Consider the following 222,596-nt stretch of genomic DNA (forward strand, 5'->3'; position numbering starts at 1 on the left):
CTTCCCAACTATATCTCATTTGAATCAGAAATCACATTTATATAAATTGATTATGGTTGAAAAATTAAAACATTCCTAAAATAATTACACACTAAAATCTAGATCATGTCCAACACTCAAAAAAAAAAAAAAAAAAAAAAAAAAAACAGACTTTTTTGAAAAGAAACTAACTGCAGACATTACCAAAAACTGGTATATTGCAAATTTGCAGCTACTAAGCAGAATAAAGCTGTCATTAGCAAACACTTAGAAACAAGTTAGTCAGATTTTAGAGTTACTTTTTAATGAATACACTCAGAAGATAATAAGAATGGGCTTCTTGAGTAAATAATCGTAACCTGTAAATAATCGTAAAAGGATAATGTGTATCTGCAGAAGTGTTTAATATTGTCACTACTTTTCATCATACTGTGTGGTTGTAAGAGGAATAATTAACTTTCTGAGAAGTCTTTCTAGCTTTACTTGAGATCCAGAATATTCAATGACTGAGCAGGAGCTCAACTGTTCTCTAATTTGTCACTTCCTTTAGATGTACCATTAATGTCTTTAAAAGAAATGATGAAAACATCCTGAGATACTATACTCCAAAGTGGCATGTATAAAATACATGTCTTTGAGAGAATTTTTTTTTTTGTCTTTGAAAAAAGACGAAGACTTTAACAAGTAGTCTGGATCAGGTATCAGTACACAAATGTATGTACCAGTTGGACAAATGTAGAGGCACTTTTTGTGATGTACCTTTCTAGTTTGGGAAAGAATCTACGTTTCCATAATAAACATTAGCAGAGAAGTCAAGGAAGCGGGAACTGGTTTTGAAACAGTATGCTGTCCGGTTTACATTTTAACACACAAGTCACTATGTTTATATTTGAAATATGCCTGTGTTGAACACTGAGTTCAGAATCAGAAAGAAACAGTAACGTTTCTGACTTTCTGAGGTCATTTGGAAAGAGATGAAATCAGATGTGTAAGCTAAATTATATATAAAAAAGGACTGAGATATTTTGATATATTTTTGCATAATAGAAACAAAGGCATTGAAATGAAGTGTTACGCTCACAGGATCTATGATCACCTCTTTCCAAGGAATGTTTCAAGGTTCTTTTAGTGGTCTGAAGCAACCAGAGAGCATTATTCTCTGACAATGTTTTATTCTGTAAAATTTTTTTTTTTTTGTCTCCTCCCGCAAAATGTGAATCCTTGAAAGCAATCAGTGCAAAGCAGAACAGTGGATCAGATCTTGCATGACTGTATATTAAATATACATGCCACAAGTGTTTGTAAGAGCATGCAGTGGGAGTACATTTTCTAAGGCTGCAGTGGCTGTCAGTTAGGTTGATTCCCTTAAAATCAATTCTCTGATCTGCTATAGGGCAATGGTTGGATTCACAATGGGATAGAAAATATGTACAGTTTGGAAGCCTTCCTGAATCTTTTGCTGAAAATACCCTGATGTGAAAATACCACATTGCTATTTTCCTGTCTACTTTCACTCATTAGTTCTCTTTGCGTTCCAGCAGTACAATGGTCTTGAGGTTTTGGTGATACTACAGAGCGCTTAAACCCAGCTTTCTGTTTACAGAGTAGTTCATTCACCCACAGCAGTGTTTCACAGGCTTCAGGATGTGTTACTGTCCTATCCCTGGGAAGGTAGGACAGGTACCTCATAAGAAGGTCTGAGTTCAAAGAAGGCCACCAGACTTACTGAAACTACAGTCCTATACTCTGAATCATAACCATCAGTCATCCTAATTGCTGGACAGACATACTGAGACATTTAACCCTTTGCTCAGGATGATTTATTGTGCAAGGTATCTTGAAAACAACCTTATATTTGGTGTAAGTCACAGTAGCTGGTCTCTCTACCCATGTTTTGAAGAGATCTAGAAAAAGTCTTTGGGGGAGGAAGGGCAGGGAGCATCTTTTATTATTTTTAAATTCTCTTGACCCTTTTATTTAACAAATGCTATTATGGATACAAGAAAAAGGCAGCACTGAAAATAGCTCTCTGTTGTGATCTTAGTGACAGCTACACCTTTGGAAGGACCCACCTGAGCAGGGAGACAATATTACTTGCTTTTCCATGTGTTGTTGATAGCTGTGATCCTGGATAATCATTTCTAATCCAAAGCATCCTGAGGAGTGAGAAGCATAACTGCAGGGAAGGAAGAAAGAAAAGCTTGAAATAAAACAAAATGGAAGAACAAAAGCCTTTCCTTGTGATCTGTGCACCCTGAACAAAGTATATCATGCTGAATTTCTTTTTAAGGTCCTGTAAGTGTGAAAAATATTTGTGTTATCCCTGTCAGGATTTCTCAATCTTATTCTAAAGCTCTTTGAATTATTTTTCAAATGCTTAAATAATTTTATCATCCGCTGTTACAAGTTAGCTTTTTATCTTTATTGTTGTTACTCAGTTTGACATAAAGTTGGAGAGAAAAGACTATCCTGACTACAGATAAAGACCAGAGGAAGGAAGTGCCAAGAACAGTAAGTAAATCTATAATGGCAGTCCTTCTATATGGATCATGTTGTAAGATGTCCTTGAGGTTGTGAAGCTCAGGCATGGGAGATGAGTTATTATAACTAAAGGAGTCATTGTCTGGAGCCACCCTATAGGTTCCTGTATCTGCTGAGACATGTGGCTGTTTTGGAAAGTGAATTAGGCGATTAAACCCAGCAAATTTCTCTCTCCCCTGCAAGTAATGGATGCTGATTGGATTTCAAGCTGATGAAAGAGCACTCACATTCCTGTCTGTACAGGATTATGCATAATGGCTTATCTGAGGTATTGTCTAGACAACATTGAAACAGTTTTTTTGTGGTCTCACTGCACAAAATAAGCTGCTTTCTTTTTCTCTCACCATGTTTCATGCACTGCTCAGTCGGCAGCCAACACTCACACTTCTATACAGCCATCCACATTTGAGAGTTGCCTTTTACAAACATTATTAGCTTTTTGCATCAGAAAGTGAGACAGCAACAAAAGTTAGAACTTACGAGGTAAGATATTGGGCAGCAGCATTTGGGGATTAAACTAGGAACTAACACGCTGTTAAATTTTATTTCAATGAAATAGCTTCAGATTTGGTTGATGGCAAAGAATAAGTAGCTTCTACAATGCAATTAGACAAAAGACATGGTTATGTCTGGATTCTTTAATTATAAGGAGACACTGAATTTCTTCCAGTAGTATTCTTGAGTAAAAATGGGGGTGCTGGATCTGCCAGCTTCCATTCCAAAGGTCATTCAGAATGTCTCTGAATAAAGAAGAAGAAGAAGAATAACATATAGTATGCTCTATAGGATATTTTTCCAGATCTGGAGATCTGTGACCAAAGCACTATGCCTTTGCTGACTATTGTGCATTATACCTGAGTCCTGGGAAAAATAGTTGGTAATTTTCCGTGTGTAGCATTCACACTCTAACATGCTTCTTTGGCCATCTCGCTTTAAATCCAGTGAATATCCATCAGTGATGTTAAAACAAAGTAAATAAAATAAAGCTTACTTCATGATGCATAAATCAGAAATTATGCTATCAGCGTTAGGTCCACCATTCCAAAAGATAGCATTAGCTCAGAGAAGGACACTGAAATACACACTTCTTTATCGGTTGACTACTGGCTTAATGAACTGTACTCCCAGGACAGCAGTAATTTTGCTCTTTCTGCTCTCAATCACTTATTTTCTAGCTCCCAAGAAAAGGCAGAGAATGCACATTCCCACAAAAAAAAAAAAAAAAAAAAAAAAAAAAAAAAAAAAAAAGAGGATAAGATTTAATTTAGCACTTAGATAACATAAGCTTCAGTGCAGTGTTCCATTTCTGTTCAGCAAAGTACTCAATAAAGTACATCATTTCATTTCTGAGGAACATATTTCAAGGTCTTGATGAAGTGAAGGAGTCATGTAAAAGACAGGTCAGTGTGAAAAGAGAAAAATGTTCCCTTTCTCTGAATTATGCTTGTTTTTGCCTCTGCCAAACAAGTTAATAGTAGATATAAATGTAGTTTGGAGCATGAAAGAAGATCGAATTAAGTGCCTAGATTTGAATTGGAGTTGCAGCAAAGGTACACTCCACAATGCAGTTACAAGCTATTTCGTAAATGCCATGTGTTTGAATTATAATCAGAGCAATGTTGCTAAAGTTTAGCTTGTGACCACAGTAGAATAACTGATTAATGACTGTTAATTGTGAATTTCCAAAATGAGAATAGGGTCCTGAAATGTCATACCAACACAGCTTGAGAAATATGTTTTTAAAATTCCTAATAAACTTCAGTCTCAGTAAAAGTCAAGTATTTAATCACCTAAAATTACTGCAGGCCGTGATGTTTGTTGCCATTCCCAAGATTTGCCTAAAAAAATCACTTTTGAGAGTTACTTGACAAGGCCACAATTATTCCTCTTTTAAATGCAGCTTTGCTTCTGCTAATTAAGATTATCTACCACAGAACTGCAGGCAAAGGGCCCTAAAAGTAGGAAAAGTATCTAGCATGCAGTTTGGAAAAGGACATAACTAGTGTCAGAATCTAGTATTTGCCAAAATCCAATGCAATAGAGTAATTCATTCATTTTAGATAACCAAGATGTGCTTTTATTTTCTAATGTGGTTAGAGAAGAAGGGAAAACATGGCCCTGTGAGAAAATGAAGATACCTAGCTGTGACTAGTATGGTACATGGAATGAAGAAATTGCAAGTTGCTTAAAAGGATCATTCTGGGAGGGTAAACTGAATGTCATTATAGAAACACTTAATCTACCATCACCCCTTCATGTGTGTGTGTGTGTGTGTGTGTTTTCCTAAAACAAACAGCCTTCAGAGCTCTGAGTACTGGCAAAACTTGAAGGCCAAGGGTGTAACTAGTGATCTCGTATCTTTGGGTAACCTTCTTAAGTCGTTCCATGACAGCATACCATTTCTTATTGATGGGTTCCAGTTTTATTTCAGTTTTCATTAGCAGATTTCATTACATTTTATCAATTCAGATGGATTGAATAGAATTAGTTTTGATGAAGAGAACATTGCAGCTTTTTTGTTGATACAGTTTGTCCTTACCAGATCTCTTAGGCTGTCAAGTAATCGCTAAGCAATCTCTTACCCAGATTGATTTCTAGTATACTCAAATAATTGATCTCTTATTATTATGTGGGTAGCTACTGGGGATTTGAAAATTACATTTACATCATCTGCATTTTGTTCTGGTGGCAGAGGAAGTTATCCCTCACAGGCATGGGGATAAAATAAATGTTAACCTCCAAAAAGAAGGGTTTGCAGGGGTATGGAAGGAGCACACAGCCCCAGCCTTCAGCATCATGACTTTAGCAACAAAAGCCTTACAGCTGCTCTCTTTGACATTTTTCTCTCTGTGATTTCTTTGAGATTTTAACTGCCTCTAGATTTTTTGTGTTCCCTTTGAAAAGGAAAGGCTAAATGATTAATTTTGCTTTCAAGATCAGATGTGAAAGTCAGCTTGGCACCCTCCTGTGTCAAACGGCAGCACAAGAAGAACAAGAAGTGCCTGGTTTGCATCAGCTCCCTCAGTTCTTCTGTGAAGGAGGAACATGCCATGCTGCTTCCACTCCCACCACTCTCCTCAGCCTCAGGTCATGCTACCGAGTCATTAACATTAAAGTCATTAAGCTTTTTAGTGTGTGAGTATGCCAAGCTCCAATAATTATCCCCAGATAACAAGCAAGTCTAAATGAAGCAGTAGATGTTTTGGTTCCTGTACTTTCTTTCCAATCACTTTCTTCTACATGCTGATTAAACTTGTGGGATGGTTACATCAAAATCAATGGAAGATTTTCTCTATTGCAGATCTGACTGGATGGGATCCCACTGACATCTGTTTCCTTCTCCTTCATGCCTACAAAGACCAGCATGAGGACTTGCACTTGAAGACAGTCCTTAAAGTCCAGATAAAATCATGTCTTTCTCAGATATGTCATGGTTGTTCCTCAGAAGTACTCAGGCTTATATAGTAGACTTATTAAATACAGTGTCTTGCTAAAGACACAAGCATGCTGGGTAGCCATTTCCTATACTTTAATTCCCATTTCATTACTCAAACCTAGTAAATTTTAACTAGAAGATAACAGTTACTTGGCTAAACTTCAAAAAAAAGCATCCAGTTCTGACTTAAAGCAGAAAAATATGACTAATCTATTAACTCCCATTGTAAATCTCTTGCAGTATTTAATATCTGAGTTAAAAATATGTATACATTCTTCCTAATTGCATTTTTAGTCTGGCTACAGATTCCTACCTTTTGATGCCTTTATCCCCAAGACTAAAGAGTCCTTTGGCACCTGGTGTTTTATTATTATACATCTGTATTCCAATATATATATATATATATTTTAAAGCTGAACAGATGGGGTCCTTAGAGACTAAGCATTGTGTAGCACATTCTCCAGTTCCAGAGTAGAAGCCGAGGCTTTTTTTACACAGCTTGTCCAGTTTTTCAGTAGACTAGGAAAAAAATAGGAAAAATGTGGACATCAGAAGTGGATACAGTATTCCAGTATTAATTTTATTCAAGTTATATGAAGGAAGAGGTAAGGAGTACTCTTCTGCCTCTGACAAAGTACATGTCCTCTGTGACTATCAAATTGATTTGACGGTTGTCACCACACCAGCCGTTCATTCTTCCTGGTACACCTTCATTTCTCGTTATATATATTCTGTGCATCAGTCCAGGGGTTCAGTAAAACACATTTTGTTGAAGAAGCTGAATTTATCGAGTAATCTGCAGCACTCTGTGGTTGCCCTGTCCCCCTTGTTGTATACCAACCATTCTACCAGCCTTTGTGTCACCTGCAAATCTTGTCTGCAGTCACCTTGCATGGGCTGGACCCAATACAGCTTCCTATGAAAGCATCGCTCTTCTCCTTCTAATGATGATTTCTCCCTGTTTGCTACTTTGGAGGCCTACCAGGTAGTCGTTGCTAGTGCAGTTTGCTGTATGCTCTGTTTGCACCATCGAACTTATTTTAACCTGTTGATTGCTTGGTTCAAGTAGCAAAGTAGTTTGGCATCTAGGAGTTTGGAAAGCTCAAATCTTCTGTGATGGACGGTAGCAGCAATGTTCAAACTCTGTCCTGCAGGCAGCATTGAGCCTAGAGCATCCCCTGCTGCTTCAGTCTCGGGATGGCACTCCCAGCCTGCCCGGAAAGGGCTACATACTTGGTGTTTGTTTTTCTCATTCACCGTGTGGCAATCTCTCACTCATTAGGAGTTGTTTATTCTTACACTTGAAAAAAACAAAAGCTTGTTTGAAACTGTTCTGAGAAAAGCGATTGTGATGTTTTCTCCCAATTCCATTCTTTTTTTCAACTTCTGTAGCCGTTTTCTAAAAGCCCACTGTGCAAAACAGAAGGTAAACCTGTATTAAATAAAGAGGATATAAAATAAGCTCTCTCTTTATATTTTATATCCCAAAGTATCCTACCAGCAGCTATGCCTGTAATTCAGGAAAGTTATGGAGACCCTACTCTAGGAAGTAAATTTTCAGAAGTCACGTCTTCGCATTTCACAATTCCATGAAATGGGGTAATCACTGTTTAACTCACACTTATTTAGATCAGATATACGTGTATTATATTTACTCAGATATACCCTTCAGGGTAACATGCATAATGAGTGTTTTAACAGTTGTATTCTCCAAACTGGATGTGTTGAAGATAATGTAGGTGAGTAGTGAACGAAACGAAATAGCTACTTTCCATCACTGTGGACAAATATTTGTTCTGATTTTCCTGATCCTGAGTATGACGTGCTGGTTTATCATTGCTGGATAGTGAAACTTGCTTCATCTTATTGAAACACTACTGTGATATGCATACCTAGTTATTTCTTCCACTGTTTTCCTTCACTGTGTGTGTTCTTGGTTTTGAGCAGTTCTTGTATGTTTACTAAATCTGCCTTCGTCATTTGAAGTGGTGGGCATTATTTTTGTCCCTGTTTCACATACAGAAAATGAGACATAGGTTGTTTCAAGGTGACAGAGGAAGTCATTGGCAAGGTCTGGCGAAAGCCCAGATGTCCTGAATTGCAGCCTAATGTTTAAACCATAATGTTAGCACTCCTCACACACTTGATCAGGTGTGCTCTGCTGGAATTTGGTAGCAGCAGTAGTTAAATCAGAGTGCAGCAGTACCATGGTAGCCTCTTGATTGCCTAAGTCAGCTGCTATATATTGAATTTGGAGATGAAGAGCACTAGCTAATGCTCTCATCATTAGCCCAACAGTCTGGGGAGGTGGGGGTTACATTCTAAAAGCTGCTTCTACCTTAGCTCTCTGTTTAACTGGGAGGAGCCCAGTGTAGAGGAATACAGAGGTTCACTTAATAATTTGCATCCTAAAATCTTCTAATTCCATACAACAAGATGAGTAATATTTTCCCGTGGGTAATATCAAATATATTTGTAGAACTGTCTTCTAATTCCATAACATTTTCAGACTGTAATTGCCTTGTGGTATTATTTCCCCCAAACCATTAATTTTATTATTTGTTCACCAAGTATGTTCTGAAAACATAAACACAAGTACAGTTGCAAGGGCATCAGTGCTGACAGAAAACATAAACAGCTTTAATAATGAACATGGGGCGAGTCTGAGAGGTTGCAGTTCCGTTGTTTATAGGCCTAGGTGAGATGCTTACCGGCTTAAATGGGCATTTCATAAATTATGGAGGTTGATGAGACAGCATTAAACCAAAATTACTATTTATTTGTTTAGGGAGTGCAGCTGGAAGAAAAACACTGTTGGTGTAATGTTGCCAACAATCTCTCTTATTACCAGAGGTAAAGATGTGTTGATGACTCTCTTCCAAATTCTCTTCTGAGACAGAAACCTTCTCCAGGTATGAAAGCATGTTTCTAGTACTACTGTTGAGATTTATCAATCCAGTACTGTAACTGTGTCATGATATTATGACTCCTTAATTTACTTTAAAGAAACAAAGAAAATCTTACTTTTAAATGTATATTAAATGTACTGCATTATTCAACGTTACTTTAGCTATCCACTATTTATTGCAGTCACAGTAGGTTTTTCCTGATTCCTTCAACCCTTAAGCTCTCGTTCTTTTCTATTATTGTATGTGTCTTATTTGTCTTTCTCTTCACTCACAATCTTAAATTATTTTCAGTATTTCCATTAAAAACAGTAATGCTGTTTGTAATTCCAATCTGCACTGGTCCTGTAAGCATGTTTCTCTTTTAAAGCAATGCAGTTATTTCCTGATCTGTAATACGCAATAAACAGGTTACCCTGTGCAACTAGATGGAAGATTAAATCGGTGCTTTTGTTAGCTAGTTGAAGCACAGGCTTTTGCTAAATTATCCAGAATGCCTTTGCCTGACCATCTGTTTCAAACGGAAATGAATCTTTGGCTTTAATTATAAATCTCTTATGAATATTATTTTTCTTTTCTTCTTTTCTAACCCAGTCTGCCCTTTTGGAGATTGCTTGAAATCTCCCTGCATTGTATGAAAGGTGGTTGGGATTGCCTGAGTGGCTGATAGTATGATTTCATTATTTTTTTTATTACCCTTCCTGTTAATAACTTTAAATCTATTTATACACTTGCTGCAAGTTTAAGCAAAAATCTGCGTTACCAAACTGTGTTTACAAATTTGTTACAAGATACCATGTTATGAAGCAGCCTAAGTATAAACATGTTAAACCATATGGAAAATCCCCCACAATCTTGCTAAATTGTTCCAATGTTTAATCACCCAGATCATTAGAAGTGTGCACCCTCTTTCTAATCTGTTTTTCTAACTTCACTGTCTTGTCCTTATATCATACTATATTTTTTAACATGTTCCCCATGAAGGTGTGTGTAGATGGAGACCAAACACAAAGAGCTCCTGCTTCAGGTGCTGTTCTCCAGTAAAAAGGATCTCAGTTGTTAAAGTGTGTAAGGCTCTCAGTAAGTGTGTAAGGGTCTCAGTAAGGATCTGTTGTTAAAGTGTGTTGTAGATACTTTTTCAAAGACTGGAGTCATGCATTTATTTTAAATTAAATGAGTGCATAGATGGAGGAGGAAACCGAGGACTCTGGGCAGGGGTGTCACGGAGAGTCCTTACTCTTTGCCTTGACTTTGTAAGGAGCGGTAAGGGGAGCTCTCCTTTCCCTTCTCTGGGTAGAGTGGCTTCCCTTTCATTCACGTTGTCAGCTAACCATTCTCAGTTAGTTTCTCCTAGCTGGGTTAGCCAACATGCCTGTCACATCCAGCACATCCTATTCTCTTCCACCTACCCAGGCTGAATCATAATACTGCCCTAACTTGCATCTTCCATGGTGCAGGGTAGCAACTCCTTTTTATGACCAAGACAGAAAAGAAAAACAAGCAGAGTTACACTTCTTGGCATGTTTTCCAGCTTCGCTTGAGAATTTGGCCGCAGCTAGTCAGTAAGAAGACCTTGAGCAAGCAGAAGAATCTTTTTCCTGCCAAGCTGTCTTCCTGAGCAGAGGCCAACTTGTAGCAACTCAGTGCGCAGATGAGTCAGTGAAAAATGGACTTAGGTAAACACTGTTAACTGATGTTACAGAAATTCCTGCAGTCTCTCCAGAGACAGCTGCATTTAGTTCTTCATCCAAGAACCACAGAAGTGGGGAGGTGTATGAACACTCCTAATTGAAATCCTAGGCTATGACATATCCTAGGTCTTCTCATAACTTTTACCCCTTCAAGTTTCAGTTCTTGTCCATCTTCATCATCAGCTGTTTGTGCATGTCATCACAACATGGGCCTACACATAGCAGTGTTTATGGAAAAAATATAAATAAGTAGTTCATTCTCTTCAAATAAACTCTTAATTTAGAAAGTGACAGGTTCCTTTTTATCTTCTTGAAGGCATTTTCTCTCCAGAATGACCCAAGTAACTTACCAAAACATACTTTATTCATATGGTCCAAAATTCTCGCATTAAAACAACATTTTTTTGAAAATAAAGATTAAAAAAAAAAAAAAAGAGAGAGAGAGAGAGAAGTATTTCTTGTTTTGTATAGCTAGCTTTCACTCTACAGAAACTGATCCAGACAAAGCATACACAGGATACTTGCTTTAAATAAATACCTTTGCTTTTTAGGAGAGAAGTTTCTCCACTCTTACCCTGTGGGCAGTTAGCCTGTAGTTGTTAGGCCCATTCTAAATGTAAATTTTGTACCACTGTAATTTGTTGATGGGATTCTGCACCAATGTATTTAAACCAATACATCTCCACAATCGTTGCTATTTCATGCAGAATATAAACGTATACACTAAGATGGGTTCATTTGGTCGCCTCATAGGGAGAATTGTCTTACTTTACATTATGCTTGGCAGAAGGTAGAGAATCCTTCCTGCACACTTTGGAAGTGCTTGACTGTAACACTTCTTCTATTGTGTTTGAACTATGTTGATCTGCCTGACTTTTTTTTTGCCTCACCTTTCACAAGGTGAAATCACAAGTATACTTGTGAAATCACAAGTATACTCCTTCTCCCTCAGCAGAGCACCCAGACCTTGGATGCCATGGTCTCAAAGTCTGTCATCTTAACGCTCACTGCCACTGTTAAATTAGCGTGGTTTTATTTTTCTCATATGCTGTCCTTTTACTAAGTGTTTGCACAGAAAGTAAATCCACACTAAACATTTCACACAGCTTTTAAAGGAGTCCAGAGAAGGTTTGGCTGTTACTTTACAAAATGACAGAGGCAAATGTCTTCACACTCCTCCCTTCTCCTCCCCCTACCATTTCTGTACTATATTCAGTGAGTGAAAATGATTCACTATGATTCATTCTCATTCCCTCCCAAGCTGTGTTCTTCCCTGAAAAGTACAGTATTTCTTTTCATATTCTCTATGAATACTGAGGCTGTGACTTCTTTCTCTTGTGTTTCTAAGAGAGAAGTTTAGCAGTAGCTCCTGTAAAGAAGAGGCACCTGAGGAGCATGAGAGAAAAGCTGGTATTAAATCTGGAACCAGATCTGTGTACCTCTGGAAGAACAATGTCAGCTCTTGGCAAAAGCAGACGTTCCTAAAATTGTTCATCTGGACCTTAATGTTTCTAGGATATGAAATGCAGAATAGGATAAGAGAAACAAGAGATGGAGGCTATCTACAGAATTTTCTTTGTTTCCATGCAAACAAAGGCTATGGCTTTACACACTTGGCCTTTGAGAAGTATATGTCAGTTGCTGGACAGATTAATTGTTCTGTGTGAAGCAAGAGAAATGCTGATGCTTCATCCAGTTTTCCGTTTGTGTTTGAAGGAAGACCTCCAAGCAACAAAAGCATTCATCTGGACTTTTACACCAGTAGATGACTGTTGAACACATCTCTGTCACTCTCTATGTGTGTATTTAGTACTAGGCAATAAAAGATAAGCTGAGAGACTTGCAAGCATTATCACACGATATGAAAATCACCTTTTTAAGCAAACTGATCCTGGAATTTGGGCATCTTTACATTTCCATTCATAAATCTACCAAGTCTTCTAAGGCCTCTGAGTGTTTACCACTTGCATTAGGTCCTCTCTACACATATGGTCCTTAGAAAATGAAGCTCTGAGTATTTGTTTCAGGTTCCAGCTGCTCCACTTTTTTGTTGTGAAAAGTGTGCTCAGACTCATTAAATCTGCAGGGCTTGGAAGCTGTCCTTGTGGTTACACCACAGACAATATTGCATGCGAGACCCAAGTGCTGTAACACTTTGGCATGAGGCACAGCGCATGCAAGAGTTTAGCAGCAGTCCCAGAAATGACTCTAACACGTCTCCTGTTTTTCAGCTGCTGACAAAAGGTGCTTTAAAAAGTCAGAAGCTAAACAGATGTCCTTGGAGAAGCTGAAGATGGAAATATTTCTCAAGTGAGCAATTTCACATGCAACGTGGAGGCTGCTTTGGTAGGTTTCTTGAGTGACCAGCAACTTTTCTACAGGTCATGGGGCGCAGAGCTGCCTTGCTATTTTCTGCCCTGAGTTACATGGGTAAAACATGATACAAGGCTTGATGCTGAATGCTTAAACACATACAGGATGAAGACCTGTGGGCTAAATTTCTCTAGGCCAAGAGGGGACAGTCCTTTTATGAACATGCATAACTCAGCCATAGTACTGTGCCACTTCAGTTGTTTCCAACTATAAGCAGAAATCCAGAGGCTGTTTGAAATTCATGAACCAGATGCATATGAACCTTTTTTCAGAGAAGTAAGTTGCAAGTGCCAGTAAATAGCAGATAAAGTAGAAGCAACTTCTGTGCACTGTTGATGGATGGCAGGGGAAAGCGGAAGGAAATATTAAGAAATTATTAGTTGGTGAAGGAGGGGAAAAAAAGAAGGAATCTTTTCATTTCCTTTAAGCTTGCTCATTTCTTGAATTTAACACAGCTAACCTGAAATATATGTTTTTTAAACTCTGCTTCTCATTTGCTTTTGCATTGCTTTCATCTTGAGTGTGAAATTCCAAGTTACTGTGAAAAAGCTGCCCTAGGAATATTCTTGGCAATACTGCAAGCAGAAAGTACAGGAAACCTCACAAGAGAGTTTGTTCCAGCAACGCTGCCATCCACGTTTCACAGCTGCAAGGACATTCAAAGTAAGTCTAAACACCCTCCTTTCCCTTACACAAAATCTTGCTGAAGTAAAAGTACCTAGGACCAGAAAAGTTTAATTAAGCTATGGCACAATCACAATCTGCTGAAATAAAGGGGGGAAAAAAGTCATCCATGAAAAAACTTTCACAAACTAAACTGGGGCCAAGATAGTATAACCCATTTACTGCATGTCACGCCGGCCAGCAGGCAAAGCAGGAAAGCAAAGGGGAAAGATTTTTATAGGCACACATTTCTCTGCCATTTCTTGTAGCCACTTTTGGCAAATATCAGTAAGTGAAGAAGAGCCGGTGCAGTAATGACTGTTGGAAAGAGGAAGGCAGCATTGTCTCTCATTGGCCTCAAGTGCTGCTTCATACCATTACTTCTGTTCTGTTGTGCCAGTGATGTTTTTTAGGATGCGCTGTTTATAACTGATCATGGGGTAACTTTCTGAAAGTGTACATAAATGACGAAACAGGGTATACGTTTATGGGGTGGTTAACCCGTCAGTACTCCTACAGGAGGCATCAGTTAGCTGCTAAGTGTTACTGCACAGGTATATTGGATTCAACAGGCAATAAAATGAAGTCTGTCTCTGGTTCAAGATCTTAACTATCACCTTAAGCTCTATGTCCCATGTAAAACATCCGTGAGACAGAAGGGGTCCTGACACCCCATTTTGACCTGGAGAATATTCCAGAGAAGACAGCACAGAGGACACTTAAGGTTGTATCGTGAAAACCTGGCTTCAAGCCCTCTTGAACAGCCAAGCCATGTAGATTCTGCCATTAAAATACAGAAACCTTCAGTGCTGAAACAGTATGAGAGTTTAAAGGGAACAAACGTGATTCAGAGCTTCGTTAGCTGATTTTACCTTGTGTTTAACTGCTGTCTTCCTTGAATGACACAGAAACTCAGCTTTGGCTTTTATGTAGTGTGCTAGTTTTCAATATGCTCCTCAGGCTTTCCCTAAAGGAAAGGTAATACTGCCAAAGATATATGGAGAAATACATTGGTATAGTTGCTTTTCTGTCTGTTTTTAATGTCAAGTTTTGCTTCAAGCTTGCTGTGTAACTAACACTTTTAAGTTCATTATTTTTAGAATTATTTTGCTTTTAGGCAGTAGATATTTATTTCTTGATAGTAATGACTTTTTCTCAGTTATTTATTGGAATTGACAATTATTTGTTTCTAATCCTAGCAAATGTAATAACCACGTTATCCTGAATTTGCTCTTTAACCCACTTGTGTTCATTTAGGGAAAATTATCCAAGAGGTCTGCTACAGTTAAAAAAAACTATATCACAACATGAATGTATATACGTGTGAACAGTGAGGCATACCAGAAATACCGTATCAGTCATTTTTAGGTAGTATTATTTTGTAAAATATAATATTGGAATAATTATTTGGGACCAATGTCACCAGTCAAATTAAGTTCTAAGTAAAGCTTATGTGAAAATGCTGGATCAATACATTGGATTGCTTTACTACTACTAAAAAAAAAAAAAAAAAAATAAAGCAGTAAATGGACAATTCTAGGCTGGTGAATTTACTGTAAGTAAAATGTAATTTCTAAGTAAGAATGACTGCTGATGGGCTAGAGTCTAACTGGCACAGTGTTCAGAAATAAAAAGCTGGCCTAAGTGTTAACAGTAAATCAAGTATAGAAATATGATTTTGGTACAGCTCTGTTCCAACTATGAGAATAAAGCACTGACTCCAACAAGGCATCCTGGAGCCTGCCTTCGCTTTGTGATGCCTCTGTTCCAGTTTGGTTCAGAGGGAAGTTAACCAATAGCAATGAATCTAACTAAGCTAGGTGAAAGGATTGTGTCAAACTCTGTAGTAAGTATAAATGGAAGAAAAGTAAACCAATATGCTTCTAAGACAGCGTGTGCAAATATTTTAAACCTAAGAAAAAGTGTAAATATGTTCTTGAGGTGTTACAAGAATAGAAGATAAAATTTTCTTGCAAAAAATGACTTTCAAACAGAAAATGGTAATCATGTAAAAGGGGGAAATATTAAATTCTTGATTGCACTAAATAATCCTCTTTAAGAATTTTCCTGATTATCATGACCTTTTCTTTTTCTCACTTAGCTGATGTGTAATGAGTTAATAGTTGAATTGGATGTTTAATAAATAAATAAATAAACAAACTGGCCAACCAAAAAAAAAAAAAAAAACAAGAAAAAAAAAACCAAATCTCTCAGAATTGCTTAAGAGTGAAAACAGATGACAGAAGACAGCTATGCTAGAGAAAAAAATACTCATGATTAAAGTAATATTATATAGCACGCTATATAGGGCACTGGGGAAAATGGGAAGAGGGAGTATACATTTTTTCCAGTTGTTACATTATCTTCACACAGTCACACATGTTTGCAGTAAAGTTGACTCATGAAAAGAAAGGACCCTGTAAAAATGTCTGTGTTCAAAGAAAATCATTTCTTGTACACTGCATGCATACACACAAATCACTAACAGTCAATGTTTGTTGTTAATAGTAGTTTTCCTTACATTTTCTGTTTTTTGTTTGTTTGTTTGATTGTTTTTTAGTGCAAACATAAGTATGAAATCTTTGAATTATGCCATATTGGTCAAACAGAAAGTAATATTCTGTGCAGTTATGTTTTACATAACTGGGCTGATACAGTAAGGAAAATAAGTAGAGGTATGTTTTAGGGGGAAAAAGGAATACATGCAGTATTTTATGCCCTTCTCATATTCATTTAACTTCAAAACTCAATTCTACTCTTTGTGTACATCTGTGCCAGATGCGTCAAAACAAGATGAAAGAACGTACCTGTAACTTTTATGCTGTCTCTTGCCATAGTTTCCAATAGTTACGTATTGGCCTAAATCACTGTACATGGCACTTAATTGATAAGAACTCAGTAATCTTGGTGTCGTTATAAATATCATGTCCCTCCTTGTAAGTTTTGTTGCTGGATTTAGTTATTTCTGGTAATACTGAGTTTCACAGTTTAGTTACTATGGAGAGGTATTTTTGTGTCGGTTTTGATTTTCGTCCCTTTACATCTTCATGTTCCAGGGCTGTGAGGCGCCGAGAGAGGCTGCTGGGGTCTCTTAATCCTTCTGCAGCGTGCTCCAGGACATTGGGTGGCAAGTGCTGCACAGGCTGTCTGCTGTGGGCTGTGTTGTCACTTTGTACAAAGGCATTACACCTTTGTACACCTTTGTACTGTTTTATTCATCAGTATGTTCCTCATGCATCCTACCACCTTGGTAATGCTTTTTTCTCAGTTGCATATTTTTCAGATACTTCAGTGAAGTTTATGGTGAGGTATCAGTGAAGTGCGGCAAAGGGTGAGCTGATTAGAAAGTGATTTAATTTATTAAATATATTCAAGATAAAAGAGATTTAACCTTTTTTGCTCCCAAAGTGCGTATAAGATCACACAGGAGAAATGCACAGTTGTTTTTTTTTCTTGTTCCTTTGTTTTCCTTCTGTGTAAAATAAATCACCCATGCTGAAAATGAACAGTGACAGTGAAAGTACTAGAAAATCTTAACCATATAAGAGGCAGTGGGAATAGAGACCTGTCTGGAGGCAGATGATACCCTCAGCACTTACTACATACATGTATGCCTTGATTATTTTGTTTTCAGAAACTGCTTGAGTGTCATTTTTGGTTACATTGATGTAACTGTCACACTTGATTTGTATACATATTCTTGTGTTAGCAACTATACAAAATTATAGAGAGATGAAAAAGATTCCTGGCACTTCCTCATAACTATAGGACAGGTTTGTTATGTATCGTTTATATCACCGTGACTTCGAAACTACTGGAAAGATGCTCATGAGACAAATACCAGATCTGGGCATGGTGTACCTCCTCTTCATAATGCTGGTTGCTGGCTGTGACTGCCCACTTCAGGTCTAAAGCAAAGGTTTGGCGAATGCTGGAGCAAAGAGATTCCAGCTGCAGAGTGAGAGCAGCACCTTAACATAGCAAAACTCCAGGTAGTGAGGAAGGACTTGGCGTTATTATGTGCAATGTCCAAGGGAATGAGTTGTAATAGGTGAAAGTTACCAAATATTTATATCCACTGCATATGGAAAACATATTCTTATATTGTTGCATGTATTTCATCTAATCAAGTGTTTGTTGTTTGTTTTTTTTTTTCCCAGAAGGTATAGGAATTTAAGTTGGGAGTGGTGATGGCTTTCAAAAGAGTCATTAGTTCATAGTATAAGAAGTATTTGAACAAGTTGACCTACCCAGTTGAAATACTGAGAAATTGGTAGGCTGGTAAGAGATGTAGAGACATCCAGAAATTTTTCCTTTTCCTACATTACTAAAAGGTGGCAAGGCTTCTGGTTATTTAGGTCCAGCAGGGTCAAAATACAGTTTTACATATTTGAAAGATTCCATTATGCTTTCCTACAGCAAGACCTCATCATTACACAAGAGCAGGCTCTTTCTGCCAGCTCAGAAAGACATTTTACCTACTGCAAACATGAAAACCATTCACAATAAACAGAACTACAAATGAGTTCTGCAGACTTTGGACTAGGTACAAAATGCTGGAGTTTGCAGTGGTTATCCATACACTTAAACACAGATGGCAAAGAGTTCTCTTCAGCTTCACTGAGAAACTCTTATCTATAAAAAGTTCCAAAAATCTCCATTATTGCTCAGAAAGTGTCAGTACGGACTAGTAAAACAAGTGTGGGGTGTTGTTTTTTTTTGCATACCTTGTCTGGAATCACTATAGTGACTGTCAGTATGCAAACCTATTTTCCCCTTGGAGTTTGGAGAGTAAGAGTTAAGAGAGCTCAAATCCTGTATTATTTTGGGCAGCTGTAAAGGAAAGTATTTTGCATTTGGTCAAGTGAAATTATTTGATCATGTATTTGAAACTGAAAGAGTTCAGGAAAACAAAGTGATCTACCTTGAAACTATCATAGTTGTTCACAAGCTTTAATATTTCCCTTAATTTGATCAAGGGGGGAGGGAAATTATTATTAAACAAATGTATTAAAAAATTAGTTGACTGTAGTTCCAGGGGTTTTTAGGAAATTGATTATTATACATTTTCAATGAACCTGAAACAATTTACTTCTAGAGAGTAAATCAAAGACTTGTTTAATTCATGTAGTGATTTGAATATAAGGGGTGCAGGATTTTCTATCAAATTTCAGTGGAACAGCTATTGAGTTTATGCAAACTGTCAAGGGTTATTAGGCTTTCTTGTTTTCCTAGTATTGGAAGCTGAATTGTTGAAGCCTAAAGCTAAAGGGAACTTTTGCACATGGTCAAAAATAATGCAAAAGGAGAGTGAATGCAAGAGATTACATAATACCCAGAATGTCATAAATTACAATATTTGAGAGGAGATGAGGTGAGTTAAATGATGTATTGCTTTGATTTCTACGTGTAAATTGAAGCATGTATCTACATACTGCTTTTACTGAGACTTAAACATATGGGCATCTTCAGTAGAGTTAGAGGCCAAGAATTTTGTCTAGAGCCACAGTATGAGTGTGCTGCATTCAATACAACAAAACATAATGCTTTTGCTTCCAGCACAGAGTGATCCTGGAGATTTACTTGTTCCAATTTTACCACAGCTGAAGTTTTCTTTTGATTCTTGTAATAAGAAACATGGGAATGGTGTTTATCTTCTGAATAAGACACAGCAAATGGTAAGAAAGAACATCCATTCTGTCGGGTGGTGGCTATGGAAATGCTATCCTACCTGAAATACCACTAATCTATGTTTTATGACTCAGTGTTCAATTTATCCTTGTCTCAGGCAGAGAGTCGGTTTCATTCTTTCTACCAGAGGCTGACAAGATGATTCGCATTTCTTATGCTTTTACTTTATCACTTCTACAAACAGGCAGCGAATTTCAGCAGCTGGCATAGCTGTTACAGTCTTTCCATTATTCACATTAAAAAAGAATGGAGAGAAGGGAGGAGGGAATGTCTGAGGAAAAAAAGAAAATGAAAAAGAAAAAAAAGAAAGAGAAAGAGAAAGAGAAAAAGAAAAAGAAAAAGAAAAAGAAAAAGAAAAAGAAAAAGAAAAAGAAAAAGAAAAAGAAAAAGAAAAAGAAAAAAATAAAAATAAAAAGAAAAAGAACTTTGAAGCCATAGAGGAAATAATTATACCTTTCTGAATACAGCAATTTAAATGTATAATAAACGGGGTCAAATAATGCTATATGTAAAAAAAAATAAACCCAAATAAGATGTGCACTTCTTGTTCTGTAATTTTATGGTTTAATCCATCTGGCTTTTTCTGGGAAGTACCCCATAAGCGATGGTTATTACTAGTGACAGCTGTCATTTTGTTGGTAGTTCATCCCAAATTGCTCAAGGCGATCAGATAAACAAGCTTGCTTGCCTACTCTTACCAGTTATTACTTGTTCTGTTGTGTGTTTTTCTTTTTGTCAGAACTCCCATCTCTGACCAACACACTCAAGTATTAAATTAGGAAATTCAGACACAGTTTGTGAAATCTTTAGAGACAATGGAGTATTGACTCATTCATATTTTCTACTTTCAAATATATGCATTAATGAGATGTAAATTCTCTTAAATATCATCATTATTTTTATCCAGAAGCCTATGTAACAATTCTGTAGAAAGATCCCCCTGTCAAATAGGGAATGGCTACAGACCATTTATCTACCATTTATCTACTTTATCTACCTAGTCTGCCTACAGCAGAGGGAAAGTGGTGATACTTAACATTTCTTTCATCTGTTACTTTGAAAAATAAGAAGTAGTAGTTCATTATTTTAATAGCAATTCCCCTTTGCCAGGTTCATTAGATTATGCTATCCGTCCATATGGAACAACAACAACAAAAAAAAAAAGTATCAGTCTGGTAGAAAAATGCATTGCCTTTACCAAATGACACATTTATATTTCATTGTTTTAAGAGGTTTCCTCTGTATCTATTTAATATATAATGTATATATCTAGAGCATTATTGAAATAGAAAACTTGAAAAATGTTGACTGCAAACTTTTAGTTTCAGATAAGACAAACTGCTTTAATCAGAAAGGAATTAACAGCTCACTCTTAGCACAAGCTGATCAGATTTTTACAAATCATGAGTAATTGCATAAATACTAACATCTGTTAACAAAAAGCAAGTATTTGGAAATGCTTGCAAACAAGATTGTAGCAGTGGATTCACTTGTGTTCTTGCAAGTGAGTCTTACTATTCAAATCAACAGTATTATGCACAAGTTCTCTGAAATAGAACTTGCATTGTGTTATATAGAGCAGGAGACGTGCCTGTGTATTTCTTCCATGCTTCTACTGCTTGACAGCAAAAGACTTAACTGACTACATCTTGGTTGTTTCTTTACACTTTAACTTGTTCAGAGACCAGCCTGCTTCAAGCTTACTGTTAGCACAGAGGATGGATCCATCTAACAAAGTAAGTGTAGATATAGCAGCTCACAAGGTACTGACTCAGAATAGAGTCTCATATGGTAATTGATATGAAAACTAAACATTAGACTTGTAAGCATCAGTGAAGTATGCAGAAGCCATCAAAATTAACTGTTCTTGATTGTAAACTGTTGAAAAGCTAAATCTCTTCAGGGAAGGATTTGTGCAAGTGCAGTATTCTTCAGGGAACCATACAAATCTGCATTGCAATAGCCTGTTTCCTGAGGTTTCCTTAGGGATCAGAGAGAGTTTATACAAAAGTTGTGTTTCTTGTAGCTGTACTGCCTGTACCAGCTGCACAAAATTCCTTCTTGAATGACTACATTCCAAAGAAGTAATTGCAGAAAATTCTCAGATTCTTATTTTCATTTCCTTTAGTAGTTCTGTAGAGACGACTTTTCTTTAATAAATAACCAACCACTGCACATGTAACAACAGAAAATGATGTGAATGTATCTGCATATTTATTCTTTACACTGAGGATGCATGCTGTATGCTACTTAATTGCAAGAGCGTATGTGATTTTTATGAGAAGTGCTAAGAAAAGCATCGTAAGATTGATTTAATTTGTGCATGTGTTTGGTGAAATGCACAAAGGGAAACACTGGAAGCCTTTAGTACAAGCAAGAGCTTGCTCTGTGAGGAGGGACTGGATACCTAAGACTAGAGAGACCAGAGATTTCGTTTCTCCTATTATCTTTTCTAGGGTTGCTGCTTGGGAGTGCTTACCAACATAGAAAAAAGGTCTTTTCTTTCAAAGCAATAGCACAATAAAGGAAAGCAAAACCTGACCTCATTTGTTGGCAGCACTGTCAAGATGAACTGCAGCTCTGACCTATTTCTCCAGCGGTACAATTATCTGCTGTAATGGTACCACTTTACTTTTCAAATCCAGGATTACAGTACTGTGAGATTTAGAGAAGTTACCCTTTCTCTAGTTGCAGGCCTTGTTACTTTGGGGACAAGCTAGTGTGAAGAGTGAATGGATGGAAGGAGTAAAGACAAAGCATGTGATCAGGTCATTGTAATGTCTTTATAATTTTCATGTGAATGCATTTTTTAATTTATATGTATGTGTACGCTCATACCATTTTGTTTATATGCACATTATCTCTATATACAAATGTGCATGTATATATAGAGAGAGACAATAACCTTGTATATACATGTGTAGCAACACAAAATGTACTAAACTGAGTTCATGTGGTGAGGAATTTGGGTTTTGTTCATTTGTTTGGCAGATATGAGACATGATCAGCCTCTACACAACATGGGAGCTATAAGAAATCAAGTTCTTATATACTCAGGACTCAACCCCTCTGTGACAGGAGTTGACACAGCTGCCTTAAAGTCAATTTAATACCTGTTTAAACCAATGGAAGGAAACCGAATTACATTAGGAACTGGTGTTTATAATCTGATATTTATCTCTTTGTTTTAATAGCAGTGTATCCAATCTTACAAAACAAACTTCTTTTCTCTGAGCTTCCTGTCTTTCTGTGTCACCAAACTGAATAAAAAATGTTCTTATGAAGTCAGTTTTTCTTAGTAAGGTTTCAGTCTTCAGAACATACTCATATTCTTTGTTTTTTCACTTGGGATACTGTTCACAGTGTTCACAGCAACACTGAGCTGGTAACAAACATTGAGTACTGCCAAGCCCAGTCATGCAGAAATCGTGAATTAGGATCTCAAAAGCATATGATTAGCTTGAAAACCATGTTTTCAGGAAAAAAAAAAAATATAAAAAAAACTTTTCATTTAGCCTCTGCTTTTTGGTACATTTTAAGCTTTGTCCCAACTCAGAAATGCTGATAGAATACTTAACACAATCATACACAAACTGTTATGAACTTAACTGTCCAGTCTCACCAATATAATGCATAGTTGAGTCAGGCAATTAATTTCACAAAGGTTGGACTTATTTCATGTGATCATCTTATTTTTGTCTGCTTTCAGTTTAATGGAAAAGTGTTGCTTTTTTTAGACACAGATCTACTCCATGCAGGGTGATCAAATAAAATGGTTGTTCAGTACTTGTTTTTGCCCCGTTGCCTTTCATCCCTGTCAGAATGATGCTAGGAGCACCGTCCACAGAATACATGAATTTTAAAGAGAGAAAGCCTTTCAAGGGTTGCAGAAGGCTGAGTTCAAGCAAGGATAAGAAAGCAAACTATAACTTGAGTTCCTCTTAGAGAGGGGCCTCATTTGTTTTTTGATTCCAATCTGAAGTCATTAAGTTTTGCTGCAAGGGGAATGGTACTCAATGCAGTTTTGAGGAAGACATTTATGGTTCCATCCCTGGAGGGCTGACACGCAGGCTAAGCATCTGCTGGCATCAGCTAAATATGCAGGGGAGAATAAAAGTATTTGGAGGAGCATTAGGATGAGTTTTGGCCGAGGCAGCTAAGAAAGATGAAATATTGCTGTTATTTAAATTACTCAACGAAATTTAAATCATCTCCTCTCCTTTTCCATCAAGGTGGCAAAGAAGAGATTCATATTCTGCTAATGGAAAGTTTTGGAACAGAAGTGAATGGGAAATATTGCCATAGTTTGCTCAAAAATGAGACAGAACATTTTCATTATTCCTCAGGGACTCTTATTCAGAACATGTAAAAGGTGGGTGTATTTAAAGTGACAATATAGTTTTCTTATAAAAGTAAGAAAGTACACTAAAATCTCCAACAGGAAGTTTAATAATAAAACAAACATTTTCCTTGTTCTCTGAACAAAACAACTGAGAAAATACATCAGAAGAGGTAAATAAAGAAAAATACATTCAGTCTTGGCTCTCACCTCTCCAGGGAATTTCAATTACTCTTTGAATCTTGTGGATCTTAGCATATAATACTGTGCATTTATTAGATAGGAGTTTTCTATCGTTTTCTTCTTCTTTTGTGTGCACACAGCCTTTTTGTGGGAGCAAGTAATATACATTATGATAACAAACAGTAATAAATACGTAAATGATTATATACAGGGGAAGACATTGTAATCAATTACTTTTTTCCCCAATAAAATAGTTACTTTCAAAGTCAAGACTACTTTTAAATGTCCAATATTTAGTAATTATTTATTCAAGTAATTATGTATTCAAGGAAAAGTCCTAATAATGTCATTAGAGATCTTGATAGAGACAAGATTGCAAAGTTTATCCTAAAGATTTTTATGATGATAACAGTTTCAATGAGAAGAAATACACATTTAACCCCATCATCCACTTGGACCAAGTTGGAGGCCTCATCAGACACACTCGGAATAAAACAGAGCATCGTGTCAGCCACCCTATGGAGTCTGAGTCCAACTGAATAGACTCTATTTCACACAGTGTACTCCTTGCATGAATTCACAGAGGAAGACACAAATACCAAATCAGAGGTTGAAGTGAAGGTTATTGTAACATCTTTCCAAGTTCCAGTCCCTCAGAATTGTCACCCATTTCCAAATCATACAGGGCTTCTTCTGAGCTAAATTGCATCCTCAAATCAATCATTTCATGTCTGCAGTAGACTGTATTTTTTGAGTATTTTTTCCTTGGGATATCTTCTATCACCTGTAATGTATTAATATATATTAAAAAAAAAAAAAAAAAAAAGATGAAAATATGTGTCCATTAATAGAAATGCAATATAAGTACTAAGTATCTATCAAGTGATGCAATGTTTAAATAGTAGATAATATTTCTAGACTATACATAAAATTCTGCATTATGAAGTGTATTCCATGGATCTTTTTTTCATCAGTTTACATCATCTTCCTAGAACAGAAGAGTTTGCTACAAGAAAATCATAACAATAGTAATTCCTTACTTAAAAACAATCTAAATGCATTTTTTTACAATGTAGCTTAATTTATTTTTCATGCTTAAAAACTTAGAAGAATGTACCAATTTTATTTTGACATCACTGTCTTAAAGGCAAAAGCAGATTAACTTTATAAAACAGTAAACAGTTTGTCAATTTTGAATAGATTTCATAGTATGAAATTTTAACCAAAACAGGGGGGAAAAACGCTGTTAACTATAGAACTGGTAAGGTTTTAGTTGTCAAATATGATTAAAATAAAAAATAAAATGACTAAAATCAAATACGATTAAAAACTGAAGCATGTGTCCAGTCCTCCCCTTTTCTATTTTTTTTTTTTTTTGGTAGATTTTTAAAGGAGGGGAAATAAAATTGTGTTCACCATCTGTTATCTGACATTTGGAAAAAAATAAAAATCATTGTTTGACCAGTAATGAGATGGTTAGCAGCATTTGGGTCCCTAATTTGCAAAGCTGGTACATCTTTAAAGGCACAGCAGATAATGCCCTATATAGAAATGGCCAAATCACCCAAAATACAGAACATCATCGAAGCATTAAAATACAAAACAGATGGAGGAAACATTTCAAGGGAATATGGGGGGGTGGGGGGGGAAGTGCTGTGAAATATAAGGAAAGAAAACTCTGCCAAGCTCGACAGGACTATAGAAAGCATTAATAACCCAAGGATTATCTTTTTCAAAACTAAATAAAAGATGCAGCTATGAAGAAGGATGTTCTCCTAACACAAGCATCTAAACAGGAAATAGCATTTACCAACATGGGATTATCCCTGGGAGATGAAATTTGAAAGGATTTCCCATCCTAGTTGCATCAACTTGCTAAGGATCCAGTTAAGAAAAAATACCCTGCAGCCGGCTTGACAGTTTCCTAGAGTAACTAAAATGAAAAAATAAACATATACTTACAAAAAAACAGATGTTCTATATTACGGGAGACTTCATATTAATGAATCATATGCATTATATAGGAAAAGGATTAAAAATAAAAGGCCAATAGATAGATCACAAGCATGCTAGGCATTGTGAAAGCCTCGGGTATTAAACAGCTCCTGCCTCAAAGAGTTTAAGCTGTAAATAGAAATTAGGTGGGGAAGGTGGCAGAGTGCCAAGTCAAGGAGAACCATGTTGTAGCAGTAAAATCAATGGGCAGTCCTGATTACTTCCTTTGCTGCGAGGTGGTATACCTGGGAGGGGATTATGCAGCGAAATAGAATGAAATGAGAAAAGGTGAACAGCCTGGGATCACCACAGAGGAATGATGGTATGCATGGAGTAGGAGCGATGAGAAAGGACTGTGGGAGCTGCAGAGCAAGGCTAAAGGAAGCTGATCTTCCCAAGATTTAGATAATTCAGTCAGTGCTACAGAAAGTTCACTCAACGTCCCCAGGTCCTGGTTTTTCCAGGTGTGTGGCTGCTCCAGGGGCTGGGCCCTCTGGCCTCACTCACATTCAGGTTTTGCCAGGGGGTGCACGATGATGATGAAGGAAGATGCTACCTGGGTCCTACCTGGTATGAATGGTGTGTTAATCAGATGGTGTTTAGAGGGTTTTGCAGCGTTATGATATATCACAAGATGATGGCTAGATGAACAGGTAAATGGATGGATATATTCATATACATATTCTTTTTTAGCAGAAATAGAAATGGTAGATCTTGTCTGTGACTTCAACAAATGTAAACATTTGGATAGGAAATCTTTAAATATTTTCTGTTGATGTTTCTGCTTCATTTGCTGTTTTTAAGAGATTAACGATATGTCTCAAAGTTGTTGACTTACAGTCTGTGTACATACTCTGAAGGTAACACTTTGAAGTCTGTGAAGCTTGCTTCTAAGTCCATACTTTCCACATACCCAAGCCACATGTGAATGGACCTTGGTGTCTTTCTCTGCTGTGCTGTGGGTGTGCAAACATACCCTCTTTACTAGATCAGTAGTTCGCTAATTGTCAGCACTTTATAAACAGGCTTTCACAATGAAGACACTTTTATATTACACAGAACACAACATTTTTTACACGTGTAAGAGTTAAATAGGCTCCTGAACATAAGAAGTGACTGTCTTTCTGTTATTGAAAATGAGAGTCTCTACACTACACGAGTCCAAGAGGAATGCGGTTGTTCTTTAGACATTCAAATCTGATAAAGTGGGAGGGAGAGAATGAGCAAACTTTACCCTCAAGGCTGCGTTAAGAAGGGAGCAGGATTCAGTGACTGACAGAAAATGGCTGTACAAGGGGGGATCCCTTCTTCAAGACCATCACCTAATTCTCTATGTCTGATAGAATATTCTGTAAAGGGGGAGTCTTAGTTGTTTGGCTCTGGGCAGAGAAAACGTAGTGCATAAGCTGTGTAAATTCGTAAATGGTTCAGAGGCAACCCATGCTTTGCTTAATCGCAGTATTTTAACTGTCTCTTGCTCTGAAAGGATAATTTTCTACATTTTTTTTCTTTTCTTTTTTTTTTTCATGCTTTTTTGGCTGTGGCTGTCCTCTTTCCTTCCTTGCTACAGATTTTATTTGCTTGCTCATGGGAGGAAAGGCAATAGGTAAGAAAAACCTAATTGAGGCCAGATTAATGCAGTTCCACAGGGAGACTAAGGAAAAGATTTATTCTCTCCTGCCTTTCCACAGATGTCTTATTAGGGGTTCAGCCTTGCCTTACATATGCACCTTTATTCATATACTTCCTTCTTGTCCTCTGGGAAAAGCCTATCTCATGTAATTTACAGACTTGGCTTCCTTGTTTGTATTTATGTTAATAGTAAGATGCATTGAACACTCCGCATATTGGTCTTATTCTCAGATGAGAGTGAAGGGGGTTTATCTATCTGGAAAAATATGTCCATTTGGCTTGCCGCAACTAGGAGTTACTGTAAAGAAAATGTTGAAATTGGAGTCTCTGAGCTGGCAAAAAAATGTAAAGGTTTGAAAGAGTGGGATCCAGTGGAGTTGCTGAAATAAAGCGTCAAGTTCAGAAGAAGTGAGCAGCCTTGTGATCCTGCTCTATGATTTTCTTTCCTCTAGCTGTCTCTCACCTTGGGCTCACAACTTCAGCTAATGCTGAAAAACATTAGCAGGTGATGGAGGAAGGAAATAAATTTTTTAATAATTTTGATGAAAGGCTGTGAGAGGAGACATGGAGAACATAGTAGTCCTATTTAATTTATACGTGACTGACTCAGGCAAGAGGAAGGAGCTTGGGCCAAACACTGAGTGCATCACTTACTTGCTAACCTTATACTTAAGACTCTGGTATAACAGAAGATCCTTTACAGTTCATTCAGGAAGGGAACAGCTTCAAAGGTCACCCCATGGCATCAATGTAAAATTTCCCATTGTCAGCAGGACAGACCCTTACATCAACCCAGAAAGGGAAAGAAGGATATATTATTTAAAGAAGCAGCCTTACTTTCAAGGAACTGAAAGTGGCAATATTTATATTGCTTTATCATCACTTTCATTACTTTCAAAGCCAGACCACTTTTTAACCCGCAGTTTTCTTTTTCAACCAAAGCTTGTGGTTTTGGGTGCATCTAATAGAAGGTTTTTTATTAAGTTCTCATTTATCAGTCTCTTTATTCATTTTAATTCTTTTTCTTACATCTCATTTTGCATAAAACTGGTTTTGGATTCTAAAACTCTCTCTTCAACACCAACTAAGATGTACCATTTTTCAGTATTATAAATGGATTTTTGAGTTAGGGGACTCTTCTGTAACTTGTAGAAATTCCAAGGTTATGTCAGTACTAGACGTCTGAGGTTACCATTCAGTTTATAGGTGGGTACTTACTCCTGCTCAAGGATGTACTTGTAGCAGAAACTAGTGATGAATTCCTCTTTGTACTTCCATTGGTAGAGCTTTGGTCAAGACAGTAAGTGTCTAGTTTGTCAGCTCCTCAGAAAGGCATTAGCTGTATTTTTTTCATAGTGTATTGGACTTCCCTTTTTCCACCTTGATTCTTCATGCAACTACTGATAACCAGATCACTTCAAAAAAAAACAACAACACAACAACAAACTTTACACCATATGTGATACTAGCTAATCTGGGTGCATGCTAATCAACACAAAATTCTGATTGTTTTTATTTTTCTGCTGCAACAGAATTAATGTCTTCACTTCTGCTAAGTGACTCCTTAATATTTTCCCTGTCATCTTGACTCTTGCTAAGTGATTTTTGATATTTTTTTCTTGTTTCTGCTTTTCCATTCTGTGTTGGCTTAAGGGTTTCCTTACCAGTCTACCCTGAGTTCACCATAGCATGGGAGCTATCCAAGTTGTCTTAGAACTTTTTAAACAGACAACAGTGCTCTTTTGGATCTTTTCCTGTGGGACAGTAAGGGTTTCTATTAGGATTCTTTAAATATTCTTTTCTTCCATGTCCTTCTGCATTATCTGAAATTGTACTTGGTAATTCCAAGGTCATACATGCCAACAGGCACTGTTAGCAATAAAGATTTGCCTCTTAGCTCCAGAAACAAAGCACTCCTGATATACCCCGATCAAGTCCCAGTTCAGTGGAGACCACTCATAGTCCTGCTGGTTTATTTTCTACTTTGGAAGCTAAAATTAATTTCAGGTTATTGTAAGACGTGCTTAGCTCTCAGGCTGGCCTGGGGCCGTGCATATAAATCTGGTCCACCAGCTCAGCCTTCTGATATACTTCCTGCACAGCCTAGAGCCCAGTCAACTTGCCCTGTGCATTTTTTCATTCCCTTCAAAAACCCTATTAGTCAGTCTGTTTGCTATGGGCTGATATATATATTATTATTATTTTATAATTTGGTTGATTCCCTATGTGAGTACGTTGATCACATTAAATACCTTTTGAGGAAAGCAAATGAGATGGCAAATTGGGAGTCAGTTCTGAACAATGATGTTCATTTTAAATACGGAAATTGTGCTGCTGCAAGGAATTAGTGATTGTTTTCAGCTCATGAGTAATCAGTAGTATTTGAAAACTATTTCCACTGATCCATATCCAAATATAAAGGTGGCATTTCTCCTTGCTGTCTTAGATCAGTGCACAGACTTTATCTTAGTCTTCCCTAAGCCATCCAACCTCTAAAACTTAATGGAGAGTCACAATTAGTTGGCAGGTCACAAATACCAGCTCAGGGGTGGGGGTTGTCATGACTGCAAGTAAGGAATTTTACTGCTCAACAGATCACCAAGAGACGTTTTAACCTTAGCAATTATTTTTCTCAAGGTCAATGGCATCATGAAAAGAGCCAGAAACTTATTTCTTTGGACAATTAGATGCAGAGATTGCTCTTGACCTTGATATTTATAGGGTCCCAACAACCAAGGGGCTTACAGCTAGAGGTTATATGGGTCTCCAGAGCAATCCTGCCAAAAGTTCGGAAAAGTTCCAAAACAGCAATAATCCATGATTTCATTGTGCATGGCTAATTGTTTTTCCTGAAAGATACTCTCACATGTTTGGCAGTTAGCTTTGTAACAAAGAGATAGCAAGGGCTGTAAATCCCCAAACAGCTATTATTGTGCAATCAAACTTCATAACTCATATGTATCTCCCCTGGAAATACAGTAATACGCTGTTAAAGTCAGGAAAAAATAGGATTTGGGACCATAGTATTTCATTATGAGCTGTACAGTGGAAACTTGAGACCCTATTTTTAAGAAATGATTAGTTAGAAAATATATCAGCCCGATACATATCAGTATACATAATGTACACTTTCATTTTCACTCAGTGAAGTGATCTAATAGTTCATGCCTAACTAAAAAAAAAAAAAAGAAAAAAAAAAAAAAAAACAACACCCCATACCACTTAGATTTTATTTTTCCAAACAAAATGGCAGACAGAAAATGGCAGACAGAAATAAAATTGTCCTCCTAAATAATAATTATATATATGATTAGACATGTAATTATAAATAATATGTAGGATCTGATTTAACCATACTTGAAAAAGAGAAAATCAAATCCAAGCAGCTATCAGGCCAGGTTCAAGGATGACAGGGAAATGGAAAGTTATTCTCTGATCAGAGACTAAAGACAAAGACTGAAAAAGAATGCAACTGCACTCTCAACGCAGCAGTGATATTAAACAGCATTTAGGGACAAGCATAATGGAAATTAAAGGACAACAGAGGAACAGAACAAATGGCTCCAAGTTGAAAATGAATACATATAGGCTGGATATTAAGCAAAGGCTTCTAACCATTAACATTATATTGGCATAGAGTAGAATTTCAATCTAATTAGCAAAGGAGGAGAGGTGAGGACTGGCCATATGATAAAAGGCTAAAAGGCTCGGGAGCAGCCTTCTAGTTCTAGGTTAAATTTCCATGTGTGGCATGCCTTGTTGAAATACAAGACCGGTAGGTCTTACCTGCAGAGGAATTGGATAAAAACATTGAAAGAATAGTAAGAAACTCATAAATGTCTTGCAGAGTTTTCCGGTTTCCTCAGATGTTTTCATCCATGGTACAATTTCAGATTCAGTCCATTCTGTGTGTTTTTATGAATCTGATCAAAAAGAAACAAACTAGCTATTATTCAGTTAAGAAAGCGTCTTTCTAACTTAATGGAAAATGGGATAGTAAGCAAGTAGAGACTGTTGTTGATAGCAGGAAATAGAACCACTTTTGTTCTGCATGGTATGTGCCCTCACCAGCCTGTTTCTCATTTGCTGTCTCAGAGGCCATTAATTTGGAGACATCATAACTAAGCTGATTCATCTGTGCCTTTTAGATGGCAAGTCATCTTTTTGTTTTAGTCCACTATAGCTTATCATAATCAATTTATTCATGCTTTTTCAGATTCAAATGTGTTAGAAATCACCAATTTTTTACTCCCCCAAAAAAGCATTTTAAAAATTCTGTCAAGCCTACTTGGACAATTCTTTGCTGAGAAAGCTTTTCTGAATCTTTGCAATGAACATAAAACTCACAATCTGAAAATAGTCCTTAATGAAAATATATAGTGATCTCATAAACGTGTTTTCCTTTACAGCAATACCTTCAGTATTTCTTCAATTATTTCAGATATTTATCGGCAAAAAAGACTAAACCTTCTCCTGGCTCATTAGGAAATGGAACCCAGGGGTTTTTTTACACTGTTCGGGTTTTATTTTATTTTTTAAACTAAAATTGTTGGCCAGAAGCTTAACATACCAATCATGTTGTGGCTGTGTATCTGTTGCAGAGGTTATCTGTTTCCTACATGATTAACCTTGCAGGTTATATACCACAGGATTGCATATTAACTGGATTGTTTTTCTCTGATCCAGGATTTCCAACAGGAGCCCATTCATTCCCTGCAGCTATCTTTCTAAATGAGCTCTTTCAGTTTTAATGATGAGCAGGTAGTTTTTGAGCTATCAGCAGATAATGTCTCCAGAAGGCTTGGCTGGAAAGCCAGCAATTAATCACAGGCAGGACTCAGCCCAGGTTCCCCTAAAAAGCCAGCTTCTCAGTGGCAAAGCCATTACCTGCTGGTAACGCTTAAAATCTCTGGTACCAGCTGTTAAATCCAGAAGAGATCATTAGATCCCTATGCCTGACTCCCTCCATAAAGCATGTCACGCAGTTACCTCTGAACTAGGCCTCACAACTTCTAAATGAAGGAAACGTACCTTTGAGAAGGGCACTCAGCGTTGTCTTAGAAGCATCAAAAGATAAACAGTCAGCTCTTGAGCAGGTTGATCATTAGAAAAACTGGGCAGTACTGCTGCCTTGAATCTCCCTGGTTCTTGATATTCCATTGTTAATATGTTAATCTTATGTTAATCTATATATTCAATTTGATCTAAGATTTTAACAGACACGCACAGAGCTATAATGACCATAACTTCAACTGTAGCATTTGCTTGGAAATTATTTACATAAGGGGAAATTATTTACATATTTCCCTCTATAGAAATATGAGATGGATAATTGCCATTGGAGCAGTTCAGTTATAAAATGTATTCATCCACCTTAGAAAAATCTGAAAGGCAAAGCAAATGTATTGGAAAATAATAGGGACTGCTGTTCAACCCTACTTGTTAAGAAAGCACACTGAGACAAAGCACCAAAGTCTTAACTGAGGCCTTCCCCTTCTTATTATTAGCATGTGTCTTTTTCACATCAGAAACTTGTGTTTCTGTGAGTTTCCAAAAACGTCTTTAATTGTAAAGCCAGCACCATTACTGATACGTGGTATTTCTAATCTTTTTGTTTTTTTTTTTTTTTTTTTGTTTTTGTTTTTTTTTTTTTGTTGTTTTTTTTTTGTTTTTTTCTTTGAGAAGAAATGAGGAAAATGACTGCAAGGAGAGCAGAGAACTGTGTAGAACTATTTTGCTTTAATCATCTAGAAAATGTTTTTTCCTTATATCAGAGGTTTCAGGGTCAAATAAGTATCTTATTATTTTTCAGCTGAGATTGAGAAGGTGAAAGCAGCAACACAACTGGAGTCCTCTTTCCACATTCTGGCAATCTTTATGCCATGGATGAACTTCTTCTTTTACAGATTGTGGGTGAGTTTATTCACAAGCTATTGTTGTTCATACTTACAGAGATTTTAAATTATAAATGCAGATGAGAGGTGTACTTCAATGCTCAGGAAGCAGCCTTTCTAAACACTTTGGCAGGGCTGTTGAAATAAATACAAAGCTTTTATATCTCAGAGTCTCATGGGGCATATTAATCCTTCACTTGCAGGTTTGTCAGATGAAAAGCTGCTTGAATAGTTTGATATTTTTTAATTGTCTCTGAAATACTATCAGTGCTGTACACATAGCAAATAACGCCAGCTTCAAGACACCAAAAATCTTACATGGTACAACTTTCATTTGCAAGATACCCAACTGAGCTGCTACTGCTCAGAGAAGTGCTGTTTGAGACTGAGGAACAGCCCATGGATTGCAGTTTCCACTAACAGGCCCATTCATGATGACTGGCAAACAAGACCACTTGTTCTGGAAATAAGAAGCTTGTCAAGAGGGTGTGCCAGACAATTAGGTACATATATATCACAGAATCACAGAATTTCTAGGTTGGAAGAGACCTCAAGGTCATCGAGTCCAACCTCCAACCTAACTCTAACAGCCCTCCACTAAACCATATCCCTAAGCTCTACATCTAAACGTCTTTTGAAGACTTCCAAGGATGGTGACTCCACCACTTCCCTGGGCAGCCTGTTCCAATGCCTCACAACCCTTTCAGTGAAGAAGTTCTTCCTAACATCTAGCCTAAAACTCCCCTGGCTCAACTTAAACCCATTCCCCCTCGTCCTGTCACCAGGCACGTGGGAGAACAGGCCAACCCCCACCTCGCTACAGCCTCCCTTGAGGTACCTATAAAGAGCGATAAGGTCGCCCCTGAGCCTCCTCTTCTCCAGGCTGAACAAGCCCAGCTCCCTCAGCCGCTCCTCGTAGGACTTGTTCTCCAGGCCCCTCACCAGCTTCGTCGCCCTTCTCTGCACCCGCTCAAGCACCTCGATGTCCTTCTTGTAGCGAGGGGCCCAAAACTGAACACAGTACTCGAGGTGCGGCCTCACCAGAGCTGAGTACAGGGGGACGATCACCTCCCTAGCCCTGCTGGCCACACTGTTCCTAATACAAGCCAGGATGCCGTTGGCCTTCTTGGCCACCTGAGCACACTGCTGGCTCATATTCAGCCGACTGTCCACCATCACTCCCAGGTCCTTCTCTGCCTGGCAGCTTTCCAACCATTCCTCTCCCAGCCTGTAGCTCTGCTTGGGGTTATTGCGCCCCAGGTGCAGGACCCGGCACTTGGCCTTGTTAAACTTCATGCAGTTGACCTCAGCCCATCGGTGCAGCCTATCCAGATCCTCCTGCAGAGCTTTCCTACCCTCAGGCAGATCGACACACGCACCTAACTTGGTGTCATCTGCGAACTTACTGAGGGTGCACTCGATGCCCTCGTCCAGATCATCGATGAAGATATTAAAGAGGACCGGCCCCAGCACCGAGCCCTGGGGGACGCCACTAGTGACTGGCCTCCAACTGGACTTGGCAAACTAGTGATGGCAAACTATATGATGGCTACTACAGGATGCGTACATTAGTGTGTTTTACCAAACTGGCAGCTATAACACTGACTAAAGTTACCTGTGTATCAAGAGGTCGGTAAACTAATGAACTATTTGAGTGCTTTCAATGCTTTCCTTTAAAGAGACATCTTCCAAGATACAACATAGCTGATGGTGAATTGGAAAATGTCACAGACAGATCCCTCTGCTTTCTTCCCATTCCCTTTTGCCGATTTATATGTGCAATATATAATGTGTACTGATATAAAAGTCAGCTGTGCATGTGGTTAGAGGGTGGCACGTAAATCGAGAAAGCAGGCAGGCTCTGTGCTCCCATACCTGCCTGGCATTTCCTTCTGCCACTGAGAGACAAACTGCTGGTCTGGACGGACCATTGGTGTGACGCAGCTTTTCTGATGTTCTTATGCTAGTTTGATCCTACAAATCCTTACTTATAAAGCAATCTTCTCACATATAAATAGCTTTGAGCACTCAGGCAATATATGGTTCTTTATCTGAGCATCACAGACATGTTTTTTGATAAAACAAAATGGGTCACAGTCATTTTTCTGTAAGTCTTTCATTTGACAGATCTACACTGAAGGTGAATCTGCTTCACCGGCTTTAACTGGGAAGCCTGCTTTTCTGAGCCAAGTGCTTTGCCAGGCATTTTTAAAGCTTATGGTACCAAGACATTCTACGTGCCCTGTAGACTCTCCTTTTTCAACAAAATGGGGGAAAATGGCAGCCTAATTTAATTATCTCTTTTGAAACTCAGACAGGAGTCAGAGTTGTTCAGATTGTTCCAGTTCTGAATGGCTGGCTGAGTTTTGAAAATCTATTATTCAAATCTTTGTTTTCACTTAGATTAGATTCTCCCTCCCTCCTTTTTAAATGAAATTCATCAAAAACATGGCAGTATCTTTTAAAGTATCTCAGCCAGTGTGGTATTTTCAGAAAGAAACCTTGACAGCAGTTTTCTTCCCAGTTCTGAAGTCAAGGAGACATAAATATGTACAGCGTGCAAGAAGTCACGCACTGCAGCACTATTTAGTTCTTTTCTGTAAGCGGTCAGGGAAGTAATTTCATGCCACAAGGAAGTTTTACCTCCATTAGATACCAACAAGCACTGTTGCAGTAATGGCAATATCAGATTGTCAGATTGCCATTTGTACAGAATTCATTTTTAATACATTGGAACTGTTGTACCTTCAGTCTGAAGGTACAAAAAGTGCTGTAGGTTTTAACTTCTTACCATTTTTTTCCACTTTCCCACCAGACATACAAAAGATCCACAGCTTGCTCCATGAAGAGTTAGCCATAAATGTGAAAGGTGAGTAGGCAACATATTCACCATCATTGTGTGTAAGTCACTTGGGAATCTCATGTATTCTGTAAGTGTATAAATATGTTGTGAATTTCACTGAAATAGATGATCGATATGTGAACATATAAAATTAATACGTTGTCATGACAGCAAGAGAAATACAATAAGAATAGAATATTTATTATTATACTTGTGCAGAACACTAAAGAGATGATGTAAGGCATTTTACATTTTCATGTTTCAGTTTTACATTTTATATTGCATATTAACTTTAAGTAGTTGACAGTAAGAGAGAGAGGAAAGCAATAATATATAGATCGGTGTAAGAAATAAAATGAAAGACCAAGGAAAAAACATTGTTAGCAATTTACAGTATATGGTTTAATATTCCCATGAAAGAATCTGTGTGTGCATTGTGTTTTAACTAACTCACACAGGTGACAGGAGAATTCTCTTCTTTTTTTTTTTTTTTTTCCTTCAGTGAGAATACATATATCTGTAGGATAGGTAAAAAGGGAATAAAGAACTCCACAAACAAGAAACACATAAACGAAGACCTGAATCAATACTCCCTCATGCCCATTAGTTATGCACTCATTTTGTACTAGTGTAAGTAGATCCTTATTTTTAAACAACTTGTGCATAGGAAAAAGGTACGGAAGAAATTGTTCTGTACCCAAAGGCAGCGTCTGATGGGGAGTGTGATACACTGGGAAGCTGGAGAGCGTGACTGAGAGACAGAAAACCTCAAACAGTCTGAAATTCAGGAGCAGGGGAGATACCCAAGGAGAGGATAATACAGACCTCAGGAGAAGAAGTAATTTTAGAAGCATGTAACTAGCTAAATCTGCCCCATCTTTATATTAGATAGGGGCATCTAGTACAAGAGGAAATTTCTGTGATGTAGACTGAAAGGTTGTCAAGGCATGGAAAAATCTCTTCGTAAATTCAGTGCTTCCATGTTGGGGTTCGGGAACAGAGGAATTTAAGATCAAAGCAGCTCACATGCTGCAACTCTTAAAGTAGCTTTTTTTTTTTTTTTCAGTAGAAATCATTATTGAACTCTCAGAATATCTTTTATACAAAACATTCTGGTTCAGATTCTGTGGTCAGAAGCTCAAGCAGCTTCTTAAGATCAAAAATCAAGCCTATTTTATTCAAAGGAGTTCAGATTCCGCTCTGTAAGTGTCTGTGCTCAAGTGGATGCAGCATGACAAATGTCCCCAGAAATAGCTGACACTATGAAGCAGCTGAAAAAGAAGACAAAGAAAACCAACTTTATATTATGGGGCAGGGTTCTAGTTGATCCACTGTAAAACATCCTCATCACTGGGGAATTAGGTATGTTCTGCCAGTTAATGTAAACATAAAGTGTAATGCCAAATTATAGATGCTATTTCTAGGAAAAAGACTTGAGAGAATTCCTGGTTTCAGACCACCTCAGTCTCAGCTCTGTCTCTGGTATCCTTCTGCATGAGATGTACATAAAATATATATACATATTAGGCTCACATGCCTCAATCCCTGATTGAAAGATACTGGGAACATGAATGTTAGACCAGTGCTCAATGATTGTATTCGGTTTACAAATAAACCCAGCCTCCCCACTCCCAGTTGTTCTCCTGGCCTGTCACATAAAACAGCTGGGACTAAAACTCCTGAGGTACTGGTACTTCAACAGACAAATTGCACTGGTTCTCAAAATCTCCTGGGAATCCGGAAAGGTAAACAGCCTTTTAATACACAGCAGCCTGGCAGCTAATAAACAGTGCATTATTCTGCATCTCATAAATCTCCATGAAGTTCATTTATTCTCTTCAGAGAATGAATAACTAATATGAAGCCTTCTCTTGCCAGTTATTGTCGTGCTACACAAAATGATTTAGATGTGGAAGCTGCTATTAATAGCATTGAATGAGCTACTAATTGGATGGTTATGTAATGGCATTGTTATAAAACCTAGTTTGGGTTTGACACCTTCTGTTTTCTAAAAACAACATTAAAAACCCAAACAAATCCATAGTTAGCAGTACATAACAGAAAACAAAGACTAAATAATTACCAGTCTTTCAAAAATCAAATGGGATTAAAAAGAAAACAAAAAATAATAATAATCAATTCACTTATCTGAATTCTAGTAGAAACGAGCTGGAAGTGAATCACTCAATTGATCTGCTGTTCAAAGGGATACTTTAAAGTAACTTTCTGTAATACCTGCCCTGCAAATCCTGACAAAGAATTCTAAGTGGGCCTGTTTTTGTGACTTGTGAAATCTCAGAAAGTTTTTTCTATTGAAAAATGGCCTTTGAATAAGATCTAGTATGTACAGCATGTAGTTTAAGGAGAAAGAACTACCAGAAAGTATCTCTGTGACACACACTGATAAAAATAATGTACTAGTATTAGGCATGGATCTGTACATTATTATTATTTTTTTTAATACAGATGTACCTATACAATCTGACATTTTTAAAGAAACATATAAAAAAGGGGAGAGAGAAACAAATGGGGATGGCATTTTATTCCCTGCTGCATGGAGGGACAGAAAATTGCAGTCCATTAGGAGAGAAGCTTTTATCCAGGGTGGCGCTTTGCAGTCCTTCTATTCTTGGTTGTTCTGAAGGCTGGAGCATCACTAATGTAATGTGCAGCACCAGGAGCTTCTGATGATGAAACCCAACTACTGGCCTCTTGTGCGGATATTTTCCTTTTGATACATCAAACATGGCAGCATACCAGAGCCCATAAGAAGAATCTCTGAGAAGGCTCATAGTTATATATATATATAATTGTATTGAAAGAGATGAAAATTTGTGGTCAACCCTGCACAGCTCTAATGCCTTTTAGTTTAATTTTTGACCGTGAAATTACCTCTCAGCATGCACTGTGGCAGCTATTGTTAGCTGATCACTGTTACCTACAACCTTTTGTTCCTGAGGTAAAGCAAGGCTGTCACACCAGAACTGCTTCCTTATTGAATCAATCAGCTCAGGATTCTTGCACAAGCAATCAAACGAACACTTCACGTGTCTATCTACAAACACACATCCTCATGTCTTTGCAGAGAAATGCAGTGGAAATGCAGTGGATTGCTTCCTATTGAGTCACCTCTTCAACTTCAGGAAGTTAAAAGAGTGGTAGTAGCAGTGTAGGAGGAAAGATGGGTGTAGTGGTGGCAATGTGACCTGCACATAAAGGACTTTAGCCCCTGAAAGAGGGGGTGGGTACAGGAGCATGCCTTATGCTGCAGGAGATGAGGCACAGCTGACATAGAGCTAGATATCTATGTACCATCAATCGGTTCACCTCTGTCATCTGCAGCCGTTCTATGACTGGTAGGATATTTTGGGTTGTGCTCTTTTTTATTGCTTTTTATTTGGCAAGCGAGGCTCTACTCAACCATGCTGACTCCATGTTATTGTCAGCTCCACATCATTTTGCATTGCCTAGATGATGATATAAACCCTGATTTATCCAGAATAGATGAGGAAGGGCTTACATATATAAAGGAAAACATTATTTCAATTCACGCATTGTTAAAGCACACAGAGGAAGCAGCCAAAGGGCTTACAGAGATCCTATTTGATGCACAATGTACCAGCACCGCTGTAATTATGGCAAGCATGCCTAAAAAGCTGTGATAACTTAGGAATCAGCAGCTGTTGAAAGGAACAAGACATTACAGAAACCAAACAGGAATTTGGGTGGTCCAGATGTCTTCCACATGTCTTCCGCTAATTATCAAGAACTAGAATCTCTTATCCATCACGTGCATGTAAATACAGAGTATTAATTTCAGTAGAATATTTGAGTCACAGTGTGGCAAATAGTACCAGAATCTTCTCCTATGATCTTGTGTCAGCCTGCTTTTCCAGTCCTATGCATCAGATGAATTAAGTTTCCTCTTAGATGCATTTTTTTCAACGATGGTATAGTTTGTCTATGTTGTTACTGCTCTTTCGTGATTTTGCTTGTGTGAGAAGGAAGAGGTATGTATCAGTTCCTCAGAGCAGTAATGCTATTTCATATTTCTGTTGTGGTAGTACCAAAGGGTTCAAACAGAATGCAAACTTTCTTTGTCATGCATTCACTGTAGAACAAAGTTCGTCAGAGATACAAAATTAATTCACAATCCTATAACTTCTCAATTCTTGATAATCCTGAATTTATACTGGTATAAATTAATGCTTTAAAAATACTTCAAAAACGTATAATTTAAATATTGTGTAAATCTTCACATGCTATTTACATTTTAAATACCTTAAAATATTTGCAAGTTACCTTTAAATGACATTAAAAAAATCCCTACATCTGACATGCATTTTTTCCCTCTGAAATCATGGTTTTCCACCATTTGCATTGCTTATCTGTCTCCAAGATTAATGCCACCTGCATTGAGCAATAATGATAGTACATCTAGCTACAAACAGTTCTCTGTATATACAACTGATCGATGTTTTTCCTGGGGTATGATAAACTGAGCTTTCTCATTGGTAAGTGCATATAATTACTGCCTATCTCTTGTCTACTGATGTCTATTGCCACTTCCTGCTGGGTTTACATACTTTATTTCATGTGCTGGACCATATTTTAAGTGATTCCTGGAAAGTTATGCCAATGACCAAATTCATGTGAGAAAAGAGAATTGAGAACTAGAACCTTTGGACGAGTAATTTGCACTGATAATTTTGGAGCCGGACTATTTTTTTGCATGTAGAAATAGGTTATGTGTTTGTGAGATCATTTTGATGATATTTTGGGAACCTGTTTTACAGAGTTAAAACAAACAAACAAACAAAAACCCACCCTGCTCCTAGGCCTTATGATATTGCCAGGAAAAGGAAGAAACACTTAGAAAGGTCATGAATACAGAGCAACTAAGGCTGGGAGGGAAAAGCTTTCCAGTGTGATTAAGCTATTTCGGTGATCTTTTCTCCTTTGTGGTGCTTGGGCTTGGAAGGAGGAACCACAGAGGAAAAATAAAGAGCTGAAAGAAAGAACGTTTTCCAATGGAGAAATCGAGAAGCTACTTCTCTGTAGGATATCATCCAGGAAATACCATTCTTTGTTTTTCTTTAGTAATTTTGTTTTAAATAAGTGGAAAGACTTCCCTGCAATTCTGAATCAAAAAGATTTGTTGGATAGAAGTCGGGATAGGGAAGCAGATAGCTACAGCTTTGTTAAAAGTAGGACAGGGTCAAGCAGCACTAGGGGCTGTGTTTAACACATTGAGAAGAAAAAAGAAGCAGACAAAAAAAAAAAAAAAAGCTGACTAATTCTGGTGATCAATGCATAAAATCTGTATTTACAGACAAAATGACTAGTAAAGGTATACATAAAGCCTATGCAAAAATATTGCAGATGTCTAATCATTAGTTGGGGTATGAATCACTCCATATTTCATAATAATTGCTAGAAAAATATTTACTTGAGCCAAAGCTTAAATATCATTAAGGGGATGAATCTAATTCAGCAGGTTTCTATGCTCTCAATTGGCCATCAGTTTTGCTTGAAATATATAAAATGATAGCAGCCCATATATCATTTTTCACAGTTCCAAGAGAAAAAACTGCTCCAAGTGTGAAAAGTTTCTGCTGGTTTGTGCAATATAGTTGGTGCTAATATACTGAAAGACAGATAGTGCTGTAGCGCTGATAAAGACCCGGGCTAAGTTAAAGATCCTTCCTGTAAAACAGTATTTCCCAAAGCTGTTTGCAACAACTTTGCTGGAATCTCTGAAACAAGGGATGTCGATCCCACCCAGACCCAGTGAGCTCTAGACTCAGCTTCTCAGATTGCGCTCTGCATGTGTGTGCCCTCAAAGAGTGGCTGTAGGAGCTAACTATTTATAATTTGCTCTTTCCAAACAAGCACCCAATAAAGCTGCCTATTAATCCTAATTGTGATGGAGGCTTATGTATGCCATTGCCTTCTGTCTGATGGGAGCGACGCGAAGGTCATGGCTTGTTTAGTTCCAGTCGGTGAAGGGCCATTACATAAGAGTTGCTTCAGTCACTGTCAGCACGGGCTATATTTGGACGACCGTAACCCAAAGGCCTGTCTTCCTTCACTCGCTCTGTAAGCCATCCAGTTGCTCATTCGTGCTTATTCTGAATAATGATGATGAGCAGAATAATTACTGAAATTGCTGGGTTTGCCCCGTGCCTGAAAATGCTCTCATTTGGTCAGATGTCTCGCTGTGAAATTCCTCTCTCCCATGCAAGCAAGGGAACGCTGCAGGACTGGGCTGCTGGACGCACTTGCCCTCGAGTGACCCAAATGGGAGCAATATGCAGCCACTTGGCACACTGGGTATGGCTGGAGAGAACGCAGGCAGCTAAGTTAAAGGACTGATGGGATCATCTTTAATTTGCTCTGTAAACAGAGAACAGTAAAGATCACTACAGTAGCCTTTTGTGCCATATAAACAGCGAGAACAAATATCATGTTACATACAGCTGATACATAGTGGTTGCATTCCCAGCTGTGCCCTTATCAAGATGGCTGTGACAATAGATGTTCTGTGGAGCTGGAGATAACACAGTAAGGAAATGTTGGGAAATGCTGGCACTCTTGCAAATGATTATAACAAAACCAAAAGGAAAGAAGAAAGAGTTTCTTGTACTACTGATTTACATTTTGCAAAGTAACTCTACTTGGAAAGGAAACCCAAACTTCCCTTATTCAAATAGTTTTGTTCCAGTGAACTGCTACAGACAATTTGCACTTAATTCAAGGAATCACTTTTACTTGATATTTTCTGGCCAGTAACTAAGTGTATATTTGTTGCTCTGCGTATTCTTAAGTATGCTGAGTGCAATATGCAAAGACATAAGAAATAGTATTCTGACAAAGTTAAGTTGGTCTGATGGCTAGCTGTTTGAAAGTTTTATGTACCATTATTCTTGTTCATTTTTATCTTACTATTAGCACTCCCTGCTGTCTAGGTCACTAAACCAGTTACTCCATTTCTTCTCCACTTACATTTAACCCCTCCACGAGACTTTGAACTGTGTTCTTCTCAGAAGTCAGCCTTTCCAGTCAATGTTGTCTCAACACTAGCCTATGCACTGGTTGTTTCAAGATGCCCCCCTATTCTGACCAAATCTTTTCTCCCCTCTTCCATTCAGTCTGTCCAAACTATTGCCATCAAGATATTTTCCATTTCTCTGAGAATGTTGTCCTGCTTCTAAAATCTCAACGTTGACCTATTTCCACTCTAAAATTCAAACATGTTTCTTTTCTCAGCTCTAAATGACTTCATTGCTACTTGGATCTGACCTCATCTCCTCTTGGAAAGCCATTTAGTCTCTGATGTTGGGAGTGTCTGTGGTGGGGAGCAAGGGATGTTATAATTGATTTCCTTCTTTAACTTTCTTCATTAACAGGGTGCTCTGAATCTAAACGTACTGAAGATGAAATTACTTTCAGCCACCTCCCTCATTTGTTTTGGAAGTGTCTGGAAGTATTTACAGAACAGTCACCAAAAAGCATTCAGAGTGAAGATTCAGCACTACTTAAATGACTGCACACAATTTCTACCAAATTAAATGCATCTTGAAGAATATTCTACGTCCTTGAACCTCTGTTCCTGGTTAGCCCAGCCTGGGGTTGTCCTGCATTGTGATAACTGGCAGTAATACCAGCGGGCATTTATTTGAGTGACTTAGGAATAACTGAAGAGCATCATCTTCTTACCATTCCTTTTCACTCTCCTCCCATTCAACATCTTGTGGAGCTGCAGCATCTTGTGGATCAAGAGTGCAATTAATTCATAATCCTGGAGATACTGAGATTGTCACAGTCTGCTTTTCCAGATGCATATATTTCTTTTGAACTTATATGATAAGATAACATGAAAATAAGACCTCTTACCACACCAGAAAAAAAAAAAAAAAAAAAAAAAAAAAAAAAAGCATGTATTTCTTGGAGTCTATTACCATTGAACCAAAAGTAAGAACCCCCTGGGAACTCTGAAGGCTGATACATTTACCCTGGGTCCTGCCGACATGAAGCTGATGCTAAAATTTCCAGAAACATTTGGGAAGCAACCACAGAAATCAAACAAACAAACTGAGCCCTCGAAGAGCAGTAACAGGAAGCTACAGAAGCACATCTGAGCCAGCACTCACTTGTCAGCATGGCTTTTCTCCTCCCTTTCAAGCTTCCACTGGACATGCTGCGTCCTCCAGCACGGCACCTCCAAAATTGCTGGGCATTTTGTTCACACTTCAGAGGCCTGAAGCCTCCTGCAACTCTGCAAGATAGATTGCAATGACCCTGCAGCAGTGTCTCACTGAAATGACTGATCTACTTGTATTGGTCATCTCTAGTTTCCCCAAAGTGGTTTAATTATTTGTGCACATGAAATGAGCATTGTCAGCAGAAGCTTTATACAGACAATGTAGAGTCTTACACAGGCAGGATTTCATGAGCCATTTTCAAAAAAAAAAAAAAAAAAAAAAAAGTGTAGGGAGGTTGCATGCCCTGACCAGATGGGTTTTGTTGTTTCTTGTTCTTTACCTTTCCTTGGAGGTGCTTTGTCAACCTGACGCATCTCCCTGACATCTTCCCAGAGCTGGCTCTTCTACATGGGAGAGTCACTCCTTCTCAAAGAGAAGTGGGGAGGAATTTAATAAGGTCTGGGTCTATCTTTCTTTCAGGGAAATTTGTAACAGATACTTCTGTGTTTGTCACATGTATGTTTCAGACCAGAGCATTTTTTTTTTGTTAATGTTGAAAGCTCTCAGCAAAGCCTGAAAGTTATTATATATAAACTATAATGTTAGCCAGCTGATTGGGACAAAAATCCAGGCCACTTAAACAGCATCTTGGAATCATTCAAATTTAATTCTTGAAATTAACATCAAAGCCATTTTTGATGTCAGAAAAAAAATATTAATTTTATTTCTTTTTTTGTGCTTATCTGTTCCTCACTGTACCCTCTAACAACACCATAATAGTGTGCATATGTGTGCGCACACACCCTGATATAGCCTTAGTGGGATATCAGCTCCTAGATCTTGTATGTAGCACATATGTGTAAGCAGTCTGCAGGCTAGTGAGGTCTCGCATAAGTCGGTCCTGGTGCTTATGTGGCTCTCATGCCCAGAAGAGAAATGCGGTCTGGAGAAATCCTGTGTTCTGCTATTAAATGACTTTTGAGATTCAGCAGTAACCTTGGCAGACTGGAAGTTAGCCTGGCTGCTTAAGAATATTTATAGCTCAACATGTCCAGGCTGTTATCTTTACCATGCTCACCAGGTGATCCACTGAAAACAGGGAAAAGAAAACTATTAAATTTAGTAGGTATTAGGCTAAGTCCTTATTCAATTCAGAAGGGAAAGGTGATTTGCCTACAGAGGAACGTAACTGATGATGAAAATAATAAACCAGCTGCTAAATGGCTCAGTTCTGAGATGTATCCCTTCTCCCTTCCTCTTTTTCAAAAATATATTGTATCTATGCAGCAATGTTCATGAGCGTTACAGCTTAGAATACCTTTACTGAAGCATTCTGCACCCTGTCTATAAATCACTGGTCTTTTCTAGTTAGATCTGAGGATTCAGAATGTTCCTGCTTAGAGCAGTTCTGTTTGCTGACTTTGTCACTGGATCTGAATTCCTGAGTTGGCATCCTGCTGACATGGTCTCAGTCATTAAGTGTATGATAAAACAACCTTCTGCATGCTCTCCTGTGTTCTGCTCTTCCCTCTCACCTTCCAGTCCTTGCTCTGTTGACTAATTCATCCACAGCTTATAGCATCCTTTTTTTTTTTTTCTTTTTTTCTTTTTTCCCCGTATCTATCATTCAAATCAATGCCATGCAATTCAGTGGCAAAAGGTATAATTCTTGGAGCATTGCTGTCTGCTATTTGCTTGTAAGAAAAGCTGTATAAATAATACTTTATTTACTAGCTGTTCATAAAAAATACTCAGCTCAAAATGAAAGTTAATTTAAGAGAAACAACCCTCTTTGAAAGCATTATTTTAAAGGAACATTTTAATTAAAAATACCCTCAGAAAAAGAAAAACATTATTTAAAATTCTGAGATGAAACATATCTTATTAGAGCATTTTTTCCTTTTCTGATGGAAATAAATTAAAACATTTAATTTTTGCTAAGCCTGTGTTTTTTTGTCCTTGACAGAGAAAGAAGGAGAAGAAGAAGGAGAAGAAGAGGAGGAGGAATAAAAAAAAAACATTATTTTTTCACCTAGTTCTCCCTTTAGTGCTTCTAGGGGTAGAAGGTAAATGGCCAGCAATGCCTCCTAATCTGTCAGAAGCAATGTTTTTTTAGGCCAGAGAGAAGTCTTGGTCCCCTGCATACCAAGAGCGTGACAGAATCACTGAGCTATCAAATCAGTTATTCTGCCAACATCTTTCTGGTTCACTGAAGAGTAAATTAATCCTATGCAGGAACACTCTGGCAGGAGAATAAGGGAGAGCACACACGCTGCCATAGTCAGGTAGTAATGGTACTTGCCAGGAGTGTAAATAATGGGTAAATAATTAATTTTCTTTGGGGAACCTTCAAGGATCGACTTCTCTGAGTGCTTGCGCACACATGGTGGAACAACAGCAGCAAGGGGTTGAGCAAGAGAGCTTCCCCTGGAAAGAAAACAAGCCCTAGATCGGGTCTCTCAGTGGCTCCATCTCGGCTCTTAACAACTCGCTGGAGACCTGGGATGTGTAGGACTGGCCCTCAGCTTCTGGAGTCAGCGCCTGGGGCTTTTGACCAGCAGGCGTTTGGGAGGGAGCTGCTCCTAGGTGAATCCACTTAGGTGAATTCATGAGGACACAGCTTGGACCCTCATCAGTGCATGGACATAATAGCATGTAGGCTGCAATGAGCGAGCCTGCCATACCGACCAGCTGACGTTACCAGTGGTACTGCCTGCTGAAAACATTATTTAGGAAAGTGCAACGGCTCCAAAGAGGAAACAAGGGAGGTACAGCACGTGGCATGGCATAATTTACTGCTGACCTGACATCTGTTGCCTCTGGTTCACTCCGGTCTACTGGACTTGAGGCCAGTCTCACGGCAGAAAGAGCAACTGAATGTCCCAGTTGCTGTGTGCCTCCTGTTCCAAATCAGTCTTTCTGCAGCATGTAAAAGCACTGAGGTCCACGATTACAAAACGGCTTCGTGTGCAATCTCTTATTAAAGGGTCATTATGGAAAGCTGAGCCTTGGCTTTCAGCAGAAACCCCAGAGCAGAGCCCTTTGGGAAGAAACTGCATTTTCTTCTGATGGGGAGCTCTCTCTCCCCTTCAGCTGCCCCTGAGCACATCTCCCAGCATTGCCTGCAATTAGTCATGGAGGGAAAGCAGGATGATTTCACACCCAGATGCAAAGGTGAAAAGGCAGCAGTGCACCCTTTTCAGAGTCAGTAGAAATGGTTTTCCAATAACTAATGGATACAGAACTATTGCAATGAGCTGCAAACCCAAGTACCTTACCCTGTGTTATTTCTTACTATTGATCCTTTCTTCTGTTCTTACACCTGTTTACGTGCACTTGTGTGACTTTTTGATTAACCTCTCTCCGTTTTTCCCATCGTCTTTGCATATTCATTTTCCTGTCCACTTTCACATTGATTATTTTAGTTCCTGACTCTAACAACTGTTTTACTTTCTTTCAATTTCCTTTTACTTAGCTCTTCCTTAAGAAAACAAGCAAACAAAAGAAAACCCAACCTTTTCTCTCTCTGCTCCCTTTCTTCTTCCTTTTGTTATGTTTCTGTGATTCTCCACTCCTATTATAAAACTCATTTACTCTCTTTCTTCTCATCTCTTGCTACAGAAGCAACATAACTCCATCAGCCTCAGCTCCCTCGGTCTGATTTCCTCTTTCTCTCTGCTGTCTAATATCTTTCCCTTCCTCTCTCTCACAAGCAGCACTTTCTCTTCCTTTTTTGTTTCTAGTTCAGTACCTCTCCTCTGACTTTCCCACTGTGCTCCTACCCAGTGCCCTCTCCCTGCTGATCACATTAGCAGAAATGTTTAGCTTTGCTGCTCTGTTCCACAGGTCTCAGCTTCCTTCACCTCCTCCTCGCTCGTGAGATGCAGCCCACAAGCACCTTCTTGGTTGTCTCAGGCGGGTGTCACACATTATCAGCACAAGCCTCTCTAGAACGGTGCAAAGCAGCGATACTTTTCATGTGCTAGTAAGGAGGTGATTGCTCACTAATCAGCGACTTCTGTCAGTCTGGCTCACACTTCAGTTCAACAAGATACGGATACTCTATTGATCAAATTACAGTTCTTCAGCTTTACTGCAGTAATGTACCTGTAACTGCTTCAGCGTTTTCAGTCCATCGCCCAAGGCAGTAAAGAAAAGCCTTGCCACAAGAACACATGAAACCTTGGGAAGGACCAAGGGCTGCTAGCAGTTCTCAACCATCCGGTCATAAAGCAGCTATTTCTCTAAACCTAAGATTAGTGAGGTTTTGAGGCCATTTTCTGTCTAGACCTCTGCTGTAAATGGCTTCTGAATTTGTTCATGAAATAAATATACAATATTCCCAGCACTGCTCATAATGAGCAGGCTACACAAATGACCTTTCAAAAGCTTTCTGACTCCTTCAAAACACAAGCAAATTGAAAATCTGTATTTGCAAGATCAGAAATAAAATGAAAACCTCACTTTGGCTTCTAAAAATGAAGCCATATAAAGGAAAGACCTTGCTGAATAGCATACTTTAAAAATAAATACAATTTCCTTTGCTACCATAAATGTAGTTTCAGATTCTGAAGTTAAATAACATTTAACTGAAGCTATAACATTTTGTTAAACTTCAGGAACTTTAGAGGAACAGCTATTCAGTTTCTTATAGACTTCAATTATTTACAGTTCTTTTTTTTTTTTTTTTTTTTTTTTTTTTTTTTCCTGGAGAAGAGACACACGTTCTGGGATTTTTTAAAGCCCGTTTTAGTTCATTATTGAGATCTGACTTTCTGTATCCATTAGATCAACCACAGATTAACTGTTTCTGTGGTCTCAATGGAAACCTGAACCTTGAACCAGGGTTTGGAAGTTAACCTAGAGGGCCAGGTCCTTGGCTGCCATTGTGGAGGCTTTGGCCTGTTCAGGAACAATTTGGAGAATTTATGGAGTACTTAAATGGCAGCTACAAGCTCCAGTTCTGCCTCAGCTCAAGAGTGAGCTGCATTTGAGAGAGGATTGTTGCAACAAGAAGAAAGCCTCCCCACAGAGTGTTTCCAAGCTACTCATCATTTCCCTAGTATCTGTCCCTATGGACAATCTCCAAGTCCTATGATACTGATCTTGTAAACAATTATTTTCTTTCCTGAACTCCTATAATAAATTTCATGCTTGATATTTCTGTTAGGACTCCTTGGCCTCCTCCTGACTTTTTTTTTTTTTCTTCTTTTTTTCCCAGATTGGGAAGGAGGGGAAAAAAATAAATGGAATTTTTGTTTGAATCTCACTTGGGACCATACATTCTTGTAATGTCATTGCTAAACAAAACAGTGGCAAGAAAAGAAAGTGAATGGACTTTAAGAATTTCTACTGAACATTTTATGATGAATTAAATGTATGGCACCATCTTAAGAAATGCTTTGACCAAATGCTTGTTGTCAGAATGCACTGTTACAAAAAAAAATGAGATAGGACAGGGGAATATGTTTAATTTTTGCATGTCTACAAATACAGAGATAGCAACCTGCCAGACATGCCCCTGTAATGTAAATACTTACAATCGTCAGACAACTCAGAGGTTTCAGTACTGCTGATTGTGTTATTTATGCAGATTTATACAAAATTATGCACAACTTGTGGTATAATTTTGTTAGAGGAGACAAGGAAATAGTCTACTGTTCTGTATGCTTTTTTTAATGCACGTTCCCTTCACTGATGTGAGAACAGTTTCATTCTTGCTCCTATGTAAATTGCTGGTCTAAATTGAAACATCCTCTGGTCTTTTTGCTCTCACATTGCTGTGCATAAGGGTCCCCTGGAGAGGAACTGGGCAGTAAATGCTTTGTGCGCGCTCACACGGCTCCAAGCCTCCCTCCACGGCCCCCTTTACGCCACGAAAGCCACCTCGCAGGCAGGAAAATCGCCTCACACGCAGGCTCACGCACTCACGTTGCGTGCACGTTAACTCAGGGAAGAGCTGGCGGATTTTTAACGCTTGCTATGAGGTCTCGATTCGGGGATCTCGGGAACTTTGAGAGACCTGTGTGGATGCATTTTGTGGTTGTATTTCCAATGTGGGGCTTCTCGCGCATCAACGCAAGGATTTCGGTGCTGTAGATGCGTGCTACAGGCTGCGATTTGTAGCGCAGCTCTGGCGGTAATGCAAGCTGACATATTCGGTGCTTGGAGTGTTTAAAGCGCTGTGCAGATGTTAATTTAACTCATTACTTAACTCGCCACCGCTGAGGATATCAGGAAGGAATACCCCAAAAATGGTATGAGCTGTGCAAAACGGGGGAAATAATCACTGGCAGAGGCTAGGCCAGAGACATGATCAGGGTTATTAATTTCTGCATTGGTGGCATGTGCAAAAGTAGCTGTGTTTGGAGGGTGTTTTGTTAAAGTGGCAAAAATTTCGAAGTCGGGAGATTGGATTTGGGGCTAGAAGGTTGCAGTTCGAAGAGGCGTTTCTTCACCCGCTGTCATTACCTCGCCATTCAATATTTTAGAAAAGGAAACCATCAGGTGAAGATGAACGCCAACACGCACACGTTTCACTTCACAAGAACCCCCCCCCCCCCGCGTGTGAAAGCTTTATTCCATCAGCGTGTCTTTCGGGGAGGTGCGGACAACGACACCCCGGGCTTCCGACGGGCGCACCGCGGGGGCTCGCTCCCCTCAGGGCTCCCCTCAGGGCGTCCGCGAGGCGGCGACCGCTGGCGGCCGTTGAGCGGCGCCGCCCCGCACGTGCCGCGCGGCAGCCAGCGCCCTCCCCGCGCCAACCGGGCGGCGCTTGACGTCAGGCGGCCGCGGCGGAGCGGGCCGCAGGTGCATCCGTTTCCTCAGGGCGCGCAGCGCCGCCCGCCGCCCTGCAGCAGCTCCCCCCCCCCTCCCCTTCCCCTTCTTCTCTTCCCTTCCCCGCTTCGCCATCACCACAGCGTCCCCGACGGGGCCGCGGCTCACCGCGGGGAGGGTGGGGGGGGGGGGTGGAGCCGAGCCGGCGGCGAGGCGGCAGCAGGGAGCCGCGACGGGGCGGGCGCAGGTCGCTAGGGGGAGGCACGGCACCGGGAGAGCGGCACGGCGGCGCCGCCGCTTCTCCCAGCCGCGGTTTTGCTTTCCGTTTCGGGGTGCCGCCTCTGCGTGGATACACTTTTATTTATTTATTTATTCAATAATTTATTTTTTATTATTTTCCTAGGGGGTGGGAGATAGGGGAGGGCAGAGCCGCGGCGGGAGGACCAGCCGGCGGGCGGCGGGGAGAGCGCCGAGGCAGCCCCGTCACGGGGAGGAGGAGGAGGAGGAGGAGGAGGAGAAGCCGGCGGAGCCTCGCCTCGCCTCGCCCAGCCCAGCCCTGCCCCAGCGCGCAGCCCCTCCGCCGCCCCTGGCCGCCGGAGGCACCGGCGGCCGGCCGCCCGCCCTCATGATGGCCTCAACCGCCACCTGCACCAGGTTCACCGACGAGTACCAGCTCTTCGAGGAGCTCGGGAAGTAAGCGCGGGGAGACGGGGGGGGGAAGGCGGCCGGGAGCCCCGGGGGGTGCCGCGGGGTTCGCCCCGCTCCTCCGCGGCCGTCGGTTGAGGGCTGCGGGGGCCGTTAACGGGCGGCGGGGGGCCGCCAGCGCCATGTTGGCGCCCGGCTGGGGCGGGGGGAGACGGGGGGGACTCGGGGGAGGCGGGGGGACCGGGACCTGCACCGGGATGGGGACGGGCACCGGCAGCGGGCAGCCCCCGCTGTGCGGCCAACCCGCCGGCTGTGGACGTGGCTGCCGCCCCGCCGCGCGTCTCCGACCCGAGTTTGCCGTTGTGGGGAATAAAATCGATATCGAGCGACGCCCCAAAACGCCTCCCTTCTCTGTCTTTTCTCGTTTCTTTCTTATTTTTTTCTAAAAATTTGTCGGCGTCACGCCGCTCGCTGAAATCCGCGAGAACGCTTCTGCCATCGTATCCGCAGGGAGCCCCCCTTTTCGGTGCCGCTGACACTTTGTCCGCTTCTTGGTTTGCAGAGGGGCGTTCTCGGTCGTGAGGAGATGTATGAAAATTACGACAGGACAAGAGTACGCTGCCAAAATCATCAACACCAAAAAGCTCTCGGCTAGGGGTGGGTATATTTTAACCGAGTGCTTACGGTGCCTCCTCCCTGTTTTGTGCATTCTTGTGGGAAGCGCTAAAACCGAACCAAATCGTGATAATTAAAGTTATTAATTTTCATAACGTGTCTTTTTTCATCCTCTGTAAGACTGTGGCTTGGCTTTTAATATTAAACGTTTTGTGGATTGATGCTGGAGGTGTGTGGTTGTTGCTGTAGCGTTTAATGGAAAGCTGTACAAATTCTCAAGCAATTGAAAGTAATGCATTTCTTCCTTCTTTTTATATGTAAATAGCTTGAACATCAGTCTGAAAGCATTTTGCAGACTGATTTTTTGGGGGGGGGAAATAATAAGTTTCCATTACAGTTTTTATTTTAAATGTATGTCAAAGCTCTGCTGAATTCAGTGCTTCCATTGCATTTAAAAATGAAAATCAAGGCCTATCTGAATCCAGGAGGAAAAGTGTAATCTACTACCCTGTACTAAACTTCGTGATGAGATGCTATAGGAAGGAAACTACCATTTTATGAAATAACCCTTTGTGAACCCAACTCATTCTGATAAAGTGATACAGTGTTTCACTGTTACAGCCCAACAGTAATGCCTGCTACACCACATGTTTGTACTTTCCCCATAACGTGTATGTTTCCTATATACTTTCAGTGTCAATGCATGAGTCTTTGTGATATACTCGGGGAATTATATGTGTACTGTGGGTTGTTGCTGTTGAAAGCAAGCCTCAGTGGTGATATGTCGATTCCTTGTTAAATCCACATCAAAGTGATTGTACCAGGATGTCAGGGATTATGGATTATTCTCTGTTAACGTTATCTATGTTTTAATATGAATTTGTGGTGTGGTAAAGAACATGGAAGTGAATAAGCAAGCAATGGCACCGTGTAAACCTATGTTCATGTTCTGGTTTGCTTTTGACACAAAGCAGTCACTGCAGGCAACAGCAGCCTGAATGAATTCATTAAATTTACACATAAAGTACCACCTATGATCCTGTGGCACGTGCTGGTAACAGCGTGCGCAAGGGATCTTTCAGCATCACGTTAATGCTCTCATTTTCAGCTGATGAAAGGGATGAGAAAACATGCTTTTTACCTTGTGCTGAATTTTAGTCTTCAGATTTTTCTGTTATTTTTCAAACTTAAATTGAGAATACTTCTTTGCAGAGTTACAGGTTTAAAAGGAGAAAGGTTCAGAAAGTAGTGATATTTGAGATCAGGTATTCTCAGAGTTTTGCGTGAACAAATTAACCTTTTGTCAGAACAATAACATGATTTGTTGAATTTTGATGCTTAAAATATATCTCCGAGGTCTATATGACTTTATAGATCAAGGTGTCTTTCAACACGAAAAGCTGTAGCAAGATAAGCCCCAGATTATTCATGTGCCATAGTTTTTACGTCTAATGGGATAAAATATTGAAAGCTAGGCTAAATTAATATAAATGTTAAGTCTACCTTTGAATTCATCATTTGGAACGTACTGCTTCTCAAGTTTCAGTTTTTGTACTTCTCTGACTGTTCAGGCAGGACGAAGTTGGTCCTTGGTGTAATCCATTCATGAGTGGAAGCAAGTTGGTGAGAATTTAGCTGATCAGATGGAATGAGGCATAACTCAAGCAGAGATTTTTCTACAGGTTTAACATGTAAGCCCGTAAAGTAAGGGGCTATACTTTAAAGATTGATAACTGGACTGCGAAATATCATTTCTTCTCTTCACACATGTGATGCCAAGTCCATGAATACAGTGAATCCATTCCCATGTTTGTTTCACATATTTCTGGATTATTATTTTTTTAATATAATTATTCATTTACTTTGTTGAGACATCTGCTAAGCACCTTTTGAAGAACAAGCTTTGTGCAGAGGTCTTCAGATTCCTGCTAGGCAGTTCTTCAGTTGCAGAAGGTGATCACTTACAGTGCAAAAACTCCCAACATTAATAATCCTCTAACTGTGATACCTTGCCAGGGTTGGTAACAGCTTACAACTTAAGTTACATTTTACCTACTATCTAAATTGTAAGTTTCATTCTGTTTCCATATGAACTGCTTTATGATGAGGTAGCAGTTCATTTTCGTTTCATATTTCTTAGTTGAAATACAGATTATAATGTGAATATGAACAATTCATTGGGTGAGCTTCATCTGTGAACAGAGTTGGAGGTTCTTACTTTGAAAATGTGCATCCCGTGTACAGGCCTGGTTCTGTGCAACTCCTTGGAGCACAATGCCAAGTTTGAGCCTTCTTGCTTGCAAGATTGAAGAAAAGCCATTTTGATGTGTGATACGGGGGAGTCAAGACTAAGGAAAACTTCATGTGCTTATCATTAAATCATTTAAAATGATTAAAAATGATTTAATGGGAAAAAGCCCAGTCATAAAAATATATTTTTCCCTAACGCTCCTTCACCCCAGCCACAAATGTTCTTAGAGATCTATTTGTATCCTTCCCTCTAGTAGTCCTCCTAAACAGGAACTGAGCTCATCGTAGACTTATGCCAGTGAAGGTGTGTTCTCTTCTGTTTCCTTGCATAGCTACAGGGAAACTTCAGAGTAATTGCATGCAGAGGTGCAGGCTCTCGTTTTAATTTGGAGGGAAAAGGAAGCTATGCCGCCCATTTTTGCAAAGTAACTTCTGTGCTTTTAAATTGATGACCAGTTACTTACACCTGCTGTGCTCTGAGTTTTTCTTTACTGAGTCAACTTAAGTATTAAATTCATGTTAGAATATCAGCAGCTAATTTTGTATCAATAGGGTATGTTCAAGACAAGAGTGCATGATTTAATTATGCTGCTGATTTTAGGAAGTGTGTGTGGGGCAGTTACATAGCATACCCTTGTAAAATTAAGTGCAGTAGTGAGCAAGCACACAGAAAACTTGGAATAGGGTGAAGAATGTATACCGGTTTGGGGTTTGTTATCATTTTGGCTGATGAAGTCATGGGAATTATCTCATGACTCAGTTTCTTAATTGTGTTGTTTTAGGCTGCTTTTTAATGTTTGTCTTGTGTAGAAAGCAATGTAGAAAAAAGTGAAATGTGAGGTGACTTTTCCCTGTGTGGACAAAATGCAAAATAATGCTCTTATTTTTTGTTATTATCTGTACACCTTTTATCTTTTTTTTTTTTTTTTTTTTTTTTGAGAGAGAGAGTCTTTTGGCTTTGATCCAAACAGATTTCATGAACAGACCCATTTTCTTAACATATTTGAATCTCTTCTTCTGACTGAAAAAAAAAATAATCCCAAAGTGTTTGTTTCTCTAATCAGACTTGAAAAGGTCAGTTACTAATGTATTTTGAGTGGCTGTAATTTTGCTACTGCTCATCTTCAGATTTGCTTTGTAGTGGCCAAAAGCCCCATGCCTTTGATGGCAATCTGATGGCATCTGTGAGAAGTGGGTGATTTTCTTTTCTAGGGTGCTTCTGTAAATACTGCTTAGACACACCTCTCCCAGCCCTTGGATGGCTGCAGCAGAAATGTGAGCCACTTTGTTGATGGACATCCGCATTAGTAAGAGCAATGTAGGAATCAGCCGGAGGTTATCCCTTTTTGTCCACTGCTCTCCTGATCTTTCAGGGACCAGTCTTTCCATTAGCTCCACTGAGCTTTTGAGCTATAAGCCTTGGAGGCTTTGCTGGTTATTTATCTTCCTTCTTGGTAGGAAACTTCCCAAATTGTTTCAGCATCTTGTTAGTCAAAGAACAGAGTGTTTCTTTTAAGCTGGTGACTGCGTATGACCTCCTTTGTGACAATTTGTGACAAAAAAAAAAAAGTGACAATTGCACTTCCTTGCAACAAGCTCTCATGGGTGAGGAGGCTGAAGACCACACACACAGTCCCCCTTTTTTTTTGGAGCAGTATTTTAGTGGCAATACTGATTAATTTTGCTGTAGGAAGGGTATTTCTATGTCTAAAGCAGTCCAAGTAGAGCACTTCACGATCCCTAAAGTGATTTAAAATACACGGGGGAAGTGAATGGCATATGAAATATACAGGGTAGTATTTTTCAGCATGTTTTTTTGTGATACAGAGAGAAAAACGTTTTTGTTGTGTCAGTGGACTAACATTTCATGGAGTCAGCCAGGTACTGTGTGTTAGGCAGTGCCATATGTTTTACAGAAGGCAAGATGTATTAAGGCTGCCTGTACTCTACAGCAGAAGAAGGCAGTTTTGCATAATCCTGCTAGGATTCCTCATCTAGCTAAAGATCTTAATCTCTGAAGCATTTACCTGTGCAAGTTTATTATAACACGTGTATTTTTTTTTTTAATGTTAATTTCTGTTCTTAAGTACACTTGAAGTTTTTCCCACACATACAGTATGCTCCTTGAGGGCATTTAGTTGCCTGTGAAGCACATCTCAGCTTTGTGAGAGCAAGATTTCCAGTCTGTCAGTTTAATTGCACGTCAAGTAGCAGTATGGTCGCTTTTCTCCACGTATTAAAAGTACACTTTACAATATTCTTCCGTAATACCTAAGCCTTACCTACTGATGCGGTTGCCCTTTGTTAATGCTGGTGCTCTTTCTATCTTTCAGCTTAGTCGTGACGTTCTTTTCAGTCTGACATAGATCTTCTGACTTAACGTGGGTACATTTGTGTTTACCTGCAAGTATTTGTTTCAATTGCAGATTACAGTAATGTAACAGTCTAGTGGCTCTCTCATTGTTAAACGGGTATTCTGTTTTAAAGGTTTGGAGCTTTTGCAATTTCTTGCTTTTAGTGGAAATCCGAAAGAGCTTTCAAATACTGATACAAATGAGGACTTGGAAATAATTGTGATGAGTGTTAGTTGGTAGAAAATTATTCTAACAGTTTACACTAGATTTCAAATTATTTTTTCCTGTTAGTTGATACGTAAATTACCCATAGCAAATATATAATTTCTATAATATCAATTCTCTTTTTCTTTGCAAAGCCTTCATTTTCCTTGTCAGGAAAGGAGATTCTTTTTATAGTTCATATGCTGATGGGCTTTAAATGAATTGCATTAGAACTTAAAGATGCATATATCGCTCTTGTTATCCTTACAGCTTGTTGCTGCTGTTTGTACTGGGAGGTGTGTACTCAAAAAGGTGAAAACTGCAGTGGCTTTAAAAGACTCCTAGGTGTGGGGAGGTGAGGTGAGAGGGGGGGAGTTCTAGTACACTACAGTGCTGTTCTCCTCGCACATGTTACAGAAATGTCCTCAACATGCAGCTTCACAATTTGAAGTGAAACTCTAAAAACAATATTTACAGATTACTTTCACACGCTTCAATTTTCAGGTTAGCTATTGACTGCAATGGAAACATGACACAAATCCAATATGTAAAATAACTCGGGGGGAAGCAGAGGGAGTTAAAAGCATTGGCATCATCTATCAGAGTTTGACCAAGCTCAATAGGGAAGAAAAAAGGGAGAGTTTTTTCTGTTCCAACTCACAAGATTATTAAACATGCCTACAATTATGAATCAGCTGAATGCATCTGGCTCTCTTGGGAGCTTCCTATTTTCTTTCATTGTGTTTCATCGCTGCTTTGGCCTGGACCCCCTCTCTGCTTTTAGATCTCTTCCACTGAAATGTTAACAACAAAGGATTTCTCTGGAATTTATTTGGCTACCTCTTTCCTCCCATTTTCTGTTAAAAGTTGTCAATTCTGGCACTGACCTGTGCCTCTACTTTGTATGTTCATTTACTGCAAACTAAAGATTTAACTGCATGTCTGAATAGCTGCACTTCCAGAACTGCTTCTCATTACTTCTGTTAGGAGAGGGAGGAGAGCTATTCATAGGGGGAAAATATGGACTGAATGGAGGTATGGTAGGTGAGTGAAGGCATTCAGATTTTGAACCTGAGTAGTTTTGGGGTGTGTTTTTTTCTTTCTTTCTTTCTTTTTTTTTTTTTTTTTAATTATTATTATTATTATTATTTCTTCCCTTTTTCCTGGTCTGAGAGAAACTGTGTTCTCTGGAAGCGCTTTGTGATTTTTCTCCAAATTGTACTTCCAAATTAAGTATTATGGTCAAAGATGAAAACAAGGAAATAATCAGAATGGTAAACACTTCAGCTTTATTGTTCTGTCCGTTTGCACGTAGGACTGTACATAGAAAACATTGGTTTATGTGTACTGCAGTTGGAAACCACAGGTCAGCTGAGGTATTTAAGTAACTTACAGCTGTTGTTATTGACAGCAACTTAGAAATATACTGGTTTCTGGAAGATCTGAGACAAAATTTCAAATATTTTGTTTTAGAAATGTAAATAGTGCCAAGATACTGCTTTTCATGTCAATGTCCTTCATTTGACCTCTTTAGAAATGTAGGCCACAGTGTTTCAGTGGGTTTATCTATGTCAGGGTCCAGCTTCCTCCTTCAGATAAGTTTATTGCACATTTGTCAAATGCTTTGTAAGGATAATGTGGGGATTTTAAAAGCTTATCTGGAAAGCATAACTTACCTGTTGATTGAAAAATTATATAGAGATCAAAAAACAAACTTAAGGATAGGAGCTCCTTTTGTTTAATTCTTTATTAAAAATAACTATGCCTTGAATTTGAAGAAACATCTGCTATGTCTTGGAGAGACACAGGAATCCAATCTGTCTGTTTATTTCTCTATGTGTAGAGTTCTGTGTATGTCTTTGTGTGCATGTTTGTGCAAACTCCTTCTCTGTTTAATCCTAGCATTGTGAGAAACGTCTTGTGCATGGTTATTGGAGAGAGTGGAGAATCTGTGTGACGTGGTTTTGGTATTTTCTTCCACGAAAGATAGTTGTGCTGTTATCCAGTATAGTTCTCTATGTTGTCAGCTTGTAAAATTCACTGAGTTTCGGTTGTTTGAGTTGTAAAACTTATCTTAAAGTTTTGCAGCCCCATTGATTTCTGTTGCACTTGATTGGAAGCTGCTGGATTTATGCTGCTCAAGTGAGAATTTACTCAATTTCTTTTGAATCTGTTGCTTCTATACATGCCACAGGTTAAAAGCATGAGCTATAGCCAAGAGTAATACACAGCGGGAAGAGAAGGAACTTAATCAAATTTGCAAATACATCTGATTTAGCTTTTATCCTAATCCAGGGCCTCTTTAGTGGAATTTGAGAAGCATAAATTGTGCTACAGCATGTATTTGTTTTTTGTAATTAGGTTTTTAAAGTCTGGAGAATGGCAGTTAATATACCGAACAAGCTATCACAGATCAGTCTCTGCAGCTGTTTGTTTAGGTTGGTTGTATTTAATAGAAAGTAACTTTTCCTACCTAGTGATTTCTCGTAGCATTTATTACATGAATTCCTGACTTGCAGTAAATAGCAAATATTTCAGAGGAAACTGGGAAAGTAAGGTATGCAGGTTAAAAAAAAATAAAAATAAAAAGTAACAATATATTTTATTTAATAATGGGAATGTGCTGCTGTGGATATTTGCTGGTCAAGATGAATCATTTCATCTTGTGATAGGAGGCATCTTTTTATGCTTACAACTCTTTATTTTTACAACTATCCAAGAGTTTATATACTGCTACAAGAAGCTAACATCTTGGTGATGCTTTCCAAGAGAAATGTCTGGCATCCATAAAAACAGAATTAATTTATGTTTTGGCAGTCTCTTTCACCTTGAATGTAGAGCACGCTTGTTGAAAAAGTTAATGACTTGCCATGTGGTTTCTTTTGATCAGTTACAGCCAAATCAATCAATTGGGTTGTCAGGAGGACAGCCTTCCCCTTATCCCAAATGCTCTCTTCCTGTCACTTTTTATTCTGCCAACACATGGTTGGCAGGGCAGTTGAAAGGATGGCTGCAGTTACATACAAGCAAATAAATGTAGAACTATGCATCCTTAGTCGGAGATTTTTATGTGCAAAATTGAAAATTTCAGCACCTGATCTATAAGCGGAAAAAAAAAAAAGATGGGGTGAACTGAATAGTTGCTGGATTGAGAGAGCACGTGTGAATTTTGGCAGGTGTGAGACAGACTGAAGAAAATATCAAACCCTGATAAGAAAGTTGGTTCAGGGTTGTTTTGTGTGTTGGCTGCAGGCAATGTTCAGAACAACTCATCTAGCCCGGTGGCCAGCAGCCTTGGAGACCATTAAGGACACGCACATAGATTTGTATAGCATTAGGGGAGTGCTCCGTGTCATGTGGCAGAAGGTGGTTTTCCCCTTGTTTTCCTGTCCCTGTGCTGCAAAGAACGGCGTACCTTGTCCAGGGAGGAAGATTAACAGCCCTCAGTGTAAGTGGAAAGGATAACACACCTCTGCTATAAAGTTTCATCATCTCAACAGCTGAGAGGAAGAGAAACATAAACCTGCAGTGTTCAAAGCTCGTGTTTGTAGCAAGAAGCCTATTGCATGTGTTTTCAGAACTTTGTTCCTGATTTAATTATAGTCGGGAACTGCTTCTGCTTACTTGTAAATTTTCCGCAATGTGAATGCAAGCGTTGCAGCAACAGTCACGTTGCATATTCATGTAGCTGCACGAACAGATGGGGTTCCTACATAATATCCATATTTGACATTCTGATGGGATTTGCCAAGCCTAAGCTTTCATTTAAATTTTAACCTCTTGAAGAGATAGGTTTGTGATTTAATCAGTCAAGGGAGGTCTTGAAGTTATTTGTATTGTGTAGCAGATTTCAAGCCAGTGATTAGGTATGGTTTTGGTTTGGGAGACCCGCTGTAAGAATGGTTTTAACAGGCTATTGCTCACTAGAATAAATAGTCACCAAATTCAGAGGTTTCTTGGAAAGCCGTATTCATTTGGCTGATTATATTCATATCCTTCAGTACGTGAAGACAGATTTTATGTTCAATTAAAACATCAAGCAGTGTTGTCAGAGTTCTGTTGCTGTGGTGCTGCATTGCAGGGAAGACTTTGAACTACAGGGCAGATGACCTTCCATTTCTCTTGGGGCAGCTCTGGGTGCTGCTGAATGTTGGTTTTTAAAACTGAGTTAAAGACTTCTTTTCCACATTCTTTTATAGAAAGATGTCAAAAATATTAAGCACTTCCAAGATGCAAAGAGACTGCAGAAAACAGCCCTCAAAACTATATGCACTGGTTATTTATGAAACACTAGAGCCTAGAAAATATAAATATCACATTCTTGGTGCTTTTTGTACAGCATATATGCTGCTTTTAAAATTAAAACTGAAACTCAGGTATAAGATAGATTGCTTAGTAGATGCCTTCTTTATGCAGTGTGGACAGCTATGAAATAGTGATTAGGATTGCATTGATGTATGCACGTGGGATTCAATGCCCTTCTGATCATGACATAAGAAAGCATTTTTTCCAAGGCTGTTTTTAGTATCACTATCCCAAAAGGGAAGGGGGAAAAAAAGTTTTTTTCTGTTAAATTTTTGCATCTTTCCACGGTGCTCTTGCTGATACTCCTCATTTATAATTAGTAAATTTTAGCATGTTAAGAACATTTCTTGTTGCTCACTCCAGAAGGAAGGAAAAAAGAAGAAAAAAAAAAAAGCCAGTGGTAAAGGGGTGTGTACTTTAGATGCAGAAAAAGATCCGGCAGAGCTTGGCAGACCTGATGTATACCCAGGCAGCTTGTTTGCTGTAGGAAAATGTTTCATGCTAAAAGACTTATTAACTAATGTAATTTTACTTGTAATGAGGGTAAGAATAGATGTCTTCAAATTTTTGTTTATTTGTGGCTAATATGATTTATCTATCTAAATTAAGTAATAAATTGCTTTCAATGTCATGTTAATCAAAACATGTATACTAATGAGATTCATTTTCCCAGAGTAGAAGCTGCTTATGTGTGTTCCATCCATCTTCCTAGGAGATGTGCATTAACCTTTCACATATTTGGGGGGTCAGGTTGGTAACCCAGCTAACCTTGTGCACAAATAGTGGTAAGCTCAATAGGTATCAGAGATGGTTTGGGGAAAACATCAGGGGACATGGACAAGGACCTACAAATTAGTGTGTTTCTAATCTGTAACAGGCGGAGGGAGGCTTTTTAGTTGTTAGATCTCAACAACTTTCACATTCCTTCAAGTACAACATAGTGGAAAAAAACATCTATTTTATCCACTATAAATGATTGATTTTTCTCCATCCCCAACTGTCTTTTTGCTTAAACTGAATGAGGCTGGAAGAAAGTTTTGAATGGTAGGAATTGGTCATTTAGCAGTACTCCACATGAAAGTCCCACTTTTTGTCAGATTTTTTTTTTTATCAGTGGTCTATTTTTGTTTTCCCTGTTCCAAGTGACAGATTCAGTCTAACTAAAACAGATACCTTGTACTTTCAAAGCACATTTTTCCACAGATTTCTACAGGATAAGAAAACATGAGCATCAGACCACATGGGGCTGGAAAAAAACAGGGAATAAAATTGAAGTGATATCTGAAGTGAAGTTGAGTCCTTCAGCAGAATAAACCATCTCATTAAGTAATCAAGCTCTGTCGCAACTGGGGAGCTGAGGGGGTTATTCCTTTTTGCTTTACTGAAGAGATAATTTGGTACTTCTAACTTTCAGTTAGAAGTCTTCTATAGCTCAAATGTATTCGTGGATGGTGTTTGTCGTCTGTGCCTATATTGTCCTTCAGAGAATTCTTCATCTTTCATCTGTGTATTTCTGAAGGGCTCTCTTGTTTCCATTCTTTCCTCCCTTAACAGCCACCTTCTTTTACCTTCCTTTGGCTTCCTTCTAGCTTCCTTACTTGCCATTTCAGGAGCCATTCTTTTTACATGTGCTCTGTTCTATGCTAACTTCTGTATACGGATGTTTGGAACACGGGGTTGGAGTTGACTTAGTCTACTGTTGACTGGAGTCTATGTATTCAGGTGAGGTCTCATGAGTGGCTTGAGTAATCACCTGTATCTCCATGGGAGAATCTTGTCTGGTAAATGCCAGGACTTGTGTTCACAGATGCATTTGGCAGATGTACTTTGGTGGTGCTTTGTGTTGTTCTTCTGGTTTAGGGATTCCTTGTCGTTCATCTCTTTTCCCCTGAAGCTGATGAGCACTCCCTGTAATAGCACAACGTTTAGTCCCCAGAATATGAACTGATAGTCTGAGCTTCTTGCTATTGAATTTTCTCCCACTTATTATGATTTCAGTCTTTGGATTAATCCAGTTCCTACTGTGTGTTAATAGAGTACTTCTTTTTGCAGTTGTTGTGCCTATTCACCTTAGTAGTGGGGCATACAGAATGTTAAGGTGGATTCAGAGATTTGTATTTGTAGTAACTTTTTTTAGCAATTTCACTTCAGTGTTCCCCTTCATCACCGTGCTTTCTGTCACCCCTTTTACCAGTTACCAAGAGTTGCTTTGAAATTGGTAGGAAATCTCCCTTTTCACTAATCCCTAGATGTCATGTTTTCTTTGTTCCTGCATTTTAAGGAATTGACCCTTACAGGAGCAATTGATTCTTGCTTGGAAAATCCACAGGATGTTTTAAATGTCTTCCTGTACACAACAGGTAACTGATACGCATTGATATAGGTAGATCCTTTTTAAAAATAAAAAATAAAAAAAATATGCTATTTCTCAAGATCATGAGTATTTGAGAGGTACGTCAAAAACTAGTTCTTTCCATCACAGGAATGTTATTCAGTTTCTGACATAATAGCTTTCTGTAGCCTGCCATTACTTTCACCTCTGTGCAAGGTCAAGTGGAAACTGCTATGAAAATAGCTACATGAAATGAAGCTAAATTGGGAATAGTTTTTGTTGAGCGTTGACTTTTGTTTTTGCAACCACAGATGCTCATCTATTTAACATAACAGCTGAAGAACACGAAGACAATCTCTGTAAATGTACTTAAAACAGCATTGTTTGTTTTTTTTAAAGAAAAAAGTTGTCTTGATTCACACCCTAAATTGAAACTTAATTTCAAAATGTTGCTAATTGTTGAATGGTTCAGTCAATAAAATGTAGTGTGTAAAAAAAAAAAAAAAAAAAAAAAAAAAGCCTAATTAGCCCAGTGTGGTTTTTAAGGTGTGGGGTTTTGGTGGGACTTTTTTTTTTTTTCTGAGTGCATTGCATGTCCATTATTTTCTTAGAAGTAACACTGCTGGAGTGTTTGCTCAGAGCAGGGCTGGCAGAGACTGGGCTGAGTAAGGCATCTCACTGCCCTCTACTTCCCATGGGAGCTGGACACTCAGTGTCAGTTCCAGTTCTAGCATAAAATATACTTAGAGCTTCTGACAAGTGGGCTAGCTGGTTATAAAAATTTGAGCTGTGGTGATGGTTTGGTTTTTTTTTTTTGAACAGAAATGTTTATTGTAATTGTATCAAGCCTCTGCAACTTGATATTGTAAGTAAGATAGTTTTATGTAAATGAACCAGGGCATTTGTTTAGCAATAGAGATTACATGACAACTAACGTAATATTACAAACATGTAAGCATTCGTGACATCGGTGCCTGGGTTGCATATGTCACATTTACTTTCCTACACGGAAAAATAGTCTTTTAATTAAATGCTATGAAATAAGTTTTCAAACAAAAAAAAAAATTAGTAATAACAAACTAGAAGGCATCACATAAAGTGATATTAAAGTGATGTGTTGTTTGCTTTTTTTAAGCTTGAGTAACTTTTATTTTTAATATGGGATGTATGTATTTAAATGGATGGAGTATTGAGCTTACTTGCTTTTGTAAATATTTCTAGGTCAATTGATTTCAGTTTCTAGCAGTAGGAGTGATTCCCTTGACGTTGGGTTTATCATCTAATAAATCTAATAATGATGCTAGACATTAAAAAGCAAAACAACCAACTCCCATTATTTTTGGTAAAGTGTTTTGATTAGTCTGTTGGGATTCTCGCTGTCCCAGATGATCCTTATAGAGGAGGAGGAAGGGAAAGAGGTCTGTACAAAGACTTATGTTTCCTTTTAGGACATGTTACAAACTACAGGACGTAGTTTTACAGATGGGGGGAAAAAGGAGAGTAGCTTGATTCCAGTATCGAGATACAAAACAGAGATGTGAAACAAGCCTATGGTGGTTTAGAATTAGCACTGAGTCCTTTAGTAACCAAGTAATTGTTAATATTACTAGACTTTGAGAGCAAAACAGTGAATTGAACCAGATCCATATTCTTTACATCTCTTAAGTATTGTGCAGACCATGCAAATTCTGCATATAAAACAGGAATGTGGGAATGTGAGCAAAGCTATATACCTAATTTCATTACATGGGAAAGTCTTAGTAACTCACTGAAGGTCAGTTATCTAAAATTGACCTAACTGAGTCCAGTATTTCATAGCACAGTTACTGAATAATCTGGGCTGTGACTGGAAGGAAGTTTCTCTTTGGTTGTATTATATTAGTGTATTTTCAGCATGAGAATATATACAACACCTACCAAATTGCTCAAAACAGCCCCCCAAATCAAGGCAGGTGTGTAAAACAAACCAACCAAACTGCAGAAATTGTTTATTTGTCAACTCTTTTGGGAATTCTACTGCTAGTTTTTACCCAGAAGGTCACTAGGTTTTCATGCCACTGATATGTAACTATATAAAACTATCCATGTGAATTTTAGATATTTGCAGAATAAACGTGCTCTTGGTCTTGCCTGCTTGCACAGAATGCGAGCATTTGCATTTGATGTTTTAGGTAGGTCTTTGATGGTATTTTTTTTCCATGTTCTTAATGTAATGATTGTTTCTGTGCCAAGAAGAGAGTGTATGAAGGAATGCCGAAGAAGCTGTGCATGTGCATTGGTCTCAGAACCTCAGTAGGCGATGTTTAAGGTAACATGTTATATTTTGCAACTGTGGCAGCCTTAACTGTATGCAGTGAGGAAATTCCACCCATGGGTAATAATTTTCTTCAAGTGCTGTAACCTGATCTTGTTTAGTCTGGTACCTGTATCCTTAGCAACTTCTGGTGAGATAATAAAAGGATACAGATAGTTTCAGATTCTGTGCTATTCATACATCCTTCTCGGGCAAACCTATTCTACTAATTTTGTTAAGGTGTTAAATAGCTTCTAGTTTGAGAACCATGGTTAGCAGGTATCCCATGCTTGAAAAGGCTTATAAAGTAGTCCTCTGAGCTTGGTATGTCCAGGTTTGGTGTTTTGTTGTTGTGGTTTTTGTTTGGTTTTGGATTGAAATTGTTACTACACCTCTTTATGAGATGGGGCCCTTATAACCTCATTACAGGGTAGTCTGACTACTTTATACCATCTTTTTCCTATTTTTGCTTGAAGTATTTTCCTTTTCTGTGTTAGAAAAGATTTTGTAGTTAGTGTCAGAAGAGACTTATTTAAAATAAATGTTTACGTGAGTTTAACATGCTTAGGTTTGGATATATTTCAATTCTTGCATACATTTTGACCAAAATAATTTCAGGTACAGCATTTAAGCACCTTAAATGTGCAGTTAGTAACACTGCAATTTGTATACTTATACCAGAACTCTAACAGTTGTAGAACTACAAGTGTGTTTCTGAATTTAGATTTACTGTGTTTTTATTTAACACTCATTCCTTGAACTCAAGCCTGCGCTAATACTGTAAACTTAGCCTTAGCATGTGGCGGTGTTTTCTGAAGGTCAGTTTTCTTTCATGGTCACATTTTCCCATTCCTAACAGAAATCCATACTGCTTAAATTTTAATTATTCTTTCTGAATTTGTTTTAACCTATCCCTGATCACACCAAAAGAGTATGTGTGGCCAACTGGGATCTGTTGGTGTCCTGGGGGCTCTTCTGTTTTACAGTGTGTGAGGTTGGGCTATGTTTCAGATAGATGAGGCCTTGTTAAAAGGGAGCATTGGCATGATGGGTAGTGATCACCAGGAGAGAAGATCTTGGTGTGTTTGGTGGTTATTTTTTTTGTTGTTGTTGTTTTTTTGTTTGTTTTTCAAGAATTGAAGATCTGTAGGGGGAGGAGAGGGAAAGCAGGCCATTTTATCTGGCAAGTGTGATGGTTATTTAACCGGATTCTTTGGTGGCAATTTTGCTTTTTCAAAAAGATAAAATATTATTCTAGCATCCCATTATCTGGTCATTCTAGCACGTGAGCTACTGAAAACTGCACTGAGGAGAAGAAACATCTGCTGCTTGTATTCTGTAGTAAGCTGTTGAAGGTTTATCTTGAAAGATCTCACATCAAATATAAAGCAGAATAAGATTCTGTAATATTGTATAACTTTCACTTGTATATTTACAGTGATACCTTTACCTTATTAGAATGGGAAGACTTTTAAGGTTTTTGTGAGACTTTCTCTGAAACAGCTGAATAAGGTGGTTTGTCACTATTTCATATTAAATAAAGCGATATTTTGAGGTGGATTGCTGAGTGCTAAGAATTGCAAATGCACTTGAAGTTTTCCTTAATGACTAAGCTTTCTTGCTTAATATAAAAATAAAAGGCTGCGCAGGAGTGAGCGATGTTGTCAAACCTGTCATCAAGTTCTCAGAGTTGGTTTGAATACTTGTAATGTTCTTCCTTTAATTGACTTGGAAATCTGAAAAGGTTGATGATAAAAGGGGAAAAGCCATTTTTAAAGATGGTGAAAAAATTTAGCTCTGTGCAAAGGCCTGAGTAATTAGTTACAGATTTGTTGCCTGCTTATAGCATTTTACTGGGCTCTGAAGTGCTGTGTGTAATTGAAACATCAACCTTTGTCACTTCATTTAGTTTTAGCCAAAAAAGAAAAGCAAACAAACCAAAAATATTGAAAAGTTTACAACCCTTCGAGTGTATTTGGAAGTTTTGCTAAAAACAAATCTTCCAATCATTTGTTTCATCTCAGTCTGTTGTCATTACCTGGAAATCACTGTTTTTCTTCTCAAAAGGAAAAACACACACACATACACACACTATAACAACAATAACAAAATAAAAACTCACACCCCAGGAATAAGAAAGTCTAGAATGGCAAGCGTTAGTGTTTTGACAAATAGCAAGCAGTGATCCTTATAGCAGTTCGGTGACAACAGGTTTTGGGAAGAGTATGCCTTAGTAAATTCTTTGAAAATCAAAGAATTCAGAAATGGTTGTTCTTCTGAAATCCTCTTTTTCTGCTGCAGAGGTGGTAGTTGGAAAGCTGGTGTGCAGCTGCTTAGTAAAAACTTCTAATGCCCTTATAATCATCTGTGGCAGAAGCCTGTGAACCTGTGGGACAAGAACAAGGTGGAAATCTGAGAGGAAACCCTGATGAGCAGTGCCTTTATCTGATGGTTGAATTACAAGTTTCATCACAATCCCCCAGTCTGTCAGGGCCCAGGGTAGGGCAGTGCAGTTGTTTACTGTGATGGCAGCTTTTTGCTGCGTTGATCACCGCTGTCATGGCCAACACTTGCTAATGGATTGATGTTGTGCTCTCATGGTGGGCTGCTTGATGAAAACTTAATGATACATAATTCCTCCTCTGAGTTGCATTTTCCTGATTCATTTTCTCAGTAGAATTAACTTTAAAGAATAACTTGTTAAACTGTTCAATTTATGCAGTAGCACAGTGCCAAGGACAGATGGGGAAGCAATGGTATTAAAATGGCAGATGGCTGTCTTGTACCCTCTGCCAAAGAAATTACAATGAAAGATCAAATATTTCCTTTAACTTCTGATTTTTGAAGCTTGTTTTAGGAAATAGCATTTTTTATTTTTCAGTCTTGTGTGCTTTTCCAATGGCCACCCCTTAAACATCAGGAGCTAAATCAGAGAATTGTTCCTGGGAAGACTACAGAAATTCAAAGTACGGTGGGCTGATTTAAGAGCTGTCTTCCGTCTCCTTATGATGAGCAGATGATTCAAATGATGTCAGTAATTCTGTTGGTATGTTTGTAACTCTGCATCCTGGGCCAAAACAAGCAGAGGATTTTGAGGGTGATACCTTCAACTAGCCTAGGCTGAAATTCAGGGAGAGTTCAAGTTGGTCAGGACTTGTGGATGAAATCTGTACTGTGATGTTGGCAGGCAACGATCTGTCCCTTTCTGAAAATGTGCATCTAATAATTGCTTGTGCTGTTGTGTGGTTTTTTTTTTGTTTTTTTTTTTCAAATTTGGAATGTTGTTGCACTAGCAGTGACCACTAAAAGTAGTCTCAGTGTTTTATTCTCACTAACATAGGAGCCGATAGGAAAATAGCATCGCTGCCACTCATCTAGACAATGTTGAGCCAAATAAAAATAGCATTAGTAGTTCTGATTAGTAGAGCTTCGGTGATTCTAGTAGGTGGGTGATGGAAAGAGCTTCCAGAAGGTCTACTCAAAACTCCCTTGTCATTTTCCTTTACATCTAGTGCTAAGTACAGTTTGTCTTGCATGGATAATGTGGGCTTTGAGAACAGTTCCACAAGTAGCCTTGTCAGGTAACCATTTGGTTATTACAAAACCAATTTGATGCATTTAAAATAACACTTGAAACTCTGTAATATGCTTCCATGATCTAGTAATTGCAATGACGGTTTCACCTAGATCTCATTTACACTTGGAAATGGACAGCAACACCTTTTTTTGCTATCCTAAAGAGGGAGAAAGTTATATTGCAGACTATATTTATGTATTTAGAAGCTGGTTCACCTTCCCTGGGGTGGAAATTTTTGCCAGTATATAAAGCTTTCTCTTTATGAGGTATGTTCTTTGAGGAAATCTCCAATGTCTTATATTCTAGTGTAAATCACGCAGCTCTGTTAGATGGATGATTGTTGCAGTGGTGTTTTTTGTTCTTGTTGAGGTCATGTTGGTAGTTTTGAAGTGAGAAATCTGATTTATTTTATGCAGTGATCAGATTAGAAGTAATTGTCCCCAGGGACACCTCTTCACCAAAATCTGATCTAGATAGTGCTATACACTTTCTAATTCTTGAACTGCACTAGGTTTTACTTTTTTTTTCCTACCAGTCTGTTTGATTAATAATTTGGAGAGCTTTCCAATGAGGAGTTTTAATTTTGATGTGAAGAGGCAGAGCTGATATCTTCCCATTTCTAGAATTCTATCAATATGGTAGTCTACCATGCTGAAGGGGGCACTTTATTTTTATTTTTTTATTTTCTACTGTAGTGGTAACTTGAAAAGGAGACTTGCTTCAGAAGAAGGTACACATTCTCAATTTACCACAGACTTTGGGCATAGTGCTTTTAGTATTAGTAAAATGTTAAATTGCATGGTATTTTTTGAAAATCAAGCTAAGTTGGTAAAACTGTGTCATTTAGGAACATACAGGTCCTGGTTCAGCATGATAATTAACTACGTATCTTGAAACCTGTGAATAATCTGTGGGACTAAACATAGCTGAAGTCTGCTTGTGTTTACATACTGTGCTAAATCATGATTTCAAATCCATTTCAAACCCAGAAACAGTGATCATCTTGGTTTGCTCAGTGATTGCTTAGTTCTAAAAAACAACGAATAGTATACTAGTAGCACAGGTAATTAGTGTACGTGATTGATTTGACAGATAATGCCAGACTGTAGCTTGTTTAACTTGAAATGTAATCTTCATTTATATTTTTATATGTTAAATATATGGAACAATTACCAAGATAATTTTGACTGATATTTTGTTTGCTATAAAAAACAAGGAGCAAAGAAAGGGTGCAGTTTATTATGATATAACTGAGCATCTCTATATTTTTAAACTATACTGCAAATCTCATTAGAATGTGGTACTTGTGAAAAGAAGCGCAGACATTTGCTATTGTGAAGAGGGGAGGAAGAGAAATGAAATTTCCATCTGTGGATCTTAACGCAGTTAGTTGTCCTCTCAGCATGCTGTTGTGTGAACAATTTGTGCAAGCTGTAAACTGAATGTTGGTTTGCTTTAATCATTCTCTTGTTAAAATTGTAGGGGTCTGTCTTTCCTCTCCTTTTGGGAGATAGATAGAGGGGGAAATTGCAGGCAACACTCAGAAAGCAGACTAAAAGATTTTTTTAACAGCTGTGTATTGTTTAACAGAATAATGAGCAAGATATGTGTTTGGCATCTTCCTGTACTGTTTGTCTATTGCTGCTGTTTGTCTTCAGCTGTAAATATTTCTACAGCTTCAAGTGTAATCATGCTGAGGATGTTCTACAGTGATATGACCAGAAAAATTTTCTCTTGCTGCTCATGTGGCACAAATACGACGATCCCTATAAACTTTTCATATAAACTATTATAAAAAATCCATCAAAAACTTAAAAGCACTGAGCTGTAGTACAGAATGTCTTCCTTTGATGTAGTATCTCTTTGAGTTTTCATGACCTGCAGAAGGAAAATGCAGGCTTACCTTGTAGTGTAAGTTCTTTTTTAAACCAAGTGATTTAAGAGGTTTATTTGAAGAAGTGAACTAGTTCTGAGGTTAGCGTCATGTTATATGGACACACATTACTTCTGGTCTTGTTTTCACATGCCAAAGTAAAACATTCTGTAAATAGAATAATTTTTGTGCCACTAGTTGACTAAAACTAGCCTAGAACAATATTCAGCATTTTAAGACCCAGAGGATGGAGTGTCTGAAATGGTATTAAAAGATATTCCCATTAAAAATAATAAATATTTTTCTATGGGATGGGGGGAGGATGGAGGGGGCATAATGATGACGAAAACTTGTTTTGCTTTTTATCCTTGTTTTGTTCACATTTGGCACAGTATATTTAAAATAATTGATCATCCGATCATAAAACTACTACAGTATACTGTAAACAACATAGTTCCTGACATTTTTTTCTTTTTTTTTTTTTTTTTTTTTTGAGAGAGAGTCAGGGAAGGATATTATGCATCTTAACTGCTGTAAAGTACTAATGTGAGAAAGGAGCCATCCTCCTGTCAGGCATGGCGTATTCTGGTTTGCAGTGAGAACTGGAAGTGACGCAGCTGCTGTTGGTGAAGGTGTCATGTACAGGAGATTACCAAATTTAGCTTATCTCAATGAAAGTCTGAAATAGGGTGCTTGCCATGTTTCTGAATTTTCAGATCCACTGATGCAGTGGTGCCACATGTTCTTCATGAACTCTAGATCTTGCAGTGCATATTCACCTTTCCTGGTGTCTTTGCATGTTCCTGAAAGGGATTATCTCTGTCCCATAAGCTCCTTAGTTGCTCTGCACAGGCCTCTTCCTTCACAGCTATTCCCTCAAGATATTTATAGGTACAGCATTAACAATGTATGCCTTCTTAGAGGGTTGGAATAGATATTTAGGTAGGCTTTTACAGGCTTATTTGGCTGCTAAAGAAATTCAGCTTTTGGGTTTCTTTTTTGCAAGATGCTCATATACAGACTTAACAAGGTGTTTTTTGTGGGCAGTGGCCCTGCTAGTTTTCATCGGCATTTCTGTGTTCCTCTTGAGACAGAAGTAGCTTGTGAATGTGAAGATCATGCATCAGGAGAGAAGAGCTATTAGAGGGAAAAGGATGGAAGAAGAATGTTTGTTACAGTTTTGTGCTTTTTGTTATTGTTTTTAAACTTAGGGTTGGAAAACTGAAAGCGTGTCAGCTGTTTCAATTTCCTTATGATGCCTTCCTGTGACACGGACTTAACCCACAAGGGATAGAAAGTGTCCTTGTGTGGCACAGAATTACCCACAAGTACACATTCCACCCAGGTGGCAGTTTATAACATGGAAAGGATTTTTTTTCTGCTAGTTACCTTGTGTATGTTTATATGTACCATCTCTTTGAGGGGAGAAAAAACCACAAAACTATTTGAAAAGATGACTGCATTCAAATGAAATAGTGCTTTCTGGATGGACAGTAAACAAACAAACAAAACACACACAAAAGAACAATAAGCCCTGAAAAGGCTACTTACCTGAAATGCAGAAATTATCACTATTACCACTTAAGTTTTCATTGAGAGGTGTCTCTCGTGTAGCTTATGATCATTTTTATGTTAAATATTCAGGCTACTGTTCCTTCCATCCTTAAGCGTGCCTGTAAGCTATCATTAGTTACTGCATAGATGCACATATCTGAGAAGAAGGTTCTGCAGCTATTATTTCTCTGCATAAACAGCTTAGCAATGCCTAAAGAACTATAGATATGAGGTTATTTAAAAATGAAAAGATATATATATCATAGCTCTTTGTACTTTTCTGGCAAAGCTAGGAAATGCATTGTCTTTTTGCCAAAAGTGAAGTATCATTGCCATTTAACTCATTTTTAAAAATAGTAGTGTAAGAAAGTGATGCTACCTAGTAAATTATTTTCTAAGTTTTTAGATTTCTAATATGCAGTTTCTTTATGCAGCTCTTCCCTGTTACGGAAGTGGCCTTAGTTATTTATGATAGAATGACAGAGTATTACCAGGCAATGGAATAATTCCAAAGAATGATTAGCAAGTCTAGAAAAAATAGTTCTGTGCAGTACTTTCTTAACAAATTTCAATATGGATAGACAGAAGAGCTTATTTTGGGGTGTGATTAGGTGAAATAGAATTAGGTGATGTAGAATCTTTTTTTCTGAAGAACTTATGAGAAAGAAATGAGAGAAAGTTACAAAAATTTTAGAAGCACAGTGAAATGTTCTGAGTGAGTTCTGATGTGGAAGGGAAAGAGGGGGGTTCCCCACTGGGGGCAGGGGAGTGATGGGCAACAAAACCAAAAATAACGGTTCCTCTAGAAGAAAATGGGCATTTGATAAACTTCCTCAAGAGACTTCGATATCTTTGGCCCGAATTCGGAACCAAAGTGTTGCTGACCTGGAGACAAATAAGTGGGAAACACTGTAGTTCTCATGTACCATGAAGGAACTGAGGTTGCTTCTGTAGAGCGATATGCATTTCTGTTCAGGCAGAATAAGTTACTGATTCATTTTAAACTTGTAGAAGAAGCTGCTGTAGTTTTCGATTAATATCATAGGCTATTTTTTATATTCATATTTTTTTTTCCTGTATGTTAGAGGAAATTTTACTTAGACCAAAGGAACTGAATAATATCTCTGCATAGTCTGTCCTTTACTTAGAGTAAGAAAAGTCAATAGCTTAACTCTATGGATACGTTATGCTTATAGGTTGTAATGAAGCCTCAGCCAAATACAAAGCAAACTTAAGGAGAGGAGTAACATTTTTAAGTATTGATGTGGAAAGGAATGTAAATATTTTTTTGAATTTGCAATATAATTATTGAGCTGTGTGATTCTGATACCCAGTGATCTGAGGATCCATCATATTCACTACAGCTAGGTGGCTGATGTAGCTTTGTATATTTTTATCTATTGGAGGCCTTTTTTCTTAATTTGAATAAATCAAATCTGCACCTTTATATTTTCCAGGCTTTTTTATGCTACTACTACCATCCCCGTTCACTACTAGTGGCTGTTCAGGTTGAATCAAGTTGAATGGCAGAATAAATGCCATTAACAGTATTATTTAAAAAAAAAAAAAAAAAAAGCCCCCATCTCTGCAAAAGTTTAGTCAAATGCAGGCAAAATTAATAAGCTATTCATCATAGTTCATAAGCAATAATTACCTTTTTATTTAAGGATTTTTTTTCTTTTGGGGTATGATCATAATGTGATTTTCTCAACAAAGCTACCTTAACAAGGCTTCTAGACTTAATGAAATACTCTGAACATGCCCCCTTTACTGGCTGTTTACTGATGTGCTAATCTCTAGAGTTCTCTAACGAGCCAAAGAATTCTAACACCAAGTGAATATGTTAGATCTGCTGTTCTGATCAGTGGTTAACTTCATCTTTAAGATTCCCTTTCTCGGCCTCCTCTTGGCTGTTTGTTAGCTGTTTTTGTTGTTGTTTATTTGGTTGGTTGGATTTTTAGCTTAAAATACTCAATTTTTTTAACTTGATCTGAATCCATGAGTGACATCCTGTTGACTTAACTTCCTTTTAAGATTTCCTAGTGAAATCTTTTCTGATGATCATTTAATAGAACACGACAGTAAGATACCCTCTTCCTTTAGATAAGTAGATACTCTCTCTCTCCAAGTCTAGACTGGGAGAGGCAGGTATGTTCTATTTTAATGGGGTATCAGAACAGTTTCTGAAAGCCCGTATTGTGGAAACACAGGTTTTCAGAACTCCATACTGAAATGTATTTTCATTCCTCAAAATCAGTGTAGCAAACAGACTGTTTGTACCAAAGACTTGTTAGAGGGGTTTGTGCCTGCTGAAACCCAAACATGGCCATTTTGTGAACATCCATTTCAGAGTACTCTGTGCTGAAGCCCTGGTTCACAAATAATTTGATAATAGATGGAAAGTTTTTGATAATAGATGTTTTTTGATAATAGATGGAAAGATTTTATTTTATCACTGCATTGATATGCAGTGTTGAATTGCTATCAGAATATATGTTACACTTTACGATAGATTTTAATCTGTTAAATTCGCTGTATTTTTAGAATCATTAGAAAAGAAATAAAGGAGTAAAAGCTCACTGTTAATGATGAACAAACTATTTTATTCGGTTTCAAATATCTTCTGCATCCAATTAGACCTTTTGAACTGTCAAATTTGATCTATATGGAGAAATATGGACACATGACCGTTAACTGCAGATAAGTTAAATTGAGATATGAGTGGGCAATTAAAAATGTATCTTTAAATAGAAGTGCTATCTGTACAGTACCCAGCCCATTAAGCAAACTGTCAGACTGTAGCCTGGAATTATTTTTACTGAGGGGAAATTGGAAATTTAAATTATTGAGGGAGTTTCATAGTGAAGAAAATAAAAATGGCAATAAGGAGGATGGAAGATACGGGCTTGAAAAAGGTAAGCAGGTATCAGTGCAATTTCATGTGTTTATTGAAGTAATTTAGAAATGAAAGGCTGAATTTAGAATCTCCTGTGAGAGGTGGCTGACATTATCTATGTTATTATACTCTGAACAAATACTTAAGGGTGAGGGAGAACTTCTATTAGTTTTACACCAGTTTAATGAGGAACAATGACTTCACACTACTCACGTGCTGCACCAGATTTGCAGCATCAGCATCTTCTGTGCAGTGAATTCAGCAGTGCTTTTGGGATGTCTCATGACATTGGGTAGTTTAGCTAACTAGGCAGTGGGGAGGTATAGCTGTATCCTGTGTAGTGTTGCAGTGGTTCAGAGATGAGAAGCAGGTGGAGATAATTCAGAAATTAGAAGCAGGTGGAGGATGTTATTTTATGTGAATTGCTACATAGGATCTGGTGAAATCAGAAGTATTCAGGGTGAGAGTGTATTTCCTGTATAACTGCAAGTCAAAGGGTTTTTCTCCTGTTAGGTGCAGAAGCTTGGTTTGGTTAATTTTGTGGAGCTTTGTTATATGTTTTTTTTCATAGTGTGTGTTTGTGTTTTGTTTTGTTTTTCCTAGCAGGGTACCTGATTCAAAATAATGTTGTCTTACTGTGGTTTTTAAAGTGTTGATCTAATTTACTGTGGTCTTCTATCAAAATCATGAAAAACTGTGATGACTGGCTTTATAGACTGATGTGTTTACTGGTAACTTGTAACTTGGTTCAGTGTGCTTCTATTAAAAAAAAAAAAAAAAAAAAAAAAAAAAGCCTCTGCTTTGCTTTCCAAAGCTATTCTAATGTGTTACATATACTGATGGTTCTTTTTTTCAGCTGTAGTTTAACGGAGTAAAACTAACGTTAATAAAGCCATCACTTATTACTGGCACTTAAGCACATGCTGACATAAAGTTGTCCCAAATTCTGGTGGTACCGAGTGAAGTGATCTCTTACATGTATGCTGCTCCAGCTGTTGTACAGCAGGGCATAGTGAATTCAAATAGGTTGTTGCTATGACCTGGATATGTTGCTATGACTTGGATATGTCACCATATGGATTCGTATACCAGAGGGCTTAGATTGTCGTGAAGGATAGTGATCTTACTCCACTGAAAAAAAAGTGCAGAAGGAAATCTCAATAAAGGTTTGCACAAAGATTTTAGAATCCTCTTTGGTAGTAGTAAGCAAAGACATGCAGAATGTGCAGAACTTAAAGCTATTTGAAGATTTGACCCATTGATCTTGCTTTGCACTAAGTTAGGATGGACAATTAATTGGCGGTAGAAACCTGATAAACTTCCAGTTGCTTAACAACGTCAAAGCAAACAATAACTGCCATGTGTTTTCCCTAAGCTTGTTTGTATTTAAAATAGCCATGAACATGTCAAGTGGGGACATGAATAAAATGGTGTGTGCAGATAAACTACTTAGATAATTAAATTGAAGTGTGAGTACTCGTTTGTTTCATTGGATGATGCTGCATTTGTGTAAATCTATTAATTTGTATTTTTGTACAGCTGTTTCATTTACACAGGGACCAAAAGGTGAACTTATGTTTCTTTGTGGTAGCCTCCTGTATATGTACAGAAAATAAATAGATCAGAAGCTGAAAGGCTGGTGCAATGCTAAAGGTGCCCAAACTTGTCAGCTTTTGAATATCTCCTAATAGCATGGGAATGAAGAAAACCAGTTGTTTAATAACGTCTAGTTACATACAGACTTCAGAGTATTGTGTAATCAAATTGAAGATCATTTGGCTTACAATAAATTAGAAGTATTAATTTTGCAAATAAGGCAAATATTAGGCAATGCAATGGGATTACTGGGTCACAAACAGCATTGGATGGGTATATCCAAATTAATTGGGACACCAAAATGTGCTCTTAAAATAAAAGAAAAAGAGATACTAATTGTAAAAGCAAGCAGAGAGCCTGTGTGGCTGAAACCTTTGACAGAAATTGAAATTTGTATACCCTTGTTTTGATGCATTGTGTTACCTACGAACTGTAGTACAGCAAAGTAATACAGTTACTGTGCTTCAGCTAGATGGCTCTGGGCACCAGCCAGCAACTTGCACCCAGTTCTATGTTGGAACGAGTTTCAGGCGTGTTCTGGCATGCAGGCAGCTCATTAGTGCCCAGTTGCTGTTTTCTCTTCCAGAACTGTTGATGAAGTAAAATTATGAACCTCCGAAATGATAGCCCTAAAAATTTCTGATGTTTACTATGTCATAAAATAGTTGACTAAAATAATTTTGTGACTTTGGAAGCAGTAAGCATTTTAAATGTGCTGTTTGGGCTCATTTATTCCATCTAGAGAATCAAATGTTGACAAAGCATATTTAAGACAGTATGTGCATAAACTTGTATCTGTATTTACTCATTTACTTTCTAAGTCTACAAGGCAATAGAATAGTCGGACTGCTTATGGCATTCATCCAAGTCCATTCTAAAATTACAAGTACTGGACAAACTAATTATCGAGGAATGTCCTTTGTATGTCTTTAAGTGATCAAATCTGATACAAAGTACTTCATTGTAATCCAAACAATACATAGATGGCTGGTTTTGAAGTTTTCTGATACTTCACCAGTGTTACAAATGTTTCTGTTGCTGTAACAAAAAATGAAAAAAGGGCAGTATGGAGACCTGAATTTAAATGTTAGTTTTAATCTGTCAGTTAACCAAGAAATGGTTGTCTTGCCTGACAGCAAAATCTATGTAACTTGCAAACTAGCAACTTTGACAGAATCGGTGTCTCCAAATGAACGCTTTTCTGGGTTCTGCTTACTTAGTATAGTTAAGTGCTTTAGCACTCCGTAAACTTAAGGTCATTATTCACTCTAATTTGTAAATTACTCCAGATAATCTCTGTAGTGGCATACAAATGTACATCCATACTGTAATTGTTCAGAAAGGTTTTAGCCAGATTAAGTATTTTTCTGAAATGCTGAGAAACACTGCTTCATTTAGTTTAACTGATGAGTGGCAGTTTAATGGCTATAGATATCATACTTATCCTGGTAATGTATTTATGTTATTGTGAAGGATTCCTCCCTTTAGTTTGTTAGCAGTTGTAATGACTAATTTTTCATATAGCCTGAAAGTGTCTTCAGGTAATTAAAAGGTCAGCAGTGTTGTTTTTCTTTCCCCTGTATGGATTTGAAGGCTTTCCAAAGGAAGGATCTTACACTAAGACTTACTACACATAGCAACTAAATAGTAGTGATCAGTCTTTAGAACTGGTATGTTACTTCTAGAAGTTGAGCAAAACTTTCTGCATGTTTTTCTAAGGAATGATGCTGATGTGGATCAGTCAGAAAGTGGCTGCATGAGGCAAAGAATCGAGCCATTCTAACAGAAGAACCACGTCTTTTACACACTGAGAAAGGAGTCTTTTTTATGATTGTAGCTTTTGTCTGGAAAATTTCAGTATGTTGAATGCTTTTTGGCCTAGTTCAGGTCAAAATAACTTGTTTCCACATACTACTTTCCATGGACCTTTTCTGCAGAGTGGTCCACTGCCAACATTGCACAACTGTTTTGCTCTATCATGCATTTGTTAACAGAGAAGTTCATTTTATGTTGCAGTTCTGTCTTTTCAGCTCCCGATTGTTGGCTTGCCTTTTTCCCCTCGTTTTTTAGTAGTTCATTTTCATCTTCTGCCAGAGTAAAGTGATTTTTAATAGGTTTGGTTATTACATATGTAAAAATCTGTTTGCAAATTACAGTTGACTAGGATTTATGGCTTTTTTATTTTTATTGGATTACCTTATTTTACCATAAAGAAATGACTGAAAACTATGTTTTGTTACAGCTGAATATACATCTTACTGCTTTCTAAATGAAATCAGACACCACAGTTCAAGTTACTGTATTACTCTACAGTGGTAATCCCTTAAGTAATAAAGTTTGGATTATTGAAGGTTAGCTCTACTGATTTATTTTTTTATTCAATACAATGGTTTAAAATTGATTTGTGGCAGTTAAGATTGTTTTGTATAATAATATATGCTATGGCATCAAGTAAGAGTCTCATCTGCTATACTAATGCTTCTAGGGATTAAGAGAAGAGAAGGGCCAAATGCCCTTCGCATTTTCCTTGTCAGTACAGACAGATAAGAACTTGTGTATCAGCCGTGGTGCAGTGCCGGAAGTTTCCTCTGTACACGTTGGGTGTGTTAGTTCTCAGGAAGGGAAGAATGGCTGGGTCAAGCAGCTGCGAGGCATGCAGATGGAAGGAGGCAGGGGTCTGATGTAGTTCCTTAGAAATATTTGATCAGCACTCGTGATTGAGCTTGGTGAGCTAGATCAATTGGTCATGTGGTGCCTTTGTCCTGGAGGTGCTTCAGATCACTCTTTGGTGACTTAAGGTGGTCAGCAGGATGGTAAACACTATTGAATAACAGCTATGTAGAAATGAGAAAGAGCTATGAGTAGTTATTTTTCAAATGGAATACTTTAACTGGGGATTTGAGAGATGCTGCATTGAAGTAATGTATCTGTTTGGACCTTATCTCGCCTTTTAGCATCTTTTTTTTTTTTTTTTTTTTTGAACAGTTTTTTTTTTTAACACTGATTAGGTTATTGAAATTGAGACTTGGATTCATAACTCATTCTGAGCATGTTTGAAGTTGAGATTAGTATTAGCTATGAATAAGCCATGTTACTTCATGGGGGCAATGATACCTCTTCAATGCTTTTCATTCCTGTGTTCCACTGCAAGGAATTATATTCAGAATTTCCTGTCTTTTATTTTCTTACGTGCATTTATCATAAAAATACTGGTCTAATTCCTTACGTTGCAAAGAGTCAGTTACACAGAATGTTGTTTGCAGGCAGAAATGTAAGTAATGGCTCGTTTTTATTTCCTGAAATTCTATCGTTGGTAATGATTTCATCTTAAAAACTTGATTTTTTAAATTCTAGAATGAGATTAGATTTCAGAAACATATAAATTCTGATACAAAGACCACATGGATATAGAAGCCAAGTGAATGCCAGTTATTTCCTTTCCATTGTTTTTATAAAGTTCTTCTCAAAGTAGGATCAAGTCAATAAAGTAAAATATATCATAATTATAATCAGGTAGATACCCTAGTTATATCCAACATTTATCTGGTTATATCCAACATAAATAATTAGTCCATTGAATGTTTTATTTCCTACATGAAATCTGGAATGTATTTTATATGTAACTTTATTTAAAGATAAAAATCTTTTGTACATAAGGGTACAGTGCTGTAACTACATGCCATCCTTTATAGAGCCTCTAAGAGGCTCTAAATGCCTACCTACTCTTACGGCAAAAAGGTGATGTATTGCAAGTTTTGAAGTGATACGTTCTATTTACTAACACCTATAAATTAACCTTGAATTATGTGAGTCACGGCGTATGTGAGCATTTCCATGCCTAGGCAGGTGTCCTTGTGAAGGTACTATCAGCATGCCTGTATGAAGCCACAAACTTATACTTGTTCTGTGAACCTCCATTGACTATAATGTATATTAGAGGCTTTTCGTACTGTGTTTTTAATCACCTCATGGACTAAACTCTGCAACATGCTCAAATTACATAGAAACTGCTGAGAGAGTAAATGGTTCTGTGCTGGAATTGAGTGAATATGATAAAGAATATGGGGACCCCACCCCAACAAAAAAAATGGCAGCCTCCCTTCCACCTCCACTTTTTCTTCCTTAATTTTGGATGGTAGGCATCAAGGAATAGAACACTTTTTTTTGGGAAAAAACTTGATTTTGTGAACGAAAATGTTGAATCTTAGTTGGAGATTTATTCACCAAGAGAGCAAACGTTAACAGCAGTTTGAGATACAAAAAGGTGGATGGAGTGGGAGGAAGAAAACAAGGGTATCCTAAGAGTGGGAAGCAGTGCTACCTAAGGATGCTGTAACTGGTGAGAATTTTATGAGCAGTTGGTATTTTTTCTGAAATCTCACATTGATTACTAAAGTAGCGGGTGTGGAGTTTCAAAGACCATTTGCAAAATATCTAACTAACTTGTCTAAAATGATAAACCAGAGAATGTATCAAGGTTCTTGAAATTAGACTCAAGTGTCGTATTTTGGTACTTCCCTTGCTGTAAATGATACTTGGTCTCTGCCCTGGGAACTCAAATGTGTTTTCTGTATCAGAATACTCAGCAAGGACTGTGACCATTGATTTCCCTTGATTCGCTTTTGGTTTGATTTGCTTGGCACTTCAAGCTGCGAGTGTTTAGTCCTGCTGAAGTGTTTTTGTGCTTTTGTTTCAGCCTTCTAGTGTATTAAAATGTTCCTGTGGGCATATAGTTACTGAAAACATGGGCTTCATTAACACTTTTTTGCTTTGCTTTTTGACAAAGCAATCACACATTTAAGTAATGCACTACTTGCAGCCAAGCTGATACTTCTCATAATCCACTGAAGATACTAAGTGGATAAAAATAAACATCTCCCTTAATCTTAAAGGATGAGGTGCTAAAATGGCACATACTGGATGGCAGCTTCTTTAAACATTTGTTGCTTACACCTGAAGCTGTAAAATAGCTCTTCTCAGGAGCACTGCTTCTGAATTCAGGCTTACACAGAGCACTGTAGTTTACAAATTGCACATTTTGTTGCAGAACTCACATGTTCATGAATACTGCAGTCAGGTGTTTGTAGTATGGAAAATCCAATTTTAAGAGTGCTGCAATTCATGAAACATATACCAAAAGTCCATGTCTAGGGAAGGACGCTTATTTTATTGCAAAACAATGAAAGACAAGGAGGAAAGAAACCTCATGGCATTACCAAAACTGAATTTACACAAGGGTTGCTTAAAATGCCCTTGAATCTATGTGCTAGTTTTGACCGTTTTGTAAAGGACCACTCAGTGCTGTAGGCAGTCTGGTAGTTTGTCACTGAAATTGTTCAGCCTTGCAATTGCTTTTTCTATTTTTTAAAGTTCTTTGTTTAATTTCTTATAAATTATTTTCCCTGAGAGAAAAGTGTTTAAATTTCTAATGGTCAGGTCTTTATGATTGTATGGTGCTATGTATGTCTGTGCTGCAAAAACACTGCTGTGAGGGTGGGGGGAATATGCATGTTTAAGCGTCGTTTTTTTATAAATAAAAAAATAAACATATATAATCCTAGGTTTTTCCCTTCCCCTTCCCTTTTGTAGTTTAAAGAAATAGTCTGAACTTTATTATGCATAATTTATTTCTGAGGTGTCTCTGCAATATTGGAGAAAGGGGCACATTCCTGGTTATACGTAACAAGTGTATCATGTTAGAGTACTGATGACTAACTCCAAAAGGGCTGGTTCAGCCTGGTGGCTGGGAAGACAAGAAAACCAATTTTAATAAAGCAGGGAAACTTGCTGTACCAGATGGTTGAAACAGAGTTATGCTGTTCTTTCAGTCCAGCTAAGTGGATTTATGGAATTTGCTCTCAGTGAACCTTAAGTTGTAGGATGGGTTTAGTAACAAGTTGTCAGACTGGCGCTAGATAACTGCAGCATATCGCTTTCATTGCAGACAATTTCCAGTATTTAAGCTTACACAGATAAAAGTCAATTTCACAGTTGATGCAGAATCTGTAAAGCCTGAAGATACTTTTTTTTCTTTTTTTTTTAGACTGTACCAGCTCTAGCTTAAGATGCAGAGGTTAAGTACAAGCCATTTAATGGTTAGCACTTCAGCATTGCAGTCAAGCACTCCTTAGATTTGTTCATGTTCCCTGTGCTCTTCACATACCTCTGGTGTTCTTTGCCTTTTCGTGTTTCTGACATTCAAATTTGCACTTCACCTCTTCAGTCATTTTGTCTTTGTATGTTCACCATCTCTAGCTGTTTCATGCCTGTCTTACTGTACTCCTTTAAAATACACTTAAATGGGACAGACTTTCCAAGGTTGACTTCTTTCTTTTTTCTACAGCAATTGATATTACAAGTACAAATTACTAGACATTGGTATCCATTACTTTCAGACTATAAACCTAAAAGTTGTATTACTGTGTTTGTTTTTTTTTTCCTTCAGGAGAAAAATATCTTTTCTTACCACCTTAAATATGGTAAGAAAAGATGACAAAGACAAACTGCTTGTTCTGCCTCTTCCTGCCTTGAGAGTAATTGCCTCTATGTAACAGAAGTCTTATTTTTTCTGGGTTGAAAATGGTTCATGTTTTTTGTTTGTTTTGTATTTAGAACTGAAACTTTGAAACAGTTACAGGATTTGTTTTCTGTTTTGCATTACCCTAAATTTCCCTGGAGAGTTGAGGAAGGGAAAAGTGTAAATTAGTACTTAATTGACGTATAGTTCTCTTTGCATCCACATCTTCTGCCTACTTAAAGACTATTGATGGGGAAAAAAAAAAAAGGATGTCTTCTTTTCTTGTCATTAAAATGGCAATAACAGCAATGACCTGTAGAGGAGGGTTGATGATTTCTTTGTTTTCAAATGATAAAGGAAATAGTTCCTCTCTTTATTACTACAGGAAGAAGGAACCGGTATGTTTTGCAAATGGAGCACACTTACCTTGCTATGCAGTTTGTCCAAAAGTTAACATAAGTTTCTTTATTGCCTTATTTCCTATCTGTTATCTTGCTTCCTATCACCAATACTTTCAGTGACTATATAGAAAATTGACTTAAAAAATCCATGTCTAGAAGTGCATATTTACATATTTACTTAAAGTGTATGCCTTTATTATTGTAATTTGAACTTTTAACTAGCCTGAAGCAAGTACTGCTGTTGTCTTTATGTAGCTTTTTTAATGTATCTTAAAGCACTGTGTCTCTTGAGTCAGATCTGAATTTGCTTCATCTATGTACTTATGTATTTTTTTTATTCTTTGTGTAGGATTGTTTACCGATATAGAACAGGGATTTCTAAATGCACAAAAGTGGATGTATGCCCAAATCCTACACTTGGGAGAGGGAGGCCCTAGGAATGGGATAAAGAATTGTGCTTTGCTTTTTATAAACCTATTCCATGTTGAGGATTAAGAGGAAAATTCATATCTTGCATCTGAAACCTGTCACTTCACATAAGAGTTTTGCTGTCTGTCTTGCTCACTGTTTGCTGATACTATGGTAATATTTTCACACTTCATCTTGAGCAACTGGGATCCAAATGAGAAGCATCTTTCTCCTTTTGAGAGAGATTTTTTTTTTCTGGTAATTTACTTTGTAAAGAAATTACAAACGAGTTACGTTGGTTGTGGCTTCTTACTCGTGTAGAACATCAAACTTTTCATACAGAAAGCAAGGCAAGTGCATTGCACATGGTTGCACATGCATTGTACAACAAAACACTTCATGGTAGATATACAGGGACCCTACTGTTTTGCACTGAAACCTACTAGACTGAAGCTTGGCTTCTGTACATTTAAATCTGATTTGCTGCGAAACTACAAAGTGACCTTTTCACTAGATTTTGTGCTCTTCGTGTTCTGTATGGACTGTGGTTTTCTTGGCCTGTAATGATTGATAGACAGCGGTAGGAAACAGCAGTATCACTGAAAGCCTGGGAAAGGTATTTCTGCTCTTACATGACCCTAGCAAATATGAAGCCTTACCTTTAGTAAGTAACTTCTGTTAGTGACAATACCTAAATATTTTGCATGCTGGCATAGTTTCTCATGCAGCTGAGTTGAAACAGTCCCGGGGTGATTGGAAACTTTATAGGGCTGGGTGTATGATTTGTTGCTACTGGTGCTACTCTTTTAACCTTAGTATAGCATCTGTAGGAGACCTCAGCACCCCTGCAGGGAGCTTGTTGCCTGGCATGCATGGCTTCTGTCTGAGCCACAGCTAAGTTAATCATTTGAAACTGCACTTCCCATCTTATGTATTGAAGGCTTCAGTTGCAAACTCCAGCACTTTGTGGTCCTATTCATCAAATTCTCAAAAAGCCTGTGTAGTGATGCCTTGGTAGAAAGTTCTGCTGAAGTGACAGGGAAGACGCAACCCATCCTGGTCGCTAGCCACATGACTTTGCTTCTCTAACCAGGTACTGAAAGATTGACTTGAGTAATTATGTGACAGAGATCTATTTGTTAAGGACTAACACCAGGGAGTTCCCTTCAGTGCAGAAGTCTCAGAGAGCAGTTCAGAGCATCTAAAACTAGCTTTCTGCTGTGAAATGCCGACTTCTGTCAATATTTTTGGTAGTAGGAGTTCATTGAGATCAATCACTTTTAGCAGAAGTTGGCCTCTGTGAGTGCATTTCTTCCTTTGATTGATACCAATCAGATCTTCCTATAATGCAGCCTGGCCTGTTGCTGAAAGTTGTGTAGCTACAGTAAGGTGGTTCTCTTTACAGCCTGTTCAACTAGATCAAGGCCAACTCTTGGTTAGTGATTTTTCAAAAATAAGCTTCCTTGCATTATGTAACTTGCAGAAGGAGTGTAAACATCTAGTGTTCTTGCAATGCTTTTAGTGGATAAAGCTTTTATCTGTTGCTCTCGTCATGTTACTTGAATTGGGTATTGAGCTAAACACAGTTTGTGTTTGTCGTCTTATCTGGAGATTTGCCTGTAGTTTGGTCTTTGTTTAGCCAAGCTTCTTCCTGGGGCTTGTGAATCTTACAGGCTTGTGTGTTGGGGGCTGGCGTGGCTGGGAACAGCAGGGGTCAGAAATGAGAATCACAGAATCATGGGCCAGCTTGGGTTGGAAGGGACCTCAAAGCCCATCCAGTTCCAACTCCCCTGCCATGGACCGGGATGCCACCCACCAGATCAGGTTGCCCAGGGCCTCGTCCAACCTGGCTTTGAACACCTCCAGGGAGGGAACATCCACAGCTTCTCTGGGCATGACTGGATGATTGTGTCCAAAGCCTTGAATGAAATGTGCTACTGGCTAATCCTTAGAATGAAATTAGTACTGTTATTTCTCATTATCTATGATGTCCAATATTTTTGTTCCAGAATGAGATACTTGCTAGTAATAGGAGAGTCAGTTTTCTGCCTCTGGATTTGCAGAGATTTAAAGAAGGTCTAGCAGAAAATTCACTTCTTTTCTTCTTCGGTTTGTATCTTCCTGCTAGCCTCTAGCTCTGGCAGTATAAACCCAGTGTACTGTCACCCTGCATGTCAGGTGTGACAATCATTAACACTGTTCACGTACATGCAAAGCGTAGAAGTTAAGGGATGTACGTGTGAGAAAAAGCCTTCCCCCCTCAGTCATTAAAGTGGTTTAGCTAGCTCTCAAGTCATACATTTCAGTAGGAAAAGACGTAGCAGATTTCCTGTCTTCTCAGCGTGGTGTGTTTCAAAGTTAAGTGAAACAAAGCATGACTGAACGTCAGTGGCTTATGCGACTTGCTGAGCCTTCAGCTGCCACTCACCTGTATAAAGACTGGAGGCATGACCCAGTCTATATACATGGCCAGGCAATGGAACAGAAGGTGTGACTGCCTTCTGTGTGCTTCAATAAATCGCCTTCTGTGTTTAGGTATATACCATGGATTGGAATGTATTAATTAATCCTTTGGTAGCACAGAAAATTAAAAATAGTATAACACTGATCTTTTTTTTTTTTTTTAAAAGGCTAGACTGCCTTAGCACATGGCCTTGTAAAAGCAACTTTTGTTAATTTTTAATTCTTTCATATTTTGATTGCATTGTAGATAGTGTTTAGTTCATTGTTTTTTGTTTTTTTTTTTTTTTTTATTCTCAATAAGAATGTTTTTACTTTTTATGTATTCCTACTGATAATGTCTAAATATTTTTCTTTCCGTAGACCAAGATAGTACTGTTTTTTTGTTGTTTTTTTTCTTAGGGGTTAGTGCCTGCTGAAGAAACTGTATGCATGTATGTGAAGCCTCAAAGTACTTTTAGGTGTAACTTTTGTTTTAGCAGCCATCTGACAATCTCATGTGACAGCGACACCGGATTTGTTTGCAACATGATATACAAGGTTGCATAAAGAGAAGACAGATACAAGGAATCTTTTTTGCAATAAAAAAAATCATGTTTACTCCTCTGGGCTTGGTAAAATGTTGTCTTATTCCCATATACCTACTAATTGTACAGGTCACCAAATCTTCACTAGTATGCTTTAGAAACAAGTAGCAATTGAGAAGATTGTCAAGAGAATTAAAGCAGAAACTAAACCAATGAAGATAACTGAACTAAACATTGGTTCAAAACATCCAGTTAAAAATAGAAGGTAGCAGAAGGGTTTTTACAAACCCTGTGGGAGGAAAAAGTAAAGGCAGGCTGTGTTCAGTAAATCTTTTAGGCTAGCCTATAATATATGGAAACAGTTTACTTAGTGCATATGTGTTTCTTTTACACAGTACTACTGCTGTTTTGATTTGATTCTTTATGAAAAGGAAAAAAAAAAAAAAGCAGCTCAATTTCTGGCTGCAAGTAACTAGGTCCCTTGAGGAGGGAGGCAACACAATAGATAACTTTCGGTGTCTCTTTCAGTATTATTTGTATGTGCTACCTCTGGAGCCAGCCTGTGGTTCTGAACTGTGTCTTCTGGCAGCAGGCAGAGATATTGATATTGTTATGGTAAAAGCCAGATTGTGGGATGTTTGAGTGAATTTTAATTAGATATGAAACAACTACAGGAGCCAAGTTTTTGTAGCATGACTCATAATTTACATGGTGTAGACCAGTTCCATCAGTGAGAGTTCTCCCAGAATAATAACAGAAGTGACTGGCCTCCTGCCAAGGAAGGGTGCGAGGATCTGCCTTTGTATTTTTATTGAGGTACCTGTTAGGTCTTTGAGGAAGAGCTCCTTTAAATTCGTAATGTTAAAAGAAATGTTCATCCTTGTGTCTGCACATTCCTGAATTTAATCCTGAACAAGTAGACAGTGTTAGGGAAGAGATAACTGTTACTAGTATTTCCTGCAGTCATCATGATTCTGGCGCTCTGTCATACCTCCAGGCCATGGTTCAGTTCCTAGTGTTTGTCTTTCATAGTGCAGGTTTTACTTAAAACAATGTAAGAAACGGGTGGCTGAAGACTGGAGACAACTGTATTCGTATGTGATATGTAATAACGTTGCAGACAATTCAGCATTGATGCATGATGAATCAGACTTTAAGAATGTGGAAGTAGGCAATTCAGAGTAATATTTTCCATGGCACGATGGTGATTCTGCTGCACAGTGTAAGGGAGTTTGTCTCGCTCCTTGTTCTGTACAGAAGTGAAAGGGTGGTGCAAGGAAGCTATTTAGCACTTCCTGATTGTGAAAGCTGCTTGAGCTCTAGAGTGCTCTGCTCTAAAGACAGACAGCTAAGTAAAAGTGCATTCATGCAACACTAGTGCAGCACAGCATACTAATGCTCCCTCAGTTTAATACTTTCTCGTCACTGATACATTAATTTAAGTGGGAAATCTGGGGCAAAGATGGAAACAGAGACCTCTCTTTTTAAAAATGATTTTTTTCTGCTTATTTACAGTCTGCCATGCGTGTTACCTAAATCCAGAGGAAAAATCTGTTCAGCCATATTCATGGTAGATGTTGTGTGTTATATTCAGCAGGCACGATACAGTTCCCAGAGATCAGTATCTGTCCACACTGTTCTTCAGAGGGTTACGAGTTTTTCTGCTATCGGCCTAATCCTGGTTTCCTTGGCAGTGAGGCTCTTGTCCTGCTGGACATCCTGTTTAGCTAGCAGATAGCTGCCTTTTGCATGTAGTTACCTAACCAAGCAGGAAATGGTATGATGTGTAAAGGTGTGGAGTGGTTACAGTTAATTTGGGAATCTCAGAGCAGTAAATTCATCGCAGGTAATTCAGGGGATTACTAATAAAATAAAAACTACTTGAACAGGAAACTTCCTTGCATTGTTAAGCACAGAAAGATGCATGGGAAATTTCTGTTAGGGTGCACAACTGGAATCTTGACATACCAGCAGGTGAGAGGGCTTTAAGTATGCATATGTTTTTATTAGGTCCCAAGGTGCCGTTAAGTGGGTAGTTATCTTTTGAAATTGCTGTTGAAGAGAGCTTGGTTTAATATCAATGTAGACTTTGGAACCCTGTCTAGAAAATGGTAATTCAGAGTGAATAGTGTGATTGCTTTTGAAATGGTTGCATTTGAAGACACTGAAGCCAAATATTTGTAACAGGCAGCTGGTGGGCTACCCAGCATCTAGGTTTTCTTCGCACTGGAGGCTTGCGGAATCACACTGAAGTCACAGAAGGGTTGAGGTTGGAAGGTAACTCTGGAGGTGCCTTCATCTGCTCCACCCCCCCTGCTCAAGCAGGGCCACCCAGAGCAGGCTGACCAGGAGCATGTCAGGGTGGCTTTTGAACATGTGCAAGAAGGGAGACTCCACAACCTCCCTGGGCAACCTGTGCTCTGTCACCTGCACAGTAAAGAAGTGCTTCCTAATGGCCAGAGGGGACCTCCCATGTTTTGGTTTGTGCCCATAACCTCTTGTCCTGTCACCAGGAAGCACTGAGAAGATTTGGGCTCTGTTGTCTTTGCACCCTCCCTTTCAATGTTTGTTCATGTTGATAAGATCCCCTGTAGGCCTTATTTTCTCCAGCGCTTCAGTTTGTCATCATCAGCAACAAAATGGTTTTGCTTTTTGCTTTGTTTCTCTTAAGCCCAATGCTGATTTTTTTATTTTTATCTTTGTGGAATGCTGAGAAAAGTCCAGCTTAAATAGTGCTTTTATACTAATTGGTAGAGAGCTGTGAATGTGTTTGATCTGAAGAGGACAGTAAATCCTCTTTTCCTTTGGTAGTCCCCTTGTTGTTAATAGCTGAAATACCAAAGGATAAAAGTGAAAACATTCACAAAGACCTTTTAAAAATTGGTAGATGTTAAAAATACTCTTGAAAATAAAGGCGGATCAGATTCATGAGGTGGCTTCAGAACCAGTTTCTAAAGCACCACAAGCATTAAGCAAGAGGTCAGGGCTTGGTGCCTTGGTCCTTGCTTGGGCTTTTTAAATTCTGCCACTGTGCAGATAGGGAGGCATCTGGTTGTCCCTCTCTTCAGGGGTGGCTTATGTAGTGATTTGTGTGAGTTAGCAATGATGCATTAAGTCACCTTTCTTTCTGGCCCAAACATCCTTGGCTGGACCTCAAGGGCTTGTGTTACTCTGACAGGCAGAGATCTGTCAGAAGTGGTGTTTAGCTGGCATTGTGGTCTGTCTGCAGCTGCAGTCTTGCACAGAGCTTGTTTACATCTTCTTCAGAAGGCAAGCAATGGATCCTAGGTGTCTTAAACTAGGTAAGAAGGAAAGTTGCTGAGTGCTTTCTACTGTGTGAGAAGACAGCAGAGGTACATTGCAAGTGATTTCATCTTAGGAAAAAGCTGATGAGAAAACATCTAGTAATAAAGAAAGCAAATTTTAAATGAAATGGCACCTATCCATTTTTGTAGCTGACTTCAGCAAAACTCCTGGTGTGATCCAGTGGTAATTTGTCTTGGAGTAGGGCTGATTTTGAAGAAATCTGTATGAAATTTTCCTTACCCGCTGAGCTTACTGTATCATCCTGGTAGTCTTGTGCACATCTTGGTCCAGGGGCAACTCTGACCTTAGCTGTATCTTCAGCTATTTGCTGTTATGAATGCTTTCTAGTTAAGAAATGTTAAAATATGCCTATCTATTCTCATTGTAGGGGTGTTGGTGGTGATGATAAAACATAAAAAAGATGTGTGTGAGTGAAAAGGGGAAGCGGAAAGATGGAAAACAAAATCTGTAAAAAAAAACAAAACAAAACAAAGTCTAAAGAAGAGAGCAACACTAGCATCTTGCCACTTGGAGTTATGACATGATTGTCTGTAAGGGAACTTGGAAAAACATGCCTCTTTCAGGGTACATTTGAAGATTGTGGCCCGGATCGTAGTGTTTATCTCCTTTCCTCATGGTGCTCATTAGAAGTATTAGAAAAAAAAAAATCTGTTAAATACTCTTCAAGGAAAAAAAAAAAAAAAGATTGTTTTATAAGCTACCTTCCTGTCACAGGCTTATTCTCTCAAAGACTGTAAGGAGGCTGAAAAAACACTGCAACAGGTTTCTGTGCCCTCAGAACTGGAAAAAGCCCAGCTGTGTGATGGGTGGTGAAAGGCACTAGAATGCACACTTGGTTTTGAAATTGATGAGCCATGTTGGGAAGAAGCAGAAATTGCTGAGATTTGCCTTTGTGCGTTACCAACACTTTGTGTGTCAGTTCTCATGGACATTTTCAAAGCAAAGTGAAAGTGCTAAGAACTTGTTTCTTTACTTAACTACAAAGCCTTTCCATCTCACAGAGCTGTTCAGTACGTGTACTGGATGTGAGCGTTTGGAATTAACAGAAGCGGCTATGAGCTAATACACTATATGGGTAAAGAAGTTCTGTTTTATAAAATCTCCCTGGTGCTTCACCAGCACTTTAATTAGAACTGGCAGTTTTAATTAAATAACACAAATGGAAGCTGTTATTTCCCTCCTCCAGTTCCCTTACCTTGGTTTCAGAAGAGAGAGGTTTTTCTCTGTAGTAGATACAGTTAGTGGAGAAGTATGTAGATAAAGAAGAATGCTCAACGGTACCACGGAAACCACACCGAGTTTGGTTTTTAGTAATAGTCATACATAATATTTATAATGAAGTATTTCCACTAAATAACTTCCTCAGATATGTGGCAGATGCTAGAAAAAAAGGTGACAATGAGAGTCTGATCCTTGGAGGGAACAGAATTTGAACAACATGTCAGATTTTCTTGTTGAAAATCAGCTCTATCCAGGATGGTTTTTCACACAGTAAATATAAAATCTTCCATTTGACTTTGGATTGCATTTTGTTGTTATTTACATGGGGTTTAGGCTTCTGGGGATCATGGGTGTTGGCTATCACAGCACAGGGCTCTGGCAAAAAAGCAAAAGGCACGCTTGCATCAGCGACCAAGGTTTGGCAATAGAACACCTCAAACATGCTCTCTTTGATCAGATTAATAGCACTGCTAATTAAAGTGGTGGCATGGATATTTTGAACTCATGTTGCTATAAATATACTCTTAGGTTTTTATTCTCTCTAAATCAGCAGGCTAATCCAATAACTTCCCAATTATATTGATTACTTTCTTGTCTTCTGTAATGTCAGTCAAATGCCGTGTGATGGTTCCCACTTAAAATATCCCAGTTCTGCCCATTCAAACAGCTAATACTAGTCACCATGCCAGCATTTCATTCTATTGAATATTAGAATATCTTCCCTAGTGTCTGTCTTTGCAGGAACAAGGGATAAAAATTCATGATATAGAATGGCCTGTTGTCTGGGTTTGCTGTCCCTGGAAGCTGTGATATCAGAAAGCTGCATGTAGCTTTATAAGGCTGATCATATCTTAAATGTTAAAGTTGTACCAGTGATTAATCTGGCACCGTGAGAAACTGAAATGTGTCAAGCAATCTTTTACGTAGTAGGGTGTACTTTTTCTTCTGACTGCTTTTCCTTACAGTTCTGTTCCTCTCATGCTTCCTGTAGTCCAGGATCTTTTTATTTTCCAGAGGCAAAGAATGATATACTTAACTTGCTCCTTTTGCCAACAGGGAGAGAACCCAATTTTTATAGTATTTCCCGAGAAGCTCAGTAGATGGGTAAGGCTAGCAGTTTGGAGGATTAAAACGACAGCTACAAATACCCAAGTTTTAGTTGCCCTAGCAGTGGGAAATCCTTCAGTCTCTTTAGGCAGCTTCTGTGCACCCAATGACTGTTAAAGAGGATAGCTTGTCTCATGGGACTTCCTGCAGTAGATGGCTGTGTCTGATACAGAATTTCCATACACTTACAGTTAGTTTGATTATCTTTTGGATATAATGTATGGCACAGAATCCAGAAGCTAATGAAAGCATGCATTAAACTGAAAGCTTGTTTACACACAAAACCTGAGACATTTGTCAAAAGCAAAAGTTGAAATACCTGATAATGTTTTAGTTTAGCTTTATTTGTGACTGTTGTTCTTGAAATCCTGATTATTAAATCCTCAGCTTATTTAAAAAAATAAAAAATAAAAATCTCAGACTTGTTTGGAAGCATCTTCATTATCCATAGAAAGAGTGGCAATTGTGGCAAAGGTTGAATTTAGGTATGAATTTCTTACTGAAATCAATGGGACTTAAGAGGCAAAACGCTTGGAGGATATGGGCCTTTGTCCTCTGTTTTAGGTATTAGAGACTTTTGTGTTTTCATGGTTCAGTCAGCTGTGGTAGGTTTGAATTGTTGTTTAAAATTGAAAAAGAAAGAATGAGATCTTTTCAAACTCAGGGATGAAATTCTAGGTTAAGACAAATCAACCTGTTAACCTTCAATAAAGGATTTACTGGTTAGTACTGACTGAAATTACTATGGTGATACTTGAACACTAATAAGAGTAGCCCTCCGAGTTTTATTCTGTATGAGAGAGAACACAAACCAAGTATTGTTTAAAAAAATGAAAATAAAAAATAATAAAAAAATCTTTTACAAACCTAGTGAATCGAATTAAAAGAAAATGATTTTTAAAATGTCATGGTGATTGACTTTGAACCTAGGACCATACTCTTGTAGCTTGGAGGTTATGGCATTAGAATTCTGATACCAAGATAACTTCAAGATAAAGCTTCACTTGATGAAAACCTATTCGTGCACATGGTATTTGAGGAGAAGAATTTTTATTCCTATGAACAAAGACTTAGTGTTTTGGTAGAGCAGCAGAAAAAGTAATGTTTCGTTCACTGGGTTACTCCTAAGCCACTTATTATAAAATAAGTTAGTGGAAAGAATGTAGTAAAATTATTTAATATGGGGCCCTTTTTTGAGTTGATTGTTATTACTATTTTAGCTTTTTTATGGGCCACGTAGAAATAGATACCTTTTTTACTTATGACCTACTAGTCAGTAAATGCCAAGGTTAAGTCATTAGGATATTTTTATTAATGCAGTAGTATCTTCAGCCCTATAATACTAATACAGCCTACTGTTTTGTTTCTGAAGATGTTTTCCTGTAAGCATGTGTTTAAGTATTCTTAGCATTTCTTTTTGTTATGGAAAGCTGAGGCTTTGATGTGCTTAATAAATTTCCTCTGAGTCATAGCAATAGTTGCCAAACCATTATTTTTGTTCTTTTCAGACTTGATGCTGGTTCTACAGTTGTTTCCTTCAAAGGGGTTAAAGTCCATGTGCCTTTATTAAGATAAATGTCAGTGATTTCAAGTGGATTTGCATAAAGGAAGCCCTTAATCTCTGGTGGAATAAGTCATGTGTAATGTTTAGTTTTAAAGTAACAGTGACAACAGGAGATGTTGACCTTTTCAACACAGTGGAATTTCTACCTTTGACTCTATTCTTTTTCCCATTCTATTAAATACCAAATATTCTGTCACCCGTAAGCTACTGGTGAGCTGAACTTCCACACTGTTCTTCATCTGTAAAAACAAAAATGTTTCTCCCTCACAATTAATGCAATTATCTTGTTCTAGAAATGATGTCAAAGCAAAAGATGATCATTGATACACTTTCTAAAAATAAACATTTCAAAAGTGGAAACTGACAGTTCAAAAGTTGTTCTTTGCAGCAGCTTCAAAATCAGTAACTTACTCATGTCGTAACTTACTCATGTCTGCCCAAGGCAAGTGGGTATCCTAGGCAGTTATCATGTCCCAGTGTCTTACATGTAGTAATTATATTAAAACTAGTTACTATCAGTCAGTAGCTCATGATTTATTTCAAGTTTAAAACATAATTTGCTGTCATGGTTTATGTATTCCTGTGGTTGACAGGGCTTATAGAAAGCAGCACTTACTACTTTTTACTATTAGACAGCATTGTTTTACCAACATTCAGAAGGCAGATGAATAGTCTCCTTACATCATCATCTGTGTTCTTGGTTTGGTGAGTGCTTCACTGAGAATTCAATATGCCATCATGCTTGCAGAGATTCTGGCTGAACTTTGGAGTAAACGACTCTGAAAGTAGTGGTGAGACTAGTCATCTTGCATCCCATATCCCTGGGGATGAGATAAGACCTTATTGTGTCTTTAAGTTTGAATACTGAAACTTCACTTCTTGAAGCAAGTCTGTGTGTGATCAATGATTCCAACTATTTTTCTCAGCTGTGATGAAATCAGTCCAATAAAATGCTGCAATCTTTCACATATCTGTATGACACTCAAAATGTAAATTAACGTAGAACATTAGCAATATGTTTGAGCGGGATGTTAGACTTAAAATAAAACAAACCCACAAGCCTGAGTATGATAACCATAGTTTTTTTTCCACCTTTCCTTCACCAGGATGAAGTAATGCCTGAGAACAGCCCTTACAGTGACTGAAGTTGTTTAGCCTACCCATCCCAAATTCGTGTTCACACCTCATCTTTATTTCTGTATATAATTTGGGAAGGCACAGCATTTTGAGTCAGTTGGGTGATTACTCAGCAGCAGCATATTGCAAACATGCATTGTTCTCATTCCTAAAATAGGCAAAGGGAAATTTGCTTTTCTTATTTAGTTTTCTTACCACTTCTCTTCCCTTAAGAGTTCAGAACCATTAAAAAAATCACCTGAATTTCCTTCCCTTCAGATTACTAATTTTTCAAATACTATCCAGAAGAAGTACTCAGAGTTACTGCACATTAGAACTTCTTTTCCTTCATCTGGGCCTTTTCCATGAGAAGATATGTCTAAGTGTTTCATGCAAATGGAGAAAAAAAAAAAAAAAAAAGGAAAAAACAAACCAAACCAAAACAAAAATATCCAAGTCCAGTGACAAAAAAATAAATCAAACACATTCATCTGAGCCTCAGTATATTTTTATTTTTCTTGGTTTTAAGCAAGCTTTTGAGATGCTGGTTGGGGTCTGGAGGGAGTGGAAAATAGTTCTTTGCTTTGCAAAATTTTAAGTATCTTACCTTCACATAGTAACCTAAATCAGAATAATGTTTAGTATTAGCTATGCTGTTTTGTGGCAACAGTTATAGGAAGCATGTATACAGCGATGAAAATCCAGAATGCTAGCTCAATTTCAAATACTGTACAGGTGTGCTCAGAAGCATGAGAATTAACCATAAGCAGCAGTTTAACAGTTAAAGATCTGGATCTTGAAAATTTGGGATTCACTACTTTGTGTTCTACTATAAGCTAATACGGAAACAGAAGCTAGGTACTTGAAGATGCCTTCAAAAGTTTAGTCATAAAGCATGTACCTGTTCAGAGTTTATAATGCCATTAGCGTGGATTTGATGTGTTGTACTACTCCTTTTTAAGATGGGGTCTGTAGGACTGGAGCTTAGCAAGGCATTTAAGTATGTTTGTAAGCCCATCTTTCTCCAGTGAAGTATTTGAGGGCAAGCAGATGCTGTGGTGCTTGGTAGACTGACTGGTTGAAACACAGGACTGGAAAAGAAAACCTTTTGTTCTTAATACAGTCCTTTGCCATCAAATGGCTGCATTTTATAAGTTTTCTAATAAGTTTACCAAGCTGCATTTTAAAAGCAGGCAGTTACTAAGCTGTTTGCCAGGTTTGAAGCATCCTCTGCGTGGGATGAAGCTGTCGTCTCCATTAACTATACATGCCAACTCATTTGTGCTGCATATATTCCTTTCAATTCAGATGTTTCTGACTGAATGAGGAAATCAAATTGTGAAGTCTGTGAATACATCACCTAGCTTTTGCAATTATGAGCACAAAGAGATATGAAGAAAGGCTTTCAGACAGTCTTCATGGAACTAAAGTGCTGATTCAGCAGCATTTGCAAGTACAAATAATTTCAGTATTAGTTTTAGAAGCTCAGTCTAGGAGGCATTCGGGATTTTCTTCATATTACTCCCCTTTAATATAGTTTTCCACACCTGTCAAATTGTATGATGCAGAAACACCATAAGCAAACTAAAACTCCATTGTTGAGCTGTTAGATATTCCTCTGTAAAATCTGAAAAAAATGGAAAATGCCACTTGGCTGAAATGCATCACACTAAAGCAGTCTCGGCACTTTTGCTCTGTTTAGCTGCTCGCTCAGCTTTAACTCCTGCTGAGACTAAGTGAAATAAGATCGCATATTCTGTAATCAGCTTGTGTTTAATGCCTCAGCTACTTGGATATGAATCATCATTGGGAAGCTTAAAAAAATCTGAACAAACCATCGGTAAAATAAAAGGGCAAATTGAGCAATACTGCATAAGCACACACGTTTATTAGCATAAATTCAAAAATTAGAGGTAGAGGGAATGCAGTGTGAAAATGAGACCCAAAAGTGAATGAAGGGCAGTGAAGTAAAGGAGGAGTGCCCATTGTGCAAGCTGAAGGATGTCCATTTGCTTAGAGGTAGAAGAGGAGAATGCAGAGGACAAAAGGACACAAGAACAAAATTAGAAGAGCTTTCAAAAACAAGAATATAAACTTCATACAGGAAGTGACAAGTCCATGAAGGGACTCTGGGAGGACCTGGTGGCAAAAAATATGGAGAACAGCTGGTTTGAGCTGCCAGATAATCAGAGAGAGAAGTTCTGGGAGGCCACAGTTTGAGATGATAATGTTCCAGCCAGAAGTGGGAATCTGAGGTTAAGGCAAGAGAAGAATCAGAAGTCTCAGAAGAATTATTTATTTTCTTATTCTTCTGTTTCTCATTGTTCTACTTTTAAAAATGTGCAGGTCCTGCATATAGAGTTGCTGCCAAAAATAAATTTTGGTCCAAAAAGAGGAACAGGTAAAATGATTTGGCTGACTATCAGTTATAGGAATTTGCAAGTTTGAGTCACAAAGGCAAATATACTGCTGTATGGGCGCAAGGGTAGTAAGGAGAAGATTTTGGATGAAAAGTGCATTTAGGTATTCCTGTTAGGGCAAACACAGGTCTCACATGAAGATACGTTAGGGAGGTGGTAGAGGATACAACCCTAAACGGAAGATCAGAATAAGGGAAGTAATACAGAGCAGAGGTGATGGGACATGCTAAGAGTTAAATGTCAGGTGAAGCTTGGTTGACAAAGAGTTGTAGGTATCCAGGAGATCAATTGCGCGCTTACTGGCTCTTAGTGCCTTTCTGTTTACATTGGCACTGAAGAGATTTACAGCATATTACTCAATTTCAGTAGATATACTGTTTTATATAGTATATATAAAAACTGTATGTAACTATGCAAAAAAAAAAAAAAAATATATATATATATATATATATAAAAAGACTTACCTACCTAGACATGAACAAGGTACTTAACCCAGGAAGAGGCAAAACACATTTAAAGGATATCTGCGTGTTCTTTAGGAACTGTTGTTTAAAGTCCTTTCAGTTCTGCCAGTATGGCTTGCTGGGATAGTGCAGTCATTTCAAAGTTCTGCTGATTTTTTGCAAACTTATTGCATTTTTGAGTCTCTTCTCTCAGAAGGAGAGGAGTGAGTAAATCACCAGCTGGCTGTTTATATCGTAATTTACTGTGGATTTAAAAGGGAAAAAAAATATTAGGACTTACTAGCTTCAAGTCAGCACTGTGTGAATGCTTGCTTTTAAGAAGCATTTAAAGGTTTCAGATACTAGAGTAAACCCAGTTTGAATTCCTAACACCTCTTTCTCTTGATCTATTTGGCTTGTTTAATGATTTTAGATATTGTTAAACAAAAATTATATACAAAAAAGTCTTTTCAGCTCAGTGCTGTGTTATTGCTACGTTCTCTTCTTTTGTGGTCTCAGTTTACAGAAAATCATCTGCTCCTCAGTTTCAGCAGCGGTTCTGGAAACAGGAGAAACAAAGGAATATCCTACACTTTTTTGGGTCATATTTGTCATAGAGATTGGGGCTAAAGTATCTTGATAAAGTGGCCTGAAAACACTTGTACCATCTCTGGCTGTGTAGCCCATGCTCTGTAGGTAGGAATGAAGGCTCTGTGTCTATCTGTCGAATTTGCACACACTATGAACGCTAAAATATTAAAATAGAAAGTGGGTGGGAAGTGGAAGAAAGCCCTACAGGAACATTAGCCAACTGAAAACTGCTATTGTTGGCAGCCTTCGCAGCTGAGCACAAATGTGCCTTTTGTTTTCTTTATGCCCCGGGGCAGAATTGTGAAAATCAACAGGTGTGGTTTTTATTCATTATTTTACAAAGTGTCTTGGATTAGTACATTTTGCTTTTCCTCGATATTCAGAAGCCTGATTGAATAGAAGTATATATATGAGCATAGCCACAGAAATAACTGGAGGCATACTCTGTGCCCTAATTTCTGGACTGCTGATGCTTTTGACCAATGACCTAATAAAAGAATTGGCTCTGCTTTTCTTGTTGCGTGCTCTTATTCATTATGGACCTGGGTATCCATGGAAAAGATGCTTTTATAACAATGAACACCTGGCTTGTGCTTCTGTTCAGGAAACCTTAGGAGGGGTGGGCCAGTTCAGACACTCTTAGAGTCTGTAATCATTTATTATAAGAATGTCCCACTTTATTAGTTATAAGTGGTAGGAGGAGAGCACTAAATACTGTTTCTCATGTAGTGAATACTAAGCCATCCAATTTGAAACGCTGCTTTGGGGAATTAAAAGGCCATATTTCTTAGCATTTGCCTTTTCTAAGAAAAGCGGAGGGGGTAAGTGAGGTCTGTAAGCGTTTCTGTAGCATGCACTCAATAATGCAGAATTGAAAGGGCTGCACGATGTACTGCTACATGAACAAAGGTGGTGCTTGTTTTCTGTGCTGAAAATGACTTGCAAAGTGCTGTAAGTTATTTTTCATAAGAACCAGCTCAGTCAGGGGCTTGGTAATGTTGTTGGTCTCTGTTAATGACTTCATCTTACAGAAATGATCAGTTCTCAGAAATAGAACTGGACTGCTTCCAGAGCCTTTATACTTCTTCAAGGAGTTTAAAAAAATGTATTTGATGCAGTTATGTTGTGTATAAACCACATTCCTAGACTTAAAGCAAAGCACTGTTGTAACAGCATTCCTCTTGCACAATATACATTTAAACCACAAATATTTACATTCCCCAATAACTAGAATGCTTCATTGTGCTCTACGTATTTGTTAGAGAAGCTGACAAAATCAGGGTGGTGGTGGGAGACACTGTTGCTTTGTTAACCCGTGTACCCCCACTGCGTTACAAAGAGTAGGTTTGCATACCTGGCAGACAAAAATGTGTAGAAAGGTTATGGCTGCTGTTGCAGGTCACTCAGCCATCGCATTTGGCAACATTTGGATAACGCTGAACTACAAAAACTTTCTTTGGTTCTTCTGTGGTTAGAATGGAATAGTTCCAGTGTAACAGCCAGACCCCTCCAGGGCTAACCAGAAGGTAACACCCATTATGGAGGGCACCATCCAAGTGCCTCTCCTCCCCGGACATGCCTTTGAGCCCTTTTACCAGCTTTGTTGCCCTCCCTGGGACACGTTCAAGTATCTTAACATCCTTTTCATACTCTGGAGCCCAGAACTGCACACAGTGCTCAACTTGAGGCCACACCAATGCTACGTACAGCGGGAGAATCGCCCCTTTTGACCAGCTGGCCCTGCTGTGCTCAATGCACCCAGTTTTTCCCAGAGGAGTTTTTGCAGCTCTGTGTTTTGGCCTAGGAGTTACGCACGTGGAAGGGGGTTTCTTATAATCTTAACACTTCAGTTTCACATGTTTACTACCTGTAGCACATTTATTATTTCCCAAGGGAGAGCTCAGTTAACTTTTATCTCTGCCAATATCACTGTGTTGGTATTGTAGTAGCATCGTCCATAGACTGGTTCCAGCAAGTCCTTTTTGTTCCTCAAAAATCAGATGGGAAAGCCCGTTTGGACAAAGTGTGTTCCCGTCAAAGACTGTGGTCTGCCTGCTGTTCCCCTGTGTGGCCGATGGGATGAGAGCAGGATTGTGGGAAGTCTGCCTTTTTCTGGGCCTTTTCTGGTGTAGATGCATGATGCACTTAGCCCAAGCTGTGGAACCAAACCCGAAATTATTTAAGAAAGATACATTCTTTTTGAATAATTAAATAATAAAAATAAAATACAGAGGACCTGTGTAAAGCAGAAGTCCTGGTCTGAAGTCTGCTGCAGTTCTAGATGTACTTGTGGTCTTGGTGGGACACCTTTAGAGCTGTGTCCTCATTATATTGCTTGGAAATGGGTTTTATCAAACAGTGCACAAGTTGGTAGAAAGAGTCTCAGCTTTTTCTTTGCGTACCTCCTCCTTGCATGGAATTTAAAAAATAATTTGTTTCCATAGAGCAATCCTGTGATAAAGGGGAGGAACAAAAAGAAGAGGGTTTGGTGCTCAAGGAAACATTCATGGACCTAAGCTGTTTTGAGTTCCAAACCCCAAATCTTGCAAATAACCCATACATAGTGAGTTAGGGTCACATCTGAAGCAGGGTATAAACAGACCTCAGGTGCCTCACACCTATGTTGTGCTTGCGAAAATTGCAGTTTAACAGGAACCTGCCTAAATTTTCCCAGGATTAAGTATCTCTCTGCATAGTGTTGGGTTGTTAGCTGGTAACTGATCTGTCTAGGAAAGGTGGAGCAGGTCTTACCTTCCTAGCAAAGGGCTTCATCTCTTAAGCAGGCTCAGAGCTGTCAGACACTTGACTCACTATCAGCCCAAAGCCCTTAAACACCTTTTGTTTCACAAAATAGTCTTTTGATCTTTCTCGGGAAGATAACAAGGGCTTAATCTGGTGAGCTCTTAGGTGCCTAGAGGTCACGTTCTGTGACAATGCAGCTTTGGGCGTTTGGGCTTCAGGACCTGGGCTAGGCTCTGGCAGCTATTCTCCTCTGACTGTGAATATGGAGGGTATAATGTATCAAAAAGGTGGCTGAAAAATGCACAGCTGATTGAGGAAGCTGGCTAGCAGGTGAGCAGCACAGAGCCCAGCAGTGGGTTCCCAGTGCTGTCTGCACCTTGGGTGTCTTGGCTCGGCGGTGTGGGGATGTAAGGCAGGCAGCCCAGCTTGCTCCCAAGAGCTGGTAGTTAGCTGTGCTGAAAGGGCACCTGCAAACCCCATATGCTTGTACTCATCTCTTGCCCGCAGTGAGCAGGTCCCAGAACTGAACTGCCTTCTGCCAGCGGAGTTGTCTGAGCCAGCTTGGCAAGAGGGCAGGTGAGCACCTGGGCTGGCACAACAGATGAGGGAAGGAGCATCTGCCAGCTATGGTGGAACTGTTTCTTCTGGTGATGGCTGGCTGCTAGATTAAGTTATTTATCCTAGAAAACACGGAGAGGCATCTCTGTGTACTGAGAATCAGGATCCCCTGAAACACTTTGTGCTCTTTCCCAGATTGGAATGAAGAACAGAAGCACAGAATGGCCATTGTTGTTTTCTGGTGGCTAGTCTGAGTGCCTAGAAGCTAGCCTGCTGTATAGTACTTAATAAAAGGCAAGCACAGTCCTTTGTTAGATTTGGTTGCAGGAACACAGCAACACTACCCTTTTTTCTTTCTGCTTGCATGCAGATAAAATTTTGTGAATTTATGCTGGTAAGGGTGTTCTTACTTAGTTGGAGGTTTGCAGCATTGCATTTAAAAACAAAACACTGTTTAATACTTAATGCCTTTGTAACTTCGTAAAGGGATAACTGCAAATATTCTCAAAGAAGAGCCTGTTCCTTCTGTCAGCCACCGAAGTGAAGCTTGTTTACAATATTCCTGTCCACTTAAGTGGTGTTATTCACTGTGTGTAGGTGTTGTCAATGCGTTTGCATTAGCTGAGTGTTTTGTTAGCTTCTGGGTGGAGAATGAAGTTTTGGTTTAGTTCCTCAGAATCCTAAGTGCCATGAGACCTCCTTGTTTAATTGCCCTTGTTTCTTCTTGTGTGGTATTAGAGATGCTGGAGTCATCGCTGGTGTTCTGTGCTGGCCTTCTCTCAGCATGAAGTAAAGCAGGTGCTGGTGGTGTGCTGCTCAAGAGACCTTGACCGTTGTCACTCGTGATTCTTCGTGGTTAAAAGTAACCTAATTTATCTCCCCTGGGAATGGAGCTGTGCTGATTTACATGCTCCAAGATTGTGGCACTCAAGTTTTGCCAAGCTCTTTTCTTCAGCAGAACATACTAGGTAAAGGTTTTGTACTTTCATTGAAGATACCAGTTTTAAACAGGAAACTTCTGTTTTAAATTCCAGTAGAAATCTAAATACCTAAGATGAGAAAGATTTTAATGCATCATAAGGTTTCCTTTTAATAGCCCCCCCCACACACTTTTTTTTTCTTTCCTTAGTGTTAAGAAGAAAGAGTGAGCAAGTTACAGTCTTTTTTTTTGTCAAAATAATACTGATATGAGAAAGAAAGTACAGCTGTGTCCTCATGCATCCAGCATCAGAATTTCTGTGATAGTCTTGAGATTTCTATGTGAGACTGTAACAGGGCCAAGGTGTTTTGGGGTAGGCTTTAAGCGTTTGATGCTGTTTTGAATCTGAAGAGATTGGGACTTAGAGCTCTTTTTCTCCTAATTTTGCTGTATAAAGAAAAATGTAAAAACCTGAAAAACTGTACTGCTGCTGAAGAGCTGTACTGCTCTAGGTAAGAAGCAACTTGTGAAGACCATCCTCAGAAAGACTGAGTGAGCTGAGCTGTATTAGACAACGTATGTTGACTCGCATTGAATAATACTATTTCCAGTCAATACTGGGAAAAAATACATAACTGACTGGCAACAGCAGGAGACAAAGATATAAAAGAGTACTGGGGAAGTACTCTTCAATTGTTTGCTCTGGATACAAGCTTTAATAGTAAACAATAGAAAACCCACAATATTTACTACAGGTTGTTGTTAGGAAGAGACAGCTTTGGAGAAGTTTGTTCAGTTTTAGATAGCTGTGTTGATAGGAGGTGAGCCATGGACACATTCCAACCATTGTGATAAGCTCAATATGGGTGTCTGTGCAGGATCAGTGATTTGTGTTAAAAGTCATGGTACGATATTATGCTGAAGACTCAAATTATATCCCTCTTAATCTATAAAACAAGACTTCAACCAAGAAACAGTTTTCTTCTCTATATGTAAGTTTTTGTAAGAAAGTAGGCTTTAATATTTCTTAATTTATTTTATTTGCCTACCTAATACAAACTCTATATAAATGGTCTTACTTTCTGATCTAGACGTTGTAAGTTGTAATATGCAATTTTGGACTGTTAGACTATCTGATTTTAGTGAGAGAAGTTACAGATTGAAATTTCATGTGAAATTAGTTCAAGTCTTACATTCATACAGTCTTTCAGTGGTCCAAATTTTGTGTTTCTTCATTCTGTTTGCTTCAGGTTTCAGTCTTTCATGAGTTATGGTAAAGGCTGAAACTTCCGTAGTTTAGTGCATGCCTTTTTTTTTTTTTTTTTTTTTTCCCTTGGCTGCATGTCACAGATAGCTGGCTGGAAGGTTGGGAAATTTTGTTCATCAGTAAAACTTCATTATTCTCATTGCTATCTTTCTGGTTGTATCAGTGTTTCACAGACAATGGTCTTTTTCTAATCTTGATAACCCCTGTTGCTGTCATAGATACCATTGGTCATAAATAGAGAATTGCTTTCATAAAATAATACTGAATTCGTAGAAATTTATTCTGCCTTTCTTGTGCTGCTTTATGAGCTTCTTATTTGTATATTTAATTTAATTTTCTTACTGCCTCTTGTTTAGACAGTGTAGGAGACCTTTTATAATCAAGTATAGGCAATTAAATGATAGCAAAGGAACTAAGTATATAAATCTGTTCTTATCTGTTTCTATTTTATTATATGTTTGGCATTAAAACTTGGCTTTCTCTTACAGATAATCATTTTTCCCATTTCATACTGACAAGTATACACAGTTTTAGCTGACGATTTATATACTGTTAAAATGTGAGGAATTAACTTTTTGTTTTTAGTAAGTGACCTTTTATTGGATTTCACTTTCAGTGCATTTTTTTTCAGAGATTTTCCTGTGGTATTATTGTAGCATAAGCCTTTTATTAGTCACTATCAAAAACTTTCTTAGGACTTTTAGGGTTTGGCTGTCTGCTAGGCCATTTCTCTGGTTACACTGATCATGGCAGGACACTTCTTTCCTCTTCAGCTCTCCGTGCAGTGGCACACCTTCTAGGCTTCAGATGTCTGCGAGATGAGTGCTTCGAGTGTTTCAGTTTGACCTGCCCTTTGACATTCGCCTTCAGATCAACCGTAATTGAAACCTGGCTGAAAACAGTGTAACAGAAATAGATATTTATGTACAGCATTCAGTTAGAAGTGCTTGTAAATATACTGAGTGGAGGAGGGAAGGAACACTATTTCCTGAAACACGTAGAAGAAACATGTGGGCTTGAAAAGCAGGTCTCCTTCTTGGGTACCCCACAGTGGTAAATTGGCATTTGGTTCTCCCCACAAAACTTACATTCTTCAGACTTACTCAGCCTGTTACTGATTCTCTTCTAGCAATTCTAAGGATTCAGTTATTTCTGTGGAAGTGCAGCTGTCATCTTCAGGACCTTAACATCCACTTAAGTCCCAAACTGAAAAAGTTTTAACCTCTCTTTCTGCTGTCTCACGGCAAAATGTGCATTTTAGAAGGTATCTCAATTCACTTAGCATTGCTTTTATAGCAGATGTATCAGAGTAGTAGTTGTTAAAAGCAGCTAAATGCAGTAAATGCAGCTTATTTTAGTATCACGTATGTGACACCAGACCCCACCTAACTGGCAGTAGCCAATATACTAGTTAAGTTTGGGGTGAAAATCTGTAAATAATGTAAGGCAGTCTTTCATAATAATGACAATGTAGCCTTCATACATTCCATTGCATCCAGCAGCATATCTGAGCATGATGATTTTATTGTGATTTATGACAAGAGATGGCTTGATTTATTAATAAGCAATTGTTACCAAAACATGCACTAGGATTTTACCCTAATGGTCATACCTAGCAAATGTTCGGCTCTGGTATTTGTCATTAGAGCACACTATTATGTCTATAAAGAAAAGCTTCACGTTAACCCTTCCTCAGAATGGTGAGTAACTTCAGAAATCCTTTTACTAGTGCAAGAGTACAATTCACTTTGTCAATTACCCTCTTGTTTTGTGGCACAGTCTGAAGCAGCCTGCATGTACACAGCTCCTGACTTGGAACTGATGACAACTGAATGGGGGCAAAGAATAGAGGAGGCCCTTTTGTGAACTGTGTGTGTGCAAAGCAGGGCCTGTTCTTGCTTTGGTGGGCAAGCTGAAAATGTTAGAAACACTTGTATTCACTGGGTGATTTTAACTGGGAGACCTTACAATATGAAGTTTTAGGTCTAAGAAATTGTATTATTTTTAGAAGGCAAAAGTATATTTTTCAGAGGAAGGTACTAGGTGAAATATCAGAGTTAACAATATGAAGTTCAGTAGGCAAAAAGAATTTAGGTATGGCATTGAATAAATTCAAGCAGTACATTGCTCAGTGGCTGTGATTCCAAAGTATTTCACTAGATGAACATGTGCAGCTACAATTTGGTTGTCGCATTGTTTTGTTTTGTTTTTTAAAAAAGGCTTGTAACCTCTTGGTGATAGCAAGAGTCTTGCAGGATCAGACTCTTGTTTTCATTTAAATGAAAGAGCTCCCTCTAGTTTGTGCTGTCATTTGACAGTTTTGTTTCTCATAATAAATTGTGCAGTTTACTTCATCTTTAATTTACTCTCAGTCCACCAACATGGGAAAAACATTTGTATGTTTTTTATTTGTTTTATTTATTTTTTTTATTTGTTTTATGTTTGTAAGTTCATCATGCATGCTATGATTTATGCTCAAGGCTGCCTTACTCAGGTAGTACCTGACGGCTCTCTGTAGCTTCACAATGCTCTCAGCTGTAGTATGGTAACTGTCCTACATAAAAAGAATGTACTAATCAAATACATTTTATTTAATTAAATGACCGATGAAAATGTTTAGTGTATGTGAGAAATTAATCATGTACAGTGTCAATTCAGAAGCCATTGTATAGCAACTACAGCAAAGAAACTTTAAACTCTATATTCAAAGTCAGAGAGGAAGTAATTCCTTTTATTGTATGTTATCCTATGTTATCCCTGAAGAGTTGGCATAGAATGCATTTGGCACTTCATAGAGGACTCAAGCACTTTCCAGCTTTCTAGCTATGCTGGCTAATTCTGTAAATGTAAATTGACAGAATACAGAACAACATTTTAAAGTAGTGCTAGTGAGAGACTGGAGATACAACATCTTGTGCCAAATGACCAACAGTCCCTTGGAGTTTGTTTGTTTTTACTAAGGCAAAGATCATATTTCCAGCTTTCTTCTAAAACAAGCTTGGTTTACTTTGCATTTCAGATAGTTTTCCCTGTGTGCTGTGTATAATATTGCAATTGATCAGCCCACGATTAAGTTACAGCCCAAGCTGAAGCAAAATGCTATAATGTGTGCTTGGGTCTCAAACCTGCTGCAACTGAATTTAAAAATCTTAGCATAAAACCTTGGTGGAAGGGTGTATGTTTCTAAAAGAACTTTGAGCTTCCTGTGCTGACTTTTAAAAATCTTTTCTATATTTTGGACTTTCAAAATATTAAATTACATTTTGACTTTTTATTATTAACAAAATCAACATAAAAAGAAGGATAAGCTAACAATTTTTATCTTGGAACCTGTGTAGGCTTTGAGGCCTCACAGAGAATTCTGACTATAAGGAGTATAAAAACTATATGAGTTGTTAACATATGTAGAAGTGATTCAATTGTTCTTATTGTTAAAAATGAGTGAAAATAGTGGGAAGTACAAATTATCTAGAAAAAATAATGAAATTCCCTTTCATGTTTTTTCCTCCAGTTTTAAAAAGTTTTATAAATAAGCCTTTAGTGCTAACTACTTTAAACTACTTTAGCCCCCGGCTAGCCACCCCTATATATTGTTTAGTATGACCCCAGATGGCATGGAATACCCCTTTGGCTAGTTTGGGTCACCTGTCCTGGGTCTGTCCCCTCCCAGCTCTTACTGCACCCACAGCCTGCCTATTGGCAGGACAGAGCAAGAAGCTGAGATGTCCTTGGCTTGGTGTAAGCACTGCTCTGCAACAATTAAAACAATGGGGTGTTATCAGCACTCTGCTCATCCTAAGCCAATAGAATAGCATTCTACCAGCTGCTAGGAAGAAAATTAACTCTGTCCTAACTGAAACCAGGACACATCCATAACAACTTTTTCTAAACTTGTCTATTTCTTATTATTTTTGGAACTAACCTCGGCATGCAAGTATTGTGATGCATGATGATTTGATGGAAGGTTTAAAGCACCATGTTTCAATTTTAGCATATTTCAACAATTCAAAACAGTTTTATTTTCCAAAGCAGGTATTTGCAGAAATTTGTGAAGTTTATAGTAGTTGTGTCGCAGCAAATCTTGCAATTTAATTTCACATACTTTATTTAAAAGTGTACAATTATTGTAGAGAAAACAAGCTGAATTATGCTCTACTTTTCTGTTGGGCTTCGAAAAGTCTCGCAGACTTTTAGGAAAAAGTGTTGTATTAAAATAATGTATTTTTATGGGTGTAACTTGAAGGAAAACTACTAGCTTTTTATGAGCTTTGTTTATTTTTTTAAATAAGGTAAACAACAACAAAACCCCCACAAGAATAGCATCCCTTACAGAGAGGAAAATGTACAGAAGAGCTCCTTCCTTAAATAATTGATATTTAAACATAGAATCATAGAATACCCCAAGTTGGAAGGGACCCACAAGGATCATCGAGTCCAACACATGCTTAAGCTGCATGCTATTTGCTTTCAGAGGTTTTTTGTTTGTTTGCTTGCTTGTTTTTGGATTATTATTACATTCATATTGCAGGATAGTGTTTATTTTTCTATCAAACAGATGACAAAATTTCTTGTCAACATATCAAGTTAGATTTGCAATGTAGAAACCAAATACTTGCATTTCTATGAGCAAGAATATTGCTGTATTTCTGTATTAAAAAAAATAATAATAATCCTTACTATAAAGGCTGACATTTTTTACATTGTGGCTGGTTTACCCCGTTAGTCTAGAGAAGATGGCTAGAGCAGCAGAAGTTAGTGTTTGTCTTAATCTCTCGTGCTGAATCAATGCCTACTTCATCACTATTTGACTTTGGAAATCTCCTTCACTTTTCAGAGAATGCAGAAGTAAATTTGGTGCCTTTATAGTTAGTTTTATTCAATATATTTCTCTATTATGCCCTCACATTTTCTTTTTATTTTGTTAAAATAGTGTTCCTTTTAAGAGTTACATGGCAGCCATGTCCAGGATATTTTGATGTTTCCTTAGCTTTCTATCAAATCAAGCTTATCCTGTCTTTTTACCCTTGCACACAGTCATTCTCTGTTTCAGATTCCCACCTGATTCATGAAAAGCTGCCACACAATTGCTACTTGTAAAAATGATGTCTTGGAGCAATCTGATTATGGTTACTGACTGCTTTCCCCTTTTATTTATTTATTTATTTTGTTTTTCTTTACGCTTCAGGTTGTGTGTTGGTTGAGTTGCCAGCCAGTTTGTATTTGCAAACTGATGCTCAGTTCCTCTTGGAAGAGTGCTTTGGCATTTCCATCCTTGCTTCCCTCGTGCTGTAGCTGCATGGCAGTGCTTGTGGCACAGATCCAGATTTGCTTGTTTTTAACACAAGAAGTGTAGTGGCTACTCTCAGCATGTCCCTCCTTCCCCTTACTTCTTGAAGTCTTCTATGGACTGCTTGTCCTACCTTAAAGTTTGGAGCAGTAGCTGGATAGCTATAATTTTTGCAGGACTTCTCGCACTAAAAGTCATCGCTGTTTGTCATTGGCCTCTCTGTTGATGTAATTAATTGTGCTTTCTGATGTCTTTATTAAGTATGCCTTAAATGGTTGGATGAAGTGAATCACCCAAAAAAATAGTGTTCGTTAATCAAGGACAATTACCTGATATTAAGCTGTCAGGATCTGTCAGGAAAGCACTCCTAATGTATCTCTTACATTATTATTTGATATGATTTAATAGTTTGCTTTCCAAATGCATGTAAAATAGGCCTGTCTGGTTCACTTCACCTAGATTTGTGGGAGCTAGTTTTGTGGGAGCTGGTTCTGAATGTTTCAGACCCCGTTCTGAATGTTTCAGACCCTGAGTTGTCTGCCAAGCACCTCTCCCTTGTAAGGATGCCTATTACGCCTGAGACAGCTCCAGCAGGAGAAGGGTAGGATTTTCCTGCCCAGCTTGTGCCACACTCTCTGAAACATTGTAGTCAGAAGACATCCTGCAGGGTGCATTGAGGAAGTGTTTATGTTTTCTGTCCGACTTTCATACCGGCTGTGCTCTTCAGGCTGTACTCTGTCACTTTCTAGAGGTCAGTTGGTTACAGTTATTTATGTTCAGAGTTCCAGGCTTATACTTTACTGTATTATGACACCTGGGTCTACATGGATAAGCCTTTAGTATCCTGTCTGAGTTTTTAAGAACATATGTAGTAAGTACTGCAGGCAGGCAATTAATCTTAGATATGTTCTTCTAGACTTTTTCTTATTTTCTTTTTTCTTTCTTTTTCTTTCTTTCTTCTTTTTTCTTCTTTTTTCTTTTTTCCATTTTTTTTTTTTTTTTTTAATAAACTCTGCAGAATCCCGGAGGACTGGAATAGTTACTATTTGTCTTTTTATTTATGTCATAATCACACTTAAGAGGTTGTGCCTGAGATCAGGAGGTAGCTGTTCTATGTGTTTTGCAAGCCTTGCTGGGCTGGCTATAGGAACAGGGACCATCGGTGGCAGGAGAAACAGCACTCAGGATCCTAGCCCAGGCCTTAGCACTCAGTGCTGTTCCACCAGCCAGGATATGTATAAGGAACTTCCCGGCACCAGCCTGCCAGGAAGATAACTATGTTGTGGTCACTGCTCCCATCACAGCTCGTGCATTTGGTGCAGGGGCTGTTGATGCATTCTGCATGAAGCAATCCTGGCAGCAGGGAGCTGGTGCCTGCCCGCTCCATGCTAAGCACCCAGGATTGCTGTTATGCACCCGCTGCGCCATCTGCCCCACTGCTGCTGCTTCTCTCATCCTGAGTCTGCCTGTCCTGCTGACAAGCAGTGGGTAGAGCACCTCTCTAGTGGGCAGTCTGGAGCCAAAGTGATCTCCAGGAAAATGAAGTTGCAATTTCATAAGTTTTTTTTGGCAGCAGCACAGGCCACCGGCCATCCTCGCTGTTGCACTGTGTTGTCCTGGCTCAGTTATGCTGGCACAACCATCTGTGTCACCGTGCTGTGAAGTTGGTTTTCTCACTTTTGGGGTAACTGCCCTGATTCTGTGTTTTTGTTAAATTCTCTAAAAGGTGGAGTACCTAATGCTTGATTTTAAAGCCCAAACAGCCTGTTTGTCAAAGGTGCCTGCGAATCTTCCTCAACCCTCACATAATTTTGAAAGGAGAGCTTTGGGATTGTGCACAGCTTGATTTGGGGACAGTATGACTCTGCACAGAAGAGAAAGGTGAAAGGAGGAGTGCCAAGGCAATTTGTGGAGTTGAGCGCCAGCTCAGAGGAGGATTTTGGGTGCCTGCACTATTGCTATGCGGGCACCTAAGGTGTATTTTATAGTGTATTTTTCTTGAACCTTATTTGACTCTTTTCCAACAGACTCCAATGTCAGACTTGAATCAGAGGGACTATGATGTCTTTGAAAGATAACCTAATAACACTGTTGGTGTTCTGAGGAAGAGCAGATGCCATAATAGACCTTAATATAACAAGAGTTGTGTTACAAAATCAGATAATTTATTCATTCTTGCTGTGGTATTGTCATACCTAATGTTCTTTTGTAGGTTAAGCTTTTTTATTTAATGAATGCTAGTTATTCAGCACAGAAACTATTGGTTGGACTAAAGTTTTTATGGGGTGGAAGAAAAGAATTTCCCCTTTCAGTTGTTAGGAGTGTTCTCAAATGTAATGCAGATAGTTGGGATTGCAGAGATAGCACAACCCAGATTACTTGCATAACATCTGAAGTTTGAGCTCCTGTGAAGGGTGGGTTATTGTAACATACTTGGATATCCAAGTGGAGCTGGTTGAAATAATAGCAGTACAGCCTCATCTCCAAGAACATTTTACAGTTTATTTCTCCTCAAATTTTGAAAAACTATTTTTAGCTAATATTATAAAATTGAATGTACGCTGTTCTTCTGCCTCTTGACAAAAGCTTTCTTAGCATCCCTAGAAATTATGCTGCAGAAAATGAGGATAAATGGACTAGAAGTCAGTTGGAATTACAGAATCACAGTAGGCAATAGCTGGCTGTTTTAATTATCTCCAAATTGCATATTTTATTGCCTGAGTTACCTCTGCCAGTTGGGGGCTAGGGAGGTTGTTACTGATTACAGAATCAGGAAATAATTGTATAAATTGGTCCTACCAAACTCATGTATGTAATTCTGAAAAACTAAGATCCTAAAATGCTACTTTTTTTTTTTTTTTTTTGAGTCTGTTGAGTGTGTTGGCTTTGGATTGTGATATTGTTATGGAAGGTAACAAAATGAACCAATTTTTACAAGGCAAACTGAAGTATGTTAATAAGATACAAAAGTTAATCAGAGTTAGAAAGCGTTATGTGTTTTATTTCACTTAGCCCAAGGACTCTAGCCTCATATATAATGCAGATGGTATAGGTGTAGAGGTGATCTTCCTTGTATCAGAACAAAGAGTAAGGTATTTCTTCGTACCATATTTAAAGTATTTCAGTTTAGCAGTTCATACTCAGGTAATCAGGTTCTGATCAGTGGTTCCAATGTGTTCTGTCTTCATTCCCCATCCATATTACCAAAAGAAATCTTTTTGTCTATTAGCTTGTGTTGCAAACTGTAGATTCCTTTGTGTGTCTGTGATCTTTATTGCCTGACACTAGACATTATAATATACTTGTAAACCTCCATCTATTTCCAGTATAAATAATTATGCACCTTCCCAACACTAGTATTTATTATATAGAAGAAATACTATATTACAATACTACATTACTTAATGTTAACCAAAATGCAGCAGCAGTAGTATTATAAACGGTGGTATTTGGAAAAAAATACAACAAAAGCGTGCTACAAAAAAAAAAAAAAAAAAAAAGCAACTTAAGTAAAATGGACCTCAACATAAATTTTATCTCCAAAAGTGCCAAAAGTGTCATTTGGGCCTTAGTGGTGTACAAGGAAAGTTCAGACCTAGAGCCTGCTGCTTCTGCTCAAAGTTTTAAAAGAATGGCAGGGGAATTGGAGGGACCAAGAAATGATAGACCTGTACCTAAGTGTTCAGGATATGTTCAAGTTAATGACTAATCGGCCTGTGAGAGATTAGTCCTGCTGGAAAAATAGTAATTGCTGGTCATTAGTTATTGGAAGTTCCTGTAGCATACATTCCTGTGCATGAGAAAGTGCCGTAGCAGGAGTGCTGGCATTCTGTCACAGTGATTGCCACGTGTTGAACTGTATACCTCGTACAGCCGGTATCATTAAAGCAGTTAGCAGGTAGGATTTAAGATAGCACTAGAGATTCAGGTTGTCCTTATTTTGATTAATGCTGTAACATGGTTTATTGCCTGATAATTATAGGTCATGGCGTGAATATTTCCTGTTCTCCCCATTACATTGGCAGCTTGATTTTTCGACTGGAACGGTGCCTGACATACTCCATCAAAGAAGTGGTTGGATGCAGTAACCTAATTTCAGTATTGCACGCAGATTTAGTGTAAAGTCTTAAATGATCTAAATAAATAAAGTATTTTTTTAAAGAATGTATCAAATAATATACTTTTTCTTCATAAAGAAAATATGACAAATTGTGTTCATCTTCATACTAAAACCAACTTTCTGCTTTCTTTTGTTGCAGATCACCAGAAACTGGAAAGAGAAGCTAGAATCTGTCGTCTCTTGAAGCATCCCAATATTGGTAGGAACATTTAATTGCTTTACACAGTAGACACCAGATTAGAAAACTGAGGGGAAAATACAAAGTAACAAATACAAATAGCAGCTCAGAGAAATCAAACAATAATATCTTCAGGCAAGACGGTTTCTTCGTACTCTGGTGCTCGTCCATGATTCTGTGAGATGTAATATCCCAACAGGTCACCTAGAGCAGCGTGTACTGTTCTCATCTTCTTTGAGCTATTGCTCTGCCATCAATGAGCTGTCTGCACCAGGTGTTTGGGGTTTTTTTGAGCAGTGTGTAGGAGGAGTTATTTCCAGTACTGCTCATGACTTTTTGAGACCTGCAGAATTTCATGTAACAGCATATGTTTCAAAAAGAGACAGACGAATGTCAGTAAAGTTAGTGTTGTTTTTACTTAGATGATTATTTTATCCTGTTTTATTTTGTGTATGAAATTCCGTTCTGCTGTAGGAAAGATAGGTAGATGAAGAAAGCTCCCCTCCTTTTATTTCTGGAACTGTGTGTTCCCTACTCCAACATTCATGGAAAGCATTAAAGAATGTGGCTTTTCTTTTTTATTCTTATTTTTTTCCTGTGTTTTCTGTTTCCTTGTTTTTAAAAGCAAGTAGAAAAAGATAAGTACTTTGATCTTTAAGTAGATGGAGCTGTTCTTTTCAGACACTGAATTAAATGCCAAGGGTGTCTCTGGTACAAGAATATTTGCCATACCCAAGCATGCCCTGTCCATCTTGTTTTTCTATCCCTGTGCACAGTCTTAAAAGTTGATGTCAGAAAAACTAGTAACCTCACTGTTTTAAATAAACACATATATTTGGTACAGAAACACTTGGCAGTCTGCTTGCTTTTTCTTCTGGTTAGTTTTTCTCCTTTTCATTTTTAGCTAATGTAAGTTAGTTGTTGTGACCTTTTTAGACTAATCTAATTGTTTTATGTCTGGGAAAGAAACAGCTCTTTCCTTTTAATAATAATTGTAAATGGAAAACAAACAAACCACAGTTCAAAATGAAATACTGAATCTTTTAAAAAGCTCTTTTAGGCAGTCTCAGAGGCTTAGATAAAGTTTCACATGCAAATTTGGTTAAACAGGAAGAGTAGAGTTACGGGCATTATTTTATCCCAGCCAACATTTGTGCATTGTGAAGTGATAGAAGACAAGGGAAGAGGTGCAGTTGTTGAAAGCTATGGTTATGTGTACGGTGCTAATCTTTCTTTAGAGTAGTTCACCTGTGCCTTGCTGTAATTATTGTTAGAGTACATTTGTGAATTTGAACCTCCCAGGGAAGAAGAATAAAAACCAGTAATAAATTGATGAAGTGGAAGAGCTGAAGTACACAGAAGAACTCTGTTAAAACAAATATCTAAATTGTTTTCATATGATCATATTTCTTAGCTTTGTTGAGTAATTCAAACCAATATTAGGGTCCAGATCCTCTTTGGCAAACCAGTTGTTCCATATACAGTGTTTATGTTTGTGAATGTATGATTAGAAATGCAAGCAGACAATTGCAGCTTTGCTGACAGATGGGTACAGTTACGTAAATTAACAGAAATTCCGTGCTTCGTTACTGAGGTGTACAACTGAGTCAGAGGATTATAAAGCAAAATCTTTTACCCTCGTCTGTGAAAAGATGGCATGTTCTAGACCTGAGAGAAACTTTTCATGAAACGGAAATAACAGGCCAGGAGTTTGGCAGCAGGCACAAAATTATGTCCTTGTTCAATTTCTACTATCAATTATTCCACCAACCCTGCCAGTGTATCTTCCTGAAAAAGATTTTTCCAATTAACTTTCTGCAAAAGTTCCTTGTTTGCATAATTGCAGTAGTGAAGGCCACTTTGTTTCTTGTTTTTGTGTTGGAGGAAAATGGTAAATGTGGTCTGAAAAGGAGAAACTGTTTTTGAAACTTTGCAAAGGTAATGATTTTAGGCCTGCGAAGTCATAGGTAAGCTACTGAGCTGAAGAGGTTCCCATTGGGTGCCTAGCTGGCTGTCCAGGCTCAGCCAGGCACCCGTCCTCTCCTTCTGGCCTCCCCCTGCACCCCGAGACGTTCCCATGTGGGCTTTTTCGAGCCCTGGCCAAGGTTTGCTCTCATCCCTTGCCACCACTCCTGCAGTCATGCCCTGAGCCAGCCAGCTGTAACCCTGAAATCCTTGCAGGGCATGCTGCCCGTTCTTCAAGCTCAACCTCTTATTCTCGCATTGCTATCATGTGCCTTTTCTGAAGCAGTGATCTCTGATGGGTAGTAATGCTACATCGTACTAGGAAGTACTAATAGTGAAAAGGGAAGTGTACAGAGTAAGGTAATTCAGCTGTAGTCACAGATTATAGTGTTTTGTACGTGTCAGAATGGTAAAGATTAACCCTTATAAACAAATTTTATTGTGTATGATAAAGAGTATGTGCTTAAAAATATTAACAAGTCAGTGAATATAAAAAGTTAGAATTCAGTAAAACTTCCTCTTTTCTTTCAGGCTTCTTTCTATTTATTCTTCCTAGTTAGCTTGATTAAATCTCGCTTCTAAAAGTGACTTGGTTTAAAGGGGTCAGTTTTAGCTTAGCTTTATTTCTAAGGTAATACATATATAAGTCCTTTCTAGAGTGCTTTATGGTCTCTTCAGTTATTTTTCTCTTGTGTCTTGAGACTGCCACCAGATACTTTAGGGTGAAAAACCCTTTGAAGTTACCTTTTTTATACTTTCCCCCCGGTCAGAGTAAAGCAGCAAAGCTGTAATGAATCAGTTTTAGATTTCAGTCTGTGAGTAAACACATCATAGCTATTATGTGAGCAAGTTTGTTCTTTTTTTCTTTAGAGGAATGGGGTTTGAAAAACAATCTAAACCACTGGAACTATTTTCCATTTGTCTTATCAGAGAAAACAGAACATGGTCAAAAAAAGAAAAATTACAGATCACTGTTTTTGTAGTTCCAGGGCAGGTGTCCAATTAGTACATAACCAGTAGAAAAATTTAGCATTTAGTTATTTCATCAGGATAAGAAAGAATTCAGGGCTAAACTTTTTAACGATCGATGTACCTTTTTATAGCTTCACAAGAAAACCATTTTTATACCTATTTTATATCTGACTTGACTTTTGTTTGTTTGCTTGTTTGGTTTTTGATGAGTGCCATTATGCTGTTAAGAAATCTTAGGATGACATTTTAAAAAGTCTTTCAATTTTAATCTGTATTCATATAAACTTAAGAAGTTCTGGTATTGGCAGAGGAGTCTTGAAATTAGTCATGAATGTTTTGATTTTTTTTAAAATGTAGATATGGAACCAGAGCTCTGGAAGAGCATAGCATATGAAAGAATTAGTGGAAGATCAAATTAGAATTCATTCTTTCAAAGGGATAGAGCTCTGAAATTAAGGAGGCATGAAAATATTTTCATCTCATTTCTTGATTTGAATCTCTGAAAATAATCTCGGTGAATTACTAAGCACAAAATTGAGAAGAAATGAATATATTTTCTACTGCCTTTATGCAAGTATTTGAGACATGAGATTATTGTTTCAGGAATCGACATACCTACAGCAAGTCCACAGATGAAGCATTTAAGTATCTATTGAGGGAGCTAAATTCTTCATCTGAATTACCTATTAGGAAATTCCACTTGAAGAATGATTTTGAACTAAAGTAAGATAACAACTTCTGAACTCATGTATGAGAAATCTAAACTACTGGTGATTACCCTCACTAGTCAGGTGTCAGGAAGGAAAGATAATTAAATCATAATCCAGATATCTAGCTCTTTTAAGTTCTTGCAAATTAAAGAAATCCATCATAATTCATTTTGATACAGAGATGTTGTATTGCTTGATATGGATACATTATTTTTACAGGTAGCTAAGCATATCGAAACATAGTCATTTGAAAAACACGTTTTGGGTGCAGCAGTTTGTTTTAAGACATAGATTTTTCCAAGTACACTTGATATCCTTTTAATGAAGTCACAAATCTGGCTCATAGCATCAACTGCCATCTGTAAGGCATTTGTTTTACTTCTGTAGTATGTGCTCTTTTTTGTTGTTGTTAAGGAAGATCAGCATATTTTTTATTAGCAGTACTAGAAAAACTGATAACCTCAATCAAAGTATAAAGTGGTAGTTATCATGTGATGGGATTTTCTGTAGAGGAGTTCTAAAGAAGTCTGGTTCAATATTTTTATCGACAGACTGAAACAAAAAATAGGTATCAGGCTGATGTTTTGGGACTAAGGAGCTGTAGAATCACAAATTTAAGGAAGACTGTTGGTCTTAAAAGATGAGTGCCCGCATCTTGGAAAATACTGACTTTGAAAAGCCTGTGATGACAGGAAATACCTACTTGAACACAAATCTCATTGTGACGCTTTAAAACAAGGGAAATACCATTCTCAGATGCATGGAAATAACAGTCAGAGACAGGAAAATAGTATTTATTTATTATCTGCCAACAGAAGTCACTTCTAGAGTACTCGAGGCTGGCTTTAACATCCAGATGTCAGTAGGTATGATCTATGTAAAGGAGGAGGTTTAAGGTCTAAAAGGATAACCAGGCAATGATACTTATTAAGGAAAAAAAAAAAAAAAATGAAATTAAGCACAGAGTTAATTTTCTGGCAGTGAAAGTAATCAACTGTGAGAATTTTTTATGGATATGGTATTTTCCGATTTGAAGTGTGGATGATTTTTTTTTAAAGCCTTGTACTGAGAATGGTTGATGCAGATATTCCTGGTATTCAGAACTGAGTTCAGGCCATTATTTTTGGAAAGCTGAGTATTGTTGAAGAAATATTAAAATGTAATGATTCTTTGTCATAAGCACCTAGGGAGTTGGACAATCCTTACTGGTTGTGTTCCTATCTGACACAGAAGTGTCATGGAAACTTATAGATGTTTTCATTTCAAGCGCAAGTGTAGCTCCAGGATATCTCTGAAAGCAGAGTATCTCTGTCCAGATACTGCTTTGCATGTAATTAATTCAGTTAGTTTTTCATGATCTTTTTGGTTTACTCAGTTTTTGCTCCATGATTTCTTCTCTACTCAGTTATCTAGTCCTAATGCCTAGTGAATGGTGTAGGAAAAATGCCTAAAAGAAAAGTGGTAAGAAATGGTATTTTCTGTTCTCCTTTTTTCACATCTTCAACATTTCAGACTTGATGTATCCATGAAGTTTTACAGACTTCATATATACATGAAGTTTTATTTAGAAAATACGGAACTGCCTCATCATTTTCACCTACAATTATTTCTTTGCAATACTTATTATTTTCTGATTTATGACTCTGCCTGCCTCAGCTCTTTGTATTAGAGTGATTGTAGTAAAAAGTCAGCCATTGACTTTTGTGTTTAAAAGAACATAATGTTTGTTTCATCTTGTATATCTATTTTTTTTGGATAAATGTTAAAAGTTTATAAACAATAGCTATTTCAGCATATAACTTCTTACTTGTTTGACAAGTGAGTTTTATCCCTTTTGTTTCTTTATAGAAAACTGTTTATATTTGTTACTCAGAAATACTTCAGAAATATATCAATGATGTCTGCAGCAACACTAAAATCCTGCTTCCTTCATAGCCCATACATTTTTTTTCTTATCGTATACTAATAAACAGACAAAAATAAGAAGTGAGATCAAGTACCCTTCTTTTGTGTAATACTACCCTGTTTGAGCAGAGTAGTATTAGTTTCTGTTCATTACTGCCAGTCCAGACTCCTGTACTCTCAGAGAGAATTAAAATGATGCAAATACACTGGCTGAACTTCAGGCCTTATGAGGAAACTCTGAGTCCTTCCCCTGATCAGTCTTTGGTAATGCTGGTACTTTCTTCTTCCAGCAGTAACCTTGAATGCCAGCTTCCTCCTTTTCTAATATTTCTTGAGTGATTTAAACTGCTTCCTCTATAACATTGTGGTAGGAAATTTTGGGCAAACAGCTCAAGCTCCTTTAGTAACAAAGCTCTAGTAACAAAGCTTTAGTAACAAAGTCCAGTTTGTGCTGGACTGCAGTAGTTTGCACAGTTGTCTGATTTTCAATGTTGCTAATTTCTCAGATTCTTACCATAATAAGATTACTGCAACATCACCACGTATACATTTTCTTTACTTACTACAGCTGGTTAACATAATTGAGTTTAAAATGGAAGACATAAATGTTGGTTAAGCTTTCTCTTCGGAGAACCTAGCACTTTGTATGATTACAGAATCACAGAATCACAGAATTTCTAGGTTGGAAGAGACCTCAAGATCATCGAGTCCAACCTCTGACCTAACGCTAACAGTCCCCTCAGTAACTTTTAACAAGCTCCGCACCGCCGGGTGTCTCGCACCACGAGTTTATTGTAAACTTTGTGACAGTTCTCCTCTAAAAACGGAGCCGAAGCAGCGCCAGGCAGCACCTCAGGCCCTGCAGCCGCCGCCCCGAGCTCCCCGCTGCAGCACCCGGCGGCCGGCAGCCCCGGCGGTTGCAGCCGTTACTCAAGCTATATTAAAAATTTACCTCTATTACCAAATACCCACAGAGGATTTCTGTCATCTTAAGAAACTATTATTTTTACAGCTGTTCCGTTCTCTAGTACTTCCGATTTAATAATATTTTTTAAAATAACAATAAATTTTATAAATAATTTTTATTAATAATTTAGAAAATTGTAAAGAAAAAGTGAAAGGAAATTAATCATCTCTTCACCACGAAATCCATTGCCACTGACCTGATTTCCAGCTGCTTTACCTTCTTTTGTTAAACTTTGATTTGTTGGTCCTCTTTTAACTTTGTGAAATTATATTTTAGCAGTCTGTGATTTGTAGTCTAACAATCTATGTACTTTTGTGGGTTTAACACTGCTATACCCTCTGATTATGACTCGTTTTGATGTTGATTTAGAGCCTGCTGCTGTGATTCTGGTTTAGGAGATACCAATAATTGATAAAAACCGTATTAGCCCAACGATGCAGGTCCTGACCCAGTCTGAAAAATTGCTGAGCCAAATGTTGTTTTTTGTTGTTGTTGTTGTTGTTGTTGTTGTTTTTAATTATTTATTTCCTGGTTGAGTTTGTTGTTGCAGGGTTTAAGCTGAACTGAGTAGTGTTTTCCTAAACCCGACTTCCCACTTTTTCTCCCTGTGGCTGCTGCAAAGGCTACTGCTACCTTTATGTTCCCACTTGTGAAAAGCTATACATGGCAAAAGTTGGAACGGTTTGTGCAGTGTAATAGGATCACTGTATATAACCAGAACCTTCTGGTTTTCACATGGTGGTGCCAACACATCTGGCTTCATTAGTGCACATTATTCCTTCCCTTTCTGCTGCCACCACCTCCCCCCCGCAGATGTTGTATAAGATATGGCAAGCAGGCAGGATCCGCTAACCAGCTACATCAGGCTCAGGTCAGACTGATGAACCTTCATCTCTTCCTGAAAGGCCACAGCAGATTTTACTGACATGTGGCAGCCCTTCGGGTGATAAATGAAGTCCTCCTGGCAACAAGACAGGTTGTCCCTGAATGGCTTTATAAGCCAGGATATTTAGAGGTAAGTAGGACTGCCAAGCAGAAACTGTGCCGTGTCAGCCCTAATAGGCCTGAGCCAGTCGTGCGCGGATCTGTTTGCATAGCTGCTGTCAGGCTGGAGCTGTGACACTGCTCACTACCATGAGTTGCTGAGCTTCAGGACAGAATAGCAGAAGTTGTCTCATTTTTAAAGAACGAGAGCTGGACCAGCATATGGGAGTGTGGAGCAGCATCTTTCCAAGGGAAGGTGGCTTTGCAACAGGTCGAGAGGCAGGCTAGCTCCAGGACAGCCTGCGACACCAGGCAAAAACAAATCTCTGAGCTGACTTCATAAACGTGTTGGTGTCTGTTTGCAGTCCTCTCTGGTTTCCATACTTCGAATTGGTAGCACCCAGACTAGGTGCTATTCTTCATCAAACTGTTAATGCTTGCTTTCAGCTTAGTTATTCACAAGTGCAGCTTTAGGAAAAAGCCTTCCTTTTGTTTTTTTCTCCTCTATTTCCGTGGTAGCACAAAACATCAGCATAGAATTTGTGAACTTCTGGGAGAATTTGTGGGGGAAAAATAAGAAACTTCGCGTTATCTTGTCCATTTTAGACAAAGGGTATTTAAAGATATGTGGGTCTTCAGTCCCACTTACGTGAGTCCTTTGTTTTACTCACCACGTTTGTGCATGGGATTTCACATAAATTCACAATAGTGTTTCTCTTAAGATTCTTGATAGACAACAGATGTGGATTCAGTAAATCCTTTCTGAATTTCATTTGATGTACCATGGCAAAGTTGAGAGTAGCTCAGCTGGCATTGGTTAAGTTACTGTATAAACCCAATGTGGAATAAGAATCAGGCCTGGTCAGATTTGGTGGATATACTTCTTCAGCACAATATTTTTCTGAGCTGAATTTCAGTTTTCACTCTTTACATAAAAAAACCACACACACACACACACAGAAAACCATCAAAAAACAAGCTTTAAGGGTAATAACGCAATTCTTTGATTCAGTGAAAATCAAACAAATACTCAACTACATGAATTTATGCTCAATAAATATGGTCCTCCCTCAGGAATATATTAACTATAAATAGAAACCAGAAATTTATGGGTCTGATATATAGATCTCACTTTCTTTAATAACGTTTACTGCTATGATGAGATAATGATTTCAACAATTTAAAATCTCTTCCTTTGAACTGAATTATTAAATTTGTAATCTCCATGATGAATAAGGTGAACCACAGTACTTGAGAGAATTAAAACATCAAGAAACCAAATAAACCAGTGATATTACATAATTTCATACTTAATGCAAAAGCCTATTTAAAGAGTATTGTAAAATAAGATTCAGAGCTTAAACTCAAAAAGTGGTTACAGGTTGTAGTCAAACAGTGAAGTGCAGCAATAGAATATAGCAGCTGTTTTTGTGATAACTAGTAGTGTCATTAAATGCATTGGAACGAGAATGAAGCAGGCAGGAAAGCACAAGGGGGCTTTTTATCTTTTTTTTTTTTTCATTGCAGCTGACTTTTCTGCAGTCTTCATTCTGAGAAGTTTTTGCTATTTCTAAGCATTTGATTTCTCTGATTGTTGAAGTAGTTGGGAATGCATAGGTGATGTTTAAGGTGAAGAGACTGAAGATTTTCACCCTTGATATTGTAAGAATTTTGTGGGGAAGGGGCTGTGTGGTATCTGTTTATTTTCTGTAGACCTTCTGGTGCCACTAAAAGGGAGTGAAATGTCAAAAAAAAAAAATCATAGCTAAATTATTTAAATTTACTGCCAGTGAGTGAATCAGTAATTTCCAATATGTAACATTAAGTATCAGATAATGTGGTCTGTCTGTGTGCCAAAGCAAAGAACTCTAAAGGCAAATTTATTAGGTGTTATACCTTTTGTCCCTGTTTCAGTTACAACATAATCCCTTTATTCTGTTAAAAGTGGCGTGGAGTCTTTTGGTTTTACTCTTCTGGGTTACTGTAGAGCATAAAAATGTATTTTAGCATAGGTGATAACATTACTATGCCACACTAGGCTATTTTCTTTCCTTTAAATGGAGGGTGAGATTATTCTAGCTCAAGTGAAACATTGCTGGTTGCAACGTCCTTGCTAACTGTACCAACATCCATAATATACTGAGGAAATAAGGTTTCACGAAAATTTGACACAAAAGTTGTCATTTTTTCTGCCTCGGAAAGTATATGCATTATTTGCACCAAAATGGGTAATGATAAAGTATAAATCAAGCATGAGCCAGACCTTGAAGGTTTTTTCTTGCCTGCTTATAACTGGTTTTGTACATTTTCTTAAACATATGAAAATCCTTTTCATGCTGTGTCTTGCAGCTTCTAAATAAGATTTCTTTCCATACAGTCAGTTATGCTTGTGTAGCCAGGCATTTTAAATGTAAAATAGAGTAATCCACAGAAGGGGGAAGCAGAATTTGAATATCTCATTTGAGGAACCTGCTGCAAGGGGTCGGTGCTAGGATAGCCACTGCACTTCCCATTTGTATTTTGATTTTTTTTATTATTATTATTATTATTTTTGCTTAATGTCAGCACATGCTTTCTAGAACAAAGAGTTTCATAATTGCTCTGCTGACTTCAAGAACTATATAAATAAACCAGATTAAAATAAATTACTCTCTTTTTACGGATTAAGTTTTGAAAACTTACATTTTTTTGATTGAAAGCTTTGTTTGTTATGAATCTGCAACCACATGTTATACATATGCAGAGACATCATGACTCCCAGCTAAACCACAAATATGTAATTTTCCTCTGGACCCTTTCCTCCAAAAACATAGATCTCTACTAAAGCTTAAATATTCTTTTATTTCAGTAAAACGAGCACATATTTTTGGAGCATTTTTAGGGGATATTATACGTTCTGCTGCCTTTACTTTGTGCAGATAATGTTGTTGTTGACGGTTTAGTTGGTAAATGCTACACTGGTTCTCAGGTTGATACCCAAATGCTGGGAAAAAAATCATGTGAACCTCCTACTTGAGTTGGAAAACAAACTGAAAAAAGGTTAAGAGTGTATTCACTAGCATGGCTGTATGTCACTGTTTGGATGGCTTTAGTGCAGTCCTCATGAGAGGTAGGATTGTTGACAGGTAGTTTCCATTGCAAACCCAGCTACAGTCCTGAAATCTGTAGCTGTGGGCTGAACCCAGTGGGAGACGTCTGTCTTGGCCTGTTCACTTTTCCAGGAAAAAAAAAAAAGAGAGAGAGAGAGAGAGAGAGAGAATTAACAGTCAGGCAACATTTGTTTCCCAAGCAGCCAAAATCAGCCCATTTAGAGGATCTTGCATCCTAACCCAAAGGGGTGAGTTGTCACCATTGCCAGCAGGGAGGCTGGGAGGAGCAATCAGTATGTACCTGCGTGCCTGTTTGTACCACTTCTGAGCTGTGTCCCATCCTTACCCCTCCCCGCTGCTGTCACAACTTTGGCTCCCTGGGATGTGGGGAAAAGCATCATTTTGGAGGTGGGAGAAGAAAGAACAAGAGAGAAAAAGCAGTAAGGGCGGCATGGCTGGTAGGGAGGAGGAGGCACTTGAGTGAGGGAATGAAGGCTGGGGATGTGAGCTGGAACTGGAATGACGCTGAAGGAAGGTCTGATTTTCAACAAAGGATTGTTCTGGCTGAAGTGATCATAAATCAGGAGCTGTGCTCTGGGAGCTTGCTGTGATGCTTAAGAATGACTTTTCTCCTCTTCCAAAGATGGTGCAAACACAAGGAGCTTATTAGGAGACGCAATCCCAGGGGCTACTACATCTTCCTAGACATTTTGCTTTAGTTACATATCCCACTCCCTGACAAGTATCATAGATCATGGAATCATGTGAGTTGAAAGGGATCTCTGGAGGTTATCCAGTCCCAACCCCCTCCTCAAGCCATGTTCAGTAAAATCAGGTTATGCAGGCTGCTGAGTTTGGAGCATCTCCCGTGAAAGAGGTTGCACAGTTGCTCTGGGCCCTGCTCCAGTATTTGACCACCGTCCTGTCAACATAAATAAATAAATAAAAGTGTCTTTATGCCCAGCTGGGGTTTTTCCATATTCCAGCCTGCATCTGTTGCCTCTTGCCTTGCCATTTGCGTCCTGGAGAAGACTGCCTCTGTCTTCACAACTGCCTCCCTGCTGGCAGCAGTGAGACGCGTAGCATCTGACCTGGCCCCTCCTCGTGTGCTGCCTGCAGCCCCCTCATCATCTTGGTGGCCATCTGCTGGAGAGTGCAGGGGAGAAATCAGAGCTAGAAAGAAATGAAGCTGTCCTTGTAAGTTTTTACAGTGGGCTGACACAAGAAGTTAATTTCATGAGTTACTTTAGATGCACAAGATACCATGTAAATCCATGTGTCACATGTTTTTATGCTTTAAATTCTAGATCTGAGCATTGCATTAGACTGTTTTTAGGATGCTTTCCCAAATGAGATTTAGGGCTATTTTTTCAATAAATCAGATATTTAAAAGTTGGCAGAACTATATTTATACAGTAAATGAACAGGAGCAAAGTGTTGGCAATATTGCATTCCCTGAAATCTTGCCTGCTGATCAGTGAACAAGGCACTGGAAAGAAAAGTGGATGATCTTGAATACAGCTGCAACCCTGTAAAATGTTTTTACTCCCTTAAAAAAAAAAAAAAAAAAAAAAAACACATCCGCTTTCATGTTTAAATATTGTGACATAATTTGTTAATGAAAGTGGAATTTGAGTAAAAACTGTAAACACGGCCTGACTCTTTGGAATGCAGTTTTTAATTAGTTCCAAGTCATGCATTTGGAAGTACATTTTATAGGTTGAACTTCGGTGTTGTGTCTTGTGCAGAAATTTTCTTGACTATTGAGATCAGCACACAAGAAAACTGGTTACTTAATAAAAATGTAAGATTTGACATAGGAGATACTGAGTAATGTACAGTGAAACTGTGCACTGCCGTGACAGTGGGAGGCTGGCCAAACACTGGTCTTTGACTCTTCTCTATTTAGCAATGTAGACCTAGGGCGTTTTCTCTATTTATGCAAATTCACTTTAGGAGTAGTGGCAGTACAAATTATCTCTGTTTCTTGTCCTGGAGAAATCATAAGAGAAGAAAAGTCATAGCACAATTTATTTCCTTGCTCAGATTGCCATAACTGTGGTGATTTTAGTGATGAGGGGAGCCACCTCAGTTAGACTGCTGGCCAGTACCCCTTACAAAAACTGAAAGCTTCTAGATTTTGAAGAGCTTCTTGTTTACTTCTGTGTTTCCCTGAGAGGAGTTCTCTTGTAAACTACTTGCCACAGCAAGATTTAATTATTTATTTTTAAATAACTGTAGGTCTGTCCTCACCGGAACCCCAGGCAGCCTGCTTAGCCTATTATGTCTGAAACTTTGCTGGGATGTTGCCTTCTGGTGTCCCCCTGCAGGACAGCAGTGTGCCAGTGGTTGCTGCCAGTCTGGCTAACCTCCCCCCTTGTGCTCAGTGGCTGCAGGGACAGAATCGGTCGGTCCAGATTATGACAGCTGTCCCCCAACCATCCCCTGTCATGGTCTAGCTTGTAGCATGTTTCAGGTGTCCTTTAGGATTTTCCTCACTCCTTCAAATGTTTGCCTTAAAACGGTCACAAATTCATTTTTCATCCCGATGGGAGGCTGTCGTGTTGCTCTGCTCCAGGAATTATGTGTCAAAGCCGTGGCATACCAGAAGATGTTACTGGGACTGGTGTCTCAGCTTTTTATATGCTGCAACCTAACACAGAGAGCACAGAGACTGAACGCTTTTTCCCCTCTAATACCACTGTGCAACATCACTGGCATTAGATAAATACCTTACAATTGCTCAGTTCAGCCTGTTTTTGCAGATTTCTACACTGGAGACTTTTACTCCTACCGAACTACTGATGCAGGGTTTTTTTCCAGTTGATAGGGGTTTAACGATACCTCTATCCTCCCAGTCACCTTCCAAACTTGGAAGTTCTATTTTTAGTGGCTTCAGCAGTGTGTTAGTATTCTCATGGACTGCCCATGCGAGTGTGCTTCTAATTTTAGTTTGTCCTCTAGATATCTGTCTTCTTTAAATACATCTACCTTCTCATTACAGTCACCCTGGGCCAAGCGTGGCACTCTGCTCCTGGTGCATGTAAATTGAAGATGTTCTGGTATAGTACTGTAACGAAATCCATAGCTCCACTATGTGCTGCACAGCAGTGAATAGCAGTCATATGTATCAGCAATTGTATAGTCCAAGCAATGGTTATTTAATGAATTTATTTGTGCATCTATTTAGCAGGTGAGCTTGAGAGTTACTTAACCGTATTCCATCACTGCTTGGTATAATATCAATTGTGTTATTGCTGCTGCTATGTTGAATATGGCTATGCAGCCTAGCTGGGATAGACTGGTTGATGAACTACAGACATGATTGCAGCTGACTGGCTTGCAACTATCTTCTGTAGCATATATATTGTGGGAGTTGCTGGATGTGCTAAACAGGCTGCCTAATAAGGGGATTATTTAAAGAGGTGTTTCAACTGCAACTAGTAGTCTGGTTTTATGAGTACAGACTGGCTTCCTGCTCTTTCTTGCAGCTTCTCTTCCATCCAAGACTGTGGGTTTCCACAGAGCTAATTAGCATCTTACAAATAGTCCTGTGGGACAGGACAAACTGTCTAATTTCCATTTATTGTGAGACTGTGATTAAAAGACAATGGCGGTTTTTCATCATAAGCCTCAAGTTTGTCATCTATTAAGTTAATATGCATTCCCTGCCTTTTGTAAAACAAAACCCTTTCAATCATTTGGAATGATCATTTACTTGTAAACTTGCATGTTATGAAAATCATAGTAATTTATAGTTGTCCTCTGTTCTGGTAGCATGGCTTACTGTGATGGTTAATTGATAGAGGGAAACAATGTGCACTCAGAAATTAATGCAAACACTTTTAAGCCCAGCTCTTGAGATGGAGATGGAGTAGGATTACTAGGGAAATGCTCTGTCTTGATATGGTACTTTGCATTTCTCTGTCTCATGCTCTGTCAAGTTATTGAAAGTTTCAACTGCTTATATGTTATCTTGATTAGTTGTAGCATTTGGTTATCTAGGCTACTGGAAAGTTCTGTTCACTACCATTTGAGGTTGTATTAGAGGTCTGCACCATCATACTGATAACTAGAAACAAGAGACCAGTTACAGTAACCTTGCTTTTCCCTTGAGACTTTTCATATTCAGTGCTTTTTCAGATTGGCAGTGAGTGTAAGAAACAGGTTTCTTTTGCGTGTTCACTGCAAACTGTGGCATAGTGTAAAGATACCTAGTCTTGCTTTTTGTTTTTGCTGGTGTCAAAGAGCAGGTTAAGTCAGTCATGGTGTTAGAATTAAATTAATACAGGTGCACACACCAGCTTTTTTTAAGTTAGTTTGGGTATCTCTACACTATGTCACCATTTGCAGGACAGACACACCCTACGAAGCATTCTCTAACTATAACAAGTGAAAATATTTATATGTAATTGTTGTGCACTAAATTGTGCCCTTCTAAGAGAAGGAGAAGTAGGAGGGGAAATCCTTCTGCACCATCATTCATCATTGGAAATACCATGATCAAGTCAGTGTTAGCTAGACTTTCTGGGCTGTGAACTATGTGGGAAGCTCTAGGCCTGCCACTTGCTCTGAGGAGGTAAGTTGTTTCACCTTCTGTAACCTACTGCCATTTTGCATGCTAATAGCATCATACTTGGTGTTTTATCTCTGTTTATATAGGAGAACTCAATGGTATAGCTATATTTTAATATTCAGAAAAGTAGTATGAGCCTATTTCCTCCCTAACTGCAGGGCATTCAGGGAGTTTTTTATTGTGTAATAACCAGTATATTGTCATGAGAAGCTAATCACATCCTAATAAAACCTGTGTAATTTTTGTTTTCCACAACACTTACAGATTCCTCAGGAAACTGATAAAAGAAAAAAATGTAGTCCCTACTCCCCTGTCGCCACCAAAAATGTGTTGCATAAGATAGGAGTCATGTGAAGTCTGAGGGAATATCTGTAGACCACAAACCACAAAGAGTCAATCTTTGGGTTTATCATATTACTCTCATTCAGTATATTTGGGACTGTTTGTGAAAGTTGTCACCAGGAACATGTGATTGTAATTATGTGCATGTTACAGTTCTCTTGTGTCTATTTTAGGTCTTTTTCCTTAAAGCTTGTAACACAAAACAGAAAACTGGGAGACGCAATCCTATGAAGGTTGCTATAGCCTTGTTTTCATGCAGTGGTATAAAAACAACTATCAGATAAAATGACAGAAGATAATTTTACAGTGGTACTGTGTAAACATTAGAAAATAATAAGTTCATCCCCTAAAATAAAGATTGTGTAATTATAATAGGGCAAAGAAATGTTTCCTCTTGCTTGTGCAGCTTAGCTGATTCAAGTCAGTTGGAAAACAATATTTTAATTCATATTTTGTTAATGAAAAGGTCTTTTTCTAGAAACATTTAGATGGGCTTTATCATCTACAATGAAAAAGTATAGTCAGTAAGTAAGGAAGTTTCCAAACTATATGGTGAAGCAGTGCCCAGAACTGAAAGGTTGGCAAAGTGACTACATTATTACATAGCAAAATTACTACATACTAATTGCAAAATCTGAATGGTTGTAATGGATCAGGCCAAAAGCCAGCCTAGTTGGTGTCTCCAGTAGTACCTGTGGAGGCCTACCACATTGTAGCAGTATCTTCCCTGAATGCTTCCCTAGTCTCCAGTAGTTGCAGGTCAAGAGCTTTCTAAACAAATGAAAGTTTTTATGTATTTTAGAAACACTGCAGATCACTTCCATGAAGTTGACTTTATTGTCCTTGACCTAATTTGTTGCTGGAATGGGTCCATGGCCTGCAAGCAGTGCCCCTGCCACATACAGCATTTTCTGATCTCCAAGTACTGTTGCTCATTAGAATAATATTTAGCAATATATGCCAGAAACAGTTTAGAGATAATTTTGACTTGGTATCTTAGCTTTTTTACTTATGAATTTAATTTATATATCACCATTTTTGCTGCCATATTCTGATATTAAATATTGCAATTAAAGGTGCCTAGAGTCTGTCCTAGTGCCTGGAGTAGAGGATAAGTGATTTGGTTGTCTCGTTGTCAAACTAAATAAATAGTCATTAAATTCCAGATGCCCTCAAAATGTGGTACTTCTTGTGATTAAATGAATCAGTGTGCACTGTTGGTGGTTACTCTGCATAAATATGTGTAGGTCTTCAAAAAATGAGCTCAGATGTGTTTGACTCTAATGTTTGTAACCACTAAAAAGAGTAACAATTTTTATAACGTAATTAATGTCTTTTAAACTTCTCTGATTTACAGAAAAGATAATGATACCATCATGCATGATCTTCACTGCAAATCTAGAATATTTCAAGGTCATGCTGATTTCTGTTGCCCACGATGAAGATGACTAAATACATTTAATCCTACAGTATGGACTAGTAATAGAAGTTGCATTTGGTTTAACACTATCATGCTTCCCCTATTAGCACAACAGTACCTAATGTTAAAGTTATTCTGTAGGGAATAGAATTTTAGCTCTGTCTGCTTACAAAAGTTGCTCCAACTTAAGCAAAAACTGATTTATTTTTAAACTGATGTAGTTAGTTTTTGTGGCCATCTTTTGACTCTTTTTTCTCTGTTATGTAAACTGGTAAATTGTTTTGGTTTAAATTAATTGATGTCTTGTTTTAGGCTGAATTAAAAGAATATAAACTTTGTTTTTCTGCCAACAGAACATAAACTAGAGCATTTTTCTTTTGTAGACAAAGGTCTTAATAAGCAATATTGTAATACCCTCTCTACAGCCTTCAGTAAGAAATAAGTAAAAATAAAATTTCTTGTTATATTCTGTTGACATCTTCCCATAGAGTGGGATGCCAAGAATTCCCCAGGACAGCCTTATTTGAAAATAAGTTAAAGCTGTAAAGGCAAAATAAAAAATACAGCAAATAAACTAAATCCTTTTTATGTCAGAAGTTTTGGACTTCTCAGAATTAAATGGGATGAGGCTATTCAATTTATATTCCCCCTAAAGTGTAACTGGTCTTAAATAAAGTCCCACTTAATCCTTCTTCTACCTGCCAGTCAGCCAGCCTTTATATAGCATTTAATGTTCCCTACTGAGTTGTGCAAGAGAGATGCACAGCTCCGTGTGCCTCAGAAAAGCCTGACCTCTGCACTCTTCTCTCACTTGGTGGCTGTAACACGCAACCTCTGAACAGAGGGCTGGGGATGCTCCTGGCTGGCAAGCACGAGGGGCTGCTCTCTGCCTTTTCCCTCAGGCTGGGAAAACGGTAGGGTTAAAATACATTGAGGCGTCTTTTGGCTCTACATGGTCTATATTTTGTCATAAAAGGAGTAGTAAAGTTTTCATTTTAAAGGTTATATATCCAGTTTAAGGCAAAAATGACCTTTATAGTTAAAAGTTAGTTTTTCAGGAAATAAACATGACGATAATGGTGATGATTTTGAAATTGTCGTGGTTTAACCCGACCGGCAGCTAAACACCACGCAGCCGTTCGCTCACCCTCCCCCCTCCCTCTCTGGGACGGGGGAGAGAAATGGAAAGTGAAGCCCGTGAGTTGAGATAAAGACAGTTTAATAAGACAGGAAAAAAAAATAACAAAATAATAATAACAATAATAATAATGATGATACAATGGTGATAATACGAAAGTAATAATAGTATGTACAAACAAGTGATGCACAATGCAATTGCTCACCACCCGCTGACCGATGCCCAGCCTAACCCCGAGCAGTCCGGCCCCCTCCCCCCGGCTAGCCACCCCTATATATTGTTTAGCATGACGTCAGATGGTATGGAATACCCCTTTGGCTAGTTTGGGTCACCTGTCCTGGGTCTGTCCCCTCCCAGCTCTTACTGCACCCCCCAGCCTGCCCGTTGGCAGGACAGAGCAAAGGCTGAGATGTCCTTGGCTTAGTATAAGCACTGCTCTGCAACAATTAAAGCATCGGGGTGTTATCAGCACTCTTCTCATTCTAAGCCAAAACACAGCATTCCACCAGCTACTAGGAAGAAAATTAATTCTGTGCTAACTGAAACCAGGACAGAAATGTGTATCTATATTGAATAATTACATTCAGCCTATCTTGTGCAGTGTTTAACATATATTAACACAAATGTAAGGCCAGAGTCTACAGGTATTTTGTAACCCATCCCCACAATAGCCAAGAGCAAGAGGAGCCTATCTAGCACACTGTGCTCTTACCTGCTTTACACATAAAAGCTCAAAAGTAATTTGTACTCAAGAATCAGACAGGCTCCCTATTCGCAGTGGTGTGTGGGCTGTCTGTTGCTTCCTCTTCTTGAATATTTGTCTTGACTGAAGGAGAGAAGGATCCCAGCGTATTGTCGTTTCAGAGATCAGTCAGGGAATTGTTCCACGTTGGTGTTAGGCTGCGGTTCCCATGTGGTTTTCCTTTCTCTCCCTATATACAGCAATCAAGTTGCAAGCGCACAGTCTGTGCCTGGAAATGGTTTATTCCAGAACATTTGCTCCAGCATTTCCTTGCTGCTGGAAAGGGCTGCTGCTTCATGGCCAGCATGGGGACCAGCAGAGGAAGTTGAAGCAGACAATCCCTGTTGGCCTGCATTCTCTCTTCACTTATACAGCATGTTTTAGCAACAAAATTCAGGACGGGATAACCACAGTTATTTCCCTGAGGAAAAGAAGGGTTTCCAGCCTTCCTCATGCCAAATAATCAGATGGACTCCAGCAGCCTGGTACAACCTTATAATAAACTCTTTCAAGCCAGCGGTAGCTTGACTGTCCAGATAAGGCCTGAAAGAGGCTGCCTTGCCAGCTGGGCTGGTAGGCCACACACTGAAGTAAGTGTTCCACCTTGCAGTACAGGGGGAGCAGCCTGCAAATTTTGAAGGAATTTGTGGTGTTTGTTTGTTTGTTTTCCCTCTCCAAAAAGCATATTCTTCTTTAGGAAATATTACACATAATGGAAAGTTTCCATGGTTAAGCAGAGACATGTTTCCATGAGGTACTTTTGTTACAGCTGGAAATGACATCTACCTGGATTCTTTGATCAAAAGTACTGGGAATTTGTTTGCATAGGGATAATTAGTTTTCCTCATTTACTTTAAAAAAAAAAAAATGTTTTTCAGAGGAGTTTTTGTTGAGTGCAGCCCTGAGGAGAAGGACTTGGGGATGTTGGTTGATGAGAAGCTCAACATAAGGCAGCAGTGTGCAATTGCAGCCCGGAAAGCCAAGCATATCCTAGGCCACATCAAAAGCATCATGGCCAGCAGGTTGAGGGAGGGGATTCTCCCTCTCTGCTCTTGTGAGACCCCACCTGGAGCCCTGTGGTCAGCTCTGGGACCCCTAGCACAAGAAGGACAGGGACCTGTTGGACTGAGTTCAGAGGAGGGCTGTGAAGATGATTAGAGAGCAGGAGGACCTCTCCTACAAAGGCAGGCTGAGAGAGTTGAGGTTGTTCGGCCTGGAGAAGAGAAGGCTCCAGGGAGACCTTACAGAGGCCTTACAGTACCTAAAGGGGCCTACAGGAAAGCTGGGGAGGGACTCTTTGTCAGGGAGTGGAGTGGAATAATAAAGGAGTAATGGTTTTAAACTAAAAGAGGGTAGATTTAGATTCGTTACAAGGAAGAAATTCCTCACTCAGAGCGTGGTGAGGCACTGGAACAAGGTTGCCCAGAGAAGCTGTGGATGCCCCATCCCTGGAAGTGTTCAAGGCCAGGCTGGATGGGGCTTTGAACAACCTGGTCTGGTGGCAGGTGTCCCTGCACATGGCAGGGGGATTGGAATTAGATGGTCTTTAAGGTCCCTTCCAACCCAAACCATTCTGTGATTCTATGATGTTTAGGAAGCAACATAAATGTGACATGAAAATGCATCTCTGTGCATCATGATCTCATCACTGGGATATTAAGAAGTAGGATTATTCAGCTATAGGTCTTTGCAAATTTGGTTATACAGAAATTAGAGGAGAGACCATCTTTGTAAAGGCAATGGGTCAAACTGCAATTGTATACATGGTCTTCTAATGGACTTCAGGGGGGTTTCCAATAGGTGAGCGTCTGAGCTGCCATCTCCCTTGGCTCATTACAGAGCTACCACATTGTGTAATGGTGTGAGAGAGACAGGGATAAGGGATGTTAGCAGTTGTCAGAGGTCTGCGTGTCCACTGAAACCTAGTCATTCTTTGGGATGTTAGAATATAAGAGTGCAACGTGAAAAATAAGTTTGCATACAACATTTCTAGTTTTCAAAAGATGTGGTCCGTATGGAAATAACTTCTGCAAATGCTTATGTGTGTTACTTTATTTATGTATTTAGTACAAATTTTTATTATGTTCAGGTTCTTAAAGTGGTTAAGTACTTTGATATAATGAGGTATAATGCTTTCTGTGACTGATTTTATTGTGGATGGAGGGAAATGAAATCTTTAATAATTAAAGTTCTCATACCATTAAATAACAAAAGACCAGTTTTCTCTTTATGACATTATATCATCATTTATTTATTTATTTCTGTGACTGGAGTTTGTTTAACAACATCTTCACCAAAATTTATTGATCATATTCCTCCAAAATGATCAGGAAGTTTTTCTAAATGGATTCAAATTTAATTTTTTCAATTTCTTTTTTTTTTTTTTTTTTCTCCATAATAAATCTGCATTGCATAGAAAATCCCTGTTCGGTCAAAAATCTGAAAACACTTCCTTCAACAAAATTTATGTTTGTATTTTAAATTAGTAGTTGATTTTTTTGTTTCTTTTCTGTAGGCCAAAAATTATTCTTTATTATTTTCTGTTAATAAAATGAAAAAACTTTATTTATTCAGTGTTCCCTCTGGTCAAATCAATAGTTCAGATTAATTACAAATATTCATTTTTAGGATAGTTATGTAGGAGTAATCACCAAAGTTGCATACAAGTTGCTCAGTTATTAAAATATATACATATATGTATCAGACATAAGTATCAGTAACGATTATCTTTTAGCTTTCCTTATGTTGAAAGGTTAGCATAGTTCTAATCAGTTTTCAAATTAAGCATTTTTTTAAGTTAGCTTGTCTACAGTTGTCATCCTCTTGATTTTACTTGACCCATCTTCAGATACATACAAATTGTGGCAAAACTGATGAAGAACAAGTAATTCCTTCCTTTAGAAATGCAGAATTCCTGCTTTTATTCGCGTGCTTTCTGATTTTTATATGTATTGCAGCATTTAGAACCAATTTTATTGTTCATGTATTTCTCATAAACTGTTAAGGTTGAAAAAAAAACTAAAAATGAAAAGTTTTAGAAAATTTAGCTACAGTAATTGTTGCTACTGACTGAAATAACGTGGCCTAGGTTTTCTGAAAGCATTATTAAAGATGCCTTAAATACAGTGCTAATTGCTTTGAAAACATTGTTTAAAGCTGCTTGGTTTATGCTTTGCTTTCTTATGAGAGGTTCTGGTAGAATAGGTGACATTTCTTTTCTGTGTCACATCCTGACTCATGCCACAGGATTACCATTTTCTGCTTTTCTTTTTGTTTAAAATAGTGAAAGTAAGTGGCTTTGTTTTCATAAGCTGATGCCTTTAAATACCTTGGGGCCTAGTTGTCATGAAAGGGAAGCATTTAAAAAACAAACAAACATTCTTCTCTAAGTGATCATTATATAAATTGTTTATATTCCTGTGTTTAATGTGTTTTAAAAGAGGAAAGCCAAGAAGAGGGCTGTGTTCTGCCCAATGATTACAACCCCCCAATGTCCAATTTTGTTGCATTGTAGGTCCTGCATACTATCTAAGGTTTTGTTTTCTTGCAGTGCATCCAGAGTCTAGCTGAAAACTTTCTTCTGCCACATTTATACTTGGCAAATGTATTTATCAAAAAGATACAGTATGTTTCCAGCAGGAGTCAACAGACTTCTTTTACTTCTCTAATCGATATGTTAGATTTGGTACATTGCACAGATTTCATTCAGTTTTTCATTTGATCTGTTATATCATCCAATTTTCTTGAATTGCTGAAATTCTCTGTGTCGCTTTTCATAAGGAATCTTGGCAACTGATGAGCTTTGCAACCATTGTGACAGTTTCAGGATAACTGGTCTATTAAGCAAACTTGCTTTAACATGAGAACTAGGCCCTTCTTTTAGAAAAAATAAATTACATTTCCTCCTTAAACTACGGTGGGTGGTTTTCAGAACCTGTTCATTTTACTTAATATTGTATCTCTGTGTCACAGCTTGTCCTTTTATTAGTTAACACTCCATGAAATTCTTGTATAGATTGTCATAATTCCTCTTCTTACATCTTTTAATGAGTGCTAAAATAGTTAAAAAATGTTAATGCTTAAAGCATCAACACTGGCAGCTGAGACATCCGTTTGCTCTTAGCAAAAATGTGTCAGGCTTGCTTTTAATCCATGCAGCTATCCTCATAAGGCTTACTCTGATGACATTTATAAGGCTCTTTGTTGTGTTGTAAAAATCTTGTTAAACATACAAAATCAGGGATTTAACTGCAAAGAGGAATTAGCTCAACTTGAAATACAGGATTTCTAGTAAGTGAAATGATTTTATACTAAATGAAAACATAAAGATACATGTGTACATTTTCATACTGTTCTTTTTTTTTTTAACAACTACATGCTATTTTTCTTTTTTTTTTTTTTCAGTGGTTAAAGATGTGTAATCTAGCTGTTCCTGTGTGTTTGTGTACATATAACTGCATTATGATGCACTGAAAAGCAACAAAAATCTATCGGTTAAAGAAAAACATGTCAGGGTTAGTACAAGTGCTCTCCATGGAGACTGCTAATACAGCATAAATTTCAGAATTCCCATTCACATTTTTTTTTAATTGGTTAATTTTATTTGGAATGTTTAATTCTTACCAGATAGATTTCTGATTTTTTGGGCTATATCAGCTTCTGTCTTTTCTTTTTTTAGTACTCAGTGTGCTGAACCAGGCAGAGAAGCTAGAGCTGGAGGGTCTGTCTGTGCTTGCACATCACTGGCTACAACTTGAGAAGCTGCTTTATTTTTTTTAGAGTTAAGATCAGTAGCTCAGTGGGCCCCTTCCGGTCCGAAAACATTCTTTTTCTAAAATGTTCTTTTTTTTTTTTTCTCTCCCGTACATTTCCCACAACGTGTACCTTACAGTGCACTTATGACTTGTTTAACCTGTGAGTCTTTATCCAGCAGGAAGAAAGTAAGAGCTTCCTTTTTTCACCATGCCAAAAGAGTTCTCAATTGAAGGCCATCTGCTTTGACATCAGTACCTCAATTTACTTTCACTTCAAAAATTGGCCATTTATCTCCTCTGAGAAATATTTTTTTATTTTCTGTATAGCAAAAATCTTTTACCAAAGGTAAAGGTTTGACAAACCGACTTCTAAGCACACATCAGACTTAATGAAGGCATTGAACGTAAGTATTTCTGGCATTTAGTCAGCACACAGAAGCTTATTGTGTGAGGACATTGGTGGGAGGGCTTTGGTTTCAAATAGTGTTTGTAGAATATATGGCATTTTGTTTACACTGGATAACACTTAATGTTAAAATGCTTGGGGGACAAACGCAGTCTTTCCTAACATTACATTGCCTGATTATTTTTCCCATGATTTTTTATTATGTCAGTATAAATGCAGATTAATAGTTTTTTTTCTTCAAGTTGCTGACCCTAAATAGCCATGAACTTGCACTGTAATAAAAAGTTGTTTATCTTTTGAGTTCATTTGGAAGCTATATAATTTTCATTCACTGTTGCTGAATATAGAGCTGTTAATAGATCACACAGCACTGCTGGCTTGCAAAAAGCCATTCAATTACAGTAAGAATTACAGTATACCACCTGTGTATTTAACACTGGGGGGGTAGAATTATTTTCTTGGATACAGACGTATTACTGTTTAACATCTTTCAGAAATCAGCTGCCCTTGAGATCTGCTACTATCCTAATCTTACCAGATTAGCCTCTAAATATTTCAGATTGTTGGATAATGGCTTTTATTAATATTTGCAAAGTTCTTTTCACTGTAACTGAGAGGCTTTATTGTAGAGGGCCCCCAGGCTTTCATCGTCTCAGGAGAATAATACTTCACATGATGAAGTGGAAGTGTAAGGAGCAATCCTATCTTTAACAGTACTGCCCCAATTTCTGGCTCTGTGAGCTCTTGAGAGGTGAGTGAGGGAAAGAGGACACTTGGCTGCACACGGAGGAGCAGTGCCCATAACCCCTGGCAAGAGCCAAGTGCTCCGTGACTTTGGCATCCCTCATCCTGTGCCTGAGCAGACAACAGAGGACCTGTATTCCACGTGCTGCCGACTGTTTCACTCCACACGGGGTGCATCTCTGCACAGCCTCGTCTGTTTTCATCAGCTCACAGACACCTCACCAGGACACTGGGCATCGGTCAGCCAGTGGCAGCCTGGGTCATTATCCAGCTTTTCTACTAGGTTTCACTGATCTTTACAAATGGTTGTTTTCAGAGCAGAAGGGAAGCTGATGGTATATGGTGGAGAAACAGGAGCTGTAGCCATAGCAGTATATTTATAGCAGAGACTTAAGCATGGTTGTTTAGTTATTGAGCTTAGTGTCCAGAGGCTACAGCTGTGACTGTACATAAGATCTGCATAAAGATTTTTAATGCACTTCTGGAATTGAGCATTGGAGTAAAGCACATCTGTGCCTTTATTTCACTCTTTGTGCAGGAAGACAGGAACTTGAGGAATCCATCTGCATATTTCAACAAATACGGCACTGGCATTTGGTTTTGTGTCCTTCAAACCCATTTTAAACTTGTACTGCTGATGAATGAATCCCATAACTTACTAAAAGTGCAGTAGTTAAAGGCATCGAGCTTCACAGCGTTACTCGATTGATGCTTCTGGGAATCCATAGATCTTAATCTTTTAGCACCAAAGGGAAAATGAATGTCTTTAACTGCATTACCATTAAATAGGTAGTCTCTTTCCATGCACTGTTAATAAACACAACAAGTGGGCTCGCAAGGTCTTTAATGAGTGGCAGTTTGACACTTCCATGCACAATCATGCCGCTGCTGTGCTGTCCATGGACTATCACTTCTGTTTCATTGAGTCTTCTCAAATATTTTGTCTCAGTGAACTGAGCTAATACAGATACAAATTTTATGAAAATTGTCACTTCAGCAGTTTTGCAAAAATAAATATCTTATGCAGTAGCTATTAGATATGATTAACTACATTCACCCAAAGGAATTTTTATATGACTTTGTATGTTTGATTTATTTCTTTATCTGGAAGAATTTGATTTTCGTTGCAAGTACACTGCAATACAGTGTTATTTTATATTTTTTCCTTTGAAGGCAGAAATCTAGAAAGGGCACGAATGTTGTTTGTTGGCATTATAGCAAGCAGTATTCTGTAAAACAGACAGAAAATATAGTTCAGCAAAAAAATCCTGCAAAGGAGATCATTGGATTTTACAATACGGTTGGACCTTGCCCAATCTAATGGGTAAGTACAAAACTAATAAAGCCAATAGAAGTTCTCCCTTAAATTAACACAATGATTATCATACAGTGACAATTGGAAACTGCTTCAGATGAAAATTAGTGCAGAAGCTGCAGGGAAATATTCCTGATCTTTTGTAGGTTTGTAGTGTTTCTCCAATAGAAAGAGCTGTGTGCTGTCTCAGTTCCTATCAGCTATTTCAAGTAGTTTGCTGAGGAGCAGCAACTCCACTGTCAGAGGTTTGTTAAATATCTTCTCTGTAACTCGATGGAGAGAGTGACCATAGCACTGCAGCAGGTAGGAGAAAGAGGTAGGAGGAAAAGGAATATTTATTTATTTATTTATTTATTTATATAAAATATCCTTTCAACCATATAATGTGGCCGTTCATGACAGCACTTGTGAAACACTCAGGGATTATCCAACTCCAGTTGATAATGATTAGATGTAACTAATCTTTTCAAAAAAGATAAATGGGACCATTTTCTACCGTTGAATGCTTTTAGTGGCTCTGGAGGAATAGGAATTGCAGTGTGGGTTACTGATGGGAGTTCTTATATCAGATGAATAATCTTTGTAATTGCTGCCTTTTGGTTTGTCGTGCCTGAATCCTGCTTGATACGTGTGTGCAAAGAACTGTATATGTTTGAAATGAATACACGAATGGTTTTTGTAATGAATCACTTCTTAAACTTCGTGAATAGCTTCTCAAGACTGTCACCACAACATCCCTTGTCTTTTCCACTGCAAAGCTGACTTGCAGACTGCTTGCAGGCAGGAGGCAGAGCCAAGGTCTGGGCCATGCTGCATTTGCCCCTGTGCTGTTGTGCACCCTCTGCTCCAGCTTGTCAGGCTGGCATATCTTCACCGTGGATTTTTCTCCATTGCCCATGCTTATTTGGGATTTTTACCTAGCAGATTTACTGGCATAAAGCTGTATCTGAACTGACCAAAGAATCCAACATAAGCGCTTGCCAAAAGACAGTTTTGATCTTTTCTGGCTGCCGCAGACTGTTTTCCTTTTCAGAGACAATCACGGGCATGTGATCCTGATTCAGAGAAGGATTTGTCCTGTCTCACTTGTGTGAGTCAGGCATTTGTGAGGAAAGAAAGAAAGAATGTGATTTTTGAAGAATATATCTCCACGGATATGTCAGGCTGCAGTTTGGCTATTAAGAAATAAGCCTCACTTGCCTGAGAAAAACATTGTCCATAATCTCAAACACCTTTTCTAGCTGGGAGGGAGCTACACTGGAGGAAGAAGCCCTCTTCTAGACAAGGGCATGGCCAAGTGAGAGTGCCTCCTGTTTTAGGCAGGCTGTGAAGCCCCTTCCTATAGAGCCATATTGGTCTGCTTAGTTAGAGGGTTACGACGGGTGCCTCTATCCAAGATAACACTTCTACTCCTGATAATTTTGATATGCTGTGTGCTGCTGGGCATGGTGTTCATCTCCTCTGACATAGGAATAAGCTATGGCTCTTTATGGTGCTGCTGCTAGCTATATGTAATAGCTCTAATAGTATGTCTACCTCAGTCTGCATATATATGAAGTATTTATTGCAGGTTTAAATACAGGTATTCCTAGCAATACAAGTGGTAGATGCAATTATCCGCAAACGAGAGAGAGAGAAAGGGATTTGCATTGCTGTGAAACAAAGGCAATGAAATGCAGCTTATGCTTCTCCTATGACTTTGTTGCCTTAAAACTGTGCCTTAATGAGCATAGGGCCACATTGACTTCATTCTTACCTAGGAGATGACTTTCTCATAAATGCACATAAGAAATCATTCTTATTCTGTGTTAAAAATACAGTGATAATTAAGGAATACAGTCTTTGCTTCAGCTCGTTGCCAGAAAGTTGCTGTAGCAGTGGAAGGGAGTGAACCATGAGAACTGAGTAAGTATGTGTATGAAATGAATATGTGCTGCTGACTATTCTGCAGCTGCAAGCTCAAGCCAAGACTGTCTGTTCTAATACTGAAGTAATATTTTAAGGTGGATTTCATTTCTAAATTTTAAGTATTAATGCTTTTCTGAAATGTCTCTAGAGAATTGAAACGTCTGGGTTTCTTTAGATGCTTCAGAGCTCTTTGAAAAAGCAGTTGGCAGCAAACATCTCACATAGTGAGAAGTATTTGGTAGCTCTGAATATCCATACATGATATGGGAAATCTAATATGAAGGCTTATGTCTGTCTGAGTAGATTGTTCTTACTGAGCACGGAGGAAAGGATTGCTACTTCAGCTCAAAAAACATTCACAGAAAAACTGTGCTTTGAATTCTTATCTTTTTCAGGAACAGGCAGTTGCTATCAAAATGTATCATTTTTTTGTATGTTGAAGTCTTAAGAAGTTTAAAACTTTCTCATAGCGGTGTATGCAAAATGTCATAGCTACACTCAAAGTTCACTGGTTTAGGGTGATGTTGCATCTCTGTGATGTAACCAGGGTCCGTACTAAATGCCATTGCTAGTTTCTGAGCACTTGTTCATCACTAGTATCTTTGATGCTACTGTATGAAGTAGTGTACTCAAAACCAGATGTTTTTGTGGTCTCTGTTCTGAGCTAGAAGTTTCAGGATACTGTTCTAAGCTAGTACTTGGTGTCTCATCCCACATTTGGTTTGCTTTAAATAGCAGACATTTGGGGATATTGAAATTTGAACTCAAAGAAAACAACTCAAAATAAAGGTCAAGAAAAAAAAAAAAAGACACAAATAAATAATGTGTGATGAGTGATATTCCCTAGAGTTATTTGGAAATTCACTAGTACAAAATACAAAGATCTGGATGTTTTCTATTTCTTGCTGCTGCATCACTGTTATCATCTGAATAGTTGTATTTCACTTTTGGTGTGCTCCAGGTTTTCAATCCATTGCATTTTAAACTACTTGACATTTACACTATTTGATGCCAATATACTGATCTGTATGTCCCTTTAATGTCTATAAATACGTTTCATTGTAGCAGCAATGTACCATCTCAGTCTTTTTTTGCTCAAGGCTTGCACGTTGTAAAAACTAAGACAAATCTAGAATATAGAACCAGCCAAAACCACAAATTCTGATTTAGACCTACTTGGCTTTTCTGAATCATCACGAGCTCTGGGCAGAGAGTCAGCCAAACTGGTTTTCTCATCAGTGTTGTGTAAACACAAGATGTTTCCCTGGGCTAAATATTATTAAGTAAAGAAGTCATGTTTATTTGAATTTTTTTTAAATGTCACACGTTGTGTGAAAAATGAATAATATATAAAGTAACCTTCTAGGGAAATCAGCTCAGGTTTGAACACAAAGTAGTTTAGAGTACCCTTATTTTTTTATTTGGTTCTGTAAGTGTTTTGGAGAAGGGTACTGACAAAGCTTTTTTGCATTGCAGGAGAATTAGCTTTGGGAATTGCAATTTCATTTCAAGTTACTAAAAGAAACCACACATAGTTAGTTCATAGCTCTACCATGCTATGATTTCAATTTTTAAAATTGGAAGTGAAGGTTCTGCAACTGACTAGTGCATTCCTGGAGAAAATGTAGGATGCATAGGTGCAATTAGAAGTGGCACAAGGTTTTGATCATGAGAATGCTGTAAGTTTGTAAACACCAATGACTGCTTCCTTGACATCCCGTCTTTTTTCTTCTGGCACCTCCTCTCTTGTGCCTTAAATCTTTCAGGAAATCACCCTTCATGGTGGTTTAATAAGAGTCAGTTACCTTGTTGAGCTGTCATATCCCCAAGCACTCATTTCTTTTCTCTTCTTGACGGTCCTTGCTGCCTGTAGGTCTGGCCAAACACCAGCAGCCAGGCAGTGTGTGTGTAGTCTGTTCATTCTGGTCTTTCAACTGTGCTGTTGGCTGCCACCATGGATATTCAGCATTGACTGATAGGCATCGATATGCCAGTAGATTCATCTCCTTGCAGCTTTTCACCACTCATGTTGTTGAAGGGGTTGAGAGATAAGAAGATTAGAGGGAAATACAGATAACACACAATAGGAACTGAGTGGGAATATAGCATATTCCCTTTTTGACCCTGTTTGGCAGTGTCGGTTAAGAGACAAAAGCTAGTGATGGAATCAGAAATGTATGATGCAGCCTAGTATTACTGTTTTTTGTGTTTGTTTTTTTTTTTTTTAACAGAAACGAAGTCATTACCAAAGTCTGCCAGCTTTTCAATTAGAGCTTGCTTTCTTCTCAGACCGATGCAGTTTGTAAGTCTATAGGCTTTAGCTCCCTGACTGTCATCCCTATTCCCATATTCCCGTTTCCAGCTGGCATATCCCTTACTACAGTACATGTCAGCTGAACAGCAAGTAAATTCTATTCTCATATAATTTTTTTCTCTGAGCATCTCCGCATGCATCTAGTTTTAGTTTGAAGGTTTTATTTATTTTAGCTACCTGCTTTCATAAATGACCTAACTAAACCTGTAAGAGTGAGCTTGCCATTCTCAAAATTTCTTCTCTTGTTACATGGATCCTTTCTTGGTGTTCCATGCTCAGACATCCCACGAGGAAAACACACTGCTGTTTGGTGTAAGGTCTGAATGAGTGTGTGGAATCGGTATTGTATGGATTCTGTCATATAAAAATATTTGTGTACTCAGAATAGGATTTATATTTTCATAGCTGTGCTGTTATTTTGGTTAAGGAGTCTTAATAGGAAATGTGGACTTGAATTGTTTTTCCTGGAGAGTAGTCTCAAGAGTATGGTATGGCTATTGCTGTTACTCAGTTGATTTATTTGATAGGGAAGGGATAAGCAGGTGTTTTGGTGAGTTTTTTTAAAGGTACTCTAAGGGTCACACCAAATTGTTCCATTTTCTTTACATACAATTGTGTTGTATTGCTACAAAAAAAAGAGTAAGTTTCAAGAGAACAGAAAGCTGGTTTTCCAAGGAAGGATGTACTGTATTTCTGTGTAGTTGTGTTGACTGCATTACAGTGAAATTAGAATCATGGAATCATTAGGGTTGGAAAAGACATGCAAGAACATCTAGACCAACCCTTCCCCTACTACCACTGTCACCCACTAAACCCTGTCCCTAAGCACCATGTCCAACTTTTCCTTAAACACTCCCAGGGACAGTGACTCCACCACCTCCTTGGGCAACCCATCCCAATGCCTGACTGCTCTTTCTGAGAGGAAATGTCTCCTCATTTCCAACCTAAACCTCCCCTGGTGCAACTTGATGCCATTCTCTATCTTTCTATAGCTAGCTATATGCAACAGGTTGGGCAGTGAACATGTTAACTGTTTGGGCAGTTAACTTGCTTAAATGTTTGAAATTACTATTTCACCTAGACCAAAATTTCAGGCATGTAATTAAAAGTGAGACTAAGGAAAAAGAGAGACCAGAAAAAGCAAATTGGGCACTATATGCAGTGGTTTTATTTTTAATTGAAATTTATTTTTATTGGTTAGTTAAAGAATCTTGAGCTATGAACTGAATGTGCAGTTTTGTTTTCCATCTTTTAATACAGTCAAACATTTTAGCAAACAGCAAAGATGATGCTTTCACTTTCAAAATCAGCATCTATTGTCTGATTACAGAATTTGTTATCATAGCCCTTGAAGTTTTTTATTCTGCTGAAATCTATGGTTAATTGTGGCCTGCTTTTTAAAATTTTTTTCCATTTTGTTTTGTTTACAACTTCTAGGATGTGGTGCTACTGGGAAAACAGTTGTATGACATTAAGAATACCGTTCTAAGATAATTCAAGTCCAGTGACTGGATACTCCTTTGTATGCTATTTAAAAGATTGATTGGAGGCTCTGCCTAGGAAAGAGGGAGTTGAATAATATTAATACAGTATTTTTAGACAAAGTCTGTCTGTGCTTTTAGTATTTGTTTAGCTATGATTCAGCATGAAGGGTAATGGCAAAGTGCAGTGTGTGTATCTCCTATCCTATACAAGTAGGAGGTGATAGGAAATGACTGCAGCATTCCTCTGTGGTGTAAGAAAAGCAGAGCGCCTTTAAAAGTAACTGCACAATGACCTACACATTACAGTCTTTGTACAGTGATATTTGCTTAACTCACCTTATGAAGAAGACAGTTCTTAGGGTGGAGAATTTAAAACCAAACACCCCCCCCCCCAAAAAAAAAAAAAAAGAAAAGAGAGAAGACATGCATAGATGCAGTACCAGCTCTACAGTCTCAAAAAAATCAAAGTGAGACATTAAAGACATGAAAAAGGTGACTGTTTTTTATCTTTTTCTCCCTTTCAATAGTGCGGCTTCATGACAGCATATCAGAAGAAGGATTCCATTACTTAGTCTTTGACTTGTAAGTATGACTTTTGCATATGTTTAGCATGTTGGGAACGTGGTATTCAAAACACTTAGATGTAAATACAACCTCACAAGGTTAATGCATGAATTTGGTGCAAGGAATTGGACAAATAAATGTAAATAGAGTGATTAACATATTTGGTCATTTGCATATGTAAAAGCTAATTTGTAAGGGTCACTGTAAGAATTCCACATTAAAAAAATATTCAAAGTAGGGATACTGTTGAATTGGATTTTAATATAAAATGTAGGTGTGTAAGTGTTGTGGTTTAACCCGGCTGGCAGCTAAACACAGCCATTCGCTTCCCTTCTCCCTCTCTGGGACGGGGGAGAGAAATGGAAAAGCAAAGCCTGTGAGCTGAGATAACGACAGTTTATGAAGACAGGAAAATAACAACAACAACAACAATAATAATAATTATGATAATAGTACTCCTACTAGTAATGTGTACGAAACAAGTGATGCACAATGCAATTGCTCACCACCCGCTGACCGATGCCCAGCCTATCCCCGAGCAGACGGCACCCCCACCCCAGCTAGCCACCCCTATATATTGTTTAGCATGATGTCAGATGGCATGGAATACCCCTTTGGCCAGTTTGGGTCACCTGTCCTGGGTTTGTCCCCTCCCAGCTCCTGCTGCACCCCCAGCCTGCCCGCTGGCAGGACAGAGCGAGTAGCTGGCTTGGTGTAAGCACTGCTCTGCAACAATTAAAACATCAGCGTGTTATCAGCACACTTCTCATCCTAATCCAAAACATAGCAGCCTACCAGCTACTAGGAGGAAAATTAACTCTGCCCTAACTGAAACCAGGACAGTAAGTAAAAGTTGCATGCTATCTGCCAACGCTAAACCAACATACAATTCAGAAAAAGGAATTCACTGCAAACTGGTTGTCTGATAAAGAAAACATAAACAAATGTGGAGGAGTAGCAAATCCTCAGTGCTATGTTGACAGGTAAGCCTGATTTCACTAGAATGAAAAAGATCATATGAATTTTATTGCTGATTTATGGTTTACTGATATGTATGATTAGTTTCATTTTGACTCTTTTCAGAATACAAAATGCCCAGCATACAGAAAGGAATTGTCTTTCTCAATTTACTCTATGAATTTGAATCCTGTGAGCTGTTGGAGCATGTGTGTGTGGGAAGAGGATGGTTACAGAAAGGGATAGATGGGGACGAAACCTTGTTTCTTCCAGATAATGATGTTTAGTAAAACATGACAACATGAACATACATATAGCAGACTCTTACCTTTGAAACAAAAACACTAATATTCTTCACAATTCTCGGTGATGGGCAAACTCTCCAATCATGTGAAAAACTACTGCTTTTGGTTCTGCATATGGGCAGACATGAATGGTTGGTAATTTTCTTGCAAAACTGACATATTTAGGTAAAACGATTTGTTTCAATTGCATATTTTTCCATGGCAGTTTATGGATGTGACAAATTCCCACCTCCTCCTGCCCCCACTAAGAACTTCCTTAGGCCCGATATGTTTTTGCTGGTTAGAATGAGAATACATTATTGCCCTAGAACTGTGAAATAGCTCACTTCGAAGCACGCAAACAGAAGTGCATTCAGTTTAGGTAAGTTAGAACCCAGATCTACAATCAGTTACACGCTTTCACATTCAGGTTACCTTTTGTTTTATTTGCTGACTTTTAAATCTCTGGGGACTTCTTCTAGACTAGAGTTTAGACTAGCAATACAAAAATATTAAATACATGGTCTGTCTGCAGTGAAGATGTTTAGGGTTCAGTACTCTGATCTGAACTGGGCACAACAGGAACTTAATATCTGATTTGTATATATCCCAGGTAAGTGTTCTGACTGTTCACTTAAAATCAGCTCTAGGGCATGGCATACATACTTGTTCTCTGACATACCTATTTTTGTTGTTGTTTTGTTTTTCTTTTAAATTAAGGGCTACAAAGGAAATCTTTCTGTGTGGAACTGCTGAAATGTTCTTAATCCTGAACTCTTCCAGTAAATGCATGTAGAATTTCTAGTTCTGGGGACAACATCGCTTTTATAAACTGATGGTATTTTAATTTCATGCCATATTATTGTACCATTAGAAACTGACATACTGTAATTGCATTAGTGCATTTTTTACCTTAAATTGAATATCTAATGTCTGCTATATCTCAGGAGATTATGATTGCAATATGAACTAGAAGGAATTTGAACATCGGCAGAGTTGTAGATATCAGTATCTATATCTGGGTACTTACAGAGTAAATAGAAGCATGTGTTCAGCAATAGGAAATAATATATAACCCCAAGGTACTGTCTTGCCAAAACTAGATTGCGTACCAAACATTCTGCACTGGACTGGAACTTCCTCTATTTCAATGTCACTTCCATTCAGGAAAAACATACAAACAGACTCATACATCTGTTGTTCCTCCAGAGCAGTCTGCACATTTTTGTTTTTCAGTTTCTTCCAATAAGGAAATAAGGAGGGCTTCAATATATATGTACAGATTTTTACCTTTTTTTTTGGTCAAAATTAATTATTTTGCAAAAAAGAAAATGTCTAAATGGTAAAGGTGGTAACTCTACTGACAGATACTAATCTTTGGTAGATAAGTATCCTAATTAGTAAGGATGGCTTTTCACAGTTTATTTTGCATTTAAGCTAAGAAAGTACTGTTTTAAATAAGAAATTATGGCTTTAATACTCACTAATACTATGGATTAGTGAAACTTCACCTTTAATGCAGTTATAGATGTGGTTTAGTGGCTTGTTTAAAAGAAGTACATAAAAGAGCTGCCACAAAAAAGGTGCCATATAGACTTCTTTAATATGAAGACCAAGTAATGTGCTTTCATTTTTTCCAACTAAAGCTCGACTGTGGTGTAACACTGTCACTCCACCCACGCATACCATCGTGTTTTTTATCTTAATGATTTCTTTCAGACTGTGTGGGATTCGGTGCTACTGTTTCTTCAGAAATTTCCCTTAAACTGCATCCCACATAAAGTACAGAGGAAGAGTTCTTTTTCTTGAATAGAAAAAGATGATCATTGTCACATTCTATTTTGAATTTCTAATAATCTCTTTTTACTAAATGTCATAGAGATGTCTGCAATCTGAAGGAGAAGCCTGTTGCTTTGCTTCTATACCTCAGTGATAGTTAAGCTTTCATATGGAGAGAGAAAAGTGATTAATGTTCCCTGCTACAGGCTTGTGTTTAGGTGAAGAGTTCTAATGCCAAAATGGGAAGGTGGAGGTCTTAAATTCCACTTGGAATTTGGACATTTAACATTGAATTAAGTGCTTCCTGCTAGAAGGAGTGTTTATTTTACAGAGGTGTTCCTGTAAGAAGCACTGAATATGGGAGAATTATCTACGCTGAAGCTGACATGCCATATATATGTAATTATGCTTCAGTTGCTGACTCACTGGCCATGGACATACCATTGAAATATGTAAATGGCCAGTTAGTTCTGGAGCATGGGGGTTATTTTGTACTTTACTAGGCAAAGCAGTGATTATCAGTGTCTCCTTGGTGTCACTGCCAAGGCAGAGAGTCATCTTACTGATCTACTGACATGATCTTTCCTACTTCAAAAAAAATAAAAATAAACAAGCCTGCTGCAATACTTCGCACAAGCAAAGGACTCATGCCTGTTATGTTTCTCCCACAAGACACAGTGATTTCTGAATAATGAGGTGTGCACAGTAAGACTGGCAATGAACTCCGTAAGTTTCTAATTCCTCTCCCCTTACTGATTAAAGCAACTGTAGTTAAGATTTTCATCTCTTCATCAACCTGTTTCAGTTGCTAAGCACATGTGAGGTTGTTTTCAGTATTAATGATGTTATGTGAGTTCAAATTCAATCAATTCTGTCAGTATTAATTGCTGTATCTGAATGGAAACAGCTGTAGCCCTTGAAGACTCTTGTGCAAGTCCATGAGATTCTCTTTGCTCAGTGTCTCCCATTTTAATGCACTTATTGACATGCAACAATTGGTACATTTAGAATCCTGGCATCGCTGCTGAATTCCAAGTGGAGGGACTGTAGTGTGTATAAGGAAAAAAAAAATACCCAAAAAAGCCTAGTTGCAGAACAATCTGCCTACAGTAAGTGTCTGAACCTTTGTGTCCTTTTCAGGAGGAGAAAGGTCAGAAATAAATGTAAAAAAATATATTAACATTGTCATTTTTGTAGGACTGTTTCCTCCCACCTTCATTATGCTGTTTAAGAAATATGAGATGTAAGCCAAGAGGAAAGAAGGTTAATGTGATCATCAGCAGAGGCTTTTTTTTTAAGCTAGCTTTGCTAATTTGGGTTTTCATTTTCTCGTATTCAAAAAATTTCTTTACAAATTGAATATAGTATATGAAATAAATATTTTTGTATATATTGTTATGAATGTTTCCAACAAAAAAAGTGGCATTTAATATTCTAAGCACAGTAGTGGTTTTTTAATTGATTGTAGAAAGTGATGTCAAAAAGTCTGTGTTTTAATATACCTCTTTGTAAATTAAAGAGAAATAACATCCCTTGTACGTGGAATCCTTCTGCTTGCCTCTCTGTGGCTTTTCTGAAAGATATTCCTGGAGAGGCTTGTTATTTCTACATGGGGTTTGTAATTCTTTTGTTTAAACAACCCCATGTGCTATATTTGCTGCTTTTTTAGCATGCTTTTCAAGAAAATTACACAAGAACAAGAATAATTAGTGAGAGCCCGTGGCTTTTAATTTGTACCCTGAAAGTCACTAGAGCCCGTATCCTGAAATGTCCCATCATGAGCTAGGAGCTCACTGAAGTCAGCAATATATCTGTATCGGAAGGGCACTGGGATCCATATACTTCCTCTTTTAATCTTGTGGGGAGAAAGTAGCTTGGCAGCTGTTCCTGTAGCTTGCTAGTTAGCACAGGACCAAAACCGCTTGGTTTTTATTTGGTTGGTTTGGTTTGATTGTTTCAACCTTCTGGTTTACATTCTTCATTTCTGTTGTGTACAGCCTGGATACATTAGAAGATCTGACTGTACTGGGAGTTGGCTTCTGATTTAAGGATATAGACTAGAATCTATGTGTGTTTTTTTTTTTTTTAATTTTTTTTTTTCCTGAATGGTACAATATATCAGTTTTTTGTTATTTTAGCTTAGAAAAGAAAATGTTTAACTGAAGCAGCAGTCAACTGATAAATTACAAAAGGCTATAATATATATAATAGGATTTACTTTAATTTCAGAGATCAGCCTAAGTATTTCTGCTGATCAGCAACACCCCCAAAAGTTCTGATTTCAGCACACCTCTCCCCATAAGGCAATTCAATGCCCCTGCTGGTCACAGAGCAGTGCCTCTGAGCCATGCATTCACCGAAGAGTACATGATTCCTTGATTTGGTTGATGCCCTTCACTAAGCAAGGAAAACCTCATAACTAAGGATCTCATATTTGTGGATTTGTATTCATGCTAGCTATCTCAGATCATTCCCTAGTCATCATGTTCCAGAACTGTGATAGAGGGAAAAAATCAGCCTAGCGAAAAGATGGCTAATAATGAGTAGAATGCTTTGAAACCACTTTGGTATTAAAGTATGGAGAATAAAAATAAAGTTATTGGTATTGGCTCTGTTCCTTATTTATAAAATTAGTAAATAACATAGGTTGGTAAGGATCCCTTGAGGCTATCTGGTCTAACCCCCTTCTTGAACCAGGTCCAACTGAATCAGGTTGCTCGGGGATTTGTTGAGGCTGGAACACCTTTGGGGTTGGCTGTACCTATTTAGCATTTCTGTTGTTCCAGTTTGTCTGTTGCCTTTCATGCTGTCTCTGTGTGCCCGCTCTTTAGGGAGTTGTGGACAGCAGCGAGATCTCTCCCGAGCCTTCCCATTTTAGTGGTGAATAAACACAGTTCTCTCAGCCTCTCCCTGAGCATCATGTGCTACAACTCTAACCGCCTCAGTTCTGAACTCAGTTCTGAACTCAGTTCTGAACGTCAGTATTGGAAAGGGCAGAAGGGCAGACCTGTGTGGTCTCATGAGTGCCCAGTGGAAGGGAAGAATCATTTCCCCCAGCCTGCTGGCTGTCCTGTACTGGGACACAGTTGACCTTTTTTTTTGCTGCATGGGCAAGTTGCTTGCTCACGTTCAGCGAGCAAAGGTTGCTAACACTGCTGTGACAAATTTCTCAGGCAGAGGCTCAGAAGATACACAAGTGTTATGACTTCTCTTAGTCCCCTGCACTACCTGCCTTTGTTACAGCCTTCTTTACGTTATCTGTCTTCCAAGAATTATTCCTAATGTATCCTTCAGAGTGACAGCATTGGAATTACTGAATACTTGTTTGCTTCTCAGTGAAATTCATCTGCTCTGTTCTTGTTTTTATTTTTTCATCTTTTAACAGTGGTTAGCAATGCTAAGCAAATGTTTAGTGTCAGCAACTAAGAGTGCATTTTTTTTATTTTTTTCTTTCCTTGAGAAGAACATGCATCAGTTTGGTGTTCTCTCCCACTGAAATGCACTTTGATGACAAAAGGTTTTTCTTGGCTTGGATCAAAAATGAGTGTTTTAGGGAAGAATAAGATCAAAGGATGCTTTGTTTTTTCATACATCACAAAATAAGAATTAATCCCCTTTACCAGAACTGTAGTAGAAAACATGCATGCAAAAAAGAGGTATCAAAGAATGTCAAAATACGTGTCAATTAAGCATTTTGTGTTACAGCAATCTAAGTGAGTTTCTGGAAGGTAGAAGGCAAAGAGAGAGAAAGTATGAATTAGGCAACCTGCTATTTTACCTCCTACAGATTTTATTGCAGACTTTTGCACAAAATAGTGTTGTTACCTGAAAGTAGTTATTTTCCAAAGTCAGTAAGTTATGAACTCAGAAAAAGGATGATATAGCACAAATGTACATGTAAATGGAAACGCACACAAATTAAACACACACACAAATTAACTGGTTTTCTCAAAGCAGAAAGGGGTTGTGTTACTGGTTGAGCAGATCATTTCTGTCATCATCTAAGTGAACTGAGATCTATGAGGAATTGTTGTTAGTATAGTGAATTAGAAATGAATGCTTTGGTTTTGAAGATTCCAAGTATCCTCATTTTTAATTTCCTAATTGTATTAAACTTAATTGTATTCAGTACAGATATTCACTATTGTATAGATTTTTAAGCATCTTAATATTTAAGCATCTCATAACAGAATCACAGAATCACAGAATTTCTAGGTTGGAAGAGACCTCAAGATCATCGAGTCCAACCTCTGACCTAACGCTAGCAGTCCCCACTAAACCATATCCCTAAGCTCTACATCTAAACGTCTTTTGAAGACTTCCAGGGATGGTGACTCCACCACTTCCCTGGGCAGCCTCTTCCAATGCCTCACAACCCTTTCAGTAAAGAAGTTCTTCCTAACATCTAACCTAAAACTCCCCTGGCTCAACTTAAGCCCATTCCCCCTCGTCCTGTCACCAGGCACGTGGGAGAACAGGCCAACCCCCACCTCGCTACAGCCTCCCTTGAGGTACCTATAGAGAGCGATAAGGTCGCCCCTGAGCCTCCTCTTCTCCAGGCTGAACAAGCCCAGCTCCCTCAGCCGCTCCTCGTAGGACTTGTTCTCCAGGCCCCTCACCAGCTTTGTCGCCCTTCTCTGCACCCGCTCAAGCACCTCGATGTCCTTCTTGTAGCGAGGGGCCCAAAACTGAACACAGTACTCGAGGTGCGGCCTCACCAGAGCTGAGTACAGGGGGATGATCACCTCCCTAGCCCTGCTGGTCACACTGTTCCTGATACAAGCCAGGATGCCGTTGGCCTTCTTGGCCACCTGAGCACACTGCTGGCTCATATTCAGCCGACTATCCACCATCACTCCCAGGTCCTTCTCTGCCTGGCAGCTCTCCAACCACTCATCTCCCAGCCTGTAGCTCTGCTTGGGGTTATTGCATCCCAGGTGGAGGACCCGGCATTTGGCCTTGTTAAACTTCATGCAGTTGACCTCAGCCCATCGGTGCAGCCTATCCAGATCCTCCTGCAGAGCCTTCCTACCCTCAAGCAGATCGACACATGCGCATAGCTTGGTGTCATCTGCAAACTTACTGAGGGTGCACTCAATGCCCTCATCCAGATCATCGATGAAGATATTAAAGAGGACCGGCCCCAGCACCGAGCCCTGGGGGACGCCACTAGTGACTGGCCTCCAACTGGACTTGGCTCCATTCACCACGACTCTTTGGGCCCGGCTATCCAGCCAGTTTCTAACCCAACGAAGCGTGCACCAGTCCAAGCCTAGGGCAGCCAGTTTCTTGAGGAGAATGCTGTGGGAGACGGTGTCAAAAGCCTTGCTGAAGTCAAGGTAGACCACATCCACAGCCTTTCCCTCATCCACCCAGCGCATCACTTTGTCATAGAAGGAGATCAGGTTCGTCAAGCAGGATCTGCCTTTCATAAACCCATGCTGACTGGGCCTGATCGCCTGCTTGCCCTGCAAGAGCTGCGTGATGACTCTCAGGAGGATCTGCTCCATGAGCTTCCCTGGCACTGAGGTCAAACTGACAGGCCTGTAGTTTCCTGGGTCAGTCCTCCAGCCCTTCTTGTAGATGGGCGTCACATTTGTTAGCTGCCAGTCAACTGGGACCTCCCCCGATAGCCAGGACTGCTGATAAAACCTACTCCAGTTTTTAACTTTGGGACTTCAATGGGATTATACTGTGTAATATGAAAGCTCACTACCTTCATAAACAGTAATGAAATATGACCATTGATTCCCCAATCTAGGAGTTACTGATGTTGGCATATCAGTAGGATCAAGGTTTTGGAAAGCAGGAATCAGGCTGACTCATGCGTTATGTTCAGAAGTGCTCTGTTTAGGCTGTGCCCAGGGGTACTTCACATTGTGTGCATTTTCAAGCTTTGTATCAGTTTTCAACAGTTCAGCACAATGCTTTAAATATATGAAGATTTTAATTTAACTATGAAAATATACCAGTGAGTTCCATAAAAGAGAAATGTTAGAATATACTACTAGGAAGATCCTCTTGTTTCTTTGAGTTCATTCTCTTGTTGACACAGGCAGACAAAGTTTTTTGTTGTTTTGTTTTGTGTTCTTTTAGACATGATTTTATTTAGAAGCTCATCGATCTTCATCTTAAAATTGAGCATCTATCTCTGTTACTTTACTAAAAACGTCTTCCTTACACCAGTTTTATAATTGTTACAAACCCTCTCCTGATTTTAAGCATATATTTATACACAGATGCTGTATGTTCATTTATTATTGTATCAATATTGTCCCCTAAAACTCTCCTCTGTGGAGAACATGGTTTGTGATTTTTGTGTTTAGTATTTATTTTTAGCCCCCTTAAATACTGTTTTGCTAAGCTAAACTGACTTTGCTTCTGCAAGAAGGTAAGATGAGTAAGTGAATGGATAGCCAGGTAGCAGTTTTCTCCTCATTATGGCTGTTCCAATCCCCATTTTGAACACAAGTGACCAGAATTGTGTACAATATACAAGGAGAGGTTTTACAGCTGTATGTAATGACATTGCTGTCAAATGCAGTCCAAGACTGTGGCAGTATCCTGCTGGTGATTCATTATGGACTGTCATCTTTTGATTATAACAATTATAACAGTTGTTTTTGTTTTTTTCTTTTTAGCTACTTCCTACTATCAAACTATTGGTTATACTGTGAGATCCTAAGTATGCAAGCACACTCTGTTGCTTCTGTTACTTTATCCTCTGGCTTGTGCACTTCTTCCTTTGTGCTGTTAATGCCTCTTAGTTTACTCTAAGCGGCAATTTCACTAAAGTATTCCTGTATTCTTCGATAACTGAAAATATTTTAGGGGAAAAAAATCTGCCATTTAGCTGATTAAGGTACATCTCTTCTACTGATAAGGTTCCTCCAACTCAGTAATACTCCTTCTAGTAAAAGCATAGAAAGCAAACCAATCTGGCACATGGGTATACCTCTGTTGTGTTCTGACTTACCCTTTAAAGAGCCTTTTCCTTTTTTTAGCATTAGTGCATTCTCCTTTTATGTCTAATTTATGTTGCAATCCTCAAATTGTCCTGAACTGTTCTGAACTTCAGCCACAGTTTTCCTTGCTGGTCAGTTCCTGTTTATTTGTGTAGTTGTACTATGTACTCTTGACATCCTTAGCTGATGTATGTCATCCTGCCAAATAAGCTGCTGCACTTTGCTGTTATTTTCCAGTTATGATTGCTCTTCCACTGCCTACTTTTTATTCATATAATAATTTGAATTGACAAACCTACTGCTTTAGTTCCTTCACCATGCTGGTCAAGACCTCTTTCATTTCTGTACAAATATTTCAGTTATTCTTTTCTGACTTCTCCCTGTCAAGCTGCCTTTAAGTTGCGCATTTTCAGTTCTGAAATCTCCTTTCCCATCTCGCTTTTTCTAACAGAGTCACTGGAGGTGAATTGTTTGAAGATATAGTTGCAAGAGAATATTACAGTGAAGCAGATGCCAGGTAAGTCATTTATTTTTCTGATGTTGCCTTTAATAATTCCAGTATAGGTATTTAAATATCTCTTGGTGTTTGGCATCAGTTAGGTTAGCAGTCTATAAGAGTCTTGGATTTCTCCTTGAGTTCTCTTAGTCTTTGAAAGAGGCACAGTTTGGGGTTTTGAGCTCAAAACTGTGTGGAGATAAACTCTATGACATCTTGATGTCTGCAGATCTGAAGAAGCTGAAATTGGATCTAAATTTGATAAATCTGTGGAAACTACTGATGTTGATTAAAAACTCTATCCAGTTTTCCTCTCTGCAAACTGGACATATAATTGCAGCAATCTTATCTAGGGACTCTTGTATTTACTGATCAAAATGTGAAATATATATTGGTCCTGAAAGAAATTTTACATTAAATACCATTTTTGTTCTGGGTCCAGAAGTACTAATTTCCTCTTCATAATTAAACATTTTTTGTTGTGTTTCATCAATAAGCAATTATACTGTGCAGCTCATAGTCTGAGCTCAAATTTGAAATCTCTAGTAATTTGCTGCAAGTGCTTGTTGAAAAACTTGAAGAATAAATTGAAGATTATCATAATTTGCATGCTGGCATAAAATATCAGGGGCATTTTTCCATCTCAGAATCTGTTTGCCTTCATACAATAATAAGTCTTAAACATTGTGGTCAGTTGCTTTCCTACCAGTACATTCTTCAGAGAAACTTTATCTCAGAGTAAATTTAAAGAATTTGTCATGGTTTTGTACATTCATAGTCACACACCATTATTGATACACATTTAGCATGTATAATTTTCAGTTATTTCTTTATATTTGGAATTAATTGGCAGATGACTGGAAAGCATTAAGTGTCCCTAACAATGCTGGTAAAATAATAATGAACAAAGAAGTTAATCTAAATATTAGGAAGCTTCCACTATTTATTACTCTAACTAATTTCTGGTGGAATAGTAGGAATGTCATTTCTGTAAGCATTTAACTGTAGAATAACACATGGCAAAACATGCTGTAGAAGAGCAAACAAGATCAGTAGTTTAGGTGAGGTGGAAGGAGATGAGCTATGTTTAAAAAAAAAAAAAAAACGCAGGGATTTTTGCCTAGTATTGATGCCAAAGGCCATATGGTGTCATTGTGTTTTAAGATTATTGTGATTTAAAAGCAAAAAGTGCATTTTTTTTTCTGTTTTAGTGTTATTGCATATTGGAAGTTGCTGTGCATATATATACTATGAATATATGATATATATATGCATGTATATATTCAATAGAACTTGACCAAATAAGTGAAATTTCTAGTTATTATGCATCTCTATTTTTATATATTTATATATATACAGATGTGTGTGTATACATATATCTCTATATATATAGTGCATACATGTCTGTATATGTGTGATTGTATGTATCCCTTTAGAAATAGTTAATGGACTTTAAAGATGCATATCCTAGGATTTTAATACTGGTCTGCTCCTGCAAGCCCTTACTCATGCAAGTAGTCTTTACTCACATGAGCAGCTAGTTGGTGAGTTGTGAACTACTGGCATAAGAAACGGTTTTCAGGTTTGGGCTCCAGTTACTGATTTATCACCATTCCTTCTCAATTCCATGGCCAAAACATTTTGGATGAGCAGAATCAAATCCTTGGCCCATGACTACTATATATTACTTCACTATATATCACTGACTTCTGCCACAAGGATATCTTTAAAAAGAAATCCAAACGCATTTATAAGCTCTTGTGGTGCCGAAAAACATCTGAAAAAGTTCCAGTGCTATAAAAGATAAATATTCTTTTGGCATGGTACACTGGTCAAAACTTGCAAACCTGGGCATGGAAAAATAGGTGCTAATTCAATTATTTAAAGAGCCAAAAGAAAGCATTTGTCTCCATTTTTGATGTGGATTTCCATTCCATGTGTGACTCTTTATTAAACTATTGCTCAACAGTACTTTAACTGAAACTGCATGCCACCTTTTTGAATGACTTGGCTTTATTCTGCTAATAATTTTTAAGAAACCATTAGATTCACAATGGTAAATGTTTTGTTTTTCCTTAACTTTTGATTTTTTTCATCTGTTTTCTGTATATCATTTCACTTTTGAACATTTTCTTGTTTCAGCACTTGTAATGTTAACTTCATTGTAAAAATGTTCAAAAAAATATGAGATATCACCAAATAATTTATTGTCTCCAGTTTATTTTTTCTATCGCAGTTTTTGGAAGCTAGAAAAAGCTTCCATACTGCTGAATGAAAATCCAGTCTAATGATTCTGTTTAATAGGTGTCTTATGTCCATGTTTAAATGTCTTTTTTTTTTTTTTTTTTTTTTTTTGGTTTGTGATTTTTTATTTTAATTTTTGGCTGTGTTAGAGCTGGAAATAACTCAGTTTTTAACACTGTTTTGTTCCAGTCCAACGTGCAATCAGGACTTGTCAGGAGATGTACAATTGTTTTTGTTCTTTATAATTTTTTTAAGTTTTGTTTATTTTGTATTTGATGTGATTATGTGCCTTTAAAATGTTCTCCCTTCCATTCTGCCCTTGTATCTTTGCAGTCATTGTATACAGCAGATTCTAGAAAGTGTTAATCATTGTCATCTAAATGGCATAGTTCACAGAGACCTGAAGGTCAGTATCTGGTGCCCATCAATTGGATAAGAGTTTTGTGGTTGTTTTTCTGCTGGGTAGGGGCAGAGGGCGGGTTGCGTGCGCTGTTCCCTTGCCTATCCTGCTCACCCTCCAAACAGCTAGATGAACAAATAATTAATGCATGATGCCTCTTTCCAGTTTGCAAGTCTACAGGCCTAATATACATCATGGCAAAAGGGGGAATGGTTGCCAAAACGCTGTCTCTTTTCCACGGCTCTGGATTTATCCCATGCTGTCGAACACGTCTGGTATTTTATTAAGGGTGTCCGTGTATCGCTGTGCACGCACATGGAGGTGAACTTTGGCTGTGATGTATGTCAGCTTGCAGATTTACACACCACTTCTGTTCTGAGCCCTGGGTTGCAGTAGCACAACAGCCGGTCGCACACTGCTGCATTAGAGTATGACGAACCCTCAGGCAAGTGATGCTAATTGCTGACTAAATTGGACCGTGAGAAGTTAATAATTTACCCAAAACACCTCGCTTCCGATGGTTTTTTACCTCAGTGGCCGCTACAGTTCCTGATGCCTCCGAGAGAGCTCGCAGAAAGCGGAGGCAGAACAAGTAAAGATATCAAATCTGTAATGCGACCTCGACAGATTTCGATTGGCCGAATTTGTAAGCTTTGCCGAAGACTTTCCTTTAAAATGGTCCTTTTTATTCAAAATAAAAAATAATAATAATAATAATATAAATAAAAACGAGGTCAGAGCAAGCCAACCGAGGCAGGTCCCCGGGGCCGGCAGGGTGCCTGAGGCCGTCGTGCTCTGAGGGGCGGCGGGGCGCGGCGGGGCAGGGCGGGGGGCAGCGGCGCGGCGGGGGGAAAGCGGCGCCCCCCGCCCGGCCCCGGCCCCGGCCCCGGCCCCGGCCCCGGCCCCGGCCCCGGCCCCGGCCCCGGCCCCGGCCCCGGCCCCGGCCCCGGCCCCGGCCCCGGCCCCGGCCCCGCCGCCTCCGTGCCGGCGCCCGGCTGCGGGCGTGCGGGCGGCGAGTGCACGCTTGGAACTAACACGCGCCCCTGGTGTTTGCATGCAGTCATTGCATTCAGCAGATCCTGGAGGCTGTGCTCCACTGCCATCAGATGGGCGTAGTCCATCGCGACCTCAAGGTGAGTGCTGCTGCCCCGCCGAGCCCTCCCCAGCCGGGGGCTCCGCCTGTCCCCGCCCCGGCGGCGCTCCGCCGTGCCTCAGCGGAGAGCAGCAAACCCTCACGAGCAGCCGCGATCGGCGGACGTGTAAACGGTGCTCCTGCCCTTTCTTTTTGCTTTTGTTGTCTTTCGTTTATTGGTTCGCTTCACCTCCGAGCGAGAACGAGCCTCTAGCGTTTGCAGGAGAAACCCCGCTAAAGGCTTACCGATACCTCGCTGTCCGGATCTGGGCTGTGAAGCTCAGCCGTCTGAGTCTGCCGTCATCTGTTGTCAGGACCAGGGGAAACAGTAGTCACTTTCCATGCCTTTGGTGTATTCGCTGAATACATTCCTGTCTGTCATCCAGAGATTTTGGGGCAGGGTATGGAAGGGAGAACTTTAACTCTCTCATCAGCATGATTGGAGTGCTCCTGGGACACGTGCTGGTGTTTGCACATCACATGTTTCACTGCGGAAAGGCCTGCTGCTGCAAGACTGCTGTCACAAGACCTCGCTCTCCTCCGGATGACTGGGCTGTCAAACGTGTTCAGAAAGATGGAAATTCTACAGCACTCTCACAGTGATGGTCCCGACAAGTCAAGTAGAAAGCTCCTGTGCTGAGAAGAGCATCTGTCCTCAGACAGAAGGCTGCTGTGCCGAGAACAGCATCGCCTCTTTCTTAGCTGTGTACTCTTGCCTCCTGTGTTAGAAGCATGCTGGCATGCAAAGAAACAGTTAAACATCCTTTTCTTTTACTGGGAAGCTCAGAGAGGCAAGTTTGTCTCTCAAAGCTATTAGTAAACTAGCCTCATGGATAAGGGAGAGGACTTTGGGCACTTGGCCTTCAAGATCTCAAGTAAAAGAAGACTTTCTTCTGAAAGCAAATGGAAATGCACTATCTGAAATACCAGATCCTTTAGAAAGGCAGAAGAAAAATGGCTTGAGAGCTAAGGCAGTGAAACACACACTAATTCTTTCTGGCACAGCTTCTGTCTCTTTACTTTTCTTCCAGAATGAGTTATAGGGAGCAGGAATTTCCTTTCAGGACAGGAGTTTTCTGGTGGTTAGTATTAATTTTTGGAATCAGAATGCTGTCTTCTTTCTTGCCCTCCTTCACTCCCAAAAAAATATCTGTCACAGTCATTGTTTGAAATAATAAAAGTATGTGTCATGTATGATCATAAAGGGTTACACTTGGACAGCTTAGAGAGCGTGATGTATTCTAGAGAGACAGACAAAATCTTCAACCCGTTTTGCAATTCTGGATTTCCCCAGGTCACGGTTGTACAAAAAGAGAATGACGAATCTCTGACCAGTCTGTAACTCTTGCATGGCAGGGAGCTGGATAACACGTACCAAGTCTAAATGAAAGGATGTCAGATTTGTCCAGCTGCTCTGAGGGTTTCCTGTCCTCATTGCACATGCAGCATTATGCTTTCAGCATGAAAAGGAATAAAAAAAAAAAAAAAAAAAACTTGATTGTAGCCTTGTAAACTGACTTTCAGGCTACACAATAAGGAGTGCTTTCTAGTATGTTTTATACATTCACAAAAAATAACTTTTTATTTGGAAATGTATTAAATGCAGCTGCTGCCTGCTCCAAACCATGTGTGGATTCCTTATTCTGGCAAATCCAGGATGAATTGGAAACAGTGTGAGAAAAACTGTTTCTGCCAAACTGTAGTACCCAGTTGCATTTCTGAAAGTGAAAACTTCAGGAAACACAAAACCATCCTTCTTCACTTACTACTTTCTGGCAAAAGGAAAATAAAAGAAGAGTGAAATGAAAGACTGTGGTAAAATTGCAGCAGAATTCTGTACAGAAAAGAAGATGCAAAGGCCCAAGAGCAGAACTACAATATGCAAAAGATGGTTATGGCCTGGCATGGATCTTTTAACTGCAAAACTCTGGATTTTTTTTTCGAGTAATGCAGACCACAATTTGATGGCATGTTTGGGGATGTGGGCGGGCAATGAGAGGAGGAGATTTGAACAGTTGAACAATCTGCTTTTATTTAACCGACCTTTAAGTGTAATTTAGTAGCAAATGGGAGCTTTTGCAACCTCTTATGACCTGCAAAACTGTGTGTTGTTGCTCTTCTCGAAATCCTTGTGCAAGTCAGAATGGTGGCAGATCCTAGATCCAGAAAAAACTGACCTGTTAGTGGCAGCCTGTCTTTAACAGATGGTAGAAGTGCACTTCTGTGTAGGAATTTCAACTCTTGGCAACCAGCAGCATGGCTGCTTTTTTAAACTCTATGCTTGCAACCCTCTTGCATTCCCCATGGAAGTTAAATTTAAAAACAAAAACAAAACCTCTAATTTTATTGTAGAGAAGAATATGCAGAGGCATATTACTTGATCTCTAAGAACAAAGATGTTTGGAAAAACAAAGTGTAAATCACGTTAATTTATTTGCAAGTAATTTCAATAGTTAACGCTGCCATTCTACATGCTTGACTGCAGCAGGTCTCCCGATAGTACGAAGTGACACTATTGAATCCAAAGTAGAGTCCTCAGCGTCCTGGACTGGGCTATTAATGTTTTCCAAGTAATTGCAGTCATTCTAAGTTCATGCATGATGATTATCTGGTATGCCTTTTGTTTTCCAGAAGTGACAGCTGCGTGTTGTTTAAGGGCACAGTCCACACAACACTGTCCAAAAGGCTGTTGTCTTTGGCTTAGGAAAAAATCAGTAAATCTGCTTCATCTTCTGTTGAAACATATTCATCTCTGATGGTGGTGTTTCTCTAGAGCACTTTGGCAGATTAAAGATGTGTAGTGGAATTAAAAAAAAAAAAAAAAAAAAAAAAAAAGAAAAACAGCAACAGAAAACACAAAACTACTATTTTGGATGGAATCATGTTGCTAAGTGCTTGGTAGAGCAGTATTTCTTTTTCAACCAAGAGGGTGAGGCATTTCGCTGCTGTTGGATTGCTGAAGGTCACAACAAATAAGATCATCCATTGCTGTAAGAGGTTTACATAAGTAGTGCATTCCAGGAAATAATTACTGTAAACTTCTCTCACCCCAGTAGAAAACATGTAAGAACATATGTGGCTACATGTTGAAGTTAGTGTGATGAACCAGCAAGCAATGTGAAATTGCTTAAATCAGTATTGATAAACCTAGAGAAAAGTCCTGAGCTATTTGGTCAGTCTCTGGTTAGGTAATGTCCCTGAAGTGGTTACTGATAATTGAAATGAATATAAAGATCATATTTGATTCCCAGAAACCTTAGTCTTGGTTTTGAAAATTTTGGAAATGGGAGATTAATCATGTAATCGTTGATGAGAGGGTTTTAATGTGATCTTTTTCTGTGATATAGCAACTGTGGGCTGAGTGAGAGATGGTGTTTGTAAATGAAAAATGTTCCTTTACAGTTCAGTGGAAGGGAAAAAAAGCACCTGTAAACTAAATATTTTTGTCAAGGCCAGTTTGTTGTTAATTAATAGACGTGTCACAGTGGTTGAGGTCTTGATTACACTCAAGCATATTTGACACAGATGTATTAAAGATAGCCTTTCCTCAAAGAAGCTTATAATCTTACTTGTTCCCAAGATCAATACCTGCATGGGATTGACTGTAATCACATAAATAGTCCCTTGGAAGCATATATGATTGCTGCTGGGCTTAAAATGAAATATATACTTAAGAATTTGCAAGATTGGTTCCCCAATGCCAGAGTGGATATAGTGAATTCCCTTGTGATAGAGCACTACAAAAACTGCTTCTGGAAAAGTCGCAATACGAACGAAAGGTCTTGATAAATGTATAACAAAACCTTTTTTAAATATGTTGAATATTGGAAAAAAAAAAGTCAAGAAAATATTATAAGGTCAATTTTCTGAAATCATCTGTTGCATTCTACAGTATTTTGTAGGTTTAAAAAATAAGGCTTCATAGAATAAAGTTGTCTTTGGACGATTCAAATTTGATGTATTCGCTAAATGAGGTTAAAAGGATACATTGTGAACACTAGAATGAACACCATTGTTAATGTTCAAATCCTTTACTTTTGGTTCTGTAGGTATACTGTAGCATTTGATTTCAGATGTTGCCATGTACTCTAAAAAAGCAAAGTGGGAACTTATGCAGTCTTGTATTGTTATTTGTGGTAGGTTCTCTGCAAGCACAAATGTGGGCGTGATGTTTTTGCAGAAAGATTTGCACTGCAAATACACCTGCCCGCTAAATACAAATATGAAAATATGGCTGCTATTGCTATGCTGTCATGCAAAGCATATTTATGGTCCACAGCTGTAGATGCCTGATCCTGCTAACTGCGTAGGTCAGACTACTAATCAAAAGAATATGTGTCTTTGGGGGATTTCAGCAGTGTTTTTCCAGTAGTGTGCTGTTAGGACTCTCCGAATTGTCCTATTAAAGAAAAAGGTATCACAATGTCATATGGCCATTCTGGCCTATGTAGTTCTTTGATAGATGTGCCCATTTGTCTTGCTGACATACGGGCTCATGAAGGCTGTTTACAGGCCTGGTGGTTCTTCCCATTAAGAATGGAAAGCACAATTTTTGTAATTCTATGGAGAAAATGCATGGTGTTTTTTTCATTTTCCACTGCTTTAAGTATTTGTTCTTTTCCAGACTACCTTAACTAAAGCCAAAAGGGAAAAACTGTTTAAAATACGTTTACTCATCTTTTCATCTCTATTTTTTTCTCTTTCTGAATAAAGCCTGAGAACTTACTTTTAGCTAGCAAATCCAAGGGAGCAGCAGTAAAACTGGCAGACTTTGGGTTGGCTATAGAAGTCCAAGGAGAACAACAGGCTTGGTTTGGTAAGTAAATATGTTTTATTTCTTACCATTTATGCAGTGTTGCCATTCAACCTTCCAAACCTCCCAGTTCTCAGTCTAGTGTAAAGTCTGTAGGTGTGGGACTACTTGATTTGTAGCTTTAAAAGAGGGGTATTTTGTTCATAGTTCAATCAGATGGCTAAACTTTAGATCTTTTTCTCCAGGAAGTACATTACCTATAATTCTCAGCAAATCAGAGCTTGGCAGCAGACCTCATATGTTAAAAAACAAAAACAAACTACAAAAGTGGCCCATAGCTACATGTCCAAATCTAAGAGCTCACTTAGACAAGAAGAAGCACTGCTTCGTAACCTCTTCTTCATTGGCAAAGCTAATTCACTCTCCTAAATGACACAAAATAAATTGGCGGAAGTATCTTCTGTTGGCACGGCTATGTTCATACTAGAGATTTTGCAAGCACAGCAGTATGTTGTAAGGGATAGGATGCAGAGGAAATTTTTTTTTATTATTATTCATGCTTCTAGTGAATATATGTTTCTTTACAAATGGCTCTTTTGCATGTAATCTAAGTGCTTTTGATATTCATTGACCCTGAAACTTAGGTTTCCTGACTATAGGCTTGTCCCAGCTACTGTCTGCTTGTAAGTTGACTAAGACATAGGTATACAAAAGTCCCTTCTTCTTAACTTTCTTTTTCATATCTTCATATCTCGCTCTCTATATATTCATATATTTATATATATATATATATATATATATATTTATTTATAAGTGAAGGAACTTCAGGTGTCGAGGCTGGGAAAGGAGATGGCTAGTTTGCATCCCTCTGGAATGGTCTATTGTTCTGTTGACTGATGAGTAACACTGCAAGCTAATACAGCTGCCCAGTGAGCAAAACATGTTGTCTGAACAGCTGTCTGTCAGTTGGAAATAATTGAAAAAATTATGAAGCATTTTGAAATAGGACTTGAATGAAAAAAAGAAACACACCTGGGGTTTGTGAGTACCTGAAACTGTCAGCCATCATCCACACCCAAATCTTGCTGTGACAGTCCAGTTTATCTGCCCCAGCTGTTTATATCGTGGTCCTAGAGGTGACTGCCCCTTCAGACCTCCTGTTCATGAAACTGTTCTTTGACACACAAAGTTAAAAATAACCTTTCTTATAAGAATGTTCAATAACTAATATAGAAGCATCTCATATGGCAGATTATGGAGACCATGAATCCAGGAGGCGAGAGGGTGGTTAAATGTGTTTGGAACCTGGTGCAGCAGTCTGGAAAAGGTTTTCTGCCTGTAGCTTAAAAAGATACTTTGAAGCTGAGACTGGAGTTTCTCAGCCATTTTGGTGACTTTGAAAACTTTATCTTCATCTGGGATGGATCAAAAGCACGCTTACTTGGTAGTGAAGGTCACAAAGGTGTATCAGAATGTGAAACATTCTGATACACCTTTGTGTATCAGAATGTTTCACATTGGAAATTTCCATTTGTATTGGAAACAAACTGTGTGTGCATGCAGCCACCAAGAGTACAAGTTCCACACTTCAGATAAGCTCACGAAACATTGGAAAGGGAGGGTTTCTGCCCTCCAGGAGATAGCAACTCACATGTAAACCAGATCTCTGGGATCGATACCTGGAGTAGTGTCCTGTACAATGCTTCACTTCAGGGTATGAAAAAAGGATGGGGGATGGTGCATTTCTCTCTAGTCCCACTAAAATATTCTTTTTTGTTAATGATTAAAAAAAAACTTTTATTACAGATTGTTACAGTTAACAGATGCCCAAAGGAAAAGTGCAGGAAAAAAATAATACTGATCATTTTAAATAATAAGACACATAAATATAGTGCTTCTGTCTCAAATACCACCCCCTTTGAACAGATATGGAGCACAAGTCAGAAGTCATTGTAAATCCAAGGAATGAAAAAATATACGCATTTGTAGCAGCTACATATTCTCACTTACAGCAGATAGGAAGTGCAGCTTAAAATTGAACAAAGCATTTGGGAGCTTGCTCGCAAAGCTTAGAATAAAAGCACAAAGGATTTTGTGCATGCGGTGTGTTAAGAGATTGAGTTTGAAATCTAGGATATATCTGTGTGTGGGTGCACAGGCAGTACCATTGGGCATATGTTGGTAGCTTTATAAGCTAGCCTGTTGTTTTAAATCCCAGCCTTTATATAAATGGATTTCAATAATCCAGAAAAGACGGTGGAGATTGCTCTTGCACATTAACAAAACAGTGTAGTGCAAAAGGAGTTGAATAGAACTAAAACGAAATGCAAGTGATGTGTTAAAATCACAGAAACATCAGGAAAGCAGGAAGCTGCTCAAGCAGCAGATAGCAGCAGATAGAACTTGACTTCAGGGCTATTTTCTCCAGATGGTATGTCTGTATGGATGCAGACAACGCACATGAGACTGCAACTCCCTGTAAAATGTTGCGCTTTATTTTTTTGGTCAGTCGTTGCTTGTGGAGTGCAGACTCGTAGCATCCTGAAGACTGCCATGCTGAACTTGGTAGAAAGGAGAGTGAGCAAATTGTCTTCTAAACACATATATGTAAGGAACAGAGAGGCTGGCAGCAAGATGATGGAAGGAAGTAGTGTGATGTGGCTCTTTTAAAATTTGTAATATTTGATAAAACGAGTTGGTTCTGTACCTGTTTTGGAACTTCCTCTACAAAAGTTTTCCATAATGGTCTGTGTGCCTGCCTTCATCTTCTCATGACTGCTTTAGCAAGGCAAAAACATGATGTGTTCAGTGTTTTGAACTTTCTCTTGCTTCCTTCCAGAATATTTTTCTGCTTTCCAGTGGATTCTGCAGCACTTAGTGACTCATGGCATGCTCTGATTCTAATTATAGCTCTGCATCAGTATTTCTCTCTCTCTCCTTTCTCTCCTTTTTTCTTTTTCTTTTTCTTTTTTTTTTCTTTTTTTTTTTTTCTTTTTTTTTCTTTTTTTTTTCTCTCTCTTTTTTCTTCTTGTATTCTTCTGATGTGATGGTTACTTTTCTGCTTCAACCAAGGATGTGCACCAGCAGGAAACAAGCCATAGGACTGTGCGTTTGGATACTACAGGGATATTTTCCCAGTTTGCATGTTATAAAGCAAACCTGCTTCTTGCCTGTTTGCAGGAACTGTTACTCTGTTTAACTGAAACTCCCCACACTCCCACCAGGTGTTGAATGTGATGGGAAGGTGTCTGACAGGCTCCACTCACTCGCTGGGACAGACTCGCTGGGACTCACTCAAACTCACTCAGTGGGATGGCTGCAGTTTACTCATTGGTAGTCAGATTTAGTCCTAGTTATACCTTGTAGTAAACTAAGTCCAGCCTTGTAGTTAGGACTGAAATACACACCATTTCATTCATTTGAGCAGCTCCTCTGATTTTTTTTTTTTGATAGTTGCATGAATGACACTAAGAGGCCATAACTCTCGCAAGGTGATGAAAGCATAGGACAGCTCTTTGAGCAGTAATCTCTTCTGCTGTTGTTTAAGATACATCTCCCCATATTAATTTTAGTTTATGTCATGTGATTATAGTTAACCTTCAGTGCAGCTTTGACTTGAGACATGCTCACCATTTATGAAGTTAAGTATATGTGTAATCTTCGTGTAAGAGGGTTTTGAGACCGTAAGCTATTTAAGGTTGAGTAACATGCTATTTCATATGTGCATGCACCACCAAACAACACAAGGCACCCTAGGCCTCTGAAATACTTATTTACATTGTGTGACAATAGGAATACATGGTGATACGGTGTTTTGTAGGTTACTGTACAGTCACAAAAAGTTTCCAGCTTTCCATTCTTTTTTTTTGTTTGTTTGTTTGTTCATTTGTTTTTAGCTAAATTACTCCTATTAGCAATAGATTTCTAAAAAACACACTCATATTTATTTCTGACATGTTTTTTTCTGATATGTGTAGACCCATTCTGTGTCCTTGTTGAGAGACAAAGTTAGCTAAGTAGCATATTTATTTTCACTATGAAGTTTAGTTTCAAGTGAGGTATAATCATGTTTATGGAGCTATGGTAAGGTTGAAAGTCAATACAATTTTACAACTTAAATTAATACAATAATATTAATGTAGAGCACTACGCCCAAGAAAAAATATGAAACCACTCTTTTGAAAGCTACTTGGAGCATATATTTATTAGCTTCTCAAAGGAGCTTAAACTATGTTTCCTGTATGATAGGACTCTAACAATTCATGGCTCTCATATCAGGAGACTGAGAAACACAAGCATATTTTTCATAAAAATATTTTAGATAAATTCTCAGTAGAATACACAGAATGTGTTCCTCCATTTCCTCCTCCCACCCCAAAATGATTGCCAGCTGCAGGGCAAAGGCTTCCTTTTTCTGTAGCTGTCCAATTTACATGTTATCACTGTCTTTCATAAGTTCCATGGCTTATCTTCCATTCAGCACAAGTTTTTAGGAATACAATGTGGTATTTCAAAAATAAGATGTGGTCCCTCATTAAAGCCACAAAATACCTTTCAAGAATTTTCAGCCATTTATTTCAGGCAATGAAAGAGCAGATATACTAACAGAAATGGTACAGGATGTTACTGGTCTTCTAAATTTTTACCAACTTTTTACCAACTCTACATTTACACTTACATTTTTTATTTCTGTTAAGAGAAGACAGCACTGCTGTCAATGAAAAAGGAAGGAAGAACGAATAAATTTTAAAGGCTAGATGACTTCAGAGATGCTTTCCTGAACCTCTGTAAGGAGGTTTCCACAAGTGGTATGACTTCAAGGAAATGAGTGTTGCAATGGAAACATCTTATTAAGAGAAGCTGTGTGAAATAGGAACAGCAAATCATTATGGTTGAAAAATCATAATCATAGAATCATTATGGTTGGAAAAGTCCTCCAAGATCACCTAGTCCAACCGTTCCCCCAACCACCAAAAGAAGGCTGAAACCCAAGCTGGTTGTCTTCATGCTGAGCAATAGCAAGTTGTGCTCTCCCGAAGGCATAATTTTTATAGTTTGGGGCTAGTTTAAAATAGACTAGATTAGACTAGTGATTAAAAACAAACAAACAAAAGCAAACCTCAGTGCTCACAGATTTGGGCCTGCCTGGCATGCATTTTCTGTTTTTCAGTTAGTATCTCAAAGGGGATCACTCAGTGTTTCCCACACTCCCCCTGCTCCACTAACTTTTTTGACTTTGACCCCAAGCAGATGTATTTGCACTTTACTACTGGACGTCTTGCTACAGCTCACAGTAACGGACAAGTCACAAAGGAAATGTTGTCAGCTATCTTGAAGCCCCTCTGGAAGCCTTCCAGTGTTGCACTGTCACAAGACCTCTGACACCACTGTTGAGTCTGGAGTGCTAGTGTAGACAGGTCACTGCACCAGATCTGGTGTTAGAAAGGGAATGGGCCAGGTCTGCATAACTGTTCCTATTATTGTTCCTTCTAGGTGATTCACCGTAGAAAGGAAAGTTTAAAATTAAATGGTTGGTGCTGGGGGTTTTGGGAACGTCCTGTGTGTTGTGGGCTGACATGAAAATTGCTTGCTTTTTGTGTTGCACATACAGTTTTTTGAGAGTATTTCCCTCGCCTTATGACAGGCTTTGCTGGCACTCCAGGATACCTTTCTCCAGAGGTCTTACGAAAAGATCCCTATGGAAAACCTGTGGATATGTGGGCATGTGGTAAGGCATTATTCTGAAAGATGACGTTTAGTGCACTGTAAAGTACTTTGAGGGAGAAAAGATATCTAGAATACCTTGTATTCAACATCAGAAAACAGGTATTAGTTAAAAATTGATACTAATTGTTAGATGAAATCATCAGGTATTTGATATTCTACCAGCTTCGTTTAATTTTGGATATTGTTTGTGAAGATATGTTATCACTGCATTCTTTACAATGTCTGCAGAACATATTTTTATCATATTTTTATAATACTAGCATCACACAATGCCTAACTAGTTACAAAGCATAACAATTCATATATATGGTCTAAAAACCAATGTGACCAAGATACTCTAACTACAATTTTTAAACTCTGAAGCTAAAGTTTTTGTTAAATGGAGTACAGACCAATTACTTTATCATCCAGTTCTTGAAACATTGTAATTTATGGTACCAGCAAAGGGATAGCTACCTACCTAAGAACAAATGGTACCTTTCCTTCTTTTACTTCTACCCACACTTATTGGGTTGTATTTATGAAAGCATTTTTCTTTAGTCATAGTGAATCATCTCTGTAGAACTAGCAGGTGGACTTTTTAATTTCCTATCAAACATATATTTATGGAGATAAACTGAAATTTTCTTTGCATGAGATTAGTTAGAATAAAACAGAATTAGTTAAAACAGCAGTACAATACTTGATAACACCAGAGGTTAAAAAGAGGCATTTTTATAGAACATCAATCATCACTGAAAAGTGCAAATCTATTTCTCCAGTTAAATAGATATTTTCAGTGTGTCAGATCTGATTTTGTGTCAGATTCATTCTTACCCACACTCTATTGGAGGTTATTCTGTGAACCCCGCATTCACTCTTATCTGCAGCAGTGTTTTTCAGGAGCTGGGATGCTCCTGTTGAGCTGTTTGTCTTACATGGTTGCCAGCTGAAAAATTATTTTGTTGTTGTTGTTGTTGTTTGGTTGGTTGTGGTTTTTTTTTTGAAATAACTTAATACTACTATGATTTCTACAGGTGTCATTCTGTATATCCTCCTGGTGGGATATCCTCCTTTCTGGGATGAAGACCAGCACAGACTCTACCAGCAGATCAAAGCTGGTGCCTATGATGTACGTGCCATATTCTGTCTTCTAAATTATTTATTATCGCTCCTTTAAGTAGGAGCTTCCTAGAGTGAAAAGTGAAACTAGATTCATTCTGTAAATTTTATTTTTATTTTTTTGTACTGACTATTGTTATGAGCCACTCAATATAGTAAATGTCACTTTAGTAAAAAGAACATTATAAGGATGGGAATGCCTACACTAAAATAGTTTCACGTTACCTAGGGCTCCAAGCTTTCATTGTCTGGTCCTTGTATAAACCATAAAAGTTTATGTTATCCTGACAAGCCTGTTAAGACCTCTGTGCTTCTGATAAATATTTCTGAACTCTTAAAGGCCTGTTGTTTTCCTTATGGTTTATCACTTCAACTAATTAGTTATTTTAAATTGTTTCTAAGAAGTCTTAAGCTTCCTAAATGTTCTTGTATCGCCCACTTCTAAATAAAGCTCATAAATATGAGCTGCTCAAAAATAATAGTTTCATTAACTATATGTGTATTCCAACAATAAGCATTACGACTGTTGGTAAGCATCAGCTGATGATTTGGTGACATTATGAATTTTGCAATATCATCCATTTATATTAAATTAAACAGACAGAAGGCCATTGGTGTTCATCTTTAAGTCATTTGTGAATGATGAAGAGGAAAAGACTAAACCTTCTAATTTTTAAAAGCTCTTAATTGAATCTAGTCTTGGAGAGTAATGACTGAAAGGTGATTGTTATGCTAGATATGTTATGCCTTTTAGTGGAAATGAACTTAGGCTCTGTCTAGTCTTCTTCCAACCAAACAAGGAATTACACAGTAATAAACAGGGTGACAGTGGGGAAATACGGTTTCAGCTGAGAGGGCAAGAAATGAGTAAGTGCAGAGACTAAACTATACATCTGTGTTGCACATAACATAGTAAATACTTGTGAATACTGCATCTAGATTGTATCAAATTCCTATGGCTAAGAATAAACATTTTTTAGTGCTGGAAAACAAAATGCTCAAGGTTGAGGTCTGTTCACAAAAGTATTTTAAGATGTACATATGTTTTATTCCATTTCCATTTGGGCAGACAGTTTGAGTACATGTGTAAATATTTTGCTGAGCAGGGAGGTGGTAAATCTAATTAGAGTAATGAATTTATACGCTATATACAGTTAGCATTAATACTGACGTTGAAAGAAAGTGAACAAGGAGTTTGAATAATAATGATTAATATTTTTGTCTTTATTAATAATGAAATTAGTACTGCATTAGATTCAATATGGCCATATTCTTCTCAGTTGACTGGAGTCTGTTAATCTGTGTGCTGCTGTTAGTTCGCATCGTGTTATTGTAAATATATAAATACTTTGTGTCTGAACCAAATCAATAAGAAGTCAAAACAGTAAAGGACAAAAGCATTACTTATAAATCTGGCTAATGCAATCTGTTATAATTATGGAAAAACATTTTTTTTTCATTAGAACTAGACAGTAATATTACAGAACTAATATCAATAAATATATTTAGGTAAAATTGTGTAGTGATCATGCAAGATAATATACATGTACATATTTTTTCTTAAGTTTCCCTCACCAGAATGGGATACAGTGACTCCTGAAGCAAAAGACCTTATCAATAAAATGCTCACTATCAACCCAGCGAAACGTATCACAGCATCAGAAGCACTAAAGCATCCATGGATCTGTGTAAGTACTTTCTGCGCATTTAACAAAGTAATTTAATAGACAAATCAACTTATGGTATACTTCAGCATACAGCAGAGGTGTTCAGACGATAATTTTTGTCCTTGTTTATGATTTTCTTTTGCAGCTATTTAAGTAGTAGAGCGCACAATTGTGATTATACTTATACACTCAATAGTTTTGTACATTGAGGTCTCAGCCTGGAATAAGAAATTTTGTAGAAGCAAACTTCTTTGCCTTGAATTTGTGATGCAGATGTTCACTGCCATAATGAGAAAGTTATTTTAAATTCTGCAGGAAAAACAATGTACAAGCAAGTAACTTTCAGTTGCATAATGCTTTACATCATTTTCTTATAACCATTACAATGAACATGAAATTAAAAGGCAGGAAACTAATGGACTTTTTGTAAGTCAATTTACTTTTAACAGAGGTAGACTGTGTTACTGGATTCAGGACCACTTTCCAATTCTCAGTGTATCTTATGCTTTGACTTTACAGGCAGTCTGAGCTGATAGTTTGAAAGTCACAGTGAGGTGTACAGCTGGTTGCCAAGTCTTTATTCATTCCACTAGGCTGCATTATTTGCCTGTAAGATTGTGATGCAAATTAAGTTGGGTTACAGAGAAAATGTAGGTACTGCTGAATTTTCTCTGAAATATTTCCTGCTTCTGTACCTCACCTAATATCACTAATGTTAAAGAAAATCAACCCTCTTGTTTTAAAACATATTCTCAGGAACTATAATTTAGTATATTACTTTGAGTATGTTTATACTATGTAACCCAAGTTCTAAGATTTAGTGTTCTTCTTAGTCCTTATTAAGGAAACTGTGAAAAAATGATTTATTTCAACAGGACAATACACATAGGAAAGACTGGGTAAAAAGAGATCTTGAGGTTTTTGTTGATTTGGAAATTTACCAGATGTGTAGAAGTCTGCAAAAAGCAATATTCACGTAGGGTAGAAAATGAAGACTCAACCTTGGACCACATGAGTCAGAATATGTATGTTGTAGAGTAAATAAAAAGCTAGATGTCTGTCTGAGTGCATTAAAATAAGTCTTTTCTTCTTCCCTTAGCAACGTTCTACTGTTGCCTCTATGATGCACAGACAAGAGACTGTAGATTGCTTGAAGAAATTCAATGCAAGACGAAAACTAAAGGTAAGAATGAAAACTTCTGCAAGGATGAGTAGATAATTTTGGAAAGACAAAACTGTAATCTGGCTTGTGGTCCATAAATGGACCTCAAGGGAATTTTTCTTGAATAGTCGTATCATGAACTATTAGATACATGAGCAGCTTTTGAGCATGAGGTTCTTAACTTTTAATGAAAGAGAATAGAACATAATATTTTCACATGAGCTGTGCTGCTAAGCATTAAAAAGTATATAATGCTGGAACTGATGTATCCTTTTGCAAATCTAATTGTCTTTCTAACCAATTACAAATAAATGTTTTAAGAAAGAAAATTTAAAATTAGTATTGCATAGTTTTGTTGGATTCAAAATCACGTCAACCACCTTCATTTATACACATTAAAAATATTTTTTTTAAGGAAAATGGCTTAGATTGTTCTTGTAGGTTATAACATATTTTCTCCTGACCAGACAGCGTAACTTTGCAAATATGAGCTTTGCTAATTAGCACATTGCAAATAATAAACTTCTCTTCCTATCAAAGAAAAATAAAAGAATCTAAGCAAGTGAGTGAAGTCTGTTTTATATTCAGCAATGTATTATGCTGTGTGTGTGAATACATATGTTTTGGGCATTATATACTCATAGTCTGTAACTATGTGAGATTACCAGGATGGCTAGTAGATGCATAATTAAGATTAAATTATAATTTATGCTCTCATACCATCATGAATGACAGTTAATGCTCAGACAATCCATTCTTTCAGGGTTAATTAAGCAGTTTATGTAATGCATGCTTGTTTACTTTTTTTCCTGTTGTGTTCACATTCAATATTTTAAACAAGTGTGTTGCTAATTTGAGAATATATATGTATACACAGGGGGCCATTTTGACAACTATGCTGGCTACCAGAAATTTCTCAGGTATGTTCATTGAACTCCAGTTTCATAGAGTTTTTATACATGTATTTTGATGTCTGCAATAACTAAGGTGTAATTAGGATTTATTAGTACACAAAGATCTTTGTTATTAAGGAACACATAACATGATCTATCTCACTTTTTTTTTTCCATTGCAGAAATAAGCAAGAGAATTTAAGCTATTTCGGCTAAATAGAATCACTTGTAGCAGACATCAGTGGTGTAATTTTTCAGTAGAATGTGGGTTCCTTCTTTTTACATGTTTAGTACTATCTGTTGAAAGACAGATGGAATTTTCCTGTCTTATTTTGGTGGAGGAAAATCGAAAATAATACATATAATTCCCTATGAGTAAGTATGGTCAAACAACAGTCAAAAAGTCACTTTTCTATATGTGACATCTCATTCTACAACTATTATATCTTGCATTAAAAAAAAAAAAAAAAAAAAAAATCCATTCTTTATTGCTTTGCTAAGAAATAAGAAATGCACTAAAATTGGTCCATCTTTTCCCTGTCTTCTGTTGCCTAGTTTGTTATAATGAGATGTTTCCTCTTTATGAAATAATTTTGTAGTGAGTGTACATGGAGATTTAGATCTTCATATTAAATAAATTTTAATAGCAAAAACTAGAATGTGTTTGCTGTTACTAGAGTTAGAATTGTCCTCAGTAGCAGTATTACTGGAACTATGATGCTATGCTATATTTTTCATTTTGCCTTTTAAGATCCTAAGGGCATAGTTAAAAAGAATGCCAAATTTAAAAATTAGTAATATTACATATCCTCCTACTCTGGTGATGTAACTGTTGGAGCGTAACTTAATTTATAGACAAAAACATGATAGTGCTTTGGGCATGTTTTGAATAATAATAAGATCTGAATCATCCAAAATAAATAATCATGAATGCAAAAACAATTTGTTCAATTAGCATAGTACTTGAAATACACGTTCTTTCTTACTTAGGTTTCTATATTTAATATATACATTTAACACAGAAGATTACATTTATGTAAATTTCATTGGGTTAAGGCTTAATGAATTGCCAACATCTTTCAGTTCATTTTCAAGGTGGGAATGCTGTCGGCTGCGTATTTTGTAAAATTTAGTTATTTTTAAATATCAAACAAGTACATCATTTTTCATCACTTTTCATACCTGTCACTGTCTGTACATGTAAGAGTTGGTTCCAACTTTCATGAAGGAAAAATGCTGAAGTCATTTTAAAATGTGATTTTGGCATGAAAAGCAAACAGGGTTTTGGCTTTTTTTTTTCTTGAAGTTTTTCACCTATCATCTCTGTTTTACACCATAACGACCCCATAGTATCTGTTGATGGCATTTTATTTTTCAAGTTGTTTATTCATTGTATTTCATTGCAAAGCATGCTTTTGAAGGTCATTTGTCCATAACAATGTGGTTATAAAAGTGTTTTATTTTCCTTTTTCTTTCTTCCTTTTATGTGGAATGTATATTTCTTGTGAGGTAAGACCCTCAGCACGTGAAAGGAACATCTTTTTTCTCTTCAAAATTGCTGTTTGCCCTAAATCACTTTAATTTCTTCATGTTGTCACAACGCCATTTCTCTTTAGTCTGCTTTCTGGCTTATTAGCACTGCCTTAGGTTTTATTTATAGCTATTGCTTGTAGTTGCAAAAACTCTTTCATTGTGGGCTTAATTTAGAATATGCTAATTGCTTTGCTACTGCAAATTATTTAAATATTTGATTTGTATGCAGTATCTGTGCTTAGAGAAAGATGAATTAAAATATAAAATGAAAATAAAAATAAAAAAAGCATTCCAAGCCAAAAACAACAATTGCAAAGGCAGCTGAGTATGAAATATGTCCTATAACATAAAATACTGCATAATAATCCATACCAGGCACATTTTAAAGGACATGCTGGCAGTGCCATAAACACAATACCTGTAGTTACTGCTTTTGGTGCCTTCATTTTACTGGCTTTTATTTAATTTTTCACATATAACATGTAATGTTGGTTAAGCGTTGAAAGAACTCAGAAGTTTTATGCATAACTGTAGTCAAAGAACCTAGTTTGTTATGAACAGCAGCCTATAAGAGTTAATGTATATTTTCCCATAATTTTATAAACTATAATGGTATAAAACAGGCTTCAAAAGCAATGAACTTCTGGGTTTTTTGGCCATAGGTTGTAGAAGTATCTCTTCCCCTTTGCTTTCCCTAAATGACTTTCTGGAATGCCTGGTTGTATCAGGTCCTTCAAACACACAGGTCCTATCCTATTCCCCCCATATTTTTGTAAGGCACTTTATTTTAAATATTAATTCACATGCTTCTGTAAATTAAAAAAAATATATACACTGTTCTTGTTACATAATGTAGGCAAATTTATTGCTCTTAATTTAGTTGGAAATCACAGCCCTTATGAGAGTTTTAACAGCAGTCTTTGCTGATGTCCATAGTTTATAAAATGCATTTGGAGGGGTGATGTATCCATGAAATTATAAACGGTAATCTGGCTTCATCATCCAGTTCTTTTTTTTCTTTTTTTTCTTTTTTTTTTTTTTAATGTAAACAGCAGAGTAATGGACATCAGTTATTTCTGTACAATTTCTGAGGTGGGCTTACATTTTCTGTACCCTGTACAGACCTAAATGAGCACTTAATGCAGATGTAGCCAGTGAGTAAGCCACAAATACACAAATGAACTTCAACTTTAAGACAGATAACTCATTAACTCCAAAATCCTCAACTGGTTGGAGCAACCTCAGTCTAGCAAGTTCCAATTATCTCTTTTTGTTTGGCTGGTTTGGGGTTTATCTTGTTTTGTTTTAATGGAAGGATACCAGTAATGATGGGAGCTCATATAAGGTCTACCTCCCTTTGGTAATGCCAGCTTGTTAGCTGGAGCATTTCTCTTTCAAAAAAGCTTCCTACTTCTGAGTAAAACAGTGTAGATAGAATGGCACTTTCAACCTAAGCTGTGATATACTTTTCAATAGGAAGATTGGACCATAAACACCAATAAAACAAAAACCCACAAGGCTTGTTTTGTAATTTATTATTCTTCAAGAATTGGCAGTGAGTCATCAAGCATTTGCATTTTAATGCATAGTATATTTGAATTTAGTAGGTCTTCCCGCATATTTTTCTGCTGTAATGCTTGCAGGTTCTGGGCTGTGGTGTGTTTTCTTGCACATTAGCCCTCCAAATTGAGTAATTTGGAATAATTTGGCCTAGTTCTTCGTGCTAGTTTAAGTGGTGGGATATAAAGCCTAAGAAAATCATGGCAAGTGAGATTTTGCCCACCACTTACTTTGAAGAACTTTGATCAGTGTGCAACATGATTGAAAAGTGGCAGGCAGGTTTTTCTCATTGGAGGCAAAGCTGCCATTCCTTATTATTAACTCCCAAGAAGCACTCCTCCAAATCAAAACTTCACTAGCAGATTGTTCTTTCATATTTGTGTTCCCTGACCTGTCACACAAGGAGACTGATACTGTCCTGGTGGGAAGTCCCCAACAAACCATGCTCAGAGGTGATGTTTTAAAAATCAGTTCATTTTTCTTTAAATGGAATAGGCAGTCATGTACCTCACTGTGCTTTTGAGATACTTTACTGATGTGATATAGGTTATTTCTGTGGCACTCTTATATTAATAACATCATTAAGATACCAGCTGCAACTGTTTCCTGTACGCCACCAAGAAAAGTTCCTAACAACTAGGTTTTGTATTTTACGGTTAACCATCAGCTTTAATCAGTGGAAAAAGAGATGTATCTGAGGTATTTGTAGTTTCTTAAACATTATCAACATTTAATTTCCTGTACTCAGAGCAACAAAAGGAGGAAATAGAAATTGAAAATGTATGTGCAGCAGGGAGTCAATGGGGGTTTGCTGCACAGCTGATTGACCTCAGTGGTGACCGTCTGACACTGAAATTACTTGTCTCATTTTACAGCAGCCAAGAGTTTACTGAAAAAGCCGGATGGAGTTAAGGTAGGTTAAACACATGCTTTAAAATACATATTCTTAGTCACCACCTACCTGTAACTTCTGGCAATTCTTAGATTTGAGTATTGTTATTTCTTTTCATGATAAAATGTGATAATAAGTGCTTCTTATTATGTATTTGAAGTCGTGAATGTTAGGTGAAACTTTAAAAAAAAAAAAAAAAGAAATAAAATAAATATTTGAAAAACAAGCATTTTAATAAGTGGAAAATAGAAAACTGCTGGAGAAAATGTTTTATTGATGTTTCAGTGAAGGATGATTGTGTGACTCAATGTTATTAATTAGCTTATAAATATAAATGATGTTTTGGTGGTGGCCATGTTAGATGGCTAGGTATCAGTGCTTGTCTGCAGCTCTATTGCCTCCATATTTCTCCTTGACTTTTCATTAGATTCCTTGGAAGACCAAAAGTTTTACTGGTAGGCTTGGCTCCACATGAGGTGTATCCTGCCAGATATACTTGCTATATTTGGCAGAACTCGAGGGGTTTAGTATCTCAACAAATCAGCTCATCTTGATGAATAGATCTTGCTAAGAAGGGAACATTTTGGCAGCTTTCATACATGATTTAGAGCTCCTATTCTCATGTCACCAGATCCTGCAGGAGGAGAGATTCTTCACAAATGAGTGTTCTGAATAAATACTTTGAAAAACAGCCAAAAAAAAAAAAAAATTATATATATATATCTCACTCAGTAATGAAAAATATTTTATTTATTTTCTCTGAGGACTCCTGAAGACTAAAATAAGTGCTTAAAGCTTTCATTATATGATTCAAAAGAGATCCTTCTGCTCTATGTTTTCTCTCAGGAGTATGTCTTAGATCTGAATTTTAATTTATTATTCAATCTTAACTTTTTATTTTAACAAAACATTGTATGCTTAAACACCAGACTCGTAGTATATTTGTCCCTGTTCTCCCAAATATGTACACTTTTCCTATAAAAACATCTTGGCACTGACAAAATGAAGTGAGTACACTATGATTTCAGTGCTTCTCACTTAGAAGCAGTAGGTATCTTAGCTATATGGAGAAGCACACAATCTGTACTACTCAGTCATTTCTGTGGAAAATCCTTAACATGATTATTGTGGAATATATAGATTTTATGTACTTAACTGAACAGATATTCCTTTATAAATATCGTTCCTCCTACAGGTCTACAATGTATTTGTTATATCTCAATTTTTAATATAATACAGCAAACAATTGTTGCCAAAATTTTGCCTAAATTACACTTGCTGGGATACGATATTTTGGATTTCATCACGCTATATATCTGCTTTTTGTCTGCATGGTCATGTGGAGCAAAGGGAGTAAATTTACATCGGGGGAAGTCTATTTTGGTCATTTCTTTTATAGTTACTATATTCTCCATAGCATTTTTCCACTTCTTCCTACAGCTTAAGTTTTTTCCTATTAAAAAGAGAAAAAAAATATATACTGTACTCCATGCATTGATACTTTAAATCCAACCAGTCACATTTTCTTCTTTTCCTTTCTCTCTGACTGGTCAATTCAGAAAAGGAAGTCCAGTTCGAGTGTTCAGATGATGGTGAGGATCTTTATCTGACAGATTTTTCCTACGGTGAAACGTTCACACCTAGAAATCAAACAGTTGCATTTAGTTTTGTTAACATACTGCAAGAAGCTGCAAGACTTTACAGTACAATCTTGTGAATTTTAAGCCTGCAGTTGCTATATGAATTGTTCTGCAGTTCTTTCAAGCAAGATTTTTATATTTTTTTTTACCTGGGGACATACAAAACCAAACAAAAAGTAGATGTAACATTGGCCAATGCAGCTGTCCTTGGTAAATAAAAATAGTAACAAAATAGTAATCTTATAACAGCCTTCCATTAATCTTTAAAATCTCTTTGCATTTAAAGCTAATAGTATTACTATCATAAAATGTAACACAAACTACATTGTTGTGCACAATGAAATAGTATTGATTTAACTGAGCAACTATAGATCAGGGTGCCATGCTAAATGCTTAGGAATCAGGAAAACAACTTCACAGTCTGTCCTTACTACAGCCTCCCAACTAACTTCCTTCACGGCTCCAATTTTCATCACAAAGCATCCCAACTGACAGTCAGCCTCTTTTCTTACTCTTCAGCCTTCTCTATAGCCATGTATTCATTTGGCCTCTGCGGTCCCAACAGACCAGCAACTTACTGTACCCTGTTGAATATGGTTTTGAATATGAATTTTGCGATATTCGTGATGATGTGCTGTGATGTCCCTGCCAGCTTCTGCTGCTGCTGTGGGTAGAGGAATGGCAAATGCTCCTCATCCACACCTATAACTGGGAAGCGCAACTCTCCTTGAAAAGCAAGAAGGTTCTGGTCAGGTGTGGACAGGCATGTATTTATATAGGAAAATAGTCGTCTCTTTGGGTGAACAAATATTTTCAGTGACAGAGGATCAGTGGTAACAGTGGCCAAATGAGGATTACTGGAAAAGTGTGCTGAAGATATTTCTAGTAGCCCAAATGCGATGTGCTTTAACTTTTCATTACCGAAGTATAATGTGCAAACTTAAATCCCAAGATGCAGGTTTTGTTTCTTAAAATATTTTTATAATATTTTGACAAAAGACCTGTAATGATTCTACAGTCATGTCCAGATGTTTGGAGCATTTGTGTGTGTCCAGCCTGCACCATGATCAGACCCAAAAGAATGGCTCTTGACAAGTGGTGTGCTAGTATAAGTTTTCCTTCTTCACAACAAACAGAAGATCACCACTTTGGTATAACTGAGCTTTAGAATAATTGTTTAACATGATTTTTTCCCTTTTAAACCATTTCCCTCTTCTGTTAAAATATATGCAAAATACACAATGTGTGTTAACATACAAGCGAAAAAAAACCACAAGTTATGTGTTCTGTGGGAGAGAGAAAGTATAAGGCTTATTGATGATTTCTCTCTAAGTTTGAAAGTTCAGAATAAATAATATACAGAAGTATATTCTAGTATAAAAGTACAGAAGAAATAATTTTGAATTGCTATCTCTTTCTGCTTTTACTAATGAATGCTATATTCTCATTATGTTACTAAGAAGTTTTGAATATATTTCCTGCAGTTTTCAGCAGTAGCTGTAATGGATATTGTTTATTTTTATAGGACTTTCACCAAGGGAGTATGGACCCAAGCCTGCTCTCCTTACTCAGGCAAAATTGGAATTGGAATTTGATTAACCTGTTTTCATTATGTATTCAACAACAAGCTTTTGTTTGGCATATCACTTTTTTTTTTTTTTTTTAAGCTACGGGAATAGAACTGTATGAAATCTTGTGAAATATTCATTTCTTTCCTCACATTTTTGCTAATGTGTATCTGTGCCTTTTGTTAGGTGCTTTTTGTTCATAGTTTTTTTGATGACTAGGCTGTCACCAAAATAAGAACTTTCAGTTATATAACTGGATACATGATTTTTCTCCTGGTTTAGAAGATTTAGTATGCCATCAAGCAGCGTTGTATGTATTCTTGATGTTCCATAATTCTGCTATAGAGAACTTCCTTTTACTGAAGTAGCTGGGTGTTTTTTAAGGTTTTTCCTGAGTAAGGAGTTCAGGTTTTGCCAATTTCACAGTCCCATAAATATCTAAGCAAGTTAGTTGGTATATAAAATACTCACTAATATGTATGTCTTCTTGAAATGAAATTATGCACCAAGGTATTTTTTTTCTCCCTGTCTTGAGCTCAGATACCCCTGAAACTTTTGGCTGAAATATCACTGAGTATGTAACAGTGAATAGATGAATGAAACTTATTTGGCAATAACTAAGCTAATTGGGGCCATAAAATAAACACTTGGAACTCAATAATAACTCATTTTCTCTTAATAGGTATTTCTGTAGAAAGATCATTGTTTAAATAAAAAAAAAAAAAAGTGTTTCGTGTTCACAGTGCTCTACAGCATGACATTGATCTTAAAGAAAATTATTTTGATCTTATATGGGAGAACGGGTCTATCACAAATATTACTAGATTACATCTAGTATCAAAACATTCCCTGACTTTTTTTTTTTTAAGTCAGTTAAATATTTATTAGGGTAAGGAAGTTTGCAGTCTGTAATTAAGTAATGCAAACCCTGCTGATGTTTCTAGAACCTAGACATGCCTTCTGTAAGACTTCAGGTTAGCTGCAGGCTTAGTTCCTGCTATACCTCTACAAAGTAAAATAATCATGAAAAATTGTCAACGATATTAAGTTCAGTAACTTTCCCCAGTGATGCTAACTTCCAAAGGTTTGAATTTCGCAAAACATTGGCACAGACTGAACTTGAAACGCTTCACAGCCTGCACCACTGAGAAGCTGAATACTTCATCCGAGGCTACGGTCATTGGGAAATTTAAATTAAAAGCCAGATGTTTACTGTACAGCTCTATGTACAGCTACTATTCTAGGACTTACTCATTCCTTATGCTTTTTTGTATTTATTACGTAGCACATCTTAATTTTCTAATTGGTTTTAGAAAGGCTTTTCTTTTAGAAGAAAAAATACTTTACAAGCTGACCCCAAAATTGCTAGAGTTCTTCTTTAAATGATGAAGTTATTTAAATTTTTACAAAAATTCAATAATGAAACAATTTTGAACTTCTGTTCGTTTGTTTTGCAAGTATATTATTAAACACTGTGACTAAAAGGTTCAGTAGAAGTTCATTTTTGATCAAAGTCTTTCCAGACTCTATATCTATGCACCCAGTTCTGCATGCTGCTTTGGATTGTTCTTGTTAAATTTAGACATAACTGAAATGTACATGAAAATATTTCCTAATAATTGTTAAAGAAAAATGACATATTTCGGACTAATTTTTACCTATACTTTAATCTTGCTTTCTAGTGCATGTAAAAAGTGGCTTGGTACATGACTTTTAGTATTTCTGTTCCTTTCATACCATGGTATTTATGAAAGCTGAATTTAAAAAATGGATTTAAAGAATCAGACAACTTCAATCTCATTGCTAAACAACTTATTTGAACTAAGAGATTATGTAAGTAAAGGCCAAAAATTTTGTAAAAGTGTGGTACTGTGCAAAGCTTAAGAATTAGTGTGGTGGCCTACATGTAAATTAAGCAGATACGCAGTGATTTGTGTATTAAGATTACAGATGCTGTAGTGTGAAACCTTACACTTTCAGTTCATAGTACTAAACTGAAAGGCTGATACTCAGTTACTGCAGGATTCTTGAAATCACAAAAAAGAAAAAAAAAATCACAGCTGGCAATTGTTCTGTAGTAAGTGACACCAAAAAAGATGAAGGGGCACCAGTCTCTTTCCAGCATCAGTTATATTTATTCAGGTCTGTTCCCAGAAGACAGTAGAACAAATGTGTAGATATTTGAAGAGCTATGAATAACCAAATATTATTCACGCTAGTGATTGGTGATTAGAAACTAAGTACAATTGGGTGCAATTATTTAATACTGTTGCATGACAAGAAATCACAATGGCTATTTAGTACTCTCTTCAAACCCATAATAATTCTTTTTTCTTTTTATATGTGTTTAGCTGCTATTTAAAGTCTTTCTGTTCTTTTAAGTGTCACAGCTGAAGTCATCTATACCTCATACAGAACTTATAGTGCATCTGAAAACCGGTAGCTAGCATGTTTGGAGGAGTTGCAGCTAGCTATCAGATCTATTGTTAGTGTTCTTCCAAGTTCATAAGTTCATCTTTCTGTGATTCTTTATTTCCATATCTATATCTATATATAGATATCTATATCTGTATATAGATGTTCTATACAGAGAGATATAGATACGTTGCCTACCAAGAGTTCTAAGGCCTGTCTGTTTCTATTTTCTGCATACCTACAGATAAACAACAAAACGAACGTGGTAACCAGCCCCAAGGAAAATATTCCTACCCCGGCGCTGGTATACCTGGAATCTTCCTTCTCATGCTATCTTGAAGTTTTTGACTGTCTTCTGTTTGTTCTTCCCTCTTTTTTTTTTTTTTTTTTTTTTCATGCTTTTACACTGTTTGCTTTCTAAGAACAGGTTTTTGAAAAAAAACTTTTGTTTGAGTTATGTTTTTTTGTGTGTGAGGAAGACCATTGTTACAGCGTGTTTATTAATAGAAAACATTACGTGGAAGCTGGATGCGGTAGAGTCATAGCATTTGTAACTGTAGTTGGATTTTTTTGCATGCTGTGCCAGAAAGTGAGTAGAATGTGCTTTATGTTGCTCTTAGCTCTTTGCCTGATGATTGTTTGAATCTTTTTAACGCTAATCTTTTGGAGAAAAAAAAAAAATCTATTATTTTCTCTGCTTTTGTCTTAGTATGAGTATTGATATCAAGGAGAGCTAACAGGATTATTGCTAGGCAACCATAAAATAGACCTTATTCAGATTTTCATTCCATATTTGCTGAGACTCAGCAGGACTTTGCAAGTCTTCCCAAGGATCGAGAGGCATATAGTCCTAAACATTTTCACTACTTCTCTTGCATTAAAGCTGCAGCAGATATTACTCATTAATAAGCTCTGCTAGGCACATATTACTAATCAGTGCCGTTCATGAATGTTTCTGTTGCAATCTTGCTTTTATTAGTATCTCCTATTTCTTAGGCATACATGTGGCTCACAAATATGAATGCCAGTGTGTAAGTACCTAATTTTGTTAGGCATTGTGTCCCATATGCATGCTTGCATCACTTAGGAAATGTGGATAATTCTTACACACATTGGGAGAGATTTTTCATCTTCAATTTTTGGGCCACTGGTACTGAAGCATACATTGCTAAGTAATTTCAAGGACCAGTTAACAGGTAGCAGGTTTCATATATGAGTATATGGTCTGTGTTTCCAGACATAGTCACAAAGGACAATGGTCAGTGCTGAAAGCATGCTGGCTAACTGCCATTTCAATGATTATTTAATCTGTTTTATTATTAGTTTCCCCAAATCCTTTAAAAAAAGATAAAATACACTTTTAAAAGATCTCTTTCACTTATCCTGTGCAGCTCTGCCTGGGCATCAATTGGTAACAATCTGCACATTCCTAAACACAGTAGTGTTTGTAGGTACTTAGCTTATCCTTTATCAATCCATCTGTACTTTTATAGACCATTGTTGTGTTAATACTAATACAAGCAAACATGCTTAAAGAAAAGAGGTCATTCCTGGCCTTCTTGTCTGGCCTGGCAAAGCCTTTAGTGTGACCTTGTGAAAAAGAGAGCCTCTGCAGGTCTCCGGAGCTTCAAAGCCCTGTATACATTGGTCATGAATAAGGTCTTTGCATGCTGCTGCATTAGGTGAGATGGTCTTTTTTTGCTGGCTTGCTGTTGAGGAAATATTTATTAGAGGCATCCAGTTTCATCCTCTGGCAATAGTTAACATTTGTTCTAGCTCTTGTCACTGTTCAGCATTTGTGAGCTGGCTCTTCTTGCACTCCCTCACACTAATGAGAATGTATTTACCAATGAGAACTCTTTCTCTTATTTTGTTCTTGCTCAGGAGCCCCAAACTACAGTAATCCACAACCCTGATGGAAATAAGGTATTCAGAAAGAATCAACTCCATCTTGCCTTTCCAAACCACACATTTCATCCACTATTCCACAACAGAGTAGGGCCGTTTCAGGAATTTATGGAGCAAAATCTCATTTCTGCGTTTGTTACACCTGGCGTCTCTTGAGCCTGTTTCATCTGTGTTCATCTGCTGCATGTGCTCTGCTGGTTGCTGTGCGTCTCAAACTCTTGGGGGAGTTGGCAGCAATTGGCAGAGCTCAGTACCCCATGCAACCAGTCTCAGGGAGCATTGTGTACTAATTGTTCCAGCCAAAAATTCTCCATTTTAAGTTAAAAAAAAAAAAAAAAAAAAAAAAAAGAATGCTGTTGTCAGAGTGTGGTGATGTTATAATGAGTTTTATGTGCAGTTGTCACCTTAGATAAAGACATAATTTCAGTTTATCCCATCTGCTGTTTCTCAGCATGTTTATATACCATGTTTTGCACAGGACTTTGGTTTTCTTCCATAACATCATTGAGCAGTTTCAAAAAAATTAACATTTCAAGTGATCAAGAGGTCTTTTTATTTTTATACATTTTCTTCATGCTGTTTTCCTTTTCTTGCGTATTGTGGTGTTTGTGTTTGGCAGCTGGTTCCTAAAACATGTTTTGTTTGTTTGTTTGTTTTTTCATGCATGGACTTGAAAAGGGACAGGAAATATCATTTCCATATAACACGTGTTCCTAGGTTTCCTGCAAAGAATTTACTCTTCAACAAAAATTTCCCCGTTTACAGTGCTGACTTAAACATTTGTCATTTCATTCATCTAGTCTAACTACTTGTGATTATTTTATGGGAGAAGGATTGAATCTGAGTGAAAAAATAACGCATGCAGGCATTTCTGAAGCATGAACATGCTGATGGTGTGTATTGTGCTTGTGTTCTCCATTCCTTTATGTACCTCTGTAGAACTTCGAGCTCTTATTTTCATGTTACTACTTTTTCAGCTCCCCAAGTTTTAACTCAAAGGCAACAAACAGCCTGTTTGGAAATGCTAATCTAAGCTTTGTTGCTAAAGTCCACTAAAGACCAAAAAAAATAAACCACAAATACAATATTGGCATGACTACATCTACTTGACTGTAATATATAATCATAGCAATTAAAATGCTCAATGTCCCAAAAGGTCACAGCAGACAAGCAAATCACTTAATGCGGAGAGTTACTCCTAAATTTGTCTGAAAAACTGATCGTTATAGTATGGCAACTGGAGTGGATGCTTCAATATTACAGGCTACATCTGCTGTGTGAGCTTGTGCATGGTGTTTACAACTTGTTTTCATGTGGGGTTTTTGTTTACTTTTAAGTACCTAATACTTGAAGTGAAAGAGCATGATACATCTGTGTAGAGTGAAACATCTAACACCCGCCAGTACCAGAAAAGCATGGTGACTTGTTTGGTTTTGTTTGTGTGAGAGTTGATTCATGTAGTTTTATTTATGGATGCACATGTGTTTTGTTTTTTAAGGTCCAAGTAACGCATTAACTGTTTGAACATTCTTTTGACTCAGCCTTATGAGGAGATGGTAAATAAAGGGCACTGTCAAATTTAGATTTTATTATTTAATTGTAAAATCCTTTTAAAAGTTAAATACAATACCACCTCCAGGTTCCATCCCTCAGTAAAAATTAGCCCAATTAGTCCCTTTGCTATTGAGCTGAGAGTTAAAGACAAAAAATACTGATCTTTTCAAAAAAAATACACAGATAAAAAAAAATCAAGGTTAAAAGCTAGCAGGCTTTCAAAAAAAATTTACTTATTAGATTTGACAGTGCCCTGTTGAATTTTCCTGTAATATTTCATGTTTCTGGTAATTTATGAAAGAGTGAGATGCAGTATTCTTGCCATTTTAACCGTGCGGTGGTTTTAAGTATAAACTTTCTGATAGACAAGTCATTCCTCTGGATGGTTGCTTGAGGAATACTGCTACAAAGATACCTCAGTTTGTCGAAGTTGTTATAAACTTACCCATTCACTGTTTGCTTTGATTTTTTTTTAATCACAAAAGCAACAGAAAAATGATAGAAATTTATCCAAATTCCTAAAATCACTGGGAAACTTAATTTTAATGCATACTGTGTAAGAGAGTGGAGAAACAATTGAGAATTGCAGAGTGAAGAAATCTGCATATTTAAAAATTGGACTGGAATGACTTTACACAGTTGGTTAATCACTGGTTAATCAGTTAAAATGGCAAGCTCTCCTCCTACTTGGCTGAGGTAATTCATATAACATTTCAGATGGACTTTGTACAGTTGGATGATTAAGAAAAATGTTGCCTTTACATTCCTGTGAAGTAAATGCATTAGACAGCAGGAAATGTATTTATGTTCCCTTTTGTAGTGAGCGGCAATGTTTGGCATCAGTTTCAGGTTGGAAATGTCTCAACTGGTTTGTGACCATTTGTTTGTGAATTACATCCCACCCTGCTTCAAGGCTTTGCATGATACCTGTAACTAACTGTAATTTTCAAAGGCACGCAAGTAAGACTTGGCTTGTTTTATACATTCTGCTTATATTTATTTCTCAACAGGAATCAACAGAGAGTTCCAATACAACCATTGAAGATGAAGATGTGAAAGGTATGATTTTCAGCTTGAAACATTTGGAGAAGCAATAACATGAGTTTATGTGAAAGTATCTCAATAGGTCATTAAACACAAAAACTCCTAACTAATCATAAGAGAGACTATTTTCCTTTTATAAATGAAATGATTTTTACAGTCTTCTGTACTATTTTTGACATATTTCCGACTTACCATTGGGTTTTTAGTTCCTAAGATGTTGTTTATCAGAATGTTTTGGAATGAAGAACATGAAATTACTGCTTATTAGCTAAGATACTAATTCCAGTAATAATAGTAGTAGTGTAAAAATGCACCAGCACTTCCTGAGTTTGTGTACTTTTTGCATACTTTTTTTTTTTTTGGAGGTCAGCATTTTAATTTTTATTCTGTTCAGATGCCAGTGTTTTTTTATGTTTCTAGTTTGTTCTGGCCATACAGTTATTTTAGCCTTTTGTTCTTCAAAATCTAAAATCAACAACTTTTTCTATATAATTAATTATAATAATAATCTGTAAATTCACAGATACTGGTTTTGTTTCTTATTTTTTCCCTCTAAATATTATACTGTGATGTTACTCATACTTATTTTAACAACATTTTCTTTTGAAGCTGGGTATTGGGTTTGTGTGTCACTGGTTCACAGAAATGGTCATCTTTCAGCCCTAAAGAAAAATGGTATATGTAAAAGTGAAATGCAAGTCAAAGATGACAGTAAAAATAAAATATAGAGGATGGAAAAGAGAATTATTGGATAATCATTATATTATGTGCATTCCTTGATTTTGTTAGTAGTATAATTCCTGTAGGAGTCTTAGAATGCTACACCTTAAAACACAGGCTTGAATCTGCTAAAGAGCCTCATTGGCCTCAGACAAGTATGGGAGCATTTAAGAATTTAGAAGACGTTCAATCATGAAGTAGTTAAAATTGTATCAAAACCATCTGGTGCTCAGTTTTTGGTTGGCAGAACAGGTCTTATCCATGTTTGATAAATAAATACCGGTATTGCCAGGGTAATAAATGGGTGTACTGTTTTAAAGGGTGTACTTAAAGGTAAAAAAGGGTGTACTGTTTTAGAACTACGTGACAGTTGCTAATCAAAAGTTAAACAAGGAATACAAGAGAGGATAATTTCTTTAGTAAGGCACACCACTGTCTGAGCAACAGTTCAGATGAGCATCTTTTACCTGGCAATATTGTGCATGTTTCCTGTTCTAAGCAAAGAATTTCTGCGGTTATTCAGGAAATGGCACATTTACACAGTTTCTAAAAGCAAACAAATTCTGATTCCACTCCTTTTGTGTGCTATCAGATAATATCCAGTGTTCATGTAGCATATATTTTATTATGCTCAGCATATTCTTACTTTTCAAATATTATCATTGCAGAAGAATCAATAACAGAAAAAATAATTTTAAGAACTCATGTGATCTTGAGGAGATGTAAGTCCATATTCTGTTCCTGCAAATGTAGTGTAGCAAGGGGTCAGGAATGGCAACGTGATTATAAATGCTAATCCTTTCCTTATGACCCATAATGGAAGAGCAAAATAAATGCAAGGATCATATCCCCTGGGCAAAACTTACTCTGCTATCCAAAATTTAATTATGTGTTTACTAACTAATTGCCTTTTCTTTCTGATACACGCTTAAAAGGGTGACATTTCATGTATCCTTATTGATCCCTTAGTTATATTCCACTATTAGTATAAGGAAACTAATGTTGGCAGAGGAATAAGTTCATATTCTGTACAAACCTGTGGCTTAGACTCGTTTTATATTAGGGAGGGTTTCTGCACAAATATAAGACCAACAAACAAACCTATGAATATTAATTGGAGAAACAGGAAAGGGCAACCTTTCTAGGTAACAGTGTGTGTGGTACAGAATGTTTATAAGCTTTTTTATTTTCAGCATTGTCATGACCTTTGCAAATCCTGATGTACCATTTTATGGATTGGTTATATACAATATGTAGTTTATACTTATTTTATTGACACATAATTATCTTTGTTATGTCAGTGGTTCATTTGTATTGGCAATACCTCTGTAAAAATGAACCAAGTGACCCTGAACACCACTTATCCAAAATATAGCAAATAACATTTGCATTGGGAAAAAAAAGGGGGGGGGGGGGGGGGGGGGGGAGAAAGAAAGAGGCACAACAAAATACCATGTTGTATGTCTGTTTTTGAAGTACTTGAAACTTTGAAAATGAAGTTTATTTGGTGTTAGTTTTACTGGTATTTCACATCCTGAAGTCTGTTCTGATAAATTTCTTGCTTTCTGAACTTTTATAGTCGTAATGGTCACAGAATGGTTGAGGTTAGATGGGGCCTCTGGAGGCCATGTGGTCTAACCCCCCTGCTTACAAAGACCATGTCCAGGTGGCTTTTGTAGATCTCCAAGGAGATCACTGCAACCTCTCTGGGCAACCTGTGCCAGTGCTCTGTCACCCACACAGTGCAGAAGCATTTCCTGAAGGTCAGAGGGGACCTCCTTTGTTTCAGTTTGTGCCCCTTGCATCTTGTCTTGTCAGTGGGCACCACTGAAAAGGGCCTGGCTCAGTCTTCTGTGTCCTCCCTTCAGCTCTTGGAATTCATTGGTAAGATCCCCCCTAGGCCTTCTCTTCTTCAGGCTGAGCAGTCCCAGCTCTCTCAGCCTTTCCACTTATAAGCAGGGAAGAATCCTTGGAGTTTAGCAAAAATTTGGAATTGCTCTGTGAAACTGTAGTCTCCTGGTGTAGAGGCAGTCAAGGAGTACAGCATGAAGCACTGTGTTGAAAATGAGGGCTTTGTTATGCTGTATGTGAGATTTATTGGTCCCTTACATCATGGCAGCTTAGCGCAGTCTTGCATGGGAGAGCAGAGCAAGGCCGTGGCAGCCCTGTGTCTTGTTTCTGCTGCTACTCTTAGCACCGCTTCTGGAAAGGCTGAGGAGCTCACCTGGTGTGTGGGTTAATATCTGCAGTGCTCAGTACTGCAATGAATTTCTCTCCTCTTACACAGTTGGCGTTGGCGTCCCAGTGGTGGAGGATTTTTACCCACTGCTCGTAGCAATGCAGCTGTAAAGTGTGACTTACCTTACCTTACTGTATAAGCTGGATTTAGCTCTAATTAAGTCACTGATGTTGCCTTTTTGTTCTCAGAGTTTTAGTGAATCATTTTGCCTCCACTTGAACAAAGGCTTGGGCACATTAGCAGCCAATACCCACTCATTTTAAATAACAGCCTAGTGATAGCAGTTTGAGTTAATGCAAAGTAACGGCTTGGAGAACAATTACAGGTATCTGCAGCTGATGCAGAGGATAATACAGTGTAATTTACCTTTATTCATAAGACTCTATATTTCTTTCTTCCAACCACCATGTGTAGTTTAGCAACTAACTTCGTTAAATGAATAATTTAATTATAGGGCCTCTTCTTGGTGATACAACTTGATGTTGTAACCATAGAATTTTTATCTATAAAATTTTGTTTGAAGCTTACCATGCAGAATTATGTCTGAGCAATACAATTAAAAGAAAAACAACAATGAAAATATTTTGCCCAATTCTTCTACTTGATCCTGTAATATCACAGTTAAAAACAGATTGGATGGCTATGATATACTTTATTTCCAAAATAGGAAAAAAAAAAAAAAAAAAAAAAAAGGATCTTCTAGTAATCACAGGTCTGAGAGACAAGATAATTGGATGTGTCCTTTTCTTTTCTGCATCTTAGTGAGAGATGTAAAATGAGGTAAAGAAGCTTTCTGTTGTTTATAGTTTCCTAACCCATTACTGTATAGTAGTGACACAAAGGGCATGAAACAGATGAGCCAGTAAGAAGATTTGAGGCTGTACTCCAGAATGTTGCGTTGTGCATTTTCTGGAGACTGCAGGAGGAGGAGCCACATGTTACCATGCTTGCAAAAGGGGAGGCAGAGTAGTGTGCTGTTGCTCTTCACATGGTTTGGCAGTAAGGTGGGATGCTTTCTCCTCACCAAGAATGACAGCTTGATCTGTAACATCTGAGATGATCGCAGTCACTTCATGCAATGATGCAGCTCTTTCAGCATCAAATCCATGGCATGAAGCTTGGCAGTACCGCTACCCTGTTCACCAGACACTGGGAGCTTGATTTATTCCACCTTACAGGGATTTCATTGTCCATTTATTTAAAAGACAAATATAATCTTCCTGTCATTAACTGCTTGCATGCTTGCTTGTTTTTCACTTTTGGGTGTTCTCTCACACTTCTAATCTTTCCAGCTGAGGTTGCTTTTCATAATGTTTTATTAGGAGTACCCCAAGAGTCCTTCTAGAGTGATTCAGGGAATAGGCAGTCTTGAAATCCTGACAGCTATAAGCTCAAACCTTATGTTTAGTAGGGCACTGAGAAAAGACATTGTTCTCCTACACCAAAATTGACTTATGTACATAGGTTTTCTTGGACATCAGTGGAAAAGACTGCAGCTGGAGATAAGACACTGATAGGGATGAATGGATCTCAGAAGTAGGAGAGGGAATTCCCAGATTAGTGACTGTCTGGCTCCTTACACAGATGTTCGAGATGATACTTGTCACCAAATTTGAGATCTAGAAGGAATGTTCCTCACCCTAGGTGACAAAGGATCTTAAAAAATCTGTTTGCTTTTCTCTGCAGCGTGGTGTACAAGTACTTCCTGCAAAGGAGAAAGGTAATTGGGGGTGCCATTCTGTAACTGAAAAGTAAAATTAGCATGTTCTATGGCATTACAGTATGACCTACACCTTGCAGAGAATGGCTTTTTTTTATTAGGGTGTATTCCTCCTCCTGTTACTCTAATGTTGTGCACAGGCTGCACACACAGGTGCAAGGTTCCTCCCTTTGTGTGTGTTACCAGTCCACACGCATTTAAAACATTCAGCTCTGTATCAAGTGATTTTCTTATTTTTTTATTGACATGACTCTTTAAAAGCAGCATTAAAATTGTGTGAATCACATGAGTCTGTGTGGCATAGATTATGTCCAGGACAGTCATGTTTTTCTGTGCCCTGTGGGAGTGTGTGTGCATATGTATGCCCATACAAATATTATAAATGTTACAATTAAATAAGAAAGGTATCAAATTAAACAAAAATAAATAAATAAGCATTCTAAATCAGCTATCACAAATTTATCTTTAGGAACAGATTCCTACCTCTCACATCTTTCAGGGAAAGTATACAGTATTCTCTCAAGTCAGGATCTCACCCTATTTTTACATTTGAAGGCAGGTATATTTATTTTGAAGACAGTGAAATCAGTCTGGTTTTTCATGTTATGTTTCACACTGAAAATTACTTTCAAAACAGCATTGAGAATCTTCATGTCTGTACATTTTTTTATTTTTATTTTTTACTTACATATGTATTTACATCTTTTAGAAACAGAACATATTTCTTTCACTAGAAACATTACTTGGCAAGCAATGGTGAGTTTTAATAATTCAAGGAATAAGCTAATTCTAGAATTCGAGTCTGAAGTTACCTGAAACCATAGTTCAGATTCCTTGCTCACGTAAATTTCAGACATCAGCCACTGATCGCATGCTTTATATGTGTGACAGTGATCACCCCTAAAGATAAGGGTAGGAGCAGACAGAAAAAGCGTATGGAAAAATGAACTGTAATCAATGCCTTCTTCCAGGATTCTTCTCCTTCCTGTACTAATGAAATTGGAACTCTTTGGCAGCAACATAAGATTGATATGTTTTTTTTCAGTCACACGGTAAAATACCGTCGTTATTTTTGCCAGCAACACACACAAACTTTTGCAAAGATGAGTTGTTTAATTTATCATGGTCAGGAAGTCTAGACTTCTCGTGGTATTATTTTGCCCCTGGAAATGAATTAATGAAAATACCAGTAGGATTGATGATTCCCAATGGGCAGAATTGCTGAGCTGTAGGGCACTTTGCAGATCAGATAAATTCTGGCTAAACTGTGCTGCTTAATACATCTGTAAGGTACACAGCTTAAAAAATTAACCATGTAGGAGGTACATATTTTCATATATTTTGCTAATTTATTTCATTTTACAGCTTTTGTTTTTGTGTTTGTATTTTATTTTTTTTTAACCATAGAAAGAAACCAATGTAAACTGTTTAGAACATGCTTTCATGAGGCAAAACCTTTAAAATTCTAAGAAAGGTTGTTTGTTTTTTCTTAAGCTTTTTTGAAATCCTGTATATGTCAGTACTGGACAGAGGGCTAAAGCTGCGCTGGCATCTGAACAGAGTCATTTATGGCTACGACCTTTACTACTGTTCATTGACACCCATGCTTCCTCCCAAAAGTACATCACTGACATTGTTTGTGTGCTCGAAGATTTTGTTGCCTGTAATTATATTATCACAGTTTTTATTTTGGCCTTCTCTTTCTCTTCCTTTACATCTGCGTGACCCTCATACAGCTCTCACAAAGGAGGGTGACATGGAGAGGCTATGTTCCACCCACCACTCCTCCTCTTCCATTGCTTCTTCATCTCAGTGGTCACCATCCTTGCCATGCCCCAGCGGCCGCTCCTGCTGCCAGTGTCTGCTGAGGATTCTGATCATACTCTACCTCTTCATCTTTGTTTGTTCATATGTTGTGTTTCTTTCCATCAATTCAGCGGGCAAGTCCACGAAAAACGCAAACTCACAGAGTCATTCGCTTGAGTCTGAGCTCTCCCACTCCACTCCTTCCTCTGTACTGTGTAAGTTGAGACTCATCTGCTCAGATGATCTGTTTTGTCTCACCTTCTTTTCCCTCCTCATCATCTAAGAGTAGCACAAAAAATGACAGGTTTTTTTGTGATGTCTGATCTGAGAATGACACTTTTTTATGAAACTGTCAGGGTGTCAGTCTTTTTTTTTTTTAACCTTTTCATTTCTTGGCCAGGTTTTATTATTTGTAAAAAAGAAAAATAAAATAAAGATATATATAAAAAACATCAGTGATAACAGCAGTATAAATAGGTATGTATTTCAGAAAAATATCTTGCAGAGGTCCTCTCTGCAGTAGCTCTCAGCTTAGAGGTTTTACTCTTCAACTCTGGCTTGAATCCTAGATAGGGCTTCCAGATTAATTACCTGTTATGTTTATGAATGTCATCAAGTTACTTTATTTAGCATCACCACTGGTAAACCAACCTTAAAGCTGCTGGAACAGCTGTTAACTTGCAGTATTTATCCATGGCAACTGAAATGTTGCATGCTTTATTTAAGAAGAGATCTGTGATGATTTGTAACCAATAAACTAAAGAAAATTGTTCGAGTGAAGATAATACCTTTGAATGACTTAAATATGAGAGAAAATGGCATAGTATTAGTAGCTCATATACTGGTAAAACAGAAAAAACATCTATGTAGATGCATTTCATGTTTATAAATTAATTCAGAAATTCTTTACCATGGAGGTAGCTTGTGAGTTGAAATGGGGAATGATTTCCTAAGAACATACATTCTGCTTGCCAGATTCTGATCTTTCATCCTGTAAGGGTAATTTTGCTGAAACTAAGAATTGGCAAAGGCACCGTTACGGTGACATCTAAATGGGAATTTGGGTGGATTTTTTCCTAGGAATTTTTCATTGCTACTAACGCAGGTGAGAGGGGAATCAGCACTGTAGATGATGGGTTGTCCCAGGTCACAACTGTTGATAAGTGAGACTAAAATATTAGCTTTATTCTTAGGGAAGAACAGGATATTTAGATATTGGCAACCTGGAACCCTGTTGACACTGAGAGCAGAGCACTGCTACACAGTGAGTGGAAAAGCTCTTCTTAATTCTTTAGATAACTGTTTTGACAAGTGGGAATTAAGTTATTTTTTCTGTAGTTGTAAAAATAGTTCTAAATGAGAGATCGGCTGTTTCATGACAGAAAAGGAAGTTTATGGTGTATCTGTCAATGTGACAGTAGACTGATACAGAGGCTTTCTTGCACAGAGGGTAGAAGAAGTTGGTCTGCCTGTATACCATGCTTCTGCAGGGCATGTTATGTTAGCAGCATGACTGTTCAAATGTGAACTACCAGTGCTGGCAGTGCCAACTGCACAGAACCTTGAAGATGGGAGGAATGAATAGGAAAATCACACACTTATATAACCTGCAAAGCTGTCAGTAACACGTCATGAGACTTGTATTCCATCTGCAGTGTATATCCCAAGAAAATCCATTATGTACCCAACATTTTCAGATTTGAATTACAGCTGCCTCACATTTCCTGCTTCATTAGGTAGTTAATAGTGCTAAAACCACTGTTAATGTTTAAATGTAGATGTTCATACTAATTTTGTTACCAAATTTAGGTAACACTCTAGGTGTGGTGTATTAATAGCATAGTATATATCATCACGTCTTAAGAAAGCAGACAATCTGGCATTTATTCTGTTCATTCTGTGACTTCAGAAACATGCACGCTTCTTATCCACTTTGTTCTGCAAAATAAACTTCTCCAAAATCACTATAAAAAGGTGCAGATAGAATTCAATTTAAGGAGTACAGTAGCAGTCAGATTAAACAACTATCTGCTGCTTTGCTATGAGGCAGGAAAAGTATTAGGTGGAAATTATTCTGGTAAAGCTACGTGATGGAAACGTAATGGTATTGCTACAGCTGGTACTTAGCCTACCAGCTGTTTTGTTTAAATCATTTACAGGTAAGAAATTCAGAGCTTGCCAAAGTCCTAGAAGGCAAAATAGCAGAAATTAACCTCGTATCTGAACATGCACCAGACTTGCTTATATTTTTTCCTTCTTAAGCTTCAAAATAACTTTGTCCCAATAACCATCATATTTAACTTAGTTAAATAACTAACTTCAGTGACCAAACAAATTGTAAAGTCCCTGTAACCTTACCTGTCCTCAAGTAAGTTTTTAAAATGTCAGGTTCTGGTGTAATATGATTTTATAAATGGCCATGATAGTCTGTGTTTTCTGTAGCTTTCCATTTAGTAGGAATCTGCAGTCCTGTGTCCTGAGAAAGTTCAGGGATTGGAGAGATTATTGTCTACCAAAAATAGGATTAATTCAAGAAAAGTAAAAAGAACTTAAGTAAGTGCTGAGAGAAGGCATCAGTAACATGATTGGGGTAAAAACTGCTCATGTGACTAACAGAAGACACATTTGAGTTAAAATAATTTTGAAATGGAATTTTCTTGGGGTAGCTCTAATGATCTGTTTTAGAATACTGGGAACATAAATAAAAAAAGAACTATTGGGGTGTGTACATTTGGCAGATTTACACTCATCAGAAAAAAAGATTGGAAAGTAGTGTCTATAAACATCTGTATTCATGTCATAATGCATAACTTTCACTAGCAGTGAACAACAGTAAAAAATCAGTGGAAGTTAGTACTACCCTGGTGTTAATACTGCTCTGCAGGTGTTTGGGGTGAATAACATGGGAAGTACAGAAAGAATGATACAGGCTCAAGCAGTTATGATTTTTAAATGCCATCACAGGAGTATTCAGGTCAGTGGCTTTTTTCAAAGGCAAATTTGAGAATGTAAAAGGAAAAAGTTATATGGTGAACTCAGAGTAGAAGACAGGACTGGGGACATCAAAGGCATGTGCAATTTCTTTATGACAAAAGTGTCTGGAAAATGAGGAGGGCTTCAAAGTTTACCTGGATGAATCATACCTGACCTTTGTTTCATGACAACACAGTGGTAAGAAGGTGGGAGCTAAAATAGACTACAGTGTTATCTCCGTGTATTATGGAATTGAATTCACTCTGTGTTTGTTGCAAAGCAGCAATTATTATAATTGCACACATATCATTAAAAAAATAGAAAAATATTGATTTCTTAGCTGCTCAAACTCCATAGATTTTAATCGGCTGTCACAGACATCAGAAAGATGTGAGGTAAATGTGGTGTGATGAGGAAGGATTATCATGTAATTAAAAGAAAGTCCCGGAAAGTAAAACATCTAATAGCTGCTTGGAGTATTCAGGAATATAATTTTAAAGATAACATAGTTTTTCTATGAGTAAAATAGCCAAATACCATATTTCATAGAATTATTGTTCAGGAATTATTACCACAACACATCTCATAGCTTTTAAAACTTACTTAAATATTTAAAAGGAATAAGACAGAGAATTGAGGATTATTATTGATTTTCCATTGTAAAAAAAAAAATAAATAAAAATCTGATTGTATTAGGGTAATTAGTTAGAAGTATAATTTAAATTAAAAAATTCACAGTGTCAAAGCTTATTACTGTTTCAGTTATCAAGACTTCAAATGTTATTTATTGAGTTGGGAGCCAGATTCCATGATTAATTTAACATGTTGTGAAACTGTAGTGCACTATCTTGTAACTGCACTTGATACAGCTTTGTTCTGAGACTGTAGATGGTTTGTCAATAAAAATAAACATTTCCAACATATGACACAGTGCAAGTATTAGAGAGCATCTTTAGAAATAATTAACTACACATAAATAAAAGGAAGCTACTTACTGCATATAAGGTTTAAATAGTCAATACATTTATTTTGTTTGATTTTTTTTTTTTTTGTCTGTGTAAACTAGAAAAATGATTTGTGGGGATGATTTTTCAGAATTTTGCCTCCATGCCTAATGAGTTAAATTTTCATTAGGCAAATAGTAGGCTTGAAGGGTTTTCAGAAGGCAGAAGACAGTCAGTAGCCTTAAAAACCCTTCCAAACCATCTATGGTTCAATCAGAGTGAATCATTACAATCAACCGGCACTAGGAATGAGGTGTTACTCACAAGATGACAACTCAAATATCATATTCAAAATCAAAGTTTAAGGTATTTTAGACTACAAGAGGTTGGCTGAGGTATAAACTCTGATCTTACATGCACTAAATTTTGATAGAGTTGTTGAAAAATAAGGCCCCTGAAGCATGCTTGTCATTGAAGGATCTAGGTGTTTTTCATGTACATTTAAGATTCAATCTGTCATTTGTCACACATTTGCTTTTTTTTCTTCACAGAAATTTAGTTTCTTGGATTATTTGTGGAATAAATTATAAGAGAAATTATCAGCAGAGAATTCTCAAGCGTTGGTGTGAATAGAATGATTCTGTACAACATTTGGTGACACTTGTTGTGTTCTTCTCTGCTTCTATGGTAGCAGTGCACGATGTAAAGTTGAGTGATATATCTGCTACATCCATATAACCAGAGTTCATTATACAACACAGAGAAAATCTGTAGTCTCTTCCACTGTTTTTTTTTCCCCCTCCAAATTTTGCTCATCTTCAGAGTATAGAAATAGTATTAGTGGCTGTATGCTTTTCATCTGATTGCTGTTTGCTGGTACCATATTGTGATAAGAAATTAAGGTAGGTCCTCCCATATTGTGTTATTCAGTTTCAGAAAGCCAATGTCACCTTGGTAAGGACTGTTCTGTATTAAAATGGTAGCATAATGGGTAGGATTTGTCACCTCAGGTTTGGACTTCCACTGTGTAGTTATCTATATTTGAGCTAGTTGTCTAGGCTCCCTTTATAGTCAATGCAAATAGGTCAGATGAGTCACACTTACCTTAGACATCTATTTTAGGGTGAAATGGATTGTGCCCTGAAAGTGCTTTTTTCTTCCCATTGACTATAAGGGAGGGGAGTTGAGAGAACAAAATTGCTTGTCTGTATTTCTACTTGTCTGAAATGTTGTGAGGTTAATGCAATATGATGTGTACAAAGATATGCAGCTAAGAGTACAGAGTTGAAAAGTTTGAATGATTTTATCCTTGAGAAACAACATGTGGGCAAGAAGCAGAATCATTTTAATCATCATCAAGTTCACATGCTTATTTATAAACCAGCTACCTCATTCTTTTGAAAAGGTACTTGCCTCCTTCACAGAGATTTCATCGCTATCAGTTTTAAAGAAAACATTTAGTAAGGAGCATGCAGTTCCCTGATTTGGGTGTTAATGGAAAGATGGGGGTGATTGGTCTTTGCTATGGATTTCACAGGCCCTCTTGAAGGTGCTGTCTGCACTGTGTTCATTTGATGAGAAGCTGTCTTCTGAAAGATCAAAAATATAGCTTTATTTTTATGCTTTGCCTATATAATGGCTGTTCCTAGGGTTATTTTGTGTTAAAAGAAATATGCCAAGGAACAACAAAACCTGAGTATTCGTGTAAAATCAGTGGGGGTTAATTGATAACCATACCAATACTGTAATTAGGTAGTCAATCATGTAGAGTATTAATGAAAGTAGAAAGAAACTCCATTATCTTAATGAAGCATAAAGACTTGAAAAAAAATATTTTTTCAGAACAAACATACTGGTGTTAGTTTTGAACAATTAAATGGGTAAAATGCTCATCAGTTACCAAGGTTTCTTTTCCGTGTTTCACCAAACATGTAGTTTCTGGTATATGTATTTTGAAGACTTCATTTGCACATATCTACAGCTCACTGCTATTCTACACCTTCTCTCCACAATTAAAATACCAAAAATATTTGTCATTCATGTGTGATTCTTGGAGAGTGAATTTACTGACATTGTTTGGGGCTATGGGAAGGGAAAAAAGCCCCATACTTGTCTTCAAGAATAAGGTCTTGCTTTTGGTTTTTAAACTTTTTTGTTCTGTGGTACTTTATTTCACAAGCTAGGGGATTGCACCCTGTAGGATTAAGGCATTTATAGTGTTATTAAGGCATTTACAGTGTTAGATGCTTTTTGAATAAATGTTTTTTATACTTATTGTGTGTTCTTTAGATATTGGTGTTAATGGTGTTCTTTAATTATGACAGATTATCCCTACCCTGTTGTTGAGAGAGAGAAAAAAATAGTTAAATATGCCTAGAGGTTCATAACCCATTTAAAGTCAAATTATGTACAACAGCACTGCTGCAGAAATAATTTTAGTCAATGTTAGAATATGTTCTCTTCTGTTCTTTTCCTATTATTTGATCTTTTTATAACTGTTCTTCATAATATTTTTGTTTGAACTGCCTTTGTATTAGTCATGTACCTACTCACTTGCCAAAGCAGGGGTCATGCTTTTTTTTTTGAACCATTAATACCTTATGACTTTCACACACTTTCCCTCCAGGGGTAAAGGTTATATTTAGAGAGTAGGTCCAAGATCTTTTCTTTAATGGATTTACTTCACCCATATTCTGAGCAAAGGATGTAAAAGCTACCAACCTTTCCACAGAAGTTTGCCATTTTATGCTAGCTTTCTGGTACACTATCTGCATTTTTTTTCGTGATTAGTTTTTAGGGAAATGGCTCTGCACCTTCTGACTTCTTTTAATAACATGTTTCCTCACACCTTGGTTATTTTAAAAACATTGAATTTGGTTTTGCTAAGGAATCTTTCACTTACAGAGATTGTGTAGTTTTATGTCATAGAAAACCATTGGCAGACACTATAGAACTCTTACATAACATATGGCCCTTGCACTCTGAACATGTGATGATAATTAAGCACTTTTCCTTAAAAAGCACCATTTAAAACCATGATCATTGCACCTGAACTAAAGGATTATTTTTGTGGCTTAGGAAATGCAACACTGGACTGGTGATTTCATTATGCTTACAGAATACTTCCTTTCATTGGGTGCTTTGATGCAGTTCACTGACAGCATGGATGAGCTTATATCTTTGCATCTAGTAAGTGAGTTTGACCCAAAGCATATCACTCTGTGGAAATAGCCATTTGAAAACTACCCTGTAGTAACTATGCTTACATCTAGTTCGTTTCAGATTTAATTTTGCCCCTTTTGTTTAGTGCTAGCAAATATTACGGTCTTATCCTGTAAACAAAGTCAATGCTACCTGAGATATAACAAATAGGGGATTCTTTAATTAAAATCTGAACATGAAGAAAAAGTTGTAGGACTCTGTGGAACTGTAACACACACAGCTTATAATGCCAGCGAAGCTATGCCGTTTGGTTTGGTCTGAGTATCTCATCGCACTGAGAGAGCATACTGATCTCTGACCTGCTCTAACCTAAGTTGAGGTACTTTAATTAGGGAATTTGTACTGCACATTAAAAAGTATAGTAGCATCAAAACACCACTGTACATCAAACAACGTAGTTCTCCTAGACTTCTGAACAAGCTAAGTTTATTAGATTTTAAAGAATAATAATCAAATGAAAACAGTGATCGTGGGTGACAGTTACTTGGCAGATGGGAGCTGGCCAGATGCCCATTCCCCGCTGCCTTGTTTGTTCACTTGTCCTTGAGTAGTTTGTAGCATGTTTAGATGGGAAAAAAATGGAGGTTTGAAAAAGCATACATTACACAGAGTCCATCAATTTTATAAGGAAAATTTGGTAATTTTCTTCCCACTTTAATAGGTGGTAATTATTTCTGTCCTACCAATATCCATTTCTTCTCCCTTCATCTCCAGTGCCCTGCAGTTTCTTCCCTTGCACTAAGAAAAAAAGCATTTGATTTGCTTCACATGTTCACCAAGCAACAGCTGAATTTTCTTCCTCCTCCTCTCTTCATGGTTTCCAGTCTCCTTCCAATTTTCTGCTAGTAGGTAGTCCAGTTCTCCCCATTTCCCTGCCCTTCCTGTCTCTCTCTTCTTTCCTCCCAGGCAAAACTTCAGCTTCCTAAACATATTTATAGGCTAAAATACATTTGCTCTGTATTTGTACTGTCTCTCTCTGCCCACTCACATACCTACGCAAAAAGTATAAAATTTCATATTGCCTTCTTCTTGGCCATCTTTTTCTTGTAATGTTCATTCTTGCTTTCAGATGAGAAATGCTGAGAATGAGGGGGATTTTGCACAGAGGGTAAATCCTTTCGGAACTCCAGTTTTTGAATTGCATTGCCCCTTTGGCTTTTAGTCACTTTCTGCCTATGAGATTGCATAGCGTACCACTGAGTAAGAAGAAATCTGATTTTCTTGGGCTGCTTATATACAAGTGTAATCGTCTATGTGTTACTGAAAGGAAAGTGTAGCATAGTTGCTTTCACATAGACTTTCATGTGGTGGTTGGAATTTTGTAGAAAGCTTGAGAGAAGTGTTGGAAGGCAAATGACTTGGCAGCATTGTTCTGCTTCTGACAGTCCCCATTGTGAACTGCAAAGTTTTCCACAAGTACTGGAAGAACTGACGCTAGTGCTGGAGTTGGTCGGTGGTTGATTTGAGCCAGTGATGCTGCCTTTAATCTCATTTACGTATTTTGCCAGCGTGTAGAGCTTCCTGTTGGATGTTCTTCATACTCCATGGACTAAGCTCTGCTAACTGTTAGTACTGCCCAGAGAAACTGTGCTGGAACCTATTCTGTAATATTAGGTGGCTCCTATAAGAAAACCTCATGAAAATGTATTCCACTGCAATTGAATTTTGGGAGAAACAACAGAATAAAAGCAATTTGGCAATATGGTTCCATTTTTCCTTTCTTGGGTTGATGTTGAATTAAATCTTGTAATTCAGTACATCGAATATATGTTTTAAAATACAGTTTGATTGACCCAAAATATTTTTAAATGTATGTTTGCAAAGATTTCTCTGCACATTCAGATTGAAATCAAGTCTCAAAATCTCAAAAAGTCACAGCAAGGAACTTATGTCATTCACAGAGTCATAGAACCTTTAAGGTTGCATTCCCATGGCTTTAACTCTTACTACCAAAGGCACAAGCAGGTGCTAGTGAATGAAGTTATGTAACTAAATCGAGTTGTTGCACACCATTCATTTGAAAATAATGATAATAAGCAAATAATTAATCAGCCTCTCAGTTTATTTCACAGAATGCTATCTATATATTCAGATGTTCCCTGTCGTTTGCTGTTCCCTGTCAGAGCATGTGTCACATGCAAATTAACTGGGGACTTCTCATGATTGCACTTGGAAAAGAAATGATTGAGGTTAGTCAAAAAGGAAATATTGCCAATTGTCACTAGCCAGGTGAAGTGAAATCACAAGATGGCCATCTGGTTTTGTCTCTTGCATGTGGAAATTACAGTACCTTTACAACCACTTTCATTGCTCACACTGGTCTAACAGTTACACAATAACACGATCTCAGGATTCTGTAGCAGCTCATCAGAAATTTTACCTCATTTTCCACTATCTGATTTAATAATGTGTGATTTTCTAATCTCTGATTGGAATGTGTTACCAGGTTATTTAATCAGATCCTTCAGTTGAGTTACATGCATATGAGATGTAGCATGTAAAACTTGTGATTCCCCCCTGCATGCAGTCTGCATGTTCTGGCTTTCATTTTTTCATTTTTCAGCCTCTCTGAACACTGCACCATTGTTTCTTAGCCAACCATCCTACCACTTGGCTTGTGCTGACAATGCAACACAAGGTCCACAGTTTCTTCTGTGTTGTTTGAGTGTAAGATGGTAGAGCCATTGCTGATCTACAGTCAAAAAGATCTCGTTATTAAAATTCTTTGTTGTTTCTACAATATTTGTGAAAAAATAATGTGATTTGTACACTAAATATGCTTACCCAGCATGCTCTCTGGTAATCAAAAACTACTAACAAAAACTCTTACTGGACTTTTATATCCAGTTATTCCCCATTACTTCATTCCTTTCTGGCTTCCTTTTGATGCTTTCTATCTGAAAGCATTAGGTGTGCGCCTAGATGCAGAATGGCAGAGCATAAAAGGAATTACGAGGGTCCAACACCATGGTGCCAGTTCTTGCAGTACAGCACTGGAGGTTTATATTCTGGCTATGCTCCCCCACATTTTCTTTTTGAAGAAGAACGAGAACTGCCTCAGCACTTAGGACTTGACAAGTGTGTGTGTGAATTGTCTAATCCATGTGTAGGAGTGTGCAGGACAATTAAAGCTATTGCTTATATGAGATCTACTAAAGCCTGGTTGCCAACATTTTAATTTTCTTTTTATTTCAAGCTTAGTCTTCCAAATTGATTTTCTAGGTTTAATGAATAGTTGAACATATGTTAAATCCTTGAAAATGTACCAGTAAAATCTCTCTCCCTTACCTCCTTAGCATTAAACTCATAAAAATCTGTATTGAGAGCAGTGCCACTCTGGTTGAACTTTATCATTGTAAGGTTGAAGTTTTCAAATTACAAATGTACAGTACGAAAATATAAACCTTATTTCCTAGGAAAAATAAAATGCAAATTTTAAGTCAGTTTTCAAAGTGAAGTCAGTGAAGTTTTCCATCTTCTGAAAGTCTCTGTACTTAGCCCTCATAAAGTAACTGGTGCTACCAATGATGATACCACGTGCAGGATTCAGGATTTTTTTTTTTTTTACTTTGCACTGTTGTAGTGTAAGTCGTATCAAAATTAGCAAATGACCTGTGGTCTTTTCTTGACTGATGGATCAAGGAGAAACTGTTTCACATACTTTTGACTTTGAAATCGAGGCATTTGCAAACTGTTGGAAGTTTGAATATTCTTACTGGAAAAATATGAATTCTGCTTGTTGTTAATAATGTTTTATTCTTCTGTTCCTATTTAGCTTTTATTAGTATTAGTTAGCAGTTATACTGTAATAGCTCCAAATGATTTGATTGAGGTTTGTTGTAATGTAAATGTTACACATTTTGCAAGCAAAAGATAGTCACAGTCACAGAAGTCTGGAGTTGAGAGACACTGTATTGTAATTAGACTTGCGTGGGTGTGTAGGCATTATATGTAATCCATGAGCTTTGCACCAGGGGATCTTGATTATAGGCTTAGGGCCTGAATTCCTCTTTGGCCAAATGTGTATGTTTAAGCAAAGTGAACACCAGGTGTTACAAAGATTTCTGAAAATCAGCATTATATGCTTACCAGCTAAAGGCCCCATCTGCAAGTAAAACATTAGACCATCACTTGTAAAACAATCATCCAAAGAAAAGAGCTGGAGATTTGGGTTTGGTTTGGTTTGGTTTTTTAAACAGAAGATCCTTCAGTGACAGAAAGAAGATTAAATCCATAGATTAAATCCATGGCAGGAAAGGGGACTGATCTTGACTGTTTAATTTCTTTGTGAATACTGAAGGCAAAATAACGTATCATAGTAATATAACATAGTGTCCTTTGATCATAGACAAGGAAGAGAAAAGACAGTTGTACCAGCTGAAGAATGACAGTACCTTTATTACAGCTGTTGTTCTGACAGCTTTTCAGCTGTCACCTTCCACTTTACTTTCCATTTTAATAGTTGTGTTTGTATCTCTCTCTAGCTCGTAAGCAGGAGATTATCAAGGTTACCGAGCAGTTGATTGAAGCTATCAACAATGGGGACTTTGAAGCTTACACGTAAGTGTTCTCATTTTGGAGAGACCGAGGAGAGTGGATGTACATTTCAAAATGTATATGTAAATAAGCAAATGCAAGTGTGTATGTTTGTATTTATGTATTGCTGGAGATTATTCTCAAATACCCTCAGGAAACATAGGAGTTGTTCGTTGCCACCTTGTCTTAGCTTTACACTAGCCTGGATGCCAGTTTCAGAGGAGGTGCTAGTGTAAATCTGAGGTACTGCTGTGCTGAGACAGGATCATCATACTGACATAAAACATGCAGTAGCCTATCTTGGTATATGAAAGTAAAGTCACGTTTTTGGTATCCAATCCAGAAAACACAGTGGAAACCTATTTTAACAGAAAAATTGCAGTGTTTGTAGAGACTGATAGTAGCTAGAATCCCATGTGTACTTTAAGGCATGAAAGATCATGTGGGATTCAGGCTCTACCAGTCTCTACTGAGCACTGTGCATTTCTGTGCAAGAATTTGATGAGGGAAAGGTGACTGGCTTTCTTGGCTTTTCTGTGCAAAGACACAATTTCATCACTGCTTCTCCACTCCTGCTAACTCAAAGAAGAAGCAGAGGAAAACACTTCTCATCATTGCATTGGGTCTCCTTTGTTTCTCTGGGTGGATTCTGCCGTGTTGAAGCACAAGCCACACAGGTCAATAGGGACGTTGCTCTTCCCATTTAAAGATTTGCCAACACTTTGGTGTGATCACACTAAAACCTGTGTTGTACAAATGTCAAGTAGAAACTTATTTTGAATTCTTGTCTAAGTTTTATTAGATTAAAAACATTTAAAATCTTACCTAAACAATGGTGTGAGACATGAAAAATATTTTTTGGATTGCACAGAGGCAGTTTCCAGAGTCACAAGTGAAAACTTGTGATACAGCATCATAGGATTGCCTTTGTGGCTATCTTTGGCAATCTTTCTTTTAGTCAAATGGTGACTGATGTGAAATCTAGTAGCCCTGAAGTGAGCTTGCCAAATTTTCTGATTTAGATGAAACCAGAACTCCGTTAATGCTCCCTATTTAAATTATGTTCTTTTCCAATATAATGTCATAGGTAAGTAAGTTTCCAATTGGAATAAAGGAGACATTTAGAAAGTTCAGTCCAGCATTGTGCTACATGACTGCATGTGTTTATTACAGAATTTCCTCTTTTCCACAGAAAAATCTGCGATCCAGGCCTTACGTCTTTTGAACCTGAAGCTTTGGGTAATCTAGTAGAAGGGATGGACTTCCACCGTTTTTACTTTGAAAATGGTAAACATTCCTCTTTCATCTCTGTATATCTTCATCTGTTCCTTGTGAATGTATTTTTCCAGTCTAAGCAGCATTTTTGTTTAGGAGTTGATTGATTGCAGGGGAAGGAGTTCATTTTTTTCATTTTTTCTTTTGGAGTTTGGATATGTATGATTTTTTTGTTTGTTTCTGCTGCACTCATTCATATGTCATGTAGCACCTTGGAAAGTGGAAGAAAATTTCAGGTATTTGGAGAGAGAAAATTAAGGTGTATAAAATAAATATGTAATAAAATAGTAACATAAATTAAGTAATTCTTATTTTTTTTTTCCATTACAAAAAAGAGTACATCATGCTAAGCTGCAAGTATACTTAAAAGGAAAATCACTAAATTGTGATTAGAGAGTGAGTGCAAGTAAAAATCAACACTTACAGTGAGTTTATAATGACTGCTACTATGTGCTGTTTTGGGGAAGATGTTGCTCAGTCTGTACTGCTGAGGATCTGATCAGCAGACCATCTGAATGAGACAGGGCGCCTTGTGTGGCCACGCACACTGAAATACCTGGTGGCAGCTTGCATCTCATACCAGAGTCTCCAAACACTTGTATAGAACATGTCACCTGGAGGGTGGTTGTGCTGAAATATGACCAGGAACCCAATTGGGCATTTTCAATAAAGATTGCAGATTAGAAATGGGACATATCAAATTACTCAGTTGTTATTGTAAGCAGGTTTTAAAAAGGTATTTAAAAAGGTAGCAGTTATTGCTACAAGCATTAAGAAACTAATTATTGAGGTTCTTCCAACAAACTTACTGCCAGATCAAAGAGAAGGAAGTTATAGTATAGTATATCAATCACTATAAAATGCTGCTATTTAAGGTCAAATAATTCTGCATGGATGGTTACGGAAACTTGTCTGGCCCCTACTTGGATAAATAAAACATACTCTGAAACATTTGATGTTTTCTCATACAGAAAAGAGGAGAGCATACATTATGCTGTGACTGTGCCCATTTCTACAAATGTGTTTGAGCTAGCTGTCAGTAATGATTAACAGTAAACAGAAATTATTGCCTTGTACCTGCTAAGCTTGATGGTTTGATTTTGTATGATGGAGTGAGATGCGTTATTCTGGCTTACGTAGAGAAAATTTAATTTGTCCTGTTTGTGTGTTGTGTATATTTGTTTCCTAGCATTATCCAAAAGTAATAAGCCAATCCACACCATTATCCTCAATCCTCATGTCCACCTTGTGGGTGACGATGCTGCTTGCATTGCGTACATACGGCTCACGCAGTACATGGATGGAAGTGGGATGCCAAAGACAATGCAGTCAGAGGAAACACGGGTCTGGCACCGTCGTGATGGGAAATGGCAGAATGTTCACTTTCACCGTTCAGGGTCACCAACAGTACCCATCAAGTAAGAAACAATTCAGACCACAAGCTTAAATTATGTTTATCAGACCAGATAGTCTAATAGCTGCTTTTGGCCTTAAAACTATGAAACTGTCCTCTTGATAGTGGAATTTTTTGTGGTTATTTATGCAGTGTGTATTATATTCAGCAGTATGCCTGTAGTATTTGTGCAAATATTTTTTTAAAAATAATGCTTTGTTGTTGTTATTTTCAACTGTGATGCCCACTGATCCAGCTCTGTCCCTGAGCTGAGAGGTTGAAGACAAAAATGATTTAATACAGATAAGGCCTGACACAAGTCGCACAAAATAGGACTGTAAAACTTGAAATAGGATTTTAGGAAAACCTGGACTGAAAAAAAATGATAGGATACATAGAGGTGTTAGAGCTGACAGGAAAATTTCAAGGAAAAACAATGTCTGTTTTCTGAAAAACTGAAATTTGAATAACATTTTTCTGTGATTCCCAACCACCTCTATTCACTCAGGCCTAGCTATATTCTTTGGAAGTTGATTTTGAGCCAGCTTATGTATTTCCTTTGTAAATTAAGTCGCACAAGTACCTATCGCTGTCTTACCTCTTTTCCTATGCTCCCTTTGCTTGACTGCTGAACAGTCATTATCTGATAGTCTAAACCTGTGTGGGTAAGCCTGAAATCTCTCTTGTCGTCATTTATCTGTTTTCTTTCATTCGGACATCTCTGATTGCCCTCTTATACCCTCAGAGTCATGCTGCAACTCAGTGAGCACAAAGCTGAATTCCTTGCGCCAGATTTCAGCAGAGTAAATTACAGCACGCTCACAGTTGCAGTAATGAAATAGAGAGTCATGGTGTCTTCAAGAGGTTCTGCTCAAGTTCTTTTCCTTTTTTCTGCTTTCAGTCTTCACTAATCTACCCTGTCTCTTGGAGCCCAAGCTTGTTGACTTCTTTAAGTAGACACACTTATATTAGACCATTTCTCAATTAGGTAGCACTGACATAGGTATTAGCTTGCTTAGGTGCAAGCCTTCTGTATAAGATGTAATTACATTTATATGGGGTGTCTTAATGTGGATAATGGCTGAATTTGCCAGTGTGGATGATAAGAGCTTAGATTTCAACTTTCTAACCTCAGTTTGTCCCATAACTTACTTCTTGCAACATAATCCTCCTAAATGAAATCATATTCAATTAAGTAAGGAACACAAAATCATAGACTATCCCAAGTTGGAATGGACCCACAATGATCATTGAGTCCAACTTATGGCTCCACACAGGACTACCTAAATATGATAGAACAAAGTATTAAACTTCATTGAGGATGAAATGTGTATGTATATATATATTTATATATGCACACACACACATATATATATATTTAGGAAAAATGTAATTTGGTTACCTAGCAATAGCTATTGTATTTTATTTAAAAATGAGAAACCAATGAGAGCAGGAACCTTGTCATCCTATTTTTCACATCCCAGCTGCACTGCCAGTGTTTATAATATTGATAGAGTAGTTATGTTTTCCTGAAATGAAGTATTACAGATTTTTTTTATGTTTTTATAATGGACCTTTTTCTCAGTGAATCTGACCTGGATATATGTAGAGCCAGAAAGCGTAAGTTAAATGGGTTCACCTTTTCTGGTGCACCCTGCACGGTAGTGTCTATCTGTCTACAGTAAGTCTGTAAGTGACTGATAGGAATTGGACTAGGGTATTATTTAATCTCCAAGATTAAAGAGAGTATTTGGAAGGTGGGGGAGGTATTTTTTTATTTTTTTTTTTATCTTTCTTAACCTAAACATATTGATAAGAGATAACCATTAAGAGAAGGAACAAGGTAACTTACCACACTTAGACACCAAAACAAGAGGGCAACAAAATAGCCATCATATTGCAATTTTCGTGGAAGATTATGGAATTTGCTTAACAATTCCTTAACAATAATATTTCTAATAATACTTTATGGAGCTACACTTCACATCTGCATATACTGCAGTGTGTCCTGTTTGAGTTAGAGTGTTTTAACAGGAGCCTCAGTACTTGTTCATGTAACATGTAGCATGTATGATGGGCTGCTGCATCTTGTGACATGTACTGCTCCTGCAAGCACTCACCAAAGTTTGTTTCTCTGCAATATAAAGGGCATGTGCAGTGCATCTGGCTGCTGCAGAGTCTGCAAAATGCAAATCTCATGGGAATACGGTTGCCCATACAGATCTGAGATACTCCTCACAGAAGCTGTGACAGTATTTCAGACTCAAGTACTGCCTGTACTTTATAGCTCATGCTGGCCAAGAATAAGGATTTCTGGGACTGCTAAGGATGCAAGGGGTTGGAAAAGAAGCTGAGACATGATCTTTTTGAGCCTGCACAGTTGTGTCTATGTCTGTGGGTGTTCTGAACCTGTTCTGAGGGTCAGACAGGAAATTTTAGTATTATGAGAATATATCCAAAATGAAAAGGCCACAAAAGAAGAGTAATGGCTCAACACCGTAGGGCATGACTAAGGCTTAAGGAGAGATGCTCTGAGATTGTAGTATAGCCTTAGAAAGATCCTATGTAGTGCTGGCAGCAATATCTTATAAATCCTTTACCTAACTCCCATCTTAAATTCAGAGAGGTGTTTGTTGTTTGTTTTTGTTTTTTTTTTTCTCAACTTGCTAATTATTACTGTCCTAAAATACCATTTCTCTGCTGGTTACTTTCCAGCCTGAAATTTTAGTCATACGCAATGTATTCCTGATTATTCTAATGTCATCATTGTTCTCCTACACTGGGTGGATAGATATGCAGACGAGATATTTTATATAAAGGATGACTAGATCACTTCTCACCTGCTATTTTCATAGGGTAAATAAACAATAATGCCTTGGTTAGCTTTGATTGATAGGATCTCCATTTTCCTAGCTACCTTGATAGCTCTCCAACATGTCTTTTCTGGTCTGAGGTTTGGCTTTTCACTAGCTTGAGTCCTGAAATACTGCATATAATTGTGGTCAGGGCTTTTATTTAACTTCACTATTTCTCTCTTTACCCTGCTGAGAGTGCCACGCCTGCTGTCTTCTGGCATGATTTTGCACTTTTGTTGTTTACATCATATTAGTAGATGTGCCAGTCTTCTAAGACAGCCATGAATTTATCTGCAACTGGTATTTCCAACCAATGACTATATAGAAACTTTTCCTGAGCATTTAGCTTTGTACTTCCTGTTATTACATGTACTGTTTCTGAATTACCCAGACCTTAAGCTCATTTGGTTCTTCTCATACAAGACTCCTGTTTTCCTCAATATTTATAATGCCTTCCACCTATATGTAAATGTATTATTACATGAGGTCAGTCCTGTTGCTTTTGCTTTGTTGTTGACAAAGATTACTGAATCTCCTCAGCTCCCCTTTCAGCTATCATTTTTCTTTTAGTTGTTTTACTTTGTATTCTTTCTTTAATCCCCATCTTCTCAAGTTTATCTGGTAGATTCCCACATAGCATCATGTCAGAACTTGCCATCCTGACTGTCTTGTCGACTGTCTTGAACTTCACATTTACTTTTACCCGTTACACCAGCAGCTCTGTTTTGGAAAACTATGTAAGAAATTTAATTACAATATTGTTCCAGATGATCTGTCCTTTCTTTTCTTGCATTTGAAATTTATGCAGTCTACAACTATTTAATTATTACCAATACACAGTAGTTAATAATGGCACTTCTGTCATAAAAAAATGTTACGCACAATTTCCAGTCAAGAATTTCAAATCTAATAAACTTGCAAAGGCAATTACAGCACTGATCTGCTTTTGCAAACATAGTATCCTAGATTATGTCAAATCAGTTGCTCTGTGGACAGTAGCTTACTTGTTTTCAGAACTACAGTAATAAGTACATAAATCTAAGGACCGTACTGAGCTCTCTGGTAGCTGTAGCTATATGGAGATATTTCTTGTAGCAGATAATTGACTTGGAGAAGAATCTGAGCACAAAAGTATATTTAGTTTATATATAAATTCTATTTTTTGCTGTGAGACAGTCCAAACAAGTTTGGGTTTCTGTCTTGCCCATTGTTTTTCTCTGTTTGAGTGATCCGACTGGTGGTAGGAAATCTTTCTTTGTATTCAGTGTTCTTAAGAATTTGTGCTAGCATGTGTCTGCAGAACTGCCTGCATAACAAAGAGCAAACCTGCAAAGACAGTCAAAGAGCTGTTGGGCCTGAAACTGACTCCTAAACCTAAATTCAAACCTGTGATTCCCAGGCCTATATTTACTCACTTTATCACACATTGCACTTTCATATAAGTTAAATACCAAACAGCAAGAAACTTGAGTAAAGAGTTTGTTCTGTGTTTGTACAGTGCCTAGCACAGCGGGATCCCAATCATGACTTCAGCCCCTAGATGCTACGGTAATACAAACTATATTATAAGCTCAATTAGTTAACTACTTTCTTACACGTTCCTGAACTTTCTTTTTTTCTTTACATGTGGCTTTAGCATGTCTTGCATGTAAATGACATCTGATTCTTCTTTGTTACTCGGTTCAATTTTTGTGTGAGAATCTCACTCTGTGGCCATGACTGTAACGTACATGCTAAGGAAGTAAGTTTAACTGGAACAGAGATTCATATTTGAATTTTGCCCTTGCTCCTTTGAGAAGCTGATTAATTTCTACTTTGGCACCATCTCTGGCATGTTGTAAAGATTGAAATGTCTGTAAAGTGGTTTGAAAAATAAAAGAATGCTTTGCTTGAGCATTTGGGCTTTTTTCCCCCTTTTTTCCTTTGGTTTTCTTCGCAGTATTGTATTAAATGATCTGTAGAAGGATTTTTTTTTAATAGTATTGGTTAACACTTGAGCATGTATTGTTAACTGGTGGTGATGTTACTGTAGTAATGGCAATCTTTTTTTTTTTTTTTTTCTCCTTCCTCCTAGCTAAAAATATCAGCGGTGCCGCTCTTGCATTATCTGTACCCAACGCACCTGGTTGATTACCATCTTGGCCATCCTGTTCTCTTCATGCATGTTTCTGAGTGCATGAAGTTGTGAAGGTTCTTCATGTAACACATTTGTGATGCACCATTTTGCTGTGTATTCCATCTGTACACTGTTAACATTTCAATGAAGGTGATGTTCCATGCAAATAGAAAATAGCAAGGCATAAAAGACAAAAAAAAAAAGTTGATGTACAGCAGTAGATACAGGATACATTTGTCATCTTTTCTTCATTTATGCCAAGTTTTGACAGACAACTTTAAAAGCTATCCTGTTTATAAAAAAGAAAAGAAACAAAAAATACATTTTACCCTCTTTTTTTTTAAGAACTGTTTTTTGACTCCTCCTTTTCCCCGAGTCCCTGGATTTTGCTTTCGTTCTGGTAGGAATGGTTAGGATTTCCGCTGGCAGCTCTGTTACTGTAAAACAGATTTTTATTACAGCATGTAGATGGACGAAATCACTGATAAATGTGGAAGTGATAATATCTTGGCTCTGTCCCAGCTGAAGCCTTCTTAGTTTATTAGTCTATGTAAACTGGAAAAATCTCATCATTTGCTGGCTTGGCCACTTCAGAATTAACTGTCGATGTTCTGGCTAGTCAGCAGAAGTGTTTTTTTTCTTTTGAAATCTTTACCTTTGCTTTCTTACTATGCTAAATGAAAATTTATATTAGATAATTAAGCAGAATTAAAAATTGTAAGGAACTAAGTGATGATTGAGAGGCAGGTTTTGAGGATTAAAATGAAAGCATAAAGAAAAATAGATTTTTATCACTTTTAGGATATATTGTAAATTTATTAAGGAGTCTTTAAAACATTTTAAAATTTTGTTTAAGCTATAGACCACTTCAGTGGTTAATATACTCTAGAAGTATTAGGCCTTAAAAGCTTAGTATGAAGAGTTTATTTACTTTCCAACGTTGCTGTTGCTTCTCTGGAAATGTATTATGACTACACCAGTTTTCTAGTAACTGTAATGCTTTTACCACAGATTTGTTTCTCCTTCCTCTTCCCCCTCAATCTGCTCTTTGTTTATTAAAATCATCAGACAGCGTACAGTATCAAGGACAACAATCTCTGCAGCATTACCAGCTTGTTTTGGCTCTTTATCCCTGGCTGCAAATGTCTGTACACTCTGAAGGGAATGCTCTCAATGTCAGTTCAGAACACAAACTTTGTGACAGGGACTATTTTCGCTTCCTTTACGTGGCTGTGAAGTACATCCTTACAAGCATTTAGATTTGTTCCCTTCCATTTTTAATAGAAAAATGCAGGGATTGGTTATCTCTTTCTCATTTGTTTTATTACCAACAGGGCTAACTGTTTTCTGCAGCGCTGTATAGTGCATGGTATCTCAATCAATGTTCTTTTTAGCAGTGGAAAATTTACAACTCGACAGCCTGAAGTTTATAAGATGGGAAAGCTTCCTAATTTGTATAATTTCACCTTTCTGTGTTGGTTACTGATCAAAAGCAGTTCTTAAACATTTTGATGTTGTTACTAGTGGATGTATGGTAGATGGATTTAAGCTTCTCTGATAATTATTACGTGATTTTAAACAATATATATTTAAAATAAGCATCTACAATAAATGTGTTGAGCCATATTAACCTGCCAATGGGATCTGTGAAAAAAAAAGTAATGGCCTCATTTTTTTCTCATTAATTTCTTTTTTTCTTTTTTTTTCCTTTTTTTTTTTTTTTTTTTTTTTTTTTGGTGAAGCGGCTATAAGTGGCATAACTGTATTTAAAATTAACAAATTAGTTGTAGGGTGGTTTTTTTTATACTTCTAACATAGCATGTGGTGTTGGCGTATTACCGTAGATCAAGTTTGTCTTCCACACCAAGATGGAAATTGTGATTTGTTCTCTCTACCACAATTGAATTATACACTTCTCTTCTGTCATTTGGAACACTGCAGTTTACCATGGGACACAGTGTACATATTTCTTGCCATAATGGTAAATGATTGATATATTTAAGGATTAATAAATTTGTGATTTCTGCTGACATTGTGCTTGTGTGTTAATTTCAGAATTAATTGTGGTTTTGCACTGGAAAATGTGGAGCATCTGTTTAAATTAAGAAGTCAGAAACACAGATACAGTCCTTACAAGCCAGATTTGCAATTTGAAAATACAAATGTTTGCTCTCATGATTTGTCTTTTGATTAGTTCTTAACTTCCTCTTCTGAGGGCCCAGTTATACACTGTTTACTTAGTACTTTGTTGATAGATTTTGCATGTACCTTGTGTTTGTAGGTCTGTATTTAGAAGTATTTTGGGTAGTTGCACATTTCTGTAGCTTTCTTACTGTTTTGTATACTCACTGTGTAACACAAGATCCCATAAAAGAGAAGTTATTGTATGCCTACAGTTGCAGACCTTAAAATGCAGTAAATACCATAAATAATTAGGGTTTCAAATAATGTGTTAGTTTAAAAGCTTTCATATATTTCCATATCAGCCTGTTGTGATTTTTAGTCTCCTTAAACCTATCATGAGTCACAACTGAGAACAGCCCTTTTCTACCAGCAGAAAAGAGAGACAGAAGGGGTGGAGGAGAGGACACAACTTCCAGCTTCCCTGGGTTGTGAAACACAGAGCTGGATCATTTTTCTGGCTCTGTGCCTAGGGTAGCATAGTTGTGAGCCAGCCCTGTGGCAGTGGCTTTAATGTGACAGTCATCCAGGAGTAGTGCTTGTCGAAGGAGCAGGAGAGTATTCCAGTGTAGGGGAAATTCCAGTGCTTCCCTTTTGGAGGCATTTTGCTATGTATCTGTAAAAATAAATAAATAAAGTTATAGGAGACCTCAGAGGTTTGGAACATTTCGGTAAACCTCAGAGGAAGTAAAAGTGGTTTAGGCTGGGTGATTTTATATTTTTTTTTCATATCAGTTCTACCTACTTTGTCTACTTTTTTTTTTTTTTCCACTAAATGCTGTTCCAGAAATCAGACTGACTTCCATTTTAACTGTGTGCCTGCACTAAGCTGTTTGATAGCAGTGGATTCACTACTAATTTCAGGTATGTAGATAAGAAGAAGTGTGTAAAGCATAATAACTAGGAGAGGGGTGGTCGGAATAAATTTGCTAAATCTCAGATCGAGGATTTGGGGAGAATTGATTTTTATATTGTTCTGGATACCCTTTATAGCACAAGAGTTTTAATATGCTGCCTCCTGGTGGTTTTCTTAACAATGTTTTCTATTTAGGAGAGCACAAGAAGATGCTATTTGTTCTGAACTCAATGCTTTCATGCAATGTAATGTGAGTAAGGAATACACAGTATTTCAGAGGTTAAAAATGCCCGTTTGCTTGATCTTGAATTTACACCGTATACATTCCTGAAGGAATCACATTGATTCCATTTAAAAATGGGCTCCCAGGACACAGTTAAGAAAATATAGTCCTTATAGTCATACATATATAGTCATATAGTCTGTATAGTCCTGTAGTCATATATGAAACCCAGAGTTCATTGTTTTAAAGATAAACTTTACCATTTCTTCAGTGAGGTATTAATCTTTTGTAATGTATCATCTCCGTAGAAAGCATCCTTGCAGCAAATTTATTAATATTCTTGGGGAGGGGGGGTGGGGGATTCTTTCTTTCTAAATTTACACAGTCATAATTTGTATGTAACTCATGTTAGGAAAAGACCATTAGTTAACAAAATATTAGCCGGAGAACTGATCCAAATTTCTTAAGGAGACTCAGCTTCTTTCTTCCTAATAAATAAAATACAGAGAAGGAGCTGTGGGTGAAATTCAGAAAGGATGCTGCAGGTTAAAGGTCCAGTACTGCAAAGTCCACCTGCTAAATGTTTGTAAAGATAGCCACTGTAGCAGAGGCCTTACATGCCTGTACCAGGAGTACAGAGAGGTTGTGACGTCCATGAGAGGGGAGACTTGTCTATACTGAGGCCTATCTATGCCTAATATGAAAGGAATCCAGTGTATAGCAAACTAGAAGCCTTTCCTCTTTCCCCTCCCTCTCTTACACAGATACCTATGGCAGGGCAGAACAAATGGGAGTGTTGCAGGATCCACTTCCAAGATAGCATGCATGTAAAGTGAGGAGAAAGCAGCAATTCTGCATGCCTGTCTGCTCCAGAACAGCAGTGCAAGGCTGCTTATTTTCAGCATACTCCTGTCCAGGCTCTGAGCCCAGGGAAAAGGCACCAGAGAGAGTAAGTCTGGGGAAGAGGAAAACATCTCATCACACAGTGTGAGGGAAAAAGAACCAAGTGCAAAGAAGACAAGTTAAGAGAAAACAGGATTTACAGGGTGAACAGATGGGAGAGCAGTTTATCCATATTTAAAGAAATGTCACATTCTTTCTTTAAAGATGTTGTCAGAAGGCAGCTATGGGGCTGGACCATCTTAGAAACTAACTTGGAATTTGTCCCATACGACTTTTTTGATTAATGCCCTCTAATTAGTTAGCAGAGTTAGATAGTTGAGTGTGGAAAATGGTTGGGACAAACTGTCTTTCCTAAGAGGTTAAAATAGTAAGTGCAGAGTCTGTGTAGCCACAGAATATCCTCTGAAAAGTTGCATTAAATCACAGAATTTACCAGGAATCTGATTCACCTTTCATCAGTGAAAGGCTCTTGGAGCCTAGGTCTTATATTTTCTGTTCCCTGAACTCAGCCCATAGCAGAAAGTCACTGCCTCGAGTCAGGTCAGAAAAAACAGCAGCCAGCGTCACTAAGTTCCCTGCTCACGGTCAGGTATTGCCTTGTGTCCTAGCAAGCCAGTGCAGAAGGAGATGGGTGCAAAGTTGTAATAAACAGCCCACTGCATTGAGAGAGAGTTTGTGGCAAACAAAACAACCCTGAGCTGGGAAGGAAGACTTCATTCCACTCTTTCACCACTCCTTTTCCCACCCTTCTCAGGCATTCAGGGTTGGCTCTCTGAGAAGACAGCTGCCTAGGACCGAGGCAGTGGCAGTCACAGATCGCTAAAGTAACACATGTAGTCAAGGGACCATGCTAGCAAACAATCAGCCTTAGAATGGAGGTAAGAGGACACGTTCCTGTGCCCAATGGCTCATTTTGTAAGTGAAGTTACTGCTGAATATTGGTGCTTAAACAAAAGTGAAACCCTCAGTAAGGATGGAGAAAGAGACTACTCCCAGGTACACACCTCTGGGATGTTAAAGCAAGGCACTAACTTAAACATGATACCAAACTGTTGTCATATCCTGTGTCCTGGACTGGGGTAAGTACAAGAGCGAGAGACAAAAAGTTCAGCAACAGGACCTCGTGGTAGAATTAAGAGTGCTTATAGTATCACTGAAGTATATTAACACATTGGTGAAGGAAGATGTTCCTGGTCTACTGAGCTCTTGCCTCCCTTGCACAGCAGTTATTTTGGGGGATTACCTAGGACAAAGCAACTGCAGAGATCAGATTTTGAAAGCTTATAGACATTGTGATTTTACCTTAGCTGCTGGTGATAGTACCTACATGCCCATTGTATATTACTGGCTCATTTCTAGCTGACAACTTGTTGATGTATGCACGCGTTTCCTGTGGTGACCTTGTGAACCTGGCAGCCACTACCTCAAGTACACTGTACCACAGGATTCCCAAAGAAATCTCAGGATGCTCTGCTAGGTGGCAGATCTGCTAAAAGTTTTGTGGCAATCCCAGTATAAGCAAAAAGGCAGGAACCCCAGAGACTGGTGTAGGAAGCAGCTGATGACTGTGCTATGGTCACCTGCAAAGTGACAGAGGATATTAATGGGCAAGGAGTATTTCACTAGTGGGTGTTGCAGAAACTCTGAATTGTGGCTTGAGTGAAAGAGATTGAACTGAGATTCATAAAACCCCAGTATAAGGGGTAGTAGACACAGGGTGATATTTCACATTTGCATTCTCCTTGATGCTGTCCCTGCAACTTGCCCTTCACCTTATCTGTCAACACTGTCCTGGTCTGACACTGTCACTCCTACCCTGAGTACTCATGACTCTCCTCCTTTCTTATG

At 37.8% G+C, this 222,596-nt stretch overlaps 1 protein-coding gene across 13 annotated transcripts; it reads left to right on the forward strand.

Annotated features, from left to right (window-relative positions):
• The first annotated feature begins 51,701 nt into the window (after positions 1 to 51,701).
• Positions 51,702 to 218,274, forward strand: CAMK2D (calcium/calmodulin dependent protein kinase II delta). Of its 13 annotated transcripts, none has more exons than XM_032187187.1 (22): positions 51,702 to 51,839; positions 52,354 to 52,448; positions 114,775 to 114,834; positions 147,076 to 147,130; positions 157,549 to 157,614; positions 160,171 to 160,243; positions 166,083 to 166,185; positions 171,767 to 171,850; positions 172,866 to 172,960; positions 174,516 to 174,638; positions 175,717 to 175,800; positions 176,657 to 176,699; positions 180,641 to 180,678; positions 182,217 to 182,249; positions 186,525 to 186,584; positions 188,165 to 188,206; positions 190,753 to 190,801; positions 208,895 to 208,970; positions 210,139 to 210,233; positions 211,411 to 211,639; positions 215,968 to 216,017; positions 216,544 to 218,274. In XM_032187187.1, exons 1-21 carry the CDS (start codon positions 51,772 to 51,774, stop codon positions 215,972 to 215,974), a joined length of 1,578 nt encoding a protein of 525 aa, XP_032043078.1. In that variant the 5' UTR covers positions 51,702 to 51,771; the 3' UTR covers positions 215,975 to 216,017; positions 216,544 to 218,274. The 13 variants fall into 13 exon arrangements, with proteins under 13 accessions (XP_032043078.1, XP_032043079.1, XP_032043090.1 ...); XM_032187188.1 differs by having other exon boundaries at positions 180,644 to 180,678; XM_032187199.1 differs by lacking the exon at positions 160,171 to 160,243 and adding an exon at positions 161,298 to 161,370.
• Positions 218,275 to 222,596: the final 4,322 nt, after the last annotated feature.

Source organism: Aythya fuligula, chromosome 4 (genome assembly GCF_009819795.1).
Source record: "Aythya fuligula isolate bAytFul2 chromosome 4, bAytFul2.pri, whole genome shotgun sequence".
NCBI classification, from domain to species: domain Eukaryota; kingdom Metazoa; phylum Chordata; class Aves; order Anseriformes; family Anatidae; genus Aythya; species Aythya fuligula.

Bases quoted from the DNA above. Each gene is read 5' to 3' on its own strand.
- CAMK2D (XM_032187187.1), top strand. From the start codon at position 51,772: ATGATGGCCTCAACCGCCACCTGCACCAGGTTCACCGACGAGTACCAG. The intron at 174,639-175,716 runs GTAAGTACTTTC...TTCTTCCCTTAG, and splicing joins TAAAGCATCCATGGATCTGT to CAACGTTCTACTGTTGCCTC. The intron at 182,250-186,524 runs GTGAGGATCTTT...GCATACCTACAG, and splicing joins GTTCGAGTGTTCAGATGATG to ATAAACAACAAAACGAACGT.